At 37.2% G+C, this 288,358-nt stretch overlaps 2 protein-coding genes across 6 annotated transcripts; one reads left to right on the top strand and one right to left on the bottom strand.

The window, feature by feature from the left end:
• The first annotated feature begins 136,910 nt into the window (after positions 1 to 136,910).
• Positions 136,911 to 161,438, top strand: PAQR3 (progestin and adipoQ receptor family member 3). 4 transcript variants are annotated; one of them, XR_006787866.1, is made up of 8 exons: positions 136,911 to 137,270; positions 140,538 to 140,700; positions 145,238 to 145,393; positions 147,418 to 147,615; positions 150,090 to 150,180; positions 152,903 to 153,051; positions 155,583 to 155,700; positions 161,302 to 161,438. XR_006787866.1 is itself a non-coding variant. In XM_045857858.1 (7 exons), exons 1-6 carry the CDS (start codon positions 137,086 to 137,088, stop codon positions 153,043 to 153,045), a joined length of 936 nt encoding a protein of 311 aa, XP_045713814.1. In that variant the 5' UTR covers positions 136,911 to 137,085; the 3' UTR covers positions 153,046 to 153,051; positions 161,302 to 161,437. The 4 variants fall into 4 exon arrangements, 3 of the variants coding, with proteins under 3 accessions (XP_045713814.1, XP_045713813.1, XP_045713812.1); XM_045857858.1 differs by lacking the exon at positions 155,583 to 155,700 and having other exon boundaries at positions 161,302 to 161,437; XM_045857857.1 differs by lacking the exons at positions 155,583 to 155,700; positions 161,302 to 161,438 and adding an exon at positions 153,837 to 155,524.
• BMP2K (BMP2 inducible kinase) lies at positions 159,536 to 278,382 on the bottom strand. 2 transcript variants are annotated; one of them, XM_045857854.1, is made up of 16 exons: positions 277,682 to 278,382; positions 233,609 to 233,727; positions 229,966 to 230,071; positions 224,147 to 224,289; positions 221,596 to 221,717; positions 219,390 to 219,471; positions 214,939 to 215,071; positions 205,061 to 205,164; positions 202,699 to 202,778; positions 197,754 to 197,914; positions 192,892 to 193,082; positions 191,572 to 191,670; positions 190,503 to 190,690; positions 186,027 to 186,184; positions 179,479 to 179,589; positions 159,536 to 162,767 (listed from the first exon to the last, which is right to left on the bottom strand). In XM_045857854.1, exons 1-16 carry the CDS (start codon positions 277,848 to 277,850, stop codon positions 161,329 to 161,331), a joined length of 3,405 nt encoding a protein of 1,134 aa, XP_045713810.1. In that variant the 5' UTR covers positions 277,851 to 278,382; the 3' UTR covers positions 159,536 to 161,328. The 2 variants fall into 2 exon arrangements, with proteins under 2 accessions (XP_045713810.1, XP_045713811.1); XM_045857855.1 differs by lacking the exon at positions 179,479 to 179,589.
• Between the last annotated feature and the right edge of the window lie 9,976 nt (positions 278,383 to 288,358).

Here is a 288,358-nt window from a genome sequence, read left to right as displayed (position 1 = left end):
AAGCTAATTATTTTCTTATCTTGTCTGTTTCATATAACTCCTGCCCAAACTCAGCCACCATCACCAACACACACTATTAAAACTCTGTTTTTTAACCTCTTTCCCCTAGAGCTACAAGTTCGGTAGGTACATTATTTTGTTTTCACATCTCCACAAACAATTTACCTAGTGTTTTGCCACAAGTAAGATAGACTGCCATCTTTGCAGCACCAGGGAACAGTTTCTTCATTATCTCCCACCCAAAAGCTAAGCCAATGCCCCACATTTCAGACTAGTGACATCCCTCTTGGGTAAAATTTTTTGTATCTGGTAGAAGATGCTAAAATATACTGTAGCAACAAACAAAATCTCATGCCTTATCACATAAAGTCTATTTCATATTCAGGGTGGGTCAACAATGGCTCTGTTCACTGCAGCCTCTAGCAGACTCAGAATAACAGGGCTTTCCTCTGGGCACATATTGTATAATACTTTTAAGATTTCTGCAGCGGGGAGAAAAATAACATGGCAAACCATGCACAGATGCTTAATATTTTTCACAAGGAAATCACACACATCACTGGCCTAAATCAAGTTATGTGGTCATACTTAATACCAAACAGGACAGGTAAGTGCTATTTTACTAAGCATGCAGAAAGAAAAGAGTTAGAAATATTTGGTGATCAACAACAATAATTTCCATAGGTACTTGGGGAGACAGAATTAAATAACTGTTTTTTCTTTAGATTATTATTGTAATTTTGCTAATGCAATACTTACAAATGAAGTAACTATACAAGAGGTGAAATGGCAAAAACAACACTGAATTCCTCAAAAAAGGCAAGTATATCCAGTGTAAGATATTCAAGTTACTAACTTGAATTGTCAGATCAAATCAAAAATTCAGAATAATAAACAGAAAATGTCAAGGTTTTTTTTAATATTAATATGCCCCTATATCTTTGTCTAAAACATAATGATAGACAAAAATATGGAAGAATAAAATATATCTAATTATTTTCTGAACAAAGATGAGTTGGATTGTTCTATATAATTCTTTCAAATATTTATAATTTAGAATAATTTCAGATAATATATTAGTATTTAGACAGCATTCAGTTGTAACTTAATTGCCAATATATAGGCATATTCTTTAGTATTTTCATAAATAAAATACTGCACAAGGTAGTAACTGCTTATATATATATATATATATCTTTTATCTATTCCTGTGAAGATTATAATTCACACAAAAGCAAAGTATGCAATAAACTAATCTCAAATTTTAGAGAACTATTCATTGTATCATTTTTAATAGATGTTAATGGCAATAAACTGTTTACTTATTTGAATTATGGGACTTCAAACAAGGAGGTGTACCATGGTTACATGTGGTAAACAAAGAATTAAAATTCTTTCAAAAGTCTTACATTACCATATCTTACCAGTCTTGCTTGAAAAATATCTTGAAATTCCAAGAAAAATATTATTAAAGAGCAAGATCTCTATATCTTAAATTAAAAAGCATTTATGTAAAAAGGAAAATGTTTAAGTGAGAAAAATTATTTCTCAAAACTACAGAGATAAAATATTACATATATAGCCAGTTGGTAGAAAGAAATAAAATATCTATACCTTCTTAAATAGTGTCCTTATAAAATTTACATCAAATGAAGTGCCCAGGTTTAGGAATCTTAAGAGAATTATCGTCTCTTCATCTACTGTCTGTAAAGTGTACTGGAGACAGGTAAAATAATGTAGACTTCTTAGTCAACATCACCAAGGCCCTGGAGTTAGTTCTATGGGCATGCCAAATCTCTGCTCACAAGAGGTTTATATCTAGATGAGTAAATGAGACCTGAAAATAAACTAATAATAAAAAATAAGAGGCTGCTTATACATATATTTGAAATAAAGAAGAGGAAAAAACAAATATTATAGAAAAATTTTAGAGGAAGACTAAAGATAATAGACTGTATGTATCTAAAAAAATGAAATAAAATAAGGAACTTACCAATTAATTTAAACTCTATCCTCAATAACTAAATTTAAATAACCTTTTATTTAAATGACCAATTTTCACTCTATTTTTAAAAGAAATATAATTCAAACTAGTCTTGATTGCATAGACTAATTAACTGATTTATGAATACAAACTTTAAGAGACACATGATATTCAAATAACCAATTTCAAGAAGATTGGATAAATGTGGGATACTTAATATCTATCTGTAGCTACCTCTACTCAACTTCAGATTTTCTGAATAACAGAGAAAATAAATAAATAAATAAATAATTTTTGGAAAACAATGAAAGGTGCCATAAGAAACAGAAATGTTAAATATCTTAGAAGATGAAAAGCCAACAGCCATGGATCAATACAGAAGCAACACCCACCACAAAACACCACCATTTGAAAACACTGAAGAGGGTGAATGGCTGAAGAGTGATGTGGCCTACAAATACACCACAGATAATACTTATCAAATTAAGAAAAGCAAAATATAGAATAATTATTTAAATATACTACAAAGCATTTAAAACCAGACAGAAGCAGAAAAGAGTTTACCCTTTTAGAAACTGTAACTGAAAGGAATAAGATCTTTGACTTTGTGACTCTTTAGTACAAAAGCACTACCAACACCCATAGCTACAGGAAATGAGGTCAGGAAAATCCATAAGCCTACAGTGTAAAAGTGCCACGTACTCAAGTTCAGGGCAGAAAAAACAACTAGAAATGTAATGGGGAAATTCTGACAGTAAAAGAATCATAGAAGGAAACAGACTAGAATTCAGACCAAAAATTATCCAAATTCCTGGCTGACAGTACGGTGAGAAACAGCAAGAGACCATAGAGGGAGATCCTCTTGAAAGGTAAATCTATGCAGAATCCGAGTCTAATGTTTTTCACAGCTGAGCTCATTTCCAAACTGTGCACAGTTTGGTCTCAGAAAGCTTCAAGTTTCAGAGTACATAACCCAAACAGAGCGGAACAGTTGGAAATTAAGGAGGAATCTACAAAATTAGCTAGATAAGCTCAACAGCAGGCACTGACATGACTAAAAAAAGAATTAGTGAACTTAAAATAAATCAATAAAACTTCTCCAATTAAAAGAACAGAAACTCTAAATTGGTCTAGTGTGCATGCAACTGGAATTCCAGAAAGAGAGAACTTAAAGCAGATAGTAAACAAGCAGATCTAAATGCAATCATAGCAATAATTACACTAAATGTGAAAGACTTGAATCAATAGGCAGAGATGTCACATGCATATAAACTATCTTCTCTCTATAAGACCTTAAAAAGAAAACAGCCCTGACTGGTGTGGCTCAGTGGACTGAGTGCCGACCTGTGAATCAAAGGGTCACCAGTTTGGTTCCCAGTCAGGGCACATGCCTAGGTTGTAGGCCACGTCCCCAGTTGGGGGCACGCAAGAGGCAATCACACGTTGATGATTCTCTCCCTTTCTTTCTCCCTCCCTTTCTCTAAAAATAAATAAATAAAATAAAATAAAAAGAAAACATAATCACTGAAACTAAAAGTTGTCAAAATGTTATTTGTAAATAATAAAAACAATTGAATATTAATATAATGAAAATAAATGAAGATGGGTGCTATTTTTAGAGATAGAGAGGGATCTTTCATTATTATAAAGGTTCACGTATGAAGGAGATAAAACAATTATGAATACAGAAGTCCTCCCTTTTCCACAGTTCCATTTTCTGTGGTTTCAGTTGTCCACAGTCAACTGCAGTCTGAAAATACTAAATTTCCTCAACCATTGCCATCATCTGCTCCTGACATCCAGCCGTTAACATCATCATGACTTCATGAGCCAGGACCATCAGAAGCAGATGACCTTCCTGATGTATAATCAGAAGGTCAGTAGTAGCCCGATGCTCTGGCATCTGGCACAATGCCAACGTCATTCACCTCACTTCCCCTCGTTATGTAAGCACTTTATCTTCTCACCTCATCAGAAGGAGGGTGAGTAAAGTACAGGATATTCTGAGAGAAAGAGAGAGATAATATTCACATAAATTTTATCATCGCATACTGTTATAATTTTTCTATTTAATATGTAGTTACTATCAATCTCTTACTCTGCCTAGTTTATAAATTAAACTTTATCATAGGTATGTGTGCATAAGAAAAGATCATAGCATATATAGGATTCAGTAATATCCATGGTTTCAGGCATCCAGTGGGGGTCTTAGAACATATTCCCAGAGCAGAAAGAGAGACTACCATACCCAATCAGAGAGCTTTAAAGCATATAAAGCAAAAACTGGAAAAAAAAAAGACAAACCTACAATCTTAGAGACTTTAATGCACTCCTTGGCAATTAATAGAACAACTAGAAAAACCGTCTGTAATAATAGTGATCTGAACAGCATTGTCAACCACCTTAATCTGCTGACATTTGACATTTAAAGAACACCATATTGCCACAACTTCAGATTACATAGTCTTTTCAAGTGCATATGAAACAGAAACCAAGATTAAGCATAAACTGGACCATAAAATTAGTCTTAATATAATTTAAAAAATGGAAATCTTAAAATAGTATTTTTTCTGGCCAAAACTTAAAAATCAATAAAAATAAAACATCTAGAAAGTTCTAATATTACAAATTAAAACAACTTCTCAGCAACCCTCAAATCAAGATAAGAATCACAGAGTACATAAGAAAACACTTTGAAGTAGATGATACTGAATTTGTATCACATTGAATTGCAGGGGTGCAGCTATAGCGGTGTTTAGAGAGAAAGTTACAGCCTAACATGCTTAGAAAAAAGTTTTAGATCAAATCTTACATCAAATCAAAGATCTCAGCAACTACACTAAGACACTTGAAAAAGAGGAAAAAATACATCCAAAGTTATTAATCATTAACATTAATCATTCCTTAGCAAGTTAAAACAGTTAAGAGCAGATATCAAATATAAAATGAAATTAATAGAGAAAAATCAATGAAGCCAAAAGTTGATGTTTCAAAACATCAATAAAGTTGAATAACTCTACCCAGATTTACCAAGAAAAAAACAGCAATAGCAACAACAACTAAAAACATTCAAATCACCAATATCAAAAATACAAGTTAGGTCATTACTGAATACCTTTTAAATATTAAAAGGATAAGGGAATTTTAAGTTCAACTTTTACCTAATAAATTCAACAACTTAGATAAAATAGACATATAGTTTAAAAGACACCAACAATCAAATGTCACTCTATAATTTATAGATAACCTCAGACACCTGGATCAATGAAAAATTTGAATAACCTTTCCACAATGAAAACAACAGCTCCCCATAGCTTCCCTAGTAAATTCTACCTAATGCTTAAGAAAAAAGATACCAAACATACACCAACTTTTCCAGAAATAGAAGAAGGGCAGACATTTCCCATTTTATAAAGGCAGCATTGTCCAGATTTAAGAAAAAAAACAGACAAAGACCATTATTAAAAAAAAGAAAATTATAGACCACTCTTCATAAATGTAGTTGTGAAAATTACTTTTAAAATTTAGCAAATCAAATCCAGGAATGTATAAAATGTATACTACATCATGACTAAGTAGGATTTTTCCTAAAAAGAAAACCAAGACTGGTTAGCATTTGAAAACCTATTAAAATAATTCAATATATTCCATATATTACCAAGCTTAAGTATCTAATACAATTTAATACCTATTTTTTTAAACTATCAGCAAACTAAAAAAATAAGGTAAATTCATGGATACAATAGGCATCTAGAAAAAACCCACACCTGACTACTTCCCCTAAGATTAGGTACAAGGCAAAAAACTGTTATCAACCATATTCAACATTGTTTTGAAGGTACTAGCTACTAGAATAAAGAAAAACAAATTGGAAAAGAAAAAAATATGTTCCTGTTCAGACATGACATTAATGTAGAAAATCTTAAGGAATGTACGAAAAGCTACTTAGTAGCATGGTGGCAGGATACAAGTTCAGTATATAAAAATTATTGTATTTCTACATAGTATCAGTAAACTATTGTAAAAATTACCCATCAATAAATGTAAAATAGCTTGGGATAAATTTAACAAATTGTGTGCAAGACCTGTGTACCTAAAACTACAGGACATTGCAGAGATAAATTGCAAAGGCCTAAGAAAAAACTTCCAGTTTCCGGCCTGACATATAAGCAGCTTGGGAGTTGCCACTCCATCCAAACAACAAGTAAAAAGCTGAACAAACTTAAAAATCAACAACTATCTCTAGATTCATAAGAGAAGTCAGACCGCAGGGCAAACTACAGCCCCCCAGATCATAGAGACTGACAGGCAAACACAGAGAATCACAACTTACCAGAGCAGAACCCCACGAGCTGAAACCACCTGGGAACCAGGGCCCGAGTAGGAGAATCTGAGCTGTAATTAACCCATGCATCCTGGGGTGGGGGGAATTTGGGAGTTTTAACTCCAGGAGCCCTACAAGGTCCTCACTGTAAACTTGGGAGAAAAAATCCCCGTGAGCTTCTAGCAGGAGGAAGGAAAAAGGAACCAAGTTGAAATGCGTCAGAGCACTCTGTTCTTTCTAATCAGGAGAAACTAGTTAGCCAAAGCTTAATCAGCTGGGGTTTTATCAGAGCCTACCTGACCTGGAGGAGGGAAAACACCCCACCCAGCCCACTTTAGCCAGGTTCAGGGACTTGACTGTTATGTTCTCTGGGCCCAGGGCTAAGGAGAAATCCCATATGATTGGGGTCCATGGTGTCAGAGCCAAGGAGATGGCCTATTTGCCTCTGATGTTGATAGATAGAAGGGAATTAAGCAAATAAGTAAATATATTGTAGCGGGTGAAAGTTAGATTTTCTTTGTGTTGAAAAAAAGGATTTATAAGTATGAAAAAGGAAAAGGCTAGAATAAACCCTGTTGTTTTATAACCAAATCCAGGTTTGGTAGCTATGAAAACCAAACTTTGTGAGACAGGTGTTGGTGAGAAAAGGTTTGTTCAAGAGCCAGCATCCCAAGCAGATGGACATACTCCTGTCCTCCAAAACCATGTTAACCTCTCTGATCAAGCCAGCGGTTCTTACAGAACGTTGGTGGGAACTGGGAGGAGAGGAATTTCTCGGGGAGTGCAAAGGTGCTGTTTCTCTTGCGAATGGGGAAGGGGGGTGGTACTCATGCAGCTTCTTCCCAAGCTCACTCCCTTGATTCTGATGTTTTGTCTCTATTTGCATTAGCTTCCTGCCTTCCCTGGACACCTGTGGTTTATGGCCAGTGCCAGTGTATCTCACAACTCCGAGAACTGAAGCACAAGGTTGATTAAATATACTAAATGATGGTTTTGACAACATTTTAGTGCAGGCAGAGGTTTTCACAAGGAGGGAGGAGAGGGAAAGCAGAACAAAGAGATGAGAAGGAGGGGCTGTGGACATGCAGGCTGTGTGCCCTTGCTGGTCCCAATGTGGATCCTGACGGTCAGCATCCATCAGTTGCTGGGTCTCCGAGGTCAGACTGTTTCTGAGGTTTACACAGGAGGTTACACAGGAACTGAACCTGTTGATTCTAGTAAAGTGTACTTTGAAAAGAAACTTTTAACTGATAAACTCTAGCTTTAAGAGAAAAACCAGGTTAGAGTAACAAGCTGGTTTTAATATTTACTATGATTAATATGAAAGCTATATATAAACATAGTGTATCATTCCCCATTACATTTTCATTGGAATTAAGGGTATCAGTATAAGTATTTGAGTTTCTTTTTTAAGATAGATGATAGAGATTATAGATACAATGATATAGAAGTAGATATACATATTTGTATGAATACATGTGTATATGTATGTGAATGTGAATATACGCATATATACATACACACATATATCTTTCCTAGGTCTTTTTTGACTGAGAGGACCCATGAGCGATAATGCCGTATAACAAATAACACACTTAGTGCACAGCTCTTGGTTTCTAAAGACCACCCTCCATTGAAAACCTAAGGTTCCCTAGAGAACTGGCTGATTTGCGGGCCAAGATAAAAATGGTCTATGATAATCCTGGGATATCTTGACCTGTCAGAATGTAATAAAGTGCTTTATTACCCCCCCAAAATGAAGGGTATTTGTAAAGAAAACACAAGATCTTGTTTAAAGGAACTCCCACTGGGCCAAAATGTAAGAGAATATCAAAATAAAAATGACTGTAGAAAATTATAACCCAGTGAATAAAACTGATATCCCTGAGTTCATACTGATATCAACACATGATTATTAAATTAAAAAATGCAGGAGATGGGAAAAGTCTTCTTAGAGTCAAATGTCAACTAACAATACAGAAGGAATCTTGGCATTAGAAAATAATTAGCAACAATGAAAACATCGTTTTAAAAAAACATCATCAATGAGGTTAATATTAACAGACAAAAGTTTGGTTTGATAAGGAAACATATGTATCCCCATGAATACTTGCTACTTGCTTATTATTTAATAAGAACAAAATACTTTTACAGTGGAGAAGCTTGGCAGATAACACCTTAACCAAGTGATCACAGGGCACAGCACCAGTAACAGGAAAACCTGGCAAGGGGTACCTCTTGTTATTATTATACTCTGAAAATAATACAGCACCATTTCTGTTGCACTCCTGCCAAACATTCATAACCTAACCTTAGTCAGGAGGAAACCTCAGACAAACCCCAATCGAGACACATTCTGCAAAGTAACTGACCCATAGTCTTCAAAAAAGTCAAGGTCATGAGAGACAAGGGAACGCTGAGGATCCAGACTGAAGAAGATTGAAGTGTCATAAAAGCTAAAGGTAACACATGATTCTCATTTGGATCCTGAAAATCTAAAGCCTGTAACTGGAACAAATGGTAAAATCTGAATGGCATATGTATGTGGATTAATGTTGGAATTGTATACTGCTTACTTCCTGGTTGTTGATGGTTATACTGTGTTTATGTTGGAAAGTGACCTTGTTTTTTGGAAATAACACACTTAAATACTAAGGGGCAATATCTGCAACAATCTTAAATGGTTCAGAAGTAAATAATAATAAGTATATACAAGCCCTGGCTGGCATAGCTCAGTGGATTAAGCACGGGCTGCGAACCAAAGTGTTGCAGGTTCGATTCCCAGTCAGGGCACATGCCTAGGTTGCAGGCCATGACCCCCAGCAACCACACATTGATGTTTCTCTCTCTCTCTCTATCTCCCTCCCTTCCCTCTCTAAAAATAAATAAATAAAATCTTTAAAATAAATAAGTATATATAATAGAGAATGAGGTAAATATGATAAAATAGTAATACTTGTGGAAGCTAGGTAAAGACATTGAGAGTTTGTTGTTCTGTTAAAACTTTTCTATACCTATGAAATATTTTACAAATAAAACATTTTTAAAAGGACACAAAATGTATTGAAAAATAGATTATATCAGTTTACTAGACAAATAAATAGCAAGACATATAAATGACACGAGTGTCATGCAAAATTACCATGTTTACCAAAATGGTTATATTCAAGTTTTTTTGCACCAGAAATGAATGCTCATTTGTTTAAAAAAAAAAGAAGAAAGGAAGAAACCTAAAAAACACAAATTGTTATAGAGAGTAAGATAAAGAACAGTGAGCTAGAAATGAGGAGTCCATTAAATCTCTGATAATCCCCAGCCTCGGAGCCTCAGGATAGTCATTTACTTTCCTGAGCCTCAAGATTACTTAGTTATAAAGTAAGTGATTAAATCGTAAAGTCTCTTTTATTTCCAAAATTCTATGATTCAACTTCTTCCAATTAATGGTTTAAATCAAATTACCAATACCTAAGTACTGAATGAATATTTCACTGAGCACAAAATCAATGATAAAATTTGTGGGAACACTATTTTGGAATGATTTTGAGTTTGTTTGACAATATAGAAAAAAATCTAAAAATACCTTCACAGGTAAATGTGTATATTTTGTTGTTTTAGATTTAAAATACTTCTTCATGTCTCAGCATCAGAGGGAAAAATCATGGCCTGAGTTGAATTCCAATAACTGCCATATCAAGTCTCTGGAGAAGTGATTATCAAATTGGTCACATATTCCTTCTTAACCCTTTCGTGCAGTCTGTGTTCACTTGGATAGCTGATGAGGACAACACTCTAACAAGCTCATGGATTTATCACTCAAATGAGTCCGTAAACCCCTCACCCTTGCCAGCCATCTGACACATGCCTGCTATTGGTCACAAGGTCAGCTGAGTGATTGTCTGTGAATATAGCATTGCGAATCCATCACCAATAGAAAAATAATTCACAAAGCACATCCCATTCAAAATGGACTAGCAATAATATTTTTCTGTATGAACACAGAATGTCAAATTAAGTTTCCGCTGCTTTTACCATATGCTATTTATTTCAAAATCCTCTTTGATTTCAGAGTGCTCAAATTTTACATCCATACCACTACCATCGTGCCCTTAAGTAAGTAATACCTCCTTAGCTTTGCCACTCTTTTGAGCCAGATCAGGAGGCCTAAAGTCTGAAATTCATGTGTTATCTAGTTCTTCCAAATATGTAACCCAGGAGAAGGCACACCCCTTTTCAATGATCTCTGTGTTATTTTGTCAACAATCCAATACACAAGATGCTGCTGTGAATAAATGCCTCTCTGACTGCTCACTATAGTAATGTTTATCACGTTTTCACAAATGCAATAACGCAATAATGCTGACTTTTTACATAAGATGTCTATGTATTCAAAAGTATATTTTAAAAGCTTACTATCTAAAGAAAGGATGATGAAACAAACTTGGAGTTTGACATTCACTCTGAAGCATCAAATAGGGGTGTCTTTGAAGGTGAGTCTAGTGTGAGTAAATACTGGGAATCAGAAGGCAATGCATGTATCATGAACCAGCACCATAATACCCTAAATGGTACAGTCATGGAAACCTAAAGCACAAACCTTTATACAGAAGAAATGCACCTCTAAAGGAAATGGGGCTCAGAAACATGTAGGCCTCAGATGAGTGGAGGGTGACTCTGTGATTGGTGATGTGGGACGTAGTTCAAATGCGTGTTGGTTCTCATTCCCAGTGCTCTGTCAGAAGAAAGCCAAGGAACACACTTGTAAGAAAAAAAGAGAAAGGATCTCATTCTGTTTGAATATTACATTAACCCATGTGCACTAGTGTTCCCTTGGTCAGCTTTTTCGGGGCTTGCCGTTGCCACAGCACTGCTGACCTGGTAGGTTTGATTATGAATGATCAATGTGCCTATTTGCAATAAAAGTCTTTGCACAGACCTGGACCCTCAGCCCTTATTCACTCATGCAGATAATAACGGCAGTTCAAGGCAGTTGCCCATAGCTCCAAGCTTCATTAAACAAAGGGAATGTCACCAAAATCCCTTTAACTCTCTTTTTGCTGCTAGGCAGAGAAAAAAATGGCCATTCTGAGGAAATGGAATTCACAGAGTTAAAAAAAATAAGAATTTGTACATCCACCTGCTCTATTTGCAGGTCCATTTTGAGCTTCCAGTATTAAAACACACCACTTTAGTAGGGAGTAGAGGGAGCAAAGTGAGAAAAGTGAACAAAGGATGCTGTGTGCCTGAGGTCAAATTCTGCTTCAGAGGAAATATTTCAGGGAAATGTTTCAGATCTGGGACAGGGAATAGGGTGTTGCCACTCTTCTTCATTCATTACAGACACCACTAATGTGAGGCTGGTGTCTCCAAGGTTTGGAGGTCAGGGAAGAAAGCTCAGGGAGGCTCTGGAGGAGCTCAGTGTGGACTTGATAAGTAGACCCCTCTGTGGTACATCGAGACATGAAGTCTGCCCACTCTCCACTCTCTGGAAGGGTATCAAGTTTTGGGTACCTGTTTTCTCAGGCAAAACATATTAGCAAGCTGCCGTTGTTTGGAGACAAAGGTCAACCATAGAAGTTCTAGTAAGGAATGGTCATCGATGCATCCAAGACACAGTCCCTCATGCATCACCTCCTGACTCATGCTCCGCACTCAAACTCACATTCTAGTCCACACCTTTGGCACTCCAACATCACCTATGTACATAGATTAATTTCCCTAGCTGTTCAGAATACCCATTCACTATTTCTTTTATAGTCCTCTCTTAAAACTGGACTTTAAGGAAATCCTTAAAATTTTTTCGTTGCTTAAATGACCCTGCTATAATTTGAAACTCTCAGAGAAATGTAGGTTTTAATGACTGGCTAATCCAAGTCAAAAGCTGAGATTCCTTCAACATCAACCAAATGGCCGTTTGGGGATAATCATTGGCATTTGCACTCTAACTCTTCTGCAATAAAGATTCAAGAAAAATGAGCTAATGAAAAATTGCCTTGTAAAATTAATATATACAGTCATAAAACTGATAAATTAGGCCCAAAATAAAACATCTTTCCACAAGAAATGTTTGGTTTCAATCATTTGGAAATATTTTTTCCTGCTTTCACCCATTAAGAGTAGATACAAAGTCTATTCTGAGGTCCACATACATGGCCACATCGAACATGATAGACCAGTTGTTCTGTGCTAATTCATACTAAATGCTAAGCAAACAGGCTACCAAATTTTCCAGCTCACTCAGAAGTTGACAAGTAAGGAACCTGAACAGAGTAGTGGTCGGCAGAGCATCCCTGTAAGCAAAAGAGCTTTCCCTTCTGAGTCTCTCTCAAACTTTTAAAACTCTATGAGTCCATCTGATCACACAAAGCCCAGCCCTTGTTTATGCCTCCAAGTCATCCTCTAACAATGTGTAGGAAGGGAAATGTAAAAATTTTCCTATAAAGGGGAGGGGTAGTGGGAATACAGTAATTTCAGTGGTAATGAAATAAATAAAAATGTAAAAATACAGAGAAAGATTACACCTGAGATCTGCCCCAGGAAGAGGATGCCACACAAAGAATTGCTGAAGGACCTGCATGTGACTGGCTCAAATTAAAAACTAAAGAAGACAGTTCTATTCCAACATACAGTAGTTATCTATAGCTGGGGAATGGAGATTCCCTCTTCATTTGTCTAAAGGTCAGAAATGAAATGGAAGGGTGGAAGTTGTAAGGTACTGGATTTTTACCCCAAAAAAGACATTTTCAACTCCTCCAAAAGACCTTCAAATCACTAAAACTACCAGATTTCCTCAGAAGGTTTTGACCATCTATGAGAGGTATTTAGAAGGCATTACTAAAATGGATGAGAGATTATTGTGAGATGATTTTTAAATATACTTCAAACTTTGAGAGTTTTATAATTCCCTGGTGAGTTGGGAGCTAAGAATGTTTGTGAAGCAAGCAAACACATAAGAACCTTACCTACCACTGATGCACTCCTCTGATGTCATCTTCAAGGCAGATCTGGCTCCTGTTTTGGTCTTTTCGGTAGGGTGTATGTCTCTAAACCGGGAAGATGGAGTGATGTTTAATTTCATAAACCTTAATTTTGTTTACAAAAACTTTTTTAAAAATCAAGCAATGACAGTGCACTATTCTATAAAGTGATTCCATATATAGAAACCTCCTGTGCCATTAAGATGTCTAGGTTTAAGTTATGCAGTTTCTTAACTATTCGAAATAGGTTGGTCATCTCAGTTCAGTTTGAATAAGAAGCCCATTGTTCTCATTTCAAAGCTCAGGGATAAGATATTCAAAATATGTCTTCCTCTTTCCTCTCACACTCTTCCAAGGCCTGAGACACTTCTGTCCAATACTATCTATTCAAACCAAAAGACTAACTAAGGTATTCAAAGCTCACTCTCAGACACTTGGGGCTTTGTGCTATTGTCCAGTTGTAGAATACTCTAGTGGATTCTGGGGTTCATTCTATTCCAGTACACTTCCCACCAGCTGGAGGACACATCTTTAGCACTGGAGTCTCTTTTCCGTTATTTTTAATCTAGGCAGCTCAGGGTTTGTTCTCTTTTGTTTGGGACCCTGCTTGTGTCCTTGGCCTCCAGTATTGACATTTATTTCAGCACATCTCTATTAAAATATGAATGCTTGTGGGTGAAATTGTTCATACATAGTGGGTAGGAACCATTCATGTTTTAGTGTTTTTGTATCTTCCACAGCACTTAGCACAATGCCTGGCACACAATAGATGTTCGACCACAGTGTGTGAAATTCAATTAGTCTTTTGTTCCCTCTATCCAAGAAAGTGTTGCCTTAGAAAGTAAAATAATGCTGAAATGATGACATTTGCAAAAAATCATGCACTGGGATAATATTTTGACACTTTTTATTCTTTTCATCAGTAATTGACCAATTTACTATTGATGTCTATCAAGAGATTTGAAGTACCTGATCATCTACTATTTAAAATCAACAACCTTAGTTTTCCAAGACAAATGTAAAAAGAAGAAAACCTGACAAAAAAGAGTAAAACTGATTTTTGAGCAACTTCATGATTTCCCTACATGGATACTAAATATTTTCAATAAAAAGAGGCCTTAGCAACTAACAAGTTCACCTTCCTAAAGCAAAAGATAGACTATTCTATGTTAAGGAAATGGTCTGTTTCTGTTGTTGCTTTTAAACTGGAGGACCAGACTCTTGGTTAGATTGTTAAAAGTGAAGATGGGGTGGGGCGGGGGGGGGGAGGTAAGGGTGGGAGTAGATACATAGAAAGGCAAGGTCTTTCCTCTTTTCCTTAGACTGTCCACTGGACTTGGACAGCCTCTGGTGGTGCAGCCTGAGCTTCTGTTGTGGTGGAGTTTGCTCAGTGGGTAATGGATAATGACAATGGGTCAAGGACACTTCTCATGTTTGCATGTAGAGGACATTTCCACTCTCTTCCCCAAGGTGCACAGCATGGACAAGTTACTCACTCCTCTCATGGGAAGAGTGACTGATCTAACTGAGAAATTTAGAAGAACTGAGTATGTTCAGCTCAGCATCTTCTCGGTCCCTCTCTTTAACAGCCAGTTTGACTGTAGGATGCAAGCTTTTGAGTCACTCGCAAGTGATATTTTAGCAGATCAAGTCCCACCCACCTCTGCAAGCTGGGGGCTGCAGTTCTGAGGAGAGAGGAAAGGTTTCCACAGTGATATATTAGCAAGCCCTCTCTGGCTGTACGTCTAAAGTAATACTCACTAATTCAGCTGTTATGAGTAATAAGGATTTCTATTTGTCTGACTCCTATCTCCTATCTCTCAGTTGTTTAAAAACTTGCAAGAAAAAAGGGATGAACAGAATTTTTTAAAGTCTCAATTTTAAGCTTAAGTATTAAAGAACTATAGTTATGAACTATCCTTTGAAATTATAATGATTTTAAAACAAATATAGAAAATTATTAGGTAACACATCCTCCAAGTTTTCAACATTAAAGTAATCTGTATTCTATTTTTATACCATGTTCCTTTTAGTAAAACAGAAAAAAAAATTGAACTGTTATTACTAAACACAGCATCTACTTCTTGTCAATAAAATTTGTATTGGGCAGCACATTAAGTGTATACATAAATTTATAATTTGGAGGTTTGCACAGCAGAATAGTTTTATCAGTTAACATATGCTAGCCTCATAATGAACATTAACTCTCTTGCTATGGAAGACATTATTCCCAGGCACATCACATTTGAAAGATAGCCATATATTTTCAACTATCATCCTTATAATCACACCAAATAATATTTTTGGATGATTTTAAAATGTTTTCACAGCAGCACCATAAGTTGGGGAGAGAAGACAGTTTTATCCATATTTTACAATGAAAAAGTTGACAAAGAGAGGTTATGTGACTTGTTCAAGTAACTCAGCCAGTGGTAAGAAAGTTGACACTAATATCCAAGTGTCTCGCCTCCTATTTCTACATAATTTTTATATATTTATTATATTCTCATTATATTGCACACTTATAAGGGAAGCATCAATTTCAGGTGACTAAAATTATATGACTTGTTTTTGTTTGGCATCCAAGAGCTTTTTATTTCAATGTAATTAAAATATTTATTGAATACCTAGCATATTGTTCATCAAATAACAACAAAAATAATAATGGAAGGCTCTAAAAGTGTTAAGTAAATGGACAGATGAATGGACAGAGGGATGAGTGAATAAATGTGCAATAGGCCTAAAGATAGAAGAATAAAATGGACTCTCAAGGAGGACAAATGTAGCAGTACCAAAATAGCTGAAGTACATGTTGATGTGCGCTACCATAGACACAGCTACACTGTGCTAAGGAAGAGATGAAAGAACAATCCATGATAGCACATTTTGAGAATATTCTACAAATGTACCATTGAACCATTGATACGTTCTTTATGCTTTAAAGAAAAGAATTGGAAGTCATGAAGCATGAAATGCCCATTGTCAGAATTTTTCAAAGAAAGATACCTTAGAATCCATGAAAATCAACAAAGAATCTAAGAATTCGAAACTGCAAAGAACTTAAATGAAAAACCCAGCCCTACATGTTTTTTATTGACGGAGTGACATCCAGATGGGGTGGAGGGCAGAGGGGAGATGCATAATGTCATGTACATGTATATTGAGCAGTAAAAGCAAGCACTGAACCAACACATTAACCAGACACATTTCTAACCTTGACACGAGTTGCTGATGAAATGGCCCTAAGAATAAACAGCACAATTGGCCTTATTTTGACCTAAATCAGCGAGAGCTTTTAGCAGGAGCTTTGTCATGTAAATACCCCCTTCAACAAGAACAGAACACATTGTTCAAGTTGCTCAGAGCTGGCAGTCAGTAACTTACACAAGAGAACTTGGGTAGAAGCAGAACAAGGAGAGGATCTCTTTCAGGGGGAGTGGTGAGTGTTAATGGGATTTAGCAGAGTGAAAGGAAACTATTCTCAGAAAGATAATAGATGAATCCAAAATACTTTGGCATTTTAATCAAATATGCTGCTTAGGAAAAAAACACAGTCTGCACCCCAACACCTGCTGGACCTAATGGACTCTGAAATGTTGTTTCAGAATTAATCAAGTCATTTAAAATCATAGCTGCAGTCTCCATTCACTACTCCTGTGCATAAATGTGCTGATCCCGATACTAATCCATGTCGGGTGACTTCAGCAATATATCACCATAATTGCCATTTTAGGGCTGCAAATTGGAGCTAAAATAACCAGATGCAAAAGAGATGGCCATATCATACTCTCAAGATGGATCTTCAAAGTTCAAGGAGAGTTCAAGCATGGAAGAGGCAATAGAAAGGGGTCAAGTGTAAGGGGATTGTTCATGTTCGAGAAGAATTAACTTTACAAATATATTGTTTCTGAGGTGGTAATTGTCCCATCTTACAGTTATTCATACCTCATTTACTCGTTGCATTCTTCTCAAGCATTTAATGAAATGAATTTGATTTTGACAAAATATTCTATTTCAAAATCGCCATTAATTTTCAGGATATTTTATTCCCCTCTAAATTATCTGTTTTAAAGTGATAGAAACTGGATTTGGAAAATCTAATATTTCCTTAGCTAATCTTCTGGCAAGAGTCCATATCAGTTTCAGATATTTCCTTCCTAGCTTAGTCAACTAAATCACTGAACTAAAAAAAGTCACCAACATCTCAAACCTTCCAAACTCAAAATGCAAGGTCAGAGTTCTGTCCCGTGTGAGTAAGGCTAAGGCAGTTTGCTAACTTACCTGTTTCTCACTCGGGGGACTGTAACATGCAAATGAAAGTCTATCCCATGGTTATTTGTTTCTATAAAATCAAGACAGATTTGAAAAGTCAGGAGGCAAAAGAGAACCCCTGTAAGCACCTCAGTATCAAAGTTACTAAAAACTGAGACTGTTACTTACTGCTTTGATTGAATCACCCTTTCCTTGATATCTTGTAAAATAAAAAACAAGAGAACATCATACCTTGATTTCAAAACCCAAATTTGCTAACAGAGCACCCAAGGACCTTCACAACCCCAAGCCAACCTATGTCTTCACCACCTCTTTCTTCACAAACCCTAGCACTCCAGTTTCTCCCCAACAAACAGTTGGATAAACTGGATAAACTTTGGGGAGTGGGGAGAACCCCACTCCCCAAAGAACAGGTCCTCTGTAAGCCTTCAAGCCTTTTCAAATGTTCTTCTCTGTATGTGATGCACCTTTCTTCCCCTTTTCTCTAGCTAGTAGACTATATTCACTCTTCAATACCAAGCTGAAATGTGGCCACGTTGGCTGAGCAGCCACCCCAACACGGAGCAGTCAGGTCTTTACTTTTTGCTTTCCCACAGTGCAGAGTGCAAGCCTCCACTGGAAGAATTTACAACATATTATAGATGTTTTCTTTGTATTACCTCACCCTCATTTATATTGTGAGGTAATTGCATACATAAACTAATCTCTGTAATTGTTTGAATAACAATTTACAAAACTATAAAGCAGTATTAAAACTACAGTTGTTTTGCTGTTATTTCTCTGCCACAGCATATCATAGATATTTCTTTGTGTCTAACCCAACAACCATCAGGGTAGGACGGATAAAATATGTAAAGAAATAACAGTGAAAAATTTTCTAAATTTGATGAAAATTATAATTAAACACAAGCAGAATAAACACAAAATCACATGAAGGCACATCATAATTAAATTGCTGAAAACTAATAATAAAGGGAAGATTGTAAATGCCAAGAGTGAAAATGGCCATGACATAAAACAGGGAACAAAGAAAAAACTTCGAACATCAAAAGCAATGTAATTCAAAAGACAATGCAATGTCATTTTTAAACTGCTAAAACAAAACATAGTAAAATGAACTGCATATCTGGGGAAAAACATCTTCAGCAAAGAATGCAAAAGAAGCATATTTTAGAAAAAAACAAATTTCAGACAATTTTTTGCATCAAACTTCCATTAAAAATGTTAAAATTAAAGCCCTGGCTGGCGTAGCTCAGTGGATTGAGCACGGCTGCGAACCAAAGTGTTGCAGGTTCGATTCCCAGTCAGGGTACATGCCTGGGTTGCAGGCCATGACCCCCAGCAACCGCACATTGATGTTTCTCTCTCTCTCTCTCTCTCCCTTCCCTCTCTAAAAATAAATAAATAAAATCTTTTTTAAAATGTTACAATTAATTCTTCAGGTTAAAGAAAATAAAACTATACAAAGTCCAATATACACAAAGAAATCTAAGAACTCCAATGTGGTATATATGTGGTAAATATAACAGCTATTTTAGTGATTTTAATGTTTCTTTAAGTAATAAGTGAATGTTTTTTAAAATACTGTTTGGTAACAGTATTTTAAAGTTCATAACGTGGGGAAAAATGTACAACAGAACAAAAAATTGAAAAGGAAAATAGAAGTAAGCAGCTCTAAAGTTATTATGATAGACATAAAAAGGACTAACATTTTTGAAAGTATATTGTAATGAGGGAAATATTGCACAAACTAAGTAAAATAAAACATATTGTCAATAATACAAAAACATAGCTACAAAATATTCAACTAAACTAATTCAAATGGAAACAGAAAAGAGGAAAGAGGGAAAGGACATACCAAATAAAAGAAAATATGATGTTAAAACTAACTTAAACATATTAAAAATTATATTAATTATAAATTATCTAAAGTTTCCAGTAAAAAAGCAAAGATTTTCAAACTGAATAAAAATGAAAAACAAAACCATATTTGTGCACAGAAAGTGAACTTAAAATGTGAAGACACAAAATAAACAAGTTGGACTACATCAAACTAAAACATTTCTGCACAGCAAAGGACACCATGAGCAAAATGAAAAGTAACCTACTCAATGTTTCCAAATATTGGAAAATTACATATCTGATATGGGGTTATAGATAAAGAATACATTCAACTCAATAGCAAAAACAAACAATCTGATTTTTAAAATGGGACGAAGATCAAAATAGACATTTCTCCAAAGAAGACATACAAGTGGCCAACAAGTACATGAGAAGATACTCAAAATCACTAATGACCAGAGAAATGCAAATCAAAACCACAATGGGATATCACCTCACTCCTGTTAGATGGCTATTACCAAAAAGACAGGAAATAATAAGTGTTGGTGGGGAACCTTTGTGCACTGTTGGTGGGGTTGTAAACTGGTGCAACCACTGTGGAACACAGTATGGAGGTTCCTGGACAATGATAAATATGTACACCATATGATACAGGATTCCACTTCTGAGTATTTATTCAAAGAAAATAAAAACACTAACTCAAAAAGATACATGCTCCCCCATGTTTTCTGCAGCATCATTTACTTATTATTAATAATCAATTATTAGTATTATCATATATTTATTATTATATATTATATTAAATATTAAATATTAAATATATAATGTATTATAATTATAATATAATATTATTATATAAATGTTATATATTTATATAAATATGTTATATTTTAAATGTTATATATTTATCTATTATTATAATAGTCAAGACATAGAAGCAACCTAAGTGTCCATCAATGGATGACTACATAAAGAAAATGTAGTATATCTATAATGGAATATTATTTAGCCATAAAAAAGAATGAAATCTTGTCCTTTGTGACAACATGGATGGACTTAATAGCATTATGCTAAGTGAAATAAGTCAGATAAAGAAAGAAAAATACCATATATCTCACTTAGATGTGGAATCTAAAAAATAAAAACTCATAGATACAGAGAACAGACTGGTAGTTGCTGGAAGTAGACAGCAGGTAGTGAGTTAAATTGTTAAAGGTGTTTAAAAGGTACGTACTTCCATTTATGAAATTAAGTCACAGGCATATAATGTATAACATGGTCACTATAGTTAATAATAGTGTTTTGCATATTAAAAGTCACTAAGGGGTATAGATTTTAAAAGTTTTTTGTAAATATGTATGCTGACAAATGTTAGACTTACTGTGGTGATAATTTCACAATGTATATGAGGCCTGTCCAGAACGTATCCAGCCAAGTAATATGAAAAATAGAGATATTTACTGAAGAAGACACAAGATACAAGAAACATTGTACACAGGACAATGACCCCTCAGTTCCCTTCAAAGAGGCACCTTGGGACTTCACACAGTCTCTCCCAGTCACCATCAGCATCCCCATCATATTTTCCTGAATCCCACTGATGGTCTGAAATCTCTTCCCTTTCAAAGGTGATTTTAGTATTTTGGGGAAGCCAGAAGTCGCAGGTCGCCAAATCTGGGCTCTAGGGAGGTAGAGTCACCTGGTGATTTGATGTTTTGCCAAAAAGCTCTGCATGGGACATGATGCATGAATGGGCACATTGTTGTAATGAAGCTGCCACTCACCAGTTGCCCATAGTTGTGTCCTAAATCATCAGAATTTTTTCCATGGAGGAATGTTCAAGCTTAACACAAAATTTGATGCAGATTCATTTATCTACTGACTCAGTCATCTTGAATGCGATGACCACACAGTACACATGCTCACTCAATAGCATCTACCACCCCCACTGACTAATACAGTAAGGTTGTCATTATTCACACATGTGCATTCCAGTCCACTCTCCTTGGCTGCCAGGTTACATCAATGTTATAGAAACCATTCTTTTTATATTAATAGTGGATGGACTTTTCCTGGACAGACCTCATACAAATATTGAATCATTACATTGTATACCTGAAAGTAATATAATATATATCGATTATATTTTCATTAAAAAACAAAAAAATTAAATAAAATATGAACACAGATTAAAAGTAAAAGGATAGAAAATAGAAAACATGCACCCACTAATTAAAAGAAAACCAAAGTGGCTATATTAATATTAGGGAAAGTACAGTTCAGGAATAGAGATATGACAATATAAAATGGTCATTTCAAACTAACAAAGGTGTCAACTAGTCAAGATGACAGCTTGTCTTTCTCTGACTGGCTTATTTCACTTATTATATTGTTCTCTAGGTCCATCCATACTGTCACAAAGTGCATAATTTTCTTCTTTTTTACAGCCAAGTAGTATTCAATTGTGTAAATATACCATAGCGATTATATCCACTCATCTACTGATGGACACTTGGGCTGTTTCCAAATCTTGACTATTGTAAATAATCAGTCTTTCATATTTTTTATAAAGTCCCAGAAGTAGAATCTCTGGGTCATAAGGCAGTTCCATTTTTAATTTTTTGGGGGAACTCCATACTGCTTTCCACAGTGGCTGCACCAATCTGCATTCCCACCAACAATGCAAAAGTGCTCCCCTCTTTCTACAACATCACCAGCACTGACTGTTGATTTATTAATATCCATTCTAACAGATGTGAGGTGATATCTCATAGTGGTTTTAATTGGCATCTCTCTGATGGTTAGTTATGTTGAATCTAATGAACAAACGGAACTAACCAGCAAAGTAGAGACAGACTCACAGATAGCAGACTGACAGCTCTGGGGTGGAGTAGGGGTTGGAGGGATGGAGCAAAAAAGGAAAAGAATGCATGGTCACAGACAACAGTGTGAGGATTGCAGGGGAGAGGAGGAGGGTTGGGTGAAGGTAAGAGAAGGTATGGGGGGATAAATGGTAGCAAAAAATACAATAAAAATGAACTATTAAAAACTTGAAAAAAGAAGACAAGGCAATACAAAATGTATATGCTTTAAATAAGTTTCAAAATACTTTAAAAGCTGAAAGAACTGAAAAGAAAAAGAGACAAATCCACAGATATAGTTGGAGATTTCAATAGTTCACTTCATAAACTCATAATACATAGACACAAAAAATGAGGTTGTATGAGACTTAACAACACAATCAACCAGCATGACATAATAGACATTACAGATTACTCATCCCAAAAAAGCAAGCCTGAACAAACTTAAAAGGATTGAAATCATACAGAGTATGTACCCTGACCACAATGGCATTACAGCAGAAATCAATTTTTAAAGTATGTAAATGGTCCTGGTCGGTATGGCTGAGTGGATTGAACATCAACCTGTGAACCAAAAGGTCACTGGTTTGATTCCCAGTCAGGGCACATGCCTGAGTTGTGGGCCAGATCCCCAGGTGGACCCTGCAAGAGGCAACCAATTGATGTTTCTCTTACACACCGATGTTTCTCTCCCTTCCTTCTCTTCTCTCTAAAAATAAATAAAATCCAAAAAATAAAAATGTGGAAATGCCCAAATATTTGGAAATTAAATAAAACTCTTCTGAATAATCCATGGTTCAAATAACAGAGCAAAAAGGAAAATTAGAAACTATTTTACCTGATAGAAACAAAACATATCAAAATTTGGGGGATGCAACTAAAGCAGTGCCTAAAGGGAATTTGTTTTAAATGCTTATGTTGGAAAAAAAAAGTCTAAAATAAATTATCTGAAATTCCATGTTAAGAAACTAAAATCAAATAGCATATTAACTACAAAAATACAGAAAAAGGGAAACAAAAATTGATATGTTAAATCAATTAGACTGTATCTGAAAAATTATAAAACACAAAAGCTAGTTGTCTTTAAAGAATTTGAAAAACCTGTAACTTGACTAATCAAAAAAATAAAAAACACGCAAGTAAATTCAATGATGTATATAAGATACAAATTTATGAAAAACAGAAATTACCAACACTGACACAAAAATAGGCCTATAGCTATCACAAAAATTGAATTTATAAATAAAAACTTTTTCACAAAGAAGACTACAAGGCCAAATAACTTTACTAGTTGAAATCTAGCAAACAGTTAAGGACAAAATTGTTCCAAAGGAACAGAAAATATCTTAGAAAATAGAGAAGGAGGGAACATGTACAAACTCATTTGAAAAGGCCAGCATTATTTAATATGAAACCAAAGTTGTTACAAAAATAGGGCACACCAGACTAAAACTCTCATAAAATATAGATGCAAAAAATATTAATATTAACAAATAAAATGCATTAATATTTTTAAAAGTTAATAATCATGACCAAATAGGATTAATCCAAAAAACATATAATTGATTTAACATTTGAAAATTTTCAATTTACTTAACCAAACTGGGGCATCAAGGAGAAAAATTATATAGTTATACCAATAGATGCAGCAAATCCATTTGACAAAATTCTACACATAATTGTGTTCAAAAACTACACACAATCATGTTAAAAACTATTAAAAAGCACTCACTGACATAGACAACAGTGTGGTGATTGCTGGGGGGAGGGAGTATAAGGGGACTAAACTGTAATGGAAAAAATATAATAAAGATTATATATTTTAAAAAATACATAAATAAAAATAAAAAGTGCTATTGAATTTTAAAAATAACTATCAACAACCTCGGAATAGGAGAATCTTCTTCAATCTGACAAAGGAAACCTATTTTAAAAACCTACAAGTACCATCACACTTAATGAAAGAAGATTGAACACTTTCCTCCCTAAAGCAGAAAACATGGCAGGGTTACCCTCTCTTTTCACCACTATGTAATACTGTCCTGGAGCCCATACCCCAAGAAATGGGACAAGAAACTTTTTTTTAAACCTGCAGAGTAGAAAGAAGTAAAATTTTCTTTGCACATACATGATTGTATACATAGAAAATCCTACAGAATCTAAAAAATAAAAATAATAATAGAGCTAATGTGATTTAATCACAATATACAAGATCTATATACAAAAATCATTTATATCTAAATACTCCCAGTAAACATTAAAAATTATAATTTTAAAAATTCTATTTATAACAATATTAAAACATAAATTACTTAATGATAAATTTAACAAAATATGTGAACTACCTATGCAGTGACAATAACAAAAACAGCATTCAGAAAAATTAAAGAAAATTTTAAAGGCATAAAATATAACATGATGCCCTGGCTGGTGTAGCTCAGTGGATTGAGCACGGACTGTGAACCACAGTGTCGCAGGTTCGATTCCCGGTCAGGGCACATGCCTGGGTTGCAGGCCACGGCTCCCAGCAACCGCACATTGATATTTCTCTCTCTCTCTCTATCTCCCTCCCTTCCCCCTCTAAAAAAATAAATAAATAAAATCTTTAAAAGATATATATATATAACAGGATCATGTATTGAAAGATTCAATATTCTAAGATATAAATCTTCCCCAAATTGATCTATACCTTTGACAGAACCCCAGACAAAATCCTACTGGGCCTATTTCTGGAAATTTATAAGCTTATTCTAAAACTTATAAAAATACAAAGAACCTAGAATACTTATGCAGTTTTGAAAAAGAGTAAGTTGAAAGACATTCTACCTCATTTCAAGATTCACTGTAAAGCTAAGCTATCAAGAATCAATACAGTAATATTAATATAGCATCCAATGGACTAGACTAGTCAGTCCATGAAAGGAACTACATGTGAATAGATTTCCAACCATGTGTCCACATAATCTGATGGAAAGGGACTGCCCCTTTGACAAACACTGCTACAGTAGTTTCCTATCAAAGGTAGAAGAGTGAGCTTCATCCTTTATGTCACACAAATTTTAAACTAAAATGTATTTTAGACTTAATTGTAAAACTCAAAGCTACAAAACTTGTAAAAGAAAAAATAGGAGAAAAAAATTTGTGACCTTTATCGCAGGGTTTTCTTAGGACACAAAAGTATCACTAGAAAAAAATTTGATAAAATAAACTTCATAAATATTAAAACTCTTGGCATTGAATAGATGGAAAGATTTGCTGTATTCATAGATCAGAAGAGTCAATATTTTTAATGTCAATTTTACCAAAATCTCAGCAGAGTTTTTGTAGAAATTGACAAGCTAGTATCAAATTTATTTAGAAATGCAAAGGACCTAAAAATCCAAAACAAAATTGAAAAGAAAAACAAATGCAAAACACTAGCTACCTAAAGTTTATCATAATGTGATAACAACAAAGAAAGTGACTGTAGACAAATCAATTGATGCAAGGGAACAAACACAAAGTCCAGAAACAGATCCACACATACATGGTTCTATAATTTTTGTCATAGATTTAACAAAGGCAACTCAGTGGAATATAATAGTCTTCTCAACAAATGATACTAAAACAATGGATAAATGTTTATTATTTAGACTTGCCTTCCTTTCCTCCCTCAAGCTTTAGGAGAATAAGAACCAGTTCATGACTTCCAATCACTTAGTATGACTAGTTACAAGCAAACTGATACTCAGACCACACGTCTCAAAGCCACATGGACTCTACTACATAACCACTCAATTCCAGCCCCTTGGAACATGAGAGGCAGCAAAGCACAGTGATGAGGAATAAGCTCTCTGGGGTCAGAGAACCTGGGTAAAACCCTGATTCCACCACGTGTTAAACGTATAACCTGGAATGAATTACCTGTGACTCTGTGCCTGAGTTTTCCCATGTTTAAAATAAGAATATTATTAGGATTAAGTGAGTTACTGTGTGTAGCTTAAAATAGCCTATAATAAGGGCCTACTAGGTGCTGGTAAAGTAAAAACATAAAGACTGTATACCCAGCACATGTAGCAAACATACTTTTTGATTGATATTTATCACAAACATGGCACCAGAACCTGCGAGTCACCATGCTCTTTATCAGACCTATGCACCAGTCGACTGACCTGTCCTGACAAAGGACACACTCATAACCACTCCCTGTGGGGGGCAAGGGGGAATCTTTTAAAAATTAACTAATCCAAATAGATTTTCAAGGCTTTGAGTTTTCACACTAGTACTAAAAATAGTGAACCTCATTCCTGTGGTAACTTGCTTGAGACACCAAATCTGAGTACCAAAGAAAACTATGAATCTCAAAGAGATGTTATTATAGTAAGAAACATTTACAGTAGTATAATTATTCTTCATCGAGGAATAGCCATCAAATTACAACTTTATCTTTACTGTTCTCTATAGTTTCAGCAAATGGTAGTTTAAGATTGTAGACAAAAATAGATAAAAGACCCTGCTAGTTCCTTTCTTCTATCAGGTATTTGCAAACTTAAAATTTCTAAATTAATTCAGGGACTGAGATCAAAGAGAGGCAACAGATCTTCATGTCTGATGCACTCCTCTCCCTCATCCTCTGTAGGTTTATGTTGGTGTCCATGTTTGTGTGTGTGTGTGCATGCGTGTGCGTGTGTGTGTGTGTGTGTGTCACCAACAGTTCCTCTTTGTCAAGAGAGAAACAGTGCTTAGCAGAAACCCTGGTGTGGGGACTGGGTCAGAGGCACAGAGTGATGTGTTTATGACAAGGCACAAACTGTTGTTTTACCTCATCTGGAAGACTGTTTGTTTTGTCTTTTTCAGTCTCAATGGAGTCTATATTCAATGTTAAATGCCAAACAGGCCCCCTATGACATTCTGGAAAACTCATCCCTGTCTTCATAGTGGCAGATTTAGTGGCTCAGAGCAGCTCAAATGGGCCAAGGGAAGGCACGACAGCTGCAGCTAGAGAAAGGGAGGGAGAGGGGGGAGAGACAGAGAGAGACACACACAAAGAGAGAGAGATAAGTACAAAGTGCGAATAATGGCTCCTAAATACCACCAACCCTTTTGGCAGAGCCTCTGCATATAGGTGAGCAAAACAGTTGCCTGTAGGCTTATTTAAAAAATAGAAAAAATAAGTGAGTCTCTGAAGAGATGAAAAAAAACCTTTAATTGAAGGCATAAAGCTAAGGGGATAAGAAGTTTTGTGCCATGCCTATTACTAGATCAAATTTAATTTAAAAACAAGAACTGTTCATTTCAATGTCAAATGAGTTCAAGTCACTACATGTCTGTTCTTCCCACTTCTAATTCACTGGGCATGTTGGGTTTCATGCTTTCTGAGAAAAATTTAAGTGTGGAGTGAAACTAGCCCTGTATATACACATACGAGTATATCAAAATAAGATTATATAGAAAAATCTCCAAGTGTCTAAAAAGATTTCCTCTGTGTCATAAATACTATCATTAATTAAAATGTATTTAGCAGCCACTGGGTGTATAGAACTATTCCAGGAAAAATATAATAAGATTTGACAAAAATACTGGTATCCACAAGTAATGGTATTTAAATAGCAATGCCTTTCAAAAGTTCTAAACACATTATGGATATCAATTCATTAACTTAGCATGGAAGAATGAACATAGACTTGTTATTACAAATTTTTCTGAAACTCCTAGTTATAATTGAGACCATTTTATTAAAAGACTATCATATCACTGCAACATCTTTGTAATATCTTAGAAGGAATTAAGAGTTAATGTTATTGCTGTAAGTATTTTTATCTATGTTATCCTTTGCTTTTTAAGGCACAGTGAGTTTAGGAGGAATTTCCCCTTGAATTTACCAACTCCACTCTCAGGCACAACTGGTCCTCTAGCGGAGAATCTATATTCTACCTCCAAGAGCTACGTCTGCGGGGGTGGGAGTGAGGGCAAGAGGGTGACTTGCAATAATCATTGCTAAAATGTTTTATTTGCACATGATAATTTTTCCTCCCATAAATATCAGCAAATATGCTTCTCTCCCTCTCCTTCTCCCTGTCCCTCTCTCTCAGAATATCAGGCAGATAAGAGTTATCAGTAAAGGTCATCCTCAATTTCTGTACAGAAATGATCTGTCTCCGGTATGTAATAAACATTTATCCGTGCCTTTATTAGCTATATTGAAGCTGACAGTTCTGTTAAACCATTTTCCTTCATTTTGCTAGGTCATGACGGTTAATGCTGCTAAAAAATCTCATCACTGCTTCTGATCACTGTATTGTCTTCCCTGTGTTATCAGAATTTTGTGAAGGTAAGCACTGGCAGGAATGACCTATTAAAGTTACAGCCCGTTGCGTCTCTGGGTTGTTTTTTTATTCTCTTTTCATCACAATAAAAAGGCAAAGGAGTGCAAAGAATAAATTTTCCTCCAAGGGTTATATTTAGTTGGGTAGTTGACATGTTCAGTCAACTCTCGATTATCCACAGGAAGAAGAACTCAAAGCATCCAATATAAATGGGAAGCCACACATAATCCCAAATCTTCATTTGGTCTGAATCTTTTACCAATGCAGTCTCATAATTTAAAAAGATAACTTCACATTTTACCCAAAGCCCTTTCTCATCTCCAGGGATTGGTTCTCAGGAAACAGACCAACAGAGAAGCAGCAAAAGCAGGAAGAACCCACCACTGAAGGAACAGCCCCAGACAGCTGAGATGTGCAACAGGAAAACGGGGTGGAGGCTGCAGTCTGCATCCACGCCTCTCCGTCTCTCCGTCATTCCTGTCGCTTGACCTCTCCTCTCTCTCAAAGCAATTTAAATGTTTACTTTTAATGAACGAAAAACAATGAAATCACCATGAAAACATCTGCCTTTGTTCATGGATTAAAGATCTTATAAAACTTGCCAAAGCTTAGTTGTCCATTTCAAGGACATGCAGTTCAGAGAAATTAATGAATAAACTGTCCAGAATTTCAAACATGTTTTCTTTCAGTTCAACAAATACTCATTGAGTCTCTATTGCATGCCAGGCACTAAGGGTGCTTAGGAACATAAAACTATAAATGATTAATTTTTATTATCAAGTAGCTTCTAAGCAAGAAGTCACACAAACAGATATTTAAAATTCACAGAGTAGTATTAAAGTCCAGAGAAGAAGCAGCTTCCCCAGCCAGAGAGGTCATGCAGGACTTCTAAGAAAAGATGAGGTCCAAACCAAATCTCAAAGGGCCCGCACAGTTACCCAGGTGAAGAAGCAATAGTGGAAGGAGGAGCATGAGCAAAGGCCCAGAGGTGTACCACCATTCTGTGTATCCACAGCACCTCTAGGATCTCCAAGTTGTCAGAGCACAATGGTCATAACGTGGGTCCCAGACAGAAAAGGGAAGGAAAAGGCAACCGATGAAACTGGAAAACTTGGGCAAGTCCAACTCTCTGGAGGCTATGTAAGGAATTCAGATCAGTCATCCTTCCAACATCATTTATAAGCAATAAAGTAAGAATCACTGTGACATTTTAATTCCATTATCTATTTGTTCTTTCTTTCAGTTATTCAACAACTATTTTTTAGCATTTACTACATGCCTGTCACTGTTCTGGGTGCCGGCGGTACAGTGAACACAACCAAGTCCTGAACTCACAGTGCATTCAATCTGATGGGGAGAGAAAGACAAGAAACAGACAACAACAAGAACAACAACAAATCATGTCAGGTGACCATAACACGTGAGGCTAGTTAAGCTCTCACCTGCAGAAATAAGTGAAGGCTGAACAAAGAGGACAGGAAGGGGAGGGGTGGGGATGGGGAGCACCATGAGCTGTTTTACAGAGTGTCCGGGACAAGGGATCTCTGAGAAGGGTGAAAATGAAAATAAATACATCTAAAAAATTGCTTTCAAAGCCAAGCTGATCATGGATGCAAACATCCTGAGAGAGGAACGTGGTTGGCAAGCTAAAGAGAAAGCAAAGGGGCCCGAATGGAGCACAGTGAACAGGAGAGAAGGCAGGGAAGGTGGGGTGCAGTGCAGAGTGATGCAGACTAGTACTGAGTGCAGGGTTTTTCAAACTTTTTGGATAATGATCTGAAATAATACATTTTACATAGTGACAAACACACGTGTCTCAGAGACAGTCACTGAAATAGACATACTAAAAAACTTTCAGGAAACATTATTATGTGTAGCACATGCTGCCATTTGCAATTCTTCTTCATTTAAAAAAATTCTGCTCACAATCCATTAAATTTATATTACAGTCTATTAATAGGTCACAGCTCACTGTGGGAAACACTGAGGCAGGGTCATGTAGACTAGTTTTAAAAAAGTTCTTTTTAAGGCACCCAGCAGCAACACCTAGCTTAATGCCAGGCATACAGGCATCCTAATATTGTTTGTTGAATGAATGACTGAATGGATATAATTAAAAGTTATTTAAAAGGCCCAATGTCTGAAGACTTTAAATTGGGCATTTCTGTGTCAAAACGAACGCTAACAACTGCAGTGAACTCCAGGTCATTGCTTGTCACAAGATGCACCAGAATATGCCCAAAATTTAACAGGGAAAAAATGTCAGAGCCTTCTCAAAGCAGACAAAGTTTTCTCAGGAAGGCCATTCATGAGAGGTAAGGGGAGAGTTCTTAAATTCTACTTTTTTAAAAAAATATGGACTTTCGGGAACCCAAATATTATTTTCTGAATAAAAACAATGAGACAAAGTAAGTTGAGAGTAGTTCCCTAGAGGGATTTGTTGTTGTTTTCCTGGGAATTAATGTGTTCTGCCCCTGTGTGGTTCCCGACAAAAACTGCAAACCCTTTAACTAAGTGTGACCATGTGCCAGAATTTCTGACTAGCAGCTTTGATTTTTCTTAAAAAACTGTAAGTAAAGGGAACAACCTCCCTCAAGAAGTGAGCTATGATGGCCACTTGGGCTGCTTCTGTATCAGTAGATGAGTGGAGAAAACAACTATGGGATGTTTACATAATGGACTACTACTTGGCCATAAAAAAGAAGAAAATGTTACCCTTTTGGGTAAATGGTATGGACCAACCTGGAGAACACTATGCTAAGCGAAATAAGCCAGTCAGAGAAAGACACATACTGTATGATTTCACTCATGTGTGGAATCTAATGAACAAACTGAACTAACAAGCAAAATAAAGACAGACTCATAGAGAGGAGGATGACAGCTGTTGGTGTGGAAGGATCGAGCAAAAAGGAAAAAGGACCCATGGACATGAATAACTGTGGTGACTGCTGGGGGAAGGGGGTATACGGAAGCTGAAAGGTAATGGAAAAATACAATAAAAATTAAATAAAAGAACATTTTTTTAATCTCTGAAAGAAGTTAGCTGTGTATCAGGGTTTGGAATGTCTGGTCTTTATTATGTAGAACAATAAAAACTGCTAAAATTTACACTTCTCTAAGCACTTCACATATACAATATTAATTCATTAAATCCTAACAGTAACCATATGGGAGGAGTGCAATTGCTATCTCTGAAACAGAAATGAGGCAGAGAGGACTAAAACACCCTATACATATGGAAGTGGGCAAAAGTAGGTTACCATTTGTGAGTTCATGAAACACAGAGTTTATCTTTGTCCTATTGTTAATGAAGGTCGGCAATTTGAGTACTTGTGAGCTTGTCCCTAAGTGCACTGTGCCACTGTGCCACTCTTTGAGTTAATAAGGCTACTGCAATAATCATAACCTGCTCATCTTTTTTTTCCATGCAAACAACTGTAAACCTCCTCTTGCTCACCCCTGTATGTGAACTTATTTAATCTTCATCACAACCTTATTTTACAAGCAAGGAAACTGAGGCACAGGGAGGGATAACTTGTCCTTGGTCATGCAACTGCTAACTGGGGGAGCTGGGACTGAGGCCAAAGCAACCAGCTCCAGAGCCCACGCTACACTGCCTCCTGCTGCCGTGACGTCCATGCCACATCAGCTCTGTAAAGCAACACAATGTTGCCCAGAGAGACTTCACAAAAGTGAGCTGCTCGGGAGGAACCAGTGGCCCTGCTGTACATGTTATGCATCAATCATTAGATGACAATTTTACCATACTTATCAAGAGGCCTTAGCAAATGTAACTTGTGGAAATTCCCCACAAGTTCTTATCTTATACTTTCCCCAATAAAGTTCTCTAAGAACTTTAGAGATCATCTTGAGCCTGAATTAATTCAATTATCAATGTCTCTTTGCAAGTGTTTTTGTTTGTTTTGTTTTTTGCTTCTCTTACTTTCGTTAGACTCAAGTTTGCAAGATTGTGCCTTTAAAAATTAAAAATGCAACCATCACATGAAATAGTCTATGGGTCTATTTCACATCTCTTTTTTAGAATTGATAATGAGTTATCTTTGGGTGTTTATAGAAGTACACACATCCAGACATATGTCCGCCTCAGCATTTGTAGTTCTTATGGAAGGAGATTTCCCTCACACTCTCCTTCAGCCATTGTTTGCCAGCCCAGCACTTTATACACACACACACACATACACACGTACAAAGAAAGTAGCGTGCGAACCTCAATGGTCTGCTCCTTAACCTGAACTACGTTCTTTGTTATCATGATAATGGTCATATAATTGGTCAGGACCCATTTCCTAAAGAGCCTTTGTTCTCCATGGGGACTAAGCAGAAATATACTAATAATAACAATTTATGTTCAAATGCTCTATCACCCCAACTTGGAGATGAAGGTTGGTATTGATAACTCTTTCACCATCCCGAGGACAAATGCAAACAATAGAAGTGCACAGAATACCACAATGCCCTCTGACCTTCATGCCTGAGGTCACTGGACTCCAAAAGAAGAAACAAGACCCCCACAGTCATGGAAATCTCAAAGGGACATTTCAAACCACAACCCGGCATTTCTTAATGAGCTCATATTGCTTAAACTCTGATCTCACATATAGTCAAAAGAAAACCATCCCTTTATAAACAGGTAAAAGAAAGCCTTCAAATTCCTAAAACAAATTCACCAGTTGAAAAAAAAGAAGTAACTGAAATATCCACTTTCCCATGGTGATGTGATATTTTAAGCTAGGCATTTTTATGTGAAAACTTCCCACTGTTTGGAGTAAAATTAATAAAAACAAAGGACCAAATGCTTATCAGCTTTGCTAATATTTCTTGTTCTTTTTTAAATTATACCTTGGAGACACCCCATGATAATCAAAAACACGGTGGTCAGGTCATCCTAGTTTAACACTACACCCTGTGATATTCATTACCTTGGATAAGCCCATTTTCTAATCTAAATCAGTTTTACAAAGAAAGGGTATTAATCTTTTTTTTTCTGTTTCTCTCTCAGAAATACTCTGGAGCTCATTGTAACAACTATCCTTCAGATGTTTGTATAGTACAATGTTATAACAATGTAACAAAAGCTTTCATGTGGTACGCACCACGACAAGTCCTCCTCAGGCTGCATTATGTGCCATAGCTCACGGATCAGTTTTCAAGTGATCATGCCTTACAGACTTCAGGAAGGCTATCCTCTGCATTGATACCAGGAAAAATATAAGAGTAGAAATTGCGTGAAAGAATCATCTGTCCCTTCTATAGAGCATCTTTAATATGACAGCTTCAAATCCTACCTGATATTGAGCAGAAATTTATATAAAAGAGTTAAATCCACTGCAAAAAAAAAAAAAAAAAGGTATCCAGCCACAAAGTGCAAAACAAATAGAATGGGGCATCAGCACGTGGCAGCTCCAAGATGAGATATCTGGTCTCTACCTTTGAGTGGGTGTGTCAATGAGAAGAACTATAGATTTACTAACCATTTTAATACAATCTTTGAAATAAATTCTTTTCAATGTCCCAAAGCCTCCCTTAGTGTAATAGTTAATTTACTGTGTTCCAGGCAAAACAAAAACCCTACCCTTAGGCCATTATCAGCACGAGCCCACATTTGAAGTCTTGCAGGGACGACCCCGATGGTTTGGCCAAAGAGGAACAAACACATCCAGTAGCTCCGTACAAGCCAAGCAAAATGGAGCCTCCCAGTATGAGAATATTAAATTATTATGGCTGCCACAGGGGGCAGAGCTGTTAGTGGCCGCCTCCCACTGATGGCCTTGCTCCTCTCTCCCCTGTGGTGAGTGTGCATTTTCATACCTAATATTCAAATGCTTTGATGATTATAAGATTGTCAAGATAATAGCAGGAAACTTTCAATAGAAACTCAATTTTCAAAAGCCAGCTGTGTTCTCTGCAGACTGCTTTTCCTAAGACAATGCCTTCAGAAAGAATTGTTCTTCTATTTAAAAATTAGAACAAAGCACCCATTACGTGTCTGTGTATTACATTTATTTACATGTGCCTGGGGTCTAAGTTTTGTAGTACAAATGTTCACCAGCAATTCAATGCTACCAATGATCAAGAAAATAAATGCTACACAAGAAAGAGCTCACGGATTGGCTAGATAAGAAACAGGGCAGCAGAATGGGACGAAACTTTCTGAATCTAACATTCTGCTGGTGGGGGTGGGGTGTTGCCCCATCCAAAGAGCTTCAAGTGGATGCACGAAGGAGACAAGGTCTTAAATCAGGGAATGATCACCCGTATGGGCATTATTGATGGCATCTTGTTAGAAGAAGCAGTTTGGCCTCCTTTATTTCCTTTCATTTTACATGACATTCCACTCAATAGACCCAGTGAGGTGGGATGTAATGTGGGGTTTTTTTGGAAGAACACTAGTATTGTTAACACATTCAATATCTGTACTTAAGGTTGATTCAGAAAACCTTGCTCTTTGTCCCAGTAAAATAATGGTTTGAGGGAAGTGCCACCCTTTTGCATTCTTTTCTTAGTCAACGCGATTTTGTCTACAGCCATTTTCAATAAAAGTTCCAGGGGACTGGAAACAGCAGCAGCTGGAGACTAAAACTCTGCAGGTGGCTGCTGATAAAGACAGTATTGTAACTTGCTGGCATGAGCCCTCCCAAAGCGTTCTGAATACAGGTCAAAAGGCTCGACAAATTCAGAAGTCAATTTTAAATTATAATCTACATGCAAGTAAATCCTTATCTGTGCCACCCAAAAGATTTTCTTTTTCCTTTACTGGTTACATAGGAATGGGCAGGATTTTGTTCACCTTTTACACAGACTCATATCGGTGTATTTATCAGTGTCACAGAAATGCATAGTTATTTCTTTGCCTTTACAGCTTAAAGCAACAATGGCCATTTCTTTAAGGAGGAATCACCTATTTTTTAAAATATATGTACGAAAAAATACTTCAAGTATACTTTTTATAGCTATTTGGCACCTATTTTTTTAATTATATGTGAGAAAAAAATCCTTAAAGTATACTTTTTATAACCATTTGGGAAGAAAAACACTACAGAAAGATAAAGAATTGCTTATTATCATTCTGACATCATATGGTACCACCATGACTCTTCCTCAATTCATTTGGCCATGTTTGGCCATATTTGCTGTATTTCTCTTTGTTCACTAGCACTTAGATTCCTCATTTTCACAGAGTTAATTAGTAATTGCCTATATGTCTTCAGAAGTAGTGTTTCTTTCACATATTTGCCTTATCTCCATATTTAAGTTCTAGATTTCCAAAATTCAAGGATCACATCCTTGATTTTTTGCATTTCCCCAAAAGCAAGCTTCTCTCTGTTCAATATGAACATTTACTGAAATCGCTGACAGTTTATAAAGAAAAAAAGAGACCTGACAAGGTTCTGAACAACTTCCTAACAGTGGTCATTTTGCAGAGACGTAGTCACAAAAGGGGAGATATGTTACGTAATTCTGAAGTGTTTTTCAATAATGACTATATATTCTTTTATAAAACATTATAATAAAATAATTTTTAGAGGACAAGGAAAGAAGATCTGCAAAGACACATTAATCCCCATGGTGAGTGATCCAATTCAAGTACATGATCAATTTATTAATCAACAGCACAAATGAGGGGCAGATATGGTGATGAAAAGGAGTTACAGATTTTGCTCAATGTAAAAAATGAGGAATACACATTTTTAATCTGAACCCTGACTTAACCTATGCAAAAGGAGAAAATAAATGGTATTTCTTAAAAGGAAATGGATTTTCATCTTGCCATTCTCCATCTACTAATATTAGCATTCATTCATTCAACAAATTTTTTTGAACATTTAACATATGCCAGACATTTTTCTAGGCACTGATGATAGAGCAGTGGATAAAACAGGTAAAATATCACTATCAGACTGGATTCTAGTTGGGGTAGACAGACACTAAGCAATAAAATATTCAGTGGGTCACATGGTGATAAGTACCTTGAAAAATAACAGAGAAGGGAAACTGGGACTGCAGTGGGTGGTGAGGATAGTTGCAGTGATCAGATCTGTGAATTCCAGGTCTCCCCATTTTATCTTGAGATAGGGCTGTCTCTAAACCCAGTTTCAGACCCAGTAGGAGGAGAAGGAGATAAGATTAGAGACTAGAGTTATTCAGCTGCTGAATACATCTACAAGATTCCCAATTGATTCCAATGGCAGAAACCCCTGTATCTTTTTGCTTTCCACCCTGAAACCACAAAGAAAGAACCTGCTCTAAAAAACACTTTCTGTTTTCAATTACAAAATAATAGAACTTTTAGAAAACTGTAGACCTCTTCTACCAAGAACACACCATTCATGGAATGACAGCGCACTGGGGGATGCTTCTGTTTCCTCCATACCTAAGGTTGGTTTTATGAAGCAAGTTTTTACCCAACAAAGGTCTGAGTGCCTTAAACATTCTTACCATCGAGTAGATCCAGGTTTTATGGAGCCTGAAGGTTATATAATTTGAGAAGGCCCTCGTTAAGAAAAGGAATACTAAATTATAAATAAAAATTAGGTATGAAAGTGAACACTTATTTAAATCAGAAAAGAAATCAAAACAAATTACACAATTCACAAAGCTCGCAAGCACCACAAACATCACAGAATCTACACAAATAACCCAGACTACCTTCTGGCTCCATGTATTTCAGATCTGTTCCTCCTCAGCTACCCAAATATGCCAGTGATGAGCACAAGAGAACACAGCCTCTGGCCCTGTTCTTTGTGTCATAAGGAGGGCTAAACCAACCCAGCCTGGAAGCAGTTTCTACACCAAGACATCCAGCAATCATTTAACTACTCTCAGAAGTGACTGCAAACCACATACCTACCTATATCCTTCCTAAACCCGAATAAAATGCATCTCCAACTTAGTGTCCCTTCGCCATCTTCCAAATGTCCACAGCCACTCAAATACCACTCAGTTGGAGAGGAAGTAATAATCTCGCAAGGTCTCCAAATTTTACCAGTGAAAAATGAGACTCAGTTTGACCTGAGACTAAAGAGTAATAAACTTTAATTCTGGAACTTAAGCTGCTTCTCTTTCTACTATGCTAAGTGATGTTTTTTTAATAAAAGCATCAGATAACTAGAAAATAAAAGTGAATATAGGAGACAGATAAAAATCAAAAAGAGGATTATCATTAATTGAAGGATTTTACTGAACACAAGCTAAAAACTGGAACCAGGTGGTCAAGTTAATATATAAACAAAGTACAGTTTTAAAATATTCTGAAACTGAGCTGAACAGATTCCAACCTCCATCATAATTCTTAGAAAATTCCTCTATGTATCCAAAAATAGAAAGGGCAGAGAGAGAATTCAGCTCAACTAATACCTTTCTATACCACCAACCCCCAAGTTATTACCCACACTTTTATTCTTTAACTCCTCAAGCAGTTTCTGACAGTTTAAAAATTCCCGTCATGAAGCAAGAACAGACTCGGGTTTCACAGCCGATGTCTGGCTTCTCACTGAGTGAGTCAGGCTGCCCCACCCCGAGCCTCTCTGCCAGGTGTCCACTGAGAGCATCTTTGCATCACAGAGCCATTGGAAATTAAACACTTCACAGTAAGCTCTATGACAAAGAAACTAAAGCAGTTTTGGAAGAATCAGCCTGTCCAATACTATTTCTTGAGGGCCTCTTACTACCAGTTACTGTTCTAGCTCTGGGAATTCTTCGGGGATCAAGACAAACTGACTCTGCTCTTAAGTATTTTACATTCTAAAGAAGACACAACAATAATTACTTGAATAAAGAGAATTTTGAGTATTGATAAGTATAACAAAGACAAAATGTTCATGACTAAGGCTGAGTGCACCATTATAGGGTAGAAGAGGTAGCATTTGAGTTGAGATCTGAATGGTAAAAAGCAAGCAACCATGGAGAGATCTGGGGGTCACGGAGGATGTCCCAAAGAAAAGGTACAGAAAGTGCAAAGCCCCTGAGCTAGCAACAAACTGAGCATGTCGTGAGCACAAGAAGAAAGCTAGAGGAGCTGCAGCTGCATAGACAAGGCAGACAGAGGGAAAGATGACCTCAGGGAGGTCAGGAGGCCTAGAATACCCAGGGCCTCATGTGCCTATGTGTGAAGCTTGATTTTTTTTTTCTCTTTTTTTTGGGGGGGGGGGGGGGCAGGGTAACAGCATAACTCACTGGATGCCTTTGAGCAGCAAATGATGTGATCTTATTTCCACTTTAGAAAAATCATTCTGCAGCATGAGAGAAATGACGCAAGAGTAGAGAAAGGGAGAGGTCCTGGCCAAAAATATAAGTTTAAGAGACAGCATATTTTAAATTTTATTCAAAGTCATGGGACTGCCTGAGACCACTTCAAGAGAAAGGGTCCACAGAGTAGACAGGAGGGCTGCGTACAGAACCCACAAATTTAAAGGTCTGGGAGAGGAGACAGTTGGGATTGGTCTGACACCCTAGCTCTCAAGCCAATGAACCCAATAGCTCAGGTGGTAGGAAATTCTCCACCTGAATATTGCCTGTGAAGTGAACAGAACCACACTCCCTTCTGCCTGGAACTGGAGTGAGTGTGAAATGCTTTCCAAAGCTAGTAGTTTCACTGAAGAGGCACCACAGACAGGGAATTCATGTTGGGATTCTTGCTCTAAGGGAGTCTGGTGACAGGGCGAATGGCTGCATCAGATGTTCCATTTGAGGAAGATGCACTCAAACACCTCAGAGAAGGAAGCTGATACAAGGTAGGAGTAGAAGAGTAATAATTAAGGATGGAAAAGAGACAGGAGAGGGGAGGAGAAGGAAAGGAGAGAAAAGACAGAAAAGAAAACCGGCGCATACAGCAAGGGCAATGTTATACCACAGTATGTACAGTGGGGCACTTTTGGTGGTGCCCAGATTCTAAAAAATACCTATGAATTTTGCAGTTATTTTACAGTTCTCTTTTGGCAATTAAATTATTTTTGTTTTGCATTTACAATAGTGGGATAATAGTTTCCACTTTAAAAAAAAACAGTTATTTCGGAAAAAAAGTAGAAATCAGTTTAAGTGAAAAAATACGTATATACCAAATTCTTAATCGCCAGAATCCTCAGTTTCCTGATCAATAAAATGGAATATACTATATTTTGCCATGTATAATGTGCACTTTTTTGCCCAAATGTTTGAGGAAAAAATAAGGAAGTGCATTATACATGGGTAGTACCTGACATACCTTGTATCTGTCCTTGTGTTTTGTAATTATTTGTTACATAAAATTCCTTGTACCATAATATGTTCACAATAAATGCTAAAGTTCCTTTATAATACAAAAACAAGTGTCTAAATATAAATAAATGAATAATTGAATTAAAAAATTAAATGAAAGACTTTTTTCCAGAACGTTTGGGCCAAAAATGTGGGCTTCTGCAGTATCCATGGGAGAACGAACGCCTGCCTTCCAGGGCTGCTGTGATGATTAGCAATGACGGTCGAAAAGCATCTACTGCAATGCCCAGCAGGTTCTCAATAATAATTAGCTAGTACTGTTACTATTAATATTTTTAAGTACCTAGCATGTTTCAAGTATAATAAAAATTATTTTATGAATGGAAACAGAAAATCAATGGAAATGTACCAAAAGGCAAAACAAATGTGGAGAAGAAATGACTACCTCACAAGATTAGCAGGAAAAAAGAATGGAGTGGTTATTAAAGGCAATAGATTAAAGCAAAAACTGGAATTAGAAAATAAAGAATTGATTACAAGAAATTAGAGAGTTGGAATAAAATTGGGCGTCAGGCACAACAGAAAACAAGGTGGCGATGTGACTTCGAGGCGGAGCTGAAGGATCTGCTTCCAAGTCAGACTGCCAAGCCCGGAAGAAAAGCAGAGGCTCTTGACCTGGGGACAGTGGGTGAGCTCTGGGAGATCCTGAAAACCTCCAAAACTGTACAGTAAAATGTTATGTATGCAAATATCAGAGCAAGTATTATTTCTGAGGAGAGAGTCCATGTGTCTCTGCATACCTTCAGAGATTTATCACCTCAAATTTTTAAGTATTTACTGGCTGAGCCAGATCAGTTCATCCACTGAAAACGTCTGACAGCTGTAACTCTCCATAGGCACCATCCCTAGCTTGCCAAGTACTGAAATGGTGTTGCACTTAGAGTGGCTGGGGCAAAGCAGGCAAGGGTTGAGCTGAAGCTACAGAGGGCAAGCCACAATCTCATCATCATTATTTTCCAGAGTGGATATGTGCTAGGCCATGGGCAGACCTGCTAGAGGCTGGTTGGATGAAGAAGCAATTCATAGGTGAGAACACAGAGCTGTGACATGGCAAGATTTTCCTTAGATGACAAAGAGATTGATCCTTGAGTGATGACATTTGAAGCACAGAGATGGCAGTGAGTCCCTGCCTCCATAAGGAGGCCCTGACCACCAAAAGCTGGGCATACCGACAGGGGTATCCCACCTTTTGGCATCTCTGCACCACACTGGAAAAAGAAGAGTTGTCTTGGGCCATATATTAAACATAATCACAAAACCACTTTGTGATTAGATATAATCACACAAAAAAATCTCATAATGTTTTAAGTGAATTTATGATTTTGTGTTGGGCCACATTCATAGCCATCCTGTGCTACATGCAGGCTGGACACCCCTGAAGCAGCCCAAGGGAGCCATTTACACACACCAGCACTCCTGATCGCATTGTGCCCCTTTCACTGCTTCTATCTAAGGAACTGAATTACCAGCAGTCTTAGAGTAAATCTAAGCCATCTTCATACCAGACCGTCTTCAGGAAACGAGAGACAGCTAGCCCCGGGCAGCTATGCAGCGCTACATATTTGGAGATTGCACTCGACATATTTCATCACAACTCAGTACTCTCACAAATATTTCATAAATATCTGTAATTTCAAAAGCAAACTTACTGTTTAGCACTTCATTTGAAACACGGATAGGGCTTATTTCAAAATAAACAACTATTTCAAAATAGTTGTAGCTCATCCTAAAAAAAAAGATCTTTGTTAATTTTTCCAGAAAGAAAATGGGCCTCCCAAAAGGGAGGCTAAACTCAAGGGAAAAAATATGAATTCCAGAATTTTCAAATATCTGTCTTTCTTAAGTATTCCTAAACATTTATAAATTTTCCACCTACAGACTTTTTTTATCGCATTTTAAAGGTGAGGAAAAATTGTAGGGATGTGTTTCCCATGGCTGAAAGGGGATCACAGTGCAAGTTCTTCAGGTACTCACCAGAAACTAAGTAGCAAAACCTGTAGAGCACCAAAAGAAATTACAGAACCAAATTAAAAAAATGGATTGATCAAACAAATTAATAAATAAGTAAATGACTCAAACAAAATAAGTGTTGATTTTTTTTCAATGGAAACTCAGCATCCACCTTTAGTAAGAAATAAAATTAAAAGAAGGGAACAATAGTCACAAAAAATCTACAAAACCATATCTGATTAATTTGTCCAGATGAGTACTTTTTCATGTTCTTGTCTCTTAAAGATGACAATCTTCAAGAACTACAAGACACCAAATACAGACAGACATTTTTAGCAAATTTTTATACACAACAGTTTTAGCTTTGTACATAAATGTGAGTTTCTCATCTTGGAATACATTCTTTTACCTCCAGCTTGTTGAGGTTATAGCTAAGGACAAAACAAGATATCAAGTATAGATGATAAGAAAAGTATAAGGGCATATGTTTGCCAGTGCCAAATCAAACAGACATTTAGAGTCACATTCCGATCTTCTTATGGGGACACAAAAGCCCCACATTCTCCATCAGCTTTTGTTTCCTCCCAGGTGGAGCACTTAGGAACCTCAAGTACTTGGTAATCTACTTTGAAATGCACATTGGAGGTGTGTCCTTCCCAGAAAGAGGTCCCTTTTCTTTCTCTGAAGTTCTTGCAGAGAGCTGAGTGAGGCTCAGAGAGGTGCAGTGTGGGACAGAGAAAGGGAAAAAACCCTTTCTTCACACTCGTGCTGCTCTGAATGCGGACCATCTGTGCCCCCAGCTGGAGCGCCGGCAATGGTCTGGCACTTGAACCACACCATATTTACAGATCTAAACACAAATGGCTACTGCCTGATTGTTTCATGATTCATTAGTCAGACAAGCTCTCCTCTCCCGCCAGCACAGCTGTTACAGAGTAAACCTTTGTCACTTAATAGGCCTGATTATTACTTTCCATCAAAGGTATTGATCTGTGTCACCTCTACTTAAGGGAATGGGGGAGAAGAAAAGGGAGGAATAAAATGCAGCAGGAAAACATGAACATGAAGAAGAAGGAGAAGGGCGAGAGAGGGACATTGGACAGGATCAGCGACATTGGCTTCCTGACATTGCCCTGAATGTCTGGTTCCGTGTCTTTGGCCACGGTGACCGACTTTCTCAGGAAGAGGAGCCGCATCTCACGTGGTGTCCAACCCTGAGTGCCCCAGACCACTGCAGTCACGGACCCTGACCGCACACGTCGGCGTTCAGAAATGGGCGCAGGGTGAACCGAACCTGAGATCCGTATCGATGAATAAACCAAGCCCATGTGCAGACCAAGTACAGGCTCTGGAGGGAATTTTTTATAGCTCCTTTAATTATCTCCTTTTGTTTAACAAATAAAGTGAAGCCATAACCTCGGGCTGTGACTCACAGCACTGACCCAGGTTGAGACGGGCTCCTGGTCGGCTGCCAGGCGTGCGCAAGGCAGAGCACTGGCTGGGTGTGCGGATTCCAGCTTGGCACCCTGGCTGCCACTTCAATGCTCTGCTTCTCCCTCACTCCTTTCTGATCTCTTTCCTCATTTTCTCTTAGAAAAACTCAAAGAAACAAAAAGTGAAAGGCCTTTTGTGGGAGGGGGAAGACAAAAATAAGCTATCAGAATTTACATCAACACAGTAAAAACTAAGGCAAATGTTCCCAATGTCATCACCATCACAATGGTTACTTGGGAAGCATGGAATTTTTGGAAGGGAGACCAGAGATCACCTAATCTCCTGATTTGTCTACAAGGAAAGGAAGCCCAAAGAGGTTAAACTTTTGGTTGAGGTAGCTGAGTCTTAAAAAAATAAAAACAAAAAAGTCCTCTGCTAACCAGTTCACAGTTCTTTCCCTTCTACCAACTTGCCCTCCAAATACCAAAATCTCAACTCAGAAAGTGTGGTTGTTTTAGCTCATATTGGAGCTCCCACAGCCTTATAGGAGATCATGAAGGATGAACACTTTGTTCGTAGCTTGTGAAATTAGCCTCAGTATTGTCACACTTTTATAACTACATTCACATCACAGAAGACAGTATTTTATTTTACACAGCACCTATATATGCATGTGTGAATATCACACAAAAGTAACCCAATGCATGCATGTATGCAAAATGGGTCTTGCTCTTACAGCCACTTAACAGAGAGCTCCAGCCCTCTGAGATTCCAGCATAGTCTGGTTCCCTCTTTCCTTTGTCTCCGTAACACTCCCTGTGATTGTTACCCAAATCTAGTGTATTAATGAGACTTTTATTACTCCTCTTCCCCAGACCTCACCCTCCAATTGTAAGCACATTGTCACTCTAGTTCACAAAGGTCAACAGCCTTGCTAGTACATCACTATTTGTTTTATGGTGCTCACCAGAGGTGATGGATTGACAAGCCTAGACATTGGGACCCTGCATTTATGTGACTGTCAATAGAAGGAAGGGACAAGGCTCACCCTGCCAACTTGGTCCATTCAAAATTAAAGGGGATGGTCAGAACTTGGTTTGCCTAAGTTTCCATTTCCAAAGACATTATTAATGAGTATAGCATTGAAAAAATATCTGAATGGGATGTGGCCCTGGGGAGCTCAACAAGCCCATTTCATACTGATTTTATTCTCAGTGGGCCCTTGGCCAAGGCTTAGATGCTAATGGCTTGAGATCACTTCTGACTCAGCCCAGATTTTAATCAGCAAACTGGCAATGAAAGACCCCCCTGTCCCATTTCCATGTCTATGGTTCTCCAGGTGGTTTAATTGTTCCACTTGATATCCATGTCCAGGGCATCAAGTCTCCCCTTCTCCACTCCCAGTTCCCACATGGCATTAGGAAGTTTACTCTTTGGAGCAGAATGTTAATGAAGCACTCACTGTAGGTTTTGGTACTCATAAACTTTTTAAAAAAAATTTTAATAGAAATCACATCCTTAATTCTTTCATCAAAAACAGAATTCAGATTTGGAAGAGAATAAAATCTTACTGATAGCCAACTTTCAGCTTTTGAGCTTTCCAAACCAGAGTTTCTTTTTGTAAGTTATGTCTAACAGTTGACAGGACCAATATGATTCTACGTGGGCACAGTTTGGCAAACAGAAACTCCACATAATATAGTGCACTTGAAATTCATATAAAAAGAAAGCTGTCAGCAAGTAGAAACTGACTAAAATAAAGGGCATTTGTTCTTCACAGGGAAGGAAAATCAGCTTATGGCCATAAAAAGGAAACTGATTGGCAAGAACCCATGTGAAAAATGCCAAAGTATTAAAAATACACTTAGATGTTTTCTCTGTTTATATTCCACTTGATAACTTGATTTTGAATCTAAATATGCATTTCTCTCAGCATAACAACAAAAATGGAACTTACCTAGAAATCTATATATAAAGACAAAATAGTATTTGGAAGTGTCCTCTGAGGAAAATGGTGATCCCTAAAATTTTTCAAAGCATATGACAGATGTTTGTCATGTCCTTACAAATGTCAGTGAGGCAGAAGCTACAGGCACACAGTCCCCACTCTACAGGGAGGGCACTGACGAGTCACAAGGCTAAAGATAGAGAACTACCACTGAACAATGTTTATAAGCTCGGACATACAGAGAACTGCTCTCTGGAATGCAAAAAAAAAGGTATTTGTTTTAACTCCAAGAAGACCTGCATGAGGGTTCAAAAAAAGAAATGATATCATTATAAAAACTGAGGCCAATGTCTTTGTCTCAGAGAAAGCCTGAGAGAAAAATCCACTGTCTGGCATCCAGTGATATTCACATGCTCTGGAGGTATCCATGCAGAATTGTCTTGAGTCTGAGTACTTTCTACCCGGAATAAAATAAAACATATTTGTGCAGTCACTTAAAACAATGTGTCTTTAAAAATAGGCATAACACTTGTTCTTATATAGCTGCATTATTTAGCTAAATATACATGAAACAGCTGAGACTAAAATCCAAAAAAAAATGCATATAGCAGATTGCAATGAAAACCTATGGTTGTATTTAGTTACCTACATATTTTAATTTGGTGCTTGGAACCAAAGACAACAGAATTCAGGATTGGATAATTATGTTTTCTTGCTCCTAAAAATGTCAACACAAAAGTATGTTCTGGAAAATGCCTTTTCTATTTCTTTAAATACTTTTTCTTTATTTTTTCTATTTTTCTTTATAGGGCGACTGTTCACAGAAATTTTTTAAATGTGTTGTATTTATATTTCTCATTTCTAAGCTTAAAAGCCATCATAGTGAATCTTAAAATGTCTCTTGTCAATGTGATATAAATCTTGATTATAAAATAACAAATAATAGCCAACACTTAGAAACCACTATGTAACAGTCACACATGTATTAACTCATTTAATCATCAGGATATCATAGAAATTAATGAAGTTCCATTATTATGCAACCCTTACAGATGAGCGAACTGAATCCCAGAGGTTACATAACCTGCCCCACCACACACAGCAGTGACGTGGCAGAGTTGGAATTCAAAACCAGGCCGTCTGATGCCAAAGTCCATGCTCTTAAACCAAAATTTACCAATAAAGATAATTCTAGAGAGAATGAGAGGGGGAAAAGGAGGGGCCGGGGGAAGAAGAAAGGAGGGAAGGAGAGAAGAAGGGGATAAAAGCTTTAAAACACTGAGCCAAATAATGGGGGGTGGGGAGTAGTTCGCCTTTACAATGCAATAGGAAAATGTGAAGAAATGCTCTTGAGGAATTGAAGTCTCTTTGACAATTGGAACAGGTGTTAATTTATTTATTTATTTTATTTTTATTTTTTTGGAAGCAAAGAGGCAGGAGGGGAGTTTGATACCAACTGAACTTCACTATGACCTTGATGGAGGAGAACTGACTGCAGATTCAGTCTGCCTGTGCCAGTTCCAAGGCCTCCCTTCCAGGAATGTATCCATCTGCCACAGCATCCTGAACATTTCAAGCACTGCTCCTCCCTGCTTGGACTTAAGAAGATGTCAAGGTATAAGACACCCGGAAACCTAAAATACAAATGCAGCGATGCGTGGTCACTTGGCAATGGTGAGCGTGTTCAGCTTCATGCCAAGGAATGGAGCCTGCCTTCTTGCCAGCAGCCCAGACATGCAGCAAGCAGACAATGTGGAAGAAGCAGGGGCACAAAGGCAGAAAGGATCTGTCCAGCAGAGGAGAAACCTTCCACACATTCATGGGAGTAATACAGAAGATTAGAAGAATAGATGGTCACTGGAGGTAGCATCAGAATGTTTGCTAAGAAAGGAAGTACTTGTTGGCCCAGGGTGGGTGCTCAGTTGGTTAGAGCATCATTTTGATGTGCCAAGGTTGCAGGTTCCATCTACGGTCAGGACACACACGAGAATCCCAGTGAATGCATAAATAAGTGGAACAACAACAAATTGATCTCTCTCTCTTTCCTTCCCTCCCTCCTTTCCTCTTTCTCTTCAAAATCAATAAATAAAAGAAAGTAACTATCACTCAGCAGTGATATGGACCATATAATATAATCTGGGAACAGAAATATTATGTAATGATACATCACTCAGTGAAGACTAAGAGGTATAGTCCACAAAAATAAGCAGAGATGCATCATTGTTTTTTGGATTGAGGCAGAGCTGGAAATGAAGACCATCAGAAACCTCAGCGTCAAAGCCTGAGAATTTTGTGGTTTGAAGGAGCTCAGGGTTTGCTCTATTTTTTCTCCCTTCCTTCCTTCCCTCCTTCCATCCATCCTTCCTTCCTTCCTTCTTTCTTTCTCTCTCTTTCTTTCTGTACATTAGGATCCTTAAGGTATCCTCCTCTGGTGTTTAGAGAGTAGAAACAGAGACTTATTGGACTGTGTGGTCCTATCTGGGACCTTTTACACATATCTTAGTGCATCTGCTTTCAAATAAAGCTGGCAAAATAAAGCCTTCCAATAAAGTACGGCATTAAACTCCCAGATAGAGTCATGTCATCTTTCATTGTGGTAAATGGATCAAAATGCTGAATATGGTATTAATAACTAATACAGTTAGCATTTAGAGAATGTTTACCATATGCCTTTCAGCCACGATCCAAGTGCTTTATTTGCATTGATTTTCACAACCACCCTGAGGGAAGTACCATTGGCCCCACTTTACAGAACAGAAAACTGAGGCCTAAAGAGGTTACAGGACGAGGAAGAGGAAGAGCCAAGATTCCACCTCAGGTTTGTATGGCTCCAAAGCCCTTGCTTATAAAAGATGTGGCCTTTAAAAACCGTCATCAGAAGTATTAGGAGATGTACTTGTCATCAAACAAATACACTCCAACCAGCGGTCCTAAGGTTTGTGCTCAGCACATCCATGGCTGGACTGGCATGCCTGAGTGCCTGAACCCTGAGCTTGTGGAACCATCAGGAGTATGAGGACAGTGTGACAATAGTATTAGTACAACGAGGAGCATTAGACAAATTTGAGAAGAGTTGGGTTAGGGACCTGACTCAGACTCTAATTCTCAGTTCCACTGGGCATGTTCTGAAGCCCTCTCAATCTCAGCTGCTGATCTCTACGACATGGTCGTAAAGAGACCTGCCCCACCAGCCTCATTACTGGATAACACGAAGCACTCCAGGAATGCATTTTTTAAAAACCTCCCTATATGTTACTCTTAGACTGCAACTTTGGTTTATGCCACCTCAGCCACTGAAATGGAGGTCAGTTTTTTCCCAGCCCCCAAACAGCAGCCACAGATAGCAGGTGCTGCCCTCAGAAGCATTCTCAAAATGCTAAAAATTGTTCAGGAGGAGCCTGAGCAAAATGACTGGAAATTGGGTATGAGCCCAGCTCCAGGGCAAAGACAGAAAAGGAATCAGTAATTCTAATAGTGCTCTGCGTCACGTACACAGGGCAGAAAGGGATGAATATTTCTCTAGTTTCTTTATACCTGTTGTGGAGACTGGCATATAGTGAATGCAAGAAAACCAGGTCCTGTTGGCCTCTGCCTGCATCATTACACAGATTGTGAATATTGCATCTATCTGTGAGGTATTCAAAAATGCCTTAAGCCTATCAAAATTCCATTTTTGCCTCTGTTTTCAAAATGATGTTCTCTTTCCGTCTAGGAAGCTACAAAGTCAGAACTCCCTGGTCTTGTGGCTCTATATCTGTTTTTTTTTAATGAAAGGGAAGGGTATCTAACATCTAAAACTAATTTTTAAGTGTTTTTTTCCCCTTTTGGCTCCATATCCCTTTAAAGTAGTTTCAAAATCTACTTTTAGTTCCAGGTTCATAGCAATGTAATTCAAATTTTCAAGGACTCAACTTTTTGAATTATGTACTCTAGATAATCTGACAAAAGCCATGACTCTTCTCTGCAGATAAATGCCACACACATAAACACACGCACACACACACGCGCGCGTGCACATGCACACTCGTGACTGTACAGAAGGCTGCAGATTCTCTGAAGCCCATTTGTGGGCCCTTCTAAGTCTACAAGCTGCAAGATAAGAACTCACAGAGCTCACTACCATGCTTGTTCAAGGGTGAATAGGGGACTGAGCTCCGTCCCTTACCATTCACTAAGCCATGCTGTATCCACCCAAAGGGAGTGAGGTTTCCTAATTTGCACAGATGATGTATAGTCGCAGTGGTCCTCGAACCAGATCACACCAGCTGTCAAACTGAGTCCACTGTGTACATTTCCTCCCAGCCTCATATTCAGGGACAGTCACATTGATACCTTGAGATCAGACATGGTGAGAGTATTTACACCAAGGAAATTAGCAAACCCTATGAAGAAGGGCAGTCCCCAAAAAGAGAACCAGTTTTTGAACATTATCAGCATATTATGACATATGGGCTAGTAGACGCCCTGAGGTCCTCTGCCCTATATTATGATATATTTGAAATAAAAAAGCAAAAAAAAAAAAAATTTAAAACCTACATCCCAATTTCCTTTCAGTCTGTCCTAATTGCTTTTTGGCCAAAGGCCTACGGGCATCCACTTGTTTTGAGCACAGACTTAACAGCTACAGATGTTGGCGAGGGAACTCGGAGAGGGCTGCTGCAAAAACCAGCCCCATTCTATCCCAGCTAGTCTCAAGATACCATCCAAAACTATCATCCCGTTGTTTTAAAACATCCACATCCCAATTCTAGTAATTGCCATAAGAACTACTAAGAAAACAAAATAAATCATGGTTGCATATATTTTTAAGTAAGAATTGGAAGGAAGAACTATGGGAGAGGGGAAACCTAAAATCCCAATTCTCTGTGACATGCTGAGGGAGAAACGCCCTGCCCGTAGTGGGCATAAATCGTTGTGCACTGGTATCAGGCTTCTCCTGTAGGCCGTTTGAAGAACTGCTCTTTACAGCTGAACTCTGTCCTGAGCTGAGATATCCTCTTAGGAAGGAAAAAAAAAAAAAAAGAAAAAAGAAAGTCAGGTCAAATGATTGATTCTAGTTTTGAATTACAGAGGGCTATTGATTTTTCATTAAGGTTCCCATGCTGCTCTCAAGAGGCGGGAGAGAGAGGGGAAAGTAATTCATTGATCAGAGCGCAGGGCCATGTTCATTTATTGGCTTCCTGCCACGTCCCATTATTCCCGATTCTAAATGTGTGTTGAAGTCAGTTTATTTTCATCATTGCCTCCTGTCACCAGAAATGTCTCCCAGTAACTATTAGTTTAATCATCCTTTTCTCACAATGGTAATGAGTGATAATATCCAACACAACTCTGGATTCGTGGATATTAGTCTGGGGATCACAGCACTGCACCTCCTAAGGCTCTAGTTAAGAATGTGTCAACACTTGAATAGTCTAAAAGACAGAAATAGTTCAAGGATTTAAAAAATATATATTTAAATTTCTTTAAAAGTAGCATTTTTACCATAGTTTTAGATACTAAAAAAAAATAAAGGGCTCTCCTGGAAAATCCATGGTTTTTGATCTATTTACCTTCGAGGGTTCAGGAAACGCACTCACATCAGGCATCATACAACTATGCCAAGCCATGGGAACCCAACCTAGAGAACCATCAAGCATTCCATTTTGCCCCCTAATTTTGTTTGCGGAGACAATCTTTAATTAGTCTGTACTGTCTTGACTCACACTTGAACCTCTTTTTAATATATTAGCAAGCTAAGGTCCCGAAAAACCAAACTACTCAGGATCACCCAAAAAAACTGGCACAGTGGAGACTAGAATCCACACTCCCTGGCTTCCAGACCAACTCTTTGTTCCGTAACACTGTGCTGCCATTCTATTAACCTACCCTCTAAATTCATGTAAAAGTTATAATCAACAAAAATCAAAAGTTGATGCTGACTTGAAAATCAAATCCTAGAAATGCTGCTCATGATTTTTTTTCTTTTCCTGTATCTAGATAGGACCATTTTCCCTATCAAGTGCTGCCTCACACCTATGCAAAATAATCAGCTGCTCACGTTACATAATGAGAGTGTTTACTTGCCTCCCAAGGGTATCCAATCTCAAATCCTCCAGATCATCTGCCAGGGGGCTCATGTACCTTAGCATCTCTGAATGAACTTTCCCAACACCCCGTAGGAGGCGGGAGGAATTCACTCATTTTATAGAAGATTTGGCCAAGGCTACCTGGGAAATAATTTTCAGAGCCGGGGCTCAGACTGAGGCCTTCTCACCTGGACTACCCCACACTCACTGCTACTTGGACTCACTTCTGCTACACCACGGCTCCCTCTGGTGCCAAAGCTGACAGTGGGAACTAATAAAAACAACTGCAAAAACTATTTAAAAGATGAATACCAGCAAATCGAGCTGAAAAATATCATAGGGAAAAATATCCCATTCAGAGTAGCAATCAAGAATATAAAATGTCTATGAATAGCTATGACAAAAATGTGTGAAACTGGCATAACTAAAATCAGACAACTTTACTGGAAATATAAAATAAAACTTAACTAAATGAAGAGACACAAAATGCTTTGTCTGTTCCTTCCCGTGGGATATTTTGAAGGAAAGCATGATAAATTATTGTAAAAATCTTCAGGATAAACAGAGAACACACATAAACACCAAAGATATTTTGAAAAATAAAAACAATGATGGGGTACTCCATCAAATGTCAAAATGTAGTTTAAAACATTAGTATTTAGAGCAAATTGAGAACCTGTGCAAAAGTCAACAGAGAGATAAATGGAATGAATTAGACGGCCCTAAAACAGACCACTGCATCTAGAGTAAAGAAACATTCAGTAATCAGAAGAAAAATTATTACACATTGGAAAAAATTAAGCTACTTATTTTATAAAGTACACCAAACTGTATTTCAAATGAATTAAAGTGCTAAATTATTTTTAAATGCTATAAAACAGGAAGAAACTAGAGATAAATACTTAACTTTTGAAAGCATTTTATCCCTATAAACCAGTGAAAAATTATGATGGAAAAATAGATTTTACTACCTTAAAAGTAAAATGTCCATTTAAACATCAAAAAAACAAAATTTAGATATGTAAGTCACACACATTCAAAAAAAAAGTTCAACCTCACTAACATTCAAAAACACCAATTAAAATAACACCCTGATAACATTTGTATCTGTTCAAATGGCAAGACTGTGTTAGATAGTAAATCAAGGTTCTAGTGAGACGGACACTGTCATGCCACTAGGCACTGGGAGAACTTCAACTACCCTTTGCCTCTTCCTGACATCACAGACCCTACAGTCTACATGCACTGAAATTGTGTTCAAAGGTGTCCAACTGCAGCCATGCAGAGAGTAGATGGCCAGAAGATGCCGACGTGACTGATTGCTGTACTGAAAGTGTAGGTGGCTGGTTCTAAAAGTTAAAGAATAGTGAAGAGTGCACAAAAGATCATCTCGAAGAAACATTCAACAAACTACTAACCCTCGACAATACACACCACACTGAACTGTATGGAAGAGGGTGCAACAATGTGAGGAGCAGCATTTATATTTCAACGGCTTTTGCCACTAAGATCTCGAGAGTATAACAGCTTGAAAAATAGATATACTTTTTCATAATCTCCATAAATTATTTCACTAAGCAAAATAGGTATTTATATTATAAGAACTGGAAGTAAGACCTAATAGAGTTAGAACTCAGATTGAATAATCAATGTGCACGTCCTTATAATTGGCTGTACAGAGTATGTGACAGTTTGTGTGCGGCATCGATGCTCAAAGAATTCCTCCAAATTTCTCTAAGTTATAAATATATTCCAACTGAGCCCAACTGCATAAATTTTACACTTATGGTTCAGTGATAATATTAATCCCCCTTCCCCAAAGACCGTACTTGTAGGCCAGTAACTGTTTCTTTCTGTGTACTATAGGATATTTGGTTGCATGAAGGGTAAAATATATTCCATGAAAAATTAGGACTTGGATAGCCCTTTAGTGTTCCTTCGTTAAAGTTTTCTTAAAGAAGGAAAAATAGTGGCTCACACCCTGAGACAATACAACTAAGTGGAATGAGAAAATGGAAGCCAGCCAACCTAACTTTCTGTTCCCGACCTGTGTTCATGGCAAGTCTCTTAAGTTCATTGAGACTCAGCTCCTTATTTGTAATTTGGAGGGGAAAATAACTTGTCAGAGTCATTTTAAGGACTAGAGATATTATAAAACATCATCATTAAAGTAAGAGCTTACTGTTCCATGTATTTTCTGTATATTTTCTCAGAGAATCCTCAAAACAATCCTATTCTTTTCCCCATTTAAGAAATCAGAAAACAGAGGCACAACGTAGCCATGGTCGCATGCCTAGCAGGGGAGCTGGGGTTCAAGCTGGGCAACTAACTGCAGAGGCTAGGTTCTGAGTCACTGCATCCACCTACTTTGAAAGGGCACTCTTGAAGTGGAAGCTGTTAGAAATAACAATAATAGTTGTTGTTTTCTTCTGACTTACATAAATAGTGCTGCTTATTAAAGAGCTCCTTACCACTTGGTATTTTTATAGGCAATGCTGTTTTATATTTATTTTCCACTCAAAACTAGAATATCATAAATATATGTGAATTGGTTAAAAAATAACTCTTTAAATGGTTAAAAGTCTTACAAATATAAATCCTGAAGCGATTGCACCTTACAGTTCAAGGTAAAATAGAATGGCTGATGTAAATTGTGCCAGTACACCATCAACATAAACCATCAGGGCACTATATATTACCAAGCAACCTCCACACTGTACATATATCTTGATACAAGCAATACTTTTGACACCAATCACTTTCCAAGATAAAATACAGTCTGCAGGGGAGTAATTTCAACATCACATAAAATGGCACCATCCTACAAAAGAAACATTCATTTCATACCCAAAAAAAACCATGCTCACAGTGTTGAGTAATACAGCTACCAGACACAAAAGAAATGCAGATCTGTGCTTCCCCCCAAATTGCTACATTTAGTCTCATTTTCCAACCAAAATATTAATTTCTTGCCCACAAAAGAAAATGAACATTAAGAATCAGTCAGCTCTCAAATTCTGAAATAACTACATATTCACTCTATGTTCTTTTTTTCCTTGAGATTCATTGGAAATTCTTGGCCAAAATAAACCATGATTCTAAACAATAGATATGATGCTGCTGATTAACAGCAAACAAATAATTTCAACATACAGTATCTCCCTTCCCCACTCTCCTAACAAGCTATACATTGATAATAGGCACCTACAACTTGTTGCCAGATCTAAAAAGGCTTTTCATGATTAGTGCATTTATTATTATTTTACTTTTTATTGACTTTATTAGGCTGACATTGGGTAATAAAATTATATAGGTTTCAGGTATACAATTCTATAATACATCATCTGTATATTGTATCATGTGTTCACCATCCAAAGTCACATCTCTTTCCACCACCAATTATCCTCACTTTACCCTCTTCTAACTCCCCTCCACCTTCCCTCTGGTAATCACCGTACTGTTGTCTGTGTCTAGAAGTTTTGTTTTACTTGATCCCTTCACCTTTTTCAGCCAGCTCCTCAATGCCCCTCCCCTCTAACGGCTGTCTGTTTCTGATCTGTGAGTTGATTTCTACTTATTTATTTTGCTCATTAGATTCCACATATAATTGAAATCATGTGGTAGTTTTCTTTCTCTGATAGCATCTAGGTCCATCCATGCCATCACAAAAGGTAAGATTTCCTTCTTTCTATGGCCAAACAGTATTCTGTTGTGTAAGTGGTGTAAATGTACAACAGCCTTTTTATCCTCTCACCTACTAATGGACACTCGGACTGCTTCCAAATCTTGGCTATTGCAAACAATTCTACAGTAAACATAGGGTGCATATATTATTTCAGATTAGTTTTTTTGGTTTCTTCAGATATATTACAGAAGTGGAATTGCTGGGTCAAAAAGTAGTTTCATTTTTAATTTTTTAAGGAAACTCTATACTGTTTTCCACAGTGGCTGCTCCAATCCGCATTCCCACCAACAGGGCACTGGGGTTCCCTTGTCTTGACGTCCTCTCCAGCACTTGTTTGTCAATTCAGTGATGGTAGCCATTCTGGCAGGTGTGAGATGATGTCTCACTGTGGTTTTAATTTGCATTTCTCTGATGATTAGTGACTTTGAGCATTTTTTCACAGGTCTATTGGCCATCTGTATGTCCTCTTTGGAGATACTGCCTATTTGGATCCTTTGCTGATTTTTTTCATTGATTTTTTTTTGGTTTTTTGGTCTTGAGTTGTTTAAGTTCTTTAAAAATTTTGGATATTAACCCCTTATCAGGTGTATCATTGATGAATATGTTCTCCCATTCGGTGGGTTGTCATGACTAGTGCATTTAACACACCCTGTGACTAATACCAAGGCTGATGTATTTTCATCTAGTATAACACTTAGCATGTGGCATATTTCAGACTACTAAGAACTCCACAAATCTTACAGGCATATGTTATCACCATCCAACCACCATCAGGAGGAAACACGTGGCAGTGAGAGTTAAAAAATGCTTCTCAAAAACAGAAAATGCATTTTGCATATTTTAAAATCTCAATTTAGTTCCATTATGATTAAAAAAATTCCAAGAAAAATTACAGTGTTCTCTCTTTTAAGTTTTCCTGAACAGTAATAACTTTAACCCTGAGGCTACAAAATTTAGTGAAATGAATCAGATCATGGGACCAACATGACCTAACTCAACAACCCATTAAATTGAACAGTAATTTTCTTTATGTTATTCTATGCTGTAGGCCATTTGGTGGAGCTGGGACCAAACTATAACTAACCACTTGATTTTATCAACTGTTCCTGTGATGTATTCTAAAAATGAAAGTGATTACCCCCATATTTCTCTCATTCTGAGAACATATGCACAGGTAAAGCCAAATCAGATCAATTCTAACCACAGACCATTTTACTATGATTTACAGTAGCAATCAACACAATTATGCATTTCAAGTCTGTGAATATTAAGAGAAGCACCTGCAAGGAGAGACCTATTTTTTCATATTTATTAAAATTAGAAGTTGTTCTTAGCCTCAATCTTTTAGACTTTGCCTAGAAATAAGACCTCATATTGATTCATGGTTTTCTGATTAAAAAATAATTACCCACATTAGAACATTATTTCATACTCCAAACAAACTATTGAAAGTAAGGAATACAGGAGTACTTCCGGCAAGTTGGAGGAATAGGTGGACACACCGTACCTCCTCGCACAACCAAGATTAGAACAACAATAATTTACAAACAGAATATCACTCAGAACTGATAGAGGATTTATCTGAATGGAAGTTGGACAGCCAAGAAGTTGAAATAGACCCATACATCCAGACCAGTAGGAGATGACGAGCCAGGCGGGCGCGGGGCTGGCGCGGGTCAGCGGCACGGGGAGGTAGGGGAAAATTTGGCACAAAATTGACGCAACAGCCATCTGGGGCGCAAGAATGCAGCGGTGATCCCTGACTACGCAAGCTGCGGCTGGCGGACCCAGTGAGGCAGCAATTGTGGACCAGGGCAGAGCTTGCAGCCCAGGAACCCAAAGAAGGGTCTGAGCCCAGGAGAACGGAACTACCGCCATAGTTCCCTCCCGCTCCTGCTCCTGCCCCCGCCCACACATATAACGTCACAATCTAGCGACAGGGGTGCCCAGCCCCGGTGAACACCTAAGGCTCCGCCCCCCACTGTAACAAGAGCGACCAGACTGGGGAAAAAAAAAAAGGAGAGACAGGGAAAGACAGAAGACATGTTTCCAACAGAACAGATCAGTCCCCCAGGACTCATCCTTTTGAGCGACCAAGAAATAGCCAATCTATCAGATGCACAGTTCAAAACACTGGTGATCAGAAAGCTCATGGAATTGGTTGATTTTGGGCGCAATTTAGATGAAAGGATGCAGGTTACCATAAAAGAGATGCAGGAAGATACGCGGAGGAGAGCCAATAGTGAAAGGAAGGAATCTGAGTCTCAAAACAATACAGTGGACCAGAAGGAAGATAGAATCAACCAAGCAGGAAAGCATGATGAAATAAGAATTCAAAAAATCGAAGAAAAGCTTAAGAGCATCCAGGACACCTTTAAACGTTCCAACATCCGAATTATAGGGGTACCAGAATGGGAAGGAGAAAAGCAACAGATTGAGCACGTATTTGAACAAATAATAAAGGAGAACTTCCCCAATCTGGCAAAGGGAACAGTCTTCCAAGAAATCCAAGAAGCTCAGAGAGCCCCAAAGAAGTTGGACCCAAGAAGAAACACACCAAGGCACATCATAATTACATTAGCCAAGGTAAAAACGAAGGAGAGAATCCTAGAAGCAGCAAGAGATAAGGGGACAGTAACCTACAAATCAGCTGACAGTCTGAGTTCCCATCAGACTGTCAGCTGATTTCTCCAAAGAGACCTTATAGGCAAGAAGGGGCTGGAAAGAAATATTCCAAGTCATGAAAGACAAGGAACTACATCCCAGATTGCTCTATCCAGCAAAGCTCTCATTTAGAATGGAAGGGAAGATAAAGTGCTTTTCAGATAAGGTCAAGTTAAAGGAGTTCATCATCACCAAGCCCTTATTTTATGAAATACTAAAGGGACTTATCTAAGAAAAGAAGATAAAGAAAAGACATGGATAGTAAAAGGACAGCAAACTCACAATTATTAACAACCACACCTAAAGCAAAACCAAAAGAAACTAAGTAAACAACTAGAACAGGAACAGAACCACAGAAATGGAGGGCACATGGAGGGCTAGCAGCAGGGGGGGGGGTGGGAGGAGGAGAGGGGGGAAAAGGTATAGAGAATAAGTAGCATAGAATGTAGGTTGAAAATAGATAGGGGGAAGGCAAGAATAGTACGGGAAATGTAGAAGCTAAAGAACTCATAAGTATGACACATGGACATGAACTAAATTGGGGGAACGTGGGTGGGAGAGGGGGTACAGGGTGGAGGGGAGAGAAGGGGGGAAATGGGACAACTGTAATAGCATAATCAATAAAATACATTTTAAAAAAAAGAAAGTAAGGAATACATTGGAAGAGAAAGCACTTACATACTTTCAGATATCCCAGAAAAATATGTACATAGGTGAAATAACTACTAACATTTTTTTTCATTTTCACCAATAACGGTATTGATTTGTATATTTTGAGTGTGTCGGCTGTCTCCCACATGGTAAATGTTGATTTTCTCAGCGTCTTGATTTGATTGCTATCAGCTTTGACTGGTCTACTAAACCATGGAGCATCATCCAAAAATAAATCTCCAGTGTGAAACTTCTCAAACCACTTTTGACATGTTCAATCAGTCACATTTTAAAGAGAGGGCTCTGGCGCATACCAATTGTCATGTAATCAAGAATTTGATTGGCCTTTGTCCTTGTTCCTTGAAGGGAGACACTAAATTCTTGGGATTTCTTAAGAAAAAAGGAGTGCCTCTTTGTAATTCATAAGCTTTGTCTCATACCTGAGTTGATGCTAATTAAGTGGCTCATGGTAAGACCCTGGAGAGCTTGGGGCCTCCCAACCTCTGGGGACTGGAGACTGAGTTCAATTACGTGGACACTGATTCAATCAGCCCTGCCTACATAATGAAACCTCAATAAAAACTCCAAGCACCAAACTTGAGAAACCTTCCTGGTAGGTGAATGCATTGATGTGCCAGGAGCCTGATGCACCCTGATTTATCCCATGGGGACAAAACAAGGAAGTTCTACATTCAGAACCCTCCCAGAGCCAGCCCTGTGTGTCTCTACAGTTGGCTGGTCCAAATTTGTACCCTTAATAATAAAACTATATCCGAGTAGAGCTCTTTCCTGAGTTCTGTTAGCTTTACTAGCAAGTTATTGAATCTCAGGTGAGAAGGAGTGGTGGGGAATCCTTGGATTTGTAGCCTGTTGGTCATATGTGCAGGTTGCCTAAGTATTCCCAAATTTTCAGATGGCATCTGAGGTGAAGCAATTTTATTGAGGACCATGCCCTTAAACCTGTGGTGCCTGATGTTAACTTTCGGTGATTAGCATCCACCTCTTGCAGTGCATCACCACTGAAAAAGAGAACGTCACCAGCAGCTACCTAATGCCTATTATTTTTTTGCCCTAAAAATGGCTAAGGAAAATCCAAGGGTGATGTATTGACTATCAGAGCTATGTAACTGGAACATGAGAGAAGAAAGAATAAAACCCAACTCTCCAGGGCTTTTATCTTTTTTTAATTATATTTTATTGATTATACTATTGAAGTTGTCCTGATTTTTCCCTCTTGGTTCCCTTTCCCCCAGCACCCTCACCTCATGCAATCCCCACACCACTGTTCATGTCCATGGGTCATACATGTAAGTTCTTCAGCTACTCCATTTCCTATACTGTACTTTACATCCCCGTGGCTATTCTGTAACTACCTCTTTGTATTCTTAATACCCTTACCTCTTCACCCATTCCCTCACCCCTCCCATCTGGCAACCACCTCCATATCCATGATTCTGTCTCTGTTCTTCTTGTTTGCTTAGTTTGTTTTATAGATTTAATTATTGACAGATATGTACTTATTGCCATTTTATTGTTCATAGTTTTGATCTTCTTCCTAGATAAGTCCCTTTAACATTTCATATTAATAATGGTTTGGTAATGATGAACTCCTGTAGTTTTTTCTTCTCCGGAAGCTCTTTATCTGCCCTTCGATTTTAAATGCTATCTTTACTTGGTAGAGCAACGTTGGCTATAGGTCACTGTTTTTCATGACTGTCAATATTTCTTGCCAGTTCCTTCTAGCTTGAAAAATTTCTTTCGAGAAATCAGCTGACAGTCTTATGGGAACTCCCCTGTAGGTAACTAACTACTTTTTTCTTGCTGCTTTTGAGATTCTTTCTTTATACTTAACCTTTGGCATTTTAATTATGCTGTGTCTTGGAGTGGGCCTCTTTGCACCCATCTCTGTGCTTCCTGGACTTGCATGCCTATTTCCTTCACCAAATTAGGGAAGTTTTCTTTCACTATTTTTTCAAATAGATTTCCTATTTCTTTTCCTTCCTCTTCTCCTTCTGGCATCCCTATGACATGAATGTTGGACCTCTTGAATTTATTCCAGAGGTTACTTATACTATCCTCACTTTTTTTAAATTCTTTTTTCTTTTTGTTGTTTGGATTGGTTGGGGTTTTCTTCTTCCTTATGTTCCAAATCATTGATTTTATTCTTGGTTTAACCCACTCTACTGTTGTTTCCCTATAAATTGTTCTTTATTTTAAATTAGTGTATCCTTCATTTCTGGCTGGGTCTCTTTTATGCTGTTGAAATCCTCAGTAAGATCTTTGAGAATTCTATAAACAGTGTTTTGAAGTCTGCATCTGATAGACTGCTAATTTCCACTTCATTTAGCTCTTTTTCTGGAGTTTTGATCTGTTCTTTAATTTTTGCCATATTTCTTTGTCTCCTCATTTTGGCAGCCTCCCTGTGTTTGTTTCTATCTATTAGGTATAGCTGCCTTGACTCTGAGTCTTACTTGTGTGGCTTAATGTAGTAGGTGTCCTATAGGGTCCAGTTGCACACCCTCCCCTATCACCCTCAAGCTGAGTACTCCAGGTGTGCCCCTTAGTATGGGCAAAGTACACCCTCGTCTTGTAGTTGAGCTTGGTTGCTGTTGTCAGGTCAATAAGAGGGATTTACCCAGGCCAGTCAGCTGTAGGGATTGACTGTAACCACTTACCACCAACCTCTGCCCTCCACAGAGAATCAGTTGTGCAGGGACAGGGTTGTGGTGCTCCAACATGGTCTGTAGCCGTCTACTGAGTGCACTGGCTCTGGGGCTTCCTATGTGGTACAGGTTAAGATCAATCCTGACCTGTGCTTTTCCCAGGGCCACCCTGCCTGAGCTCTAAAGTCATCTGAGATGGCTGCTACTTGTGCTGGGCTTGGAGATTCCCAGGCAAGGCCAAGCTTGGAATCTAGGCTAGCTACTGCTAGTGCCCAGCCTATGACTCACTAAGGCTAGTTGTTGTTGAGAGGATTTAGGAAGTATGTAGTATGAGCTAAGACCAGCCATTCACATGGAAAAGCAGCTTGGGTGGGCCTGTAAATTGTATGGAGCAGAGTCTCTGGGGATCTCCAAGGTGGGTCAAACAGTGTTAGCCAAGTTGATAGAGTCTCAGATATGAGACCAGCTTGCTGGCTCTTTGGCTCAGTGGGGCAAACATTTAGAAAAGGTACAATGGCCTCTGGCTGCCTTGATGCCAGACACTTCAGTTTCTCCCAGTATGCCACCGGTTCCTCTCAAGCTGCTACCCTGGTGCTGGAGCTCAGAGGGAGTGAGTCTGGGTAGGTGAGTGCATGTGTGGGCTCTTTAAGAGGAGCTGCTTGGGGTTCCAGCAGTTTCTTTCACCTACTCAATCCTTGCTGGGTTCTGCAGCCAAATGTTATGGGGACTTATCTTCCTGGCACTGGAACCTTGGGCTGGGGAGCTTGGTGTGGGGCTGAGACTCCTTGCTCCCGAGATATCCCTCCCAAGTTTTTATCCACCACATGTGGGTATGGAGCCAGCCCGTTCTGTGTCTGCACCACTCCTACTAGTCTGGATGGATGCAATTTTTTAATTCTGTAGTTGCCAGACTTCCATTAAACTTGATTTCTGACAGTTCTGAGTGATGGTTGTTGTATATTTTACTTACAATTTTGATGTGGCTGTCCGAAGAGGTGACATGTCTGCCTATGCCACCGTCTTGACCAAAAGTCCTCCAAGGCTTTTTCCTATCCTTAAAGACAGGATGCCTTGCCACATATCATGGAATCATTCATGTTTCTATCAGCTTGGGCCCAGTTTTAATATCTAAGAAAATACATTGACAGTGTTCTATTATGACCATGAAAGACATCAAGCTTGATCATTGCTTCTAAAAGAATAAGATTGTAACACTGTCCCTGAAGAATTTGGAACTAAATAATGTAGTTTCCATCTTCACATTTTATAAAATATTGATGGAGATGTCTGCTTACTAGATTTTTAAAAATATTTCTTTTTCATTACATACAATTCTTTGGACATATCTACTCAACTTCAGATTCGTAGGCATTTTCTGTGTCTTTAATTCATTTTCTAACACTAGCAATATAAAATAGACTGACACTTTATATTTGAATCAGAAATGAATTCTAAATACATGTCAAATCTACAGTCTCCAGTCCTTTACAGTTTATGTAATAGTTTTACAAAGAGAGTCACAATACAAACAAGAGTGCAAAGGGTAACCCAAAATAGAAATTGGAATTTATTTTTTAAACTGTGTATTTATTCTTACATGTTTAAATTTCAGTTACCTTCAAAGTACTCACTATTTGATGCACTACACCTATCACAACTTTTTTCCACTGTTCAAAACAGTTTTTGAACTCATTAGTTTTGAGGCCTTTTAGTGCTTCTGCCGTTTTCTTGTTCCACCTCTTCCACATCAACAAAACATTTCCCTTTGAGGACTTTTTTCATCCAGGGAAATAAACAAACAAAAAAAGTCACACAGGGCAATACCAGGAGAATAGGGAGGATAGGGCATGAGGATCATGCCATTTTTGGTTAAAAACTGCTGAACACTCAGAGCAGTGTAGGAAGGTATGGTTATAAATCACCCAGCATGAAATGGGCAAACATATTGAAAGAGTCTTCAAAACAATCACTGAAGCCAGACACAGCTTCACAACAAGGCCAGCTGGTACACTGATTCAGATGGGTTCCTAAAACACTCACCTAGCAGAGAAGGCTTGTACTACCAGGGGCCCACCCTCCAGACAATAATTCCATAATCCCCCTCATAGAGGCAAAATAAATTATTTCATAACAAAATTTCTTTAGGTATGTTTGGATTTATCTCTTGCAACTCTTTTCCTTTTTTTTTTTGAAAGGTAAATTGTATTAAAACTTAAAATTATACTGATATGATTCTAGATGTAACATTGTATCATAATATAAAGCCATCTACTTGCTCCCAAAATACAGTCAATATGGAACTCTTCTTCCTATTAGAAATTATTCAGATTTATTTTGCCATGTGGTTCCTTTAGGTGAAAATTTTCTGAATTTTGCATTCTTTGTTATGTATCAAGTGCTTTATTTTTTTCTAAAAGAAAATCCATACAAAATATTTATTATTTGTTAATATAATAACAGAATTACAAAAATTAAAAAATCTCAGAAATAAACAAAAGAAAGTTAAATGATTTACTCAAAGTCATGCCAATATTGAAGTTAGTAAGTACCATATCTGGGATTTTTGTTGCGGAATTTGGGGCTAATTCTACTGCTTACCACTGCTTCCATCATTGGTATTGCAGTCGGTGATTTCAAGGGATGTTTAGAAGGAAGCAATTAAAGGACACAAGTCAGTTAGGGTAAGAATAAGAAATGATACAACTTTTCATTTTGACCATTTACAAATAAGCATATCATAACGTTAAGACCTGTGAAATCTTTATATGACAACATAGAAAAAAAGTGGGATGATGCTCACCAAATTACTGATGATGAAAAGTATTGGGAAGTAGACAACCACTTTAATGTTTTATTCTGTATATTTGCATGGTTTGAAATTTTTATAACACCCACGTCTTACTTTTGTAATTATGTCAACTTTGAAAGTCAAGCATACCTGAGAAGATTTTGCTGTTTTTAAACCCCTTAAATTGTTTTTGACAACATTCAAGACCAAGCTGATTTACTTTTACACAATAAAAAAATAACAATGAACAAAAAAATGCTCTCCTCCACAGCCACAGTGTGCTAATTCTGGGACATTGTGGCTGTGAATAAAAAAATATCAGACTGAACCTCATACCATTTTAAAATTTGAGGATGGACGTCTAAGAGGCCCAGGACACTGGCAGACTCCATTCTGTCACTAAGAAGCACAGAGGACATAGCAGTCAAATCCATAAAATCACAAAGGGTATAAATAGGACATAGCACTACTAGTTCAGTCACCATAGCTTTGTAAACTAGGACTGAATCTCACCAAATGCAAAACAAGGTAGCTTTTAAATTAAAGATGATCTCAGTATATCTAGGTGCACTATAACCAATATTACTGAGCAAATGTTTAGGAAGAACGTAAAAGAACTCAATCTAAGCATTATAAAACTATTCAGATCAATTAACATATACATATGTAATGGATATAAGGAATTAAATACAAAATGAATGAATTCCCAAAGTTTAAAACCATCTGTACCATGTCTTATGAGGAATTTAAATACTTTTAAGAGTGAAAAAACAATCCAAAACAGAGTTAGAATAATTGTAGTATACATGTTAAATGCAGACAGTTGACAAATTCAGCAGGAAAACATTACAATGTAATATGATGGGCCAGTCAGAAGATAATTGCAGGGTTTAAAAACTCATAGGGCAGAAGAGATATTGAGTCTGGGAATGAGACAAAAGAATGAACACCCTGCGATCCTGTCAGCATATCTCTGAGACTGTATACAATGATCTCAAAACATCCCAGCCAAGGCTATTCACGCACATGAGGTCTGAGCCCGGAGTACCCCCACTCCACCACTGTGATAGAGTTTGGCCCACTTTCACCTTTTGAAGGTTACAACGAGACTCTATAACAAACTTCTGTTGGTGTCCCTGACATTAGATTAACCATGGACCAGAAATATTTTAGTATCTACGCTCTTAGGTAGACATTATTAACACACCCTTCTAGCAGCAAAAGGTCTTGAGGACCCCACTGAAGTGTTATAAATTCTATCTCCATCTCATACGCCTGCTTTCTCTGTTCTAGAAATGGGCTAATTTTGATATTCAAATACACAGGACAGGCATTTTGATAGCATGATATCAGGACCAAATAATGTCAGTTGACATCTACACCAGTAGGCAAAGATGAAACACTCAATAGAAGCTTGTCTAATGTAGATGAATGACAATATCTAAACAGAAAAAAAAATAATAGAGAGAGACAGAAAGACAGAGAGAAGGAGAGAGGCAAGAAGGAAAGAGAGAGCAAGCAGTAAGCAGTGCATCTGAGTGGAACAGGGAGTCAAACTGGATAATTTATGCCTAAACCCATGGGTCTTCCATAGCACAAGCTCATACTGGACATGAGCAGTGTGATTTGGTAGAAAACATGATTGATTTAATGTCAGGAGATTGGGCTCTAACTAGCAATGTGACCTAAGATGAGTCACTTAACCTTGGCCTTGGTTTCATTTTTAAAATAAAGGCATTAAATTAGATTATCTTTATATTTCCTTCAAGATCTAATATAGTGTGATTCCATTTCTCTTTTTGCTGTATAGCAATTATAATCAAATCATCAGACATAAAAGAACCTCAGCAGATTATCAAATTAATGAGGATAAAATGAAACCCAGGATTTAAAAGCCCCTTATAAACTACTACATGCTCTACAAGTGTTAGGTATTATTTTCTCTATTATTAATACAAAGCATCTGATGTAGAAATTCTAAAATAGAAAACACTTTGGTTAAAGTTTTCCAAATCTCTAAAAGTGAGGCCATGTATTTCCATTTAAGCAAATGCCAAATTTGATATGTACTTAGACTTCATTTTATCTTTTTCAAACCTCTACTTAGGGTTATTTTGAAGTTCCATAATGGAGTCATAAATAACTGACGGTCGTGTTTGCCATTCCAACTTGATGGTAAGCATCTTCAGAGCGGAAATCAAGTCACTCATCTACGCACACATAAACCAATGTCATATGAGAAAACATGGATGAAAAATCCTTAGGGACCGTAGAGCTGGTGGATTCCATGTTCCTCATACACTATAAAGTGCTATACAAAGTGCCTTGTAACCTAAAGAGTAGGAAAAAAAAAACAGTGTTCAATGAATGTTGGTTAAATTTAAATTATTTGAATCAAAGGATTTAGGTTCAAAAAGTTGTGCTGAACAGAGGTGTCATATATATATAACAATGAGTATATTGAAGAACCCCTCTCAGGTTTACTGCTAGGAGTTTATTCGACAAGATTTTAATCAAAAACAAAAGGAAGCATAATGCCCTCCAGTTCCATCCATGCTGTCGCAAAGGGTAAAAGCTCCTTCTTTTTCTGCTGCATAGAATTCCATTGTGTAAATGTACCACAGTTTTTTTATCCTTTCATTTATTGATGGGCACTTAGGTTGTTTCCAGCACTTGGCTATTGTAAATTGTGCTGCTATGAATACTGGGGTGCATAGGTTCTTTTGGATTGGTGTTTCAGGGCTCTGAGGGTATAATCCCAGCAGCAGAATTGCTCAGTCAAAAGGCAGTTCCATTTTTAGTTTTCTGAGGAAATTCCATACTGTTTTCCACAGTTGCTGCACCAGTCAGCATTCCCACCAATAGTGCACTAAGGTTCCCTTTCCTCTGCATCCTCTCCAACACTTGTTTGTTGATTTGTTTATGCTGGCCATTCTGACTGGTGTGAGGTGATATCTCATTGTGGTTTTAATTTGCATCTCTCTGATGGCTAGTGATGCTGTATTATGCTAAGTGAAATAAACCAGGCAGTGAGGGACAAATACCATATGATCTCGCCTTTAACTGGAACATAATCAACAACAGAAAAAAAGCAAACAAAATATAACCGGAGTCATTGAAATTAAGAACAATCTAACCATAGCTAGAGGAGAGGGGACAGTGGGGAGAAGGGTTTTCAGGAACTACTATAAAGGACACATGGACAAAACCAACAGGGAGGGTGGGAGCAAGGGAGGGAGGTGGGTTGGGAGGGAGTAGACAGAAGGGGTGGGGAGAAAATGTGGATAACTATAACTGAACAACAATAAAATAATTTAAATTAAAAAAATAAAATAAAATACAGATAAAACATGTTAAAATATAAATGTAATAAAAGATAACATTGTTTAAAAAACAAAAGGAAGGATTTAACCCCATCTCTACAGTCAGAATCCAATAAATATTAAGTTGCCAAAGATGTCTAGAGTAGATAATAACCTGATATCCCTGATCCTAAAAAGAACTATAAAGAGAATTATACTACAAAAAATGTTAATGAAAGTAGAAAAAAGTAAAAGATACATTTTTAAATAAAAAACAAAAGTAAAAATAAAAATAAAAAGTAAAAGATACATAATTTTAAGATAGATGGAAAAGCAACAGCCATTCTCCAGTTTATCAACTGCTCTGACTGTGACTGTTAAATGTCCAAAAATGAAACAATTGACATACAAGTCATTTTTAAGTGCTACATTCAATGTCTCATATTTTGCCTTTATATCAGTATTACAATAATATAAATCTGAATGGTCTGGCTCATTGTCAACATAAATTTCAAACAGGAAATATAATGCAATAGAATGAAAAGATTAACAAAGTAAAATCAAACTTTTTTTCAGATTTACACAAACTCAGTGAATTAATAATTCACCCTTTGCAACACTCTCTGATGATTACACAACCTTGTGAAGTTTCTGTGAGCAAGTGAGCCTGTAACTAGGAGGCATAGGACCTCACCAGGCTTAACTGGGAATGTCTGCCTTTGGTCCGTGTCCTAGATGAGAGAAAGCAACGTGCATTAGGGAAGAAGCTCAATACATCAACTGGTAGAATGCATACAATACCTGCCTATGGGCTATTAGTTCATTATCAACCTCTTTATCATGGTGACTTTGTCAATTGTTTGTTCATTAATTTCTCATGCACAAACTCTGCAGGCAGATATCAAATCATAATAAATGCCAGTTATTACAGAATAGGAGGGACAATGTAAATAAGACTACAAATTTAGAAAAAGGAACATAAAAATATAAAAATATTTAAATATTTCCTTTAATAAAGTCTCAAACTTCACAACCACAAAATCTCATTTTAAAAACTTATACCAGTAATTTATTATCACTAATAATACTATTTATTATTACTAATACTATCCTGCTGATGAAACTTGTGTTAGTGCTCTTAATATCTTCTTCTTCATCATCATTATATTTACAGAATGATCCAGTGAAAGGAATTCAAAATAAATGAAAATAGTATTTTTAAAATGAATGTTATGAGAAAGAATACCCTTTGATATTTATAAACTGGGGGGATTCTTTTAATTTTAAAAATCCTCTCAAAGGTTTTATTAGAAGGCTTAACTTGAAAAACATTTAAAATATAACTTTTTAGGAAACACATTTACTACTAAAACCATCATTATTAAAATTCCTAATTTAGTCCAATTATCTGCAGATTTACTGAGGTCACTGCTCTGCCCGAGGTCCTGTCCACCATATCATCACCACATCACAGCAACGTTGCCCATTTGATTAAAGAAAAACATACAAGATCTAAAAATTTAATGAGCTCTTCTCTGTAAAGTGAGTCTAAAGAACAAAGAGCTATTGTTATGGTGTGTTCTTACAAATGTTGACCTACAAATATTTAGTACTAATTTTCAAACTTAGGAAATAAAGAGTTTTCAGGTCTATATGCTAAGAAAGAAGAGAAAAACATGGAATGTTTTAATATACACATTATCCTGAAACTTAATTTTAACTGCAGAATGTGACCTTTGTCTTCTCCTATTAACTTCTGCTAACAACTAGCAAAGCCTAATGTTTCTCCTCCTTCTGTCGTGACTAATCAGAAATAAAAGTGACACAGCCTAAAACCCAAAGCAGGAATGAAAAGGACAGGCCCAAGAAGCATGGATAATCCAGAAACCCTAAATAATTTAGCAGTGGTCACATCTTGCATACAAAAGCACAGCCTGATTGCATTCTCCTCCTTTAACTTTAGGCTTTAGAAACAGAATGTGCATTTCCTCAAAGAGCAGAAAAAGAGGCCCTTTTTGTCTACCACTAGAGAAAAAGGTGTTCACCTCCTCGTGATGGGGCTGTGTCATATGGTTTAAAATTACGGTCACCATTTGCACCAACTTGTCTGCCAAACTCTCAGATGAGTGCATACTGCTACTTTTTCAGCAAAACCAAAAAAATCCTGCTTCCAGAAATGAAAACTAAAATATGTATTTCCCAAAGTCATTGTCACACACATGGTTCCTCCATTCTCTTGATATAGATGACCACGTACAATAAACATTATAAAGCAAATCTGCACATCTATACACTCAATTCAATTGAACAAGCATTTATTAAAGGCAATAGTTAATCCCTGGCTGGCGTAGCTCAGTGGATTGAGCGCGGGCTGGGAACCAAAGTGTCCCAGGTTCGATTCCCAGCCAGGCTACATTCTTGGGTTGCAGGCTATAACCCCCAGCAATCGCACATTGATGTCTCTCTCTCTCTCTCTATCTATCTCCCTCTCCCTCCCTTCTCTCCCTAAAAATAAATAAATAAAATCTTTAAAAAAAAAAAAAAAAGGCAATAGTTAAAAGCATATGCTTTAGAATCAGAAAGACCTGAATTCCAAGTGTGACGAGGAGGCCTTTTGTTAACTGTGTTAGTTTGGACAACTTACTTAATTTCTTTGAGCTTCAAATTTTCAAAACATATAATATGAGAATAATAAATGATTATTGGGAAGATTAGATAAGATAATCCATGCAAAGTGCTTGGCATTTTGCTCCTTGACCTCTACAACAGAGGAATCCCACCCCGTACATGAGCCTTTGCACCAGGTTGGTGTGTTGTTGTGTTTTTAAAATGTATTAGATATTTATACTTATTATATGTTTAAAAATATATTTAATTCTGCTTTTCCTTATTTCCTCGTTCACTTAGGCACTTTTATTCTTCTCTTCCTTTTCTTCCTCTTACCTCCAAATTTTCTCTCCCAGGTGAAAATGGGGAGAGGAATGTGGTGACAAAGAGGAAGGCTGGTCAAACAGTGTGCAGAATCTGAAGGATCTCCCCATTCTTCAGTATTCTCCTTGCGAAATGTGATCTCCTCATACCACAAGATCTGGTAGAGAAAACATCCTCTTTGATTTCAGATGGCTGGAATAAAAGTAGGGGAAGGTAATTGTTTTAATTGCCTCTTCACTCACCCTACCAGAAATGCAGATAGTATATTAAAAATAACCTGACTCAGGAAACTTCCTCTGCTGTGGTTCTGAAAAAATATTGGCTGATTAGTCATTTTTTTCTTGATGGTGCATACAAAAGTATCTATAATAAAATCCATAATAAGATAAATTTTTATAACTCTGATTTTGCATTTCTTTCCACAAGGGTAATTTTATTGGCAACAATGATAATATTGTACTATGTGGATAAATGAAGGACTTGGGTTAACATGTATGCTGTTCTCTTCATTCCCTTAGTGGTCTCATGATAAAGACCCAGTTTGGGCTCTTTTTTTTTTTTTTTTTAGCTTTATCTTCAATGCTGAACAAGTGTCTTTAGCTCCTCTACCTCTCTCTGACATGCAATTAATAAAATACCTTCTGTACATATTTCACAAAGTTATAACTCTCGATTCACTGAAAAAAAATCTACCAGTTATAGGGGCAAAGAGCTTAAATAGTCTTGCATATTCAATAAGAACATATCCTGGGGGCATTTATCTAGTATGACACAAACATAAAATCATTGTACTCAAATTTCTATAGATCAAAGAATACATTTTCTTTCCTATGTGAATTCTTTAAGAGCCTTAGTTTTACAATGGTACTGCTTTCTTTAATTTATTTTACATTTCAGTAAACACAGAAACAAGATTATAACATAGAAAATGCATATGTATGGCATATACATTCTTCTTTTTTAGCTTCCTTATATATGGACATCTTTTTTCTTCAATTAAAAAAAATAAAATCTAGCCCTGGCTGGTGTGCCTCAGTGCATTGAGTGCCAGCCTATGAACCAAAGGGATGCCAGTTCAATTCCCAGTCAAAGTGCATGCCTGGGTTGCAGGCCAGGTTCTCGGTAGGAGTTACATGAGAGACAACTACACATTGATGTTTATCTCTCCTTTTTCTCTCTCCCTTTCCTTCTCTAAAAGTAAATAAATAAAATCTTAAAGAAAATAAATAAACTCTATTATGTACATACACTTTTTAGTCCCTCACACATTATCTGACACACAAAAAGTGCTCAACAAAAAGTTTCATTTATTCATTAATTTGTCAAATGCAGCATTACCTCAGTAGTCACCGTTAATTTGCCCTGGAACTTGTGATGAGCACCAAAACCGGCGAGTACCGAATGAATTTTTCCCACAAGAAATAATGTGATTAGAAATAATTTGTGTAAGTTCCCTAGAAACTTTCACATTTTACTGGGCTAATATTAAGTAATGAAGTTGCTTTGTAATATAGAACCTTAAAACTAAAAAGACATGAATAAAAAAAGCAATTAATTACATAAAAATAAAATAAAATTTAACTTCACTTTCCCTGTACTGAGAGAAGTTCTTGGCATAATGGGATGGTGACAAGGTAGAGGAGGAAGGGGAGAGGTGTTCATTGTTTCCAAGACAATTTTAGGCAGTTTCTCAGGGGTTTCTCCTGTTCTCGTCTCTTGGCTTCACTAAACACTATTGAAGACTCAGATACAGAAGTTTCACTAAAAACCTATCAAGAGAAACTTGTTTCTGTCTATGTCTTAAAATGTTTCTAAAGTATGACATCATTCGTTAAACAGGCCCACACTTTGGCTTGCTAGAGCTTTGTCTCGGTGATACTTTTCCACAAAGTTTTTAACTTCAATTCATTTGCCACATATTTCTTTTATCAGTGCAGGACTCACTTCCTCCCTTCCCTCCTCCTCACCTGAAGAAACTCCCTCAGCCATGCTCTGTTGCTACTCCTTTCGAAGTTCCTGCAGCTCCTTAGTGCTGAGCTCTGCTCTGCACTCCTCCACTAACTCTTTGACATCTGCAGCGTTGACCTCCAGGCCCATGGCCTTGTTCAGAGACACAACATGCTCCACTATTGGGCTACCAGGATCATCCTCAAAGCCTTCCAAGTCCCTTGGAGTTATAGCTTCTGGCCACAATTTCCTTCTGGGCAGAGTTCATGGTCTTGTTGTAAGAGATGTCACACAGGCCTCATCTATGAGAGTAACACAGTGGAGGATATTAAAATGGTCCTTCCAGAATTCTCTGAGTGTCAGCTGTGAATCTGAGGTTACTTCAAAACACATCTTGAAAAGGACCTTTGTATAGTTTTTTGAAGTTGGAAATGACCTGCAGGTCCATGGGCTGGAGCCGAGGAGTTGTGTTAGGAGACAAGGACTTCACAGTTATGGAACTGAGCTCCTCCAGTAAGTCATCTTCCAAGCATGGGGGGTGAGCAGGAGCATTGTTCATAATTAACAAAGGCCTCAGAGGCAGTTCATTTTCCTGCAAATTTTTTCCACAGGGAGCCAAAAGCTTCGTTCAACCACTCTGTAAAAAACTGCCTCATCAACCAAGCTTTAGTATTGGCCCGCCACATTACACTTAACTTGCTTTTTATCACATTCTCTCTTTTGAAAACTTTCAGTCTTCACTGTGATACACTAGTAGAGGCTTAAGTTTTAAGCCCCCACTAGCATTCCCTCACAACAGTTAGCCTGTTTTTCATTAGCTTGTGCCCTGGCAATGCCTTCTCCCTTTGAGTGATGTAGGCTCCGTGAGGCATTTTCTTCCAGGAAAAAAAAAAAAAAAACAGTCTCATCCCAGTTAAACACATTGGGGGATAAAACCCTCAACCTTGACATACTCTCTCAACTCAGTGACACAGCTTTCGGCAGCTTCTTTGTTGGCACTGGCTGCCTCTCCAAGCCTCACCACACTCGGAGTGCCAGTTCTCCTTTTAAATTTATTGAACCATCCCTGACTGGCTTTAAACACTTCAATGCTCTCACCACTTGTTCCAGGCTTGTCTTTTAACAGATCAGCAGGCAATTGCCTGGCTTTCTTGCAAATTATTGGCTCAGAAATGCTGTCACCCACTAACTGTTTTTCATTAATCCAGATGTAAAGCAATTTTTCAACTTCTTCCAATGTCTGTGAACATTGCTTACTCACAGATTTTACACATTTAGCAACACTTGCTGCTTTAATCACCTCCTTATTTCTCACTATCATTGAGATCATCATTCCCGGCACCCTGAACATAGCACTATGTCACACCTACACCACTCTCCTACTTACCTACAATCTCTTTTTTCTTTTTGATCGTGGTTCTTATTAACTGCATTTTAGGTTTAATGGGATCATTCTTAACATTTTTGTGACCCATGATTAGCACTTGAAATGCACAAAAGTACAAGACAGTGATGACAAATATGTGGGGGTTCTGCACTGTTCACAAGTTACCCTAAGACTGACGTGTCAACCTCTGTTTCATCATGAGAGAGGGGCGCTGAGCAGTAAGCGACGAGTGATGAAGCATTTTCTATTGTGAATCGGCATCACAACTCTTACAAATTCTAGCAAGTGTGACAAGTCCTGAGCAACTGTCCAGTGCTGAAACATTTTTTTCCTCATCAAAATGCTATGAGTACAGGGTTTGATGAGCTCTGAAGCCAGCGAGTACCAAGGTCTGACTGCATTTATTGAGCACCTATTGAGGTATGACTGTATTTATTGAACACCTACTGTATTTGTTGAGCACCTACTATGTGGCATTCCCCAAGCAAGGTACAGGAAAAGAACAGCCAAAGATGCAGCAGACAGTCAGTCTCTGTCTCTACAGAATTTACAGTCTAGAACAGGAGAATTAAAGCAATACATGTTTAACTTTCATTGGAATATTCAGTGAGCACTCACTGTAGGTCAAGAACAAGTAATTACCCGTATATCCTTACACTTACAATTGTGAGCACTGTTCTAAGTAAACAAGTTGCTAGCAGTTTATATGTGAGATTCATTTAGCTATCGCAGCAGGTCTTTATGAATTCAACCAAGAAATATTTACTGAGCTCTCATGAAAGCAAGAGGTTCTGCAGAGCTGTGGACTAAACCTGTCTCCTGTACAGGCAAGAGCTCCCCACCTGCACTGTGTGCCTCCACCTGAGACTCCCCTTTACCGTACCTGCCAGCATGCTTTGCCATCCTCCAGGTCTCCTTGGCTGTTGCCACAATGGCCCATTTCTCTATAGTGAAATTGTTTTCAGAATAAGAACAAAACTCAGATACACAGACCAGGTAACAAAATCTTAGTTTTTAAAAGTACCACAGAATTTTTTGGCTGATTATCTGGTGTGCATATGGCTTAAAAAATGTTTTAGTGGCTGATATATGCCTATCGAAGCCACTTCCAAAGTGGCTATCAAAAGGGACAGCAAAAGGAATAATACTGTCTCCAGTTTCTGTTGAAAGAGTCTGCTTGGGAAACTGATCCACCCAGCTTTGAGATATATCTAGTTCAATGAGGGAGAGGGTGGACTGAGGGCAGGTCCCTACAGATATAAAATATGATTCTAAAGTGAGCTAAACTGCTTCTCATAAAGACCTTCTATTAATAACCCTTCTGGATTTGATGGATCACATCAGTGGAACAAATAAAAAGATGTTCTTGTGAATTGAGGGTAGTGGCTCTTCCCTTCCAAGAATCAAAAAGGAGGAACCCAGCCCTACCTTACCTCCCTCTCCAACCCATTTACTAGTGTTAGAAAGGAGCCGCCAGGGCCTCCAAAACAATTAAAACTCAGTCTGCTCTCTCAGGAGGGGAGGTCTGCATGTGAAAGCCGGCAGGCATGGCAAAGCCCTTCCACCAGCCAAGTGCTGGCACACGGGCTAAGCTGTGACATTATATGCTAAAGGACGAAATCACAAAAGCAAAGTGGGAAAATTTTGAAACTGCCCTCCTTCTTCACCATAGTCCAGCTTCCAGTCTGCATTTCAAACCGTCCCGCCCCCTACCAAAAAACTAAACCAGGAAAGGCAAGCGACGAGACAAGCCCACCGCTGCGTGTGCACGCGAAGATGGCCTGGAAGGGTAAGTCGTTTCTCTGAGCTCATCTCACATGCAGCCAGCTGAATATAAATTTCCCTCTATCTCATCAAGCTCTCACTGTTTGGCCTCCTCTGACTGATATTGGCTCATCATACTTAATCTAGGGTGAAATTTCCTCGTCTGAGCTAAATTACTCGCAGCCATCAAGGGAAGCGATATTTATTTTTCGTGGGGCTAATGACCTGTCCCCCAGACCCACCCACTGATGGTTATTTACTGGGGCCCAGATGCTTGAGCTCAAAATGAGTGCTAATGTCAGCAGGTGCCATCCCTCATTCAGCTCTGTGATTGAATTGGAGCGATCCCATTGACATTGACTCTGTGACTTTTAAGGCCATTACCCTCAGCCAGAGATGAACCTCTCATCACGGCTGTGACAGTGACAGCTGATTAGCGACAAATTACAAGCAGGAAGGTGCAGAGGCTTCATTGGGCAGGGCAGGACCGGCGGTGAGGGTGCAAGGTGCGGGGAGAAAGGGCAGGAGGAAGAGAGAGATGGAGGGACGAGGAGAGAGGAGGCAGAGGGGAAATGCCAGCCTTCCCTCTTCTTTTCAGTGTGCTGTTTTATCCATCCTTAACTACCGCCCCTGAGTGTATTTGTGCTTTGCACCCATTTATGTATTATACTTAAACGCAGAGAGATTCATATGTGTGCAAACAGACACTCATGGCTCAACACATAAACCTTGAACAGGCAAGAACTCTAATCTAGGAAATTTAGGCTATAAAAGAGACATTTTTAAAAATAATCCATAGACCATTCAGGCACAAAAATATATATCATTAAGCAAAGCAAATAGGTATCTTCTCTCTCTTTCTTTTTGTGTATTTTAAATTGCATTGACAAAAAAATCTTCTGGAATTTTTTTATTTAAAGAATGTTTTATAGTTTCTAGCCCAACTACTTTAGCGGGGCTTCGTGGGGGATTGCTGCTTGAAGAGCACACATGTAACACTAAATATCCTCTCAAAGTGGAGCTTGTTTAAAAACCATTCAGTTCCTAAAACTGTGTATGTAGTAGACCTCAACTCACAGCTGTTTTAGATTTTAACTTAAATATGAGAATTAAAAATTATTTCCCAAACACCCTTTAAGTTAAAAATGTTTTATACTTTGTTTTACCTTTGGGGGGCTGTGGGTTGGCATAGATGGTTTGTAGCTGTTCAAGTGACTCAGAACGTTAAGACCCATAGTGAAGACGTCTGACTGAAAATTCTAGACAACTTGGAATTTTGAAAGTTAAAATCTGAAGACCAAAATCCACTGGTCATTGTATGTCAAGTATACATCAATAAAAATAAAATAAATGAAACATGACAAACAAAAACCAGTGACGCTGATTTTGAGACCTTGACAATCGTTACTAAGTAGCAGTTTGGACAGAGGCTCTGTGTCCCAGCACCGCCACACGTGACCTGCTCAGAGTGGGGCCCTAACAGCAGCCCTGATGTTCCCCAGCAGGGCACCTGGTCAATGGCCCTGCACAGCCCACAGCAGTTAACCCCTCGGGGGGAGAGATACGATGCAAGGTGCTATGCACAAAATCAAGGCAAAAATGATAGTGCTTCCTGCCCCTTGATAATTATCATTTATCTCTCTTCCTGCAGTCCTTTTTCCTTCCACTTGTGTTCTCCTTGGTCTCACATATACCATCTTAGAAGTATCTTCCACCTGTCTGGGACCACTCCCAACATACCTGGTAGCACACATAACAATATGTATATATTTTTGTCAAAACTATAACAAAACCTAATACCTCTTACAATATACTATGGTGCCTGGTTGAAGCTGACTAAAATATGTGCAGAAATGTGAAGAGGTTGTGTGTGGTTATACGCTTCTCGTCCCAGTTCTGTGGTGAGTGAATCAGCCTGGAAACTTGAAACTGGCCAGTGGGAGAATCCACTGAAATCAGCAAATGCTACAAATCAAGACTTGTGTTATATTTTTTGTTGTTTTCTTTTCCCAGAGAGCCATTTGTTTAACATTTACGAGCACACAGCGGTGTGTAATGCTATTTGCTGTTCACAGGCATATCTGAATGCTGGGGCAAGGCCAGCATCTGAGAGGTCAGGGAGGGTAGGCAGAGAGAACTATGGCCCTGCTGCATGCTTTCCTATCTTCCTGTTGAAAATGTCTTATTGTGAGCTTCTGTGACAGATGTGCCTGTTTAAGAATGAGAGACAAAAGGGCCAGAAGCATACCTCCTGTTAGGTGCTATTACATAAGCACCCATGGTGGAACCAATGAATACTGAACAATCCTTGTCTTATCACAATAAAACAAAATTTATTTTTAGCATTTTTGTTTGTCTCATATTTGCAAGGAACCTTTCTTATTGGAATAGGTAATCAAATGAAAAACACTAACTCAGCCATCGCTAAGCAATAAAGAAAACTGATCATTGCACTCTCCTTTTTGAAACTACAGAAAAGAACCATGAGTTTAGAAATCTCAGTTATCAGAGGCCTCTAGAAACCTGGCTTTGCTCTCACATCCTCTACTCAGACAATGGCCCTACCATCTGCCCAGGTGCCCAGGAACCACCCTAGGAGTCATTCTTAGTGCTCCCTTAGCCCTGGCCCTCAATGCCTGTACCAGCCACCAGTGGAACCCCTCAGGTCTCACCTTCTAAGGTTCCTGCAGCCCATTCGCTTCTCTAGCGATGCAGCAGCTACTACCCCAATTCAAAGCACTGTTACGTCTCTCCTCAATTATTCCACAGCCTGCACACTGGTTTCCCAGGGGCTCCACTTAAAGTCCTCCACTCTGGTCTCTGAGCAGCCACAGCAATCTCTAAAGCAAACAAGTGACCAACATGCTCTCCTGCTTAAAATTATCAGTAGCTTCCAGAGCCCTTAACATGAGCCACAAGCCCTAGCTGACCTGACTCCTTGCTGTCCTCTCCAAAGTCAGTCCCCAATAACCCCCACCTTACACACGGGGATCAGGCCGTACTGAACATCCCTGGGTAATTTCAATGCACTGTGCCCATTTGCCCTTGGGCTCTCAAGCATGTTACCTAGAATATTCTTACGCCTCTCCCCAAACTTTGCTGACTCTTACTCATTCTGCAAATCCAAGACTGCCTTCAAGAAGCTTTTCTGGACCTCTGCAAGACAGCTAGTTTGATGTCTCTCCCTCCTTGGAATTCTTGCAAGACCCTAAAAAAGCAGTTCCCACACTGTATTCTGACTACTAATCTCCGTTTCCCTCACTAGCATATCAAGTTTGTTCACCACAACATCATCTACTCCCTGCAGGTGATGCACACATAATAATGACTCAATAAATATTCATTGATTGACCAGTGAACAAAATGGATTAAAATTCACACTGAGTCCCGGTATGTAAGACCTGGCTATCAGACTCTACAGTGAGAAGGCTGTGCCTTCAAGACAGTGGGCCTTGGATTTCAAAAGGGTCCTTAGGCCTCCCCCAGCTCCCAGAATCTTGCTCTTTGAGTGTCCCTGCTGGCTTCGACTTCACATTTTCCCAAGCTCTGTCCTCACATTTACCATGTGAAACTAGCTTCTCTGGGGGACTCATCAAACGGTGTCTAACCCACGCATATCCTGACGTGGGCTTTTGGTGTCCTATACTCCCACCCAGCACCTGAGTCCGAGCTCAGCTATCTCAGCCTCATCCTCCCAGCACCAGACTCTGGGCCCCAGTATCTCAGCCTCATCCTGACTCCTCTTGCCTATTCACCCACAGCAACTTACAATCATCTTTAAGGCATTTTTCAGAGGAATAATTCTTTTCTAACTACAGGATTGCATAGCTATTTGAACACTGCACATAAGAGTTTACTCTCTAAATCCCCTTCTCAACCCCTCTGAGTTATATTCCTCTTGTAGGAAGAAAGGGAGACAGAAATTAAATGCTAAGGAACAAAAAATTTAGCTGATATTTATAACCACGGTAACTAGGACCACAAAGCCTAGGATGTGATCAAAGTAAAATGCTGCATGGGAAAGCTGAGGTACAAGAAGAGACAAGCAGAGGTCAGAGGCTCGCTAAAACAGAGTGGAGTCACAGCCATGTGTCCAAGTCTGGTTCTGGAACCAGAAAAGAGAAAAGCAAGTGCAAGGGCATCAGAGAAAAGGTTAAGGCAGTTTCAAGGTCATACCCTAGAGTGGCCCCTTGCATTATCCTCCAGGGAACACAGAAGTGTGGGTCACCCTAGCCTAAGGAGAAAGATGCAGGGCTCAAGCACATAAGAAACTGTGCGGCACTGATGACAGCAGTGTGGCCCTGAGCGAGCTACTCACTCGCTCTAAACCCCAGTCTCTTTGCCTGAAAAAATGGGATTACTCACCATAGAGATGATATGTGTGTTACAAGAACTGAGATAACATACATAAAAGGCTTAGGCCATTACCTAGTGCATATTAAGTGTTTAATTAATAACAGTAATTAGTATCACTATTATTATTTAGTTTGAAATTAATTCAGATAGTGGCCTAATCACACCCATATATTTTTCTCCATGTAACAACAGTAGTATTATTGAAGACTCATCCCAAGAAGTCCTAGGCCTGTAGAGATTTGGCAGGTCAATAATGAAATCGCCCTGCCTCTCCTCCTGAGCTTGGAACTGACAGAGAAATCGATGCACAAATCAGACAGATGGAGATCAAAATGTCAACTGCATCACTGGTAAAGTTGGACTGGAGAACATGGGTGAGCTTCGCAGCCACAAAGCTGGCTGACACTCCCCTGAATGAGACTCACACACCTGGGCACTGACACTTGGACCACCATGGTGCAGAGCTGTGCTGCCAAGTTCACTGCCAAGCGGAATGAGTTGACCGGATTGCACCCTCTAGGAGAGCCTGGGAGGCACTGGGCCATGTTGTTTCCTTCTCCTAACTCTCCTTTCAGACCAGGGTCCACAGAGGAGCCAGTAAGAATCTCAGGGTCTTCTGATTAAGCTCCTTCTTAGAGACAGGAGCAGCCACCCACCATGGCCACAGCTGCTATGCCCCCAAAGGGCTTGGTTTAGATCCCACTACAGAATGTATATTTCTTCAGTCCACAGAAACCCACGGAATTATGGCTGTGTTAGCCTAACTTTGTTTTCTTGACAAACACTAAAAAACACTATTAAATAGTTTAATTCCATAATTTATTGAGAGCTGCTAAAAGACTGCAAAATTCCACCCAAGGTCCTTGCATATCCTTGTCCCCTGCAGTGGTTCCTCCCCACCCTCCTGCACGTAAGCTTAGCAGCTGACTGTTCCTCTCCAGCCCTCCGATAAAATCCAAGTTGCCCAGCAATCACTGCTCATCCACAGAACAAATTCTAGCTCCTCTGAGAACTGTCCTTAACCAGCTATCCCAGAAACTGGCTGAACTTCTCCCAGTCCCCTCCTGCTAAAGCCCTGTAAAACATTCCACATTTTTTTCCAGGTTAAAACTGCTCCTTCAAGCACAGCATTCTCAAATAAAAACCTAGGCCAATGGTGATCTGGTTTATTTTCTTCCACAGTGGTATTCTCTGTTGGATCATTCTACCAGATTCATGGGCTCAACCTGCCCCAATTGCAATATCATTGCAATGCATCTTAAACAAATGTGATATATCAATCTATCGAACTAAGGCATCTTCAAGAAGTATACATTTCTATGCCTGAGAGAAAGGGGCTGTTCACTTTGCAATAAACTTGAGTTCCCTTAAACAGCCCTCATGATCTGCTTACCCAACTGTGGCCTTCTCAACATATTCAGTTTAATATACTAACCTCAATGTGATTTTTTTAAGCGTGACATGGCAAAATGATGTATGTTAGAAGCTGCACACACACACAAAACCCCAAGAATGATGAAAAAAATAAACTTACTTCACAAACATAATCAAAGCCATGTAACCTACTGCCCACAGTGCTCACAGCATCAAACAAGTCAAAAGATTGCTCACAACCTATTTTGTGCACCAAAAGTCAAATTGTACAAAAGGTCAATAGCAATCATTTTGTGGTACTTCAGATGGTCATGCAGGTACAGTGTCCAGACTACTGGAAGTAAAAGCAGTAGTGTGACCAGAGACTGAGGAAGCATGAGCCTGTAACCCCACGAGGGCCCCATTTACCCCAGTAGGTTTGTGAGACTGAGTATCCAAACAAGATAATGTCCTTCTCACCACTCTGACTGGTCAATTTGGATGACATATTTTGGGCATCTCTGCTGATTCCATGACTGCAACTTGTACACCATCCACAAATCCCCATCTGCAGCTACAGATGGTCCACAATTTTTTTTCCAGTGTTTATAACAGCTCTTGGAGGTGGGGGTGGGGGTGGGGAGAATGAAGATTTCACAGCCAAGTTGCCCTTGTCAGGTGAATGTTCAGTCCTGCTGAACTACAGTGCATCCAAACAACAAGCTCACAGAGCTGTAACTTATTCAATAATGACAAACCATGTCTCAAGAATCACACTGCAGATATACACAAACACTACCTAGCAGAAAACCACCTTTGGTACATTGCATATCACTGATCTTTAAAAACTGTTGAATGAGGGGATGTTCTCCTTTTAGAATAACTTACATTTCCGGTTACAGCCTGGACACCATGATGCTGTGATTTCCAGGACAATAATCACTACTCAGATTTGGCTATTTAAAGTAACTTTTAGAAAAACACTAAAAATTCAGTTTCTCCTGCTCTAGACACATGCAAGGCACCCCATAGCCACATGCAGCTAGCACTGCTGCACGGGGCCTCCCAAGATGGAACGCTTCCATTGTCTCAGGGACTTCTGTTGGGCAGCACTGCCTCTGAGGAAAATGGCTTTATTAACTGTACATGTTTTTGCCATAATTTTTATTGACTTTTAATGCTTTCTCAGTAGCTCACTACTTCTTTCCTGTACCACAGACATCATATAAGACTTTTTACAAGACAAATGGCTCCTTTTTGGAAGACACCAGAGTGACTCCCCTAAGATATCTTGAAAACCTATGGTGACCCATTCTGTCCAGACAATTATGCAACTGAATACTAGGTTTTAGACTCTTGTTTCCTCTGTGTAATTGAGATGACGCATAGAGTTAGAATAAATGCATTGCTCTGTTAGCTTCCTCTTCTTCTCTGACTTTGTTTGGCTAGTTTATATTTGTAAATAGCAAACTAGGAAGGACTTCACAAGGTACCTTACTTAACAAGTAGCTAGCAGAATACAGAGCAACCCCTATTCTAACCCTCACAACACAGGTGTCTTATTCTTATATCCATATTTCAATGTTATTCATGAGAAACTTAATGTCTATAGGACTTAGTTTATTATTAATTTGTTAAAACAATTCATCAAAGTCAGAACATGAACCAGGTCTGTCTGACAACAAATTCTTTGCCTCCTACCACTGTGGAAGATTGTCTCTTGTCAATTGCCTTATATAAGCCCATGGGAGCTCATCCAAACAATGCATCAGTGAGCACACCTGTATTATGATTCTGTAACTCCTTCCATTTTTGATGCAGGAGGAAGACATGCACTGGTAGCTACACCAATGAGTGGCTCTCAAACACAGTACTTTCAACTTTACTCAGAATTGTGAGTGGGGAAAACTTCCCATAAATCCAGGGAAATCCTTAATTGATAACCTAGCACTGCAAATGACAATAGTTTATGTTCATAAACACAGAAAACTTTGGCAAACAATGTTTATAGCTTTCATCTTTTGTTAGTGGATTGTTTCCTCCACTCCCTTCTTTTCAACAAAACAAAATGTTACTGATACTGAAAAATTATGTGTGAGAAAGACTAACATGAATGTTTAGAAATGACTGAAAGGAAAGTTTGCTATTCTCCGTCATTGATTTAATTACATGGTTTTTCACAAGAAAATTGACTCACATTGTTGGTGTCATTAACAAAATTTCCTTTCTGCCAACTGTTGTACTTCTTGCTCTGTGCCAGCTGGCCGCTGTCTTCCATAGCTGGGGCAGCTGCACTCACTAGAGAAAGAGGCACAAAAGAAGTGTAAAACCTACTGGGATTCCTTAAAGTGAAAGCAGTTGTGTGCCTATGTGTGCGCACAGAAGAGGGTGTAAACCGACCTTCTCTCACAAAGATACAAAGATTATGTCATAAAAGAGAAGACACATTAGCTAATGGAAACGCTTAAAGAGAAAACCACAAAACAACTGACCTACTTCTAGTGTTTGGGCTTGTCGTCTTCAGGTGAAAAGGACACTGCTACTATTATTGCTCATGTCACTTGCCCTACCGCATCACAAATCTGTTTTAAACACGACACAGGAAAGCCCTGCATGACTGAGCGTTGAAGACTTCACTGCCCCAGGGGGGGATCAGTCACATGACAGAGATCATACATTTGCATACTTATTTAAATAATAAAGTAACTTATCTTAAAAATCAAGATATCATAATAGTTTGCCATCAAATGATAGTAAAGTTTTTAAGAAAGGGTGTCTTTTTTTAATTTTTTTTAAGATTTATTTATTTATTTGTTTTTTACTTTTAAAGAGGGAAGGAAGGGAGATAGAGAGAGAGAGAGAGAAACATCAATGTGCGGTTGCTGGGGGTTATGGCCTGCAACCCAGGAATGTACCCTGGCTGGGAATCGAACCTGGGACACTTTGGTTCCCAGCCCACACTCAATCCACTGAGCTACGCCAGCCAGGGCTAAGAAAGGGTGTCTTTTAAAAATATTTATTTATTTATTCATTCATTCATTTATTTATTTACTTTTTGGAGAGAGGGGAAGGGAGGAAGGAAGAAAGAGAGGGAGAGAAACACTGATGTGAGACGGAAACATCGATCAGTTGCCCCTGGTTTGCTCCACGACCTACCAGGACTAAACCCGCCACCTAGGCACACACGCTGACTGGGAATCAACCTATGAAATTTTGTTTTGTAGGATGAGGTGCAACTGAGCCACACTGATCAGGGCAAGGGTGTCTTTTTAATACATTTAAAAATGCCATAGGAGATAGTTGGTTGTTGGTTTTTTAGTAATTCTACATGAAGACCTTTTTTTAAGATAGAAAAATGCACTTGTTAACATTGTGGTTATTTTATCACAAGAAGGTACTTCTTTTATTTTTAATTAAAACATTTGTTTTTAAATAACATGCAAGAAGATCCACAAAAACAATAGAAAAAAAGAGCTATCTGGGATGGAGACATGAGATATCAAACATACCACAAATACAACAGGAAGACCCTTGTACCTGAATAGTTAGACAAGTAAAATAGAAAGTCTAGAAATAGACTCAAACACATATTGTTAATTATTACATAACATAAGTAGCATCTCAAATTATGGGTATAGATAATACATTTTAATAAATTGTTTTAGTAGTATGGTATATACTAAATACCTTTAATATCTTAAATATCTTTTGTCTCTTGTTAATTGCCTTATATAAGCTCATGGGAGCTTATCCAAACAATGTATCCAAGAGAAAGTAGAATCTTTATCTCACATCATATGCAAAAATAAATTCTAATGGATCAGAGACCTAATATAAGAAATGAAACTATCGTACACTAGAAGAAAGCAAGTGGAGAAAAGCTCTCTAACTCTGGTTTAAAATCCAGATTCAATACAAATACATGTTTAAGAAAATACCATAAGCAAAATCAAAAGATGAATGAAAACCAGGAAGAAATATTTAAAATATATAAAATGGGAAAAGAGCTAATGTCCATAATGAATAGAGAACTTTTAAAATCAAAAAAAAGAAAAATCCAGAAACCTGATAGAAAAATGGGCAAAATATAGAAGTAGACAATTGGCAAAAAAAAAAAAAAATTGAGTGGCTCATAGACATATGAAAATATGTTCAAGCTCTTTTATAAACTACACTAAACATTTCTCACCTGTCAGAATAAAAAAATCAAAAGCTTGGCAACATATTCTGCTGGAAAGGCTGTGGGGAAATGGACATTCGAATACATTACTTCTGCAAAGGCAGAATGGTGCACCGTGGCCTGGGAAGGGAAATTTAATGACATTCAAGGAAAAATATATGTGCATTTACCCTTTAATATGGCAATCACACTTCTAGGAATTTTCCCTGAAGATGTACTTCTAATATTACAAAAATGCATACATAAAAATTAATTACTGTGGCCCTATCCGTAACGGTGAGATATGGAACTATCTAAAGCACTCATACACTGGAAATTATGAAATAGACCATGATAAATCCACAAAATGTAAAGAGGAGTAAGAAGAGATCTCTATGAATAGGAAGAAATTTGCTGTCTATGATGTTCAGTGGGGAAAAAAGAGTATATAGTATATAAATGTGTATAAAATATGTAAAATATACCCACTCAGACAAAATATATACTTGCTCTTCAAAAAGAAATAAAAAGAAGGGAAGCCAAAAATTAATAAAACCAGTTATAGTGTGTATTGGCAGGGAAAGAGGGAGTGAAAATTTTTTATAATATTTTATATAGTCTTGATATTTTGAACCACATTAATGTTTTGCATATGCAAAAATATTTAAAACAATAAGGAGAGAGACTACCAAAATTAAACATAAACTTTATTCATTCAACAATGAATATATAATAAAGTCAGTAAGATGGCAAAATAGATTCTAGTCCTCAAACCACCAGAGACACTGACTTTAATAACCACCCAGAGATGAGAGTATATTTTGAGAAGCCCACAAGTCCAATGAGAGATTCCAGCAACCCCATACAGCAAAAAATCTAATTGACAAATGTGAAGGGATTAGGCAAAGAAAAAAACTCATAAACACAAAAAAGAAAAAAAATCTGAGAGTAGACACATTGATGGGGGTAAGAAATGTTTTGCTTTACTTCCCTTACTCCTCCCCCAAAACACTGCCATTCAGTGCTAAGAGTGGCCCCTCCAGCTCATGGTTTCTTTCTCTGCAGGGAAACCTAGGAGCAAAGTGAGCAACTGACTGCCCCAGCCTTGTGGGGTTCTGCCAAGAGACCTGCTTCTGTCTCACCCCCAGAACATGGAGAGGGTGAACTGTCTGCGGCCAGGCAGTAGCAGGGGAAGGGGGCGGGGCTCATGAGGGCAGATGGCCTGAGGATCACACCCAGATCTGACCTGTGTTGTTTTGGGGGTGGGGGGATTGTGAATAAGGTGAAACTGTTCTTACCTTCTTCAATGTGTATATTTTTCAGATTGATTTTCTTTTTTAAAAAATTTTTTAATGAGTTTTTTTTCCTTTGCTTAATCCTTTCACCTTTTTCGCTCAGATTTTTTGCTATATGGGGTTACTAGAACCTCTCATTGGACTCTTGGGCCTCTAAAAATATGTTGTCCTCTCTGGTGGTTATCAAACATTTAAAGAAGAATTAACACCAATCCTTACCAAATTCTTCCAAAAAAAAAAAAGAGAAAAGAAGGGAGCAAGTCACAATTCAAAATTCATTTCACGAGGCCAGTATTACCCCAATACTAAAGCCAGATCAGGACACTACCAGAAAAAAATATATGCATGTATATGTGGGTCAATATCCTTGATGAACATAGATGGAAAAACCTTCAGCAAAACACTAGCACACTAAAAAGAATATGCTCCATGACCAAGTAGGATTTATCCCTGGGATGTATGGATATTTCAGTACATGCAATCAATACATGTGACACACCACATTAATAGAATGAAGGATAAAAATTATATGATAATCTCAATAGATTCAGAAATCATACATAAAACACTTAAACATAAGGCCTAGAAATATAAAACTCTTAGAAGAGAACATTGGGGCAAAGCTCCTTGACATTGGTCTTGGTGATGATTTTTGGATATAACACAGGCACTAAAAGCAAAAATCAAAAAGTGGGACTATATCAAACTAAAAAGCTTCTGCACGTCAAAGAAAACAATCAACAAAATGAAAAGGCAACCAACAGTGCAGTAGAAAATATTAGCAATATTTATCTATCTATCTGATAAGAGATTAATATTTAAAGTATATAAGGAATTATGCAACTCAATTCTAAATAAATAGTAAATAAATAAATAAATATTTTGTTTTTAAATGAACAAAAAACCTGAATAGACATTTCTCCAAAGAAGACACACAAATGCCAACAGGCTTATGAAAGAGCATTCAACAGCACTAATCATCAGGGAAATGCAAACCCAAACCACAGTGATATATCACCTGACTCTTGTTTGGATGGCCATTATTATTAGTAATAATAATAATAATAATAATAGTAGTAGTAGTAGTAATAATAATAGTAGTAGTAGTAGTAGTAGTAATATTTTACTGATTGATTTTAGAGAAAGAGAGGAAGATGAGGGGAGCGGGGGCGGGGAGGTAGAAAGAGAGAGATTTTGTTCTTCTACTTATTTATGCATGCATTGATTGGTTCTTATTTGTGCCCTGAAGGGGTGTGAAGCCAACAACCTTGACATACCAGGACAATGCTCTAAACAAATGAGCTACCCAGCCAGGGCCTAGGATAGCTATTATTTAAAAACAAAAAATAATATGTATGGTGAAGATGTGGAGAAGAGGGAATGCTGGTAAAATGTTGGTGGAAATATAAATTGGTATAGCCATTATGGAAAACAATATGGAGATTCCTCAAAAATAATAAATAGAAATACCATATGATCTAGTGATCTCACTTCTGCCTATTTATCCAGAGGGAATGAAAACACTAACTCAAATGAGATACATGGGATCAACGCATCCCATGGTCACTCATAACAGCCAAGACACAGAAACACGCTGTGTCCACCGTCCACGGACACAAAAAGTGTGTTACACACATGCACGCGCATGGGTGTGTCTGTCATTTTTAAAAAAGGAAAAAAGAAGGCAATTTGGCTGTATACTCTGAGTCTAAAGACAAAATGAACTATGAAGAAATCTTGAATTCTACCTAGTAAGCTTGTTATCAGTAGTGGTAAAAAGTAAGAAGTGTTTTTAACCCATTTTAAGTGTATCACATGATTAAGCAAGTTAGCAAATAGAGAAAATAAATTTACATACTTGGGGATCGAGGGTTCTCTCTGTGGGAGACTGGAGATACAAGTAAGGAAAGGGGAACAGATTGAAAGTATCAATATGAGGGTGAGATAAAGGAAGAAATAAATAGAATTGGGAGTGGGGGAATTTCCTAGCTCTTTTTGCAAATAGAGGGTGGGGACCTAAAAGCAATGACACTGCAATAGCCACAAGCATGCCTGGCACCTCATAATAATTTCTAAATATACTAAAAACCAGGGCTCCTTGGAATGTCACGTTTCAGGAATATCTTTTTGTTCCAGTAGGTACAGAAGTCCTCAAAAATTATGAAAACATGAAAAAGATTTTAGAAGCCAGCATAAAGGGGCTCCCATTAGCCAAATCTGGGAAGACTTGATCATAAAAGTGAATGGTGATAGTAGCTGATTATAACCAGTATAATTTTTAAAAGCCCATAAGGTCATACTGTTAATGACTTAAGTTGATAGAATAAAAACCTTTCTTTATATTAAAATGTCAACTGATAAGTATAAAAAGACTGATATACTTATAAAACTTATTTAACAAATGTCATAGTAATAACTGATACACACAAGAACCACAAATAAATGCTAAAGCCACTGAGCAAAAAGTTAATGAAAATAGGATACCTATGAAATCTTATATTATCTCCCCACAGATAAACTAATTTAGAAAGTAAAAATCCTCACTATACAGTGGAGAAACTGATGGACACATTAACCAAAGAATCAAATTAATATTGCTATCAAAGAACAGAGTTACACCATGTGCCCCTGATGTGACAAACTGTGAGGAACACAACATCAGTTGTGTCATATTTATGACAAAAATTCATACTCACTCACAAGAAAACAATCAAACAAACCTCATTTGAGGAACACTCTACAAAACAACTGGACTCCTTAAAAAAAAATCAATGCATGACTACTTTCTGCCACTGCCTGTTGTTGGCTAAAGCCAATCAAAATTCTGTAAAGGGGTCCAGGTAATGAAGTATGTAATCAGTCTACCAAGGCAAAAATTAGAAAAATAAAGAGTAGATGTGGAGTGAGGGAAGAAAATGGGGAAATCAGCTACCAAAAACCTATAGCAATCATAGATAAAATATTGAAAGCTTTCCCTTTTTACATCAGAAAAAATATGAAATACCTGTTATCATTCCTTATATTTAATATTATTCTGAAGATCCCAACCAATGCAATAAGATAAGAAAAAATCATGTATGTAATAGAATAAAATAGAATGGAAAGTAGCAAATAAAACTGTTACTTGCAGATGATAAGCTTGTAGTAAACATCCAAGGTATCTACAGATAAATTATCAAAACAAATAATTGAAAATCATTATGCTGTACCTCTTAAACTTATACAGTAATGTATGTCAATTTTTAACACTAAAACTATAAAATAAATACAAAAAATAAACTATTTGAGTTTAGCAAGTTTAATTAATTCAATAGCCATATTCAACAATCAATTCTATTTTATATGCCAGTAACACATTAAAGATTACATCTTTAACAATAAAAAATATTTGTAAGAGCAACATATTATGAAAATCTAACAAAAAAATTTTAAAGGAAACATATCCATAGAGAAGACCTGCTGTATAAGATATCAAGAGTTTTCATAAGCTAAAGCAATTATGAAAGTATGTAATTTTTGTAAAGATTGACAAATAGATCACTGGAATAAATTAGAGAGCCCTGAGAGATAACATGTATGCAAATGTACACTTGATTTATGACAAATATGTGAGACATTGAGGAACAACATCAGTAAATGGTGCTGGGACAATTAGATACTCAAATGGAAAAAAATAAACTTGACCTCAACCTTATACATCAACATCTACTAATAAGTAATAAGCAGAATACAGATGCAAATATTAATGATAAACAATAAAGTTCCCAGAAGATACTATAAGAGAGTCTCTTGATGCCATTAGGTTAAGAAAGACAAATACAGTGCAAACACATTTTTTGATAAATGTGACAATGTAAAAAGTAGGAACTCCTGATCATCAAAAAAAAAAAAAAAAACAAACACCATGAAGAAAGCAAAAAAAAAAAGGCAAGCCATAGATGTGAGAAGGTAGACTCATATGGACTATGTGTACATAACTCTTAAAAATAAAAATTGGAATACAACCCAACAGAAAAATGGATGGGAAAATGTTCATGCATTTCATAAGAAGAGATATTTAAGTGACAAGTAAATTTCTGAAAGTATGTTCAACTTTACTAATGAAAATACAAAATGTAGATTAAAACCATATATAGACACCAGATTGGCTAAAATTTAAAAGACTAAAAGTACAAAGTGTTATAGAAAAAGTGAATACTGGAACTCTTTTCTATGGTGGGAATGAAAATGAGGACAACCACACTGGAAGACCACTTGGCTGTACCTCTAATATTAACATGGAAATTCTATGCCTAGGGGCTTACTTAACAGAAATTAATGAATACGCACCTCAAAAGAAATATAAACAAATTTTCAAAGCAGCATTACTCATAATAACCATGTATAGAAAACAAATCAAATATGTATCAATTATAGAATGAATCAATTATGTCAATGAGTGGTACAGAAACTTTAGATACACACAGGCAATTCACAAAGAAGAAACCAGATTGGCCAAAATCACACATGAAAGGGTTTTCCACCTTAAAAATTAAAACCACAATGAGCTACCATTTTGCATCAATGGGACAGAAAAAAAGGTCAGTGTCAGAAGGTGCACATATTGGCACGGATACAGAATAGGAGACATTACACACAGAGAGTGGAGTACACATAGTTCCAGCCACATCAGACAGCAGTGTGACTATTTTAAGTGAGGTTGGTATAAATATACATTACGAACCCAAAATTTTACTTCTGGATAATCACCATAAGCAAAGAAACAATACAACATAATTCTTTTACACTGTTCAGAAGGAGCTATGGACAAAATGTACTTAGCACCATTGTTTTTAATACTTAATATGTAAATGTTCATCAACAGGAGAATGGTTTGTGAACTCATATTTACTTGGATAAGTCTCACAAAAATAATGAAAAATGAAACTTTTTGCAGAATATATACAATAACAGTTGTAAATTATGCAAATAATACCATATGGGTAGGTATACTTGCAATAAAAGTGTAATGAAATGCATTGGAATAATAAACTCAAATTCAGGACAGTAGCTACTTTTGGGATTAAGAGAAGAATACAATGTAGGAAGGGTACTCAGTATTTGTAATATTTTACTTATTAAAGAGGATGATAGGTATGAATGTATGCTTTAAATCATATTTTGATATAAATTAAACATTTTACCATTCATCTTGTTTGAGAGAGGGATGCCAGACTATAAGTGATTTGAAATCCAGAGATGTCGCAATTGATGAGCAGGCAAGTGGGAGTCACTTAACATCACGACTGTAGGAAGATTCAGGGACAGCAGGTAGCAGAGCCTCAGACAGAATAAACGCTTTAATTTGAATCATGTAGGCTTCAATGATCAGAGTCTCCCCTAAGATTTGGGAAGTAAAAAAAGAAGGAAAAAATAAAAAGATACTTCATGGTCTCTGTCCCTTTACACTTAGAAGGACAGTCTATGGAAAACTTGACCAAGAGGACATTGAATAAACTTTATGTGCCAAAATCCAGCAGAACTATGTTTCATATCACTCAAGAAAGTTGCCTTGAAGAACAACGACAAATCAAACTTCTCTGCTCCCGTCAACCTCAGCAAATGTCACGTTTTAGACTGTGCCCTTTTTATTTTATTAAAACTCAAATGTGTTGAGTTTTATTACTGTGATGCATGACTTTTCTAGTCTGCCAAGCACATAATATTTATTTATTTTAGATCTAACCAGTTGGCAGTGACTTCTGTTCTCAGCATGGCTGACTAAAATTGCGAGTTCATGCAGACTGGGTCTCTCCCACCCAGACTAGCCCCTAGCTTTCCTGCTGTTACTTTGGAATTCTGATCTATTGAGACAATTGTCTGGGTCTTTGCTTTCTCCATGTCCACAGAGTACAGAGACATACATGGTTATAATTACATTTGCCAACAAAACTTATTGACAATGAAAAAGTAGGTGGAAATTTTATAAGATTTGTGTGGGTTGCTTTTGAGATTCAGAATGCTTTTTGTTACCACAAGAAGTGGAGAGTTCATTACCTATGTTTTTTTCAAAATTTAAACAAGTAATGGTAGACCTGGGAGTTCACCTTTGTATTTTCTATTACAAACAGAAATAGTATTACAAATAGAAAAAAGTACAAATAGATCAAGCTTTCTCTAGCTTATAGCATATCTAGGTATCAGCAATGCATCTGACCAAATATCTTATGATACATTTTTGGCCAAAATAGAGAGCTAGTGCAGCTAAGATCACTAACTGGTTGAGTAACAGAGACAAGTAATGAAGGGATAATGCCTTAAAAGGCAGGTTGACTCCAAGCCTAAGGAGTAATATCCTAAGTAATATTGGCCTAAGTAATATCCCACCCCCACAGCCCTGCACTATAAAATGATTAAACTCTAGTACTCTTAAAGCAGGAAATTGATGATGTATTAACTATATTGATCTAACATGCATGTGAAAATAGGATGACTTCTACCACAGGTGAATCCAAACTAGAATCCAAAGTGCTTTGTACTAAAAAAATGATAGCACTCATTGAGCACAATGAAGTTTGATTAGGGATAAATACAAATCCATTTACCCATCATATATGCATTCCCCCTTACCAAACACCATACCCCTGCCCTGGTATTGAGGGAAACCCTTATCTGTACAGATGACATTGTCTTCCCAACACATCCATAGGTGGACCTGACCTAATCAGGTGAGCCCCTTAAAAGTAGGTCTAGAGGTAAGAGCTGCTCTCCTGATAGCCTTGAAGAAACAGTCATGTCGTGACATGCCCATGAAGATAGGAGCTGAGGGACACAGGCTACAGCCACAAGGAACTGAGTTCTCCCAACTTCTTGAATGATCACAGAAGAGGATCTGAGCCCCAGATGAGGCCAAAGCCCTAGTCGACACATTAATTACAGCCCTGTAGAAGACCCTGAGCAGAGGACCCAGCTAAGCCACTCCCAGGCTCCTGATCCACCGAACCTGTAAGTTACTAAATGTGTTAAGTAAAACACACTCACACATGCAATTTGAAGCCATTCTGTATAGAAAGAGGACGGAATGAAGAGCCCGTGAAACTAGGGGCATGCCAGCAGACAGTAAGCAGCATTAGAGAACATGCACTGCTCTGAGTGGAACACAGTGAGTAGACCGGGAGTTGGTAGAGAAGCAATTCAAGCTCGTTTTCTCAGTCCTTAAGAGCTGCTAGCTGAGTGGATGCTGGAATGAATGACCCCGAGTGGAGGGGCCGGGGCGGGGGGAGGGGGGGGCGTTCAGAGCATCCTCCAGGCAAAAGGAAATATTTAAAGAGGCTCATATTGTGGTAACAACATCAGTTCTGCATATGATTGTATTTAGGGGACTTTTTCAAAATCTAGTGCTCTAAATAAGGCAGGGAGTGTGGATGTGGTGTGTGGAGAAACGCATTGAACCGTTATTGAACCATGAAATGTACAGTAAAGAAGGAGGGAGAGGAGTAAGTTCAGAGGTACAGTATGTAGAAAGCAATATACATGTGCTCTATACCACAGAAGCAACAGTTTTTTTGTGAGACTTGTATCTAAAATTGGAATGTACATCACCATATTTTTAAATGTTTTCAAATACAGTTCCCCCCATGATCTTGTGAAGTAGCAGTCACCTGGGGAGAATTTTTGATGGAACTATGCATACATAAAACCAGAACAGTCCCCAGATCATTGGATACATGCAGCCTGAGGAATCTTCCCAAAGCGAACACAGCCGTGTAAATTATGCCCCAGCTCAAGAGAGGGACCCGCGGCAGCATCCCAGAAGCCCCGCAGCCCCAGACGTCGCTCCTGTCCCTTCCCCTCACCGGAGTAACAACTACTCTGACTCTTCCCAACACAGCTGCGTTTTGGCATAGGTTTTCCATTTTCACCTTAAAGACAAGGAAAGTGGGAGCAGAAAGCTGCAGTGACCTTGCCGCTGTCACACAATTATCAGGCCGGCCAGGTCCCGGTCTCCTGCTACCCGGCCCAGCGCCCTGTCTCCTATCCCACGTTGCTACCTTTCCCTTCAGTTTCCTGGAAAAGGCAAGTGATTCCTTTATCCTACCTTTTGTTCATAAATATTTAATACTGAAAAGCATGTTCAATGATGAACCTGAACATGGATGTCCAAATATGATTTTTGTAAGAATATTCCAGACTGAAAATACAGCAGCGCTCCTCTTTGCTGCCTTTCTACTCTTTGTTATGAATGGTATGATATATACTGAAAAAATAAAAATGTCTTACCAATTTTTAGTCTTTATGTCACATAGCTAAATAATTACATTCATGTCATCTTTTGAATGTACATGTTTCTAATATATTTTTATTCTAATCCTGGTAAAATAAATTGAGTATTTTCTAAAGGAGAAAGATTTCCAAGCAAGTAGCTAGAAGAGAAACAAAAACAGTGTGATTTTGATAACTACTAGGTAATACTAAAATTAGTAGTCTCAGTAAAGAAATAATATATTTCTTCAAAAAAGTTAATGCAATTAAATTATCAACCTCTCTTCCTTGTTTCTAATTAGCCAATATTGAAATTAGTTGATCTTACTCTCCAGTTTTCTTTAGACTTGAGGAAAAAGAATTTGTTATAACACTAAAGACTTTTTAGAGTTTTCACCTTACAACTTCCAAATACAATAGATAAAGGTTGCCAAAAAATTACTTTGAAAAACCAAAGTATTTTGTTCAATGCAGAGCAATTCTAATAGTAAACCCACTATTTTGGTCAACAGATCAGAATTCATTTAAGGGATCGTTTTTTGAAAGAGAAATGATGTCTCTTCTGCTAACACATTACATGTAACTCTGCAGGTAATGAGCCCACAAGAGATGGACTACTAAGATTATGCCTGGGAAAATAAACTCATCCCTATCAGAGTGGGTAAGCAAAAAGCTTCCCTTCCTCTTTAATGTCAGCATTAGAAAGCACCTGGAAAACAGCAGGAGTAAAAACAACTTCTGAATGAGGTAATATAGAAACACCATTCTCAGCATTGCCCTGAATTATTCAAAAACATAATGAAATTCCAGGAAACATCAGATGCTGCAGGTACATGAAAATAATTTTGTTTTTATAACCAATTTCAGGCAGATAAATACTAGAATCCTTTCCAATTTCTCCCTATGAAACAGAAGTGTCACCAAGATTTACAGCCCCTCAAGTTCCCTTTTCAGAGAAACATTCATTTACATAAACAGATAATCCTAGATAAAATTTTCCATTAGACAAAGGTGAAATGGATCAATTTTCTCTGCCAAGACAAATCTTAAATCTTGAACAGATAGGGTCATTATTACACCAGCCCCATTTCAGAAATAATGTATTTTTTAAAAATCAGCCGATAGCAGCCATTTCCAGCTTTCCAATTATCTTTAAGAAAAGCTTATTCTGTGGACAATAAAGCACATTACTGCACAATATGATACAGTCCATAAAGATCACAATGTTTTATGAAAGGTTAAAGAAAGCTCAGCACATTTAGGGGAATGTCATAACCCACAAAGTCTTTCAAGACACAGCTGAAGCGGCGGGCGTGCTGTGCAGATACTGTACTGGGCAGTGCAGCATTCCTGTCTCAGTGTCAGAACAGTGAAGGAGGAAGCATATGCCAGCAGGACACTTGCTACCCATCCTGGGGATCCTACAGATAAGATGGGAGAGGGAACCGATCACAAGAAACACCTCTCCTTGTTTTGAAACAACTGTCGTAGGAGAGTTACGTGCTGGCAAGCAGGCAACTCTGTTTTCTTGGTGCCCAGTGGTCCGCTTTCTTGTTTTCTCTTCAAGCAACTTTTCCATGCTGTTTCATTAATAGTAATAAAGCTATACAGAGAATTTTTAAAAAGGTCTCTGATTTTTTTCCTCATTCTTTATAAAATGCCCTACCAGCTATAAGTGACTAAAGAGCAAGAGATAAGTGCAGTGATAGTCACGGGTTTAATTCAGTAAAAGAAGTCAAAACTTCTTGGATGGCCAATATCAAATGGCGTCAGTGTAAGAGTATGGAGATTTTGAGATCAGTCCACATATTCTCCTGTGCTAATAATCAATTGCATGAAACAGCTTCAGAGGCCAATGCTCCCTTATCAGATTTAAAGAGGAAGAGTTCACTCTACAGAGAGTACTGATCACGGATTATTGGCGAGGCTACAAAGGGGACAGGAGATGTAGGAGATTCAGTCTCACTCCCTCAAGGCATTTACAGAGATCGTGGTTGGGGGTAGGGTGTACTACATAAAGAGTTGTCAAATTGAGATTAAAATTAGAATGTAGAACAGGACAGGAGATGATCCAGTCAGATTTACTCAATTTATAAGGACCCTAAAAGACAAGAGCATCCTGCAAGCACCCCGAATTATACTTTAAGGGAAATAAAAGCTTTGAAGAAGCTTCAGATAGCCATTGATCACTCAGCCATTGAAAGCCACTGAAAACTTAGTGCACATTTTCCAGGGATGGGAAAAACAGCTGCACCTTTTAAATACAATGAAAAAAAAGAAAGAAATTATATAGGAGAATCCACTTAAGTTTTTGTTTTATAAACTTGGTTTTTAAATAAGATTTAGTTCCTTTATATCAAGTACAGTTTTCTAGATTATATAACTAAAACTAGATTATGTTTAGAAAATAAATTCTTGACATCATCATAATCCAATCAGATACTTATACTATTTGAATATTCTATTTAGAGGAAACAGCAGAGGCTGAGCCAAATATGCTCAGTTTATCCTTCTGATAGAATAGATCACTTAGGAAACATGTCTCAGTCTGTCCCAGCTGCTGTGACAAAGTGCCACAGACTAGATGGCATATAAATAACAGAAACTTACTTCTCACAGTTCTGGGGACCGGAAGTCTGAGATGGCCAGGGAAGGGCCCTCTTCCAGGTCCCAGTCTCCTCGCTGTGTCCTCAAGTGGGAAGCTCTGTGGGGCCTCTCTGATAGAAATGTTAATCTCCCCGCCGCCCCCCGCCCAGGACGCAGTTTAAGACCACTGCCCAGGACAAGAATGCTGAAGTTGTTTTTTTTAATCCAATTAACTTTTCCCTGAATTTCAAAACCACTTACCACATCTTGTTTATTCCCTGCTATAAAAACCTTGGCCTGGAAAGAAAAGACAGGATAGTCTGTTAGGGTATGAACCCTCCATCTTCTCAGGTCGCTGGCCATCTGAATAATGCACTCATAAAGATTAAAAAAAATGTTAATCTCATTCATGAGGGATCTGCCCTCATGACTTAATTACCTCTCAAAGGCCTATCTACTAATGCTATCACATTGGGCATTAGGATTTGAACATAAGTATTTGGTGGGGCCAGAAACATACAGACCATAGCAACACATGAGAAGAAACTGGAGAGAAGAAAAATTTCTTTGTCCTTTATTTCCAAAAGGCCAAAGTTTCTATACAATAGGTCAAAATAACAAGAGACAAAGAATGAAGTTCCTCAGTTGTCGTTTGGATGATAGAGATTTATAGATGAAAAAAATGAGATTAAATTGCATATTTCTGGGGTTGAACCAGTTAGACTGAAGAAGTAAACTTTTTCTCCTGAGTGGATGTTCTCATGTAGCTCTGGAAAAAGGAAACCAAAACACCACCAGTTCCCTCCAAAAGTAGTCCACACTGAACTTCTTGCTAATGCTATCCCTCCTTCACCCTCCCCCTCCTTCCGTTTTTCCCCAGCCCAGAAAGAACACCAGGGGAAAGTCCAGAAGAAATTCCCCTTCCATGGCCGTGTAACCGGTGGACAGAGAGCAAAATACTTAGTAGGAATAGAAAATAACAGTCCTCAGTCATGTAATGAGATACAAATAATGCTTTTATACTTACTGTTGGCACATACAGTTTGGGAACAAAACTCCTTGCTGAGTACTTGGAAGATAAACTCTCAGGGTGTCGGGTTGTGCTCTGAATAAGACAAGCAGAGAAACAAGTTTGTTTTTCCAAAGATGGTGGGGCTTGGGGGAGCCGGGCTGGAGGACAGCAGGTGGAGCCCTGAAAGGGGATGTGAGGTACACAAAATCATTTGTCAGTCTTCCAGTCTTTTAGTAAGGCCCACAAAATACTCGCCATATGTTTTATGTAAGTAGATTTCATATAGAAACCAGGAACAAAGGAGCCAGGAGCCAGGCTCCAGGAGCCAAGAGAAGAGCAAAATGGTAACTTGAAGTGAAAATACCAAAGGTACCTTAACTGGAAGACTGTGAGCCCATGAGCCAATGGCATCAGAAGAAATCACCCCTAATGCCTCGGCTCTAATGGGCAGTGACACTGGGGCTGGGAGCCGGTCCTCCCTGGTTCCCCAGGCTGGAGACGTCCCAGCTGTCAGTTTTCTAAGCTGCCTTTGGTTCGCACGGGATCTTTACAAGATAAGTCAATAGGAAAAAATAAGTAAGGAACTTGTGGCATCGCTTTTACAAGCACACTTTTCTGAGTACAAGTGCAACTCAAATGTCATTTTAACTTTTTATGTGCATGTAAATAGCTATTATTTCAGCTGCTGGAATATTAGTCATAACATCTAACGATGTGGAGATTGTTGCCTTATAAAACTCACAGCTGGGTAGCTACATGGCTCAAGGCAAAAGCCTATTTTAAAATCCATTGCTTTAGGAAGAGAATGTTTATTAAAACATTATATCTATTAAAAATATATGATGCATCATTGGTCATTCTCTGTGTTGCAGTGCCAGCCATAGTTTTTCCAGCAAGGCTTTCTGAGTTGACACCTGAAAACCCAGCAAGGTCCTTGGCCTCATAATTTACCAGCCCATCAAAAAATAAATAAATCTCAATAACCAGAGAGTAAATCACCAAAGGTGCCTGCAAGCTCTTGTTTACACAGGCTGTGTGGGGGCAGCTGTGGCCGCCAGTCAAATACTTCTAAGCTTGTAGGGAAATGAATCTTCAAAAAAGAATAAATGCTTGATCTCCCTGTAACAGAAGTTAAATGAATTAATAATAAAGAGATGGTGGGTAAGGCTGATATTTGTGAAATATAGACGTGAGATGGGAAAAAAAGGAAAGGCCAACAGATGGGTGGCAGGGGCAAAATAAACATGAAGTAACACCAGTAATTTTACATAAATAAACTAGAATCTACCTTGAGTTCTCAAATGCTACTTAAGTTACAGAAGAGAATGGATTTTTCATCAACTTTGCAGCAACAAACCAAGGACAACTTGCAGGGAAAAAGAACGCCTGAAACTCCTGCTTTTTTAAAATGTGCCATCAGCCCAACCCTGCGGCCTACTTTTCTTTAAAAAGTTTACTTAATCTATGTATTTTCTATCACAAAAAATAAATATTTGAGAAAAATATACATTGGGTCTGCACTAGAAGTTCCATAAACATGTCACACTGAATTTAAGTCCTTTAATTGTGCTTACCTTCCTTTCTGCTACCCAACCTTGCACAATTATTTCACATAATACCATTTCCATCAGAGTAGACAAAGGCAGAGATGAAAATGTTCACAGAGGGTAAATATGACAAGGCATGTGGAAATGTTTTTCCACAAAGTCAGAATCTGAGATTGAACAGAGGCTTATCTTTGACTTATAACCATCTTAATTCCTCATTTTCACCCTCATGGAGATGTAGAATCAACAAAAAGGGTCATTTCTAGAAAGTAGAACTAAGTAATTAAGCAAGTAACTTTGCTTAAGTTAACTTGCTTAACTTAAGTAGCTTTGGCTAAGTCAACAGACTAGAACCTGTAGATCTGCCTTTCTGGAATCCAATTGTGTGCTCCACTTCTGTTCTCTTCTCCACCATTATTCACTCACTAGCCTGCAGGGTAGCTCTGGCACTCTGCTCAGCGCCCTGCTTTGGGACTGAGCTGCTCATCAGCCTGGCTGCCCGGATATGCTGGCTGCCCAGGTGGGTCATAGCTGAGTCCCTTCTATGACACTGCCATCGGGGAAGGCAGCTGCCTCACCCCCAAAACAAGCAAACTCCCCTGGGGCAGCCGCAAATGCAAACCCAGAGATGTGTCAATGTTGAGGTACAAAGGCCCAGTCCCCTCACGTCAATTCAGGACATGTTTGAAAGGCTTTTCAAGCTTCAGACCTTCGTGCTGGATCAGCTTAGGCCTCTGTTGCGACTGTATCACAGTTCCGCTCTCCCGCCCAGTCCTGCTTCTCAAGTGCACACAGATATCTGGCTCTAAGTCAACATCCCAGAACCGGCCCTAAATTGCGTCCTTCAATTTACAGCAAAATTTAAATGGAAACCTAAAGACAAAAAGCTTCATTGAGAACCTCCCATTGTCCATCTATTGCCACATTTTTGTCCATGACCCCTCCCTAGTGCCCTATCTACAAGGCACCGGGTTGCTAACCACCACCTATTATACATTTACTGAGGGAGAGAAATCATAAAGAGCTTTACAGAAAAAAGGGATTTGAAAACACAGATGTGGGATAATTCAGTAGCATAGCAAACTACATCATACCATCTCATGCAACATTCACTGACCTTCCTGGGGGGTAATCTTGTTCATGTTTGTGGAGCAGGAAAAAGAAATAGAGCTGAAAATAAAAGCTAATGAAGATTCCCAACAGGAAATAGACAAATTCTAACCAATTTCCACCTTAGTAAATCAGTACCTTGAATGAAGCTGTTTGCTGTAGCCCACCTGGGATCCCACCGTCACGGGAATTGTCAAAGCTTTCACACGTCCAAGTGTTAAAAGGCCCAGGTCTCCTTCACTCACCAAGTCCTTTCTCCAGCTACCACGTCATTAGAGGTAAAATTATCCTTCCATCGTTAGAGTAGTTCATCCAAACTTATTTGGAGAAAGAATGTCTCAAAACATAAGAGTTTTTACTTTGGTAACCGTGACATATTACTTTCCTATGGCTGCTGGACCTAATTACTACAGACGTAGTGGCTCAAAACAACAGAAACCTGCTGCACCATCCACAGTTCCAAAGTCTAAAATGGGTCTCACAGTCTAAAGTCAAGGTGTTGGCAGTGTGATGCTTTTTCTAGATCACTATGAAAGAGTCCAATTCCTACCTTTTCCAGCTTCTAACAGCTGCCCACATCCCCTGGACCATGGACCCGTCCTCCATCTGCAAAGCCAGCAGTGTAGCACCTTCAAACCTCTCTCTCGGCTTCCAACATCACATTACCACTTTCTTACTTTGACCCTCCTCACTCCTTCTTATAAAGCCCCTTAAGACCATATTGCCCTCACTGGATAATCCAGGACAATCTCTTCAACTCAAAATGCTTAACCACATCTATAAAGTCTCTTTTATAAAATATGTAAGTTAACATATTCACAGGTGCCACGCATTAAGACAAGGACCTCTTGGGAGAGGAAGGGGCATTATTTAGCCTATCACACATGACAATTCATTTTTCCAAGGAAATGGAAAGAACAATCTAAATCCTCCAGGAGAACTAGTTTTAAAGTTCAAATCACAGTCCCACCTCATAAATATTGGCTCAGACTCTTCTCCCCAGTGCTACAGCTACATAATCAAGTATCATTGTGCTATAGAAATTCATCCACTCAGCAGCCTGGATTCTGCTAACTCAGCTAGGAACCTACAAATTTAGTTAGGTTGTATTTGTGGAAATCTTTCCCAAGTTTATAGGGGCAGGGAGCTAGAACCACAAACTTCTTTTGGACAGGCAAAAACTAAAACAATTTTTTGACTAAAAGTACAGTCAAATATTTTGATGCATAGTTCAAGAATCAAAGAAAATAAAATTGTGGAATTTGATAATTAGAAAGAAGGAAGGAAAAGAAGGAGGGAAGAAAGGACAACGAGCTTGATATCCATCCTATACCAGGCATCACACTTTGCTACATATTATGTTATGTCATCCTTACAAATACCCTGAGTGACAAGGGTGTTGGCCCCATTTTTATAAATCAGAAAACCAAGGTTCAAAGAGATCTGGTATATCCTCTCAAGTTCAGACACCTAGCACAGTCAGCACTTGATTAATGAGGATGATCAGGGAGAAGAAAGTAAGCCATATGTAATCCAAAACCCTGATTAAATAAAAACTAGACAGAACCTGGTACCAAATAAATTAATACAGACATATTTTCTTATGAATATATCTAATACTTAGGAACACATTTACCACATCCCAGATGTCCAAAAGTGTAAAAATGTTCCCAGCACAATTCATTAGGAACACTAAACACCACGTGTCACTTGAGAAACTGCTAAAAGCTTGCTAAAAAACTAATTTTCATTTGCTTCTTAGTTAATCTCTTTTTTTAATGTTATAACAAAACCAAGTTCACAGAGAAGCAGTATCAGTACTTCAACTTTCCCTCTTTCTTTCCTTTCTCACTTACTTTCTTTGTAGTGCTTGAATCCACAGTCCTCCAAACTTCCTTTTTCCTTTGCATATGGTAAACCATAGCTTGCCCTCAAAGGGCCCATTGACTCAGGGATGGGGCTCAAAACTAACCTGACTGTCCAGCTGGAGGGGTCTGATTGTTACCAGGCAACGGCAAGCAGTGAAAGCCTTCAGGTATGTGGATGTCTGCACTGATTTGAGGTAACATTTATATTTATGCACTTTTAATGTACTTCCTATTAATCAAAAAACACAGAACGCAACACCAAACAACTGAGACATGATCATAACTAAGAAGCTGGAATATGAACTTTGCTTTCCAGAATTCCCAAGCCTCTCCTGCTTCGCATCCATTGCCTAAAAAGCAGCAAACTCCACAGGCATGTGCTTAACAGTTGGCTTGAAGCCATATAAAAACACAAAATCATCTTTTAATTATGCAACTAAATAGGATCTGAAAGTTATATGAAGTGAATTTTCACCAAAAGAACCACAAGTTGCCATTTACTTCTAAGACATTTACAGAGATGTGTTCCTCAACAAGTCCTATCAATGGGCTTGTCCCTACCTGGAGTCCTTCTCCAGCTCCTCTGCCACCCACCCCACTCTATCACACACACGTGGATGCATGTACGCACATGCACGTGCGCATACACATGCACAAACATACCATCACCTGGCTGGTTCTTTTCATCCTTCCTCGTCGCTTCATCAGACAAGGTTCCAGACTTTCCAGACCAGCTTCAAGGCCCCCTCATCCTCTCATCATCTCTGAAGCTGTTATCACAACTGTCCATTGACTTATTTGTTACTAGACTAGGATAGTATTTAGGTGCCAGATTCTGGAACCAGTTTTCCTGGGTTCAAATATCAGCTCTGTCACTTACTACCTGCAGGATCTTGAGCAAATTTCTTAACCTTCTATGCCTCAGTTTCTTCATCTGCAAATTGGAGGTCCACCTCCAAGGACTGTCTGGTAGAATATGTGAAAAAATAAAAGTGAAGCATTAAGAAAAGTGTCAGGCATATATAGTATTCTATACCAGTGTTTGTTATTATTATTCACGAGCTGCTGATCTTCCTCCACTGCACTGTAAGGTGCACGAGGGCTAGAGCTGTTTCTTAGTGTCCCCCACTATTCTTCCAGCACCTAGATCTATGTTCAATACAGAGTTTTAGAGTAAGCACACCGGTGAAATCTGAGCATTTTCCTGCCATCACTGAGTCTGTCTACCTCGTTCACGGACTCAGCCACCTTCACAATTGTCCACACTGCTGGAGCTGCCGGCACCACCGCTGCCCAGCACCTTCCCCAACACTTTCAGGTATCTTCAGTTCAAACAGCTGTGGCTACTTTTCAGAGTGGGGGAAGGGTAGTCATTCTAAAATAAAGTTATTCTAGCAGCAGCATTGCAACAGATGTTTTGTTGATTCCACTTTTATTTCAATGGTAATAAAAAGCCCTGGCTAAGCTTAGCCAACAATAAAGAAGGCAGGAGTTTAAGCTTGGAAAAGAGCAAAGACTACAGAAATCCAACAAATACAAGTTCACAGCCAGTATCCACCAATGAGGTGCTAAATAATAACAGCAATAATAAAGAAAACAATGGAAGCACTGAGATGCTTTCTAGGAAGACAACATAGCACAGATGTCAGGAGCACAAGCTCTAGGTGCTGATGACCTGGCTTCCAAGCCCAGCTCTATGATTGCACCAGCTGTGCAATACTAGCAAGTTTCTTAACTATGCATTTCACCTTCCTCATCTGAAAAGGTAGGACCAGCATTGTACCAGTCTCCTAGTGTTACCATGGGAATTTATTTAATTAATTTTTCACTTCAATATGACTTCTAATGAGTCTATTTTGTTTATTTGGAACTCTAAAACTGACTGTTATAGTATACAAGACTAAAAGTTTTTATGAAGGGAATATTTTTAGAAGTAGATAAAGAATTAATTACCTTTTGTTAAGAACCTGGAACAGAGAGTGGCACATTAATAGTATTCAATAAATGTTGGTTATTTTTGTTGATTCAAATCACATTATGACTGTCAAATGAACATGTGTTACATGGAGCACCTGGTGCTGGACAGTGAGCCATGATTTAACAAAGGCCCACAACAGGTATGGGAATGCAGACATTTATTACATAGAAGTCCTACCACAGGGCCTTAGGGGAGGTCAAGGCAGGTTGTAAGCAGAGAAAAGAGCTGTAGGATCTTGGGCACATGCCTTTATTAGGGCCTGTGGCTGAAAGGCCTTGGGGTTCCCAGGATAAGGTCAGGTTGGTCAGTTCAAACCAAAAAGACATGGAGTTTGGGGAGCTCCATGTGGGTCTTCTCTAAAGGGGGCACAATTGAAGGCCCTAGTAGGCTGGGAAACTGTTGATCACAAGGGCTATTGAGGAAGTCACATCAGGATCTTATATTTGCTTATGCCTCTTGCATGGGGGGACTACTGTCATTTCAAAGCCCTCAGAGACCACTTGGCCAAACAAAGTGAATGTGGGGCAGCCATACAGCGGAATAGCTTGGCTAACTATTGAAAAAGTTTCAATGATCATTACTTCCAAGGACCAGTGAAAAGAGCACAAATGTTGTATAGACATACACACGATGTATGAGTATCTTTGCTTCCCATTCTCACGTTAGCATGAACTGCACTCTGAGACGGTAGGCACACACTCTCTCAGTCCCTGTCCTGGGGCTCCAGCACAAACCCAAGGGTCCTGCCAGTTGCTCTGCCCCTCAATGTGACATTAACGCTGTGAAGGCAGGCATCTGGCATCAAGCCAGGCATCACCACCGTCTTTGCAATGCAGAACATGGACATGTAGCCTCAGCTTTCCTTCTCAGCTGAGGTTTTCCTGCGAGAATGTGAGCTTCCTATTCAGGTTCCCTAACAAACATGTAAACACCCATCTTTCATCCATCTTCTAAACTGACTTGAGTATATCAGACTTGAGTATATCTGCAGATCCATACAGTTCTATGTTTAGACCCCTGTTTAAAAGACATATTCCAGTCTTTGAACTTATTTTTAAAACTCAACTAATTTTATAAAAATTAGAACTTATCAAAATTTGTAAAGTTGGATCCAGTTTTCTCCTTCAAATTTATTTCATTGATTCAACAATGATCCACTCAGTGCCTAGTGCTCTAGATACTTTGCTCGGCACTGAATGTGCCATGATAATCGAATACAGGCTTGATCGCTGCCCACATGGGGCTCTAAGGCATTGTGTGTAGTAAGGCAGGCAAGGCAGGTTCAGAGAAGCAGTTTATCCAAGGCTACACAGACCATAAAATGTAGAACTCTGCCTAAAAAACCTTGCTTCTGACTTTAATTTTTTTAATTATTCAAGAAATTTGGAATTCAGAAATTATGGAGATGATTGCTCATATATAACTAGGGGAAAAGACAAATAATTCATAAAAATCATTTTTAACACACTAAGAGAGCTAAGAACACACATCAAGTTAAATTAAAATCTAAAAGTTATGTTCCCATTGTGAGAAAGAGGAGACCAGTGAATGCTTTCATCCCTGATGAAGTATAACAGGAGACAGAATGCACCATAGAGGGGAAAAGAAATAAACTATATGAACCTTAAAGAACTATTACCACCTGTGGACGGACTGTCTTGACCTGTTGGAATCCTGAGAAACCCCATCCACAGAGTGAGGCTGCATTTATCTGCCAACACTTTACCATAGGTCTTCCTCAGAAATGCAAAAAATACTACACTGAAGACTGGGGAGAAGTTAGACAATCTGAGAGAGATATCTCTGCAGCATATGAGGACATCCCTAAGGATAAAACAGCATCCCAGTGAAGGCTGGGGTCGAGGAAAAGAAGAACAGGAAGAAACCATCTGAGAAAGTCTGGGCTTTCACTTAGGTCAAGACAGTTGCACCCGAAGCCAGAAATGAGGCAGGAGAGCAGAACGGACTCCTCAAGGCATCACGGACTTGCGTTAAGTGCAAGAACTAAGTGCCAAAGGCTGGAGATTGAGCCTCAGGATGAAGAAAGACCTCCTGCAGTGAATCAAATCAGGATGAGGAAAACAAAGGAAATTCTCTAGCAACCAAAATAGACTGGAAACATAAAGAGATCTCTAAAATCTTGCCAGTCCTCAGATGACAAGCCCTAATGATAGGAAAGTCCTGACTGTATCCTCAAAATATTTGAAGTCAGTGGTAAACTAAGTCTAACTAAAGTTGAAACAAGATCTCCACACATCAATATACATTAGATTCACTTAATCTTCCCCAAATAGGACTGACAGAGAAAGGGTGTGCCCTTTTCTTGGGTAACTATTAATTACTTCAATCTATATGTAATTTTTTACTCACAATGGTCAACATACAATAAAAAAAAAATACAAGCCACACAAAGAAACAAGAAAATGTGAGCAGTAATCAAATGACAAAATAATTGAGAGAATGAGATTCTAGAAAACCCAGATGCTAAAATTTTCACAAAATAATTTGACCATAATGGCAATTATGTCAGAATTTAGTAGAAAAGTTGAGCAACATGCATGAATTGATTGTGGAGAATTTCAGCAAAGAAAGGGAAATTATAAAAAGGTATTAAGCTGAAATGCCAGAAATTTAAAATATAATATCAACAATAAAAAATACATTTATGAGCTTAACAGTAGACTATTAATACCACAGAAAAGAAAGAGTAGACTTAAAGAAATTCCATTATGCAAAGTGAATTTAAAAAGAAAAAAAACAGTAGCAAAATCAGCATAGAAAACCCATGATCTTGAAACAATATTGAACATTTAATTGAATCTGTAAGGGATATAAAATGAGTAGGAAATATTTGAGAGCATGATGAGGAGAATTTTTAAAAATAGACAAAAAGCATCAAACCTAGAATCAACCATTGTACTTACCTGTAAAGAAGAGGCACACACACAAAAACATCACACCTATGTGCAGCATAGTCACACTGCTCTGAGACATTCAAAAAACAAATTAATATACATCTCCTTCTGGCCACAATGGAGTGAATTTATCTTCCTGCCTGAAACAAACAAAATACACAAAAAAAATACATAAAGCAATGGTTTGAAAGTTACTGGACATCGAGCAATGAAAAATGAGGATTCCTAGAGACGGAGTCAGGGTTTGGGGTGAGGCAAGCCCTCAACTGGACTGTCCTAAGGCTCAGAGAGTTCCTAGGGAGAAAGATCCTAGGCATAGCTCCAGAGACACCCTGAACTGGGGAGACAGTGTTGACGGTCCAGTAATATTGAGGCAGCAAGAGTTTGTTGCAGAATACCAGAGAAGAAAAAAACAGCAAAAAAGAAAACCTAACAGTGTTACAACAAGTCCTCCTTGTGTAGTCAGCATAGTGCTGATCATCACAGATGTGTGAGGAAAGAGGCCAAGGCAAGGGAAAAATAACACCACCCAGACACAGGAGTGCCTGGCCTCACATAGACATAGTAAAAGTGTCTTTTCCCACCATTTCAACCTACAATTATGGGGAGGTTCAAGGAAGGGGCAATGGAAAACTATGGGGACAATGTGTTTCTACATCTTTGCAACAAAAAGTAAAAACTTAGAAAGCCGTTCATATACAATATCATCAACCAATGTAAAATAGCTAAGAACAACTTTAATAAAAGCTGTGTGAGACTTCAATACTTAAAACTATAAAACACTTCAGATAAAAGTTAAAGATTTGATACAGTGATATAACATGTTCATAGATTTGAATGTTTAACATCCGTGTTATCCATTCTCTCCAAATTGATCAGTATAAACCCTATCAAAGTTCATCAGTCTTTTGTGAAGAAGAAATTGATTCCAAAGTGTATATAGAAATGGAAATACAAATGACCTAGATTATACAAATAGTATTTTAAAAGAACAAAGTTGGAGGACTACACTATCTGAATGCTACCAAGACAGTGTGCTATTGGCTTAAAGATAACAGTAACAAACAGAATAGACAGTTCAGAAATATACCCACACCTACGTGGTCAATTAATTATCAGCCTAGGCACCAAGAAAATCTTTTTCCAAATAGTACTGGAATGATTGGATATCCACTCAGGGAAAAAAATTAACCTCAACTCCTACCTCAAACCATGCACAAAAACTACTGTGAGATGTAACACAGACCTTCACATAAATGCAAGGAACATAAAGTATGTAAAAGAAAGCATGAGATAATATTTTCAAGAATTTAAACTTGGTAAAGATTATACAAAGAGAACAAATGAAATTGATTAACCATGAAAAAGAATATCTTTTTAAAAGTTTCTTTACCACCACCTACCATACTGTCTCCCTACTCCCTTCTCCAATACGAAAGCCTTTTTCATGTACTTGTTGATGTTGGTGGTGGTGATGTCAAAAATGTGTTTTGTGGTGGTGGAGGTGGCAGCACTTATGATGGAGGCAGGGCCAGTGGTCAAGGAGGAAGTACTAGTGCAGTACTATTAGAGGATGAAAGAGTAGAAGAAAAAGAAAAGAAAGAAGATAAGACTTTAGCTATCCCTCTACTTACCAACAAATACGAACAACTCCAGTTTTCCATTATTGCAAACACTGCTGCAGGGAACAGTCTTGTACATGTCTCCTTGTGTACATAAGCTAATATATCTTTAGAGAAGAAAAGCAGAATTGATAATCACAAAAACTGCCCACAAAGTTCTGGTACCTAATTAGAGTCTATGAACACATAAGGCATTAAAAACAAAGAACAAAGAAATAAAAAGATTGTTTAGGTGTGGTTTTGAAAATGCCCACAGTTTAGTGAGAGAGAGATACATATACAAATAATCACATAATGATGGAGTAAGAATTTCAGTATAGGTATGTAAATTATTCAGGAGTGAAAAGTAGAAATTTGTCTAGCAGAGTCAGGAATGGTTCGCACACACAATGTAGAACTGGAACTTAAAGAACAAGTAGTCTTCCAAACAGAGGAACACAGGAGGGACGAGCATAATATATCATCAAAAGAGTGGCTGCAACTCTCTCTTCACATGCCATGTGGATATAAGTTCCCCAGAAACTTCAGGAAAATCACAGATGTTAGAGCTGGAAATAGTCTTCAATGATTTTGCATTTTACAGGTGATGCATCTGAAGCCGCAGCCCAGACTGAATTCCCCCAAATCATATGCTTGTTGGTGAAGAACTCAGGGGCAGAAGTCAGGTCCATTTACTTCTGGTCTGCTATTTCTCCATTACAGTGAGCTGCCTCCATGAAGCAATAGGAGGGATTTCTGTTTAAGTGTTCCTACTATAATAAATATCCTTTTATCCCAAATACATCGGGCTCAAATAAATATATTTTCAAACAATATACAAAGATAATTCTCATAGTCTCTCTAGCCCTATAAAATTCTAAGAGGCTTTCTGATTTAGATTATGTTTTATTGTTAAATATGGCTCCTTTAATCTAATTTTTAAAAACTGACAATTCATAGATGCTATGTGGAGTAACTCTAGATTTACCAGAACAGTATTAGCATTGGAAACAATGAATTATTTATAAAACCATCAAGTCCATCCTGCACGTGCACTTGACGCGGAGACCAGAGCGTAGCAGGCACGGCCACTTGGCACCCGCTCCCTACTCAGTTTCTCTGTGTTACTCAGTGGCTCAATTCAGGAAATCTGACATGTGTAGGTTTATATTCTGGCTCTACTTACTTGCTATGTGATTTTGACCAAATAATCAAACATCTTTCAGCTTGCATTTCCTCCTTTATAAAATGAAGTAATAATGTTATCCAGTTAATGAGTTATAGTGAATATTAAATAAAATAAATTCAAAGCATTCAGCACATGGCTTGATACGCAGTATGTGGTCATCAATAGGTATTTGTTGACATGATCACAACCCCCGTTTTATCACATCCATCCTGCCATGATCTTCTAGGTATAGGTCTTAGCTCGGGTTCTCTAGTAAGCAGAGCCTGAATCAGGATAAGGCTGGTGCTTTAAGATGTAAAACCAGGGCAGTAAAACAAAAAAGAAGGAGAAATGAAGCAAGGAAGGATAGAAAGCCATGCAAGACAACCTGTTACCCTGTTGGCTACTGCTTCTTAATGAGTCATAAAAAGACATAGGAGATGCCTCAGCAGGAGGATCTGTTTGGCCACACAGGACTTCTTCAGATGAGCTACGGGGCTATGTGGTTGGAATTGCCCTTGGGAAAGAGGAGGAAGGGGGCAGGGCTATTTACTTTCTCCCTCCCACCTTCAGTTTCCCATCGGTCAGAGTGCGCTCCATGGAGATTAGCACACCACACTTCAGGGTTGTGATATCCCGCTCTTTCGGTGGCCACTGATGATGCCAGACACCACAGGCAGTACTGTGAGATTTCTCTCAAGCCTGAAAGTGATGAGAGGAGTCACAAACTCTGAGTGGTAGCCAGGACGCGTGACTACACTGCAGCCACCTCAGATAGCGGCAGTGCATCACTGTCAAACCACTGACGGCATGGTCTGGGAAATCAGCACGCTGAGGGGTTCCGAGGCAGAACGCCAGATCTGTGTCAGATACACTCTGGCTCTCACATACCAACAGCCTGAAATTAGAGACCTCAAACAAAGATGTGTTAGTCAGGTTTTGCTGCATAACGAACCACCACCAAATTTCAAAGGTTTAAAACAAACACTTATTTTTCTCTCACAGGTCTGCTGGTCAGCAGTCGATTGACTGGGCTCACTGGGCTCAGTTAGGCTCAGCTTGGCCCTTGCTCAGGTTGGCTCCTTGTATCTCAGATTCTGGGACCTAGGCAAAAGGAGCCGTGACTACCTATGGCATGCTGTTCTCATGGAAGATGGCAGAAGGACGGTAAGAGAGGCCAGTGGAAATTTACCATGTCTCTTAAAACTTTAGCACAATGCTGGCACACCAACGCTTCTGTGAAAACCAGCAACACTAAGTCATAAAACTCAAGCTTAGAGTCCACATTCTTCTTCTAAAATGCCCACCAGTGCCCCTACTATATAATCAACTGGCATTGTTAATTTTTTACATTTCTTCAGAATAATTTGTATTTAGCAATACCTAAAGAAGCATGGCTATTTATTTTAACTAATTTGGTTTTCATAATCACATTCCGAATCCTTTGTGGTATCTCTTCTTCTAAGTCATCTTCCTTGTACTGAAATTTAATTACTGAACACAATTTGAGTTTTATTTTATTAACAACACCATTTGTTCCAATTAACACCCCCAGAGACAAAAAGACATCTAGCGATGTAGAACTCCAAGTACTATGCATTCATGAACTGGAATTCAAGTTCCTAAGCAATAGGGTTCTTGGTACCCAGAATAGCCTAGTTGTTCCCTAGCCTTCTTCTAGCATGTGTTTGCATAGTTCACACACTAAACTTCTCTCTCTCTTTCTCTCTCTCTCTCTTCCCCTCTCTCCCTCTCTCTGTCACTACTGCCAGCATTGCAAAGTCACAATAGCTGTGGAGGAACAAGCTGTTCTGCCTCATGTCTCATCAACATTCCTTGCTCACTGTATCAAAACACAGAGAGCACACCGAGCACATGCAGCAACTCCCAAAGTTCCCTACTAGGGATTTTCTTCCTGTGAAACCATCCGCAGCTGCCCAGTCTTCTGACTCATCAGAAGAAAGGTGAGTCCTCTGACTCAAATCCAAAAGAAGTCACAGCAAGCAAGGATGGATTTAACCTCTCATTTTGTCACTGGAAAAATAAATATCTATTACGGAGGCCTGCATAAACTAATACCAAAATTAAAACTTGCAAACAAATTTGTGGGGTTTTTTTTACTAAAGGACCAATTTTAAATTATTATGGGAGGTTATACTCCAGGTTTATTTTGTTTTTAAAGTCATTGAACATTTAACATTCTAACACAAATCTCCTAAGTCACCTAGGGTGAATTTTAATTTCAAATAGCAACCATATTGTAAGCTGTACTCTGCCGAGTATATAGGCTTTCTTAAGGAATATTGGAGAAAAATTTGACAAGATGATCAAAACTATTTCCATTCAAATCACAGTTCTGTTAATCAACCTTACCTTTTAAGACAGAAAAAAATCAATAGGAGAAAGATTAACCTAGTTGTCCACATTGGAACATGTACAAAATTGAATATTTAATTTATAGTCTCTCTTATTCATGATCTTATAATTAAATTAACATCTCTCCCCATGAAACAGTTTTTATTTGCATGGTTAAATGAAATTTTCATTTAACACGAAAACAGTTCAGAGTTAGAATTAGGTTAATATCAGGTGTAATAGTTAATAATTAATAATTATACTCTTGTAACTTACAGATGAGTGGCAATAAAAATAGTTAGAGAGAACATTTGCTAGAAAGTAGTAACTCTTTTAGCAGAACACTGGTGAGATGAAGTTGCCTTTTCAATAACAGCCAGGAAGATCTAAACCACCATTTCCCTCTACCACTGCTTCTACCTTCCTGCGGCACAAAGGGAAGAAGTCTTTTCCAGGTGTTTTTCCAATGGCTGTAAAAGGCCGTAGTGCTTAGACAAGTGGGAAGATAGCCGTGTGCCCTTCATTCCGGAATGCAACTAGACCAGAAAGAGAAAGAGCTGTAATAGGAATAATACAGTAGGAAACATAATACACAAAGTCTAAAATTTAAGCAATTGCAAATAAAGAAACTGATAATTACCTGACAGCAGAGGCCATGCCTGAAACAAAAAGGGCCAACTCGAAAGTGGATTATGAGAATTGTTACTCAATGCAGAACTTACAAGAAAAAATGGTACAGTCAGGTGAGAAAAAGAAGAGATTATGAAGCAGATGGACCTAATCTTGCCTGTACCCTCATCTTGCTTTAAAGTATTTCACTTTTATTTTAGTAATGAGGTGTTAAGAGTCAACACTAGTGCCTCTCATTAAGTATAACAAGACACACTTGTTTTTGGAAATTCGCTGTTTTAGCCACCATGTGAAGAATTCCTCTGCTTATCATGGTAAAGCCTATGCTGCTGTAATTAAAACACCTAACAATACAATGACTTTAAAAAAAATGTGTGTGTCTCTCATCAAACAGCTCTGAGTACAGCAATTTAACATAGTGGAGCAGTTCTGCACCATCCCCTCGTGTGAGGCTCCAGGTCCCTTCCATGCAGCTGCTCCTCCACCCCTGGGGCATCACTGTCACCTGCATGACTGGAGCTAGGTCACCAGGGATTCCAGCTGGAAGAAGGGGAAGGTATGGAAGAGGCATGCCCACTGCCTTCAAGACTAGCAGCAGAATGTGGGTACCTCACTTCTCCTCACATTCTGTAGTGAGAACCTAATCACACCCAAATGCAAGGGACTATGGGAATCTGGTCTAGGGTCATTTTATTAAAGTCACTATACTGGTAGGTCTCTTTATTATAGCTGCTTATGCTTTTACTCTAATTTATGGGTACATGGAAGAATAAGCGAACAAATTGTGTTGGACAACTAGCAATCTCCATTATTTCCAAAGAATGGCATAAATGAAATGATTTGATATTCATACCATTAATATTCTATATGTGAAAAATTATTTTGGTTCACAATCTGGCCCTAAATTATAGGGGGAAAAAACTCAGTGAAAGGAATTTCAGGGATAATCTAGTTTAAACCTCGAACACATATGAAAACTAAGGCCCAGAGAAGTGGCATTACCTGTCAAGTAGCTGGTGAGAGAAGCAATATTGAAATCCACGTTGACACACTCTCAGCCCAATGTTCTTCACAGCCTGGCATGAACCGACTAAAGTGTGCACTTGCCTAAAATATCTGAGCATCGTAGAGAGTCAATAAGGCTCCAAAGTTGTTTTTCCCCCTCCAAAATTAGGTGGTTTCCTTAGATGGTCAATTATGAAATCCTAATGACTGTTAATGCTCTAGTTTATATTTTAATGTGAATAATTGATTGATGTGAAAGAGGAATTGGGAAGAACTGAGGGCTGCCCTGTGCATTTAGCGGCATCCTTGGCTTCTACTCCTTAGATGCCTACAGCATCTCCAGATGTGCTCCCCAGTTGTGACAACCAAAAATATCTCCAGACATGCTAAATGACCCCTACATAGGGTCAAAATTACCTCCAGTTGAGAATCACTAATTTAGGCTGTTAGGAGAACAAAAAAACAATCAAGACATAGACAATAGATCTCAAACAAAGCATGGTAAGTGGTGAGTGAGCAAAAATTTGCCCATTCCCATCACTAGAATGAGGTTTGAAAAATATTCCCCAGTCTCAGGGATGGGAAGAGTCAGAGAAGAAATAATGACAACACTCATCAGTAATGAACTCTGAGCCATTCCTTGGGCCAGTCTTAGAGAGGTGGCAACCCCTAGATAGGTTTGTGGGGCCCAGGAATAGAGGAGGCTTGCAATCTATTGTCCTCCTGAAGTCCTGGAAGGTGCCAATAACCCACAGTAGAAATTGTTGCAGAATACATCTACATAAACCACAGCCTGGCATGCATGGGAATGACAGTATCATTAACTCCTGGTCACTCAAGAGTCACCTAGAATGTGATTTCACTTATATGTGGAATCTAATGAACAAAATAAACAAATGAAATAGAAACAGACTCACCAATACACAGAACAGACTAACAGCTGTCAAGAGGAAGGGGGACTATGGATTGAGTGAAAAGGGTGAAGGGATTAAGCAGCACAAACTGGCAGTTGCAGAATAGCTACAGAGATGCAGTTTGCAGCATGGGAAATACAGTCAGTAATGTCAGAACAACTGGGTCCAGATCCATGTGGGTGATTGGTGCAGCAGGGGGACCACTCTATAGAGTGGGTGGTTTCTGGCCGCTTTGCTATACATCTGAACTGGTGCAGAATGGTACTGAATGTAAACTGTGGTTGAAAAATAAAATAAAAAACAAAAGAGCCACCTGGAAATAGTGGAGAAAATGTCAGCTCAGAAGGGGCCACATTGGTGGAAGCAAAGGTCATCTCCACAGCAACCCAAGAGGAGCACTGACAGTGGACCAGGCTAGCCAGGAGACAGCTCAGAATGTTAAGGGTCTGATGGTTGCCACCTCAACATCACAACTTGCTGCTACTTAGGGCCACTCCAAAGAAAAGGGAGAGATTCACAAAATTATTGTATATGAGGTTAATTTTCTGCTACTCCACTTTAAAAAGGGGCATATATTTACTACCTAGGGCTGCCATAACAAATACCACAAACTGGGCAGCTTAAAACAACAGAAATTCAGTTTTTTCACATTTCTGGAGGCTAAAAGTCTGAAATTAAGATATCAGCAGGGCCAAAGCCTCTAGGAAAGAATCTTCCCTTGCTCCGTCCAGCTTCTGGTGGTTGCCAGGAATCCTTGTCCTTCCTCTACTTTTAAATGCATCTCTCCAATCGCTGTCTCTGCCTTCACATCTCTCCCTGTGTGCCTGTGTCAGCACGTCCCTGTTCTTATTAGGATCCCCCCTCACCCAGTATGACCTTATCTTAAGTTGATTATACCTGCAAAGACCCTATTTTCAAATAAGGCCACACTCACAGACTCCAGGTGGACATGAATTTGGGTTTGGGTCAGGGAATACTACTCAACTCAGTCACTGGTTGTAGTAGAAGTTAAGCAAGCTTTAGCAAAGTAAAGTTTTATCATTTACCTGTCTGAGTTTGTGGCTTAACAGTTTGTACCAATCCTAGGTAATAAAAATACAGTGTAACTGTACCTATAATGGATTAAAAATGTATGCTCTTCATCTTGAATAAACCATTTCTCTAGTTGGTTCTGAGGAAGATTTCAATTTTTATTTCAGCAGAAAAGAGAGCTGTATCGTAACATGTGCTAAACCCTCCATGATCAAAGCAAATCACTAACACATATGATTAGTACTTAAAACCTTTTTTGAAAACTTAACTAATGAGTTAAAATAAAAAGAAGAAAGTGTGAATAACTTTGGCCTCACTTGTTAGTAGAAACTGTTGTGCCCCAACGTGCTTTTCTTCTCTTATGAAACTGATCAGGCATATCACAGTACCGCCACTAACAGACCACTCCTGTGTAATATGTGACTTTGAACAAGGCACAAGAGAAGAAGAGAAAATGGTCTTATCAACAAAAACTGCACACTCATATAACTCATAGGCAAACTCTAAAATACACCCACATTTTAGCAATTCATATTTTCCACTTTTATCCACATCATTAAAACAATCATGCAAAATAAGAGGACCTCAGCAATGCACCAAGCTGAATTTGATTTGGGAAATTCTGATGGAAAACAGCATTGTGCTTATTATAGAATTCAACCTGTCCTTCCTTTCATCTATATACCTATTTGCACAGAGGAGGAGAATCATGAAGAAAATAAAACTGAAGAACACCAAATCACCGTTCCCCTACTAACAAGCAGACTGCGTGGTGATGAGCAGAATCAAATGACCAAGCCACCCTTGAGTGAGCAGTGTGGGGAAGCTACCACCCCCCAACCCTGGCACTCTGCCCTGGCCAGCACGTGACTGCCAGCTCTGCCATCAAGGACATGTGCATTTGCATACATACAGCAAACAGACATATATGCAGGGGTGTCCAACCTGCAACCCGTGGGCTGCATGCAGCCCAGGATGGCTATGAATGAAGCCCAACATAAAATCATAAATTTAATTAAAACATTATGATATTATTTTTTATTGCAATATATTTATTGTGTGGGCCAAGACAACCCTTCTTCTTCCACTATGGCCCAGAGATTCCAAAAGTTTGGACACCCCTGAATGAATAAATATTCAAAAATATTTAGTTTTTGAATGCTAGGAAAGTCTTATTTTATGTAGTGGTAAAAATGAATATCAAGAATGGTAGTGACAAGAGAAAGAATAGGCAAAGGAGAGGTGACATGAAGTCTGAGATGGGGCACTGTTGCTTGGCAGTGACCCGCAGTCTCATCAGTGTTGCCTTAACAAGTTGGGAAAAAGAAGGCTAGTGTTAGCAGGGTTAACATTTCAGTTCAATAGGGGCCCCACAAAACTTTTTGGGACTTTTCTTCTCCCCTTATCCCTAATTATGTCATTGTATTATTCTAATCACATGACCTTTTCACCAAACAAAAAAGAAACATGAAGAAATCTAAACATGGTAAGTTCCAGCCAAGATGGAGACATAGGTAGAAATGCTTCGCTTCCTCACACAACCAAAAGATGGATAACAACCAATTTAAAAACAATAAACAACCAGAACTGCCAGAAAATAAAATTGCATGAAACTCCAACAACCAAGGAGTTAAAGAAACATTCACCCAGGAGATAGGGAGCTGGGCAGAGAGGACCTCTGGCCAGGCATTGAACCATGAGGGCAAGGAAGGGGCTGGCTGACCAGGAAACTAAAGACTCAAAACCTCTAGCTGTAAAATCCTGTGGGGGTTGTGAAGGCAGGAGAAACTCCCTTTCACAGGAGAGTTCATTAGAAAGTGGGGCTCTAGTAGAGCAAGTGAGCAGCATTGTTCCCTCTCTGACCCCTCCCCCACATATAGCACTACAATGCAGCAAAGAGGGTTGCCCCGCCCTGGTGAATACCTAAGGCTCTGCCCCTTACAATGTAACAGGCATGCTGAAACAAAGCAATGTGGCCCAAATGAAAGAATGGATCAAAACTCCAGAAAAAGAGCTAAGTGATATGGAGACAGCCAGCCTATCTGATGCAGAGTTCAAAACGCTGGTAATCGGGACACTCAGAATTGATTGAGCTCGGTCACAAAATAAAGGAAGCAAGAAGGCTATACAAAGTGAAATATAGAAAAAATAGACAGGGAACCAATAGTGAAGGGAAGGAAACTGGGACTCAAATCAATGATTTTGAACAAAAGCAAGAAATAAGCATCCAACCAGAACAGAATGAAGAAACAAAAATGCAAAAAAATGAGGAGAGGCTTAGGAACCTCTAGGACAACTTTAAGTGCTCCAACATCTGAATCATAGGGGTGTCAGAAAAAGAGAAAGAGCAAAACATTGAAAACTTATTTGAAAATGTAATGAAGGAAAACTTCTCCAATCTGGCAAATAGACTTCTAGGAAGTCCAAGAAGCTCAGAGAGTTCCAAAGAAATTGGACCCAAGGCGGAACACACCAAGACACATCATAATTACATCACCCAAGATTAAAGATAAGGAGAGAATCTTAAAAGCGGCAAGAGGAAAGGAGACAGTTACTTACAAAGGAGTTCCCATTAGACTATCAGCTTATTTCTCAAAAGAAACCATACAGGCAAGAAGGGACTGGAAAGAAGTATTCCAAGTCATGAAAGGCAAGGACCTACATCCAAGATTACTCTATCCAACAAAGCTGTCATTTAGAATGGAACGGTAGATAAAGTGCTTCCCAGATAAAGTCAAGTTAAAGGAGTTCATCACCAAGCCTTTATTATATTAAATGTTAAAGGGCTATCTTCTATTTCTTCTATCTAAGAAGAAATAGTCACTTTTAATAAGAAATAGAAGATCAAAAACTATGAACAGTAAAATGACAACAAACCCATAGCTATCAACAATGGAACCTAAAAAACAAAAACTAAGCAAACAGCTAGAACAGAAACAGAATCACAGAAATGGAGATCACACGGAGGGTTATTGGTGGGGAGGAGGAGGAGGAGGAGGAGAATGGGGGAAACAGTATGGGGAATAAGAAGCATAGTAGATAGGCATAAAATAAAGAGGGGCGGGGGTTAGGAATAGTATAGGAAATAGAGAAGCCAAAGAACTTATATGTATGACCCATGGACACAAACTAAAGGAGGAGGATATTGGAGGGTGAGGGGGATGCAGGGCAGAGAGGGGATAAAGGGGAAAAAATTGGGATAACTGTAATAGCATAATCAATAAAATATACTTAAAAAAAGAAATCTAAACATTAGGTTTGTAGAGATCATGTCATTTATTAAGCCCTAAATAGCATTCTGATAATATTTAGGACAAATGAATCCTGAGAGTCAGGATTACATAAAATTTCTCAATGATATTCACCATTTATTCTGTGGTAGTCCATCAATCTGGTAAACTGTTAAAAAATGTGGCAAACTGAATCGAGTTTTTTTTTTAAGATTTTATTTATTTATTTGTGGAGAGAGGGGAAGAGAGGGAGAGAAATATCAATGTGTGAGTTGCCTCTCAAATGCACCCTACTGGGAACCTGGCCCACAACCAAGGCATGTGCCCTGAATGGGAATCGAACCAGCAACCCTTTGGTTTACAGTCTGGTACTTAATCCACTGAAAGCCACACTAGCCAGGACTGAATCAGTTTTTAATACATCCAAACATGGCATATAGATCAGTTACCATAGTGTACTTGTTTGACACAGTTACTGAATGGTAACTTAAAATAACCTTCTACTCATAAGAAGGAACATGATTTATTAATTTATCTATCTATCCAGCAAGCCAGCTAGACAGACAATACTTATTAACAACCTATTATAGGCCAGACATTGTGCAATTAGGAATATCAAAAAGAAAATAAATAACCCCTGTACTCAGGAAATTCATAATATTGTTATACATTTTGTTGGCATTTGCTGCTTCTGCAGTGTTTTAGAGATGGGGAGCATCTTGCAGCTGCACTCCATGGCAGCTGGAGAAATTCTTAGACTCCAGTCAAGACAGCACCATAGGTAAATGCAATACATGCCTCCTCCCACAACCACATTAAAATTACAACCAAACTTTAGACCAACCATCATTCAAAACTGTCTGAAATCTAGCTGAACATATGTCCTAAAACTAAGGGTATAAAGAAGAAGCCACATGGAGACTGGTAGGAGGGACAGAGATGTAGGATGAGCTAGACTCACACCAGTGTGTGGTGGATAAAAATCAGGAGGGAAACCTTGGCTGTGGAGGTCCCTCCTGAGGAGCGAGGGGTCCCAGGCCCAAACTAGGCCGCCATTGCAGGGTTCCAGTGCCAGAAAGAGAAGTCCCCATAACATATGGCTATAAAAAGCAGTGGGGATTGTGCTGAAATGAAGGGCTTTTGGAGTCCTGGCCATTCCTCTTAAAGGGCTCATGCACACACTTACTCAGACTCACTCTCTCTTGAGTTCCAGCACTGGGGCAGCACCTCTAAAGTCACCATGGATTTACAGGGAAGAACTGAATAGTCAGCCTTCAGGGCAAAAGACCAAGGGATAGCTTTCTCCCAAACAGAATTGCTGGCAGAGGCCATTGTTCCTTTTCAGAGTCCTCCCGCACAGAGCTGGCAGGCAAGCACCACATCTAAGTCTCCATCTTCTTGCCTATCGATGTTGGCCCCACCCTGGTGATTCCCTGAGACCTCACCGCACCTAACTTGTGGGCCCATCCAAGTTGTTTCCAGTGGTGTTTCCATATAAATGGCCTGTCTTGGTTCATGCCTCAGACTTTCCTAAAAATCTCTCAAACAAGCAGCATCTGGTCTCCATGTACCTTGTACCTCTTGCTAAGTGGCCCCAGGTCCAGCACTAGCAGTATCTGGTCTGGATTCACAGTTTGGCCTCTCCTGGGCACCTCCAAGCCCAGCACAAGTAGCAGCCATCTACAGATCACTTTGTAGCTCATGCTAGGTGGCCCAGGTAGTACACAGGTGGTGGCTGACCTTGGCCAACACATTTGGTGAACAGCTTCAGACCATGTTGATGCACCAGCCAACCACCTCCACAAGCAACACACTGAAAGGACAGACTCAGCAGGCACCTGAAACCTGCTGAAATAAGTCCTGCTCCTTGGGGTCAACCCCTGCACAGCTGATTCTCCACAGTCGTCTCAGCCAGTCCTTAAAGCTGATGGGCCTGGTGGTAAATCCTTCCTATTGACGTGCCAACAGCAATCAAGACTCAACTACAACAGGATGGTGTACACAGCCCGCACAGTGGGCACACCTGGAGTGCCCAGCTCAGATGGGTGGGGAGGCTGTGCCACTGAACCCTACAGAACATCTACTGCACAAGGCCACTCTACCAGATCTGGGAGACACTGCAGCTCTACTAATACACAGGAACAAACACAGGAAGGCTGCCAAAATGAGGACACAAAGAAACATGATCCAAATAAAAAACATAACAACAATACAGAAAAAGAACTAAACAAAATGGAGACAAACAATCTATTAAATGCAAAATTCAAAACATTGATTATAAGTATGCTCAGTGAACTTAGGGGAAGAGTAGATGAACTTAGTGAGAACTTCAATTAAGAGATAGAAAACATAAAAAAGAACCAGTCAGAAATGAAGAGTACTTAAGTGAAATGAAAAATATATTACAGAGAATAAACAGTGGAGTAGATGAAGTACAGGATTATATCAGAGATTTGGAAGATTAGGAGCAGAAAACACCCAATCAGAACAGTAAGAAGAAAAAAAGAATCCAAAAAAAATATGAAAATAAAAGAAGCCTCTGGAACAACTTCAAACATACCAACATTTGCATCATGGGGATGCCTGAAGGAGAAGAGACAGAGCAAAGAATTGAAAACCTATGTGAAAAAATAATGACAGAAAACTTCCTGGTGAAGGAAATAGACAAAGAAGTCCAAGAAGCACAGAGAGTCCCCCAAAAGAATTTCACAATATTGTACTGTAGTCTCAAATATTTTTTATTGTACACCACCATCAAAAAGGCAGAAACTGTACTTGAACAACAATTAATAAATGTTAAAAAAAAACAGAAAAAAACTTGAGCACGTACATCTAATATTACAAATGTGCATTTCCTTACTTATAAATTATAAATAAGCACTGATGTATTAATATACTATATATATATACACACACATACACACACACACACATAAAATACAGTTGACCATTGAAAAAAAACCATAAAGGTTAGGGGCACAGAACCTCCATACAGTTGAAAATCCACATAAAACTTTCAACTCTCTAAAAACCTAATTACTAATAATAGCCTACTGTTGACCAGAAGCCTTAACATAACATAACACTCAATAACATAAACACTCAATAAACAGATATTTTGTATATTATACATACTATATACTGTATTTTTACAACAAAGTAAGCTAGAGGAAAAATATTAAGAAAATCTGAGAGAAAATACATTTAGAATATTCACTGGAAAAAGTCTGTATACAAGAAGACCCACACAGTTCAAACCTGTGCTGTTCAAGGGCCAACTGTATACATAACAATACTATGTATTCATATAGCATATATCTATATGTAGAGAGACAAATTATATCAAAATTACACTCAAAATTGAAGTGAAAAATAGATACTTCTAAATAGAGTAAGAGAAAACGTTGGAAGTGTAAGACCTTTAAATCAGCAGCCTCGGGGACAGTATCTAAGAAGACAAACCACTGCCTTTGTGCTAGTGTGAGCTCCACTAAGCACATCAGTGGCCACTTTTAGTCCCATCCACTGCTTGGCCCAGCCTGCCTGGTCCCATCGTTTCCATCACAGCGTGCGCAACATTCCAAGGTAGGAGAGCACTGTCAGCTAGCCCCACAGAAGTGATTTAGAATACAAATTTTGGCGGTAGAGAAAATTAGTTTTGCTTTGAAAAATCCAAGACCTCCTTAGTTTTAATTTTGTGTGGAAATTTAAAAGAGACTTCTGGAAACTAATTGAAGCTTAAGTGGGAGAAAAAGTATCACCAAGTTCTTTTTTGCAGTCATTAATAATATAACAATGAAAAGCCAAATTCTGCCATATTATTGGCAACCATCTTTATATCTCTAAAAAGAATGATCTTATCATTGACAGATGCTAAGACTCAGTGGTTTGAATCACACCATGTGTTACAAATTAAAAGGGCTAAAATCACAATAATGCTAATCTGGAAAAGAATAAGATAAAAACAATTGTTAGGAGTTGCAGGACTAATACTTAAAAGTAATCTGCACATATAAGCCAAAAGAATGCACATAAAATTAAATAACACATTAATCCAGATAGTACCTTGAGCAAGTGTAGGTCCACCCTGCATAAAGCTTTAAATTGATGAAAGTCTCCAAAATATGTTTGTATTTCTATTAAAAAGACAGACATGTTTACACATAAGAAAAAGTCTAAGAATATATACTGAACTGTTAATACTATTGTATATGAGAGGAGGTTAGATTAAGAGAAACTTTTACCTTCTTATACATTCATGTCTCTAAACTTGAATTTTTATAAGGATAGTTTACTATTTTATAATCAGGAAAAAATAAGTAAGTATTTTAAACAAACAAAATAATTCCTATTGAAAGAAATCACATTTTGGTGTAACAGAAAACATATTGAACTCAAAATCTGTAGGCTAGAGTTCAAACAATCAGTGCTGCCACTCACCAGCCATGCAATAGATGGTCATTAAAGTTGGTGCTGGTGCTAGTGGTTCCTATTAAAGCAACAAGGTTCCACAAATTTGCCCACGTCCTGCCTTCTAAGATCCTGCCTCTTTCATCTGTACTGCATTCCAGCACTGCCCCCTACCCACTCTATGTTACAATACAGCCTGTTCAAACAGATGTGGGGATTTTTTCACCAGTGATAGAGGAATTCATGTACTAAAAATATCATATAATGGGCTTTAAACTTTATAAAACCTCTTAGTTGCTTCTTCTAGACTATAGCTTAAGGATGGGCAAGCAAAACTGCTCAGTGTAAGAGGAAATGTGCATATGGAACAGTCGTCTGTAGGAAGGGAGAACTACCTACGAACCTCACGGGGAGCCTCCCCAGCCCTGGACCCAGGAGGGCAACCTGACGATCTGTTCTGCTGCTGAATGACTCCCCTAGACCTGAGCATCCCCGGGTTCCACTCTTGCATCTGCCTCTAAGTAGCAGCACCCAGGACAAGTCCTCTAAGTCTCTGTTTGGGAGAACATCCCAGGGATATATTTAAAAGTGAAGCTGTCTTTTCTTGCTATACTACAGGAGATCACATGGAATGATTCATGAATAGCTTCTTGAATTACTTCAGCGAGCATTTAGCACATGCTATTGTATGCTAGATAGTATCCCAAGAGTAGGAAAAGAATAGGATATGGCCCCTACCCTTAGTGTCCCACATAGTAATGTCTCAAATTAGTATAAGGAAACAGAAGTACAAGACACACATTTTCACTCATAAATTCATTCCTTTATGTTAACAGAAGAAGAAACCATGGGCCTTACCCTCATGGAGCTTATTTATCAATATTTGGTTCATGCTGACTTACAAAAATAGAAGTAGGAGGTGCAACTTTTGTAAATCCTTTAGTAAACACATTTATTGGGCATTTACTATGTCCTAGGCACTTGGCTTCATGCCTGGGATACAAAGAAGGTAAAAAGTACTCCCAAGAAGCTCATAGGAAACAAGTGAATTGGAGAGCAAAGCCCTAAGTTCTCTGTGTTCTGTGACTAGTCAACCACCTCTTCCTGGAGTATTTAAGGGACCATCCCTGGGAAGAATGATGGATCAGATCTTAAAAGATCATTCCTTGCTTGGTAAAGAACAGAAGAAAAAGGGAATGGCCAGGAATAGCTCCAGACAGGTGGGGGTAAAAGGGACAATGGTAAGCAGGAAACCTGACTGTGCCAGGCTTAATCCAGGAAAACTATGCCAGAATTTAGGGTCCCCTGAAACTAGCAATGGGGACTTTATTGAAATGCACTGAACTCTGGAGGGTTCTCAGATCATCTTTAGTAAATAAAGGGTCTGGGGACAATCTTTAATTGAGAATAAGAAGTATGAGAAGTAAGACCCTGGCTGGCATAGCTCAGTGGATTGAGTGCGGGCTGCGAACCAAAGCATCGCAGGTTTGATTCCCAGTCAAGGCACATGCCTGGGTTGCAGGCCATGACCCCCAGCAACCACACACTGATGTTTCTCTCTCTCTCTTTCCCCCTCCCTTCCCTCTCTAAAAATAAATAAAATTAAAAAAAAAGAAAACAAGAGAATAAGAAGTATGGGAAAGCACAGAAGACACCCCAAGCGAAAAGGGATAGTAGCTAGAGGCTAGGACAAAGTCAGATTTCTAATCTGCATTTAGGGGACTGTAAGCTGAGAGCAGTTTTCCAGTAGTTCTCAAACATTAGTGAGGGGGAAATCAGTGTGCCTTCTTACCAGGTCTCTTTCCAGTCAGGTTCTATAGTTGTGAAGAAAAGTAGGCCTAAGATTTTGCTTTTTAAAAAATAAAAAAACACCACCACAATTCAGATACAGATGAACAATAGAGCAGACTCTTTATAGCTGTACCAAGGGGTCTAATAAAAGAGGTAAAAATTCCAGGGCTCTGAGCTCTGAAACCCTAAGTGTTCCAAAAGGCACCAGAAAACTAGATACTGTTGCTGGGCATGACATGACTCACCAGAACCACAGACAGAGCTGCAGAGTTAAAAATGTTTGACACATTTGCCCAGAAGCATCCAGAAATTGAGGCAAGCCTAGCAAAGTGTTTTTGTAAATAGCATGGGATAGTAATAAAGAAATGGCTATTTCTGGGGATGTTGTTGATTCTGCTTTTCTCTTGCATCCTGTATCTGCAAGCTTCTGAAGGGCTTCACTCTCAGTGCAGCGATGTCCACACACTGGGCAGGAAAGATGAAGCCCAGGCAGGGCGAGAACAATGAACTGTGCCTGCACCTGCACAGGATGGGGGGAGGGGGGGAGCCTGTCCGATTTGACCAGTGATTCCCCCAAACCCAGACTCACCCTCCCCACTCTGAAGGAGGGAAAAGAATGAGGGAGACAGCAGTTCAAAATGAAGCAAAGGGGAGAGAAGAAGCTTGCATTTCAAAAAATATTCTTTGTTTCAGTTTTCCTGAGGAAATAGGACAAATTACATTCTTTCATGTCAGTGATTTTCAACCTTTTTCATCTTATGGCACATATAAGCTAATTACTAAAATTCTGTGGCGCACCAAAAACTATTTTTGCCAATATGACAAAAAATAGGTATATTTTTTATTCATTCACAGATGGCTATTGTGTTAGCTGTTGTCATTTTCTTATTTGACAATCTAAGGGAAAAGAGGTCAGTGCCCCTGACTAAATAGTCAGGTGTTGCATGTTTTAAAAATTATTGCAGCACACCGGTTGAAAGTCGCTGTTTTATCCTAAGGATAAAGGTAAAGCTGCAAAGCCATTCAGAAGTAGTGAACTTCATCACCAGGTTTTCTAGTTTTGTAAAAAAAATTAATCTAACTACTTCTGGTCAGGCTGATTCATAATTAGAAACTTCAATTCAGATATGGATGATAAATTGATTTTTTTAACCTTAGTATATCAAATTTATAATCACTCACTCCTCAGCCCTGTCTCAGTATATCAGCCATGGTCTCAAGAGATGACATTCTGTGGGAAAAGAGCGACATCTGCAGGAGAACTACATGGTAGAATCCACTGAAATGTTCAAAACTCAACTCGTTAGAACACAGATCACACACCTAGCATCTAATAAACTCTCAAGAAATGATTATTGTTCCTTGCGTGGTGCTGATGGTGGTGGCATATGCTCTTACACTGTATGTCTTGAAATTAAAACCAAAAAAAAAAACAAGGAAGAAAGCTACCAGCGGTATTCAAATTATTTAGATTATTGTTCTGTTTTTCATAGGAACTCTTGCAAGGAGATGACAATCTATCTTGTTTTCTAAGAGGTTATCTCTCGAGGTAGTTACTGACCCCTGCTCTTGGCCATTCTGCAAGTTGATGTTTGTTTGGAATTCTGGGGCTTGTCGGTGGTGATCCTGTTCCTGACAGCTTTTAAGTGCTACAAATATGGTAGTGTTCTTGGAAACACAAATTCAGAAACATAGTTCCTTCACTTAGTTGAACTGTAGTAGATGTACCTATACTACTAAGAAATAAATCAAGAAATTAGAAAATAGGGTATATCCTAAGATGACATTTTCAATGGGGTATAAGTTATACAAGGTCTGTCCAGAAGGTATCCAGCCATGTAATATGAAAAATAGAGACATTTATTGAGGAAGATACAAGAAACATTGTACACAGGACAATGATGTCTCAGTCCCCTTCAAAGTAGGCACCTTGGAACTTTACACAGTTCTCCCAATCACCCTCACCTGCCCTGTCCTACTTTCCTGGATCTCATTTTAGTTTTGGGAAAAACCAGAAGTCACAAGTCTGAGCTGTAGAAAGGCTGTCACCTGAGTGATTTGATTTTTTGACAAAACCCTCTGCGAAAGACATGATGCATGAGGAGGCATGTTGTCATGATGAAACTGCCAACCACAAGTTGCCCATAGCTGCAGACTTCTAAGTCATTTGAATAGTTTCACAAAGTAATGTTCAAGCTTAACGCAAAATTTGATGCAGATTCATTGGTCTACACACTCAGTCATTTTGATTGCCACGGTCACACAGCACACATGCTCACGAAGTATGCCTACCACCCCCACTGACTAGTATAGTGAAGTCATCATTGTTCACACATGTGTATTCCAGTCCACTCTCCTTGGCTGCCAGGTTACATGGATGTCATGCAAACTGTTCTCATTATATTAAAAATGGCTGGACTTTTTCTGGCTATTATTATATTATATAAAATCTTAAGAAGGCCCATTGGCAGACTGCACTAACTTCCCTTGAATATTTCCTTGGATCTGACTGGCTTTTTTTCATTCCTCTTTCAAGTTTTCTAGACAAAAATTTATCTGCAGCAATGCCTTACAAATATGAACAAAATGTATAAATAAGCCTTGGAAATTTATTCCTTAAGAAATTTAAAATGCTACAGGATAAAGGAATTGAACTGTACTGACGTCTTTTCTATGGCCAGCACTTTGTACATGTTTTTAATTTGATCCTCTCAACAGCTCTGTCAAATCATTTAGATCATTTAGAATGATTTTCATCTAACAGATGAGACTATGAAGGCCAAGATTCTGTAACTTGCAAGTAAGTAATGCTGTTCAGATTCAGCCTCATGTCCATCTGGGTCTGCAGCACATGCTCCTTTCATGACAACTGAAGAATCTTCAAAAGTGCAAGTTGTGAACTGCAAATGAAAAGATAAGCTTGGTATTGAACAGAGATGATGCTACCAAGGCAATATTCTGATGGAGCACCTTAAAACAAAACACCATAATTGAGTACCACAAAAATAAAAAAAGAAAGGACTTACATATTTAATGTACATTAAGTGATTAACAAACTATGTTTATCATTTGTGGGGGCTTTTAAATGTAATTTTCAAAATGCAGCTATTTGGAGATTAGACATTATAATGCAATGCCTGTGCCTCATTTGTGAGGAATCAAACCTCACTACTGCTGTAAATACAGTTTAGGCTAAAAGACCCTGACTCCTAGAGTAATGAGGAAGCTTATCACATTAAGCTTTATTGATTTCTGTTCTGTAGTATGTTTCAGTCTGTTTAGAATATCATTCTTGTGGCTAATATGATTGGCTGTACAATTAGTAAAAGTTGATTTGTTTGATCCCAATATTCACCCTAAAGATTTTGATGTAACACTATTTGTTCATCCCTTTGTTCATTAAAAATTTATTGTAAAACAGTTCTAAGTTCTGTATAAAATAAAGCATGCAATTACCAGATGACCATGACCAAACAATTGCATTTTGGAGCTTTTATCTCAGAGAAATTAACATTTATGTTTGCACAAAAACCTGTATACTAGTGTCCATAGCACCTACATTTTATAACAGCCCGGCACCGGAAATAACCCAGATGTCCTTCAACAGAGAACTGGTTAGACAAATGGTGGTGCATCCATACCTTGGAATATTATTTGGGAACAAAAGGAGATACAGCATCTTGAATGAATCTCCAGGGAATTGCACTCAGTGAAAAAAGTCAATTCTAAAAGGTTACAGAGTGTGTGGTTCAACTTATATAACATTCTTGATATGACAAAGTTCTGTAAGTAGGGAATAGGCTAGGGTTTGCCAGGGATTAAGGAGAAAGCAGAGGTAAGAGTGAAGTGGGTGTGGCTATAAAAGAACAACAGGAAAGATCCTTTTCATAATGAACAGTCTGTATCTTGACCGTATCAGTGTTGGCATCATGGCTGTGATACTGTCCTGTAGTTTTGCAAGGTGTTATCATTGGGGGAGACTGGGTAAAAGATACAAGGGAGCTCTATTATTTCTTACAAATCCATGTGAGTCTACCCCAAAATAAAATATTTAATTTAAAAAAAACGCTGAACACCTAAGGTACTGGGAATTAAAAACAGAATAAAGACTCCTTAAAAGACATTAAAGACCTATTACAAGAAAGAAGGTACTTCCACTGTAGTGTAGTCAGTTCAATTGTATGGTCTGCATGAATGCTAAAGGGACACAGAGGGAAAGCACTGACCCTATAGCTGGGATAAGGGGAAACAGAGAGTTGCCCAGAAAAGGGGGTGCTATAGCAGGAACCCGAGGGTTAGTACTGATAGAAGTTATGCTAGCAAAGAGAGGAGAAAAAAGGACGGAGGGCATCCCAGAAAGAAGGAGCAGCATTTACAAAGGCACGAAGGTTGGAAATCATGTGGTGTGCTCAGCAAACTATGAGTAGGTCAGTATGTTGTGTGTGTAGCGAGCGGGTAAGGGAGTTGACAGGGACAAGGCTCACCTCAACCCTAAGGCAGGGTCTCAGTCCTGGAGGTATCTTATTTTAAAGGGTATCCTGTAGGGTATATCCAGACATTAGAGGTTTGTCTCTGTCTGTTTATAACAATAAATAATATTTAGGTTTTAATGTACACTACTGTTTTTTAAAGGGCCTAAGGGATGGAGACTGAATTGTGAGTTGAAGTTGGGGACTAGAAGTAGCTAGTGAAAAATGATAAGAACTTAAATGATAGCTGTGACAATAGGAATGAAGAAAGGGTGGATATGAGAGACTTAACGGAGACAGAATCCAGCAACGTATGGTGACTGGTTGAACGTGCAAGGGGAAAATGAGGGAAGAAGCTAGTTCATGACTGCAGATGAGTAGAACTAGGATGCTGCTCACCAGCCCGGAGCAGACACACTCTTTACATCTCAAATCATCTCCCCAGAAGCTGCTACTTATCCACTGAAAAGGCAACTGTGTACCTACAAATATGAATCTAGAACAATGAACTGCAAGACATTCTAATAAAATTAATGAACTTTAAATTGAAAAAAAATCCTCCATGCATATAATCAAATGAATCAAAATCTTCCCTGCATATAATTTATAAGGAAAAGAAAATTAAATTAACAATAGACTCCACTACAACAATGCTTTATGTTGCTGAAAACACATTAGCATATTTCAGATACTCCCAGAAAGAACACGCAAGCCGAGGATATTACATCCACAGAACTAACCTCTCGCTAGAAAGGACCCAGACAAACTTTTATCAACATATAAGAGCTCAAAGAATATTGTTCCCACAAGCCTTTTACAAGAAATTTCCTAGAGAACAAGCAGTAGACAACTAAAACAAGTCAAAGGTATTAATGTAAGGATTAGTAATGAGTATTAAATATATAGTCACTTGTAAAAATAAATGAGGGTTAAAAGAGTGTACAGTGCATAATGAATGTGATCTAATAGTGTAGATATAGTACAATTATAAAAAAAAAATTGGAGAGCAGGGACAATGGGTACAGGATAGGTAAAAAACTGAACTGTTTTCAGCAATCATAATTGGTGTTGGCAATATCAGAACTGTAATCTGATACTGTGTGTATAATGTGGGATAAAAAATACATATCATGTATCAGAGAAATGTACACTTGAAACCTATATAATCTTATTAACCAGTGTCACCCCAATAAATTTAATTTAAAAAGTAATTATGTGAAGTTATAATTAGATCATCCATGCATCCTTGATAAGCAAGATTCTCAATGACAACCCCATAGCACTAAATTTTAATTGAAAATATCACTATGAACTCACATAGCATCTAATCTTTAAATATAAATATTTCAATGAGTATATCTAGCATCCAGATTGTAGATTTGAAGTACCATTTTGTATTAAAGAAAACCAAAATGACTGAACAAATTACCACTGACTTAGAGACTTAAGACAACAAAGACTTATTTTCTCCGAGTTCCAGAGGACAGCCGTCTGAAATCAGAATGTCACCAGGGCCATGCTTCCCCTGAGAGCTCTAGGGGAGAAGAACTCCTGTCTCTTCCAAACTCCTGGTGTCATCCAGCATTCCTTGGTTTCCAGCAGCATAACTCCAGGGTCTGCCTCTGTCTTCACATGGCCTTGCCTCTGTGTTTGTCTTAATCTCTTCTGTCTTTAATAAGGACACATCATTAGATTTAGGGTCCAACCCAATCCAGGTTGAACTCATCCCGAAATCTTTATCTTAACTAAATCTGCAAAGACCATTTTTTCCAAATAAATCATATTCACAGGTTCCAGGAGAATATATATCAGGGGGCCACTATTCAACCTCCTAAACCTTCTTTAACCACGGCCTTCTAAAATTCATGTCTAATTATCATGCAAAATGCATTCACCCCATGACAACATTACTAAAAGTCTCAGTCCATTATAGCAGCAACTCTAAAATCTCATCTAAATGTCATCAGCTCATAGTCCCAAATCTCACCTAAATCAGGTCAGGGTGAGACTCTGGAGAGGATCCATCCTGTGACAAAATTCTTCTCTATCTGTAGACCTGTGAAACTGGAAACCAAGTCATCTGTTTCCCAAAACAGATGGGAAACAGTGTTTGGACGGGCACAGGGCAGACATTCCCATTGCAAAAGAGATATTGGAGGAAATCAGGGAATCACCAGTCCAAGCAAGTTCCATATCCAGCAAGACAAATTCCTTTGGGTTTCAAGACCTGAAAATAATCTGTGGCCCAATGCTCTGTGCTCTGGCCCTGTGATGAGCCCCTGCCCCCCTCTGCCACCACAGCTCTGCCCTTGGAGACATCCTTTTTCTTAAATGGTAACACATGTTTGCAACCAAGTAACCAAGTATCAGCCGTTTTCCCACCTACAGAATTGCCAAAAGTCTTCCTTCATTTTGAACTCTCTCTCTTTTAGTCCAAGCTGTCATGTTTCTACTAATAATACAACATTCTCAAACACCTTGTGGGCCTCCCGTGTATGTTATGGAGGTCTGTCCCATCATACATGAGGGTCCTCCACAGATCTTTCCTGGATAGCCCTGTTGTTATTCCAGCCTTCTGCAGAGATGTTTGAGTAAACCCGTAAGTCTCATGCCTAATCTCTTAAGCCAAACCCTTGATCCTCTCTCCAGACCACGGTTTTCCAGCAATAAACTTCCTAATTTTAGCATCCTGTGTGATCTGGATAGTGGGAGAACCTCCCAAATCATCAAGTGCTTATTTTTTTTTCCTTAACAATTTCTTCCTCCTATTTACTTCTTTCTTTCATATTTTATTATAAGCAGCAAGGAGAAACCAGGCTGCTCCTTTGACACTTTCCTTAGAAATCTCCTGAGCTAAACACACAGGTTCATCACTTGTAAGTTCTGCTTTCACCCAACAATAGAACACAATTCAGCCAAGTTTTCTACCACTTTATAACAAGGATTGCCTTTCCTTTATCTACTAATACTATGTCCCTCATTTCCTTCTGAGATCTCACCAGAAGAACCTTTAACATTCTACTAAGATTCTGCTCATGACTATGTATGTATATGAATATATGTGCATGCATATAGATTCATTCTCTAAAATGATAGCTTTCTCTACTACACTCTTCACTTCCTCCTAGGCTCTCATCAGAATTGCTGTTAGCATCCAGATTTCTATCAAACATCTCTTCAAGGAAATCTAGGCTTCTTTTTCTACCATTTTGCTTCAACCTTCTTCTAGCCTCTATCCATCAGCCAATTCCAAAGCCACTTCCCACATTTTTAGCTTTCATTACTGTGGCATCCCCTTCACAAAACCAAAATCTGTATTGGTTGCCTAGGGTTGCCTCCAGCTTGGTGCCTTATTCTCTGAGTTCTGAAAGTCAGAAGTCTGCAGGGAAGGCCACTCTCACTCTGAATTTTGGGGGAGAATCCTTCCTTGCCTCTTTCAGTGTATGGGGGCTCCATGGGTCCTGTGGCTTGTGGTCGCATAACTCCAATTTCTGCCTCTGTTTTCACACTGCCTTATTCTGTGTCTGCACATCTCAAATCTTCCTCTCCTGTCTCTTAAAAGGACACCATGAGTCATTGGATTTAGAGCCCACAGTAAATCTAGGATGACCTGCAGATCTTTTAAAATTACCTATGCAAAGAGCCTATTTCCAAATAAAGTCACATGAACATATACTTTTGAATGCTGCAATTCACCCTACTACAAGGGCCTTTGGGGAGAAATAATTACAAACCTGGAGCAGTGAGTGCACGTGATGAGCCAGGAGCATCTGGACACATCAGGTAGAAAGAAGCTATCAGAGACTACAAAGGTCATGTCCTAAGAACTCAGGGGCCAATTGGAAGAGGCTCCCACTGTCCAAAAATGAAACACTTTGGGCATCATGAAGACAAAAAAATACAATGTTTTGAAAGTGATCAAATATCTTTATATTCATGAGTTCCAAGTAGTTTTTTTAATTGGGTTTGTTATCTCACAAAGATAACAGAATACCAACTTGGTATCTTGAAACCTAAATAAAATGAAAGAATTAGGCATCTATCTTTGTTTTCCTATATGAACTGCACCACTGAGTAATCAAATATTAGATAAGGAGTATCTCCTTATGAAAACTATTCCAGCTAACACATGGAAAAATGATAGAATTTTACTATCACTGTTTTGCAGCCACTGTGAATTAATGGATCTAGGCACTGAACATGAATAGCATGTAACATCAAGAAGAAATAAAATCAGACATCATGTGCCTCCAGGTGAAAGACTGACCAGCAGTCTCGCCAAAGGGGTCAAACCTCTGGATCAGGGGTCTGATCAAGCCTCTGAATCCTGTTGCCAATTGGCAGAAAACACAGAGGACAGAGTGACATATTGAACTGTATGGGGACTCTACAAACAGCAGAACCCAGACTATGGCACTCTATGAGTTCTTTCACATGTAAATTGTGAGCAAGGACAGAATCAGGAGAATCTGCACATTTAAAAGAAAGATATATGGGATTTTAAAAAAATGGGCAGACTAAAACTACCAAGGCAAGAAATGAACACTTGGATAATAGAACCATCAGAAATGTAAGAGGGTAACTTTTATAATTTAAAAAGTCCAGACAAGAGAGTTTAGTGACGGGAGTGGTCAAAATGTCAATGTTACTGAGAATGGCTAAGATGGCTATCTAAAAGATGTCTTGTTCATGTTTGTTTTCTTAGTGTCTAGGAAAATGTGTGGCATATAGTCGGAGCTTAATAAACATAAATTTCAATGATGTGGCCATTCCAATACCTGAGAATCTCACTCCAACACTTATGGAGTTGCAAAAAGAATATACAAGAAATAAGGGAGGGAGGGAGGGAGGAAGAATAGGGAAAAAGAAGGAAAAAAAAACTCACTCCCCAAATGCTCTATGCAGCCCCCATGTCTCTCCATTCCAGCTCACTGGAATTATCCTGTAAAACAAGGCACAATCCAAGTTTTCCCAGACTGCATATGCCTGTAGGATATAGTAACAGTGAAAATTCAATTTCCTGGATCTTGGGCCCATGTGAGAATGCAGGATTCCCAGCTCCTTGAAGGACTCCCTCCCTGCCCTGTCCCCCACCACCGGAAGTGTCTCTAAAACCCAAGGTGTGTCTCACATGTGCTCATGATGGAGCACTGCTATTTTCCCCTATCTCTTACTGTGTGATTCAGCTCCCCATCCTGTCGCTAAAAGGACATCGAGGTCTTGGCTAGTGCGGCTCAGTTGGTAGGAACCTCACGCCATAATCAAAATGTTGCAGGTCTGATTCCAGGTCAGGCCACATGCCTAGGTTGCAGACTGATTCCTGGTCTGGACGTGTACAGGAGACAACCAATGCCAATGCTTCTTTCTCACTTCGATGTTTCTCTCTCTCCCTTCCTATCTCTCTAAAAGCAATGAAAAAAAATGTCCTCAGCTGAGGATAAAAATAAATAACAAATTTTTAAATAAACTAAAATATAAAAAAGGGCACTGAAGTCTTCTGCCAGATGCAGCTTTTTATTTCCCACCTATCACCAGGTGCTGGAGGCCCCAGCAGGTGTCATTCCTCTACCAGCCATGCCACTGAAGTCATCTGTCAAGCATCATGACTAAACAGCCAGAGCCCTCCAAGTGCCAAAATTCCATGGTTATCTGTGGGGAAGTGTGCCCTCTCCTCTTTGTGCTATCATCTGGTAGAGGTACCTAAAGCAGTGTTGCATCTGCTTTTGTTGTCTTATAGACCTGAGTGGAAGAGCTGCTTCCATTTTTTATTCACAGACCTCTTTCTTTCTCTCGGATTCAGGCATAGATTGTTGCTATAACTATCTTTTCATATTTATCCGTTCATTTTATAAACGGGGCTAAGTGTTAAAGAGTGCTTACTTTAAAACTTAAACAGAAATGAACTAGAGAGGACTGAAATGGGTTATAAATTATTTAAGTCAGCCCAGGAGTCATTTCGCATCAGGTTTCATAGGTATATTCTTGACAATCAAAGCAGCCACCATTCTGTTCTTTACTCCATTGCCCCACCATCATGGTAACTCGGCTACTTTCTCTGATAATCTCTGGGCATCTCTCTGCTTCTGTCTCAAATACGAGGCTACAGGTTCTCTTTCCACACCTCCAAGTCGAAGTCCACAGAAAGAAATTGATTGGTTAAGCTAATTACCATTGGTCCTGTATGGACATTCGTGTCAGGACATCTCAAGAGCCACTAATCCATCTTTGAATCAGCAGTGGTCACAAAGTAGTGTCATGTGGTCCCAGAAGGGATCTATGAGAGTGACAGGCACTCTCAGGCATGAATTTCCTCCACGAGGAAATGAGAATTCCTGTACATAGTGAGTCAGAGAAACACTGAATGGTTTCAGTGTTTTAAATGTGTTGGAGCTTTCTCTATGGCTTAGTGGATGTGCGATTTTGGTAAATGTTCCATGTGCATCAAGTTTCCTCTATTTCCAACTAAGGGCTAACCTTTGCTTTGAAATGTCTAAGTTCCCTTCTAACATTGAGTGTGTGATTAGAAGCAAAAGTAAGCAACCGGTGAACAGTTAGCTCAAGTTATTATTTTTCTTCCAGTTAACTTCCTCCTGATTTTTCAAAATTTAACAACTATTGCTTCTAGTTAAAAAAAAGAAAGAAAAAACAAAAACATTTGTATTCCCTTGCGAAGTTCCGTGTTCTTCTCACCAACAAGTGGAGACGCAGGCCGCTGCTGTCCCGCGGGTTCCAGCAGCCCGCTAGCCCTGGCCAGGACCCACCAGCCCTGAAACAGGCTCACAGCCGCCCTAGCAACGGCCGGGGGGCGGGGCCCGCCGCGGCGTGCTGACGTCAGAGAGGGCTGCGACGCCGCCGGTCAGCCGCGGCGCTGACGCCGGTAGTCGCTGTGTGCTTGGAGCGGGGCCTGGGCAGCGGCGGCGTCGTAGGAGCTCCCGCTGCGTCCGCCTGCTCCGGGGCGGGGGCTGCGGCAGCGAAGCCCCCTCCCCGGGGAGGCGGGGCCTGGGGGAGCTCCCCGGTTGGGGAGCCGCGACAGCTTGGGAGGATGCATCAGAAGCTGCTGAAGAGCGCGCATTACATCGAGCTGGGCAGTTACCAGTACTGGCCGGTCCTGGTGCCCCGCGGCATTCGTCTGTACACTTACGAGCAGATCCCCGTGTCCCTCAAGGACAATCCGTACATCACCGACGGCTACCGGGCTTACCTGCCCTCCAGGCTGTGCATCAAAAGGTACAGTCTGGCCGCCTCCGCGGGGCGCGCCCGAGAGACGCGCTGACGGCCTCTCCTCCTCACCTACCCCGTTTTTGTCTGGTCTCTCCGCTGCTTTCCCCGCTGTTTTCCTTGACCATCCTTTTCATCCTTTTCTGCCACCTCTCCTCTCTCGTTATCTTCCCTCCTCCGCCGCCAGAATAATAATGATAACTATTATCTTGGTTACCAACTCTCCTTTGGCGCTTTGCTGTTTACAGAGGGCTTTTACATCTTTTATTCCTTTTGGTGCCTGCTGGGATTTACTTTGGACCCCTCACTGACAGTGCTTGGGCCGCACTTGCCCCTCTGTATACCTAAGCTTTATTTTTAGAGCAACCCTATAGAAATTCGGGCCTTTGGGATCAGATAAATGCCTGTATAATAAGAAACAAATTCACATTGCCATGTATATATGTGTATATTTAGAAACCCCTGACTGATTCATTCGGTAGGTACTATGGAGCTCTTGCTGTGGGTCAGGGACTTTAACCAGGTGGTGCAGAGAACAGCAGACAGGGTTCCTGTTTCATGACGCTACTAAGGCCCAGCCTGAGTGACACACATTAAAAAGATAATTACACTATTACATAATAACCATTGTGAAAAAACGCTGTGTAGGAAAAAAGCACGTTAGCAAAGAGAGCCTATAAAGGACACTGTCCTAGAGCACTATAGAAGCAACTCTGAATTTCTCCATCATCTAAATCTTTGAAACCAAAAGTACCTTGAAAGCCTGGGTTTAAAAAAAAAATGGAAAAGTTAATTCTTAGGAGAGCTAAATTAATTTTTAACAATTTCTGTTAAAATTCACTGTATGTACTTAAATACTTGATCCCACTTCAAGAGAATTAATACAGATGTTGGCTAGCTCCAGGTCTTTGTAGAGACAAACCCCAGTGCTGGAATGTGGGCAGTTGAATAGCTCAGGCAGCAACCACATGTCTGATCCTTGCTCTTTTCAGCATGGTCTTTACCTACTTCCTTTGCCCCATCTTGAAAGTAGTATTTCCAAGACTCACAGTTACAAGGTAACATCACTGTCCATCCCTTCTTGACTTTAATGGGTAGCACACCAGACTTCACAGTTTGAATTCTGAGTGATTTTTTCCTCCCTAATGCCTCCTGTGCATAAGTTACTACACAAGAAATCAGAGCTGGGTCCTGCTGTGTGTGTAAATCTCCACAAGGATGGAGTAGGTGGTGAGTTGCCTTAAATATTTTATACCCACCTAGCAGTGGTCTTCTGCATTCTGATATTAGATTCCAAACATTCTAGATAGAGAAGTGAAATCTAGTGTTTTAGCTCTTAGACTGCTGAGTCAAAGAATACTTGGCTATCCAGATCTGCCACTTAACAGCTGTGGGACCTTGAACAAAAATTAACCTCTCTGATCCTTATTTTCTCTATTTGCAAAAGTGAGGATGATCACAATAGCTACTTCAGTAAGTACAATAATATGGGTTAAATGAGATTATATATGTAAAACCCTACACAGGCCTCAGAGACACACAACAGATCATACTTTATCATCATGATTGTTGAGTTCAAAGATGAACAGATGATGATGGAGATGATTATTGATTTTGAAGCTGAACAGAATCTGTGCCTAGTTACTCATAGAATAAGAGTATGTCCTCTACTGGGGATATTCTTCTAAGTGCTCTTCCCTCCAGCTTGGTCTTCCAAGTTTCAGCTGTCACCTTCTCTTTTAGCTCTCAGGCATGACCAGGACAGATTTTAGAAATGAGAAGTATTGTGTCACAACTGTTCTGCCAATACTCTGTTACTTGGAAGGAACATGCCAAGCTTGTGTCTCTCAGTTCAGTTAATCAGGTTACACTGAGTTTCACAAAATGAGAAGTTCTAAAGCAATCGGCAGAGTATAGTATTAATTGTCAACACAGACCTGTAGTTACATGTATTCTCTCACATTCCTGCATCCTATCCCTCCCCAACACACACAATATAAGTAGTCTTTATACCTGATGCTTGTAAAGAATAAAGCCTGAAATTCATGACACAAGATTCACTTTATTCTTGGTGGTGGTTTGGTCGTATGAGACCCTGCTGGTTTTGATGTGGGAAAATGAGAGCCATGGTGACCGCTGCCCATTCACAGTAGGTGAGGGGTATGTGTTAACGCTTACTGATAAGGATTCAGAATCAGTGAAAGTCGAAGACCGTAGTTTAGAAAGATTATATTTTGCAAGAAAATGCAAGCAAGAGTATTTTAATTTTTTGTCATGATATCACCTTTCAATAAATAATCAGATGAGTTCTATCCCCAGCAGAAGAAACATTTCACAGAATTAAGGAAGGAGCTGGGAGGGACTTGCAGCATCTAATCCAGCTTCCTTGTTTTATAGACGAAGAACCTGAAGCCACAGAGGTTCAGTGACTTGCTCATGACCACAGAGCTAATTTGTTACCGAGGAGGTGAAGGGACTGCAGGGCTCGACCTGTGGTCGGGCTGGTACACCAGCCACCAGTGCTGCCAGAACTACTTAAACTTAAACCAGTTGGTCAGCATTTTGAAAGACAGCAAATAGTACCGATATTAAAAGTAACCAACCTATTGTTCCTAAAATGAACATGCCACCTGGAAAATGGTATGGTTTCAAAACAATCATAGCTGAGTTGTTCAGCATTCCTGTCTTAAAGGTATTTCCAGTGAATCAGTTTGTCTTCATTCTCCTTCTCTCAAGTCCAGTTAATTTTGTATTTGCATTTAGTGAATACGAAAAAGGTATTTTAAGTTTGTGCCTAACACTTAGAAGGTTTTCAGAGATTTATTATTGAACATCAAAGTATGCTAGCTAATACCAGTTTTAATCTGCACACTTATTTCTGCAGACATTTAGGATTGAATTTAAACAAGGCACTGTGCTTGAAACAGTGGTATCACAAAGACGGGTGGTGCCAGTCATCAGGGAGTTAATAGACTGGCAGTGACATGGAATTTATCCATGAATAACTATTATGTGAGGAAGAAAATGGTCAATATGGTAATACAGGTGAGCACCAAAAAAACCTCTAAGATCCTAAGATTGGTTGTGAAGAAACTTGGAGAGAGAGTAATCAGACTAAATGGTGTATCAGATTTAGAAAGGCTCTTGCGGTTAAGGGCTTAAAGTAACAAGTGTTGGGTAACCCAGAAAAATTGGCCCTACCCTTTTAAATGCTGACAGTGAGTGAGCCACTTTGATTCTGAACTGCATGGTTTTTTCTGTTTGTTTGTTTTCCAGTTTGTTCATTTTATCTAATGAGACAGTCAACATCTGGAGTCACCTGCTGGGTTTCTTTCTCTTCTTCACACTGGGAATATATGACATGACATCTGTGTTACCTTCGGCAAGTGCCTCCAGAGAAGATTTTGTAATTTGTTCTATTTGTCTTTTCTGCTTCCAGGTAAGTCATTTCACAAACACTCTTACTGGTAAAGAGACTTTGAGTCAGAGAAGCTTGGGCAGGTGACCTTACTTCATACCCACCACTTGCTTTAAAAGCCCCAAAATAGCATATAGGTTAGCTTACTCGCTATTATAGTATAAACACAAAAAGTATGTTTTATGAAAGTGTGTTTGGATGTTATTATTGGAGCATATTTGAAATCTAGTAAGTTTTAAAGATTGAGAACATTTCTTTGTTTCCTTTTCTCCTTCCCTTTTTAGACATCTCTCCTTTAAGATTAATACAAGCGTAGGAATCTGTGATTGTACTATGTTTTCACTGAAGTAGGATACTAGTGTCTGCTTAAAACTTGTTGAGGATTTCTCATCTTTTTCCTATTTGTATGTGTGATTTTTGTATTTGCTGTTTCCATACCATCGTAGCTGTAATGTCTTGTTTTGCTGGTATTGACCTTTTCTGTTCCTTTAACGTTAATTTCCTTTGGTCCTTTTACATTTGCCTGATTTCAAACCCTACTTCACTTTCTCCTCCTACCTCTTATATTTGTTAGTTCTTTAGCATTTTTCTTCAAAAGTCTATAATAGTATTAAATACAGCCTTTAGAAGTTGTATTAATAGTTTTCAAACTGATAATTCTAAAAAAGAAAACATGTGGACCAAAATCCTGTTGATATTATGTTTTAAAAAACTTCACAAAGTACAGAAAATCATAAAAATGAAAAGAAAATGGTGTCATCCCACATCCTCCAAACATAGGCCAGCACCCCCTGCAGTTAACCTGTTACTACTCAATTTGCAAGGTGAATCTGTAAGCAGGCTGCACAGATGTTGCTTTTGTTACGTGTGATTTAATTTCAGACCTTCACCTTTTGACTCAAATTAAAACTTTGGAATTAAATGATTAAGAAACATATCAGAAATATCCCCCCCCCCCCGCCAACACTTTTTATTTTAGAATTCTAGTTTTTAGAATATTTTAAAGTCCTTTGAAAGAATACTGTGTATTTTTACATTATTATTAGAAAACTAACTTTTAAGTATTTTTTAAGGTATTCTTTCTCATGTTTAATTCTTGTCCTGATTGAAACCTAAATATCTCTTAGAATCCATCACTAGTTTTAAAATGAATCAATTACTTCATAGTTAAAATTTTAGATATACCTTAACACAGACCGAGGTGCTCTCAATAATCATTAATGAGCAACACTAGTTTTTACTCTCCTCTTAGTTATGTGGATATTACCTGCTTTGAGAATCTCACATGTTTTCTACCCCTAGGGCCTGCCCTTTATCCCTTTACTGCCTAGCCTCAGCTGATGTTAGTTTGGAGAATACATACTAATTTTCATATGTTGTCTAAATAAACAAGGCATTACAAAATTATAAAGATGAAATGATTACAAAACTGTCAATAAAGAAGCACCTGAAGTATTACAGTGATCTGCCTAAGATTATTCAACAGCATAATAAAATCCTGGTCTCCTAACTGGCAGTACAATGATCTTTTTGTTACTATAAAACTTGCTAAAGATAAGTAAGTACATCTTCCCACTTGAAAATATCATTTCTGTTATTTTTATGAAATTATACATATCACTTGTTCACCCAGGTCTCCCAAATTCTTTGAATCAGCACGTAGCATGGTAAACCATAATGTGTGTTAATATTGATTTACATTTAATTTTTAAAACATATTTTTTTCTCTTTTCACTTATACTCGTTTTATACACTCAGTGCTTTCCCCCGAACCAAATTAATAGGGTGCATTCTGAATAATAGAATGTGATTTCAGGGGCTCTGAACTTTCTCAGAGGTCTTTCTGTCTTATAGTAGCATCTGAGAGCGTCTTTACTTGGATCCAGTTCATTTACATTCAGTTCCACAAACATTTTTAAATGCCTCCTATCTAAATCCAGGCACTAAGCTAGGCATCAGGAATACCACACTGAACAAAACCAACCTGGCATAAAGATCAGGTCGCTCAGGGAGGAGGGCAGAAGGAAGAGTGAGGCAGGGCATTTAAGTAGAAAAAACAGTTTTTATAAAGGCCCAGAAGCAAGAGACAGCTTAGCACTTTCTGGACTTACAGTCATTGGACTTTGTAGTCAGATCCTGGGGGAGAGAATTGAGAAGGGTGAGGTTGGAGAGGTAGGCAGGAGCCAGAGATACCTGGCTATTGTGCCAAGGAGTTCAGATGTAGGATGTCCCACTATCTGTCTACCCTGATGGAGTGAGACATTTTACAGAAGAAAACAAACATACTCAATGTGCCAGATCACTTTTCAGTCAGTTTTTTAAAGGAAACTAACAATAACACATCCCTTTAAAAGAGGACATACTGTATTTTTCCATGTATAATACGCACTTTTTCACCCAAATTTTTTAGGGGAAAGTAAGGTTGTGCATTATACATGGGTATAATAATTCCCTGTATAATGTGCATAAAACTGTGGGTGCGTATTATACAAGGCAAAATACAGCACTAAGTGTAGGTTAACCTAAAACTAAAAATTCAGTGTTCTCTATTAATGCTATGTATGATACTTTCTCTTCAATACTGTAGTGCTTCCTCTTTTATTGTCCACAAAGAAATTAGCTTTATCGTTGTTTTTTATTACCACTATAAGGTATACCCATGAAAAACATCAAGCAAACAAAAATGTATATGGAAAAAAGTGAAAGTCACTTGAAATTCCACTTCCCAGAGGTAACCACATTTGAAATTTGGGTTAAAAGTCCTCCGGACATTCTGTGTGCACAGCCTGCCGCCTGCCCGCCCGCCCACCTGTGTACCCGTGTCCAGGCTGTGCTCATCTCTGCGTGCCATGTTGTCAGTAAACATTGTGACAATGAGGTCTTTCCCTTTCAGTGAGAATATACTTCGATACTTTTCTGGATTGACTGTGTTTAATCTCAAGGATAATCTGACAAAACAAATAACCAGGCTTCTAGAATTATGTTTAGTTGGGCCAGTAAACTGACTTGTAACTTAGCCAAAGCCATAGATGAATAAGGATTTTAGACTGGATGAAGGACCGAGACTGTGGCAAGGTGCATTGTTTTGAATATTGATATTAATGCTATGGGGCCAAGTAGGTTTAATGACCCAATTATGGAGCAGCTAGATGACCATTTATGTGCCTCAGCAGTTACTTACAAATATTTATCAGTTTGACCTACTTCATACTGTTTATCTGCCCTGTCGTCTCCACCCCCACTGTCACTGGCCTAGCGTGGGCTCCGGTCAGTGCGCCCCAAGGCTCCCTCTGTAGCCTCGTCTCTCAGCCTCTCTGTAAGGGGCACTTACCATCTTCAGTAGTATCATGACTAGCCCGTAATATTGAAGTTGAAACCTCTTGATGTTTGTAACTTTTCATCATTGTGTCATGGAGAAGGCCACATGACACTGCTTAATGGTTCTGTTTCTCAACACGTTGCTTTCCTGTGAACCTCCCAGTGACCACGTGCACATCCTTGTTTATGTCCTTGAGGAATGTCAGATCAGCTTTTTACCATTTAGGTCAGGTGTGTCCACCCACCGCTCCCACCTCCCAGATTCACACACCCATAGAGCCAGTGCCCTCCCCCGTTTCCTCGTTGTGCTCTGCACTGACTTTTCCTATAGGACTCCTTACGTCACTTGTTCACTTGTTTCAGGGAAAACTGTCTGAGAGTAAAGGTTTCATCCTTGTATTCCCAGTGCGTGACACACAGCAGGGATTTAATGTCTGGAGGGAGTTCGGCCATAGAAATCTTAGCCGTTTTCAGAGCAGCCCATTGAATCAGATTAGTTTGCTCTCAGTTTGACAATTATATAAACAAAAGTCATAATTACTTTTTCTTGGATACAACAAAGTAAACTACACAATGAAATCTCATACAGACATGAAAAATCTTAAATGACAAAAGCAGACTTCAGAACAGAATGTTTAAAGTGATTCCATTTGATTAATCTCAGAACAGTGTATTGGTATTGTTTGTGCGGGTACATTTATATATTATACGTCTTGATATACTCATTGAAAATACCTGAAAGGACGTAACTGTTATGAGTGGCTACCTTTGGGGAATAGATTTGAACAGGAGGGGTTTACTTTTTAACCTCATACAATTCTGTTCTTTGACCTCTTTTAAGGACATATGTTACTTATATAATAAATCCTTTTTTGCAAAGAAAACTCATTCATGGATCAAAATAAACCTCAGTGAATATTTTTAAAACACATTGCATAATTTTTCTACTATTGTGCCATTTATTTTAAATTTTTATATTATAAGATAGCTATCACTTAAATCTTTTTCTTCATGTGATTGCTATCCCCGTGTCACCCACGAGGGAACGGAGGCCTAGAGAGGTGGCGTGGCTGCCCGGCTCGAGGCCCGGGGCTGAGCGCCGAGCCCAGGTGTGTCTGACTGGAGAGCCTGGGCCGGCCTAACCACTTCCTGAACATTGCACATGAGTTCGTTTAATGTCTTTGTGTTTCACTTTAACTTTTTGTTTCACTTTCAGTTATTTTTGTTTTGTTTGCCATAGGTCTGTATGCTTTGCTCTGTGGGCTATCATCTTTTTTCCTGCCATCGATCAGAAAAAACCTGTCGAAGATGGATGGCATTAGATTACGCAGGAATTTCTATTGGAATACTGGGCTGCTATGTCTCTGGAGTATTTTATGCATTTTATTGTAATAATGTAAGTAATTTAAAACATTTTTCATTCTACCTTTCATATAGGTCCGGGTCTTCTCACCATTGTTCCTTTGAAATTCTGAATAAGCACATAATTAACTTACAGAAGAATAAGAAGTTTTTTGTGTAGACTTTGTTGCTACACAATCATAGAAAACTGTCAACATAGCAGCAGTATAAAAAAAACTAGCACATAAATTTGGTTTGAATGGAAGAGCTTGTGTTATAGCCACTTACAAGGAAGCCATTTGCTCTTTAGGCCTAATTAGTTTGGAACCTAAGTATATAATTAAATATATATATGCAATTAACTTATTATAAATTGATTTTACTTTAGTAGTAGAATTTATGTCCTGCTCAGCCTTCAAACCTGTTAGTTTTGCATGAAACTGTTTGTTTTTAAAAAATTTAGAGGGACTATGCCAACTAGGGGTGTAGTGAGTACAGTCATGTAGTATTTGAATTGTTTCTGCTTGTCTTATTCTGCATTTCTCTGAAGCTTGTTTTCTGCTTATGTCTTTAGAAACATACCACATAATCAAAGAGATCAGGTACTTTTTGTAAATCTCTTCAGAAAAACTAGAAGTCAGGATAGATTAAAGAGAAAATAGAACTGTACAAGGTGATACAGTCCATGATCATTTACAGGGAAAATGTTCTTCCCTCTGGTATGTAATCTTTTCCAAATATTCACTTGTTATAGTGGCTCTTTACCTTTTAGGGAATATAGGCTGCTTTGAGAATGAGATTGCACACTATAGACCCATCAAGGCATATGTACATCTGGGTACAAAGTAACCAAACAATTTCACATGTGATTTCAGGAAGCTAATAGCCCCACAGAAGTCCCTGGAGTCCAGGTTAAGAACTCCATCCATGAGATGCTAACTTCTGTGCTTCAAAACCAGGTTTCAACTGCTCATTTAGAGACCTAAATGCTCTAATAGCTCTTCAAACCTAACATACTTTTAAATAAACATTCTTTCATGCCCCCTATTTTTTCCTCCAACACACATCCACACATCCCACATTTAGATCGTTTTGTTCATTTTCTGCATAAATAGAAGGTATGTGTGTAGCCTATCATACTAGAAACAGTCAAGCCATCCTCTGCTGCTCTGTGACACATCCAGTCAGCCAATAAGACTTTGTTTCAAAAATGCCTCCCAAATGTGGTGCCCACATTTGGGAGATGTGATATGGATCCATCTTCCTTGTTCAACAAGAACCCAAGCTCCTATTCACTCGTCGAGTCAGTTATCCTTATATCTTATAGCTGACTTCCTGTCAGTCTCATTCTTTTCTACATTGATGTCAGAGTTCTCTTTCTAATAAGTCGATTTGAAAACAGCCAGGTCACCCCATTTGTAAAGAACTCTATTCCCCCGGTGCCAATGTGGTCAAGTTCCAAATACTTAGCCTGCCGGGACACCTGCCTTTTGGCCTCCCTTCTCAAATTCCCCTGCCGCATGTGGCTGCGTGTGCTGGCTATGTTGTTTTTCCCTCGAGAGCTTCCTCCTCCCACAAAATCTCATATATTCTTCAAGACCCAGCTTAAATGTCATCTCCGTTGCGAGACATTTTTTAGCTACTCTAGGTAACACTGATTGCTCCCTCTTCTGTGGTTCTGCACCATTCTGTTGATACTGCAGTTATGTACTCAGACTATAATCCCATGTTTCCATGTTTGCCCCTCCCATAGCCTGTGAGTGCACCCACTGAGCAAGCCCATGTCGTAGTCATCTTTGTTTCTGCGGGACATAAATTGTCCCTAGCATATCATAGGTCCTCAGATCATGTTTCACATGATAAATGTGATCTCTTAACCAGCTCACTTTGAAATTTGTATGTCATCCTGAGAAACCTAAAACAGTTGTGTAGAACATGCATGTTTTTAAGAAAGGAAGGTAATCATGTTCAGATATGAAAATGCCAAGTAAATAGTTTGGAATGTGTAATGTGGAAGCCAAAATCACTTTTTCCTTCCCTTATTAACAACAACTAAAACTCGATTGCCTTCTGTTGCAGTACTGGCGTCAGGTGTACTTGGTCACGGTGCTGGCCATGATCCTGGCCGTGTTCTTCGCGCAGATCCATCCCAATTACCTCACCCAGCAGTGGCAGAGGCTCCGTTCCATCATCTTCTGTTCTGTTTCGGGATATGGAGTGATTCCTACTCTTCACTGGGTTTGGCTCAATGGAGGGCTGGGTGCTCCTATTGTACAGGTAGGTTCAATGCAGTCCATGTTTTTCCCATGTTTTTGCGTCCTTTCAATTTTATTCCTTTAGGGTAAAGTAGTATTAGGCCAAGCGGATGGGTCTTTGTCATTTGAGAGCATGTCTATAATGATATGTTGATGCCATAATTTTTATGCCTATACAGATAAGCATACCTTGCAGGAACCAAAATAAAGTCTACCTACCATTTTTTTCTGAGGTGGCTTTCTGTGAAGTAATACATTCTTAATTCTCTTTCTCTTACCCCAAGCATGTAAGTGCCTGAGTCCTTACCTGTAGAGGATGACTTGCACTTTTCTAGCTTTGTCAGCTGAGGCGAGGATACCACCAGTGGTAATTAACTCCAGTACAGAAGTAGGAGCAGTCATTGTTTTGTGTGTGTGTGTGTGTGTGTGTGTAGAGGAGGAAGAGTTGGGAACGATTTTTCTCTTGGACCTGTTGAGTTTGAGGTACCTGTGGGATATATAAGTAGAGACAGTTTATAAAATTTAGGTTAGAGTTTGAGACGAGTCATTAAGACTTGAAAATCATTACTGTATTGGTAGCTGTAGCATGGAAGCATATTTGACCCAGCAAAGAGAATATATTGAGAAATAGGAGCTATTAGAGTTAGAGATGATGGGGACATAGTTGAAATTCACTAGAAAGAATCTCAGTGATAACTGCTGAATATTCTTGAAAATAAGATTAGAAATCCAATATTTTTTAGAGATCCATAAAGAAATGATTTAAGTATGCACTAGAGAGTAAAGTTGAGAATTTTTAACATAAGTAAACATGCCCCAAAATCTAGCAGAAATCACACTTTCTGCAGTAGGAACTTCCCCGGGAATATGGGAGTTTAAATAACATGTATTAAAAAGAATCAGATTTTTTTTTAGATGTGGTAGGCTTACATATACTTACATGAAGTTGGCAACAGCATGATGGAAAACATTTGGATATAGAACTAAAAAGAGAAAGTTCTGTGATGTAGTGAATTGAGAGATATAATCTGTCCACTTTGCCAACTTGAGGACAAGTGTGATGCTTTCTTCCTAAGACTAGGAAATAGGAAGAGCCCTGGCTGGTGTGGCTTGGTTGTTTGGAGCATCATCCTATAGACCAAAAGGTCATGAGTTCGATTCCCAGTCAGGGCACATACCTATGTTGTGGGTTCAGTCCCTAATCAGAGCTCATAGGGGAGGCAGCCACTCAGTGTTTCTCACATTGATGTTTCTCTCTCTGTCTCTCTCTCCCTCCTCCTTCCTTTTCTCTAAAATCAATAAGCATGTCCTCAGGTAAGGATTTAAAAAAAAAAAAACAGAAAGATGAGACGATAGTGATGAGGAACTTAAGTGATCCTGCTATTCATGAAAACATTATTTTCTGACAATGTGATTTCCTGAAAATAAGTAAAGAAAATGGAATAGGGAGCTGCCACTCGAGTTTAATTCTAACCAGAAATTAATAACTGTTGACATAGAAGTGACCAAAATTTCGGGATTAAGTGACACATTCCTTTTAAGTTTATAATAACAAAAAAAAAACTAGACCCATTAAGGCAGTGTACATTAGAGAGCTCAGAAAAAATGGGAACTCTCCCATGTGCAGAAATCTTAAAGCAGAAATATGGCATAGGAAGGTAGTGGTTCTCAGAGATGGAACCCCAACAAGCTCACAGATCATTCCAGGGGAGAAGCGAAGGGACACTTCCAGAGAAATTTCAAAGGATTTTAAAAGGTGGAAATAAATGCACTTAACCAAAGAAAAGTTCCAGAAGGGCTAATTCTTAGAGGTAGGTTGGAGTTGTGTTCTAGAATGTTTGAGAAATCTAGGTTGGTTATTCTAAGAATCTGGAATGTAGAGAGGGCCATGATAATTCTCGGGTATTTGAAGAGGGAAGAAAAGTAACTTGTCTTTATTTCTTAAGTGACTTATTGGTAAATTGGTTTATATCCAGAATTAGGAACAATACATACAAATTATAGGTGGCTAATTTTCTTAGGGCAAGGAAAAGCTTTCCAGTAGAGCTGTGAGATGGACTGGTTCACAGTAGTATTCAACAAGACCACTTTCCTGGGAGGGTGGCACAGATTTCATTATTGGGCCGTACTTCGGGCCTTTCTAGCTACCAGTCCCTGGTCTTCAGGCTCTTTGCTTATTCGTCTGGTAACTCCATCCTCTAAGTGCTTCGTCCATATACCTATATTGTAGATGGAGCTGTAGATTGTAGCATCTTCTGCCTTGTTAAGGCTCTGTCTCCTTTAGTATGCTAATCTTTGGGGCATGCTCTGTGTTCCACTCTTGTGCAGGATTAGGAATGAGATTTCTATTATTGGAGACTATCTGCAAAAGCAATTCAGATTTAACAGACTTAATTGCAGTCTACCTATGAGTTCCATCTGTAAATCGGATTCACAGTAAATTGGAATTTCAGTCCCAGTAGGAAGATCTGTGAACAGCATGCTTTTGCTTTTCAGGACTTTGCACCCCGTGTGGTTGTGATGTACGTGATCGCTCTTCTGGCTTTCCTGTTCTACGTTTCCAAAGTTCCAGAGCGCTACTTTCCAGGTAGGTACTGCTTTCACGCTGATTTCATAATTTTATTCTAACTACATGGTTGATGTATAGACTTAGATTTGGTTTTTTTTCCCAACATTATTGATTATGGAAGAGCTCTCCTATTCTCAGATGTTACCTAAACTTTTAACTTTCAAAGGTTTCACCAATTTTTCCTTGCATCCTTACAGTGTGAATTGGGTCCAGTAGGTGTGGTTACCATTTCACAATTGCGAACTAGTGACAAGTCTTCTGACTCCCAGCCACTGTTTTTTGTGGAGCACTAATCATCAATTACCATTTATTTCTTTATATACCAACGTAGTCTTAAAAATTAATTTGTAGATGCAGAGACATGTAAAATTACAAATAAGAAGAGAATAATGAATAGAAGCCAGGGTTGGGATCACTTCACAATCTGTCCATAATGAGGTTCTATAAAACAGGTAAAGGCTACTTGGGTTCAGATCCCACATGGACACTCAGTAGCTGCATAAACTAAACACGTTACTTAGGCTTTCTTGCTTGTTTCCTCATCTGATACCTGGAGATTATACTTTCTTTCATGGGGTTATTGTGAGGATTAGATTTAGCACATTTCCTCACAAGTAGTAAGCACTCAGCCCTGGCTGGCGTAGCTCAGTGGATTGAGTGCAGGCTGTGAACCAAAGTATCGCAGGTTCTATTCCCAGTCAGGGCACATGCCTGGGTTGCAGGCCATGGCCCCCAGCAACCGCACATTGATGTTTCTCTCGTTCTCTCTTTCTCCCTTCCTTCCCTCTCTAAAAATAAATAAAATCTTTTTAAAAAAGTAATAAGCACTCAGTAAATGTTAGCAATTATTGTAATGATGTCCCTCAACCTCAGTCCCATAAATGAAATCTGTGCTTTAATAAGATGCGGGGTGATGTAAGTCCAGGTGACCTTTGGCTGAGTCAAGAATGACAGAGCACTTCAAAGCAGTGAGTTGTCAGTGTGGGGCCGCAAGTAGGGGAGCAGTTTAATTCAAACTGCAGACTGCAGCTCTTCTCCCTGGGTTGAGAATCACTTCCGCAGTGAACTGAAGACAGGACTGTGCTGCTCCTCACATGTGTAGGGGAAAAAGAAAAGACGAGAAACCCTGATCTGGAGAATGAATAGACAGGAGAGCCTCAGGCATTCCTCTGTGCACTCGGTTTTTACCACTGAGTTTCCATAAGAGTGGAATACAGAGAACCTGGGTGTTGTAAACAGGAGGATTTGGGAACATAATTAGGACATATCCCTGATTTGAAGGCCACCCATACTCCCCAAGACAGGGCTGGAATTTCCCTTAGCAGACAGTTCTGGTAAAACATTTTTGTACCGCGTTATAATAATTCTTTTAAAAAATTGTTTCTTCATCACAGACATGTAGAAAATTAAACCATGAAAGTTCTCTAGCATTTTTAGGCCTTAAAATACTCAGGAGTTCCCAGTTGTCTAATATAGGCACTTATAAAAGGTCAAATGCTATGTTACTTAACATTTCTGCAAGATCAACTTGATATAAAATGTGCCCGAGGTACCTTTGAGCAGTGCAGGTAGGGAGACCATGATAAAAGTGATCATCCCAGATGTTCATAAATAAACAGCTTCGAAACCTTGTCCAACTGGTCCTCATTTATGACCTGACTAAAGAGAAGCGTGTGCATTGGTGGTGAAATGGTGCATGAATACCGTAAAATCCAAAAACTTAAACCTAAGAACTTACTTTTCAGCTCAGGTTAAAATTTTAACACTACATAAACATCACAACGGCATCGGTGACTCCGGGCATCTCCCAGGTGTCCATGGACAGAATTTAATAGATCTGTGGAGCTTGTGTTACAGTATAGTCAGTTCTCTTTTTAATCCTCTGTATTCTAGTTTCTTTTTTTAAATGAACCTGTGGGCTTGATTAGACTGTCAAAGAGGTCCATGACACAAAAAAAGGGCTAAGACCCTTACCAAGAGAATTCTGTTGACTTATACTTTAAAATCTACATAGTATATTGGTTTACATTACATTACCATAGGAACACCTATGGTAAGAAAGTTATTTCCACTTAAATTTCTATGGTTCTGTATTTTTTGAAGAAGCATCCTGCATGTTTATTTAATCTCCTTGGGATTTAACCTTTAATCACAAAGAGAAACAATTCTCCTAAATTGTATGTGAACTAACCAACCTTAAATAACCTATCACTAATTACATTTTGCAGATTATTTCATCAGTCTGATAACTCAAAGTTCAGATTTGAGTGTTCTCTTTACACACCTGCTTGAAATAAACAGTGCTCATAGCAGACTTACAGCCAAACACAAAAATGTGTGTGCTTCATATCAACTCCTCGGTGCATAGCATGGATTTCCTCTGCTTCTCACATGGAATGTCCTTTATTCCACAGATATAAATTGAGACATGGGAGGTTAAAAGTCAAATTCCTGAAATTAACCAAGTTAGATTTTTTTAGAACACATTTGGAATAGTATTTCTAAAATTCACCAGTGTACCTTATGAATAAAACCTTAAAATTAGACTCAAAAATGAATTTATCCTTTCTTAAAAAACATTTGGCTCTGAATTAATCTACAGCCAGCTTCCATGTGCTCCGAGACTACCAAAATCTTTCTGTTGCTGAGCTGTACTTCCAAGGCCAAAAATAAAAATTTATTTCAATTCTAATGTCAAAATATTACAATCAACATTCTTTCCCTCGACCTTCCTTTCCAGGACAACTCAACTACCTCGGTTCAAGCCACCAAATATGGCACATCCTGGCAGTGGTGATGTTGTACTGGTGGCATCAGTCCACAGTGTATGTCATGCAGTACAGACACAGCAAGCCTTGTCCAGACTATGTTTCTCCCTTGTGAATTCAGGTATGGCCACCTGGTGTGTTCAGTTGTTAAGCAATATGTAACGGGGAGTTGTATACCCCAATATTTCTAAGAGCCCCTTAGTTTTTCCTTTTTCCTGTTTAATATCTCATGAGTGATGCTTTATAAAACTGGAAAAGTACACTTCTGGATCTGTAATAGTAACTGCTTTATAGGCCCTTAAAACTACTAATTTGCCGCTTCTCCAGAAAGTAAAAATTAGTTGGCATTCAAAAGAAACATCTGAATACCAGTGAATGTGAAACTAGTGTAGAAATAGTAATCATTTCACTTAACACCAGCTTAATTTCCTTAGGAAGGGCTCACCTCCATTATAAAATGGAGTCATCCTATGTGATTCCTTTAACTGAAAGTATTTTAGTAGATGATCAAGTTCAAGTGCCTAATCAAGGCAAGGGTTGCAATAGCCTATGCTTAACACGAGCTAGGATAGTGATTTCAGATCATCACTAGCTTTTAACTACATGATTTGTGAGAAACTGGCACATAAGATACTTTCTTTAGTTGTGGGTTCTCTTCTCCCTAGGAACGTGGATTTTTTAGTTTGCTAGAACAAAAACTGTAAACCTCTTCTTTAAGTTGAAAGAGGTGTTGAGTTGAGGAAAGAACTTGCATTACCATTTCCCATCAGATAAGAATTCATTAAAAACTGAGTACGTGATCAGGTGACAAATTCTATAGTCTGATAACAAGTAATTAGCCATTTAAGCTTTTCAATTTCAAATAATATTCTTTAGTCCATGTAATAATTGAACTCTTGTCAGCAGATTGCAGATTTACGGTTCCACACCCCTGCTGCAGCAGAGCTCGCCCCTCTCTGAATTTGCAGTCCTGACTGCCCTGATGGTGGGGTTCCCGGCTATATGGGTGCTACTTCCAAGGCCAGAGTCCAGATGGCCCAGTCTTGACCCTGCAATGAACCTTAAGCCTTAGAACAAAGTCATGCAGATGCCCCATTCGATGGTGTATTATTCACCTGTGCTCTGAGACATTAAATTGGCATTTTATCGTATATACTTAAAAAACAGGTCTCAATGCCCTATCTTAAAACATAACACTCTTGTTCTTTGGTCTTTTTCATATGCCTAAATTAAATCCCTTAAAGCAGTCACTTATAAAAACATGTTGTTTATTGGAATAGAAAATACTACCCAAGTTTCTTAATGGGTTAACATGAGCTGCTTTAAATATTGGTGTATCTTGAGGACCTTGGAATTACTAAATATCGGAAGTGTTGACTGACCATGAACGCTTATTCCCAAAATGCCATTTGTACATATGATACTAGGAATGTTAACTTTAATGTGCCTCAGTTTATGCATCTATAAAATTTTGTATATTTTTCAGTGTAGCGTTTTTGGGAATATAAACCCCCCCCATGCACGAGCATGGTACCTCAGCAAGGAAAGTTTTCCCCACTAGGCCAGGGACACGCCGTTCTCATGATGGAACACTGCTGTGGAGATAGCTGCTTTATCTCCTAGGGCCTGGTTTGATTCGGGGGCTGAATAGAAGATTTTGATGTAACGATGATATATTTTCCTTGTAACATCCCTTACTGGGTACATGATATTATTTCTTTAAAAGACACTTTGTCATTTTGGCCAAACAATGACTCTTTACAATTAATTTAAAAATGAAGGAAGGCGAAGTCTAGTTATGTTAGGTCTGACACCATTTTTGTTATAAAAATCTTCTCAAAAACATATTGAACATTAAGGTTTATTTTAATTTTTAAAAATATTCCTTTTTTGGGTCAGTGTATGAGTTATTTAGTACTTGTCATCTGAATAGATAAAAAGCATAATGTGTTTAAGACTGTTTTTTGAATTGAAAAGGTCAGGAGAATTAGACCATGTAAACATTTCATTTTCTCATGAAAGTGTCAAATATTGTTAAGAGAGCTATCTTTTCTCATTCTTATCTTTACTATGATGTATTTATTATAATGTAGGGAATGAATGAATGTGGATTGCTGTCCACTATAAACACTTCTGTATATCAGCATTTATTGACCACGTACTGTGTGCACATCACTACTGGCAAAATTTTTAAGACATTGTTAACATTAAAGAATAACTATTTAAAAATTGCCTACAAATCTGAGCCAGTAATAATGTATATTTAAGTTATTTTTGTTTTACTAATTAAAATTGGATTAAAAGTACACTATTCAGCTACACTGCTAAAAAGATTGGTTTTAATTTTACCAATATGTAAACTATAGAAGCTCTTTACTGAAGGACTTTACATTTTAAAATTATCCATCGCTGTTTTAAATTGTCTGTAGTGATTTATAAGGTTGTAGTTAACTCATTTAAGAGACAATTATCTTTCTATATAAAGGCATTTTTAAATAGCAAAATAGTGCTTGTCTTCTTTGTCATTCAACTGAGTGCAATTCACAAGCTGCATGGCAAAATGTTATTATGTAAATAAACTGGTTTACTAAATATATAAAGTGCCACTTGTCATTCTTTATAATACATAACAGCTTCAAAATCGTATTTTAGAACCAGGAATGAAGATTCAGGGACTACATGTCACACCTTACGCCATCCCACCTGGACAAAGTAACCCATTTGAAGACTGATTGACTGGCATAAGGCTGTACAACTCTCCATTTGGCAGGTACCTACCGAGAGATATCCTTTGCCCTATATTAAATGTCAAGGGGCAAAGCCTGCACTTCCGGATTTCTGCCAGCTGCTGAGCTGAGTAGGTCCATGTCCACCCAAAATCATCGTTCCAGGTACTTCCCCTCCTGCCACAGTATGTGAAGAGTCAGCTCAGCTGTTAGAGGAGGGGCAGAAGTGTCTTCTACATGCATTAGCACAAATGTGCTTATATTGAAAAGAGGCACAGAAGCAATTCAAATTCTGTACCCTACTTTCTGAGTAGAGTAGGGAGATAAGGATCCAAAACTTAAATGTCCTTTTAGAGAATGTTCTCCGAAGGGAAAAGGAGTAGCAGTAGGGGTCTCTTGTGAAATGTAAAACTTTCATCTTTAGAGGGCAGGACTGATAGCCACCAAGGACGTAGTCCTGCTCTGTAAATCTGGGATCAGAAACACTACAGAACACAGTAACTGCCACATCACTGAGCATCTGAAACAAAAGTGAACTATCTAAATGTGCAACAAATAACACTCAAAAACTCATGCCTCCGATATGAGAATATTAGCTGTATCTTACATAGGAGGCTGCAGCTGGACTTCCTTTAAGGGATTAGCTATTCAACATAAATAGCTGCAGTCGAAGCATGTGTGTGTGTGTGTCTAAAGAAGTTAACTGGAACTGAATTTGAATGGTGGTCTGCTCCACATGGTTTTTTTAATATAACTTCTGATTTGTGATATTTTGTTCCTTTGTACCACTTGTTAAAAAGACATTAAACCCTTATTTTCCCACATAACTTTAGATAAATGTTACTACTTCAACAAAAAAGTTCGTAACAAACAAGATGAATCTTTCCACAAGCCACCAATCTAAAGACACCAGTTTGTGGAATAATACATAACATTAAAGGTATTGTGACTTTGACCCCCAACCTGGTCCAGCAATCCAATAAACAGGTTTTCTCTTTATCTTGCAAAAGCATCTTTTTGACATAATCAAGGTTTACAATATTTTATTTAACCAGATTTTAAGTTTTTAAAGAGTTTAAAAATTTATACATAATGCAAAAACTATGCCAAACACTCAAAACTTCCTTCAGAGTCTTATGTTTTTGCTTTACCTTTATCGTAAGTTGTCAGTAATTGTAGTCCTGAACAAACTGTGCTATTAAGCATTTTTATTGCAAAAATGCTAGGTCAAAATGGGTTTTCTTCCTTGGATCTAAACTGTGAGCTCCTCTCAGAACAGAGATCTAATCCTATTCATTTTCTCTTCCACCAGCTGGTACTGAATTGGTGCTTAATGTCTGTGGTATGAGGGAAAGAACTGAAGTTTACAACCAAAATTTTTAATAAGACAAAAAATGAAAAACTCCAAAGTCACTGATTATAAAGAATATGCAATTCATTTGGGATTTATTGCATTTAAAGAAAGCAGATTATTAAAACAGGTATGATAAATACAGTAAGAAAATAACTTTACATTTCAAACAACACAAAGTGAATGGGGGACAGCATTCATCCAATAGGAATAAGCAATGTCAAGGCAAAGTAGTAAAATCAGTTAGTGCTTAAGTAGATATAGGAAGAAAAAAAGCAACTGGTTCTACCTCAGAACAGTTTCCCACCTATATTTGAATTGAAGTTACTTAGAAAGTACATTTTATAACAATTAGAAATATAATAAAGATGTAAATCAGGCTTATTAAAAGTTAAAGTTATTTGCTTAGTGGTACATAAAAGGCTTCAGAAAATTCAAGTTTAACAGAAAATGGAAGTGTAATCAAAGAAAGTGCACTTAAAGCTGTTTGCCAGCAATTAAAAAGCAGTTTACTATTACCATACTGCTTACTATTAGATGACTTTCAATCACAAAGAGTATAATAATAAAAACAATTCTTTCAAAAGTAGCGCAAGTTTTTAAATAAAAATAACCCTAAATGATGGCCCTTTGCATTTTCACCTGTCTACCATATTCTTTTAGTGGCTTCTGTAAACCCTCTCTAGGAGTGAAAGTTCTTTTCATCATGATTGTGGGTGCAATTCTATTTAAACTAAAAATTCACATTAACTCCCCCGAAGAGAGATGTGGCAGGTGTGTGTATGTGTGTGTTCATACATTTATCTTAATATATAAACACCAGTGTGTATAAGTTTTCAAATAAACTCATTTCTGTTACTCTCACAGTAAATACGCCACTCATTCTCACAGTAGATTTGTCTGCTCAATAGTGAACCTAAAATGAATAATTTTGCTTAAAAAAAGGTGTAATGAACATTCTACATATATTAAAATAAAGGTACCCACACTCCTCAGGACTAGTGATAGTAATACACATGTACCTTCTAGCAATGCTTATATGCAGTACCAAACCTAAAATAAACAAGCAGAGTAGCTGAATAGTGAGAAAACCACCCTGCCTGAGGAACATCAAAGCAGAAGAGTGGGCTCACCTTAGTCTTTTCCTCCAGCAAGATGAGGACAACAGCCTATCACACTGTTAAACAACAAACAGGGGAGAGCAAAAAGGTGCTTTTATCTACAGTCCTGAATATCATCATCGCTGTGCCCACACGCACACACACAGGGGAGGGGCGGGCGGTGGAACATTTACACCATGTCCCTGACGGATACTTTTGAATAAATATTCTGGTCAGTTAAAATTTCATGCAGCCTACAACCCTTTCTCCTCCACTTAATATGTATATACCAAGCAACTGTGCCTCAACAGATACATTCTTCAATGCCATAAAAGTTAATCTTTAAAATTAACATTTTGCTGAAGTGACACTACTAAAATAATTAAGCAAATGGTCCACTTCTATAGATTACTCAAAATCAACAAGCATGATTAAAGCTGTTAGGGCAAAAAAAAAATAACTTTGGCCTCAGATTTTTGCTAGCTTCATATTTAACTTCCCTTAGTGATGTTCAAGTATTACAGGTTTAGAGTTACAACTATTTAACATGCTAGAGAAGCACAGAGGACACTTGATTAATAGTAGGGAAATAATTTCTATTCACCCTTCCTTCCTCAAACAAGAATTGGACCATCCTGCTTTAGAGCCAAACTTTCACTGGGTGCTGTTAAACTTTTCCACATGCCTTTGGAGCGATGTTCTCATAATTCTCTTAAGGGAATGTCGGGACATCGGCCACACAGAGTCACCTACACGCTAACAGAAGTAGGAGGAGATGACTGAGGACAGAGAGCGGTCCTGAACCCACACTGCTTGGGAAAATGCCCCTGCCTCAGCACATGGGAATCTCCCCACTTCCATCCCACGGTGTCCCCCACTGAATCCTAAGTGTTTCCTCTGAGCTATAATCTGAAAGGAGGGAAGTCACTGGGCTGTGACATAAGAAATGTAAGAATGTAAATATTTTAAACAATGTCAATGCTGTTTCCTTAGAATGCAGCCAACATTACAAGCCAAAGTGTCTGTCAGTGTCTAAGTCATTAAAAAATATTCAGTGTATTGATGAAAAGAAAATGTAAGCAAGGCCTGGTGTCAGAGTCTAGATATTTCATGCTTACATCCTACGGAGACCACACTAACTCACCCACCAGCCCTTCTAACTACAAAATTCATGAAGTCTAGCAGAGACCAAGGCCAAGGACTAAAATAGTCAAAGAAGCATACTGTGCACATCAACCAACAGATTATCATTAAAAAAAAAAATTCTTCTGTTTGATACAAACCTACTTGGTAGTTCATGAGTTTACTATATGTAATCATCAAGTCTTCACTTTTAAAAGAAAGTATCCCTTGAATCTACTTTGTGAAGATTTTTAAAACATCTACTTAAGCATTTGCATTAGCAGTATTAATCAACCTGAGAGTCAGAAAAAAAAAAAAAAAGACAACACGTGCAAACACTATTTGCCTTTGGCACAGGACCAGTCGTGGGTACAGTCAGGCTCTAAGAGTGTAACTCGGACGCAGTAACGTCATGCTTGGTCTGCCTCTGCTAGCTCTGATTCACACATTGCTTCCCTGTTTGTCCACAAATGTTTGTTTTAAAACAGAAAAGAGAAGCAATAAAAAAAATGAATATATGGTATAGTTACACATACCTTGCTTCTTTCCAAGTTCAGAACTGTGAAAACAAGCACATAGCTCATCCCCATTGGGACACTATAATTAAGGGATTCTATCAGTAATATGATTACTCATAAAACACATTTTAATTGGGTTCAAAGAGAATTAATTTAAAATACAGCAATCAAGGAGAGTGCCAGGTGATAAGAGTTTCCACCCTTTTCGTAAATAACCTTTAACAGTTCTAGAAACTTCTAAATGTTAATTTGATAGGGAAAGGCAATTATAGGGAAGGACAGTTATTTTAAGTGTATTATAACTTAAAATACTTGAAGACAGAAGCACAGATACTAAATTCACATTCATATATATAATTTCTATCTCATTAGACAATTTCTATAAAAATCTCAAGTTTCTAATTAGGATTTGTGATATAAAAAAAAAAGGCAATTTGATAGCTGGGTTCTTTTCACTAAAGACACAGTCAACCAGCAGAGTTAACACACGAGTCCCTCATCATCTCACACTTACAGCCATCGTTAAGATCTCGCTCGTCAGTGCCAGTGCCGAGGTACTTGCGGCAGGAGCTGAGAGCCCTGCATGTAAGGCTTGTGGCTTTCACTGCTCTGTGCACTTCATTAAAACTACTCCGCCCTCCAAACCTAAATGAAAAACTGTCGCTCGTGACTTCGGGAATATATTTGGTGAAGGTGGTAATTTAATAAAGTACATTATTAAATGCAACATGATTTTACATTGTAAACATCTGAAAAACTCAGGGTTTCAGCTACATGTTTTTTTTTTTCCTGAAATAAAAGTTCTGTATAACCTTTGTCTTCACTCCCAGTTTTTCAATAAACTACTTTGTTAGGGACATGATAGTGTAAGTTTTGAGGAAGAAGCTATTCAAAAGCTGAATACTAAATATTCCTCAAGTATTGTTATTTTTTCTTTTTGTTCTAGGCTTCTATGTAGATATTCCATATTAATGGCACTTGTTTTTAAAAATAAAAGTTTCAGGCACAATAATTACTTCTGGCTCTGCTTTGTAGAGAAAGGTATAAGAACTAAAATCTCTGCATTCTCCAGATTATAACTTTCTGATTCTTTATGAGAATAAAGTTGTTTTACTGTGTGGAAGTTAGAAGAGATCTTTAAAAAGCCCACAAGTGCAAACTGTATTTGTACAGATAACCTCAGCTTTAATGCTGGCTTCTGGAATGAGCCTAGGGCATGCACCTAAAAGTGACATTCTAGTATAAAAATAACTCAGCTTCCCAGTCCCTCTTCAACGGCTAAAAAATGGGAAACAAGCCACATGCTTTCCCTGGATGTCTGTGCTCTCATCAAGCCCGTAGCTGAAACCCTGGGTCAGAGCTTCCAGTTCAGCTCCCTCTCTTCCTGTGTGGAAGAGACACCGAGTCACTACCCTGTGGAGATACTTCCTTTTTCTATTTGGTTTATTTAAAAATCACCTATTCTGATTGACCTGTAAGAATGAATTATATAAAGGGCTATACAAATCAATTTTCTTTCAAATTCATAAAACTATTCATACTTTTTTGAAACAGGGTTAACACCAAGTCCATCAGAAGTATCTACTGTTTAGAAGGAAATGGAGCAGCACCAAATGGGTCTAATTCAACTGACTGGGACTGTTGGGACTGAGGTGAAGTAATGCTTTGCACCACAAGTTCTGTAAAGGGGACGGCACCAAAATCATCCATTTTCAACGCATCTGCACTATGGAATGACCCATGGAGTGAATTGGGTCTTTGCCGCCCGGGCAGCACGGGATTATGGTCTGCGCGGAGGTCACTGAGGCCCTGATGTGGAGGGTGCCACTGCAGATCTGGGGGGTGGAAGGGCTTGGCCCCAAAGGGGTCCAACAGACTCTCCTCGGGAGGCAGGACATTCCCTCTGTCTTTCCCATCAGTCAGCGTAACACTGATGTTCTCCTTGGAGTCTGAGATGGTTAAAAATTCATTGCTGCTTTGAGAGTCTCGGCGGCCCACCTTTTTGTGCCTGCGGGCCCTCTCTGGAGTGCGGTAGGTGGGCTTCATGGTCTTCTTTGTGCCGGTCGGCGTGCCGTGGTGCCGCTTCCCGTTACTTTTGGACAAATCCTGTTTGGTGCGCCTTTGGCGCGAAGACAGTTTCTGTAAGCTACGCTGTTTAACCTTTTGCTGCTGACTCCCAGTTATTTCCTCAAAGGGCACAAGCCCAAAAACGTCCTCGTGGATGTCACTTTTACTTGTGGATGTGGGAAAGGGCTGAAATGGAGTGGAGCCAAATATATCTATACTTTTGGGACAACCTGAGAGAGTCTGCGCTTCAGGCCCCACTGCACGGCCGTCTTGTATGTTCACCTTTTTGCTAAAGGGTGCCTTTGTGAATACATCAAATTCCTCTTGCTCCAGTCCCACACTAGGAAAATAGGTCTGTTGAGAGAGGTTCTTTTCATTTTCCCTTTGTTGGGGCTGTTCAGCACGCACTGCAAAGAATGGGACGGCGCCAAACACATCAAACTCGTCTTTGGGGGTCTGCACTGCAGCATCACAGGGTAGCTGGGTTGGGCTGATGAGCGTTACATTAGGATCCTGGACTGGCCCACTGCCAGATTTGGCTCTGTAGGCAGGGCTCCCATCACTGTACTTGGTTTTGGCCTGTTCATACTCAGAATCAGAGCTGTGTTTCTCCTCCTCTTCCTCATCTTCAGAGTCCATGAGGAGGGGCCTATGACCCAGATTTTCTGGTTCAGTATCATCATCATTGAAATCTCCCTGTTCTCCCTGAAGAATTTCTTCATCCTCTTGCTCTTCCTCTTCACTGCTCTTAGGAGAAGGGGGATCTGATTCAAAATCACTTTCAGATTCATCATCTCCCTTCTGCACTTGACCCTGTAGTGATGAATTCACTGAGTTTTTCTTTCCAGCCCGGTGGTCTTTAGATAATGGACTTGTCTTTCTATCCTTGATAGGGATTGTAGAGCTGTTTTCTTCATCCATGGATGAATGTTCAATTTTCTTTTCAGGAGAACCTGCAGGTTCAAAAAAAAAAATTATTATAGCATTCTAATGCATGTCAAAAACCATTTCCACTAAACAGTACTTACTAATGAAGCATTCCAAATCTCTCGTACCAGTTCCCTTAGAGTAAGCTTTGTCTCTAGGCTTAGGGAACCGCACTTATTCTCACCAGGTGGCCAGGTCCTTCAGTGCCAACAGAGTCTCTGTTCCCTGTGTTCCACCTACTCATCACTCACACCCAGAGTAGAACTCTGAATATAGTACACAAGCAAACTTCCTTCTCCCACCTTCAAAATAAGACCATTCAGATAACTGCCCCTGCAAGTTTCTTTTATTTACCAAGCAACCTTTTGCTTGTATTTCAACTGTATTATAAAGTTTTCCCAGAGAGCAACAAGCATGAATAGCTTGTCTGCTTAACTATGTGTTTCACTGTGATTTTCTTAACTGGCATTCCATTTTTGTTTTTTTGTAAACGGGTACCTTATGAGTCGAGTTAGCATGACACCTATCCCCACAGCCTGACCACAGCTAAGGACCAGGTACTGAACTGAAACTCTGCTGGGGAGATCTGCCTTCTCTAGATGACACATCTCCCTATAACTATCATTTCTATACTACCAGACATTACTTTAAAAACATATGCTATGATACCCTTAAAAAAAATCTCAGCTATCACGATGGTCACCCTATCACTGGTGATAAAGTTGCATCACAAATAGAGTGTTTACACTTTCACTTTGGTATACACTAAAGATACATGTATTCCTTTACATGAAAATGTGCTGCCCTCCCAATATATTGGTGTAGTGAACTGATTTCCCAGAGGTAGGGATCAAACTGAATTGACTCAACTGCATATCCATCCCCCGTTTTTCCTCCTGTGACTAAGATCACATACTTTCAAAACCATTAGCTAGGGTTGGAAGTATAGTCTGTCGTCGGGAAAACTGCTTAGCTTACAATGGATTACCACTTTCCCGCTACTACCATGGCGCTCCCTGTGGCATATGACACCTCAAGTGACTTCCTTTTCTCTGGAAGTCAGCTCTGTGGTCGTCCCTCCTCTCTTGCCCATTCTTTCTTAGTCGTATTTGTAGACTCCTCTTTCACCAGCATCTCCTTCAACGCGTGTGTTCCCCAGGGTTCTATCCTTGGTTGTCCTCCCTCAGCATGCCTTCCCTGGGTCTTAACTAATGGATGTTAATGGTCACATACACCAGAATGACTGGATCTCTAACACTTACCATGAACAATTATCTATCTTACTTATTCATCTAATACTTATCATTAATATGTATCCTACCATTACTTCAAACTCAATAATTTCAAAATAAATCATCCTTCCTCTTAAAATGGGCTCCTCACCAGTTCTTCTCAATTCTTACAGAAAAGCACTTCCTTCTACCTTGTTCTATAAAACAGCAAAAAGTCATTTATGCTGAAAGTCATTTTCCCTCTTCCTACCAAATAGTGTTTTTAAAATCTCTTGAATCTGTTCCCTTCTGTCCTTCTGCCAGTTGTTTATTTCATTCCCTCCTCATCTATCATCCTGCCGCTCTCTAGCACTAAAACTTCCCACCTGCCTCCAGTCCCATGCCACTCAAACTGCTCCTCTGCCCTGCCACCAGTGTGACTTCCGAAACACTAATCATGTGGCTACTACTTAAAACCTGTTAGTGGCTCTCTAACGTCCCACCCTTAGCCCACACAGGGTGCCCTTCTCTGGATCTGTCCTACCCCATCTTTGGCCTTGGACCCTGATGTCTCCCGTGGGTTTTCTTCATTACAGCCACACCTGAACTCTCCCTACTTGGGAACTGAGCACATTTGGAGAAAGTGGATTTTGTTTGTTGTTTTTTAGCCATCTAGCTATCCAACCTCTTAAAGTTTGCTATCAGAAGCTGAGGAGCCTAAGAGATTTGGGTGTCTGGGGGCACTCTGCTGTTTTAACATCCTTCTACCATTTAATACGATACCTCAGCAGGAATATCCTAGCATTTGCACGCCCACCTGACTTGCCTAGTAGAACTGGCTGTATTTCAGGACCCAGCCTTGTCACAGCCTTTTGGAGGCACCCCTTGAAAAACACCTGTATTTGGTGCTCCTGATGAATCTAGTGCAAGCCTTAATTATAGCACCTACTGAACTGTATTACAATTATTTGTTTAGTTGCTTGGTTTCCTACTTAATTATGAGCTCTTAGACATAGGCATATTTATCACTTACCTCATGTACCATTCACTTCTACCCTAGTACTGTGCTGAATCAGTATTTATTGAATGAAACAATTAGTGACTACTCTGGACTCACAGCTATGGACACATACACAGTCAATATATTCACAGTACAATAAAGAAAGTTATTTAGAAAAATAAACCCTTTACATTTGGAGATGTTTTCAGCTCAGAATTCAGTTAGTTACATTTTTTGATTCAGCAAAAACATACGATCCTTTATTACATGCTATATACACTGATCGTACATCCGTGTATACTCCGGGAGTTTACAGTCAGGTGCAGAGACAGCACAAGGACGCAGACTATGACTGGTGCTCTGAAAGAACAGCAGGGGCGCGAGTCTGGGGCGGGGAAGGCATCGGCCTACTCTGGACAGTCAGCAAAGGCTCCCCGTGGGAACGACTGAAAAGTGACCAGGACAGGCAGAAAGCTGCTCCAACTAAAAGCTCCAGCATGTGTGAAGGGCAATTTAAGAAAGAGGTTGGCATGGGCGAGGGGCTGAGAGCACAGTAAGTGAGCACAGGGAACACTGTACAACACGAGGCAGGAGCAGAGGGGAAAGGACCAAACCAGGAAGGTCCCTTTACGGCCATGACAAAGAGTTCGGACTTTGTTCTAAATTGTAGAGTGGGAAGCCATTACAGGCTTTATTTAAAATGAGTATCATGATCAGACTGATATTTCAAAAGATATCTAAGGAGAGGGTGCAGAGCGGGGAGATCAGGGAAGAGGAAATTGGTCATTCACTAGAGAGTAGGGCGGCTGCAGGGTCGGAAGAAGTGGAAGAAGTATAAGAGGCTGAAGAGGAAAACTCTGGATGGATGGTAGTGCTATTAACAGAAAAGAGTGAGTAAATAAGTTGAGAGTGGAGAACATCATCAAGCATTGGTTTTGGACACACAGCTTGCAGTATCTGTGAGATAGCAAAGTGTGAGCTGATATCTGAGGCTTGAGCACGATGGTTGGTTTTTAGCTGGAGAAAACAGGTGTGGGGGTCACTGCCATGCAGGGGATATGTAGTGAGTCACAGGTCCGAAGAAAATCACCTAGGAAGAGAGAAGAGGAAAAGGGAAGGGAATCCTAATGTTTGAGACCTCAGATGACAAACATTTACAAGTCAGCAAAGGAACCTGCAAGATGAACTGAAAAGTGCCAGAGAAGAGGACTAAAAGCAGGTGCTTGCAATGTTACAGAGGGTAAGGAAGTGTCTCCAGGAGAAGAAGCAGACAGCTGAGCTGGGGGGATGCAAAGAGCTCCAATGAACTGAGGACGGAACACGGCCATGGGCTCTGGCCAGCTCTGCAGTCAGTTGGCAATCCTGATGTGAGCAGAGGGCAGGAAGCCTAGTGGGGCTGTGTGAAGGCGAGAGAAGACATGGAGAGTTCCATCATATTGTGCTTAAACCCAAATATAATCTTCATTCATTATTCACCTGCCCAGGGAAGAAACCAGGGGAGAGCCATTGGCTGTTCCTTGACATATTTATAATGGCTTATCTTAAATCCTAACAGATTAAACCCAAATCAAATGCAGATTCTCCATTGGACTTCCCCATACAGCATATTTCTGACACAAGAAATAAAGATTACTTTTAGATTAGCCATGGAATTTATTTTCATGAATTTTTATTCAAAAGCAAAAGATTTAATGGCAAAGACACGCAATCATCCCTCACGCTGGGCAATCTCCTCTATGGTGCATTACAACATATTAGCTCCTCAAGCTACCGACCCATGCACAGAGAACCACAATGTGCACCCCTCATGCCTGCTCAGGCACGCCTTCAGGAACATTCCAATGTTTCCCAGAGTGTGCCCTGCAGAACACTGCAGCCATAACGAGAACCAAACCGCTCCACGGTCTCAGGTAGCAGAGTGTATAAAATGCTGCACTACATGATGTGCCACCGCCCCTGCTCACCTAGAAGATGCGCATGTATCAAAGGTGCTGGCAAGCCATACAGAAAAGAATCTGTTTAATGTTATGAAGCCCAAACTTCCCAAATCTGCTTCACTACACTTCTATTTACATGAAACAGCGATTAACCTTCATAAACAATTTTTCCAAAAGCATTTTGGGAAAATGCTGCCCTACAACTTCTCTGGGAAAATTTCCATTTCTAGGGCACAGAGTTTTGTTTCTAAAGATCTTCTGGAACGTTTAACATAGGACAAAAATCCTCCAATTGACCTTCTTTTTTTGTTATTCTTATATTCCAACCCCAGTCTTCTAAATCAACTTTCCTTTACCCAGCTGGCCAACACGGCTTTCCAATCACAGCTGTCACCTACCTCTCACCCTGTCTGCCCTCCGTCAGCATCTCAAGGCTGCATTCATAGAGATACGCATTTCTTGGTTGTGAAGTGCCATACAGAACTATATTTTAATTATCAGTGTGGATATAAATTTGTGGAGTTTTTTTCATTTTTAGTGCATCTTTACAGATAGCAGTAAGAGTCCATTATTATTCTGATCAAAACATGACAGAACATTGTATATACAACGTTCAACTACCTATAGAACCTCCAGGTGGTTTCTAGTCTTTTCAGCACTTTAAATAGAGCCATGACCATGCACTTTTTCCTGGAGGGAGAAAAATAATAAAATTCCCCCTTTTAAATATCAATTTTACTTTATCGATTTACTTTCCCCCCCTTATGCATAATATACAGCTAATAAAGTTAAGCCAGTAACAATCTCTGCATAACATCAGAGTTAAATGCTCTCTGTTCCCTCACACATAATGAGGGAGTATGTAATATATACTATCATATTATGAGGGAACAATATAACAGGTTGTACTACATAAGATTCTTGTAAAGAAAGTAGTGCCTGACACTTGATAAGCACTCGATAAAGTTAACTATCATCATTTCCAGGACAAGACCAAACTCAACCATCTCATTCATTATACTCCAGCTGCCCAGCCACTTCTCTGGATTCAACAGCTGAAGGTGAATCTAAACCAGGGGGAAGAGCGGGGAATAGGGAGAGAGGAGGGTGCAATTCTTATGGCTAATTTAAGGGTAGTTTGGGTCACTACTGAAACTAAAGTAATATTGCATGTCAGCTATAATTGAAAAACAATTAATTAAAACACACACACACACAAAGTAGTTCAGGTCCACTTTAGAACTGGCTGGAAATAAGCAGGCAAACAAATATATATCTGCACACCACAAGGGTGTGTTTTGGATCTTGAAAACTTTCTCTCTGATTTTTAAACAGCTAGGGTTGGTGAGCACAGTGTAAGAAATTGAAAAGGACTGCTTTCAAAAAGAACAGGGAAAGACACACGTGACGACCTATGCCATCTTTGCAGGTACCAGTTACATCCTGAAAAATATGGGCAACTAGGGAAATTGTCTGTATAGACAGACTAGTTTCTTTCTTTTGTTGCCTCCCCTTGATGAAATGAAAGCAAGCAATCAAAAATATTTACCCAAATTCCTTTTTTCCCTCCTGTATTCCTACAACCTACCCTGCCATTGTGTGCTTCTCTGTTCCTCCACCTTCATTAGCCAATGAAGCATACTCAGAGCAACTTAGCATGAAGCACCACTGAGCACAATTTACACGAGATCTTCTCGCTCTACAGTGCCTCCTGCTAGGAAACGTTAAGTTCCAGGCTACAAGTTACAACAATCCTCGATACGATTTCACTTTCTGTAGTAACAGCTATCTACTTAATTGTCCTCTCTTCACTGTAAAAGCTATAGAAGAATTGAGAAAAATACAATTATACAAAAAAACTATTTCAACATATTCTAAGGCTTTCAGTCCTATCCCATGGGCACAAAAGACAGTAAAATTGGTATTACAAGTTATAAGGTTGGTTACAAACTATACAATGTACAATACTTTAAAATGTGACTTCATAGCTAAGAGTACCATCAACTTTCATAATCTATTTCTTTGCCTGAATATATTCCTATTAAAAACAAACAAACAAACAAAAAACCTCAGGTATTCCTACCATTTGCTCCTGGTGCCAGATTGCTTCTTCCAAGTTGTTATGATTTACTCTAAAATTTAAATCAGGATTATTTCACTGCTTAAGTTAATTTCCCAAAAGTATTACCTAAATACTGCCTTTAATTCAATATATCCTAAATCCTAATAATCCCTAAATTTACTGAGATTTGAATTATTAACATAAAAATGGCTGTTTTTCAAGTAAGTGGAAGGGGACTTACCACATATGGAATGAGCACTAGGAACTTGTACTTAGAGCATAAACAAATTCTCTGGAATGTGCTCAGGACCATACTTCAGTTACACCTTTTCTCTACTGATTTGGTAAAACATTGTAAAATGTCATATATTAACCAATTCTTATTTTTTACTGTAAGCAGGGCTTCCTTACACTAAAATACAGTAGAATGATACTCTAATGGCTTCCAGTCAGTAGAATCTTTATTTCTATTTTGTGCCTTGAAACTACAAATTGTAAAAATTTCCGGTTTTTGAGTAATCTTCATCTTTTGAAGTTGGGTCTGATTGCTGGAAACAGCCAAAATCCAATCAGAGCCAAATCCTGCAAGTAAGGTGAGTGCCTAAAATGGATAATGCAGATTTAGGTAAATTATTAAGAACAGCAATGATAGGTGATGAAGCCTTGAATTCTCTTGTGTGGCATATCAACTGTTTCTCGGGGAAATTCCAAGTATCGGAAAAAAGTTTGAATAGAAGTCATTAAAGTAATTGTCAAAAGAACTAGTACTTATTCTCATTGCTTTCTGGCTTAATATACCTCATATATAGAATTTCAAGACAGCTGTTCAAAGCTAACTAAAGTACTGTGTCAATTATTCAGCACTGTCAGTAAAGTAACAGGCATTACTAAATAGGTAAAACACTGTATTAATCATTTGGTAACAGTCTGTACAAAATATATACAGCATACTTCCCCTCCTTCATCAGCAGAGGAGACAAAATGAAAGGTTCTTCAATCACCTGTTCTCACATGCAATTGCGTGTTACTAGTTCAGCATCTGCCTCAGAGAACTGGAGCCAAGATTCAAGTGAGGAAACTGCTGAGGTGTACACTGCTGGCACGTTGCAGGTACTCATTGAAGGGCTACATTAGGGTTACTGCTAATATTTATACCATGACTTCACGATGGTTTATGTAGTATCTACTATATACTTCCGTGTGCCCCGAATGGTACCAAGAAATGAATCGAGAGAGAACGGTAACTAATACTGTCAACTGCAGAAATGCAGTTGCCAAGGGCTTTTCACACTCTGTCTCTTAACTCCTTACCACCAGGTTCCCACAACATTGGGGAGAAATGCTCTGTAAGGTTTGCTGTGATCTTTCCTCTTCAATTTTATCAACCACATCTTCAAAACTGTTCCCCTTGCTCTCCACGGCAGACCACTCTCATGACTTCTATCACTGCTCCCAACCAATGCTCATTACTTTGCTTTCTCTTTGCTCTTTCCATTTCTTTCTATTGGTGACCTTAATCCTGTTTCATAACTTCAACTATATTTTCGAAGGAAAAAACAAGAATGGATTTTTAGAGATGTAGTCCAATTTCTTTTTATACATAAATTGAAACTGGGAAAAATGATCTGCCCATGTTGAAGGCCATCCATCAAGGCCAAAGTGACTTCTTTGCTGATGCCACTAGTTTAAGACTCCCATCTGTAAATTCTACAATTAAACTACAAGTAGAGGAGGATTACGACCAGCAAACATTCAATATAGTATATCATCAAAATAGAATAAAGCCCCAGACTTGCCTTCCATTTCTTGGGTATCCCCTTTACAAAGTCATGCCTCAGAAGTTAAAAAACACACACACACACACACACACACACACACACCTAAAAGAATGGGCATTGAATTGTTTCTATTTCAGCAAATAGTGTTTTGTTGAACTGTACAATAAATACCTTGTGTTGATCATTTTATACGGTTACATTCTGGAAATACTATAAGGTCTTTTCAAAAATGAAAGAATTCTCAACTTTACAAAATCCATGGAAAATGAACATCCAAATAACTTCAGTTACTTCATCTATAAAATAAGGAAAATAATGGAACTTACCCTGATAATTCTAAATAATATTATTTACTAAAAGCTCATTAAATATTGGGTGAGAAGAAAAATATAAGACTATCAAAGTGTACTTGATAATGAAGTCATTCTTCAAGGTACTGCATGACATACAAAGTTGAATAAGACAATTACTGCCTTCAAGAAGCTTATCATTGACTTTAACAGTTGTGAAACCCATGTGCTAATTCTGATTCTAGTGATCTGGGAGATGATGCACCAACCTAACCAAATGAAATGAAGAACATCAATCTGCCAAATGAATATTAAGATCATAAATTCATCTATTCCGTGCTTGAGTTTTCATAAAAAAAATTTCTAGATGTTAAAGTTACAGTCTAACATAATCTAAAAGATGATTCCAAACTCAAAAGCTAAAATCTACAGTCAATTTTCACAGATTTTCACATATTATAGCATTCTTTTAAATATTTGATGAAAAGAACCAGATCCTTGCTAATGATCTTCATAAACTGTATCAAAAAATTGAACATGTTTAGAAAATGAAAAAATGTGGCAAGAGGACCATTTTTGCATCATACTATTCATATTACCACTCTTCTAAGCAGGTTTCCATCTTTTAGAGGGCAGTTCATTTAGTTATAAAACAGGTTGTACAATTTTAATGTAAGAAGCTTCCAGTTTCAAGGAAATTTTGTTTTGATGTTCTTTTCTTTGCTATCAGATTATAGAGGATAAATGGCTTGAAACTGCTATTGTAATTACATGCCTTCTGTTGTCTCATCATTTATGACATAAGGGAGGGGCTGAGGCTGTAAGACTTTAAAGCCCATTTGGAATTGGTAGCATACTGCCTGCCATCATTTCCCAGCAATCTATCATGGCAGGCCCAAGGATTAGAGGATTAAGAGAAGGTTTTACCAAAATCTGTACTATTTCTCTGAAGACAGGCTGAGCGTAAGAAGACTATCATACTAGATGTCAACAGTATTTCCTAGCCAGATTAAACATGCTGTAAAACTGACATTTCTAATATGTTAGTCATAACGTTGTAGATTTTTATTTAAAACGGGCCATGTAATGTTTTTACTTGTTTTGCAGTACAGAGTTTAGTTTCAGAGAGAAGCTGGATTCCTACTTATACACTAACCTTAAGCAAGTCCTTGATTCCCTCTGAGGGATCCACTGTATGTACACAATGGAATTCAATAAATGGTAACCATTACAGTTAACACCCTGTAATAGAAAAATTCTTGATCTTTGAGAATTATATACTACAATCTAAAAATGGAAACAATACACTTGATTCATCAAGGCTTATAAAATAATGCAGCACTTAGACTGACAACTTGCAATAGTTTATATTCCAACAGATATTTGTTATACATAGTGGGATCTTCTGCAACTCTAAAACACAATTTAACTTCCTCTTAGATAATGAGGCCCATGAGGTGGGCCTGGGATTCGGGAGAGAGGGGGAAACTTACGAAACCTAATTAAAAATGAAATGCAATGTAAGAAATCAAAAACTTCAGATGCATAATTCATATGGCCTATATGTCATAAAATTCTTCAAATACTATGTTTCAGAAGCTGTGTTTATTAAAATTAGGTAGTCCACACTATAGTATAATTCACAAAGCCACGCACACTATGTTGGTAAACTAACTGTAAAACAACACCTTGGGGAGAAAGAAAGGTGTGGGGATTTCAGGATGGGATAAATACATGCTTTTTAGTATCATTTTATGTGAATACTGGTAGTTAACGCTTTAATGAAAAAAGAAATGGAATTACCTTCAGCCAAGTTGGAGGCGTAGGTAGACACAATGTACCTCCTTGCACAACCGAAAGAAGGACAAAAACAATTTAAAACAAAAAAAAAATAACTATAACTGCCAGAAAATCAAACTGTATAGAAGTCCAACAGCCAAGGAGTTAAAGAAGAAAAATTTATCCAAGCTGGTAGGAGGGGTGGAGGCAGACAGACAGCTGGGGTGGGGAGGACACTGGCAAAGCAGTGGCTGATGGACTGGAGCAGGGAAGGCAGAGGTGAGCAGAGTGGGCAGTCTCACACTTGTGTGCAGATAAACCAGGAGGAACAATTGGGGGTGAGACAGACTGTGTAACCCAGTAATCCAGCGCAGGAAAAAAAAAGCCTCACAACCTCTGGCTTCAACCTATGAAGGTTGCAGACAGGATAAACTCCCAGCCTCACAGGAGAGGTTCATTGGAGAGACCCATGGTGTCCTAGAACGTACACAAACCCACCCACCCGGGAATCAGCACCAAAAGGGCCCAACTGGCTTGTGGGGTAGCAGGGGAGGTGACTGAAAGCCAGCCAAGCATTGAGCAAGCAGCATTGTTCCCTCTCTGACCCCCTCCCCCACATACAGCGTCACAATGCAGTGAAGTGGGTTGCCCTGCCTGGTAAATACCTAAGGCTCTGCTCCTTACTACGTAACAGGCATGCGGAGACAAAGCAATATGGCCCAAATGAAAGAACAGATCAGAACTCCAGAAAAATAACTAAGTGATGAAGAAATAACCAACTTATCAGATCCAGAGTTCAAAACACTGGTAATCAGGATGCTCACAGAAATAGTGGAGTATGGTTGCAAAACAGAGGAAAAAGGGAAGGCTGTGAAAAGTGAAATGGAGAAAATTAGCAGGGAACCAACAGTAAGGGAAGGAAACTGGGACTCAAATCAATGATTTGGGGCAGAAGGAAGAAATAAACATTCAACCAGAACAGAATGAAGAAACAAGAATTCGAAAAAAAATGAGGAAAGGCTCAGGAACCTTTGGGACAACTTTAAATGTTCCAACATCCAAATCATAAGGGTGCCATAGGAGAAGAGGAAGAGCATGCGATTGAAAACTTTTTTGGAAACATAATGAAGGAGAACTTCCCCAACCTGAAGAAAGAAACAGACTTCCAGGAAATCCAGGAAGCTCAGAGAGTCCCAGAAGTTGGACCCAAGGAGGAACACACCAAGGCACATCATAATTACATTACCCAAGATTAAAGATAAGGAAAGAATCTTAAAAGCAGCAAGAGAAAAGGAGACAGTTACCTACAAAGGAATTCCCAGAAGACTATCAACTGACTTCTGAAAAGAAACCTTGCAGGCAAGAAGGGACTAGAAAGAAGTATTCAAATTCATGAAAGGCAAAAACTTACATCCAAGATTACTCTAACCAGCAAAGCTATCATTTAGAATGGAAGAGCAGATAAAGTGCTTCCCAGTCAAGGAAATGTTAAAGGAGTTCATCATCACCAAGCCCTTATTATATGAAATGTTAAAGGGACTTATCTAAGAAATTGAAGAAGATCAAAAACTATGAACAGTAAAATGACAACAAACAACTATCAACAACCAAACCTTAAAAAAAAACAAAACCCTAAGTGAACAACTAAAAACAGAAACAGAATCACAGAAATGGAGATCACATGGGGGAGGGTTATCAGTGTGGAGGGGGTGGGGGGGAGGATGAGGGGAAAATATAGGAAATAAGTAGCATAAATGGTAGGTACAAAATAGACAGGGGGAGGTTAAGAACAGTATGGGAAATGGAGAAGCCAAAGAACTTATATGGTAATGGACATGAACTAAGGGTGGAGGAATGCTGGTGGGAGGGAAGGTGCAAGGCATAGGGGAATAAAGGGGAGAAAAAAGTGGGACAACTGTAATAGCATAATCAATAAAATATATTTTTAAAAAATAAAAATGCCATATTAAAATAGTTGGTGGTGGTGCAAACCTTCATAAACAGGTTCTACACTTTACAAGTTTCACTCAACAGTTGAGAATACTAGCTCATTATTACAAGAACTCTGTACTACCTCTAACTGGATAGCAGCTGCAAACTTATTAACACTAAGATTTTGGAATTTAGTAGTAAGTAGTAAAAATACTACTTGAATAACACTACCAACAACAACAGCCACAAAAGGAACCAACACTGAGAATGTGTATGGTTTGTATAACATTCCTGCGTTTAATCCTTTCAATAAACTCACCAAGTAATTAATATGATCTCCAATTTAATATAAAGAAATGCTCCAAGAAATTAGGCAACACCCAGTATCACAGGGTTAATTTGTGATAGAACTAAGATACATAGTCAGGGCTTTAAATTTTCAAAGTCAATGTTCTTTATGATGTACCATACTACTAATACCAGTTTAGGAATCTGACATAACAGGTAAACATAATTCCATGGTAGTTACAACTTATGGAATAAGGTATTACCTTCACATACAGTGCCACACAGAATCTTGGTATAACTGGTTTTTGTATAAATAATTAATTACAAATTTTAATTCTGCCCATAAAGATATATTTAAAAATAAGGAATAAAAAGCTACATTTAATTCATTTTAAAACATAGTCTACCAAAATGTTATCTTCAGTTAAGCTTCCTAAAAGTATAAACATAGTATCATAAACTAAGACACCAAACAAATCAGAAAGACACATCTATGTGGATGAACTAAGGGAGGCCAGCTATCTGTACCAGATCTAGAATACATGCAACTATTAAAGACAGAAGAAAAAGTTATTTTAGACTCTTAAATGTTAGCGAGCATGGAGCCTGGGGTTAGGTGTACAGGGAACAGCCATTCCCCTAGTTGAGGCTTTTGGGTTTCTCTTAAAGCTCAAATACAATGAAGCAGTGCCTCAAAAATTCACAAGAAAAATGACCAACCCAGAATTATCAAGTGTCAGTTTAGGGAGAAAAAAAAAAGAATTTAGGCAGCAAAGTTTCAAATTCTTCCTGCATGGCATACCTTCTCAAGAAACTACTAGAGTTGCTCTATTAACAAACAGAGAAAGAGGAAGAGGAGATCCAAGAATTCTCAGGAACAGTGATGGGGAAAGAAAACACTAGCATGATAAATGTGCGGCAGGCACAGAAAGCAAGCAATTTGGATGGGAGAACTCCACCAGAGCTGTAACCAGGTAAAAGTGAAAATGAGAGCCACCTCTCACTGGAGAGAAATTTATACTTCTAAATAAAGATGAATCAATGACAAGATACATAAAAAAATATTAAGGGAACAAAAACATACTTATTTTTATAAACATATATTATAATTAACTTCAGGAAAAATAAGACCTTATAAAAGAAAGGAAGCATAATCATGGTATGCCAAACTTCAATGGTGACAATTATTTATATATCAAAAAAATGTACATATTGAAAACTGACAACCAATAATATTGTCAAAACTCCTGGAAGGGTAAGGGAAAAAGGACTCGTGTATGCTTGAGTATGTGTGTGTGTATGTGAGGGGCTAAATGTAATATAAATCTTCACTTTCTATTAATAGAAAGTCCACAGATATTACCTAAAATTTTTTTAAAAGTAAAAAACAGCAGAATAACCATAATATATTTAAAAAGCCAGACGTGAAAAATTATCTCTAGGGAGCATAAACAGGGAAAAGGGAAGGGAGGCAAGAGCTAAGGAGGTAATTCCTTATTACAAACCTTGTTAAATCTGACTTTTTAAAGTACTTAATATTTGCCCTGACTGGTGTGGCTCAGTGGGTTGGGTATCATTCCACAAAGCCAGGGGTCACCTGTTCAATTCCTGGTAGGGGCCTGGGTTGTGGGCTAGGTCCCCAGTGGGGTGCACATGAGAGGCAACCACACATTGATGTTTCTCTCCCTCTCTTTCTCCCTTCCTTCCTCTCTCTCTGAAAATAATACAATTTTTTTAATTTTAAAAAATAAAATTATAAACTGAAGAAAAAAATAAAAACTAATCCAATACAATTTGAAATTTCAGGTTAAAAGTTTTAACCAATTTTTTGTTTCAAAATGAAAGACACAATTTCTAATAAAACCAGTATATAAGCAACATTAGATTCAGAACATTGGGCTTTCTTCTGAAATATACTTTACCAGTAGATTTAAAACTTGCTCAATTCTGTATCATTCTGCCTCACAACTGAATTTATTTTTTTCTAAAGTAGCATTCTCTATACGATATACCTAAAATTATGTTCAGTAACTGTCAACTCTCAAATTCAAGTTAACATAGCTTATAATGTATACATATCACTCTGTATTACACACACACACACACACACACACACACACACGCACGCACTCTTAGTAGTAGTTTCTTGCCTTCTAGTCTAGTCCAGTGAATCTCCAAATGCTCACAATGTGAGGTAGAGTATGTTTTCCTTGGACAGAAAATTCCTTTGTCTTTTTCCAATTTCTTCCTAAAGTTTATGGGGAAGTTCATTTTTGTTTAAGCATTCAGTTATTTTACTATTAGAGAAAAATGAATGCCCCAAATACTTTGTTTTTACTGAAGATTATATGTAACAAAGTATTTCTAAGCTAGATAATGAACAGGTCAGTTATTTTTAGATTTTGTACTTTAATTATGTAGTTTGGATCTGATACATATAAATTAACAATGCTAATATTTCTAAGTGATCAGTTTTTCTTCTCTCTCCAGCACATTTCTCCTATGACCATATCCGCCTCTACTCCAGTCTACATACTAAATTTCTGAACTATTGCAATGTTCATGGTCACATTAAATCTAAAAAGATATTTTGGAAGGGTAGCATTTATATCAAAGGGCGTTTTTAAGGTCACTGTCCTAACACTGAAGAGTATTAATTTTTAGGGACAGTCATAATTTTTTCATGCATCCAATGAATATTATTAGGTAGTTGCTGGGTTGGCTGCTTAACAGGATTCAAAGACAGACAATTCATACTTCCAACCCTCAACAAGCTTAAAATCTAACAGAAAAGTTAAAAACTCACAATAAAAAGAGAAAACAAAATAACAGCAGTAGCAATCAAGCTCAAATCTATGAGCCTATTTCTAGGTACAAAAATCCTAGGCCAACTCTAAAATAAGGTGCCCTTCAAAAAAGCAAATCACTGAGGCTCACACTAGTTCCTGATTCTACTAGTCATTGTCCCAGAGTTCTTTCAAAAGCTCTTGCAAAAAAACAGAGAAGATGCATAGACATGTGCAAACCTGAAAAGTATTGTACAACTCTTTCTAGAGTATGAAAAAAAAGCTAGTACTGAAACCACTTTCTGCCACACATAGATCAGTATCTGAAGTCACTGAGTATTTACTATGTCTGAGAACTTATAAAGACCTTTTGGAGTACTAGAATTTTTGTTAAAGTTGCAACATTTGTATAATCTATTGGGAATGTGAGAGAACACATTTATGCAGATTAATTAAACAGACAGGGTGAACTGTCTTCCCCAGTTAACGATGTCAGGTCACTCATAAAAAAGATAATTAGCAAAAAAAACAAGCAGAACATAACAAGACTATGGACTCTTGTCAATAAGTGGCAAAGAGTAAAACCATGAAACATGAAAGTATGCAGAAACACTCACTCTGAATAACCAAATCTCATTGTTGAAAAGCTGCAACACTACATCAATGTATTCATCAGAAATCCTAAACATCTATTTCTTTGTTGAAAAGATAAATATAAAAATAACCTACAGTACAGACAGTCTGCTTAGCTTTGGAAATCAGGTGCCTTCAGAATAGTACAGCCTAACATGCAGATGTCGGCTCCCCTATTTCTTATTTTGGCTTTACCTCCCTAAGTTTTTCTTTTGTTGCTGTTTACTCTTGTATTTGTTTTTAAATGGCAGTGATGATGTTACACATGTAACTTGCCTGAGTGAAAAATAAAAGAACATGGCTGACAGTTACTTTAAATATATGTATTCAACAAAACCTTCACCTTCTACAAAAGCATGATTTCTCCCAGTGTATTTCCCTTTTTTGAGATTAAACTCATTTTTTTCTGTTATAACCATACACACAAAAAAATCCATTTATGCCAAAGTAATATTCCTACTCAAACATAGTATTCTCAATACTGTTAACTGGGTAATTATTTTGAAAATATTACTACAAATATTTTTAAAAGTGAATAAATAATATTTAAAATCTGGATTGAAATTAAAGCAAGGATGTAAGAACAAAAGAATAGATTATTAATTATTGTGACAAATACAGAATTCATAATTTTAAAATGCAACTCTAGAGCATATATAAACTAGGAAAATATAAGATTTTTAAGTACAAGCTAAGCATAAAAATGTATCCTTATGTATTTTTAGTACATAAACAAGAGAGTTTCATGCACAGACTTTTTCCAACAGTATCCAGTAATAAAGGTGAAAAGAAACAGTGATGGTTCTACTACGTAAATCAGCATTTTTTTATGTTGGCAAGAGGGACAACTGAACAACCCAATGGAAAGAATGACATTAACAAGACGAAGAGTGCTAACTATTAAAATAATTTTCTATTCTATTTTCTGTAACTAACACCTGATTCTTACTTTTGCTTTATATTTATAAGGATTTTTGTTCTGGATCTTGTTCTTGTGTGAATTTTTTTAATGATAGTGATGATGTTACACATGTGACTTGCCTGAGTGAGAAATGAAAGGAACAGAACCAAAAGGATCTTCTGGAGGATGGTTATGTGGAGCAGAAAGTGGGTCTACATTCTTATCTGAGGATGCTTTCTCCTTGAGCCTGTCTGCAAAAATAAGATGAAACAAAACAAAAAACAAAATAAAAACAAAACGGTCTTTAAAAATTTTTTAAAGTGGTTTATAGTAAAAATAAAAGTGAAAATTAAACAAAGGAACAGCTTATATTAAATTCAGAGTTTATTTTTATAAGTACTCGGGGTAGTCCTGAGTTTCATATACATTTGTTGCTTCAAAGGCAAACTTCACATTGTAATCTCAGGGCTAGATTTCACTAAATGCAATTAACCTAATAACTTGGATTGGTTTATCTAAACATCAGTTGTCTTCAACTTGTAACATATTAGACCTGAACTTAAACCCAGCTTACTAAAGGAGACATATTTGGCAGACTCTCTCCTTAAGTAAATATGGAAAAAATATTACAAATGGTCTCTCATTTATAAAATAAGTAAATCCTCTTTCTCAATAGCAATAAAAGGCAATTCACTATATGTTACATTATTGTTCATTTCTCATGTTATTTTGTAGTTATTAAACCATTCACATACACAGAGGTACAAAGATACAGGTATCTCTCTACTAAATTAAATGATTTAATGACATATTTATTCATCCAACAAATTTTTCAGCATCTCTATTGGGCATGCATCATCAAAAAACAAAAACAAACAAACAAAAAAACAAAGGTGCGATAAGCAACTAAGAAATACAAATGAAGTATGTTAAAAACAAATAAACCTATAGAGAAAAATGTACTAGTCCCTGCACAGGGTGAAAGGAATGAAGGGAGATACTGATCAGATGGTTCGGGGAAGGGTCCTGAGATTCTGTACTTCGACAAGCTCCCAGGTGATGTGACAGTACTGGTCCAGGGAGCACACTGTTGAGAAGGCAAAACCTAAGAGTCTACAATATCCTGAATATACCTGTACTTAATTACTGCTCTGAGCTACTAATTCTTAAATTCTTTATGATAACGGATATAATAACTAGCTTTTATAGCTAAAACTCTGCATAATCCACATGAAACTTCAGGTTCAAATTTTTACTTAAAACTCTGTTGAAGCACTAATAAACATTTTGTTAAGGAAACACACCTGACAATTTATGCACGCACAAAACTCCCAAAACTTAAGGGCTAGTTTTCAAACCCAATACTGCAATGGATAACAAGGAAACTGTAATTTAGGTGTCCTTTTTCAAGATATTAACTGTATGCTAGATTCGGGAGATCAATAACAAATGCTGATTGTACTATGAAAAAAGTTTTTTAAAACAATATTTTGTTGTTCAACACTTATTAAAGAGAAATTAGTCTCTGCCTACTGCATTGTGTGGCCATCAAAGGCAATGCAATATACAGATCATGTATCATTGTAATCTACACTGGAAACCTATATAAACCTATTAACCAATGTCACCCCAATAAATTCAATAAAAATAAGATTAAATAAAAATAATTTTTGAACATTAAAAAAAGAGAGACGTTAGTCTCATAGCATATTTCTGAAAAATAAGACTGGAGAATATATAACCAAGAATCTTTAATTTATTGTAGTGGGAAACCATAATCATACCATAAGGAAAGGCCCCCTAAAATCACTGAATCACCAGGGTACTCGTGGTTACCAATATTATCAGGCCCTGACTACATTTGTAGAGGAACTTTAAAACCAGAAACTGTTTCTTACATCAGAGTCCTAGACTCCCCCATTTATTCTTCATTTCCCAAATTCTGGTGCATAAGAGAGAGAGGACAAAGGAAAGAGCAGGGGTGGGGAAGAACAAATGGAGAGATTGGCTCACAGTGACAGCCACGGCATACCACAACCCAAGAGCCCCCATTCTTGAAAATAAAGATAGAGTACATAGGTACTTAGGTCTAAATCAGGACCAGGCTTCCTTCCTAAACCTGCATCAATTTGTAATGGCCAGGGTTCCTGTGTAAGAAGTAGTTACCTGGAACCTACCACAGACCTAATGAAGCAGAACATCTAGGTGGGTGCTTGGGAATCTACATTTTCACATAATCGTCAGGTTTATAAACCACTGTACCAATGGTATCCAGAATATAAAACCGCAAAGTTACTACTAAGATTCTTTAAATCCTCACACACTGGTGGGTGAATTCATGGTAAATGTACAAATAAGCACCACATAGTAATGATAAGAGTAAAAACATTATCATATAGGAGTAAACTAATATTTTATATATAGGGGGTCTCCATAACTAGAAATATGGAGACATCATTTAATGCAAAGTCCATTTATCCAACTATCTCAAAACAGGTAACAGGATATCTCATTGTTCCACAAAACACAGAATTAATTTTTCCATGGAAGATTTAGAAAAGGTCATTTAGATTTCCAAAGTTTGCATGATCATCTGGCTACAGGGCACAAAATACAAGATAAATATACATATTAATATTGTAAATGATCGATTATATGATCTATTATATACAAATAAAAACTAATGAAATGTTATGCAGCATTACTTTTCAAATACAGAGTGACCTCTAAAGTATATTTAAGTTCCATTTTCCAATGACTAGTTTTTTTCACATCAGAGCAAAACTTTTGTTTGATTTTTTTCAATATAAGAACTTACCTCTTCCTGCCTTCCCAAAAGAATTGTGTTGGTGAATAAAGGAAGTATCTTTTCAAGAATTTTAATTGACATAGGTGGCAAAAATTCAGGATTTAAAAATGCTAGAATCAAAATATATTCCATAAAATCTACCATCAGAGAAGTTAATTACTCTAAAACATTAATTCAGTAGCTTATTATGAATAATAGCTTGAACAGTCAGGTTAATAAATAAGGTTTAAAAGTACACTCTTCATTTGTTACTTTTGAAACTGTTCTAATACATTAGATGATTTCTGTTATTCTGTTCTGAAGGAAACTTAATAGGTCTGAGTTAGCTTAAACTGATGAGAGTTAATATTTTACAACAAACTATACATGCAGATGTTTATATACATTTTATTCTGTGGCTTCATAGAAAAATAACACATTAAGTAGAATTTGCAAAACAGCCACAGTCTGGTTTCTTCTATTCTTTTAGCTTTGATGTAATTTGAAAGAAAAAACAATAAATCCACCATCAACAAAAAATTCCATTCATTATTTTTAATTAACATGTAGAGCTACACAACTATTTGAACAAATGCAAGTTAAACATTTTCCCAAAGGAAACATCTGTATTCTAATTAGCATTTAATATGTTAAATATTATGACAATTACATTTCTAAAGTTTACATACTAATCTGAATGTTTTGGTACAATAGACAATAAAAAATATAAACTTGAATTTTTAAAATCTCACTGAAACCAGCTTTATTAATAATTCTCTAATTCTGATTTAATGTTTTGGTCTTAAATAGGAACAGGTAAAAAAAACTCAGAACCATAAATAACATTCAGTTACACTAAATGCAAAAGAAAGGAGGATCTGGTTTACTTTACATGCTAAATCCCTTTGCTACTTGGAATATGGAATCAACTGTTTTCTTCAAGATCACTAAATAACAGTTTTTGTTATGATTTTGGAATATATTTTAAAATTTTAATGTCTCAAAATATGTTATTTTAAAATTACCTTTTGGATTAATACACATAAAGTATTCCCTAGACACCGTATCCTTTTTCTTTTCTTTTTTAGTAAATAGCCATGTACCACTTTAAAACTAAAACCTAAAATAAGAATGTATTATTGTGAACAATAATTAAAGTCAATGGCTATATTTTTAAGGACCACACAAAAAGGTATTCAGTTTCTCACTGGAAAGCTTCTCATAAACCAAATATAAATTATTTCACAAAGACCTTGAAAAATTGGTAATACATAACTGCCTGAGGGAGGGAAAAGAAGAATTTAATATGTCAAATACATCAATGATGTATTTATTCATTTTGGGAAAGTTGTTAGAGACAGAGAAACCAACAATCAACTTTCATTACTACACTGTTAGTTTCTACAGAAACTCTTAAGTTTCTGGAAAAAGTCTTTAGCCCATCAGTGTAATTTAAACTTGATCTATCAACTAGATCAAATATTAGCTATCTTATTGCTTATGAGTGAAAGAGTGCTAGAGATGACTGAATATTACAGTTAGCAAAATATTGGGAGGAAGACTTTCTAAATTATATTCTATACGTTGCTGACTTCTTTATATACTTTATTAAAGACATTTCTTTCACCTTTCTTGAACACCATTATTATGACTATCAGTTATTAAGGGAAAAACAGACATTTTTCTGCATCTCCTTCCTTGCTGTTACCTGTCACACTTAATATTGTGTTTGTACACAAAGTCCTTTCTAATTTGGTTTATTAATTGCTAGCTCAGAAAACTGATAGTTTAAATATACTCTTAAATGCTGGTTAAAGGGCAATAAGTTCATAGGCTGGAGCGTAAAGACTTATACAGAAGGTGAGAAAAAGGGAAGCGGCGTTTTATTGAATGCCCAGACTCTTTAAAGACATTATCTGATTTCATTTTCTTGAGAACCCTATGAGGTAAAAGCATCATTACACTCAACTTTTACATGAGGAAATGGCACAGCAGTTAAGTGATTTGAATGAGATTACAACCTAGTTAAATGGCATTGTCAGGGATTAAAATTCCCATTTTCTGGTGTGATGTGCCAATTTCAGTTCATCCACCTGTGACAGTGACTTCTGTAACTCAGGCACCATCCAGGCAGTCTTCCAAATGGATGAGCTGCTCCACGTCTGACCTTCACATAGAGTTCCCCCTGCACTTTCACTTGGGACTTAACATCTTGCCTAATTAACACCGAAATGGAGTCTGAACTCTCTCTACCATACACGTGTGCACAAATACATACACAAATTGCACCTGTTATCTGACCCTGACGTTGGAAGCAAATAGCCCATTAAGAATTTTAGCTTAAGAATTTAAGTTAAACCAGTGTTCATGAAGTTCTGTATACATGAAGATTTATATGCCATTCTTGCCTATATGAAGCAAATAAAACTTGGGTGTCATTACAAATTCTATGAAGCTTAAAATAACATATTTTTATAAGGTCAATATAATGGGAATTCTTTACCCATTCTATAAATTGTTTTTTTCAAAAAGGAGTTTTTTACCCAAGGAGTAAGACAACACTGAGTTAGCAAACCACTTGTTACTATCATGGTCAGAAAACATTAAAGTGAGTATTTTAATTTTTCCTATTGCTTTAAAAATAATCCTATAAATTATAATGTTCTGGTTATACCCTGTCTCCCTGCCAACCCCCCAAAATAGATACTTTGTTTCCTTTTTTAAAACCTTGCTTTTGAGGTCACTCAACATAAATTGCAGGAAAAATGTCAAACAAAAAAGTTGTGGTTAAAAAAAAATTGTAAAACATATGGGTAAGATTGGTTTTACCAAAGTGAATAAACCTTTATAAAGGCTCAGAACTCATTTTATAGCTGCATTTAATCATCAATTTAATTTTTGATAATTGTATAACCAATATGTAAAATACAAATTCAAATCTAAACAACTATTCTTACATGAATGCAGGACATTTAAAATTTTACATAAAGTATATACCAATTCAGAACAAGGCATTTCATCTAATAAATGTTCTCAAAGGGCAGTACCTAAAGCACAACAGAGAGTAGGAATGATAACTAGGGACCACTAAGATCTTCTCTTCACATGTGAAAATGGGTGAACGCACTTGGATGTGTGTACACATGTGTACACACCCCACCCCCTCAGACACCTGAAAATTATCTACACACTGCAGAAATAAGCTTTTTGCTCCTATTCGGCAACCTCCTCAAAACAGCCCACAGGCCCCTTTTCCTGAAAGGAACTCTTCTAATGTGTATGGCGGGGATTAACACATATTTAGGTAGTTTAAGAAAAGGCAATGATTCCAAGTAAAAACAGTGAGATAGCTGATTTAAAGTGGAAAAGAATTTATTTAACTTTTGCCATATCAGGACAACACAGCAGCCCTTTTACGTCACCACTCATTAAAAGGGCATTACAAAACATTAACATAATGTAGTAGCCCATATTTTCTTTCAGGCACTTTCAAAGGGCATCTCAGACTCACAATATCTTCTACTGAGTGTGCCAAAAACAGAGCTGCAAAATGACTATTAATAAGGCAAGATACTAATGTCTCTGTTTTTTTTGAATGTTAATTTTCCATGTTTTGGAGATATTCTGAACTTAACATTCAAAAATATGCAATATATTTAAGTGTTAGGAACCAGTGTATTAGCAGCAATCTTGGGTTTAATAGCTACTACCAAGCAATTGAGTTCCAGTACACACAGCATAGTTTTAGAGTATGTATAAAAGAAGGTGGCCTGATTTTTGCCCTCAAATGCACAAAAAGAATTTTCTATTTACCCCCTTAAAACAGTCTTTGGCCTTGCTGAATAATTATAGAGCTGTTATTTTACTGTGAGGCAAAATAAGCCTTCAAGTGTCCCTTACTTGATCTTAGAAGGTCAAATTCTCTGTCCAACAGTTCTTCTTCTGTTAACTTGGAGAAATTGTCCTCTCCAAAAGGATTCCACCCTGACATATCAGGTGGGTTACTGATGTTCTTCTGATTTGTAACATTTGCAACTGCCTCTTTATCAGCAACTGACCTAGAGTAATAATTAAGAGAGGAAAAAGAAGAAAAACATTAGAGCTGAATTTTTAAATGCCATACTTTATAAATGCTTACAAAAGTGGATCTTCTATTATGATGGAGATGGCAGATGAGGACATGGACTGAGGGAAAGACCACCTGGGATGTGAGCAGGCTCCATAAGTGCACTAGCTATATACACTTGGGTAAGTACCTTAACCTCTCCATGTCCCAGCCTCATCTATAAAACAGGAGTAACATTGTCTACCTGATAGGATCACTGAGCAGATTAAATGATTTAATGCATGTAAAGCAAAAAGAACAGTGTCTGGTAAAAAATATAATAGTAAGCGCTCAATAACTATTAACTATTATTATCACAGTGAACAAGCCTTAAAGGGAAAATCAATAGCCATATCAAACAGTCACCACTTTATAATCACTACTTAGGTGATCCTATGTCCTGGTTGAGAAACCACAATAACTTTCCTTCTGACAAAAGCATTCTCTATGTAGCTATCAACAAGTGATTGACTGCTAGAATTGCTGTATGAATTAGCTAAACACATGAAGGTTATTTTCTGTATAAATCTTTCATGGTATTTGAAGTCTCTATAGTCTGAAGCCTGGGACCACTGGTTCTATGAAAGTTATCTAATAGGTCTCTTGGCTTTTAAGAGAAGATGAAAGTCTAAAGACTCCTGAACCTAAGAATCCCTGGGTACCTCTCCCTTCAATTCAGCCTGCAAATATAGCAAGGAATAAGATAATATAACAAAGTTGTCAAATTCATTTCTAACTGAGATCCAGATTTCCTAATATTGGTAATGAAGGCACAATCTGTACATGCTTCCAAAGAAGAATCTCTATTTTGCAAGCCTTGACATCCCCTCAAATTCACCTGTCCCTTGGGAGCTGACTGCCATTGTCTCCACATGTCTTAAGGGGAAGAGAGGGCAAAAGTTGCTCATTTTATCCCCTAGTCCAAGCGCCCTCAGTATAGCTGACCCAAGAATGAAATTCTTAAATGGTCACTGAGAGCTAGAGGAAAATAAACATAGTAATTCCCCAATAAGATTATAACTATAATTCAGTAGAACTCACTCTGGGAATGCACCAAACACCAAGGTTTAAGCCTGCCTTCATGTGACAGATTCCCATCTCTAACTTCAAAACTATCTTCAAGGACCTTCAAAACTCTAAGAAAAAAGGGCATTTCCCTCTTGCCTGCCAATCCCTTTCAGAACATTCTGATTCCCTACCTGAATCATCCTCCTCCTGGGGTGAATTATGGATTCTTTTTGGTAGAATGTAACTCAGTGGGGCTGCAGTGGGGGAGGGGTGAACAAGTGTTCAAATACGTCTACAAGTTCTCTGACACTTTACCCTTCCAAGGGCAGAACCAAATCCCCTGCCATTCATTGTGATCTAGAATCAGTGACTTGATTCTAACAAATGAAATATGGCTGAAAAATGGCCAGTGTTAGACTAGGTCATAAAAGGCACTGGAGATTCCTTCTAACCCTTTCTTTTGGACCCCTCATTCTGGGAGAAACCAGAATAATTAGTTCCCTGTTCAAAATAGTCTTTGGATCTACTAAGGAGACTACTTAAACAGGTTTTTGGAGAGATCTACTGGCACAGAACTGAGGCCTCCTGCCCAAAGCCATGAGTGAGCCATCTTATCAACAGATCGTCCAGCACCAGCCAAGCCTTCGGCTGACTGCAGCCACAGCCAGCATCGTAACTGCAACCTCATGAGAGGCCCTTCCCTGTGCATAACCAGGTAACTAAGCCACTCCTAAAGTCCTGATCCAAAGAAAGTGTGTGAGATGTCTGTCATTGTTTTAAACCACTAAGTTTTACAATAATTTATCATGTAGCAACAAATAACTAACACACAGGGTGACTTGTATCATAGATAATATATGCATAGATGTTTTAACTATTATTTGAATACAACATAGTAATACTCTCCAATATTCTTACTAAAGCTGTAGTAAAACACAGTGGAGGGTAGAAATCTTAGCAGAAGATTAAGTCAGAAATAAAAGAAAATAATAATGCTCAACAAGACAGCGTGACCCTTTCCCTCTGTCTGAGGAAGTATTTGCTTTCCCATCTTCTACTCAAGCATCCCTTACACAGTTAGGGCACAACATTTAAACCCAATTCTCTTCTTCCACTAACTTAGTCATAAGCAGGAATATTTGCTTACAACCACCTTTTAAATTGTTACAATAGATACAACTCAACATATAATCCTTTGTATAAAGGCTGATATTAAATAGGAACAGTAACAGTAAAGTAGCACTGAGGCACCAAGCGTGACTGGAACAGTGCTCCTGTGGGAAGTTCTGTGTTCCTAACGTCAATTTGCCAAGTTTGTAATTGGTTCTACCCATCTAATCATTGCCCCTCTCCTGCACCATCCTCCCATCCACAACATCACAGGAGTGGAGTAAAAGCAAGTCTTAAACACTTTCACAGATATCCAACCCAATTTTTCCCAAACTGAGATATGCAAAATAATTTGGATGCTAAAAGTATTTTTAATTTTAAAATTATACAGAAAATAGAAAAATTCTTATCTAACATACCATACTATGACTCCATGAACAATATCACCAGAAGTGAGATTTAAGTAGACAGTGCTGTGGTAATTACGTGAGATAGAGACACCAGCACCTTGGTGTTTGTGTGCCCCAGATCTCCGGATACTCATCTTCCTTTATGACCAATCAGAAGTTTAGATAACAATACGCTATGGAACGCTAACATGAATTCTCTCATGAATTTAACATTCATGACTCCATTCTTATCAGTGACGCTTTACTTCCAAAGGTTGTAATCCTTTAGAATACAAAGTATTGTAAAGAATATGTAAGTATATGCTCTACCAGAGATTACAGTTTAGTATTTTTTCATTTTCCAACCATATGCACTCAACAAAATTGGCATTTTTGATGCTAGTTAACATGAAAAGAAAAATATCAATCTAATTTATCTTCAATAGTCTCTCAAACTAAATAATATCAAGCAGAATATCCTATTTTTAATGACAAATAAAATTATTCCATTCTTATCCCTAGAGGACTTATTTTTAGGTATGTCTTTTTGCAAATTTATTAGAGTAGTACTTGCATTTCATAGATTATATTTTAGTGCTTTAATCTGTTTAAAATGTATAATGTTATTTGTTTAAATTTTATTATTTACAGTAATGCTATTTATTAGAGAAAAAAGCACTATGTGGGTAAAAAAAAAAGTTATAACTACACAAATGATAGAGTTTGGCAAACACTGATCTGAATCTTTAAACAAGCTTCAACCTTATGACCTGCTCTCCACTTAGACATACCGGTCTTAATTCATATACTTAATTTTTGATTGTAGAGAGCATTTAATAACATCCATTTGTTTCTTCCCTCCCTCCCATGGCCCCCTCCCCCACAACACACACTGGCTGTAAGGTTTACTAAAATAAGCTACATACTTTAAGTCTGTCTTGACACGCTTGATGAACAAGTATGCTACTAATGTCTCTGTTACACATGTCCAACTCCCAGCCAAAGGTTGTATGTACCTTTTCCCACCTAATGTTTCATACCCTGAGATAGTGCTGTATGAAAACTTATTTGATGTTCCAATAATCAAAGCTCTAACAGCTACTTCCTCCTACATATCTAAACATAGTAAGTATTCATAATGGTCAATAAATTCTTAACTACAAAATCCTAAAGCATTCCTTATATCAAATCTAAGTTTGAGAAAATCTGTATCACAATTCTTTCATTTATTATAATGTTTTCAATATGAATTATCCATGAAAAATCACCCTACTAACCAATGTATCTGAATAATCAGAGTATACTGTTTCCCACCTATGTCACAGCAACAACGAGCTTGCTGCATCATATCATTTTAAAAAAGAACCAAATGCCACATTACAATTTTTTGTCAACTGTATAAATTAAACCAAATTAGACCATTTTATAAGTAAATATCAAATTAATTGAAAACAATAATGTATAAGTTAAAAAAGTTAAATTAACTTATCTACAAGGATTATTTTTTTAAACTAATAAAGTAGTAGCTGCTGGGTGCTGCTAAATAAGCCTTTTCTACAAACAGCAGTTAGTCAAATTAACTAATCAAAATGCAAGGAAGGATGGGGATGTACAGGGAACAGAAGAGAGAAGTAGCAAGAGAAAAGGGGGCACTATACAAAAAGACGGGCTCTAAAGGAATTCAGGAGCCACTGAGTGACTCTCCTCCACAGTTACACCTACATCCACAAGAATTTCCTTTGCATTCTCTGGAAAAATACTTGCCTGTTGGCACTAGAAGAGGAGTCCAATATGGTTCCAACTTGAGCTGAAAGTGGTGAAGTATAGGAAATTAAGGCTGGTGCAAACTCTTGAGGGGAGGTAAGATACTCAGGTGATGCCTGTTGCTGAGACTGCTGCTGATGTTGAGCTGGCATGTGCTGCTGCAAGAAAGCCTGCTGATACTGCTGCACCTAAAACAGGAAACACCATTATACAAAACAACACTCAAATTCACTGAAGCCCCATCAGCCCCACACCTATTTAATCTGTCCCTTCTTTTCACACTGGCAACAAAATCAGAAACTTAAAAAGTTACTTATATATGAAAGAGAAGTTTTCTACTAGAAAAATACAGCAAGGTAAAATAAATCCAGTTAAGAGGTTGTGATGCTAAGGCTAACGTGGAAGGATGTAAAGGGACATTCAAAAATGTCCCTTTACATATTTTAAGACAATAGAATAGCTTAAAGTTTTTAGTACATGGTTACCATAAAGAAAGGTCAAGGCCCTGGCTGGCGTAGCTCAGCGGATTGAGCTCGGGCTGCGAACCAAAGTGTCACAGGTTCAATTCCCAGCCAGGGTACATGCCTGGGTTGCAGGCCATGACCCCCAGCAACCGCACATTGATGTTTCTCTCTCTTTCTCTCTATCTCCCTCCCTTCCCTCTCTAAAATAAATAAATAAATAAATAAATAAACAAATAAATAAAATCTCTAAAAAAAAAAGAAACGTCAAACTATTCTCTGAAGTGAAGGCAATTTTCTTTTGAGTTTATTTTTCTTCAATTGGCATTTGCCAAGTGAAAGATGACGAAAGATCATAGGAAACAGATCCATTTTCCTTATATTATGAAATAAGAGAAAAATACTATCAGTCAGTTACAACGTGCCAAATTCAGGTGCTACAGTTCAGCCCAATATAAAGCTGCTTGAGAATACATGACTGGCTTTGATGAAATACATGTAAGTAACTAACTTGAACTGATTTTGAGTGATTCTGAATAATACCATTCATATTGTGAATTCCAACAGTATACTCAGAGAGAAATCTCTAGAAATTATGTAGCACTCACCATTGCAGGATACTGTGGTACGGAAGGCTGTGGCTGATACACTGAATGCACTAAAAACTGTTGTTGAAGCATCTGTTGCTGCTGCATTGCATGTTGATACTACAATGAGAAAAACAAATCCATCAACATTTCTCATGCCTTTTTTGTGCCACAGTCTTCTTTTTTTAAGTATTGACCTTATCATAACAATGATTTGGACACTCCAGAGTCCAAACACCAATGTAAAATAGCTATGGTCAGTGACTATAACTTATATGTGCTTACTGGAAATGGTTTCAAAATTATCAATGAAACATAACAGATTCAATTAAAATCATTCCCAGCTCAGTTTAAGGATATTGCAAAGCAATCTAAACCTAAACGTGTTTGCCCCTTGATGAAGATCCCTGAAGCTACTTGTGTCCAGGCCTCACTACCTTAAACACCCACTCCCCTCCACCTCCCCTTCAATGATGTCTTCTGGCCATCACCTACTTAACTACCCTCCACTCTGGGTGTGTCAGTCAAGACCAGAGGAGGGAGGCACCAATGAGAAGTGCCATACACAGAACTGGCTCAAAAATATTTCAAGAAATGATGAGTGATTAAGTTTAAAATAGTTCAGTGAAACCAGAAATGTGCAGGCTCTGCTGAGGCAAAGAATAGAACTTAAGGTCATTTTTTTACTATGTCCCTTTTAACTTTAAATGCTTGCTTCCAGCATATACAAACACACCAACCCAGGCAAAAATATAAGAAGAAAACCTAAGACAATATACTTCTGAAAGCTTAATATCACCTTTCCCACACCAACTAATTATAGTCTATGTATTTGAACTCAAAATGTAACTAAAAAAAATCATCACAGACTGCAGGACTTACTTAAGATGCCAAATGACTAGATGAACAATCTGCATAAAGCCATGATGTAACTATTTCAGCCGAGTATTCTTAAGTAGCTCAGGTACAAATAAAATATTCTTTAACAGTCAGAAAATTGAGCAAAATGTTTACTTGGATTTAGAGTTCAGGCTCCCATGATAACAAAAGGAATTCACTGCTCTGGCTGGCGTGGTTCAGTGTATTGAGAACTGGACTGCGAAGCAAGCGGTCACCTGTTGGATTCCCAGTCAGGGCACATGCCTGGGTTGTGGGCTGAGTCCCCAGTGGGGGGCAAGTGAGGGGCAACCGCACATTAATGTTTCTCTCCATCCCTTTCTCTCTTCCTTCCCCCCTCTTTAAAAGAATAAAATATTTAAAAAGAAAAGGAATTCACTGACATTCAAGAGCTGCATGAATTTCCCAACACTACTTCCATATCTAAAGTTACAAAAGAATGACCTGCTGCATATAAGCATCCTGCTGCTGCTGCTGCTGTTGCTGCTGGTGAGGATGACGGTGCTGTAAATGCAGTTGCTGCAATCTCCAATCTCCTTGCTGCAGTTGCTGAAGCACTCTGTGTTGCTGCGGAGGCTGCTGAGGGAGCCCCTGACCCAGTAAAATCTCAGGGCCGCTTCCAGGTCTCAGTGCTCCTAAAAGAGGTTTCCAAAAACTTACATTAACATACTCACAGATTTCAATATAACAGCTGTATTTCAGAATACTTAATTCCAATAAGCATTTAATTAAAGCATTTATATCCATATTTTATAATACAGATACTTCCAAACCATATAGTCAAAGGGATTATTTACTGTAATTCTAAGTACCCATGGAAGTTAACGTTGTCAACTGAAACTCTGAACACGTCAAAGTCTTAGAAACATTTCATCTGTCACACTTCATCTCTCCATGAACAAACCAGCCAGGTCAGTTTGTTCTGTATTTCTAAATCATATGCACTGATACGAGTCTTTGACAAAATGATTCTCTCCATCTACAATGTTATTTTCCACCAAATGAAATTCTTCTTATCCTTCAAAGTTGAGCTCAAATCTCTCTTCCTTATTCCTTCACCTAATACTTCCACTAAGTTTGTAACATTTCATGCCTTGCACATATTAATTGCTTAATGGTTATTCCTAACTAGAGCTTCAGAGGGACAGGGTAATGATTTATTTCTTAGCATCCCAAAGAACCTTATACATAACAGATGCTCAGTAAATCCTATGTAGGGAATGTATTAACACTGTTGCATAAACGGATATTTACTTGTAAGGTTTGTAAATTTTACGCTAGAAAAATCCTGTGAATAAATTTTTGAAATTAATGAAAAAGACACATACAACACCAGAAAAAGAAATACACTATAATTTCCATATTCTCTTCCAATGAGTTACCATAAATTCAAATGCAACTCTTTAATCCTATGGGAAAAAAAGGGAGAGTTTAAAGAGGGAGAGAAGGGTTCTTTTTCATCAATATTAGTATCTCCAACCTCTCTAGGCCTGAAGTATGACTCCTCTATGACAACAGCTTTATAACTATTTCTAATTCTTCCAATTATAAGAAACTGCTTGTTCATTTTAACTACTCCTGAAAATATTTATAAAAATATAAGGAAGAAAATTAAAACCATAATTGAGCCACACAGACATAACCAACATTAACCTTTTAAGTGTATTTGTTTCTAGTTGAAAGAGTATTAAAAAGTTAAGCTCCTCAGCTATACATTCTTTTAGGACTCTGATGTCTTAAGTGAAGAGCAGTGTGGCTGGGGGTGAAACTAACCAATGACTGCCATGCAATTAACTAACTCATGAGGCTCACCTCTCATCTGACAAACTATGACTTTTCTTTCATGTCATCAAGCTGAAGAAAGCTCCTTGTTCTCAAGCCAAGCCCACAGAGCCCCAGGTAACACCCAAACAATATCACATCAAGTCCACATGAAAACAATGCTTTCAAGGACATCATTAAATCCTCCTGTCATTACTCCCCATTTTGCAAACGATGAAGTTAAGGCTCAAGGAAATTAAGTAAATTCACAAATAAAGTTAAAGACAAAAGATAAGCTAGAAGAAAATATTTATAATATATCTGGCAAAGAGCTAATATTCAAAATACATAAAAATAAAACCTTCGGAGCAATAAAAAATATAAAAACCATCATAAAAATTGCAAAAGATAATCGACAGAAGAGAAAAAATGGCCAGTAAACATAAGAAAAAGCATTATTAATCAGGAATATTAAAACATAAACTTCCAGCTGTCAATAGGGAAACATTTCTAAACACCAACATCGTCACGTGTTAACAAGGACAGGACAAAAGGGCACTCACACTGCTGATGGCAGTGTAGATTGTGAAGTCTTTCTGGATAGCAATTTGGCAGTATCTAACAAGTTTTGATTAAGTATACTTTTCAACATCTCCTCAGAAAAATGCTCTAGCATGTAAATCAAAAATCTGTTACAAGAACGTTTACCCTGACACTATTAATAATAGCAAATATTGGATGTATACTAAGCTACTTCAAGTTTAATCTGGGAAGAAAAAGAAGGGAGACCTTTACATTTTTCTCTGAATATTTCTGTATTGTCTCAATATTTTAAAAGAATAGATCTGTGTATTACTTTTGGTATACATGGCAGAAAACAGTATTATTTTTCCAGCTTAGGCTGGAAGCATATAAGAGAAACACCGCCCTAATGTGGGGAGCAGGCCTAACACTCCCAGCTAGGTCTTGGTGTTCACCAGAGGAACACAATTTCATAAAACACCACCATCAGGCAAAGTAACTCCGTGACCATGATGGGTCAGGACAACAAGACCACTTTGTAATTATGTCTGAGGTTGCTCTGGTGCAATGGATAGATAGCACATCAGACTTCTATGATCATGTCTGAGCACCAACAAAATCAGGACCGTTGTCCAAACCATAGACATGACCAAACCTCTCCCTATCTTGCCTAATATGACTCAGTGCTGCTTCTTCACCAATGGAGGCCCTGGCTTCCCTCTTCCTGGGTAAGATTTATTAAGATACCTAACGATACTATACACCCTCCTGAATGCTTCCATCCACAGCAAAGTCCCCCTTCCTTAAAGCCTTCCCAAAACTACCTGCAACAAGGGCAAATCCTTTAATAAGGCTTTTCAAACATCATCTTACTGACACAGTCCCACAGATTCCCATGGTATGTGAGTAATAAACTCATTTGTTCAACTGCAGTGTGTTCCTAGTGGTCTTTGACCAAAGGGCATTGATACACAATTGAGCAATACAATCTCCAACCTAAAGAAGTAAAAACAAAAGAAAGAGGGAAAGAGAGATAGAAACTAACATTGAATGTTTAGTATGAAAGAATTTTCCTAGATATCACATATCTTGTTATTTACTCTTTGTAACAGGAAACATAATTATTCCCATTTTATAAAAGAGAACACTGAGGTTCAGAAATGGAAAAGCAGGAACTGGACACAAAGGATTTCAAGTTCCCCTGCTTTCCCCTTCCATGAACTATTCCTCTGTCTGCTATACCTGACCACCTCAGAGGAATGCAACAATACACCAGGCAATGTAGCCATTATCTTCCCTGAGCATACATTTCACTTCACAGTAATAACAGTGGTTAATAGGTATTCTTAAGGATGTGTGTGGCAGGCATTATATTAAACAGTCATTAATCCTCACGACAATCTTATAAGAAGTATTAGCATTTTTCTAACATATATTACTAAAAAATGGTAAAAACAGGACTCAGATCCAGGTTAATAAGCCTCAAAAAATGGGTCTTTCACCCTGAGAGTATCCTAACACAAAACATTTTATTTGGGAACCTTTTAACATTAACACAAAACAGATTTATCATGAAATAAAGTGCTAAACAGAGTTTCCTTGAGACGGACCATCAAGTCATAACCCCAGACTCATGAGAGAACAAGTTTACTCTCTAATATTAGGGATATTTCCTTGGGGAAAAAATTTAAGTTCTGTACTGTATCATAATGCTTAGAAGTTATGAGAAAATATAAAATCAATTAAAACAAATTTCTGTGTTGTAATGTTCATACAGTCCAAGACAGACTATGTGGCCAAGACTCTAGATCAGTGTAAAGACACACAACTTTGTTAAGTGTTGGGAACCACCCTGCCTGGTATCAGAAGCTGTAACCCCCACCAAGGCTAAGGCTGAGGGAATGACCTTGGAACCGTAAGCCACCAAGGAGACAGGCTTATCTCCCTGACAGGAGCACCGATTCTGCTCCTTTTACTTCATCTATAACTGGCCCCCAAAGCTTGGTTGGTTAGCCAATGACAGGTACGATTCCCCAAGGGGGGAACGACCTAAGACAGGCATGATCATGTGGGAGGCCCCCAAGGAAAGACTTTGGGGGCTACAGCAAAAGGAGGTGATGGACCCTCGCCCCTCGGCTTTGGCATAGCCTAACTCCTCATCGTCTGGGAGAAAATCTCCTTATCTCTTGGTTGCCTTAGTTCCCTTGCTCCACCTAAACCTGAAACAATGACAGAGGGTGGTGCCGCCCTGTGCTGGAAAGGGCAGGTTCCCCAGGTGATCAGGCCTAAGAAAGAATATGTAAAATCCTGTGAAACCTGCTTTGTTTAGAATGCTCTCAATTAACTGATAAGGGTCCAAGGAAGAAATAAGTTTGTTCCCTTAAAGTTTTTTACAGCTCTTTGACCCTGACTCAAAATAGGCCCTCAGACTTCCTTGTTACCTATTGTTTGATCCTTACTTCCTAGGAGTGAGTAATGGGCTTTACCTGAATTCTTATGCAAACGAAACCAATAAAAAGCCTCTCTGGCGGGGGAAGGGGGCACTCTCCCCACTAGAGAGAGTGGCCATTCCGTTCCTACTTCCCCACAGAACCTGGTTATCTCTGTGTATGTTTTTCTCGCATGCCAACAAGCCATCCGCAGCATTCTACGGTCACTGCCGGCAGGTGATCGCATCAGTTAAGGCTAGAGCTTTAACTTCTTCCTTTCCAATACAATACAGAATCTTCCATACTCTTAAACTTTATCATCAACCTCAAACCCTACCGGTTGGTAACACTAGGGGTAAGTAAATTGTGAACTTTGTATACACTACTTTTATATGCCAATAACTTACCTTTCCCTGCAGCTTTAGGAAAACAATTAGTTGAGTTTACCAGACATCAGTAGAAAGTTTCTTAAGACATTATGCTAGCTGCTTCACAACAGTAAGTTTGGCAGTAATTTATACTCCTAGGAAATTAAGCCATAAACGTTTGTTTACATTAATTATTAAGGGGGTTAGGTTGGAAGGGCTATATTACCTTTTGCTCTGTGGTTACCAAATTCACCAGGTACAGGGACTTTAACAGGTGTTACTGAACTTTGAATGGTCAGCACACTGGGAGTGGCAGTAGTAGAGTTGGCCTTTGGTCTTTGTCTTGGTGCAATTGAGGTTTCTGTTGGTCCAATAGTATCTGTTATTCTACAAGAGAATACATTTCATTCCAAATATTGGGATTATTTCTCATTTACTCTTTGTTCTGTAAGTATCTTTCAGCAGATACATTTTAATTGTTATTATAATCATGTTAGTCTTCTTGGTTCCTTCCTAAGTCTCACTGTCAAGAATTCAATGTTTAATGAAGACAGGAAAATAAAATAAACCTAACCATTTTCTTTAAACCAGTATGCAACCATTCATAGTCTGCCACTAAATGGAAGCTGGCAGAAAAAGAATATAAGATAAGACTGCTTTTAAGGAGAGGAAACAGGGAAAACAAACCAATCTTGTCATAAGGTGTTAGATACAATGGAGCAGTCAGAGAAACACAAACAAGAAACAACAAGTAACGGTTTTCCTCAGCTTGGACTCCAGGCCTACAAAAGATAAGACTCTGCCCTAGGACATGGAAAAAGAAAGCAGCCAAAAGTTTCAACAAGTAGAGCTACCTGTCACATTTAACTTATTGAATCTTTAATTTTGCTTTTCTTAAAACACTGAATGGAGATTATATAAAACTTTCCCAATTAGACTTACTTTATGTCATAGATGAGGGCAGTTGAGTAGAAAGCTTAATTTTGAAAACAATAGACACTAAATACAATTTGAGAAAACACAGGTATCCGCTCTTCTCTTTAAAAAAAGGGAAAAATCTTTGACTTACATATCTACTAACTTTGCTTTCCACAAATTCAGGATAAAAACTCAAATAATTTTTAATAATCATATGCTCACTTTTCAACAAGATTACAATAAAATCTCTTTACCAAGTTCCCTGATATTTTCAAATAATTTAACAGTTAATATTTTGCATACATATGATTTATTAAGTACACATCGGCCGCCTTGGATGAAGTGCTATGAGAACTACACAGGTCCATTTCTTACATAAACCAGAAGAGGGAGCCCTGTACACAATCTAAAAAATAAAGGCAGTTAAAAAGATTTTAGAAAATCACAGAAATACACCAAATGTGTGCTGTTTTCCAAATATAATATCTATGTTTTAGGTGCGATAGCGATGGTACAAGTCATATAAAAAGTAAACTAAAAGGCAATAAAAGATCATATATATATCTAACTAGATCTCATTTAATAATAATCAAATATTTATTAAGTTGAAATTATGGATGTGGCACTTAAAACCAATGATCCCTACACTCAAGTAATTTAGAGAAAATATTGTATACAATCTGCTTATCTATCCATTCTTTATAGGAGAACTCATCCTGCCTTGCTCCTGTTTTAAATCTATAGATTCAGGGCACACACAAGTACAGAAAAGCTCTGAAAAGCTAGATGCTAAAGTTCTGCAGACTTTATTTCATGTTCCCTAATTTAGTTTACCAATGTACAATCTAATACACAATTACCGATATCCAGCAAACAAAGCATAATACCCTGTCTTTAAAGAATTTATAGTACAAAGGCAGGGGCCAAAAAAGCCCCAGAATTTACTTATAAAAAATTGTGTATGGCCCAGGCTGGAGTAGCTCAGTGGATTGAGCATGGGCTGCGAACCAAAGCATCGCAGGTTCGATTCCCAGTCAAGGCACATGCATGGGTTGCAGGCCACGGCCCCCAGCAACTGCACATTGATGTTTCTCTCTTTCTCCCTCCCCTCCCTAAAAATAAATAAATAAAACCTTAAAAAAATGGATTTCTAAAAAAAAAATTGTGTTTGTATTCTTACATCTTTACATTTCAGTCACCTTCAAAGTAATCTCCATTTGATACAATACACCTTATTGAGCTGGTTTTTCCACTGCTCAAAACAATTTTTGAACTTGTCAATTTGAATGCCTTTTGGTGCTTCTGCTGTTTTTGTTTCACCTCTTCCACATCAGCAAAATGTTTCCCTTTGAAGACTTTTTTCATCAAGGGAGAGATCAGGTGAACAGACAGGGTGGGACATGGGGGTCATGCCGTATTTGGTCAAAAACTGCTCAACACTCAGTGCGGTGTAGGCAGGTGCACTCATAAATCACACCACATGAAGTGGGCAAATGCATTGAGTCTTCCAAAAAAGAAAATTCACTGACACCAAAGACAGCCTCTCACAACAACACCGCCTCTCACAATGCCAGCTGGTGCACAGATACAGGTAGGTTCTTAGCACACTCACCTAGTGGGGGAAGCCTTTACTACAAGGGGCCCGCCCTCCAGAAGATAATTCCAGTTTTTTAGGGGTCCCTCCTCATATATGTAGGGAGATACGCACATGTTCATGAAAATATACTAAGTTATAATAGTAAAAAAAATCAGTGCCACACTAGTACTGTCAAGAGTTGCACAGAGGAATAATTCTAACTTTAACCTAAATTGACTAGAGAAGGCTTCAAGTAGGGACTAGACATTTAAAACATATATATGATTTCATTAGCCAGTGAAAAGAAAGTATTCTGTGAGGAAATGAGAAGAAATGCCTGGATAGATGAGGCAAAATGAAGACACACTCATGACTGAAATGAAAGACTGAGTACTGTGTTAACTCTCCATACAGCTTCATCTGCATTAATTACAACAGACCCAAAACTGTTTTCTCTGCTTCCCTCTTTCTCCTTCATGCTCTATCATCTGAACAACCTTCCTAGAACATAGTTGCTCTCTCCACTTAAAATCCTTCAATCGTTTCCACTGCCAGGACAGAGATTCTCAGCTTTCCCATCTTAAAGATGTCACATAAGTTTCACATGCCCAACAATCCGAAGGAAAAATGCAGATATTTAGGGATGGAAAGCGCTTTTGAGGAGTAAAGCTGAGTGCCACAGAGTAAAGGCCAGGCGAGAAGATGCATAATACTCATAAAAGCTTTAAAACATGTAAATAATAATCTATTTAAAGATTTCACCACACCTCACTCCCAGAAATATAAAGAAAAGGCTAACTTTTTTATTGTTTTTAGCCATTTATATTTTTTCAAGTTCTGAAACTATCAGTATAAATTTATATTACTGACCAAAAAGCAAAAATGAATCTTATTTTTAATACAATGTATAGCTTTAACACACTCTGAATAGCATTGTGAATTTAGCTGTGTTAACTGTTTGCTTATAATTGTACAGCTATAACTCATGTCATAATGAAGACAGAGCATTCTTATCCAGTTGACACTTTTGTAGTGCATCTACCTTCTTAAAGATCTAGTCATAAACAAAATAATTATTAAAAAACACAAATAACAATAAAATTCAACTAACAACTCTACGACGACTCATAATTCCACTCAAATGTAACAGCAGCTGCTAACCACAGCTGTGTTATAGATAGGTAGGACACACTGCCAGTCAGGACAGGTTCCTGCAAAGTCAGACGTAACTGTACTCTTCCGTCTCTTCTTCAAGAGTATTTTAAAATTCAAATGAATGAAGACAGTATTTTAGAGTCATGCCATATTTTTTAAAAACTAAGTTATTCCCAAATGACATTTTAACAATTTATAAATAATACATTACTTGTAACACATCACCACCAAGTCCCAAACAGAACTGACTGTAATGTTGAAAATTCACTGGCCTAAACGCCAAAGGCCAAATTTCTCAGCATTAACATACAAACTTGCTCCTGATTGGCATTTACCTAACTCTTCAACTTCAGTTCCCGCCACCCCGCAATGTGTCCCCTATGCTCCAGGCTTGCTGGCTCACAGAGGCCATTCTTGCCCGAAGGGCCTGTCTGTCACAGTTTCCCTCCCTATCATCCAGGTGACAGATTACATCATTCATCTTTCAAGCAACAACTCAGTAATCCCCTAACCCTGCCCCAGGGAAAGGATTGGGTTCTTTCTGAGCTCCTGTTTGCTCCCCTCTTTCCCTTCCTCCACTCTCAGAGTTGCCTGGTATCTGTCAGGTTAGAATTGTTTACTTGTGTGTATGTCTTCATTAAAATGTGAACTCCTTGGGAATAAATAATGTTCCTTTTTCTAGGCATTTCCACTATCTGTATGTTGCATATAGCAGGTGCATGACAAATACATTTTATGTCAAATAAAATACTTTGCATAGGTAAAATACAATTCAAAAAAGCTATGACCAAGAAATCTCCTCAAATGTAATATTATACCTGATACTATATATCATAGTATATAATATGATAATCTAAAATACAGGCATGCTCATTAACTTTTACACTCAAAATAAGTATAAGGAAAAAAAGTTTAATCATTAACTCAATAGTTACTCAGATTCAGGTCTTAAACTACATAATGTGCCAAACTTACTAACAGTAAAAACTGAAAAATGATTTAAAACATTGTATTTTTACCAGTCTGAAAATTATTATCATTAAAACCATTCATTATAAAATTATACATAGTAATACATATTTAAATGCATATTAGAACACATAAAACAGTTTATAAATGTATAATACTCTAAAAAAGTAGCCTATAAGAGCTATATTTCCTTTCCTTAAATAAACAATCATACTAGCTGTAAACTAAAAATGTAACAGTTCATAAATTAGAGTTGACATGTGATAAATAATGACAACCCACCCCCAAATGACCCAATGCATTATAACATTACCAGTTACATCATCACTTCTCGATTGCTGAGAGGAAACAGTTCAAGTGAGAGTGATGTCAAATCCTGTCTCTAATACAAAAGAGCTTATTTTATACTTGCTATCTAAACTCTACACCACGTACAATAACGAACAACATTTTTTGTGCATGTAGGTGATATTTAATTACATTTGCTAGGATTAAAAACAGGATCTCTTATTTTTTAAAAAACCTTTTCAAATTTCAGCATCGCTTTGCCTACCTGGCTTTTATTTGGCTTTTCCTAGAAGCTGCTTCACTAGCAGTCATGGGTTCAGGAAGAGTTGAAGGAATAGGAGAATTCTGGGAAAAAATAAAACTTCATTTTAGCTTTTCTTTTAATTGCAGAACACATTATTTAAAGGTTATGGATATGTTCTAATTTTAAAAATTACTGTCTGTGAGATGCTATTACTTTCACCTCAGACACCTATAAATTGCTCACATATACTTGTCAGATCTAATCTGCAAACATCGCCACATGCTACATAAACATCACTTCCATATTCATGTGCCAGAGAAATCCTTCAAAAATAAACAGAACAATATTGTATTCACTTAACAAATAGGCAAATTTTGGCTAAAAAGAAAGATTAAATTATACTCGTAAATCAATGACTATTTCACATTTTAGGGAAAAAAGCAAACACCAAGCATATGGGTCAAGTGTTGTTTCTGCATACTGCAGAAATTTCCTGACACTGCACGTAAAATCTAAAAAACAAGAACAAAGGTTTTCCTAATTTGTTTATGTTCTACATAATGTTTGGCTTCAAGGGACTCAAATGTTTGCTGAATGAAAAGCTATAAATCTATAGTCTAATGTCAAAGCTATTTTTATCACTAGAATATTAAACTGTATGACTTTCAGCCTCAACAAAGAATATCTGACATAGTAAAGAGTTCAACAAACAAAATGGAAAGGTATCAACTTCCTTCTTTTTTCATAGCGGAGTTTGTTAAGTAATACAGAAAGGGAAACTGACAGGAACAAATGAGGCCAGAATGATCTTCAGAAAGCTGAGAAGGGCTTAGAATCAGTGATGATTCTGGACTTTTATTAAAATTAGCACAGACCTGCCATACACAGTTAATCTGATGTAGTTAAGTACAGTGTGCAGACACAGGATATAATTCAAAGCCTGTCAACGATGTTAGCTATTACTAACTCAGCACCTTTAATGGACTAGGCACTGGGTTTTCATTTCTTATTTGTAGTCCTCATAATTCCTATCTCTGTTTTACACAAAAAGAACAGAAATTCTCAAAATACAGTTGGCCCTCCATATCCATGAGTCCAGCATCCACAGATTCAACAAAGCTCAGATCAAAAATACTACCCTGGCCAGTGTGGGTCAAGTGGCTGGAGCTTCATCTTGTACACCTAAATGTCATGGGCTCAACTGCCGGTTGGGGCACGTGTCTGCGGTGAGGGTTCAGTCCCTGGCTGGGATGCATACAAGAGGCTACAGATTGATACTTCTCTCTCTCCCTCTCTCTACCATATCTCCCTTACCCTTTCTCTAAATCAATGAGTATGTCCTCAGGTGAGGATTTAAAAAAGCACTACTACTCAAACAACAATATCATGTTGCTGCTGACGTGAACTATGTAGTTAGGCCTACGATGGCTGCATCTCTACTGACAGGTACAGCCATTTTTTTCATGTCATCATTTCCTATTTAATACAATATAGTAACTATTTACATTAGGTATTATATGTAACCTAGAGATGATTTAAGTACACGAGAAAATGTGTAGTTACATGCAAATACTATGCCATTCTATGTAAGTGACTTGAGCATCTGCAGATCTCAGTACCCACGGGATTCCTGGAACCAATCCCCTGTGGATGCTGAGAGATGACTGCATACAAAACTAATCACTGATGAAGACAGGTCTCTCCACTTACAATACCTATGCTCTTTACAACAAAGGTAACCAAACTTTTCCAGTGTACAGAGCATTTAGTGTCTCAGAATTTTTTCACGATACCCCTAGTTCACCCCCCAAATAAATCTTATACTATGTTTTTTAATAGATTGGCCCAAACAACTTAGTAATTGTTATTTGTGCTATGTCAGACAGATATTTCTCTCAAAAAATGCAAAATATCATGCAGTGCCCCCACATCTATTATGGCTTCCTAGAGCACTACAGTACACAATTTAGCAACTGTGGCTTTATACTGAAAATACTAATCACAAACACACTATTAGGCTACTTGTCATGAAACAAATAACTCTGAAAGTGGGTGTACACATGCACACACACATAAATAGCTACATGTAATAAAATGGATTTTAAATTCATATCCGACTTAATAAGCCCTGGCTGGCAAGGCTCATTTGGTTGGGCATTGTCTCACAAAGTGAAACATCACCAGTTCAGTTTCCAGCCAGGGCACATTCCTGGGTTGCAGGCCCGGTCCCCAGTTGGGGCAGTGTGGGAGGTGACTGATATTTCCCTCGCATATCGATGTTTCTCTTCCTCTTTCTCCCTTCCTTCCCAGATAGATAGATAAATAGATAGATAACAGATAAAATCTTTTAAAAATTCGTATCCCACTGAAAAAGGTTACTTACATTGATATTGGAGACTGGACAGTCCTTTTTGGCAAATTTAAATGCGAAATAGGACACTTGAAATATATCAGGTCTACGGTCTGGATCTGGTTCAAGCATAAACCCTGCAAGAACAGATTAAAATGTAGAGAAGTTCACTGAACACAGAAGCTATATAGTGGCACATTAAAAGGATAATGTATATGTGTATACATAAATACTTTTTCCATTCTAAGGTCAGTGATGATTCGATCAAATTTTGTTAATAGAAAATATAAAAATTGTTACCGATACATGAACTTAAAACATTATCCCAAGCTAAAAACAAATCAGTCACAACTCTGTACCACAAGTATTATTAACAAATATATTCTTCTGAGAAAGTGAAACAAAACAAAAACTGAATTTAGTGAACAATGGGGAATTATTCATGAAAGTTCTAGGGCCATAGCAGAAGTCCTTAATTTCACTATTATCCAAAATACATCTACTAATTTTTAAGTAATCCTCAACCACTGAGAAAATACTAAATTGTGTGCATGGTAATCTAACAAAGTAGTGCAGGATTGACAATACAGTTTTCCAAAATTGTGCTTTCTTCCCATACTGATGCTATGAGTGTTCACCACAGTTCAATATTTCAACGTGTTACACATATCCTGTTCAGAAGTATTAGCTGAGTTTCATGGCTCTATTATGAACAGACTTCACACCAACCTACAGCACTGCTTGAAATGTCTGACCTTTTTCTAACCAAAATGACCAACACTATTTGTCCGTTTCTTGGGTGACTTGTTAAATTTACAATTTCACAAAAAAGTTGACATTTATACTCACTGAAAAACTCATATTTTGTTAAAGCTCTCCATGTTCTAACTCTGATTCATTGATTAATTCAAGTTTTTATAACATTCAAAAATCATTATTAAACCAATACAGAATGTATGATTTACAGCATTAATTGGATAACATTCTGAAATTTGCTAGTAAAATTATATACAGAGATCAAAGTATATAAATGGCTAAATTAAAATTATAAATCAAAATTAATTCAATCTTTCTTTCAAATTTAAGTAATTTTTAAACAATTTTTAATACATCTCCCACAACTTGATAAACTTATTTTGGTTAAAAACAGTTGTTTGGCAAGTGAAAGCACAAACTTAGCAGAAATTTGTGAAATTATAAACTCAGTTTTTCAAATATTCTGCACATAACCTGATTTGATGTACTGAAAAAGGCTAACATGTATAACTTATAAAACTGATTTTTTATTATTTTATCAACAGTTAGATGGTAATAATTAAAAATATGGAATTCTAATATTGATCAGATTATATTCAACCTCATCCGAGAAAAGATTTAAAGAATCCACAAAGTTTCTTTTATCCTCCAAAATCATATTTTATCTTGACACCAACAGATATAAAATGTTTTTAAAGTAACAATAGTCCATAACATAGGGATAAACTTAAACTTTTAACAATAAACATTTATCCAAATAATTTTTTTAAACAAATCACAAGAAACTTCTCAAATTCACAAACTTAATATTCTATTTTTCTAAGAATTCAGTTTATTTGGCTTTCAAAATCAAATTTCAAGAGTAACTAATTATAAATATTTATTCCTATAAATGGCTTGAAATGCATATAAACTATAAGATTTTTTAAATGTATGAGAACATTAGGACTAACAGAAAAGTAGCCCCTTCCCTGAGAGACTCTTCCCTGTGCTCCCCCCCAAAATGCTAGGATGATGCCAGTAAATAAATTGCATATGATTTGGTCTTATAAATACAGGCCACAAATTTAGTTCTCTACCTTCTAGCTGTCAACACAAATAGGGCAACATGATCCATTACATGAATCAACATGAATCACAGTGTCCTTAACACAAAAATAAACCAGGTGCTAGGAAAAAGCACCACTGCTGATACCAAAAGCCAAAAGTAAATTCTCCTTTGAGTCTATCTAAAGATGTTTCGAACTGAGTGATCACAATCCTTAAAGAACTGCAGTGAGTGGCAATGGGTAATGTCTTACACACGCCTGTGTGGACCAGTGACATAACACCTAAGTACAATTAGGGCGAAGAAATTCTATGCATGTAGAGAACAGTACAGTACTCAAATATACTTCTCTGGCCCAACTTTATCTAGAAAAAGCTTTTTAAATATCTGGAGGAAAATAAAATGATACATTAGGCACTCCTGTATCTATTTTCTTTCTGTCACAGTAGATGAGAAGCACTGAAGGAAAATAAATTTGACCTTTATGTTCTCTAACCAAGATTTGTGTAAGTAATTCTCTCAAGTTCAGCATAGGACAACATCTGCTAACAATCAGGTAGCTAGGCTGTGGGGAAAAGGGGTATCATCTTATAAGTAAACAAAAGGACCCCTAACTCCCTGGCTCATGCTTCTGTGTGGAAATACTGTGAGAGCCAGTTTCGTTTGTCTAACTGTAACAATCCCATTTATATGACATAATTAATGACTAGAATTTATTTTAACAGAATGGGAAAATATTAGTGTGCACTAATGTGGTAGGTATAAGCAATAGTTATAAAGCTTTTTTCACACACGTGTGTGTGCATGTGTTCTAGGTCATAACTAAAACCTATTTAATTATTGTGGATCACAGCCAAACAGTGTGAAGACCACTGTGCTAGTGACCTCTCTCTATATGTCATTCCTCTCCAAGGGAAAGGGAGTGATTTGTTTGTTCAAGTAGAAAGAAAAGGCACCCACAAATGCCCATCTCTGCTACTCTTACTTTCATAACAGTTTACTTTTAGGACATGTATGTTCTATGTAAAACCATGTTTTGCAAGTGGCCCACTTCTATGGAAGAGGTCTAAGGTTATCCAGCACTGTCTACAACTGGGTGTGAGTAAATCTGAGGGCTGAATGCAAGGAACGGGCTCGCTGGCAGCGGGTCTAAATTTCATTCATTCTGCAATCTACTTCATCTACTACTGTTGACAGTTTTATCTAATGAGTTCCTGTAACCCATCTCTAGTTTGGTTCTAAAATCAAAGTATAAAGAGACTGAAACTCACAGGTAGAAAATGTCTATATTTTTCTCTCTGAATATTTTTATACTGGATATTAGCAGCCACTTAAAAAGAAAAAAACGGCATCATGAAGCATTTAATTTAAATAATTTCCCAAACTGTCCAAAAGAATGAGTTACAAGTTAAACTTTTAGACTAATGAATGATCTAATGTGAAGTGCAAAGTATCTAGAGAGAAATAAAATGATTCATCAGGCAATCCTACAGTTTTGTTTTTGTTCACAGATCAGCTCTACTCCAGCTAAATACTGAGGCATATCAACTAAGAACGACAACTTCAGTTTAATTTTAAGTAATTGGTCCAAAGCCATCTTCTCTCACAATAATTAAACCTTGATTTTAGTATTTGTATCAACTCCCACTTCGTGACAATAAAACTGTACCATCTACAAAAATATGCTCTTGAGGGGAAGAATAAATTTAAAAATGCATGTGTCCAGCTCACCTAAGAGATTAAGTTCAAAAAAGAAAAAAAAAAAGGAAGAGAAGCAAGAACACACTCTTGTTTACTGAATTTAAAATTATCAAGACCTGGCTGGTGTGGCTCAGTGGATTGAGCACGGGCTGTGAACTTTGGTTTTAGTAGGGCTGCAGGTTTGATTCCCATCTAGGGCACATGCCTGGGTTGCAGGCCAGGTCCCCAGTGGGGGCCACATAAGAGGCAACCACACACTGATGTTTCTCTCCCTCTCTTTCTCCCTCCCTAAAAATAAATAAATAAAATAAAACAGAAAATAAAATAATCATGTAAATCATCCTGAGAACATTCCTGCTGTCCCTGCAAATACAAAATTGACTTTTAAAAAGGTATGTGCTTCTCTTAAGTAAATCTTTCTATTGAGACAAACTCCATTTACATAACCTGAGAACACTAAGTAGTCTCAGCATTAAAGGCAGTGTATGATTAAACCAACACAATATTTTCAACTGATGTATAAGACATATCTGATAAAAAAAAAACACTTAAAAACAACTGAGGCAGCTGAATTAATTATGTTCGTATTAATTTTGCACAGGATAAGTACAACATCCACGCATATTCCATCAAAAAGAGAAGCTATCAGAACTGCCAGTACTATAGCAGTGGCCAAGCTAAATCATGGTTTAATCAAGGATTCAAGCCACATATTAAATAAAGGAGTTCCCAGTCAAGTTATACAAAACAACGGCTCCATGCATGGGCCTAAGGAAAGTTATATCAGCCTCTGTAATGTAATAGCTCAGCAAATTTAATAGGAAAATGCTTTTGATACAAGTGTTAAAAGAATGGCCCTGCTTAAAATTTATTTTTTTTCCTTCCAAAAAGGTCTTTTTCTTTGCCACAGAATTCTACTTATATTAATTTACCTGAAAAGACAAACACCCATTTCAATTTTGCAACCAAAAATACATCAAGCATTCACTTGTTATTTTTACCTATTAATCTATGGAGATCATTATATAAACTTAGGTTAGGTTTATGTATCCTACATACCTTATTCCATGGACTACTGAAAAGAAACCTAACTTAACAGCCATAATAAATGTGTTCAGTCATAACTAAAACACTGAATGGCACTACCAACATGTTAAAATAGTATGTGTGGGATAGTTCTGACAGCTGTCTCTAAGTTATTGATCGGAGCCTTCTCTCTACATCTCCTCAAGTAGTAATCCAGAGCCACTAACTGAAAACCTCCAAGGAAATCCTATCTTGATTTTTTCTTTCTTTCCAAAGATACATTAAAATTTCTGACATTTTTCAAAAAAAAAAAATAGGGAAAAAGAGTGGGTGAGGGCATACATAAAACAAGATTAGTCACAAGTAGATAACCACCTAAGTTGTGAAACAGGTACATGATAATTCACTGTACTGTTCTGCCTATACTTTTCTAAATTTCCATAATAAATGTTAAGTATATTAAAACAAGCAAGCAAGTTCCTGGTTTCCCACAGAAAATAATTATTCAATAAATGTATTTATAATAAAAAAGATGTGTTGTTGAGATGTGGAAAAAAGAGAACCCTTTGTACATGGTTGGTGGAAATGTAAATTAGCACGGGAAACATAAATTCAAAAACAGTATGAAGTCCCCTCAAAAAAATTAAAAACAGAACTACCATGTAATCCTTCAGTTCTACTTCTCTGTGTACAATGGAAGGAACCAGAAACACTAACTGGAAAAGCTATCTGCACCCCCACATGCACTGCAGCATCACTTACAATAGCCAAGATATGGAGGCAACCTCAGTGTCCTTCAATGGACAAGTGCACTAAGAAAATGTTAGACACACACACAGACACATACACAGGAATGGTATTCAGCCATGAAAAGGAAGAAAATCTTGCCAGTTGAGACACCATGGATGGACTTGAAGGCATTATGCTAACTAAGTAAAAGAAGTCAGGAAAAAGACAAATACGGTACAATCTCACTTATATGTGAGATCTTTGAAAAAGAATAATAAAACTCACGGAAGTAAAGAGAACGGACTGGAGGCTGCCAGAGGTGGAGTTTGGGGTGTGGGTGATATGGGTGAGGGTACCAACTTCTAGTTATAAGTAAGTCCTGGAGATAAAATGTACAGCTTGGTGACTGTAGTTAACAACACTGTATTATACATCTGAAAGTTGACAAGAGAGATCTTAATAGGTCTCAGAACAAGGGGAAAAAAATGTGTAACTACGTGAAGTGATGGATGTTAACTAGACACACCGTGGAGATCACCTCACAATATATACATAGATCAAGTCATTATGCTGTATACCTGGAACTAATACATTATATGTGAATTATATTTCAATTTAAAAATATTTAAACCCAAGAGATAAGTTGCTAAAAACTAAGATATAGAACCATAAAGCAACAATAAGTTAGCAGACCCAAAAGCAATAAAAAACATAATGAATGCTGTTCATTATGATTCACCACATTACTGCACAAAGTAAGAGGTGAGAAAAGAAATTAGTTACATCTAACAGTATATTCTGGAATATATGACAATTTATGGTAAGCCTTTGGTAGATCCACCATTAACCTGCAAAACCAAGTTCTGCTTCAAAGCATCCAAAGGAATCCCTGCTGGAAAGTACATTCTACTGAATATCTGACAGCAGATGCCTAATCCTTACCCAGAAAATTAGAAATTAGATTAGCTCAGGAAGAACTACAATAGATTTAAGTAGTACTGGTAGTGGTAGTTATCACAGTAGTAATGATGTTAAGTATTAAGGCCATCTCTTACTGAGTACTTACACATTTCTACACTTTTTATAACTCAATTTTCAAAATAACCCTAAGAGGTAAGTACTTTTAATATGCTCATTTTAGGAATGAGACTGCGATAAACAGAGGTGCCCAATATTGTATACTAAACCAGGGGCAGAGGATGCAAGCCCAGGCCTTTTGGCTCTTACTCTTCATCTCCACCATGTACTTCCCTAACCTTGCCTTGGTAGCAACTAAAAAAAGGTGTGGCAGCCAGCCTTCTGTTTGCTCATCATGAATTATTCAGTAATTCTGTTAGTTCTGCTTCTCACTCTCCTCTAAATGTTGTCTAAGTTCCTTATAACTCTTAGATCCATAAATAAAAAGTGCTTCTCTCTTCATCCCCGATCCACCTCCATTACTTGTCCATTGAAAGTTAACAGAAACTAAGGGAAAAAAACTTGTAAATAATTGACTCCGCTACTTTTAAAGAAGAAAATTCTGTGGAAAGATATAATAAAATTGTTAAACAGAGCTTTATGGGCAATAGGTAATAATAATTATGCTTGACCAAATAGTGATAATCAAAAGTCTGTTCAAATATTTATGTAACCACAAACCAGTTTTTAAAAAGATTAGGCATACCTATATCATTTGCAAATATCCTAAAAAGCAGAATTAGTAATTCTATCAATACTAAAAAGAAGTATGTTTTTAATGCTTTATCGTATAATAATATATGGGATGGACTACACTACACAGACAGACAACTGGCAATAAAAAGTCACACTTTCAAAAACTATGAGCACAGCTAGGCACTCCCTGGTTTTCTGAATGTAGGATTTGTTTGGAAGAAATATAAATTAACTACATATCACAAAAGCAGACAAAGAAACCTAACTGGTAGGAAATTGACACATGTGAAAAAAGTAAAAAATAAAATTGCAAAGAGTCTAAATGTTTTCTAAAAACATCACATTAGAGATAAGTATGTCCTGGTTTTTAAAATCTGTACCCTATCAAGCTTTTACTACCCAAGACAATATTTAAAAAGTAAAGTCCATAAAAATCCTTTGACAGGAGATAAAATACCAACATTTACTTGAATACTCTTATATCATTCGATCTTTTCAAAATTTCTGCCTAGCTCTGAAATTAAGTTCAAAATCACTAATACATGGTCAAATTTATACAAATACTGATAAAAACTAAAATCTATATATTTATTAGCAAAAGAAGTATATGTTGCACAATAAAGCATCAATTAACTAGAACCCAATTAAATCCTAAAATTATTAAGAATGTTTACTTTTCAACCTTGCCATTATAAGCACATAGTCATACCCACATACATACAGAGAAGGAAAAAAAAATAAAACCAATATGAGAAAGTAAGATCTTACTACTGTAAGCAAATTAAATCACAAATCAGGGTATGTATTATCCAGTCCCCCATACAGTATTGTCCAATGAGAATATTCAAAGTTCCTAAGACATTGCAAGATCCCCAATAAAATCCTCAGTTCGATTGTGCTTAAAACATTATACTAAGCCACAAAACAGTTACAATGACTTACAGCAAGAGCTTCAATAAAAAGCCAAAACATGCCAACAGCCAAAATAAATTCCTTCATCTATTCTTTGAAAACTCCAATTAATCAGGGCCCTTTCATGCTCTGATGCCCTAATTTTTGCACAATGAAGGAGGAAAGCAACTAGATATGGTAGAGTGGGTTATGGGTCTAATGCTTATTCAAATATACTCTAATGGTATGTTTGCTTTTTAAAAAATTCACATTCTGCAAAATGGCAGGCTAAAAATAACAGCTAAGGGGAAAGTAGATTGGGGACAGACCACTGGAAAACTATACAACTTTGTCACCAGAATAGTGACAAAAACATTAATTGGTTCCTGAGATGGTAGCCTGGACTGCCCAGGCAAGTAGATTAACTTGGCTGGAGGCTGCCACAAGGATTTAAAAAACAAACAAACATCAAAACAAGGCTGGGAGATGCTCAATCAATAAAAGTGGAACACTGGACCAGAGGGGCTATTTATTCAGTGGGCCACCATTATTAGAGAGACACACAAAACAGACAGGTGAAAAAATATCTGGGAGGAAAACTCCAGGTACAAGGACCCATACTTATTATTCTCCAATGAGAGCTAAAAGTGTTCATATTGGAAGTGCCACAGCCAAGTTTAGGGCTATTTCCTTTCCCCTGTAAGTTATAACATCACTTCTCCAACCCCATTACTATGGTTCCCCTTGCCCAGGAAAAACATCCCAAATCAAGCAATGTAATTTTTATGTTCAACTGACATAATTCTCTAATTTCTAACATGTGTGAGCAAATCCACATTATAAAAATAAAAATTTTGTACTTTAAATTATATGTTTACAAAGTGAGGCTAGCTATCCTTTTATACTACATTTTCTTAGACCATTTTTCGTCTGGGTATTTCCCTTTTCTTTTTGATTTACATGAGTTTCATAAATCACAAAATTAGCAATTTGTCAAATGCGTAACAAAATTTTTTTCCACTTGATCACTTAATTTTATACTGGATTTCATGGGTTTAGGAAGATTTTTAATGGTTTAAATTTATACGTTAATGAATTCTTCATGTTTCTGGTTCCTGAGATTTAACACCTCCCTTACACATTACCCATTCTAGTGCTATAAATAAAATAAATTTATACCTATTTTCTTCAAATACATTTATGTTTTATTTTGTTACATTTGTCTTTGATTTACCTGAAATCGTAGCATAAAGTTTGAAGTAGAGATCCAGTCTGATTTTTTTATCTATGATTTGCTATTAACTCTTTGTAGTTTCATCTAGTTTTCCCTGCTGAGTTGAAGTGCCATCTTTATCATACAGAATACCAAATATATTTACATTGACCCTCTTTTGTATTATTCTATGTGGTTACAGGCTATGACAGAAAATATATAAAATGAAGAAATGCTAAAAACACTTTAATTAAAACAGTGCTGAGAAGTGCTGCTTAAATACTGCAGCTTCCTAATATATTTTAATATTGATGACCCTCTCCCACCCCAAATCATATTTTTCAGAAATTTTACCATGTACACACATAAGAAATTAAATTACAGTTCCTATCAAAAAGAAAGAAAAAATAATAAAGCAGGCTAAAAGGAAAAGTGAGGTATTCTTTTGAAATCAAGGGCCCATAAGACTATACCTTTTGATACACTTAGGTTGCTTCTAATAACCATTTTATAATCCATAAAGAATAAATATTAAAAAGGGTGGCCAAGTGAGCTGAAAATTAAGATCAGTGCTACTTTCATCCCAAAAAAGCAACGGACCTGGATATTTGGATTTCAAAGAACAAAGACCAAATAATTAAATGTTATGCTGCCAAACTTTTCCAGAAATAATCTCTGTGTCCTACAGAAGTTTATCTAAAGGCTTAATGTACTGGTAATTAGGTTGATTTCACTCCATAAAAGTCTATGAACATCTTTTTTAATGTTTTTCTTTACTCTAATTTCATAAAAGTATAATAAATGAAATCAAACTAGATTTAGGCAAAGGGATGTAAAAGCAGACCCTATGTACAGTATCTTACAATTCTGTCTGTAATTTTTCCAAGTACTTACTTATTAAGCAATGTATGTTATGGGAGTAACGAGAATTGTCTGGGATGGTGAAGCTGCCATCACAGATGGCAACCTGACTCTCACCAAAGGGAAGAGTGAAGAAACAAAGTTTATACAGTAAACATCCCAGTGCCTGTAAAATAAAGAAACATAAATATCATCAGCACTCAAGCAATCAACTTAACCACAAGACATAAAAATAGCACTAACCCAAAAACTAAATTTGTTATTTAAAAAAGTTTCTACACAAAATCAATCTTTTCATAAATCATTTGCTTAATGTGCTTAATATTTGAGAAGACATCTAAGTGTATCATCTCCATATTTTTCTATCACATCTGCAGCCAGCTGGCTAAATTAATGCTATCACAGAACTCTAGATCACAAATGATCTAACAAACTAGAAGTGGCTGGTCCCTTTTAGGAAAAAAATTATACTCTCATTTCTTCCACAAGGAAAAGATATATTTAGTACATAACTAGCATAAAACTAACAAAGTAAACACCAGGCTCCTTCTAGAAGCATTTTAAATAAATTTACTATATAACATGTTTTAAAATCCTGGGATCCAAATATGAGAGTTAGCCAGCACAGTTAAATTTACCAGACTACCATCAATACATTTTTATCAGTAATTCACTAAGCACATGTCAGTATTTATTTCATACTATAAAAGAGTGCTAAGTCTCTATTTTTGTATATAACCCTATGATTCTTATTTTATAATTTACTAATCATATTATTACCTGGGTAATCTATATTAAAATTCAAAAAGGATAGGCTCTGTCTGCTTCACTTGCATAGCTTAATAGATATCATAGCACCAATAAATATAGTTGCTGACAACAAAGACTAAACTGCCTAAGAAACAAATGTCTAGCTAAGCCACTAAGAGCTCAAGCTTAAACCAGAGAGCTAGCAATAAAATGTAATTTTCAGGTCAAGAAATCATTATGTTGTCACAAAAAGTGTCATCTATAAGCCTTAACGGTGTAAGGAAGGAGTACTTCTAATTCTAAACAGGTTGTATAAAATTATATAGTTAGTAAACAATTATATCAACAATACTAAATTTTGCCTAAAAATCAGCAGGTCATCTTTCCTTTGTTGAATTTTCTCCATGTATCAACTTAGCAAATGCAACTAACAAATACTCTTAAGTTTTACAACTACTGTAAAGATCACAATATACAGAAACACCTGTGTGAGTTCAATATTATTAATTTACTAAACATAAGTTTCAATATTTTAACAGTTTTCTAATGAAAAATTTAAAGGCTCTAGAAATTTCAATATATCCATTCACAGACATTACAGGGTGGGTTATTTATTATGATTAATAAACTGTGAAGATTCTGAATAAAAATAACCAGTTCAATTTGGCTTAAAACAATTTATGATGCTTTTTTCTATAAATTTCAGCATGTATGCTATGAACTGAGCATAAGGCTCCCTTGACAACAGTAAAAAAAATACTATTAATAGTGTATCATCTGCATTAAATTACACTTTCTCCTACTCAGATGATAGTTTAGGCAAAAGAGGTCTGCATTTTAGCCAGTTTTATCTTGTCAGTCAAACCTTTAGTAGTGTCTTGTGTTACAGTAAATATTTTGGGAGTTCCCAGATGACAATTTTAGACAGCAATGTACTTAAAAAACATAAATCTAAAATACTCTACTTCACATAGTATGAACACAAATAGGTGTCCTAATTTTTTCACACCGAAGGCATTATTTCCCTGTTTATCCACTTGATATAACAAGAATTGTTCAAAAACAAGAGGGAACGAATGACCTGATTTTGGAGGCCTACCACCAACCTCCATTTTCCTCATTAAAAGGTAACATGATGCCTGTCTCACCCACAATGCTGTAGCATACTTCTGTTCCACCTGAGCTAAGACAAGCAAGAAGATGACATCATGCAAATTGAACTTCTATCTCTGTCAAGCACATACACATAGATTCTGTTTTCCGATTATCTGTCTTGCTTATTTTTTATCTTTATCTTTGAGTAGCTATAACCTCAAAACTATACCCAATTAGTGGTTATAAAATTACTACCTCATATACTAATCTACAGATGGTATAAATTTTAAACTTTTCACTGAAAACATACTATGCAGCCTGACACACACACTGTCTAGTTGAAAATGAACAAAAACAAAAAAAAGATTCCCTCTCCATTTTGTTAATATACAGTTGGGAAAAAAAGAGTAACTTTTTTTAAAATCAACCCTTGATGATTTCAAAACAGTAGTTGAGCTATGATGTCTGTTGTTTCTTCTGCTGTTGAAATACTCTTTTAGGTAATACAGATTTCAACAGCAGTCACAAAATTAGGCCAGAAAAACTTTCACAATCACTTCCTCTAGTATTTTCATTTTATTAATTAAGATCCAATTGAGATCCTGGCCAGGTCACTCTCCTGATTAGAGTGTCGTCCCAATATGCCCCTCTAGGTTGTGAGTTCAACCTCCAGTCAGGGCACAAACAAGAATAAATGAATTCATAAATAAGTAGAACAAATCAATGTCTGCCTCCCCCATGCCTCTTTCTTTCTCTCTCATCAATAAATTTTTTTAAAAGATCCAACTGAATTTGCTTTCTACCTTATACTATAAGCCATTCAATGAGTCAAATGCTAATGTGAGAAAAGCAAACTGAATTTGAGTTATACGAACTGGTGATCTCCACACAGCATCAAGTTAAACCAAACTTGTTCACAGGTTGAATCAATTATGTATATGGTTAAAAATTCAACTACGACAAGATTTAAGAACCACTGTTTGGTGAAAAAATATATATTATGCAGGCAGATAAAAAGATGCTGAAGATATTTTGTCTTTTTATTACCTTGCAAGAATATCTGGATATCCCAACCCCAATAGGAAGAGGCCAGGAGAAGAAAACCGAAGAGATACTCATTTGGTTTCACATATTACATTTGAGTACTTTCTGAATATTACATTTTAAAAACAAAATAAACATGAATTTTCTTGTAAACTCTACAACTATTTTCAAAGGAATTTTTTTTCACCATCCCTAATATACTTACTAGTGGTAGATACAAGGAGGGATCCCAAAAAAACTGGAATTGATTTATAAAAAATTGTGTATTTCTTCTTACATGTTTAAACCTCAGTCACCTCCATTTGATGTAATACACCTATTAGATGTTTTTCCCCTGCTCAGAACAGTTTTTGAACTCATGGATTTTGATGCCTTTTAGTGCTTCTACTGTTTTTTGTTTCAACTCTTCGATACTGGCAAAACATTTCCCTTTGAGGACTTTCTCCATCAGGGAAAAAAAAAATTGCTTGGAGCAAGACGGGGAGAATAGGAAGGGTGGGGCACAGGAGTCACGCCGTTTTTGGTCAAACCTGCTGAACACTCAGCATAGTGTGGGCAGGTGTGCTCGTAAATCGCCCATCATGAAATGGGCAAATGCAATGAAAGAGTCTTCAAAACAAATTCACTGAAGCCAAATGCAGCCCCTCACAACAATGCCAGCTGGTATACTAATACAGATGGGTTATTAGAATACTCACTTAGTGGGGGTAGGCTGTACTACAGAGGGCCCACCCTCCAGAAGATAATTCTGGGTTTTTTGGGTCCCCCTCATATAGCTAAATACTAGCTGAATTTAAATGAATTTACATTAAAGTACTTTCCAGCTAGTTTATTAAATATAGCCAAAACATAGCTTACTTATGAAATGAGTTCTAAAGAGGTACTGACATTCTAACAAAGTTTAATTATATAGAAATATTATCTATCTTAATAATTCAATCCACATATAAATGCTATATAATAAAACACCTCAATATATGTTAGTTGACATGTTTATAATTAGAAAAAAAGTTTTACTCATGTTAATTTCCTAAAATACTCCAGACAATTGTAAGTGTAATTACTTAAGAGCTATGCCCAGCATTTTCATAAAGTGAGCAATCAAAATTCCACTCAATCAGCCCTGGCTGGCGTAGCTCTGTGGATTGAGCACGGGCTGTGAACCAAAACATCGCAGGTTCGATTCCCAGTCAGGGTACATGCCTGGGTTGCAGGCCATGACCCCCAGCAACCACACACTGATGTTTCTCTATCTCCTTCCCTTCCTTCTCTAAAAATAAATAAAATCTAAAAAAAAAAAAATTCCACTCAATCAAAAAATGTTAACACATATATAATTTAAACTCTTAAAATTATCATGGCAAAAAGTTTTATTATATAGAAGTCTTTTATTTGCTTTTTTATACCTAAGCTTTCCATCCCAGGATTAAGAAGATAAAATATTCTAGTATTTTTCATCTCCTGAATAAGTAGCTCTACGTACACCACTCTTCTACTTATTAGGAAACACCATTTGGGGGGCAGTGGGCAAATAGTCAAGTCAACTCATTTGTTTAAATTTGGTTAGGGAAAATGTTAACCTTTCTTGGCCTTACCCAGATATCAGCCTTGGTGGTGATTGTTTTTCCTCCGTAAAGGTTGATCATTTCAGGGGCTCTGTATGACAGAGTTGTATACCTGGCAGTAAATAAGTAAAATGGAATGGAGATATATATATGTGTATATATATATGTATTTTAAAAAAGACAGATACTACATTGATTCTACATAAAATACTGCAAAAAACTTTTCAATTCAATAACATTAGATAAAAATATTATTTTTAAAAGTCATTAAAAGTCCATCAAGAATTAAACAATACAAAGCATGTATATACATTTTTATTTAACAAGTGGAATAGTATCTCTAATGATAAAAATCTTACTTCTCGTTAGTACAAAAATCTTAAATAGAGACAATATATTAGAAACATAGTTTTCCTTGAATTTATTTGAAATAATATAGTTTGACTATTAAAATATCCTTATAAAATATTTCAGTCAATTCAAAAGTAAAACTTGCATTCTTTCAAAAAATTACTTTATATGTTTATTAAGGAGTTTGTTTCTATGGACTCTAATATACTTCCTTGCTCATGGTAGTAAATCTCCTTTAGGTTTGTTTTCATAATTGTTGTTTTAAAAATAACACAGGTGTCATCATTCTAACTACACTAATTATGTACAATTCTAATATTCACTGTCATCACAAACTACATAATTGGAATTATAAGACACTGTGAAAATTTACCAACATAAAAACCCCAAATACATTATGAACAGAATATTTTGATGAAGCAGAGCTCAATTTCATGGTAATTACCAAAATAAGGAAGGACTTCCCATATCATGGCATAATTTAAAATTCATTTTGAGTGTTAACATATTTTATTTTACATAAAGTATCTTAAAGGTCAACAATCTTACTTCTTCCAATGACCCTGACTGGGGGGACATGCTGAATGATACTACTAGAGTAGCAACCTAAGAAGCCAGAACATGAACTGCATGTAGGCAGGACTTTCGTTCACAGGTCTCCTGCAGCACCAACAACAGTGTCCACTACACTGTAGTCCCTATGTAATAAACATCTGTTATTGAATAAATGGTTAGGCCATTAACTCTTTAATTGAGCCACAAAGCACAAGAACACCCTCATAGCCTACATTTATTACTAATGCAAAATTCTACTGAACCTTAACTGTATACTTCAGATCTCAGCAACAAGATATAAAACCTAGCTTGAGCAGAATTTTATAGCAGCCATTATATATAACAATCCAATCATTTTTAGGAATTAGCCTCAACCCCAGGAAGCAAGTTTAATAATTTATTGTTAATTTTTTGGGACATTTATGTTTACTAAAGAGTTTGTTTTTATGGAATCTAACATAATCATCATAAGCTAAGTTCCCTGAGTAGAAATATGCAGTCAAGAAATCCATAGTGTTATATAATAAATGAGCCAAAGTCTACTTGGCTCATTTCAAAATGTATCAGCTCTACTTGAGCTATTTCAAAATATAAATTGCAATTCAAATAAATAGCTCCTACAGAGTCTTAAAAAATCGAGAATTTGTGAAGTGGACAACTTAGAAAAAGGCAACTACTTAGAAATTCCTATTCTGACAGATATTTCTGCATTCTGTATCATTCTATTAAAGTAATCTAAGATTTATAAACGGTTCCATTTTCTAAAATTAGAAAACAGAAAAGTCACAGAAAAATCTTTACAGGTAATGTAGCAGCCATAGAAAGTACAAGATTTAAAAACATAAAGCAGATATGACTTATTTTTCTACCAGAGAGCTTTCTAGAACACTATTAAAGTAACACCGTTTCAGCATAGTTTTCAATGCATACAGAAATCAACTTCTTAATATTAAATATAAAGTAAAAGTTTATATTTTATGCTTTCAAGTAATTTTCCTAACAAGACAAATCCTCGGTATCAGTAAAAAACAAAGAGCTTAAATGAACTCAATAATTACTGAAAATTCCCTTTAATAATTTCACTAATTACTATAGCTTATTTAACAACTTTCTTGATAAATGTGTTTACAATGTAGATGAAAAACTTGTATCCATGGTAAAATGTATTTCCTATCAAGCTAGATCAGACATAAATGAATTAATATCTATGGCATAAAAATATTTTGAAGTAATATGAATGGAATATCTATAATACGTATTAGTAGAGTTGATCGCAGGCCCAAGTTAACTAAAATTCCCTTAAGAAAACACAGTAAAGATGAACACTTACTTTTTAATTTCTTCTTCTACTACATTAACTCCATCTTTTTGAGGATTAAGAAATTTGTTAGTGGCACTGCCAAAATCACAAAGTACATAGTTTCCACCATCATTCAATAAAATATTTTCCACCTTAAGAGAAGAAAATCAATTAATTCATACTATTTCAAAATGAAAACTATTTTCTTACAACCATGACCTTACTGAATAAACACTGAAGTGTTTGTGACATATATATACACAAATATACATATCATATATATACTATATACATGGTACCTCAAATTATGAGGAAGGTCAAATGAACCACACTAAAAATATACTATTCTATTATCTCTACTGCTTCTCTAAGAACACGGAAGTGTTTCTCTAATCCCAGGATGATCTGTGTAGGGAACAAAAAACCCTAAATCCTCTCTAAAGGTGCTTCAGGGAAAGCAAAGAACTTGTAGCAGTCAGAGTCTATACTATACCTCCATATGTCCCCATTTCTGTCACTTCATTTTATCTGCAGGTAAGCAATAGCAAAAACCATTAAAATTCTACCTCTGACTCCTAATACCATTTTTATCTAAAATACTGCACTGAAAAAGATTTTACTTAATGTCTCAATTTGGAGAATAGAGTTGTAGTAACTTAAGTAAACAAATTCATGTGGTTTCTAGAACAAGAAAGTATATATTCATAGCCCAGCTCTACTACTCACTAGCATGCATACCCTTGGATAATTTGCTTAACCACTCTGTGCTTTAGTTTCCATACCTACAAAATGGGAAAGGTAGTATCTATTATTGTAAAAATTAAATTAATTAAAACATGTAGAGTGCTTAGAACAGTACCTGGAATAAAGTAAGCACTCAATAAATGATACCATTTTTATTACATTTTTCCACAATATTTTTATTTTTGTAACAGTTTTGGACAGCATTTCAATTTCTCTCAATTCCATCAAAATACTTACATTACTGTTTATCATTTTTCCTCTAGATTTCATATTAGTCTATGACGTAAAAGATTTACACAAAATAAAGATTTGTACAAGAAATCTAAAATGTTTGCTTAAATTTACACACAAAAAAGAAATAAGCATATGCAATATGGCCTATACAAAATTACACAGTTTTATGTCTTTTCTAGTTTTAAATTATTAAGCCTCACTTGAAAATATCTACATGAAAAAAGTTAATGATTTGCCCTGGCTGGTGTGGCTCAGTGGATTGAGTGCCAGCCTGCGAACCAAAGCGTCACCAGTTCGATTCCCAGTCAGGGCACATGCCAGGGCTGTGGGCCAGGTCCCCAGTAGGGGGCAAGTGAGAGGCAACCATACCTTCGTGTTTCTCTCCCTCTCTTCCTTCCTCCCTTACCCTCTGTCTAAAAATAAATAAAATCTTTTTAAAAAATAGTTCATGATTTTTAGTAATTTTTAATAATCTAAAAAAGTCATACCAAATTATTAGGAAAAAGTAAAAGTCGCATTTCAAAAGAACTGAAATAAACTATACTAGTTACCCAAATTAAGGGACAGAGGTCTACAGTCATGCATTTCAACCTTGTCTTAACTTGTATCCTTTTACCATAGGTTCCCTGGATGTTTTCATGGTTACAACCTATATTCTAAATAAGATCCTCTATTCTCTTGTATCTTAAAGAGTGTTTTATTATTAACTTTCATAAATTTTGTGTAATTGGTCAGAATTAGGATTCATTCCTTCATTAAATATTAATTATTGAGAACACACTATGTACCAGGCTCTGTTCCAAATGCTTGAATACATCAATACAAAAGAGAAAAATCCTGGTGCACATGGAGCTTATATTTTAGTGGGAGAGAAAAGAAAATAAACAGTAGGCCTAACACATAAGCAAATTATATAGTATCTTAGACAACGACAAGTAATAATAAAAGGTAGAGCAAGTGGGAAAGAAGAATGTTAGGTTGCAATTATAAATGAGGCAGTACAAGATGGAACTCACTAAGAAGGTGATTCTCCATAAACGTGAAGCAGAGAAAGGGGTAGTATTGTGGGTATCAAAGACGACACCTATAGTTTTGTTGATGTTATTGTTTTAATCCTTACTCGAGAAAATGTTTATTCATTTTAGAGAGAGAAAGGAAGGGAGAGGGGGAGAGGGAAACATGGATCAGTTGCATTCCATTCGCACCCCAAATGGGGATCCAGCCCACAACCTTTGGTGCACAGGACAATGCTCCAACAAACTGAGCCACCCAGCTAGGACGACGCCTATGGTTTTACAGGATATGTGTACTGATATCTCTAGCAATATGATACCAGGAATGTTTAATCTCTTCGGAGAACTTTTTCCAATGTAGCAAATGGGTATCATATTCAGACTGCACTAACAGGTAACATAAAGTGATCTTAAAGATAATCACCACCAAATTCTATAGCCAGTCGTTAGATGCCCTCAGGAAATGCAGCAGGAAACATGGACCAATGTCAGTGCTAGTGATAAAAACTGGTTTAGATGAAAACAGCCAAAGAAAATTTTAATTTGGAAGTTTAAAATGCATTAATCCATAAGTAGTCCAAAGTTCCTACCTTCAGGTCCCGATGAATTATTGGAGTCTGACACTGATGTAACCTTGCAACAGCTTCACAGGTATCGCAGAATATCTGTAACACTTCCGGTTCCGTAAAACCTGTCTGCAGCTTCTTATTCATCTGATTCACTACTTGCCCAGCTAACCAAAAAAGTAATTTTGAAAGGACATATTTTTAATAAATGCAGTCTATCACAAAAAAGTTAAGAGATGCATTATGGTCTCAGGTACTGGGAAATTGGCTTTTTCATTATTCCCCTAATAAGGATACTTATTACACCATTAAGTACTGATTCAATGAAATACATTTTTTCACATTTTTTATTTTAACATGAGAAGACCTTAGACAGATAATGTCTCACTAAGGCTATTGCCTTTTTTTTTTTTTAGCATTTTAACATCTATGAAATCAGGAGAGTATACATCATTGACAGCATCATGGGGTTTTAAAATGTTTATTCCATTCTGTGCTAGTTATTGGGTAAACAATGATGAGCCCCCCCCCCAAAAAAGTTTCTATTATCATAGAATTTATAGTCTAAAGGCAGAGATAAACATTAAACAAACTCACAAATAAAACACATCATAATTATGCACAGTAAGAATAATAGAAGAGAAACCTATATAAATTGGTGAAGGATGGGGAAGAGAAGATATCAGATAAGGCCTAAGGAAGTGATATTTCTGTTGAGAACTAAGAATAGGCAGGAATTAACCAGGAAGAGATTCGGAACAAAAGCAAGATAGTCATAGGAAGTGGCAATTACAAAGGCATCCAGCTGGGAAGGAGCTTAATGACTCCAAATAGCCTAAAGAAAGCCAATGTGTACGTGGTCTAGAAAGCAGAGAAGAGAGTAAGGTGAGATGATGATGACAAGGCAGATAGCAATCAGAAATACTTAGCATTGTAACTTAAGAACCAAGGAAACTCTGGACGTGACTTTTCAAACCTTTTCCTGGATTGGGGAAAAAGGGAATCACAAGAGTGGAAATGGAGAGATGGGTTAGGACGCTAATACTCTAAACCAGGTAAGGGATGCTAAAATCAAATAGCCACACAAGATCCCTGAGAGGCGGTCTAATGATGGAAATTCTTAATTATTCAAAAGTTAACAATCGTTATATTTTAAGAATACAAGTAAATATGTGGCTCATTCAGAAACTATTCTAATAAAAATCAAGTTCAGGAATTTAAAAAGGCAAGCCAATGCTAACTTGAAACTTTAACACTTGAATAAAATTAAAAATAAATAAATAAATAAATACATAAAATGTTTGCTATTTTGAAATCTGTCAGAATGTGCATGCACACCTATTCCTTTTATTATTACTGTCTAAACAGCATTCTCATGTATTTTCTGAAATGGGGTTTTTTTCTAAGAATTTTAGAGCAAAAAGAACATGGACTTTCACCTATCAATCTCCAGCTCTCAGAAAACTCAAATCTACTTGGCTGTAATTTGTTCAGGGATTCTCTGAAGAGCAAGGCACCTGACCAGGCAGCAGTTTCTTTCATCCTCTTGTCAGACATCCTGACTCACTTTGACCCAAAATTAAACAAGATGAAAAAATGTTTTCTTGATATTCATTAACATTCTTGAAATACCATTTCAAAGCTAAAGCAATCAAAACCTTAAACTCACTCCACCTCTTCTAAAGGTTTGATGTTGTAGTGAGTAGAATAAATTTTAAACAAATGTTAACCCTCTTGCTTCCATTCAGAGATCTTTGAGCTAGAAACCTTGAATCACGAAATTCAGGTCCCCCAAAAAAGCTAAAAGCTATATTTGAGCTGCATTTCAAATGTAGACACACAAAAAATTTTTATTATTCAAAATCAAGCTCTTCTGAAAATTACATTAAAGTAAGGTTATTCTAATGAAAAGATTAAAAAATATGTACTGAATGAAGGTCTTTTAAAACAAGATGCATACAGCTCTCAAATCTTCCATATGTTTCAAACAGATATCATTTCCTAAACAAAAGCTTTTATTCTCTGCCAATTTCATCACTAAAAAAGTCAGCATTTTCCTAACCTCTTACAGTGGTCATCCAACAACCTTCCTATGTCATTATACAACAGAATAAGACAGAAGTGGCAGGCCTTATGACCCTCATATGCTCCACTTGCCCTCTTGTGTTTCTACCATCTCCATGCAAAAAGCATCCCCAGGACAGCTTGTTAGTGCCCCGAAGAAGACAAGGAATGTGTGAAACCAGCCCCAGAAACCTCACTGGCACATGAGCAAGCCCAGCCAAAATGAGTAATGTCATCCCACCAAGTTCAGTCTAGAACAGTTGACCCACGATACACAAACAATACCTGTTGTTTTATGGTACTGAGTTTTGTAATGTTTTATTGTCAAGCAAAAGCTAACAGATACATTATTCATAAAAATTTCTGTAGAACACCTCCTACCAATAAAAGCTCTTTTCATAAAATACAAATATATTCCAAATACCAACTACAATTCCTGAAAGTTTGGCACCTAAAGCACATAATCTCTCTTTAACTTATACCTCAGAACACTGGCAAACTAGGCAGTGCCACACCATGAGCCTGCAGATACCTAACATTAGACAAAAGATGACTGTAAACATTTGATACCTGAAACCATGGTGAGGTAGGAGGTATTTAACACATTCTTCTACTTTCTATACAGTTTTATCTCTACATAATCAAAACCAATGTACTTGAACTATACATACATAAAACTGATTCCTCACTGAAATATTTTCATTCTTCAACTATTTTATATAAAACAATTAGCTTTTATAGAGGAAGTAAGGGAAGAGCATTTATTTGCCCATTCCCTACCCCTCCAACCCACTGGAAACTTATCTTACTGATTCATCTGAGAAAAGGAACTGATGAGCATGCTCTATTCAGATCCTCTGGACTCCTTCTTTTAATATATAACTGTCTACTCGAGTACCTTCTGATCTGTAGTGCATACAGTAAGTTTGTCTGGTAAAACATTAAAAATAAAAGTTCTAACACAATGGAGAGGGCATTATAGCAAATAGAAAAATTCCAGAAATAAACAAATGCAAGAAACAGAATAAAAATCTTTTTAGAAGCTGCAACTAATATCAGTAAAAAACAAAATATGTACACCTAAAACAAGAGCAAGGTGTATTTTAACAAAGAACAACATGAAGAGAACAAGAAAGAGTTCTTGGGAATTAAAAATAACACAGCAGAAATACAAATGTCTATAGGGGAACTGAAAGATAAATGTAAGGAATGTTCCCAACACAATTAGAATAAAAAGAAAAAGAAAACCAGAGGAGCAATCAATCCAGGAACCTAATATCCTAAAATGAAAAGTCCAAAAAAGAGAGAACAGAGAATATGAAAGAGAAAAACTAAGTGCCCAGGGGAAAAAAAAAAAAAAAACAAATACCCAAATCACCACAACCAAGGCACATATAACTTAAAATTTTAGAATGCTGGAGATAAAGGAAAAGATTCAAGAAGTGTCCATGGGAAAAAAACAGGTCACACAAAAAAACGGAGGAATCATAATGCATCCAACTTGTAGGGAAAAAATGAAATAAGGCTTTCAAAATTATAAATCAAAATTATATCTAACCTACAACTTTTTATCTAGCCAAATTAACAAATATGGGTGCAGAATAAAATTATTTTTATATATGAAAGGTTTCAAAAATGTTTTTACCCATAAATCCATTACCAGAAATCTACCGAAAAATGTACTCTGCCAAGGTAGTTATAAAAACAAGTGGGACGCATGAGTAGAAGGGAGTCTAAGACAGGAGGAAGGCAAAGGGAATTCCCAGAATGACAGCTAAATGCTGTTCAAAACTAAACAAAGTTAAGTCTCCCAAAAGGATGTTCCTAAGGAAAGAAAAAATGAAACTGACACAGTATTAAAATATTTAAACATATTGCATAAAAATTTACATTGGAGAAGGTGGTGCCAATATACTAATATGTATAAAGAAAATAAAGCAAGTAAAAATTGACATAATTATTAACTCCAAGATAAATAAAAAGAAAGAAAATACAATTACAGACTATTACATGTCATAGTTTAATGGCAAATAAAATAATTTAAACACTGATGATTAATTCAATATAAAAAATGAGACTATACTACACTGACAGTAAATTCCTCATCTTTTCTTGGAGATACTATCTAAAATATGAGAACAGAAAATGAGGACTGCGAAACTTGCAAAAGCCCAGAATCACATTATTTCCCCTGATTTTTTAATGTCCTTCTTTTTCTTTCATACTCTAAAGATCTCACTAAAACTACCAACTCTCCTCTACATAATGCAGTATAGAAATACAGAAGTAAATATAAGGAGAAATATCTCAAGGATTATGATATGATTTAGCCATAGCTTAACAGATCTACTATTTGACTTTTTAAAATATATAAATGAATAACTGATCAAAATAAAAATTTCATGTAAAACAAAGCTTGTTGATTCAAACCAGATTTTTAAAACTGTTCATTTTTAAAAGCAAAAGAATGCCTTCCTTAAAACAAATTGTCTCCTAAAAATGGAAGTTCATTTGGCTTTCCTTTTAAAACATCTTCTGGATGACAATTAATTAAACTCATCCAGGGTTATAATTATGCCCAATTCAACTGTCTTTAATCCAGCTAAGAATCAGAACAAAAAATGCTAGAATTCAGAAAAGTGAGGTAGAGAAAAACCATTATCTTCTCCTTATCACAATGCTTCACAGTAGAGATATGAACAAGAGAAAACATCTAACTTCTTACATTATATAATAAGCTATAAATACACTGCAATAGACATTATAATATTAACTCACTTTAGTTCCCTCTGTCCTCCCTCCTTACAAGACTGAAGTAAGAGAGAACATATTTCTCCATCACCACTACCATCATCCTTCTCCTCTAACCTTCAGGAAATGACAAGAGTCTCTGGTATCACAAATAACAATGATAACTGTCTTAAGAGAATCCAAATATTTTTTTTTAAGTTTGCAAGAAATAGTTTAATTACCCCCTTCACACATTAAAGTAAAAAAAATTTCAGAGAATTTTCTTAAGTTAGCATTATTCTTACAGCATCCTATACAAGTAATTATTTATTTTAAGAAATACCACAGTAGGTCCAAATAAAATGTGGTTTTCTATCTTCTGATATTTACAAAAGAATTCCAAAATATGAAATAATACAAGTTTATAAAAATTATAGATAAAAATATATTCCCCAAATTACATTTAATATGTTGAAAGATAACATGGTAGACTGATGGAAAAAATACCTTCTAACACTAATATTGATATATTATGTTCTTCTTGATTGGATTCTAAAAGGACTGGATTGGAAGCATGAAGTGCAGGTACTCTTTACCTGCTTAGATTTCCTGTTTTAAATCCAACAGCATCTTTCCTTGTCATTTACCTAGACTAGGTTTTAAATATTTTTTTAACAACTTGAGTTTTGTTGGGGTTTTTTTAAGATCATATTTACTTATTTTTAGAGAGAGAGGAAGAGAGGGAGAAAGAGAGGAAGAGAAACATCAATAGGTTGCATCTCTCACACTGCCAATCGGAGACCTGGCCTACAACCCAGGCATATGCCCTGACTGGGAACTGAACTGGTGACCTTTTGGTCTCCAGGACAATACCCAATCCACTAAGTCACACCAGTAAGGGCAGTTTTAAATAATTTTAACAGCATTCCTTAATTACACAGATAATTAAAGTTGAGATTGCAATAACTGTCTATAATAAGGTGACACCTAGTAACCCATTTTAAAGCTATTATTTTTTAGTATAAAGCAAATGCAGACAAAAAACTTACCTCGACAATATTCCATTAAGATAAGCACTTCCCATACATTATCACTAATTGAATTAACAGCACAGTCCAGATAACCCACAATATTTTTGTGTCCAGATAGCTCTTTCTATAAAAAAAAACAAAATTTTAAGAATCAGAAAAATATACATTTTAAAGCTCTATCATTAGTAATAGTTTTAAGTCTAAATTAATGTTTTTAGAGAATTTCAAAAATTAAAACTCAGGCATGAGTATAGAATCTGACATATTTCAAAAAGGTTTCTACAGTTCCAATGGAAAGTACTTAACATTTGACTGTCATTTTCTGACAAGCAAATTATTCAGTGAATACTTATTTTTTAATTCAATCACGAAGAAAGATGGTTCACTCAAAAGTAATAGTCTCCAAATGTTAGTGTGCAAGATAGCCCTTAGGGACTCAAGGATAAAATATTTACTATAGAATACCATAATTTTTACTATATTTACTTTTATCTTAAAAATATAAGCTCTAATACAGAGGCTGGCAAAAGTAGGTTTACAGTTGTAAGTACAGGAAACACAAAATTTATTCTTGTATTATTTATTAATTATTGTATTTTTCATACAAACAACTGTAAACCTACTTTTGCCAACCTTTGTATTTATGAAATAACTATTATGCTCATTTGCTTGTTTTGCATGCAGTGTACTACAGTTAACATGTACCTACTTAAGTGGATTTTTAAATGTATGTACTACTAATAATATAAAAAGTCAAAAAGCGGCCTAAAAAGATTTCTGTAAAGAAACTATAAAGATAATGCTAATAATACAAATACAAGGAAATAACAAGAAAACGGCAAATCTCACACTTTTGGCTCACAGTAAGAGATAACCATCAGCACAGATTACTGAGGTTTAAAATAATGATGATATAATTAGGTTTATGTAAAAATTAAAAAACAATTATCAAGAATACTATTTTAAATAAATTTACATCCACTATCATTAATAAACCTAATTTTAACTGTGCAATATAACTTGAAATATTTGCAATGGCAGCTAAATATGTCATTAATTCATAAATAAATATACATAATGGGAGATAGGTCATCAAAAAAAGTTGGAGGACCACTGCTCTAAAGAGCTGATCTCCCTAAAATAACTTGTTCAAAAGCATAAGATTTAAGCGTTGCTACTGTTGATGATGACTATGACAGGGAACCCCCCCACCCCCTGCCAAAAGGCGAAACTTATAAAAAATTGTGTATTTATTTCTCCATGTTTAAACTTCAGTCACCTTCCAAAAACTCTCCATTTGATGCAATACACCTATCAAGAATTTTTTTCCAGTGCTCAAAACAGTCTTTGAACTCATCAATTTGAATGCATTTTAGTGCTTCTGTTGTTTTTTGTTTCACCTCTTTCTTCCACTTCAGCAAAATGTTTCCATTTGAGGACTTTTTTCATCAAGGGAGAGATCAGGTGAATAGGGAGGGCTAGGCATTGGGGTCATGCCATTTTTGATCAAAAACTACTGAACACTCAGTGCAGTCTGGGCAGGTGTGCCTGTAAATCACCCATCATGAAATGAGCAAACGTGTTGAGTCTTCAAAAAAAATTCACACAGCCTCTCCCAACAACTCCAACTGGTACACCAATACAGGTGGGTTCCTAGAACACTCACGTACCAGGGGGAGACTGTACTAAAAGGGGCCCGTCCTCCAGAAGATAAAAAGATAATTCCAGTTGGGGGGAGGGGCCTTGAATTTTATGTCTCTAAATTATAAACATTCTACTAAAGGAAGAATTATGGCACAAAAATACCATATCTGGTTCAAGTTAGAGAACTTGGCCTAAGATTTCCCAGTTATCTTGGGGTAAATCTTTTTACTCTTTATGCTTATAGCCTTACCTTAAAAAAAGTAAATTTCAAATGTAAGGAATAGGGACAACTAAAGCAGAATTCAGACAAGCCAGACTGTATAAAGGTGCCCATCTTCAAACAAAGGAGTCAAAATAGGTGTGATAATAAAGATGTCGATAAAAAATAAGAAATCCACCTCTTAGCAGTAGAACTGACAGTAATAACAAGTATGGGAAAACAAGGATATGGAAACACTCTAACATTCATATATAAATGTCTAACCAGTATTGTTATACACCTAAAATAATACAATATAGAATGTCAAATATAATTGAAAACCGAAAATGAATTGTTTAAAAACTAGAAAATGCATATATTGGTGGCATGAATATAAAATGATTCAGCCACTGTGGAAAACAGTATAATTGTTCCTTAAAAAGTTAAACACAAAATTATCATATGACTCAGCAATTCCACTCCCAGACATATACCCAATAGAACTGAAAACAGGTACTCAAACAAAAACATGTAACACACATAATTCATAGCAGCACTATTCACAACAGCTAAAAGGTAGAAACAACCCAAAAGTTCATCGATGTTTGTTTTAAAAAGTCCAACAACAGATAAACAAATATGATACACATATGTGCAGTGGAATATTATTCGACCATAAAAATGAAGTACATACTACAATGTCACTAAACCTCAAAAACATGTTAAGTGGAAGAAGCCAAACACAAAAGGTCACATAGGACATGACTCCATTTATATTAATTATTCAGAACAGATAAATCCACAGAGACATAAGGTAGATGGGTGGCTGTCAACAGCTAAATCAAGAGGGGAATAGAATGCAACTGCTTAATGGGAAGAGGGTTTCCTTTTGAAGTGATGAAAAGATTTTAGAACTAGATTGCATCAACATTGTGAATATACTAAATGTCACTGAACTATTCACCTTAAATGGTTATATTATTGAGAACTGCACCTCAATAAAAATTTTTAAATGTATATGTATATATTAGATCTTGAAACGCAGTTGATGTAGAGGAAGAAGAGAACAGACAAAAGAAGGGAAGAGGAGGGCGAGTGGGACAAAATTAACAGAAGCCATCTGGAGCACTGAGAATAAGCAACCCTAAAAAAAAGGGAATTTTTACTTTGTAATGTTATTTTTTTTACTGCTTAGTTAACTGAGTTACTGAAATTTTCTTTAATGGCCTATTAAAATATTTTCACATTTCCTAATATATATTTATTTATTTTTAAAGATTTCATTTACTTATTTTGAGAGAGAAGAAAAGGGAGGGAGAAAGAGAGAAACAATCCATTGCCTTCCGCATGCCCCCAACTAGGGACCTGGCCCACAGCCCAGGCATGTGCGGTGATAGGGAATCAAACCAGCAACCTTTTGGTTTGCAGGCTAGTGCTCAATCCACTGAGCCACATTAGCCAGGGCCTAATATTTAAAAAGAATTTTTCTTTTGCTGAAGGATACTTTACATACTGCAGAGTACACCAAATAAACTGAACTTTATACATGATTTTAAAAATAAAAAGCAAAACTAATTATTTTCTGTGAATATAAACACATACTAATAAATATACTGAACACTCATATGAGTGGTAAACATTAAACTCAGGACAGTGGTTTCTTTTTAGGTAATTTTCCAAGTTAATTTAATGATTTCCAACAGCTTTCATAGATGTGCATAAAGCAATAAGCAGCATGCTTAAAACCTGGCTAATGCCATAGAGCAAAACCAAAGGAAAACACACCAAATTTCTAAACATAATTATGCTTTCACTTACCATAATTTTAATTTCCCTTTTACAAATGTTGAGGTCTGGCAAGTTGTTGACATACATTCGCTTCAATGCATGGCGGGTTCCACCATGAGTCCGCACCAGGAAAACTGTGGAAAATCCACCTAGAAGGACAAGTACCAATTAATTAAAAAGAATCAGCAACTACTGCCAAAATCATGTATTGAGTATAACGTTGATTGTTCTCAATTAATGTCTCGATTTGATTGCTGTCAACTTCAACTGGTCTCCCCAACCATGGATCACCATCCAGCAAGAACTCTCCAGCATGAAACTCCACAAACCACTCTTGACACATTCAATCAGTCACAGCACCTTCTCCACACACTGCACCCATCTTTTTTTTTTGCATTCAGTTGCATTTTTACCTTTCTTGAAATAATAAAGCATAATATGCCAAAAATGTATATTTTCTTCCATCTTCAATATTAAAATGGCTATATAAAAATTGACCAATTTTGTTAAGCTTTTTTAAAAACGCATGCAAATTTGACAACTGTCACAATACAAATCTAACAACATTGTTTTGAATGCAGTCAAAGACAACTAAGCTCTGCTAGAGCCACCTTACAGAAAAAACCAAGAGAACTTTTTGGCCAACCCAATAATACCAATGAAGAGCATAATCTCAAAGGGAAATCAACTAACTATACCCAAGATAAAAATAAGAACACTCAGCAACTAGTAGATTAGACTGAAACCCATGACACTGGCTTCCTTTGCCATCATGAAGTAGCACTTAGAGGAGAACATCCTTCTCAAATGAATATGCATGTGTGCTAAAGGTTAAAATACTGAATTTTCACTTTCCATGTGAATACCTTTTATGTGGTATGTGGAAAATGTCACATATAAATTAATTATTATAGTTTGGCATATACTAATGATTGCCTACCCATCAGCCTCTGCCTCTCCTGTGATAACAAAACACTAATGTTGTTTAAGATGAGACATAAAGGAAATTTATTGGGTGGGTCCCTCCTCCATTTCCAGGGGATGAGCCAATATTGTTCTGAGGTGATAATAGGAATCCTATTTCCTCTTGTCAGTAACTGACTTAGGATTGGGTATGGAACTGGTTTTACTTAATGGGAGATAAGAGAAAGTCTGCTGAGGGTTGCAGGGAAAGATTTTCTACCCAGAAAAAAAGGAGAGACTTGTGGAAAAGGTCCTACTCATTCTTCCAGTTTTGGGATTTTATTGCATAAGAACATGATGTTTAGACCTATTGCAGCTATCTGTGGCCATGATGGGGAAAAGAAAATCAGAGAAAAAAATGATCCAATTAGAATACTAAATTAGATAACTGTAGAACCACCTCCTTCCAGAACTCTTACATGAGACAATAAATGTCCTCATTAGTATTTACATCACAGTTATTCAGACAATCTTTGTTAACTGACCTGACAAAGTATTGTATCTGAAATACACAGTAAGTATCCTAAAGAATAGTTACTTCTGACACATCTAAACAAAGATTTCCACCCGAAGTTTTAAAAACTCATGTTGGCATAGAATACGTATAGCTTAATTAGAGTTTAAAACAGAAGATAGTGTGTATCACTTGTATCAATTTGATAGCCCTCACAAAGAAGCATTCTGAGCAATGCTAAGTCAAAGCAGTCCAAAAAAAAGTTAACTACTAGGTATAAACAACAGAGAAAAAAGAACTCTGAACACACTCCTGAGTCAGTAGAAAATCATTCCAGATCCACCCAATCTTCCAATTGCAGTTATAAGAAACTACACATTTACCACCTTATGGATTTGTATTTCCATGATAATGTAGAAGAAATCAAATCGACCAGGAAAGACAAAGATGTTTGGGCAAAATACTTGAAGTAAAAGCTCTAACAAGGCAGGGCATTTCTTTTAAAAGAAGTACACTTAGCATTAATTTCATATTCATACATTAACATACTAGAGGCACTAATAAAGTATTACTTAAACTACCCAAATTTTATTTGATTAAAAATTTTAAGGAAAATGCTGGAAGTTAGAATAAATATAGATATGAAGGTGGTAAAAATATAGGTCAAGATAAATAGCATTTAAATAGCATTTGTTCTGAAACATTTATCTAGAGATTCCCCTAGTACAATGAATGCTTCCCAATCTCAACTGTGCATCAGAATCACCTGGTGAGCTGGTGCGTGTATGTGTGAGAATTTGTCTTAAATAGTTTCCAGGTTCTGACTCCAAGTGTGAATCAAAAATTCTCAGAAAAACCCTAGTACACAGAAGTAATGCCTGCTTGAGTGTGGTTGGTAGGGTAATAATATAAGTGTAATAATTTATAGTTTTAATTTGAACATTTCACTTAAAATGTCATATGGTGTGCTTGAGTTTGATATTGTTATGTTACAAAATTACATGCTTATAATTTTGTAATAAAGAAGGGGTGTTATTTGTGCCAGAACCTGTATATACATAATTCTAAAATCCCACTACTCCTTATATTATTCTACTTTTGTATATGTTCTTATAAATATGTAATAATGTAAAGTTCCTGATTAAGTAGAGGGGGGCCCTCAGGATGGTTCTGATGCACAATCAAGTTGTGTAGCCACTGAATCAGAGTAAAAGCTCCTAGAGAAACCATGGATCCTACTATCCATTCTCAATCATCCACCAAAGTATAATTTTACCCCCGTAAATTATAAAAACTAGGGACAAATATTCACTAAGTCTTCTAATTTAAAAAAACCCATTTCTAAAAGTTCAAGTTTTCCAATTCCACTAATGCTAAATTAGACAAAGAGCTGGCCCAATGTTAAGTATTGTACATAGAGATAATATGTCCCTCAACTATGATTTATACCTAAACACTGTAAATAATGATCATTGATGGTGCCTGCTTTGAGAATGAAATGGCATCATTTGGTTCTCCAAATACTATGCTTTCCAGAATTTTCTGATTAAGTATTAGTTACCTAATATTATTTCTATCTGAAGAACACATTTAGTGGGAGGTAACTAGTTAAAACATTTTAGTAATCCAAGATAAGGTTATCATCTGCTGGCTACCAATCCATATCTCCCAAATTCTTCACCACATACTTTTTCTCACAGAAGTCTTTCATGAGCAACCCAATGCATGCCCAACACTTCCTCAGGCATCCATATTTAGTTTTGACTACATTATCAAGTACTTCAATTATACTTTTATTATTCAAAATAATAAAAGTGATTTCATATATGGTAGTTATTATAATTAATAATAAACTATTATGCTGCTGTTAATAATACTAGTCTATCTTATGAAGGTTAGACTGCACATTTTATTTTTATTTTTTCCCATGGAGTACCTTTTATCAGTAGCGGTTTGTTCTGTTTGACTCATACAGTGTTTTATTTTTTCTAAGTATATTTTATTGTTTATGTTATTACGGTTGTCCCAGCTTTTCTCCCTTTGCCCCCCTCCACCTGATACCCCTCTTCCTTTCAGCAATTCCCCTACCCCTTAGTTCATGCCCATGGGTCATGCATATAAATAAGTTCTTTGGCTTCTCCATTGCCTATACTATTCTTAACAATCCCCTGTCTACTTTTACCTACCAGTTATACTTTTTCAGTCCCTGCTCCTTTTCCCCCATTCTCCCACTTCCCTCTCCCAGCTGATAACCTTTCAAATGATCTTCACACCTATGATTCCATTCCTGTTATGGTTGTTTGCTTAGTTTGTTTTTGTCTTTTTTTGTTGTTGCTGTTGTATTTTTTTTAGATTCAGTTGTTGACAATTGTTCATTTGTTGCCTTTTTAATGTTCACAGTTCTGATCTTCTTTTTCTTAAATAAGTCCCTGTAACATTTCATATTAAATGGCTTGGTGATGATGAACTCCTTTAGCTTTATCTTGTCTGGGAAGCACTTTATCCTCCCTTCTATTCTAAATGATAGCTTTGCTGGATAGAGTAATCTAGGTTGTAGGTCCTTGCTTTTCATCACTTTTAATACTGCTTGCCAGTCCCTCCTTGCCTGCAAAGTTTCTTTTGAGAAATCAGCTGACAGTCTTATGGGAACTCCTTTGTAGGTAACTCTGCTTTTCTCTTGCTGTTTTTAAGATTCTCTCTTTATCTTTAACCTTTGGCATTTTAATTATGATGTATCTTAGTGTGGCAGAGTACACATTTTAAAGAATATGAAAAATGGAAATCAACACATGGCTTAATAAGTTAGTATAAACACAGTAATATTCAAAGAATATATATATTTACCTGTATAAGCATGCTCCAAATCATTTGTAAACACAAATGTAAGTTAAATGTCATACATAATTCAAACCCAAAATCAACTTCATAAAATAATTCTTCATTTTGAAGACTTAGAAATCTGAGTATTAAATGAAAGTCAAAATAAGCTCTCTCTTTTTTTAGCACTATAAACCACCTCTTATGTTTTGATTTCTTGAAGTCTTATCTAATGGAAAGCAATCCAGTACAGCCACTCAAATTGATGCCTAAATGAACCCTTCTGCCATTCACTTTAGGGTAAAAATGTCCTGTAAATTGATTATGCTTATTAAAAGCATTACTCTGACTTTACTACCACGATATAAGAAAAAATATATACTGGTCTCTGTCCCTAGTGCCTGGTACAAAGCTTCAAAAACCCTTAGAATTCCCTGATAAAAGTGTGTTTTGTTATGCCAATGAGGTGACTGTTTGTTTTGCATCCTTTTAATAAAATGGTCATTGAAAGCACAGTACCTTTACCTTTCCTGAGTTCTGTGAGTCATTCTAGCAAATGATCAAACCTAAAGAGGGGTCATGAAAACTCCCAAATACGTAGTCAAACCAGCCCATCAGAAGTGCGGATAGTCCTGGGGGCCATCTGAGGTGCTGGAAATCCTGTAAAACTGAGCCCTTATAATTTACAGTCCTGAACTTACTCTCACTAGTGTCGGACCTGAATTGACACCTAGTAGGTGTCAGAGAACTGTTGTTGGAATACAACTACTTACCCAGAAGTAGTAGTTATGGACTTATTTTATCTCCTGCTTAAAAAAAGAAGAATATGCCCAACCAACTATTTAAAATCTTTAAATCTAACCATGATTCAGAACATATCTGCAATGATCAAAAGGACCTGGAAGTCAATACCTGATAATTCGGAAACAAGCAATACTGAATTTAGGAGCAACTGTTCATGTAATTAGATTTCCTTACAGGTTGCACAGCACTTATTTAAAATTCGCATAACTTCCTGTCCATACCACAGTATACTAGATCCTATCTGTTTATCAATCTGTCTCTTCCACTAGGTTTAAGCAACCTGATTAGGGCCTCACGCAACAGTAAATGAAAAATGAATAATCGATGTGTTCATAACATAACCATTAAAATACGTCTGAATCAACAAAATGGCTCAGAAAATGAAAAAAGGGGGTATTTTTAAGTGCCTTGTTAAAACTAACACACACTAGTTTCTTTGACATAACTTGACAGCAAGTAAAAGAGTTTCCTAGTCAAATTAATTTAATCAGATATAATGTTCATTCAATGAATGACTTTTGGTTCGTAATCAGTACCTTCTTTCCAAAGAAATTAAAGTCCAACTTGGAAGAAGTTATATACAATTAAATGCCATTAAATGTTTCCTATAACCCTGGTTTTCAACCCATTTCCTTAGCCAACACACTGAAAGATACTATTCATTCCCAAAAATGGTGGAGACTGTCAACAGAATTGGGAGAAAAAAGTATCACAATCGAGAAGTATGATATTAAAACATGGATTCAGCAAGGATTCTCAATGTATGCCAAAATCCTTGATGACAGATTGATGAGAAACAGTGTATTCACATGCTACCAAAGTACCAAAAGGAAAAAGGAATCTTGGCATCACTAATGCAGACATGAATACTGACGTTATATGCTTCTTGATGTGATGCAATATGAAGCAAACAGCATCACGTATGAAGGGATTCTGCCAAAACCTTTAACCTAATAAATCTTAAGGCTTAACTTCTAATTTAGAAAATAGGCTAGAAGAAAAACAGTAACACAAAGAAACAATCAGGCAAAGTCCAAGATACTGACTGACTCTTTGGCTAATTGACTTGTAGTGTTCCACATGTGGAGTAAAAAAATGAGGGGGGCAGGGCTGTTTTAGATTGTAATAGACATTACAACAAAATGCCATACACAACCCCTGATTAATCCAATTCTGAAAGAAAGTATAAGTCAGAGGGAGGGGACTGGATAAAAGATGATGAAGGGATTCACCAAAGAACATATGTGCATGACCCACAGACACAGACAACAGTGTAGTGATGATGGCCAGGGGGCGGGGGGACAACAGTGTGGAGGTGGGCAAAAAGGAGGAAAATGGAGACATCTGTAATAGTGTCAACACTAGAAAGAGTTAAAAAACAAATTATGAAGTGTTTTTTGTTGAACTCTTTGAAAGTCAGCTGTAGGTATCACGTCATTTTACTCATTGATACTTAACAGATACTGGGGGAAAAGTAAAAATTGGCAGTTACAAAATAGTCACAGGGAGCTAAAGCACAGCACATAGGCAATAGCATACTATTGCTATGACTGTGTATGATGCCAGGTAGGTACTAGAAATATCAGGGAAAAGACCTTGTAAAGTATATGACTGTCTGAAAAATAAAAAATACTTCACAGGTACTTAACAAATATACATTATTAAAATGGGTATATTGTCCTAAAAAAACACAGTAGCTCTATCCCACCTAAGAAAATGGACAATAATCCTTCTAGTGCGTGGTCCTCATTCAAAATTATCTATGTTTTTAAAAAATGTATAAAGAAAACACAGTAAAATGTTAGTAGCTGAATCGACATGATGGGCATATGGTTTATTCACTTTACTGTTCTTTCAGGTTTTCAGTATGTTTTGAAATTTTTCATAATAAACTTAAAGCAAAGGGAAAAAAAAGAGACATGAGATTCTTCTCCCCAGGTAACTCCTTTCTCCCTTGCCATCCAACAACCCCACTATTGCCACTGAGAATAATTACTTTACAAAAAAGACACTGCTACTTGTTATCCAGACTCACAACTTCCCCAAAGGCAACATAAGTCTCTTGACACACAAAACGTTTATGGTATCCTAGATACCACAGCTCCAACATCCCAACACACACAAGCACTTCATGTTTATGACAGACGGCCCTTTAACAATGTTTACTCCTATCAAGTTTGTTTTCCTAGGAATGGAAGACCAACAGAAGGATAAAATTTCACGTGGTCTTTCTGTATTGTGTGCATATCCATACATCATGCAAATCAGTAAGAGAGAGGAAATACCAAGCTGTCAGCAATTTCTGGTTTCAATCACTGCCAAAGAAAACAACGTCATTTGAAAACTGTCTTTGAGATAAGTGGAACAGGCACTTACTTGGCTGTGGAATTTGAGCCAAAGATCTGCCTACCCAATGACCACTGGCCTGTGGGACATCAGACTGTCATACCGTTAGGTTAAGGCAATGGCTCTAGGAGTTTCTTTTAAAACTGAAAATATCCCTAAAGAAGATTGCTAACTTGTATTCTTGCCAAAGTTGTTGTATCAGTAAGTGCTATCTAGTAAGATGCAATGAAAGAATGAGTCTGGTACAATTGATTGGACAGGGAATGGGAAGAAGGGGAGTTGGAAAGAGCATAAGAACACAACAGTCATACAGCCCTGACAATATACAAACCATTTCCAAGTACGTTATTTAATTCTCATACCTTCATGAAGCAACTTAACTGTTATTCTCATTCTATAGATGAGGAATAAACTAAGCACTGAGAAAGACGGTAAGCAGCTAGTCCAACAACACAAAGCTAAGATGGAGCCAGAGGTCTTTTTTTCCCCTTATAAATCTCGTTCTTATGATTTTTATATCCACGCTTGTTCCTATTAGTTATGCCATAAGTAGTCCAGATATATAATTACAAAGAGAGGGTCTGGGGATAACTTTAAAATTTAGGAAGAACAAAAGAAAAATAGGGCAATTAAGGAAGAACAATGCCCTCCCACCCCTACAGTTTTTTGTTAGAATCTTACTTAATAAGCAGTATTCCTTACATAGAAGAAGACTGTAAGTCAAAACTATGTCCCATTTGGACTACGGAGTGCCTTAGAAAACTGCAATGCTTTGGGTGACAATCTAGAGATTTTTCAGTTTCTCTTGAAAAACCTGAAAACAAAGAAAGAGTGGGTCCTCATTCCCATGTGACATCAATCAAAGCGAGCAGTCAGTTGCTGCAGCCTTTACACAAGTCAGGCAGGTGCTCTGCATTTCATCTTGGCTTCCTCCACTGTCAGCTGTTTCAATGCTCTCACAGCCCACATCACTCTTGTACATTAACTGCCTGGCCCACGCAGGTTGAGTTTGCAACCTGTACAACAGGAACTTCCAAAATTGTATCCATCACAATATTTATACTTGTTATACTTATTCACTGCCTCTCTCCCCAACTGGATTGTAAGTTCCATGAGACAGAGACTGTGCACACCTCATTTACCAGAGTATCATCATTGTTTACCACCTTGCCTGGCACTCAAATATCTGATGAGTGAATGACTTAATGAACGGGTTCTACTGATAAGTTCTAACTGATAAGCTACAATTGCCATATTGATCCTCTGTTAATAAAAAGCAATCTCTTCATCATTTTTCCTTGGTTTCATTATAGTACTTCTAATATATGCTACAAATTACCATGTAAATCATTCACTTATTCATTCATTCAATATATATTAATTGCTCACAGGTGCTAAGAACTGTTCAAGGTGCTATATGCTAGAAACATAACTAGAGATTCACCCCCCTTCTTCCCTGGGGCTGACCCGCTGCCCATTACAAAAGATTCCAGTGCCCTAAGCTCAGGGTTCCTCTCCTATAACACAATCCACTGCATGTACAGATGTCACCTGGACCTGTCACATAGCCCTGTGGAACTGAGGCTCTAGGCACTGGAGCCAATGCTGATACTCTGGCTATAGGTATTTCTGTGAGTAATAAAATCCTTTGTCTTATCTCTTCTCACAACATCCATGAAACTATGGCACGCTACCTTGTCAGCTTATGAGTAGGGTAAATCTCAAACTCTTAACAGTTCCTGACAGACAACAGGAAAGGTTTGGGGTAAAATATTAAGAGCACAGTAGGGTGCATGTTAAGTTAGAGGTGCCTATTGAACATCCCATTGGAGATTGGCATTAGCAATTAGATTTACAAGTATAAGGTCCAGAGAAGAGATCAAAGCAAGAGACATATATCTAAGAGTTATCCTAATTTATACATTCTTTTATCACCTATCACTATTTATAGCTACAAGAAATAGCTGTTTCTTACTGCCTAAAAAAAACTCCCCACAAAAAATCATCATTCAATGATTTAAAGCATTATTACATTTGTTAGCAAAGATGTACTGGAATCAATAATTTTTACATGCTCTTGGTAAATGTGGAAATTAGTAAAAATTTCCACCATAATTATACATCAAGATTATTCATAATACATCAAGAGGCTTAAAAATATTCATATTGTCTTGATTTTATTTATAGAATTCCACCATAAGTAAACTATTAGTGAAGATGTGGAAACCTATATTTCCAGTAATATGCAAATGATTCATAATGGTAAATAATGTCACAGAGGACAGCATTTTGTATAGGCATTTAAAATGCTTACAAAAAATGCTAATAGAAGTATAAACATAATAGACTAGACACAAAATAATCTTAGCTGGCTTCCTGCACAGCTGAATTGAGGACACCAAGTTTCTGTTTTCAGCCAATAAAACTCCTTTTATGGAAACTGATTTGAGATGGGCTCCTTTTTCGTGCAGTCAACAGAGTCCTAAACAGGTATCAAGTACATTAGCTATTATAATCAGGCCCTGGAAGCTAGACATCATTCGTAAGATTATTTCCATAGGAATGCAAATATCATGCATTTCTCAGTAACTGAGAACAATGTACAGTCATAGGCCACATAACAATGTTACAGTCAACAATGGCCTGCATGCGCAATGGTGATCCTTATTGAGATTATAATGGAGCTGAAAAATTCCTATCGCCTAGTAACATCTTAGCCATCATAACAGCATAGTGCAACACAGTACTCACGTGTTTGTGGTGATACTGGTATAAACAAACTGTTGCACTGACAGTCATGTAACAGTATAGCACATGTAATTATTAGCAGTAAATACTTGATAATGATAATAAATGACTATGTTACTGGTTTATGTGTTTACAGAATATTTTTTATTGTTACTTTAAAGTGTACTCTTTCTACTTACGTAAAAAAAAAAAAGTTTGCTGTAAAGCAGTATGCTGGTACATAGTCCACATCTCACCATAGCATCCTTTTCTCTTGTGTTTGATTTTGTACAGTGACATGCTGCACAGGTTTGTAGCCTAGGAGCAATAAGCTATACCAAATACTTAGGTGTGTAGTAAGCTATACAATCTAGCTTTGTTAAGTACAATCTATAATGTTCACACAAATACAAATTTCCCTAATGACATTTCTCAGAATGTATCCCCATCATTAAGCAGCACATGACTGTATATAAAATGTTTCCAACATAGGAGCTTCCTAACAAAAGTCAATTATTAGCATTATGATTCTCCTGTTTTTTTTTTAGTATTATGTAGCAGTAAGACAAAATAAGCTAATACCATATAGTGTCCTATAATACTTAATACCACTTTAGGATCCAGTTTATACTAAACAAATTATCTATATTCACAAATAGATATTATATGCCCAGGAACTCAATATGAGTATTATCACCAAAGATATCGACAGTGATTTCTCACATCATTGCCGTAATTTAATACAGTTGTCTAAAACTTTTGTTTAAAATAGACTTCAGAGACCATCATAAATTCTTTTCAATAACTGCACTGTGGGAAATTTACTACTTCTTAAGACTAGATAGAGTTTCAAAAACAATTATAAGTTGTCCCTAAATGAAATCAACTAAAAGAATAAAAGCTTTTGATGAGTTTCGAAGTTTTGGGTGGAAATAAGGTTTATTTGTGTAAAAGCCGCCTATGACAGGTCAATAAATTAATCTATGAAATGGTCCTGAAATTTCTTCGGTGACTTCTAAAATGTATTATAAGACATGTCTTTATCAATGGATAAAAATAGAGCTTCTTGACAGAGATTACTTGGTAAAACAACTGTCATTTATTTGTAAATTTGTCAAAAACATCGAACTCATTAATGCATATACACACATACCAAGTTTTAAAATTATTTTTATAAAATTCAGAAAGAAAAAGGAAGATGGTTCCTATTGTATTTAAAATTAACTATGCCTTCCATATGTAATCTATTGACCTTATTTCGTATGTATATGTGTATGTATATATATGAAATTCTAAGACAGATTTGTTTTCACTTGCAAATATCTAGCAATATTTATAACCATAGCTTCATAATTATACATAAAATTAATAATTAAGTGCATAATGATTATGTACTGCACAATTAGCAGAAAGTGGGTTTTAGAAACACACCTACCACTGAATATTTACTCAAGTATTAAACTGTCTTACTCCCTATAGGCTTCAGTCTCATTTGTAAAATTATGTTAACAACTACAGAAAATCTCTAAGGATTCTTCACCTCTTAGGAACTAGAGATAAAAACCATTCTCAAATACCCTACAATCTAGTAGGATATATCAATAAACAAAATATCCTAACAAGTGAAGTAAAAGAGTTATGTTCAAGGCATATGGAAACAAAAATAAGTTGTAATATATGGAAGAAAATCAGAAAAGGTATCACTAAAGAAGTAATATATGAGCTGAATCATTCTTGGAAGAATGTATTGTAGTTTCCAAAGAAGGTAATAAAGTAGGCGGGAAAAAAGAAATGTAAAAATATCAGGGGATGGAGGGAGCACTTCCAAAATAGAAAATTAATGACCTCCAAAAATCTGTTCCTCCATAAAAGCAATGAGAAAACTGGCAAAAATGGTCAAAATCAATTTTTTCACAAGTCTGGAAATTACCCAAAGGCTTATAACAATTCAAGGAACTTTTATTTAAAAATAAAAACCTGGCTGAATCTCAGTAAAAAAGTGATCCTGTGACATTTTTAACTTGTCCTATTCCCATCATTCTCTCCCAGTTCCACAGTACTTTTGAAAAAAATACAGCTCACAGCCATAGTAAATGCAAAAACTAATAGCCTAGCAAATATTGGAGGAAACAAAACACACTTGGACTCACCAAAGAGCCCTAAACTTGTGACTATTAGACGTGTCAGGAAGCTCCCCCGAAAAGTCCTGTTCTCAAACTTTGTCTTTATTTGGACTGACTCAGAACTCACACTGTGCAAAAAGCATTATCTCCAGAGCATTTGTGGAAAACAATCAGCAGCAATTGTATAACATTGCAGTTGTCTTGGGCAGTGACACAAAATGGAGATAAGAAGAGATTGACCAAAAAACTTACATGAAAATATTGGGAATCGGAGAAGGCTGCACATATGTACAGGGCATTATGCATGCCCACGAAAGATCAGAGAAAACCTTAGCATCTCACGTCTAGCTGATATTGAGGCTTTCACAAGAAAAAAGTAAAGGCTAAAGCCATGTTGTAAACTGCATCAGAGCATGGAATTCATGCCAACACACACAGAAAGCCCCTCAGCAAAAGCTGAAAGACTTACTGGTTCCAGGTGATTAAGGAAATACCTGTCCTATCATTAACTGACCACTAACCTAACTGAGCAGAGACTTCAGTGGCAAATAATTTTAAAAAAAAAAATCAGACTCTACAGAATCAGACTAGGAAAGTCACTAACCTAAACAACAACAACAAATCTTGGAGAATGAAGAAATCTGATTTCCAGAGTTGCTATAATAAATTATTTAAAATGTCTTATTTTCAATAAAAAAAAACTATGAGCCATAAAAAGAAATAGGAAATTATGGCCCACATAGAGGGGGGGAAAAGCAGTCAAGAGAAACTGTCTCTGAGGAAACCCAGATGTTGGACATACCAGACAAAAACTTTAAATCATCTGTTACAAAATACATTCAAAGACCTAATGAATACCATGCCTAAAAAACTAAAGAAATACATAAAAATATCTCGAGTAGAAAATATCAATAAAAAACAGAAATTATTTTTTAAACTTTAGATTCAAAGACATAAATAGGTTGAAAGTAAAAGAATAGTAGCATATATACCATACAAACAGTAACCAAAGAGTGGGAAAGGCTGTACTAATATCAGATACATTAGGCTGGAAGACAAGAAAGGGCATTTTATAAAGATGAAAAGGTGAATCTATTTTAAAAACATAATAATAAGCATACATACACTTAAAAGCAAAGCCCAAAATACATGAAGCAAAACAGACAGAATTAAAGTGAGAAACAAGACAGAGAATAACAGCTGGAGAATGAAACTGTGTATTTTCAATAATGGACAGAACAAGTAGGCAGGAGGTCAGTAAGAACCTAACACAAACACTATTAAGCAACTAGACCTAGAAGACTATTATAGACACTCCCCACAATAACAGCGGAATGCACCTTCATCAAGTACGTAGGGAACATTCTCCAGGAATAAACCACACAATACAGCATAAAACAAGACTCAGTACATTCTAAAGGAGTGAAATCATACAAAGTACATTCTCCAACCACAATAAAATAAAACTAAAACTACAAATGGAAATTTTGAGAAATTCACAAGTATGTGAGAATTAAAGAACACTCATAAATAAATAACTCATAAATAACCAGTGGATCAAAGAAAGAATCGCAAGGGAAATAAAAAAATACTTTAAGATAAATGAAAAACAGCATAACAACATTTATGGATACAGTTAAAAAGCAGTTTTTGGAAGGAAATTTATAGCTGTAACTAACCACATTGAAAAGGAAGAAATCTCAAATCAATAACCTAACTTCCCATGTTAAAAACTAAAATTAGTGAGCACATTATACTAAAATGAAGCAGAAGGATGGAAACAATAACAATTAGAATAAAAAATAAATTAAGTAATAATACTAATACAGAAAACCAACAAAACCATAATTCTTTAAAAAGATCAACAAAACTGGCAAATCTTTATCTAAACTGACCAGGAAACAGAAAAGACAAACTATTAAAATCAGGAATAAAGGGGATGGTATATCTAATTTTACAGAAATAAAAAGGATTATATGGCAAAAATTGTATGCAAAAACAGAACCAGGGTAAAAAAATCATTAAATTCTGGCAAAGATACAAATTACCAAACTGACTCAAGAAGAAATAGAAAATTTAAGTAGACCTATAACAGGATATTGAGTTAGTAATCAAAAAACTTCCAAAAACAACAAAAAAAAAGCCAAAGAACAGAAGGCTTCACTAATGAATTTCATCAAATGTTTAAAAATGAACTAAAAACAATACATCACAAGTTTTCCCAAAAAAACAGAACAGGAGAGAACACCTTCCAATGCATTCTATTAAAACCAGACAAATACAACACAAAAAAGAAATTAAAGACCAATATCCTTTATAAGTATACACATGAAAATCCTCAACAAAATAGTAGCAAACCAAATCCAAGAATTTTTATTGATTATGCTATTACAGTTTTCCCAATTTTTCCCCTTTACCCCCCTCCATCCTGCCCCCACAACCCTCCAGAACTCCCCCCACTTTAGTTCATGTCCACTGGTTGTGCATATAAGTTCTCTGAGTCCTCTATTTCCTACACCATTTATCTCTCCCCAACTATTTTTTGCCTACTAATTATGCTTCTTCTTCCCTGTACCTTCCCCCCTATTCTGTCCTTCCCCCTCCCCACTGAACTCCCTCTGTGTGATGTCCATTTCTCCAATTCTGTTCCTGTTCTGGCTGTTTGCTTAGTTTTTGTTTTCATTGTTTTTAAGTTCATTTGTTGATAGTTATGAGTCTGTTGTCATTTTATTGTTCATATTTTCTATCTTTTTTCTTAGATAAGTCCCTTTAACATTTTATATAATAAGGGCTTGGTGATGATGAACTCCTTTAACTTGACCTTATTTGAGAAGCACTTGATCTACCCTGCCACTCTAAATGAAAGCTTTGCTGGATAGAGTCATCTTGGATGTGGGTCCTTGCCTTTCATGAATTTGAATACTTCTTTCTAGCCTCTTCTTGCCTGTAAGGTTTCTTTTGAGAAATCAGCTGATAGCTTTATGGGAACTCCTTTGTAAGTAACTGTCTTCTTTTCTCTTGCTGCTCTTAGGATTTTCTCTTTGTTTTTAATCTTGGGTAACTTAATGATGATATGCCTTGTTGTGTTCCTCTTTGGGTCCAACTTCTTTGGGATTCTCTGGGCTTCCTGGACTTCCTGGAAATCTATTTCCTTTGCCAGATTGGGGAGGTTTTCCTTCATTATTTGTTCAAATAAGTTTTCAATTTCTTGCTGTTGCTCTTCTCCTTCTGGCATCCCTATAATTCAGATATTGGAACATTTCAGGTTGTCTCAGAGAGCCCTCAGCCTCTCTTCATTTTTTCTGGATTCTTGTTTCTTTATTCTGATCCAGTTGGATGTTTATTTCTTCCTTTTGTTCCAAATCATTGCTTTGAGTCCTGGTTTCCTTCTTGTCACTGTTGGTTCCCTGAATATTTTGCTTTATTTTCTTTTGGGTATCTTTCATTTGTTCTTTCATTTGTCGACCAAGCTCAATCAGTTCTGTGAGCATTTTGATTACCAGAGCTTTAAATTCTCCATCAGTTAGGTTGGCAATGTCCTCATTTCTTAGTTCTGAGGTTTTGCTGTGTTTTTTCATTTGGGCCATATTTCTTTGTCTTGGTGCAGCTGATAAGTTGTAAGGGGCGGGGCCTTAGGTATTCACCTGAGGCAACCCTCTTTGCTGCGCTGCCTATGGGGGAGGGGCCGAAGAAAGAGCAATACTGCTTGCCTGCTTGTCTCTAGCACACTTTCCAACAGACTCCTGAGTCAGACTGGAAGTATCTCCCACTGCTGCAACCCCAGCCATTGCCTAGTCAGCTCGGAATCTCAGTTTCCCCCTTAAGTCAGTCCCTCTCACACAGCTCCCACGAGCTCAGCAGTCAGCCCCACCCCTGAGTTGCCCTGCAGCAGTTTTTCTGAGTCGCCTGCCCTCGGGGTCCGCCTTAACAGTCTGGTTGTTCAGATTGATTTTTTCTTTAATTCCTTGGTTATCGGAGTTCCATGAAATTTGATTTTCTTGTGCTTCTGGTTGTTTATTGATTTTAGATTGGTTGTTATCCTCCTTTTGGTTGTGAGAGGAAGTGACAGGTTTCTACGTACACCTCCATCTGGGCCGAAACTCAGAATTTTTTTTTTAATTACACATCATGACCAAGTGGGATTTATTCCAGGAATAGAAGGTTGGTTCAGCACATGAAAATTAAGCATGTAATAAAACATTAATACAATAAAGGGGGGAAAGCACATGATCATCTCAATAAATATAGAAAAATATTTGAAAAAATCCACCATCTTCGTGATAATAACATTCAACAAACTAGGAATAAAAGGGAACTTTCACAATGCGATAAAGGGCATCTACCAAAACCCCACAGCTAACACCACACTTAACGGTGAAAGAAGGAAAGCTTTCCCCCAGGATCAGAAACAAGACAAGAATGTCTGCTCTTACCACTGCTATTCTATTTTCTGAACAGAATTCTAGCCAGGGTAATGTAGATAAGAAAAATTAATAAAGACCATCAGATTGAAAAGGAAGAAGTAAAACTATGCTGTTTTATGGCGTAAAGTATGGTCTAATCCTGGAGAATACTGCGTATTTGTAGATGATGTGATCTTTCACATTGAAAAGCCTGAAAAGTCCACACTGTCAGATCTAATAAACAAGCTCAGCAGGTTATAGGACATTAGATCATTACTGTAAAACTCAATTGTATTTCTAGAGGCTAGCAATAAATAATCTGAGAAAGAAATTAAGAAAATAATTCTACTGACAATAATATAAACAATAATATATTTAACTAAAGATATGAAAGACCTGTATACTGAAAATTACCAAACATCATAGAAAGAAATTAAAGACCTAAATAAATAGAAAGGCATCCCTCATTCATGAACTGGAAGAATAAATTGTTAACATGGTAATACGCCTCAAATAACTCCCCCAATTTCCTTAAAAAAAAAAAAAAGACACAAACCTCCTAATATCCCTATCAAGTCTCACTTTTTGCGCAACTGGCAAGCTCTTCCGAAAATCTATATAGAAACACAAGGGACCCAAAATGATCTTGAAAAGAGCAAAGTTAGAGGATTTACTTCCCCATCTCAAAACTACCTGTGAAGCAGCTGCAGTCAAGATTGGTGTGGTTCCAATGGCTAGAAACACAGATCAACGGAATAGAATGGAAAGCCTAGAAATAGGCCCATACATTTATGGTCAATTATTTCCTACAAGACAACACAATTCAATGAAGAATAAATAAATAATCCTTTCAATAAATGGTACTAGGGCAATTAAATATTCACATATAAATGAATGAAGGTGAACTTCTACCTCACACCATATACAAAAATTAACTCAAATGGATAAAACACTTAAACATAAAAACTAAAATTATAAAACTCTTAGAAGAAAACCTAGGTATAAATCCTTGTGACCTTGTATTAGGCAACGGTTTTCTAGACATGACATCAAATGTACAAAAATAAATAAATAAAGCATGACTCATCACAATTTAAAACCTTTGTGCTTCAAAAAACACTATTAAGAAATACTAGGAAGAGATGATCCAAAGACTTGGAGAAGATATTTACAAATCCTATATCTGATAGAGACCTAGTATTCAGAATCTGTAAAGAACTCTTACCATTGAACAATAAAGAGAAAACGAGTCCAGTTTTTTAAAGGGCAAAAGATTTTTAATAGAAATCTCTCAAAGAAGTATACAAATGACCAATAAGCACATGAAGAAATACTCAACATCATTAGTCATTAAGGAAATATGAATCAAAATCTCTTCATACCTACTAGGGTGATTATTATCAAGATGACGGTCAACATGTTGGTAAGGAGGTAAAGAAATGAGAAACCTTCATACACTGCTGGTGAGAACATAGAATGGTACAGCCACTGTGGAAATCTTTGGCAGTTCTCAAAAAGTCAAACATGGAGTTACCATATGGTGCAGAAATTCTATTCCTAAGTATATACCCAGGAGAACTGAGAATATTCACACAAAAACTTACATACAAATGTTCACAATAGTATTGTTCATAATAGCCAAAAACTAGAAATAACTTGTATGCTGATCAATTCATGAATGGATAAAATGTGGTACCATCCATATTATGAATATTATTTAGCCATAAAAATGAATGGCATACAAATACATGCTAAAACATGGATGAAACTTGAAAACAGGCTAAGTGAAAGAAACAAGACTCAAAGGCCACATATAATATGATTCCATTTCTATGAAATGCCCAGAATAGGCATTTCCATAAAGAAAGGAACTAAAATGTTGGTTATAAATGTTTGGGGTAAAAAAGGAAGAATGAAAAGTGACTGCTAATGAGTAAAGAACTTCTTTTTTGGGTTGATAAAAATGTTCTAGACTTAGATAGTGGTGTTAGTCCAACATATTAAACACACTAAAAATCACTAAATTATACACTTTGAATTCTATTACCTGTAAATTATCTCAATAAACCTCTAATTTTAAAAATGAGAGTATGTCCAGGGAATTACAACAAGCTCCATATAACTAAAAAACAAGTTCCAAAATATGAAGTTACAAAAGATGAGGCATGGTAGAGAATGAGATGGTTCTAATTATGAAAGATCATTGGTAAAATGTTTGAACTTTTCCCTGGATGGGGTGGCTCAGTGGGTTGAGTGACGGCCTGCAAACCAAAGGGTCACTGGTTCGATTCCCAATCAGGGCACATGCCTGCATTGCAGGCCAGATCCCCAGTGTGGGGGCAGGCAAGAGGCAACCACACATTGATGTATCTCTTTCTCATTTTGCCTCCCCTCCCCTCTAAAATTAAATTTAAAAAAAAAAAAGATTTTAAGCAAAGGTATATATATATTCATCAGATCTGCATTACAAAGTAATTCTTCAGTAATTGCATTCCTATACAAGAGTGATCAGAGAAAAATGGAAAAAAAGATACCATTATAAAAGCAAGAAGAAAATAAAAGCGCCTTAAGAATAAATCAAAGAGAAGATGCACAAGATCTTTAGATGAGAAATTATACAACTTTAATAAAAGACAAAGAAAACTTAGTAAGTAGCATTTGTGTAATGGCAGAGGCAGCTCCATATTATAAAGTTTTCAATTCTTATATAGTATTTGATAAATTCATTATAATTCAAATAAAAATCCTAGTAGTTTTTCATGGACTTGAATATGCTGATTCTAAGATTCACATAGAAATACCAAGTATTAGGAACAGCTAATGATTTTTAAAAAGAATAAGATGAAGTAGTGGTGTTAGTCACTTTACCAATTATCAAAATTATAAACTCTGGTAAGATTTAAAGTAATCGATAGATATAAACAAAGGGCCACAGTATAACAGCAAATGCAGAAACAGAGCTATTTATATATGATAACTATAAAAATGAATGACATCAGAGACATTGTGTATCACTGGGAAAAGGATAAATTGGTCAGTTATGTTTTGCTTGAACAACTCGGGTGAATAAGGGAATTTGATCTTTACCCCATATATAATACATCAAACAAATGTGATGGCTTAAAGATATATGTGTAAATATGGAAAAATTAAACATTAAAAGTTTCAAAGGAAAATGTATGTATGACTTTAAAATAGGTAAGAATTTCTTCCATAAAACATAAATACGACTCAAAAAGATGGAACTAGTAAATTCAGCCATGTTAAAATTTAAATTACAATTTCTGTTTTTAGCAACATGATAAACTAAAAATGCAGAAAAACATCTCCCTGGTATAGTAATCCTTAAAATGCTAGATAAATATCCACAGAGGCAGAATAAGAAAATTCCTTAGAGTTAGAAACAAGAAGAAAGCATGACTCCATAATCTGCACTGGAGCCAAAGGCCAACAACAGTGGAGAAGAGTAGAAAGTCAGAATGGAACTAGAATAGAAAGCCTGAACCCAAAAGCACTTCACCCTCAATGTGAAACAGAAACCAATCCACCCTGTAGATGACACTAAAGAGATGTATGCCTTGGCCTTGTCTCTGAACAAAGTAGGAGAGTCTCCTGAGACTTTCTAAGCATGACCCTAATTCCCAAAGCTTTGGAATTCAAAAAACTGAGCCAACCATTTAAAGTAGCCCAAGATGGGGATACCCAAGTGTCTGGTAGAGATACACTCAAAAAAGGCCACTCAGACCTCAAAAAACTCCCACCCGTTAACTTCTATGGAATGTGAGCACAGAATAAACAAATATTTATAAAGAAGGAAGGAAATCACTGAATATTCAATAAAGCAACTACCATGAATGTAAGTCAGAAGAAACAGCCAATTATACAATGAGACTTAAAAAGACCAAAAAAATATTGAAATTACCAAACACAGAATATAAAATAACAATGTTCTGCATATTTAAAGAAACAAAATAGGAAAATAAAAGTATAAAAAGGGACTAAGAGGGTATCAAAGTTGACAAGGACAAAAAAAAAAAAAACTAGCCAGGCAATTTTGTAATACAAATTGAATTTCTAATATGAAAAATGTAATAACTAAAAAAGGGTAAACAGCAGATGAAGCACATCTGAAAGAACTGGAAGATATATCTGAATGCAGTAGGATGCTGATATACAACAAATGCAGGCACAAAGGGTCACACATGGAAAATAGGGAAGGTTATGAGACTTGGAGGATACAGTGAGAAGATTCAATATACTATATCTATCACCTAAGTGAACTGGGAAGAGGCATTATTACAATAGATACAGTTGAGAATTCTCCAGAGCTGATAAAAGACAGCAATCACCAGACTGAGAAAACCCAAGAATTCTAAAATAGAGTAAGAGTAAATCATATTCATACCACCACAGTGAATGAATGAGTACAGTACCAAAAAGCTATCAAAGCCACCACTGAGAAAAGGCACACAACCCACAAAAGCAATTAGAGTAGTTACCAACTTTTCAACAGTAAAAAGAAGGTAGTGGAACCCTGGTGTACTGTTGGTGGAAATGCAAACTGGTGCAGCCACTGTGGAAAACAATATGGAATTTCCTCAAAAAAGTAAAAATGGAACTTCCTTTTGACAGTGATTCCACTGCTGGAAATATACCCTAAGAATCCCTAATCACCCATTCAAAAGAACTTAAGCATTCCTAAGTTTATAGTAGCGCTATTTATAATAACCAAGTGCCCATCAGTAAATGAGTGGATAAAAAAAAAAAAAACAGTGGTACATTTACACAATGGAATACTACACAGTACAAAAAAAAAAAAAGACAAAACTCCTACCTCTGGCAACAGCATGGATGGAAATGGAGAATATTATGCTAAGTGAAATAAGCCAGTCCGTGAAAGACAAATATCACACGATCTCACCTATAAGAGGAATCTAATGAACGAAATAAATTAACAAACAAAATAGAACCAGAGACATGGAAAAATGGAGGGGAGGGGAGGGGAGGGGAGGGGAGGGGAGGGGGGATCATGGTGGAAAGAAGGGGAAGGGAGAGTCAAAGAACTTATATAAATGACACATGGACAATGGTGTAGGGATGGACTGTGGGAGCGGGAGGTGGGCTGGGTGGAGGAAGGCAAAGGGAAAAATTGGGACAACTCTAATAGAATAATAATTGAAAAATAAAATATAGAAAACAATAAAAAAGAAGGCAGTGAAATACCTTCAAAATACTGAAAGAAAATAACTTTCTGCCTAGAATTCTGTAACAAGAAAAATTCTCTAGAGTAAAGATGAAATAAAGATTTTCCAGGCCAACAAAATAACCTTCACTAAAGGAACTTTAAAGGAAGAAGGTGTCAGAATGAAGCCAACTGAGCCTAGATGAAAGGTCTGACATGAGAAAGAATGAAGAACAAAGATATAGCTCAATATATCTATTGCGCAATATATCAATAGCTCTAATATAGCTATTGAGCATTGACTTGTAAAACAATACACAAAATGTCTAATTTGTAAATTAATGAAAAGTGCACATATAAAATGCTGGACAATAATATCATAAATCAGGATGAAAGAATGATAGTAATAGGAGTTAGAGCATTCTGAGCTTCTTATAATATTTGTAAGGTTGATATTAACTTCAGTCACTGTGTTAACCAGTGAAAGTATAGAGAATAAAGTATATACTATATTTTGCCATATACAATGCATACTTTTGCCCAAATTTTTGAGGGAAAAAATAAGGATGCGCAGTATACATGGGTGGTACTAATGCAAATTATACATGGGAATTAGTACTAAAACGTAGGTGTGCATTATACACAGGTACACATTATACATGGCAAAATATGATAACCTCCAATCAGTGGAGGGGAAAAAATAAAATGAAGGAAAGAGAACCTTAATCAGTTCAAAACAAAGCAAGAAAAACAATTGCTTTTAAAGATAATTGGCAAGCATTGTTTGAAGAGACTGAAGAGGAGTTAAGGGCAAAAGCAGGAGACAAATTAGAAAGATATTTCAGTAGGAAAAAAATATCTCAAAGGCTACAGGAAAACCATTAAAATAAGAGAGGGAATATGTAAGGGTGAAGAACTTTTGCCTCATGTACACTGTTGGAATATTTTATAAGAAAAAGTTATTTCTCTGGTATTTGTGACATATTCTCTCTCTCTCTCTCACATGTGTGTGTGCACACACACAGAAACTACTTCAATACTGCAGGCAGGCAACAGATAATGGTCATTCATAAAAAGGAGATGACAAACTATGTGTGGGTTCCCCTTTCAACCAAGACATATTAGTCACTGATTTGGTGAGAAGTTCAGGTTTTTACAAGTCTTAAAATGTGTTTTAATAGTTTGATATCATGCTGTAATAGAGGCTAGGAAACCTGGACTACAGAGAGATGAATTTGTGGTTGTGAATAGGTCCATCACATAAAGAGACTGTGGAGAAATAAAGGACAAGTAAAACACCAACACTAGGCAAAGGAAGAGCATTATGGCACATGAGCATTATGCTCAGTGATCATTATGGCATGTTCTAACTCCAATCTTAATATATCTTGGACAAGTGCTATAAAAAATTAAAAGAAAATTTATTTTTAAATAATGTTTTAAAATACACCAAAAGGTTTACTAAGTTTAAATATACTCATCCGTGAAAAACTTCTTGACAATTTAGTATGTATTACATTTAGATACTTCTTCCATAAACAAGATAATTCAAGATAAACTCCATTAAGAAATTAATTGTTTGCCATTTTTATATATTTGCCTTATAATACAAATAATATTTTTACTTTAAAAAACAGCTCTATTTCAAAGTTTTGAGGACAGCTGTAGTTCAAGCCATTCCAGTTTAAAATATTAACATGAAACGATCAGGAGAAAGCAAAACCTATTTTTTACAGCACAAGGAAATTAAGCTAACTTGACACTAAACAATTTGTAAACATAACTAGTATTAGTTCATTAAAGTTAAAATCACATACAACAGCCTATGACTAGCAAACAAAAGCCACTAAAAAGTGTACTACTGAAATGTACAAGGAAGATGGGAAGCATGGTTATTCTAACATCATCCCATCCAAGTAAAATAACCCTTTTCTTAAGTCACAAAGGATATAGAGTGTACAGCACAGGATATGTTAACTCCTCCTGCACTATCCTTTATCACAATTCAGGCCCTAACATGTCCATTCTTATGCATGCACTTTGTATAACAATCTCAAGTGTGCCAGGTAAACACAGTGCCTTCTGTAATTACTTCAGAAGGGGGAGAAGGTGACTACTGAGGGAAAAAAAGCAGCAGAGAGCCAAAGTATCAGCAGAGAACCAGTATCTATTACTTCAAGGCCTGATAACAAAACCTTGGCTCAGAAAACAACTACATATTTAAACATTCTGTGTAAACCTAAGCTCTACAATGTTTCAAATCCATTTATCTTGATGTTACTAAATAGAAACAAGCCTCAAACACAAAGAATAGTTTGTCTAATTTGTCCTTTTCAAAGACAGCTCAAGTCTATTTTCTGATAACTTAGGCCTGTCAGGCAGAGTACAGCACATCCTTCACACCCATCTCCACCATTCCCTGGGATTAATATTCATTCCATTGACTAAATACAGTTCATCCTATTAATGGAAAGTCATCCAGTATTATTATCCAGTTTAGTGCTTTCCAACTACTTGGCCAGCCCCCTGGGCAAATGACTGAGTCTGAGTCATTTGACTCAGCCTGAGTTGCTGAGCAGGGATCTACCCCGACAGGACAACACTGAGGACTGAGGAGGAATAACCCATCTGTGGCACTTACTGGTATGACCACAGCGCATCAGTAGAAAAGAACTTGGTTAAACTCTTCAGATACTCAGAGATAAGACTAGACAGCACCTCACAAACATTTTATGAACTTCTGATAGAAAACCAAATCATACTGAGAATACTCACACATAAAACTTTAACTGCACACACACACACTCTTCAATCAGCACCAGAATCTCCTCCAATGAAACAAGTGTTTTTATATAGGTCAGAAACATAAATTCTCAACACATTTTCATTTCCCAGTATTTTTATACATATTATAAGTACCTACAGATCATTTTTGAATTGTAAACATCGTAGGAAATGAAGGAGTATACTATAAATGTAACTTTTGTAAAGTTTATGCATTCTGAAATCTTCTGCAGTATTCATATTTTCCTGAGGAAAAGATCCATATAACTTTCATTAGATCCTCAAGGAAATAGGCAACCCCCAAAAATTATTTTTACTATTTTTATTGGAATATGCAACAAAAAGAACTTTTTCCAAATTCTGTCCCTTAAAGTCCCATTCCTAAAACTCCCAGTGTATTGGTTTCTAAGGGTACCTGACCTTTGTTGACCCCAAGTTCCTCCTCTGTGAAAAGGGGAATAGTTTTGTTGCCCCGTCTACTTAAGAATGGTTGAACACATTAAATTTGGCAATATGGGAGAAAGTTCTCTAGAAAATTAGATATCTATATCAAAATATATCTATGTAAAATAATTTAATAATGTTTATCATTGATATTTTAGCTGATAGAAGAGTGTGTAAAGACATTTCAAATTTCAGATAGAAATACCATATTTTATACTTAAAAAAAAGAAAAGAAAAAAACCAAAGCTCTGTATTAAAAGCAGTGATATAACCAGACTTTGATTCTCTCACCCAGCTGTGGATCATTAAGACATGTAGGTTTATATTAGAATATATTTTATAATACTTGAATGAGCATAAAAGTAGTTATGTCCACTTTCTGGTTAATGGCTACAGTGAAACTCTTAGATAAGAGAATTCCAGATACTCACTAAAACTTCACTGAAGAAATCACCCACCAGAAGTGATCTATTTGGAGGCTAAAACAGTCACACCTTTGAAACAATATGATCATAACTTTTTAAAGTTGTTTTCAGAGTGAAATAACTTATAAAAATGTAATAAAGAAAACTAAAACGAACAAAAAAACACTAGTTTTTTCTTCCTTGGCAAGGTTCTATATAGGTTAACATTTCTAAAATTGCCCCCATAACTTAAAAATTACTTAACAGATCGTCCCCTTTGACCTTAAAAGACCCAGTTAATAAAGAGAACCTTTGAAAAACAGTTAAGTTTCTTACAAACACCCAGCAGATATTATGTCCTCTTTTCCTCTGTTTCTTTCAATGAAAATCTTATAAGATTTCTTGTAATTCTCACATTTATGACGTCAATGGTTTTCTCTACTGACCTGACTTATCTGCATTTAGGGAAACTGTAGTTATTTAAAAACATACCAGATTGCTCGAGTTCCCTAGATGCAGTCTATGTCTGTTTACCTTTGATTCCTCAAGCCTAACTGATAAGGTAGTAAGAATATATTCCTACTTACAGACAAATTACCTTTTCCCAAAATCATGATAATGAAAACAAAATTTTTTTGCACTGCTGGAAAGGTCAATCCATTTACAGTATAATACAGAGCACATGGGGCTAAGCTTATAGTGTTGCAGGACCCAAATGAAAACTCCAGAGAAATGTAAAAGATTCTAACAAAATGGAGAGACATGTTATGTTCCTGAAAAAGGAATACTCAATACTGTCAGTCCCAGGTTAATAGAGAGTTTCATGTAATTCCAATCAAAATCCCAACACTTCAGAACCATATGAAGAGCTATTAAACCTGAAATTTTCTGGACTTCTCTCTAAATTTAAGGTTTAATCTTTGGGATTTATATCCAGGAGTCTGTTCAATTAGCACCCCAGATGAACTTTAAGAACACTTGCATTAGTTCTACTATCTCTTAATGATCAATCTGAACACCATTAACAAAGCAAATATTCATCATGAATTACTTTGATCACCTTTAGGGGTATTTTTTCCTCTCCCTCTTTGGAGACTACCTGAAAGCTTTCTGGTGATGTGGAACCTCAGGCCTCATCCATATGTACTGAATCAGGGACTACTTTCATAAATCTACAGGTGAGATTCATATACTTATTAGAGCTTCAGTCTCCAGCCCTAGCTGAGTAGCTCCATCGGTTAGTGCATTGTCCAGATACACCGAGGTTACAGGTTTGATCCCTGGTCAGGGTATATACAAAAATCAAACGATAAATGCATAATAAATAAGAAATAAATTGATGTTTCTCTCTCCCTTTCTCTTTTTCTCCCTTCCTCTGTCTAAAAATAAATAATTTTTTTTAAAAAATAAGACTCCCAGAATTACAATGTTTAAAAAGAGTTAATACATATAGAACATATAAAATATCAAATAAAGGGGCATACACATTCCTCTTGAACTTCCCTGCTCTATCACCAGCCTCCATGTACCCTTGTCATACTCCCATTCATAAGACTGGAATGAAATCACTTATTTTGACTTTCCTTTATTTTTAGTCACAAGCTTTTCTCTTCCCTTATTCCCATTTTCTTTCCTACAGTAGAAAAGTAAGATTTTAGAATCAATGTCTTTGGAGGTTTTTTAGCAGAATTGAAAATGACTACATATTAACTTAGTTCTCTACTAATGCTACTTTTTTCTCCTTCTTATAGCTCAAAATGCCTCCATTTCTAAATCCAAAGACTGGATGTAAGGTCTCAATCATCTCTCACCCATTTCACAATTTCCTTCTCACCATAATACTGCATTTCAAAAGCATTAGATTTTAGCCAATTTTTATATATTGTTAAAAAATATCTTTCTTCCCAACTTCAGCATTCTGTTAACCTCTCCTTGGGACTTACCTGGCCTTACAACTACTAAGTACAACGACCTGCACCTTCAATTCTTCCAAGTTGTCCTCCATGTCTTGTGCTCTGCAACTCTACAACCCATCATCTGCTTTCTCAGCCTGCCTGCAATGTTCTCTTTACCCAATCACCACTCATACATCTCACCCAAACTAATCAGCTACCCATCACATGGCAGCTCCTCCTAGGCTCTTTTTTCCCCCCAACAAATTGTAAAGTGGATGTGCTAGACTCTGGAACACATTTTAAGTAGGACACTGTATGTGTGCAGTTAGAGTCTATTTGGGGAGAAACACAAAAATAAGTCATTATGGCACACTGTTGATGAACTCTATGGACAATATAACTTTAGTGAAACAGGCTGTAATAAAATAACTATATTTGAAATACCCTTAATCCAACATTCTCTCTTCACTTAAGCAGGCTGTGAAATGTCATTATTTTAGGAAGACTTTCTTGATGAGAACTTACAACATGAGCCAAGAATCTATTACCTAAACAGCATCACAGACCTAACTCAATAAACATGCAACCACTTAATTCACATATCCTCTAATTTAGTAGTTTATTTATATAATCCCACTTATGATTAGAGAAAAAGAGTAAGCAAACATCCATAACTTCATCTTTGGAATATATTAACTTTAGCATATGCTTAATGTTTTCAACCTCTATGAATGTTCTAAAAACTGTACTCATAGCCCTGGCTGGCATAGCTCAGTGGATTGAGCACGGGCTGAGAACCAAAGTGTCGCAGGTTCAATTCCCAGTCAGGGTACATGCCTGGGTTGCAGGCCATGACCCCCAACAACTGCACATTGATGTTTCTCTCTCTCTCTCTTTCTCCCTCCTTTCTCTCTCTAAAAATAAATACATAAAATCTTTAAAAAAAAAAAAACTGTACTCATTTGGTCAGAGTCCCAGCATGAAATGTATGAAAAGCCCAATTCATTAGTTGATTGTGTTCTGACAGCTTCTTTGGCATTCAGACTATTTCCCCACAGAAATAATCCTGTGTATGACAATTAGGTCCTCAGGTCAATGTGAAGTCTAGTACTAATAGTAACGTAACAGCTAATGTCTCTCTACAAAAACATTTCCTTAGGAACATTCATTCAGATTTCCAACTTGAGAAGCCAAGCATGCATCTCACTGCACCACTAGCACCACAGGTGTTGCCAGCCTAACTACCTGAGAAAGGGATTCCCCAGATCCAAGCTACCAGCAGTACCCAAGTAACTATAAGCAGCAACTCAGATGTGTGGCCTACAAATTCTACAGCACTTCCTAACTTTTCTTTGTTCATGTATATCTTGGAGAATATGCTAAAAGCCATAAGCCCTCTCCTAAGAAAAACACACATGGATGCCTTTGAAAACCAGCTGAACAACCCCAAATTGGAAGTGTAGGGTCCACACAATAAACTGTATGCTATAAACTAGTATTGTCGAAGATATGTCCAATATATAAAGTGAGCTACATATGTAATTCTAAATGTTCTAGTGGCTTCATTCAAAAGATTAAAAAGAGTGAATTTTAATAATACATTTAACGCAATATGTCCAAAATGCTATTATTTCGACATATAATCAACATCACAAAGATATTAATGAGATCTTTTACATTCTTTTTTTCATACTGACTTTAAAATCCCATATGCATTTTACACTTGTGGTACATTTAAATTCAGACTAGCCACATTTCAAGTAGTACCTACGTGCTGTCAGTGGCTACTGTATTCAATGAATTTGCTAGACCCTGTGTATACCCAGCTATTCTCAAGGTCTTTGGACTCACAATCCCTTTATAGTCCTAAAAATTACTGAAGACAACAGAGAGCTTTTGTTTATGTAGGTTATAGCAATTCTTATTTACCATATTAGAAATTAAAATTGAGTTTTTAAAAAATCTTTCTTAATTCATTTAAAATGATAAACACATTACATGTCAACATAAATAACATCTTTATGAAAAACAACTCTATTTTTTTAATTCAGAAAACTGTGTTTTACATTTTTTGTAAAGCTGTAGTTTCTGCCTTAGTAGAAGACTGCTGGATACCTACTTCTGCAGTAAATCTCCTCTGTTATTTTGGCTGAATAAAAAGTGTATGAAGAAAATCTAATCTTATACTTAATATGTAGAGAAAAGATGAAGACTATCTTAATCATCTTCACAGATCACTATGGATATTCTTCTCTGCTATTAGAGCAAAATATGACAAATAGTAGTTCCTTAGAGGTTAGTTGCAATATGGTACCTAAAACCACATCACTGAATTTTTTGCACTGTTATATTAAAATCCAATGGTCAGTCTTAAACTTTACATTTGTAACTTCATGCATTTGGAAAATATCAGTTCAATGAGTTAAAGAGATCTTCCATTACATTTTAAAAGAATATTTAATAATATTATCACCTATCTCCTGAGAAAAGCTTTCAAGTAAAGGGAAGCTGTCAAGTTCACAATGGTAGATACAAGTTTTCCAAAATTCTGGCTTTCTTTTGAAAGCTCATATTCTACCATTAATAACACCAGTGAGTTGTTTTCCTTGAAGTGACAGGTTCACTTCATTAAATACCCAAATATAAATGAATAATCATAGTTTTGGTCAGTATTCTTTCCAATGAAAAATGGTGTTCCGTGGAAAAAAGCAGCTATTTCAGGACACAATACAATCACCCAAGGGCCTTTCCTCAATTGCACTATTGCACTTCACTATGCAGCAAGTGCTTTATGTATGCTCATTTCTTCATATGCTAAAAAAAAGATGTGCTTACAAATGGCCAATAATAAGCACAGGTAAAGATGTTTAGCACCACTTATCTTTAGGAAAATCAAATTGAGACCACAATGATAAACCACTTCACAACCATTAGGATGGCTATTATAAAATTTTTTTTAAAAATAAAGTAGCCCGTATTGGTGAGGATGTGGAGAAATGGGAACTCTTGTGCATTGCTGGTGGGAATTTTAAAAAGTGTAGCTAATATGAAAATAGTATGAAAGGCCTTCAAAAAATTAGCCATAGAAGTATCATATAATCCAGCAATTCCACTTCTGGGTATATACCAAAAAGAAATAAAAGCAGGGACTGAGCAGGTATTTGCAGATATAGCATTATTCACAACAGTCAAAAGGTGAGAATAACCCAAATGTCTCCATCGAAGATGGATAAACAAAATGTGATATACTGTATACATAAATGGAATGTTATTCAGACTTTAAAAAGAAATTTCTGATACATGCCACATCTTAGAGACATTATGCTAAGTGAAATACGCCAGACACATAATGACAAATATGGTATGATTCCACTTATATGAGCCACTTAGAATAGTCAAATTTATAGAGACAAAAAAGTAGAATAGAGATTACCAGGGTCTAGGAAAAAGGGGAATGAGGAGTTAATGGTTAATGGGTATAGAGTTTCAATCTGGAAAGATGAAAAAGTTCTGGAGATGAATTGTGATTATGGCTGCATAGCAATGTGAATGTACTTATGCCACTGAACTGTAAACATAAAAATTAAAAATGGAGAATTTGCCCTGGCTGGTGTGGCTCAGTGGATTGACTGCAGGCCTGTGAACCAAAGGGTTGCTGGCTCGATCCCAATCAGGGCACATGCCTGGGCTGCAGGCCAGGTCCCCAGTAGGGGGCACACGAGGAACACAACCACACACTGATGTTTTTCTCCCCCTCTCTTCCCCTCTGTATAAAAATAAAACAAAGTCTTTTTTAAAAAATGGTAAATTTTATGTTATGTATATATTTCCACAATCAAAAAATAAGAATTAAAAAACATGTACTTAAGGGCCAAGATTGATAAGAGATTTTTTATTGCTTCACAAGGACGTTCTTAAAGGAAACTTACTTTATGTGACAGTGAGGAATAAATACAATGACCACTAACACAATCTGGTGCCAACTGTCTTGATTTGTTAAGGTACTAGCAGTTTGAACCACCACCACGACTGCTTTTGAATCATCAATGCAAATGCCAATACAGTGTAAAAGGCAGTTGTCTTACTAGTATTGTGAAAATAATTTTGACCTGATAGATCCCTTCAAAAGGTCTTGAGGTTCTCTCCCCATGGGATCCACAAACCACACTTTGAGAACCATTACTGGAGCCTATTTTCTCAGAAGTTAATCAATGACACAAAATTCACAAAACAGTTTACTTTTGCTTTTATTTGTTTTATCTTTGCATATGAGAGAAACAAGCAGACTGTATGCTGAGCAAGAAGCAGATATAGTAAATATTAAGGAACAAGTAGAAAATAGAAGAAAATTAGAAAAACTGATGGAGAAAAGAATGGGAGCAAAAAGGTAATCGGGGCACAGCCTCTAAAGCTACAAGTGAAGGAGAGATAGCTATTAGAGGTAGATGCGCAGCGTTGGGGGGGGGGATTGGGGGGTTACCCTTTGACTTCTAAAAAAGCTCTAAGTCCTGGTGATGTAATGTATAGCATGGTAACTATAGTTAATAATACTGTATTATATATTTGAAAGTTGCTAAGAGAGAAAATCTTAAAAGTTTCCATCACAAGTGAAAACTTTATATGTGGTGATGAATCTAGACTTACTGTGGTGATCATTTCATCATACATACAAATATTGAATCTTGATGTTGTGTACCAGAAACTAATATGTCAATTACATATCGACTTTTTAAAAAGCTCTCTACTTAGAAAAATACTGATACTAGATTAAATGCCTCTTGATAATGATGGTGATAATTCCACAGTGTAATTACAAATATTAAAAATTTTCTAATATTTTAAAATCATAGATCAAGCACCGTTTTATTTTAACTTTTTACTTGCATATGTACAAAAATATGCCATGTGTATTAAAAAAGTAATGTCAGGTCATTTTTTAAAAAACTGTTTTAAGATGTGATTGGAATTTATTTCACACAAAGACTCAGAAATTTAGTATTCCAGGTTTAAGTCAAATGCATTTGTGCTATGATCTAATACAATAAAAATGTGAAGGAACCTGTTCTTTTGAGTAAATGTAGCACAAATTTGTTAAATGAAATGCAGAAAGGGATTTGATATTACAGCACCTCAGACACCAAGCCTTAGTAACTTTGAACTAGGAATAGAAGAAAGTAAAGGATAATAACTCAGCTATTTCTTCTCCTCTTTTCACTCTCCTTCCACACTACAGGAAGCCCTAAGATTCAACTGAAGAAGCTAAAGTAATGTGATTATATGTTACTTACTTTACAGTTCATAAATTATTTCATTTAGGACTGGACCTTTCTAGAATGAGACAACAGACAATTTGGGGAAAGCTGAAATTTTAAACTTTTTCATATTAATCCTGACATCTTAAACTTTACACATAATTTGATGGCCTTAGGAAAGAGCAAAGTAAGAAAGCTTTAACTCAAAAATGTTTGGGAATACCCGCTTTCTACCTCAGACTCCTGAGGCACCCATTAATACTCCAGCTGCCTCCAGAAAATTGAAAAAACCCTAGACCTTTAAGCCTGCTTGATTGAAGTCCCAATTCCAATAAGGGCCAATGCCTGTATTTGCACAGGAGCCAATTAAGTGGGAAAAGTGCTAGATTAAAGTCATACGACCTAAATTCTGCCCTCCACCACCAACACTTATACAGTGTGATGCTGAGTTCATTCCTTATTCTACTTTCCCATACTTAAATGAAGGAATTAAACTGGATAATTGCTACAATTACAGAGATTTAAAGACACACTAGAATTTTAAAATATCCAACAATATCAACTCCAATTACAACATTTCCTGAAAGAAGCTGAAAAGGTCTTACTTAGACTTATTTCAGATTCCTGTATACCACCACCCACTACATCCATCCCTATATTTCGTCTTCTAAAAAGCAAATATCAATAAATTGACCTCACGATATACATAATGGTCCACTGTAACTTTTTAAAATACATGTAGTCTTTATTAGAAAGATGGCCACGTCTCCATAATGAGAACAAATTTGAACCTTGAATCTGTAAAATAGAGGTTTCTTTTCATGCTAGAAATGTATGGAACATTAAATCAATTACACTGAATTTTCAACAATATGGATTCAAATAGCACCTTATGAACTCACTTCAAACATTCCTATTGACAGGGTGCTATCAGCAAAGTACCATACACAAACACACTTTAATTATTTTTTAATCCTCACCAGAGGATATTTTTTTGTTGCTTGTAGAGAGACAGGAGAAGGGGGATGGGACGGGGGGGGGGGGGGGTGGAGGGAAAACCACTGACTGTATCCTGTAAGCACCCTGACTGGGGGATGAACCTGCAACCTAGATACATGGCCTGACTGAGGATCAAACCTGTAATCTTCATTTACAGGACAATGCTCCAAGCAACTGAGCCACCCTGACCAGAGCACAAGTACAATTTTTTTTAAATAAATAAATAAACTCACAACATTTCTTCAATTCTCACTTCACTGAACTGAAAAACATAAAAATCCTTACCAGCTAGTTTTATTGGGTTTTAAAAAATACGTCAGTTTGGACTGAGAGCCTTAGAACTTCTCCTTTGGATTATATAAACAATATTTTGTTGAAGGATGAAAACAAAGATTTAGCAATCTAGTTAACTAGTCACTAGGATTTGACCCAGGCTAGTTACTAAACAAGAACACCTCTTTAGATCTACATTACTGTATACACCACCAGTTAACTATCTTACCAACATCAGTTATCAATCACTTGTTAAAAGCCTATGCACAGCTGGGCATATGTTAGATTGGCCAAACAGTTCGTTAGTTTCCCCCTCCCACCCGCAAGATGGCTTTCGAAGCATTTAGTTGTCTTTAACTTCATTCAAAACAATTTTGTTCATCGTATTGTGACAGCTGTCATGTCAGTTTGCATTTTAAAGAAATTTATCAAAATTGGTGAACATTGTATAGCCATTTTAACATTGAAGATGGAAGAAGAAAAGCAACATTTTTTGGCATATTATGTTTTATTATTTCAAGAAAGGTAAAAATGTAACTGAAATGCAAAAAGATTTGTGCAGTGTATCGAGAAGGTGCTGTGACTGATACAACATGTCAAAAGCAGTTGCAAAGTTTTGTGCTGGAGATTTCTTGCTGGATGATGCTCTACGATTGGGCAGAGCAGTTGAAGTTGATAGCAATCAAATCAAGACGTTAACTGAGGACAATCAAAGTTATACTAGACAGGAAATAGTCAACATACTTAAAATATCCAAATCAATAAAGTTACTGGTGAAAATGAAAAATGTGTCTTATGGGGGGAAAAAAACATATGGACTTGTTAGCCAATCCAATACACATCCTACTTCTGGCACAAAAAAAAAAAAAAACAAACCTCAAAATCTATGTCCCACTGATCATGAGTGAGTAGCATCTGTAGCATCTTTTTTTTGTTTGTTTTTGGTTTCTGGGTTTTGTTTTTCTTTTTACTTTGTAGACAAAGAATAGACCATTAACATTCAGTAGGAGAGATTCTGTTATGCAGGCGAGAAAATGAAAAAGTGGGTCATGGCCAATGATGCATAATCCCACTCCCTAGAAAACCAGTCCTGACAAGAGGCACTAAGTAAAATATTTTACTATACTATGTATAAGTCATTTTAGTACTAATATCTTAATCACTCCATAATGAATAGTAAAATCTAGACTAACTACTAACAATTTCATTCAAAAGAGAATACTGGATACTAAAGCATGTAGAAAGGTCCAGCAAGCCCTAACAATGACCCAAACACAACGAAATTTTTTAAAAATAAGCAAACAGTATTTGGGCAGGGGAGGTGGTATGCTGGAAACCTCTCTTTTAGAAAACCAAAGAACAACAGAAGAATGTTGAGGGTGATAATAATTAGTTATTAACAAAACTACACACACTTAATTTGCTACTCTCTGATTAGTTATGCCAGGCTTACAAATTTCTTTATCTAAAAGAAAATGCAGTATCTTTCTAACTAGAAAATGAGCATCTCCAATATCACACAGACTAGTTAGAGGGCGGCCTCCAAAATAATGGTCATGTGTTTCCTTCCTCCAGACATTAAGGAGATGAGATGCCCTACTTCCTAATCCCTCATCCTCTTAAATGCTCGATGTCCCATTAAACCTTGATACTATCAGCCACTAATGAGAAAGCCATGGCATGCTGACCATTTCCAATATTGTTACTTCGTTAAGATTACATACTCAGAGCACATGTTTTAGGCCTGTTCAGCTTGCTCTCTCTGTCCCACAGCAGTGGCTGTCTTTAAAGATAATATGGATCAAGGGAACTCAACTAGAACACTTTTGAGAGCTATGTCTAATAAGAGTAATGCAGTGCCCACAAAACAAAGATGTACTATCTGTGTATTCATAACAGAAATGAAACAGGCTATGAATCAAAAATTAATTCTTGCAGTATTTTTAATCCATCTAGAGAACACTGCACCTACATTATCACTAAACATCTCTATTGCTTATTTAGTTTTAATAAACTAAACAAAACTTGAAAAACAAGGCCAACCGGCTCCTAAATATCAACTGAACAGCTGGATATGTCAAAAATGATTGCTATCCAGTTGTTTCATAGTAAATTTTTACAGGATCTCTGACTGCTTTTCAATTCAAAACTCAGTCTCTTAACAAATATACTAAATACCTATCAAGTACAGCACTGAAAGAGATAAAAGATGAGTGTAAGCCAAACCTTAAAGGAGCTCTTAATCTTGCAGTAGAGGAAACTTTTCATTGGACATTTTATTGGAACGTCCAATAAAATGAGCAAGCTGTGTAAAATAAGTGTAATATGAGTAACGGTCCCTACACTGACATCAAAGGAAGGCTTAATTACCCTTATTTGGTTGCTAACGGGGTTTCACGGGGGGGACAAAGACTGCAAGAAAGTAACTATTTTAAATGTATCCTGTAAGATCCAATTTCAACAGAGTAGGGCAAGATTTTAGGAAAATGAAGCAATATGGGCTGGAAAATGGGAATGAGAAAGCATGAGAGAAGGGAAGAAAATACCAAGCACATATACAGAAATATACATAGAGGGTTAAAGTGAGAGATTAGGGCTGGAGAGGCTGGTTGGGGTCACACTGCAGAGGGCCTTGAATCCCAGATACTGAGTTTGTATTTAACTTGATAGGCAAGTAAGAGAGTGACCTGTCACAGGTCCATCTCAGAAAGAATAAACTAGAATAAATATAAGCATTGATTTGGGTGAGTAAAGAGCCTAACAGGTGAAGAACGGTCTGCATGTATAGGTAATTCTCTGAGAGGTCTTAAGGACCCAAACTAGAGCTGACAGAACTGCAAACAAAAATTAACTAATTCTTCACAGATTATCATCATGGGCAAACTTTCTATCCATAAACTCACTCAGAGAAAATATTGCTATACTTCTCCTCATATATTCTTTCCAAATAAAAACTTGAAAACCAAGAAAGCACCTTACTTCCAGGTACCGTCCAAATTACATACATGATAAATGAGTCACTTGGAAACACAAAGTAAGTGACAAAAGAAGCAATAAAGGTGGCATATCCTTTGAAACTAAACAGCACTCTGAAATGACACATAATTTTATTTGAGCACTCATCTCTTTATCTCAAGGGGTCCCACATAAGGCAACTTCTTATTAAAAACTTGTTTCCAATGATTAAGAAATAATGTTATACTGTGGGCTAAAAAGTAAAATACTAACCCGTAGTGAAGCTTGCCAAAGAACTTAATGCATGATGATCAAACACAATCCTTTCATTATGGTCTCAATCCTAAAACCATTCATTTTTATCCCTCCTTCCCCATGCTCCCCTCTCATCAGAAGGAACAGTAAGAATCAGTTTTATAGACAGAATCAGAGAATACTAAAATGGAAAAGGATGTTCCAGATTCATCTTTATCCTAATTTTTTCTTGAAGAAACAGGTGAAAATATCAAAAGGCAAGTTACTGGCAGGACCAGGCTTTCTAGCTGGCCCAACTCCAAGTTTTGCCTTTTCTTTTAAAAGTTGAATCCAAGAACGAGCCATTTCAAATATTTAATAAAATGTTAAAATATACAAACTACATAGTGACAATTGTTTCATACTTTAAAATAATATCCATTGCAAAATGTCTCCCTAAAGGCTATATCCCAAACTATGCCCTTAGTGTTACTGAAATTCTATGAGATCAGGACAAACCAAAAATTCCAAAACAAAGTTTCTCTTTGGAAAGGCCCAATCACCACTTTCCTGCAGAAAGATGTAAAACTGTTAGGAGAAATGTGCTGACTGATCTTATTTGTACAGATGATACACACAAAAAAATCTCCAAATTAACTAAGTGCCCGACTATTTAAAACAGCTCAGTCATTAACCACTCAACTCCCCAAAACTTAGTTCCCTAAAAATAGTAGTAGGCTTGTGGGTAGATGAATGGTTCACCAGATGGATGCAGGACAAAACCAAGGAATAAGCAGTCTCAACCCCTTGCTGATGAAACCTTATGCAGCTTTGAAATTGCCCTTCTAGACTTTTAATTTCAGAATTCCAAGTCAAGGCTTTAATCATGTTGATAGCTACCAAATGTGTTCTAGTAAGTGTATGTTCTACTTCATGTTCTCACCAAAAACTGGAAGAAACAGGGTGAAAGAGCAACACAATAATATACAAAATTGGTTAAGAACATTAAAGAAGCCAGACTCTCCCTGGTCGGGTAGATCAGTTGGTTGGAACATCATCGTGATGCACCAAGGTTGCAGGTTTGATCTCCAGTCAGGGCACATGCAGGAGAAAGCCAATAAATGCATAAGTAGGTAGAACAACAAATCTGTGTTTCTCTCCCCCTCTCCTTCCTTCCTTCTCTCTCTCTTTCTCTCTCTCACACAAATCAGTACATTAAAAATATTAAATTAAAAAAAAATACCAGACTCATTGTAAGGAGAGACATCAACTCTACCTTCTAATATGTTCCTTAATACTAACAACATCAAGGATCATTTCAAGTTTTCCCTTCTGTAGACCCCATGATAGAAAGATACTAACAACTATTAATTTATTTCCATAATTTAAAATTTTTTCACAGACAACCTTTCTACTCTGTTCAGCATGAGAATGTCAGTATTAACCACACAAAATTGACTATTGCTAAAAGCACAAAAATTTGACATGTTAGTTAAGTTGAGCACTTTATTATTAGAGACAAATGTGTAATTTCCACTACATTTTTCTGAAATAGTAAAAAATAGGAATTGTTTTAGTGTTACTATCTTGTCTTTGAATAAAACTGCCACCTCTAGAGAAAATATATCAGTGGGCAATCAAAATTACAACCCAGGAGCTATGCCTACAATTATAACATCAATGGCACATGTAGATTATGCAATGTCCTTTGGGGGGCAAATTACCTTTCATTTTATTATGAAAGCATATGCTGCTATGAATGTCAAAATTCTATATAGCTGACTGAAACTTAAAAATTATATATAGCTGAATGCTACATAATCATCATCTAATTTAAATGATTCAGATGTTTTACAAATATAAATGGTACTTAATTCAGGATCAATGTAATAGCTAATCTAAAGCAAATTATTATAACTCCAGAATCAGATTTCACTAAAAGCTTACAATCAAATCTAAACCTAAAATTGACCCATATTTATTGAGAGATTTGGCATACACTGTTAGGTACTGTCGTACATTATCTTGTTAATATCACACATCTATTAATCTTCATAAGATATTAACTCCATGACAACAAGAAAGAAACAATGTTTCCTGATAGTTTAATTCAACATCTATCCTCTCGTAGGACTTTAAATAACAGTCATATGCTCACTAAGCCAGATACTTTTGTTGAGTGACTACCAGACCATGTACTCAACTTCCCACTTGCCATTACCTCCCAGATATCTCAACTAAACATGTCTGAAACTTTGGATATCCTCCCAACTCCTCAAAACGGTTCCTTCTCTACACTTCCACATTTCAGCAAATAGTACCTCCATCCAAGATTTGCATAAGCAAGTCGCTGTTCACGCTTCCTACAACAGCCACCCATCCAATCCTCATCTTCCAGTTCAAACATTGTAACACTGTCTCCATCCTCAGTGCCATCTTAACTATCTAATTTGTGCTCCTCTCAATCAGTCTCTATACAGCAGTCGCCACAAGACTGTCACTGTAATAATTTAAATCTTTCAGTAGCTGCCCATCAAATCATAAAATAAAAATCTAAAATTCTCAAATGGCATACAAAGACCTGGATCACCCCTCCAACATCATTTTGGGTCCTTCTCCCGCATGATATAATACATTTACTATAGTCCGAAGCTCTGGGAATATGTATTCCAGTTCCTGAAGCTCTTCCCCATGTAGGGACTTGTCTCTTCATGACATACTCCACACTACCACCACCTCCACACCCCTACCTTTACCCAACTTTTCTCATAGTTCAGGTTTCTGCTAAAATATTTTTAAAGGCTTCCTTTATCCTCTACTATAAATTGAATCAGTTTTTCTTTCCTAAAACCCTGTGCTTTCTTCTCATGCAATTTTCAAAAGCATTAACTACCTTAATTTGATGATTTCTGTTTAACATTTATCTTCCACACTAGAATGTGTAAGTTCCTCAACACCAGAGAAACATCTGTGTTGTCCTTCACTGTGTAAATAGCACCTAGTACAAAGCAGGGCACACAAAAAGGCACTGTATAAACAGTTATGGAGTAGTAACAGTTCTCCCCTTCTTCTGTTCCCTTGGTCCTCTCTTGGGGACTTTAACTTACAAGTTACTGGAAAACCACAGATAATTTCTGCAAATGACATATACTTAAACCCATTATTTTCTTACTGCAAAAACAAACGTCCTTTATTCACTTCCTGTAAAATTAACAAGAACTGATTAACACTTAAGCCTAAATTTGCTCCCCTTAATCTAAGCCATTAATTCTGACAGAACTACTACACTTTCACAGAGCTCTGTAGTAAATTCCTGGCCTCCAACTACTGACAGTGCCACCAAATCCCCATGCCTACCTACATCAGATAGTCTTCCCCACCCAATCATATGCAAAATATCATTTCTATCTGACCCCCGTAACTTCATGATTAAATTATCTCAACACATTTATGGACAATGTCCCAGTCTCTACACAAACCAGTTAATTGTACTTTGAACCAAAACACTTAGAAGAAAAGGTCCCCTACTCAAGAACCAACTTCTTCCGGTTAAAAATCAATATTAAATTCCTCTAGCACTGAAGGCTTATGGAGGCATGTGATCAAAAAGCCAGTACTATGAACTTGGAAGATTACATTAAATTGTGCAAGTATGTGCTTGACAATATGACACTGTTTCAAGCTAAATTTTATATATGCCCCCATCTCATTTCTACAATGCAAAGCTGAATTTGGTTAGCATGCACTCCTGAAACTAAACCGCTTTTGAGAAAATCCATGAAAATGCCCCATTATAAACTGTCAGCCCTCTAAGCTTTGAGCAGGATCTAAAAAGGTGCAATTGGTCAGCATTTTCAAACAAATATGTACTCAACTAGAAAGACAGTATGATACAAAGCACATAACATTTCAGAGAGAAAACTACTACAGCAGTTTAGGTGTAACATACAACATAAGTATATTAATCCTGGGAACCTGTTTATATTTTTAAAACTAAGTATATAAAATATATAAATATGCATGTGCATATATATACATATAAATATATATATACGTATATATAGTTTATCCTCATTATTTGGGGATTCCATATTTGAAAAGTCACCTCTTGCTAGTATTTGTACCCCCAAAATCAGCATAAATCCCCCAAATCAATACAGTGGCACTTTCAGTTATTTGCACACATGGACATAGTGGTGAGAATTTTGAGTAGGCTTAGGTGGAGTCAGAAAGGTGATGCTGTGCCTTCTGGTTTCATCTCTCATATTATAAACAAGTAACTTTTCAAGATTTATTTAGTGTCATGTTTTTCTCACTTTTGTGCTTTTTACTGGTGACTTTATTTTTTTAAATGGCTCCCAAGCATTTTGTTGTCTAGTGTTCCTAAGCACAAGAAGGCCACCATGCCCCTTACAGACAACACAGGTGTATTAGCTAAACTTCATGTAGGCATGAACTGCAGTTGGCCATGAGTTCAATGTTAATCAGTCAACAATACATATTAAACAAGGTGTCTTTAAACAGAAACACAACTAGAACAAGGTTATGTATTGATTGGTTGTGAACAGAGGCTTGCAGTACCCTAACCCTGTGTTTCCCCTAAGAGGAATGGTTCGGTATTCGCTAATTTGCTGTTTACGGTGATTTTATAGAACATAACTAATGAGAGAGAGAGAGAGAGAATGAGCACACATGTGGGTACGCTGGATTTTCTGAAGCCTCAAAGACACTGCAGAGGTCATTCAGAGCAATCTCGCTATGTTTGCAGTACAGTAGTAAAAACACTCCAGGGCACAGCTCTACAGGGTCTTGGGCCCTGCTTAAACAACAGTCCTAAAGCAAAATATTTGAATCTACCAAATTTGTTTTTTGGTCTCTGCTTCTACCCATTTTTCCATTTAATGGTATAGCTCCCCCAACTCAGGTACTCTAAACTCGAATGCCTTTTCAGAAGCACTTGCCCTAATCTTATAATCCAACAAATGCACCTGTCAATTATTGATCATTCTTGAATGAGAACCAGACTTGTGCTTAAACATCTTGCCTAAAGTATGGCATTACTTATTTGGAAAGAAGAGAGAATATTAAGCATCTGAAATAGGAATAAATTATCAGAATCAAAAAGTAAACCAAATATAGATAAGTTTAGTTGTGTATGTGCTGGAGAGAGAATACTCGAGGGAAGAGAGCCCAGGCCTCAGCCTCCTCTCCAGGGCAAGCTGAAGCCTAGTCCCAGAAGGTGGGGTGTTGGGTGGCAAAGTTCCATCTTCCAAAAATGGTTTCTTCAACCCTTGTTTCCTCCAGCACTTGATTACAGATTTTTCCAAGAGAAAGGACAAATCAGTGGAACATTAGTGTTTGAATTTTTTTAAATTTTTAAGCGACTGAGTCAACACTCTCCCTTTGAAATTTTTAATTCTTAATATTCCAAAATTACTTATTTTATTGAAAATGACTAGGTTAGGGTAATGATAGGATATGTTTAGAGTAGTGGTAGAAGTTACAAATGCAAAGTCTAGTTTGAAGAAATGTCAGTGTTTTCTCTCTAGTAAATAAAAGACCCATCTGCAATTTAGTGACACGGTAGTGAAATGAAGTCAGAGCAGTACTACTCAAGACAACTTCAATTACTTAATACAATTCAAAGATAGAAGTATGGCATGTGTGGTTACCAGCCATTGTCTTCCTAAAACCTACAACTCAATCTAAACCATCCCTTGAAATTCACACATAATGAAGGACTAGGAAATTGTACAGCCTAGTAATTGGTCATGCCCCTATCATGACCAATCGCCATATATATTCATTCTTTTGAGAAGCTAAGGATCCTTCCTCCATCTCTCCAAGGTTCAGCTAGGTTCATTATTAGGAGCAAAGTTCTGCAAAACAATGACATCCACCTCTAAATAATTCAGCATTTCTTTCCCTTTAGAATACTTTATAGACAAAAGCCTTCAGATTTTTCTCTTGTACTAATCTGCTATGGCATGTCAAAAAAACAAAAGTGGAATCTCAGCCTACTGCCTTCAAACCACATCATCTTTCAGAGAACCAAAACTACTCTTCAAATGTCTTCTCCCTTAACCTTGGAACTTAGAAGGGCTGTTTACCAACCAATTATTTCTTATGAGTTTTTAAAAGTATTAACTTTGTAATACCATTTTGCAATTAAAAACCCAAAAGTCACTGTAACATGTAATAAACAAGAGAAAGTATTTTGAACACGCCAATTATAATAACACAAATAACACAAAACTACGTGTAGGATTTTTTCTTTTTAAAATGGAGTAAACTTTTTTGTAAGCAGACCTGCAACTGCTGATATAACCTGGTAAAGATACTGAAGGACGGAACACAAAACTTCGCAAGTTAGTTTACCTGTTTTCATACCACCACTTAAAAGTACTACCAAAGGGACATACTGAAAGAGAATGAATAGGAAAGATTCTAAATAACAAAAGATAAAGGGATTTCAAATTTACCTGTTCTCCCAAAGCCACCTACTAACTGAATTTGAGGCAAATTATCACCTCCAACACGCGCACACACAGAAATACACTGTTTTTCAACTGATGACAGAGCAGGCGCAAAACCAGGTTCAACACCAGAGGCTGCAGGGTCCTGTGCCTTGCGGCGCGGCTGGAGCCTGCGATGAAGAGGCCAACGCATGACACCCGCCTGAGCCACAGCTGGCAGAGCAGAGCCTCAATTCTGCTCGATCTGACCCTCTAATGAGTCACTGACCCAATCATAACCCACATCACTCGCTAGGACGTTTTCTATTTATTTCCTTGCGTCAAGAGGGACCGAAAATGACTTAAACTCGTAATGGGAGCTCTGCACTGGTCAGAGCAGCCAGCGGCGAGAAGAGCTGGCTTAAGAGCGAATTCCCGAGTTACTCTTAAGAGCCCCCGCTGGCCCAACAGAGGATGCGGAGAGGGAAGAAGAGTAAACCGAGAAGGCGACCAGAGAAGCGGGCGAGGACCGGGAGAAGCCACCGCCACACCCCAACCCTACCTCACCTGCCTCCCCGGGCGCCCGTACCTTCAGCCAGCGACTCCTCCAGGGTGACCTGATAGCGGCCGACCGCGAACACCCGGACCCCCACGGACGAGCTCCCAGAGCCAGAGCCGGCCCCGACCCCGACGGCTCCGCTGCCCGCCGCTCCTCCTCCGCTGCCCTCCGACTTGGGCATTCGAGAGAACTTCTTCATGGTCCCGCCGGCGCGCTGGAGGGCGTGGGGAGTGCACAAGGGCGAGCGAGAGGGCGAGTCCGCAGCCCGGAACGGCCGGTCGTCCGCGAGGGGTCGCCGCCTCTCGCCCGTCCGAGCGTCCGTGAGTGCTTCGGGCCACCGAGCCTCACATTCCGCGCTCCCAAAGCTCACTGCCCCGGCCCCGCCGCCCGCTCCGCGGCCCCGCTGCAGCTACCCAGCTCCCGCAGAGGGCGGTGGGGAGGGCGGGGACCGGGCGGGGCGTTAGGGGGCGGACCCGAGCGCGGGGGCGACGCCAAATCCACCCCCAGTGCCCCGGGCGCCCCCGCCTCTTGGAGCACTCGGAGCCGAGCCCGGGAGGAGGGTGCAGGAGGGAGAAGGGGGCGGGGCGGCTGACCCCTGCGGAGAGTGGGCTGGGCTTCCCTAGACCCGCACGGTCAGGACCGCAGCCAGCGGCGGCGCCTGAGCTGGACCCACGCCGCCCGCCACTCGTGGCCGTTGGCGGCGCGGCGCCGCTGCCAACCGCTCGAAGAGGCTGGGCGCCTCGCGCAGGCGCGCTGCCCGCACCGCCGGAAGTGACGGTTCCGGCTCTTGTCACGTGGAGGGGGGGACCGGAGAGGTGATTGTGGGGGGTTGAGGGTGAGCGCGAGGGGTGGGGTCCTGGGTCTGGGGTCCCTACGAGGAGGCAGGCCAGAACTGTGGAACCCCGGCTTCGAGCAGGAAGCTGGGCGGGCCTGTTCCCGCGCTGCCCGCGGGGCGGGGTCTGCCATCTCTGTTAGGAGTTTCTGTGTTACACTGGGGACTGAAAAATGCCGCCAACAACTTTACCCCCGCTAAGGAACTTTTGCTGCATCTCTAAGCCAGTTTTCCAGATCTCCCTTGTGATTCGTCTTCCGCTCGCCCACCCGGAGCGTGGGAGATAGGGGCAGCACGGAACTAGAGCGGATTCCCGTAACCGACTTCTAAAACCAGTGTCGCACTCTCACAGACGCCTGTGCTGGGAAGCGTTTTGCGGTTCATAAATTAGGTGTACTTTCAAAGCCTCACGTGTGCTGCGCAACAGCCGTGAGAGATATTCACAACAGGTATTAAGACCGTTTACATACCGTCACCTTTGGCCCAGAGAGCTTAACGGACTCGCCCAAGGTCACACAGAGGGTTTGTGGCAGAGCTGGACGACAACGTCCATCCTTCCACGCTTAGTTCCATACTGGAGAAGTAGGTTTGGATCAGATCATTGCAAAACGGGAGACTTAGGATTGTTTGGAAACAAACCATCATTGGCTTCCTCCGTCCCCCCACCCCACCATTTATTTAATAGAGAGATTTGTTCATTAAAAAAAAAGAAAAAAAAGTTCCGTTGCACCCATTTTATGAACTGCGGGTGTCTGTGCCTGCGGAGTGAAGTGAGTAAGGGCAGGATACAGAGTAGCAAGTTGCAGGGCATGTGTAAAGAGAGGAACTGATTCTCAGCTCCAGCCTGCTTCTCTCCCATGTGAATACAAGACCACTGTAGCCAAAGGTTCCAGTTCCTTGAGAAGTCAGAAATATGGATGATTTTAAGAATATGGTATTTGCCCAATTTTTAAAATATAGGCCAAATAAGTTGTGCTTGTAGGACTCCGGTGTGCACCTTCTATAAAATCTCCAACCCCATTTCTTTATTCAACTTTTTGAGATACAGGCAGAAACGTTAGGAAATGTGCATAGGCAAAAGACTTTAACCTTAAAAAAATCTTCCATTTTCTCCTCCCCTTTGCTATTTGAAGAGCAACTATTTTTGCCGATGCCACCACAGTGCTCTGATTTAGGCATTTTTGCTGCACAACTTACTGAGCTAAATTTCACCAGGATACCTGACCTTTAAAGTACATTCCTGCTCAATGGGAGTCAGATTTACTATGTCACATGATTGATGTGATGTGACAGTTGGGGATTGCCATTTAGAAATAAGCTGGCCATTTTTTTTAGTGAGGGGTTCACTGTGGAGTCTCATTCTACGTTTGAATTACATTTTTCAAGCAGATATTTAGCCATGTCACACAGTTCAAAACTGGAATCAGTCCAGCATACAGAGTTTGGGCCTAATACAACTTCTCCTGATCACAAGAATAAATAGTTTACAAATAGATCACAAGAATAAATATCAGTTTGGGAGCCAATTTACTACAATTGCTGTAGTAAGGAAAATCACTTCTATGTACCCATAGAACCTGATCTCTGATATAGAAGTTGATAATTTGTGTTAAGGCCTATGCCTTAACACAAATTATCACACACCTAAACACACACACACACACACACACACACACACCTCCAAAACTACAGGTAACACCAAGCAATGTATTTACTTTTTCACCAAGCATGTAATAAAATTTGAATAGAATGTTAACTGCACAAAATTCCATGACAGATAATAACAACATAACTAATTATAAGAATGCCAAAGCATTTATAAAACATTTCTCCTAGCAAAACTTATTGATATCTACTGTCAGGTTGTACCCTTCCAGCAACTTTGTGAGTTAAGAATGAACATTTTTAAACCAATTTGTAGGCAGAAGTTAGGATACTAAGGGCAGACTATTAAATAGCAGGAAAATTTTGTTGAGAATTATAGTACTTTACTTTGCACTCATTGTTAGGCCATGGTTATGAAAGAATATCCAATTTGGCTTTGGGAAATAAAAATCTCTGAAAAATATATGTATGGATAATATTCTGACCATCTTAAAAACTGGCATTGAGGTGACCTACAGTAAGAACCCAGATATAGAATAATTTAATAAAGGTAAAGAAATAAAAATTACATTTCAACTTTCAAATATTTGTAGCTGTACTGCTATAAAAAATAGTTGGGAACTGGCCACGTAATGAACTGTTTTTAAAACAGATTGCTTCACTTTGCAAGGTTTCATGTTACAGTATTCTGATAAAGTCAACAGTTCATTGTAGCTAACTAAAGGTTTCTGATATCCTTAAACATGAAGGATTTTGACAATGTAGGGAAGGAAGATTATTATATTTTATCTTCTACTGGAAAACTGTAACCCTTCTTGTTACTTTGACCCTCACGTATTTTGTAGTAAAGTGGCTCTCAAAGACACATGTAATCTTAAGTGAGAAAGAGTGACTGACATGAATCAAAGAAAATATATTTATCCCAAAAGGCTTTGTCTAGTGCCATAATTACCTTTATAAGTCATCACTTCCGATGCCTGATGAATCATTTTTGCTCACAAATCAATGTTTCCCTCTGATGATATGCCTCTATCATTGTTAACCTCATAATGTTTTACTATTAGGAATATTATTTTCTTTGCCTAACATTATTGCTTTATATACAGGTGAATGTCCAAATCTTTGCTTTCTGAGAAAGTAAAAGTCTTACAGTCCATTAATTAAAGAACATATGTCTCCATTATTAAAAGAAGTGGCCCTTTAGATCACTGATATTTAAATCCTGTTTAAAGTACTCCACATCATCACTACACATTATAAACTTTATGTACTAAGAAAAATCAATCTCATCATATGGTTTAAAATACCAAGCTGCTGCCCTAACCAGTGTGGCTCAGCTGGTTGTGTGTCATCCCACAAAGTGAAAGATCGCTGGTTCCATGTCCCATCAGGGTGCATGCCTGGGCTGTGGGTTCCGTCCCCAGTCCAGGTGTGTATGAGAAGCGACTGATTGATGTTTCTTTCTCAAATCAAGGTTCCCCTCCCTCTTTTTCTCCCTTCCTTCCCCGCTCTCTAAAAATAAATAAATAATAAAATCTAAAAATAAATACCAACCTGCTTACAAATACTCTTAATAGGACATATAACTCATTTGACTTGAAGTGATTTTTTGTGATACAATTTTTCCTACAACTTGGCCATACTTACAAAAATGACTTCAAGAGGTAGGCCACTTTGGCCCTGGCTGGTGTGGCTCAGTGGATTGAACCCTGGACTGTGAAGCACAGGGTTGCTGGTTCAACTACTAGTCAGGGCACATGCCTGGGTTGCTGACCAGGTCTCCAGGGGGGGATATGCGAGAGGCAGCCATATACTGATGTTTCTCTCCTTTTCTTTTTCCCTCCCTTCCCCTGTAAAAATAGATTAATAATATCTTTAGAAAAAAAAAGGTAGGCCACTTCACCACCAAGAGAGACATGTTGATCCCCCACCCAGGCAAGCAGGTTCCATCAGGAACACAGCACCTCAGCCTCACACCTCATGGCAGGAATATTTTTCTGCCTAAAGAAGTTATTTGGCCTAAATTGGATATTACAGTCACATTTCTGGATATTTTCCTAACATTCCCATCCTTAATAGCCTTTGCATTTCTTTCCTATGGCCAAGTACTACCCTGCTCCCCATTATATTTATATAAAAATTTAGCAGAGTATAAAATAAGAATATATTCTGATTAGGTACTTCTGATGTACCCGTGCTATTCTAAAGTGCATTACACGTATTAACTCAATAAATCTTTATGACAATGCTATTAGATAGCATTTCAGATTATTATTCTACTTTGTAGATGAGAGAATATTGATGCACAGAGAAATTAGGTTATGTGTTCAAGGTCTTATGACTTGCACAAGGTTCACACCCAGGTAGTATGGCTTATAGCTCATGCTCTTAACCACTATACCATGCAGACTTTCCTTGAAAATGTGCAATAAATGATATGATAGCTACAATCTGATGTTGTAGGGTCCCCTCCTATGCCTTCTGGCCTTATCACTTACCTTAATATGAGTGAGCTGCTAGAGTTTAGGGAACCCTACTATATAATAAATAAGGTTATCTTTATATTCTGATTAACCAGGTATTTTTTTTTAACTTAACAAATACTTGCTGAATATCTACAGTGGGTTAGAGGTGCCCAACCCACCACTGGCAGGCCCCATGTGGCCCAGGATGGCTATGAATGCAACCTAACACAAAATTGTAAAGTTACTTGAAACCTTTTTTTTGCTCATCAGTTTGCATTAGTGTTTGTGTATTTAATGTGTGGCCCAAGACAACTCTTCTTCTTCTAGTATGGCCAGAGATGCCAAAAGTTTGGACACCCTGGTAGACATGCTGTGACTTGAGGTGGTCACTAGGCAAGGCAAAGTTGAATAAGACAAGTCAAGGTTTCAAAGAGCTTATACTCTTTCGAGAGGAGATACAAGTGTGTACACAACCATATAATGAAGACAGAGGGAACACTGATAGTGGAGGTGGAGTTGACTGTAAGCTCTGTACAGACATGTTGTGCTCTCAATACTATGCTATCACAGCATGTTGCCTTCGAATGTTGCCGCATGTTGCCTTCGAATGTTGCCGTATGGTTGATGTTATGACCTTAGGAATTTCTGGGGACAGAAAAGCAGCTCTTCTGGAAAGAAGTTCCCATGGAAAATCTTGAATTCTGTCTCAATGTGTTGAACTCTACACTGCCACAACATTCACATACACACGTGGAAAATGCTATTCAAGTTTCTGTAGAGGAACAAAGACAAGGAGAGGATTGAAGCTAAATTCAGCTTTCATTTCAACCATTTATCAAAATTCACATCCTCTTTTAACCAAACTGCTGCCAGCTGAGCTAGAGAATATTTATTTCATGTGTACAATGTGCTAGACAGTGTATGAACCAATACATAAGAGAACCTGTGCCACATGGCAGGACTCATGGAATTTCAGAGCTAGAAGGTGGTATAATCAAACACAGTGACTAAAAGAACAACAGTACAAAGAAACATTTATTAAGAACCTATATAAACATTATGTTTGACACAATACATATGTTATTTATTTAATTATCTAACCAAGAAAACAGATATTTTTAGCTATGACTTAGAACTCTCTCACACCAGCCACTCTGAGTCATTTTCATTTCTTACCAAGCTGCTTCAGGCCCCAGTGCTCAAGTAAGAATGCCTTGTTCTTTCTCACAGTCACCTGACTCAGTGGGTGACTATGTGAATCTCCAGGGCCGCAGTTCTTGTGAAAGCTGTCCTGGCCTCTGCTATCTGCCAGACCTGGATACAATGGACTCATTTTTATCCCACACTACTCTTCACGGACTTCCAGAACTACACTTCTCACTGATTTATAAGGCTTCCTTATGTGCCTGTCTTCCTTTGTTACATTGTAAGAGCTTTTAAGGGAAGAAACCATGTCACATTGTTTATTTAAAACCCAGTGCCAAGCAACATGTTTGAAAAACTGTGAGTATTGAATAAATGAATGAATATCTTAGCCCCAAACCTAGTAAGTGGTAGAGTTGGAAGATTAAGACAAGGCTCAACTCTCGAATGTGTCTGAAACCTCAAGCTACTTAGCCTACCTGTACCTGAATTTTATTGATCTTTAACATGGGAAGAATGTGTTCTTTTGCTATGTTTTTGGTAATGGTGCTGGTTTTATTTTTGTTTTTTGAAGTGGCAGCTGGGAGGTCATGTGATCTATGAGTATTCAATATATAATTGTTACAAATCACAGTGCCGGACACATAGTAGGTTACCAAGAAATAACAGTTTCCCTCCCCTTTTCCTATATCATCTTGTTCAAAGTTAAACTTGAAGTGACAGAGCTGGGACACAAATTACTCAACCACACTACCCTTTCATCACAGGTACTTCACAGATATAATCTATTGATTATTCTATTTGGGGTGATATTAAGCTTCTTAGTATTTACCATTTATTTTATTTTTTCTATTTTGAAAAACTTTAAACTGCAGTTGTAATAAAAGACAATATAGGAAGACTAGGGCAGGAAAAGATTTTTCCTGCTTGAAAGTTTTTGGAGGGCAGGAACCATGGCTTCTTTGTCTCTGTATATGCCAGTCTTGTAGTAAGTGCTTATTAAAGGTATATGGAACTCAAGTACATTGGACAACTTAAACCTGGGTGGTTTCCTGGATCTTTAAAGACAGTCTTCAGGGAAGAAATACAGGTAGTTGAAGACAACAAGAAATAGGAAACTGCTCGGTGTATGGGACTATAAGAAAAGGTTTGGATTCTGAAGTGGAAAACTTAAAACAAAAGGGTGTAGCTCAATGGATTGAGTGTGGGCCTGCAAACCAAAAGGTTGCTGGTTTGATTCCTGGTCAGGGCATATGCCTGGGTTGCAGGCCAGGTCCCCAGCAAGGGGCATGTGAGAGGCAACCAAACACTGATGTTTCCCTCCCTCTCTTTCTCCTTCCCTTACCCTCTCTCTAAAAATAAATAAAAATATCTTTAAAATAATTTTTTTTAAAAGAGTACCAATTACAACAACACGGATGGACCTGAAGGGTATTATGCTAAGTGAAATAAGTCAAAGACAAATACTATGTGATATCAGTTATATGTGGAATCTAAAAAAATAAACAAATGAAACAAACAAATGCATAGATGGAGAGAACGTTTAGATGATTGCTGGATAGGGAGGATGCTGGGGGGTGGGTGAAAAAGGAAGGGATAAAGAAGTATAAATTGATATTACAAAACAGTCATGGGGATGCAAAGGGAACTGCATGGGGAATATAGTCAATAATATTGTAATAACAACGTATGGTGTCAGATGGGTGCTAGATTTATCAGGGCAGTCACTTCATAAGTTATGTCTAATCATCATGTTGTACACCTGAAACTGATATAATATTGTATGCCAACTGTAATTGAAAAATAAAAAATTAATTTTTAAGAAGGATAAAATAAGGATGGCATAAGGCAGAGAATGCCATAAGTAATGTCATCAACAAGACAATGATAGATGCACGGTGAGAACTCTGAAACTTGAAGTAAATCTGAAAGCATAGTCTGAGGCTGCAGCCACTACTGGGTCCCCACCACTCCAAACAAACGAATCTGCTCTAGGCTCATTTACTTTCTGCTGTCTAAAATACCTCACCCTTTTCCTTTTGTTCTTGCTGTTTCCCAGACCTTGAACACTGGTTTCTCTTCCTTGTCACCCACTTTGGACATATGCAGCTTTCCCAACTTACCTTCCCCAGGAAGTTTCTTTTCAGCTCCCCCACTTCATAATAATTCATCATTTCTCTGAACCCCATAGCGCTTTTGTCTGCGTGCAAAGCTTAGCATACTGTGTTCTCTGACTGGTCAGTGTGTGTAAGTCTTAACTGTCAAACAAAATATACAATGTATGTTTTTTTTATTTTAAGTAATTCCATTGTATACATAGTCCAATATCAGGCATGTTATAGGTGCTAAGTACTTATTGAATTAAAGTGCCTGAATAACAAACGTCACTTTGATTGACATTTTGAAATGTGCCTTTTAGAATTTCGTTTTGGATTCACAAAAAAAAAATTAAAGACAGATGCTTCGAGGGGAGAGTTTCAATTGATCAGAGTCTAGACAAGGAAAGATAAATTCTACTGTAGTGTTATTTAAAGGAAAAGAAGAATTTCCTATTATAAGTCTTTCCTCTGAAAAATCTTTATGATGTGTGAACGGATATTACAGAAAACCAATTTTTATCATTTCTCTACAACTTGATCAGGATCAAACACCACTTTCATGCATATTTCAAGCTAAAATGAAAATCATATTTATGTACTCATTTCTTAAATTATATTTGCAGATTGCTTTTTGTTGGCTTTCCATTACGTTATTTGCATGTTTCTCTGAAAATAATGTTTAAGGAAACCATTCTTAAAGGATAAGTGTGCTTTTTTTGATCTTTTAGTTTTTCACACTTCAACACTATACCTTGTTTCTCTTCTCTCTCTTATCTATGAACAGCAGTGGGCCCACGTACACAGACAGATTAAAAACATCCTCTTCTCTGATCATGACACCACCTAGCTAGTGTTCGCTGATAAACTAGCAGTAAGTCAGAACATCTACAGGATGCCAGAGAATCCACACTCCTGAGTAAGAATTTTAATACAGCAGTGAAAATAATTGTGTAGCTAAAAGAAATTCATATGTGGTTAACAATTTTATTAAAATTCTTTTCATTTTTATACAAATGAAATATCCTCTGTTGAGTCACCATGTCACATCCTTTCTATAGACAAGCTCATTTATTATAAGCTCTAAACTTACACATTTAGTGTGTGTGTGTGTGTGTGTGTGTTCCAGCAGCTATGCACTAAAGTGTTCATTCTGTGTTGCCAGACACATAATTCAAATTTTGCACATGTGTAAACCCATTGGTCTTTGAAAACGTGTCTAGCAATACTTGTTAAGAAAAAATAATCATTATGAGAGATACTAGTGTTGATGCTTTTACCTAAGAGGAATGACCAACTATAGATGTGGCCCACTTAACCTTCAAACTCACTCGTAATAGCATCACAACCAATCAATGGTCACACCTTTAAAAGCATGTCAAACAACTAAAACTGCCTCAGATTACTTCACAGAACAATGTGTATCACTTGTGTTGATAGCATTTGAACACAGCCTTGAAGACAAAGAGTAAATTTAGTAACTTGTCTGGATAGGGATAAATAATTAAATTAATTAAGGAGGCACTTACCACAGGCCTATCTATACATACACAGGCACGTAGTGTTGTACTAGTTGCAAGGGAAAGTAGAAATAAGACAGAAGACCCAAGGTCTCAGGCAAACAAAAGTTGACTCTAGCGGGCATGGGGAAGGTTTCCTATGTCTGTGATCACCCTGTACGTGCTTTACATTTGCACATTTGTGCTGCTCACAACCAGCGCATTCTCTGTTCCACTCACCACTGTTACCTTTCTCACTTATGACCCGTCAACTTTCCTATAATTACCATAGGGAATAATCCCTGTTTCCCTAATAATGAAAACTCAAATTATTATCCTCTGTGGTAATTCTCTGCACATCAGAGATAAAACTGAATAGAAATGTATACCACTATGTGCATCTGGGATAAAAATAAGTAGCTTTAAGAGAAACATCAATGTTTCAGTTTAATAAAAATATCAAGAATACAAGCACATTCCTGTATGTAAAAGAGGTTTGTTTTAAATTCTTCATCATCACCAGAATTCATCATCAGCAATTTCAATAGAACATTCATTAATATTTCATGTTGTCAAGTCTGTATTCAAAAAAGGAACACTAATCACTAATTCAACAAATTCAATCTATCTGAATAATTAAGAATTCATAAATTATGTGTAATTAAGCAGTATTTTTTTGCATTCTGAAACTTTTATTAAATGAGATAAAATGCAAAAACTACTTGTACTTTTAGTTACGTGATGCTTAGGGGAAGTCTTTTATTCATACCTACCTATTAGAATACCTACAGAATGTGCAACAAAATCAATTTCATAGCTATGCTTTATTTAGTACTCCTGAATGCAATAAATATTATTTATAGCAGCACTTTCAAGATAGTATGTTATTATGTTGTAAGAAATACAAGTTCTCAACCAACAAGTTCCACTCATTCTCAAGTGTGTAAAGAAGAATATTTTGTGATAAAAATAGAGAAGAATGTACCTTTTTTATTTATTGACTAAAAGAAAAACAAAGATTGACAATTTTACATAAATCTTATCTTCTCAGATAAAAGCATGATATT

This window comes from Phyllostomus hastatus, unplaced genomic scaffold (genome assembly GCF_019186645.2).
Source record: "Phyllostomus hastatus isolate PE091 unplaced genomic scaffold, TTU_PhHast_1.1 phas_scaffold_1674, whole genome shotgun sequence".
In the NCBI taxonomy this organism is placed as follows: Eukaryota; Metazoa; Chordata; class Mammalia; order Chiroptera; family Phyllostomidae; genus Phyllostomus; species Phyllostomus hastatus.
Note: the sequence above shows the minus strand (reverse complement) of the source record. Positions and strands in the feature narration are given on the sequence as shown.

Bases quoted from the DNA above. Each gene is read 5' to 3' on its own strand.
- PAQR3 (XM_045857858.1), top strand. From the start codon at position 137,086: ATGCATCAGAAGCTGCTGAAGAGCGCGCATTACATCGAGCTGGGCAGT. The intron at 137,271-140,537 runs GTACAGTCTGGC...TTTGTTTTCCAG, and splicing joins TCCAGGCTGTGCATCAAAAG to TTTGTTCATTTTATCTAATG. The intron at 140,701-145,237 runs GTAAGTCATTTC...TGTTTGCCATAG, and splicing joins TTTGTCTTTTCTGCTTCCAG to GTCTGTATGCTTTGCTCTGT.
- BMP2K (XM_045857854.1), bottom strand. From the start codon at position 277,850: ATGAAGAAGTTCTCTCGAATGCCCAAGTCGGAGGGCAGCGGAGGAGGA. The intron at 205,165-214,938 runs GTAAGTACTTGG...CTGTTCTTGCAG, and splicing joins TAACATACATTGCTTAATAA to GGTTTATGCTTGAACCAGAT. The intron at 191,671-192,891 runs GTCATTCTTTTG...TTCTCATTGTAG, and splicing joins AGGATGCTTATATGCAGCAG to TATCAACATGCAATGCAGCA.